Source organism: Schistocerca nitens, chromosome 9 (genome assembly GCF_023898315.1).
Source record: "Schistocerca nitens isolate TAMUIC-IGC-003100 chromosome 9, iqSchNite1.1, whole genome shotgun sequence".
NCBI lineage: Eukaryota > Metazoa > Arthropoda > Insecta > Orthoptera > Acrididae > Schistocerca > Schistocerca nitens.
In genome coordinates, this window is record NC_064622.1 from 81,401,874 (window position 1) to 81,690,231 (window position 288,358).

Genomic DNA, 288,358 nt, shown 5'->3' on the forward strand with positions numbered 1-288,358 from the left:
TTAGGTGAGATTAAAAACTTAAGAGTGCTGGTGAAATTCCGCAATTTCGGCTTTTGTGGCATTTACAACCATAAAGTATTAAGTTATAGCATTATGCTGTAGAAATAAAGTGAAAGTAACGTCCTTGTAGGGCTGTGTCTATGTTGATGATTATAGAGCCAATGATTGTTATCAGTGACACAAGTAAATGTTAATAACACAACTATACTCGTTTATCAAAACTAGACATGATTATCTTATTGGGATTGCCGCGATCGTTCTTTAAATAAAAATATGGCATTTCAGTCTTTGATCGCTATTTTTTATTTTCAATGACCGGTTTCAGGCTAGCTGCCCATCTTCATATCATGTATTGCAGTTACAGAGTAACCTTGCAGTACAGAACTATTGGTTCGCTGTCATGACAGCGAACCATAGTTCTGTACTGACAGCGAACCAATAGTTCTGTCCTGACAGGTTACTCTGTAACTGCAATACATGATTTGAAGACGGGCAGCTAGCCTGAAACCGGTCATTGAAAATAAAAAGAAAAATAGCGATCAAAGACTGAAATGCCATATATTTGTTTTTATTTAACTATACTCGTGTCACTGATAACAACAATGGGCTATAATACCACCAAAAGTGACACAGCCCCACAAATACGTTATTTTTCACTTTATTTCCATGCGACAGTCTGACAGCAAATCTTATACTTGAAAACTGCATTAAAGCTGATATTGCAGTTGCGAAATAAAACACAGCTGCATGCGAATGCGACGTGATTTAAAAAATGTGTAGTGACTGTGGATCCGTGTTACAAAAAGTTAATCCATCCTTGAGGTATGTGGGACCCGTACAAAATAGGACCAATAGGAGATATTGAATGTACACAGGTATAGACAGTGTATGAGAATAAGTACACCCACAGCTGTATCTTGAGAATCCCTTCATTCCACAACACCACTAGTTGCGACGACACGTTACCACCATCCTTAGGTCCCACCACTGCTAAAAGAGTACTTGACTTCCTTGGCGCATTTATTGTGAAAGCCTTGTTACTAACAGACGTGGGCTTTCTTCAGGAGTCTATACTCGACACCGTGTAGTCTCCAAGAGCACTTTTGGCACTGGTGGTACCTGACGATGGCGGTAATGTGCCCCCGAAATTAGTCGTATGATGGAGTAAAGACTTCTCAAAATACGGCTGTGGTGGTACTTGTTGTCATCATCATCAACAGCTGAAGTTGCTCGTCCATGCAAAACACCGGGCATCCATAAACAGACATGGACAGCATGTATATGGTCACAGCATTTTTTATTTTATTTTATTTTATTTTTTAGCCGCAGGACAGTAGAAATGTTTGAAAGAACTGAAATGGCAGCTCTTGAAGATAGACGTAAACTATCCTAAGAAAGTCTACTTGTAAGCTTTAAGAAACAGCTTTGAATGAGGGATCTACGAATATACCGCAGCCGGCCGGTGTGGCGAGCAGTTCTAGGCGCTACAGTCTGGAACCGCGCGACCGCTACGGTCGCAGGTTCGAATCCTGCCTCGGGCATGGATGTGTGTGATGTGCTTAGGTTAGTTAGGTTTAAGTAGTTCTAAGTTCTAGGGGACTGATGACCTCACATGTTAAGTCCCATAGTGCTCAGAGCCATTTGAACCAATATACCGCAACCACCTGCGCATCGCTCTTGTTGTGATCGCAAAGACAGACTAATTACAGCATGCGTAGAGGCGTGAAAGCAATCATTTCTCCCACGCTCCATACGTGGACGGAATGGGAAGAAGTCCCGATTACTGGTGCAATGGGACGTACTCTTTGCCATGCACTTCACTGTGGTTTCCAGAGTATAGATGTACACTACCGGCCATTAAAATTGCTACACCACGAAGATGACGTGCTACAGACGAGAATTTAACCGACAGGAAGAATATGCTGTGATATGCAAATGATTAGCTTTTCAGAGTATTCACACAAGGTTGGCGCCGGTGGCGATACCTACAACATGCTGACATGAGGAAAGTTTCCAGCAGATTTCTCATACACAAACAGCAACTGACCGGCGTTGCCTGGTGAAACGTTGTTGTGATGCCTCGTGTAAGGAGGAAAAATTCGTACCATCACGTTTCCGACTTTGATAAAGGTCGGATTGTAGGCTGTCGCGATTGCGGTTTATCGTATCGCGACATTGCTGCTCGCGTTGGTCGAGATCCAATGACTGTTAGCAGAATATGGAATCGGTGGGTTCAGGTGGGTAATACGGAAAGCCATACTGGATCCCAGCGGCCACGTATCACTAGCAGTCGAGATGACAGGCATCTTATCCGCATGGCTATAACGGATCGTGTAGCCACGTCTCGATACCTGGGTCAACAAATGGGTACGTTTGCAAGACAACAACCATCTGCACGAACAGTTCTACGACGTTTGCAGCAGCATGGACTATCAGCTCGGAGACAATGGCTGCGGTCACCCTTGACGCTGCATCACAGACAGGAGCTTCTGCGATGGTGTACTCAACGACGAACCTGGGTGCACGAATGGCAAGACGTCATTTTTTCGGATGAACCCAGGTTCTGTTTACAGCATCTTGACGGTCGCATCCGTTTTAGGCGACATCGCGGTGAACGCACGTTGGGTATTCGTCATCGCCATACTGGCGTATCATCCGGCGTGATGGTATGAGATGCCATTGGTTACACGTCTCGGTCACCTCCTGTTCGCATTGACGGCACTTTGAACAGTGGACGTTACATTTCAGATGTGTTACGACACGTGGCTCTACCCTTCATTCGATCCCTGCGAAACCCTACATTTCAGCAGGATAATGCACGACCGCATGTCGCAGGTCCTGTACGGACCTTTCTGGATACAGAAAATGTTCGACTGCTGCCCTGCCCAGCACATTCTCCAGATCTCTCACCAATGAAAAACGTCTGGTCAAAGGTGGCCGAGCAACTGGCTCGTCACAATATGCCAGTACAATGAACTGTGGTATCGTGTTGAAGCTGCATGGGCAGCTGTGCCTGTACATGCCATCCAAGCTCTGTTTGACTCAATGCCCAGGCGTATCAAGGCCGTTATTAAGGCCAGAGGTGGTTTGTCTGGGTACTGATTTCTCAGGATCTATGCACACAAATTGCGTGAAAATGTAATCACATGTCAGTTCTAGTATAATATATTTGTCCAATCAATACCCGTTTATCATCTGCATTTCTTCTTGATGTAGCAATTTGGCCAGTAGTGTAGATGCAGATACAAAACTTGTATTCTGTTATTAGCCTGGAAGAAGACTTTTCCCAATGAAAAGCTGTTGAGTAAATTCAGAGAACCAGCATTTAGGGTCGACTACAACAGCTCGTAATGACAGAGTAAATCGTAGACGACAATAAACATTTAAAATACTTACACATTCCCTACAGTAATTTTTCTCACTTTAATTTACGATATTTAAAATACGTTAGCTGAAGTAATTCATTATATACACCCGTGTATTGTAAATCTAACAAACAGTGCCACCTTATAGTGGCGTAGGGAACTGTTGATGGAAATGTTTTCATTTTTTCTGGTAAGTTGTAACTCCAAATTTTATTAATTTTGTGGTACATTTTATACACAACAATAGAGAAACAGTAGAATATGTAGCGAGAAAAATAAATGTTTGTAAATATTTTTATTGAAATTCATTTTAATATGTTTATTGTTTCTATAAGACAACTGCACTGGTTAGGCAAAAACTTTACTTATTATAATAGCCTTGAGTAGACTGTCTGTGGCTGGCTGGAATGTGTCGGTGTGTGCTTGGAATGCATTGGTACTGAAATCTACTATCTGGAAGAACAGCGAAGCTAGTCACAATTGCGATAGCGATATATAAGCAGGCAAAAAGAAATGTATTGGGCTCTATCACGTGGAGTAAAATGCCACATAGATGACACAAAATTCGCAACGTCTATGTCAATAATGCACTGACGCTGCGAAGTTTATCAACAAATTCGTTGCAAAGTGCAGTTCCTCCATGACTTTTTGATAACATAATTAAAAATAATTTCAATGAAACTGGTTTTTTTCTTCGAACATTTTGTTTCAGAACCTGTCGTGAGGAAATGTAAACACTATTTTGAAATTCTATTTAACATGGACGCTGTGTACGTCTTACTGTAGGTAATATTTCAGGCAAATTCACTAAAAGTTTCATCAGTGATGTAAAAATCCTTTCGGACACTGCACGTATCTCTGACTACTGTAGCGGTGTTGCATTATGCATGATCAATAATATAAACTGAATGCACGTCATGTGATTATATTTTGCCATGTTACTCCGACCTGTGGTGGAAAAATGTATCAGGGAATTTCTTTCGTCAACGTTCCAGTAATCATGTTAGTACGAATCAATTTTTCTCTTTTTTTTTACCCAGATTTCAAAATTATACAGACGCGCAAAAGAAAGATTCTACAGCCGTGTGTGTGCTTGTAGCATTTTCGTTGCAACACGAGTTTCGCTAGTCCGGTACACTCACGTTCACATCACTTAATTATGTAGGATAATTAAAATGAAAAACCCCGACGGCCGCGTTTGAAGCTGTGTGGCATCCATAGTATCGCGCTTAGGGACCATGAGGATATTTTCGAGGACATTAGCACGAGAAACAAGGAACGTAGAGTTATTTTGCTAGGCCCATTCGCGAATGGAATACGAAAGAGAGAATGTCTGTCACGTACTGTACTACAGCTTCCAGTGCAGAGGGAGATTATTTCATTCAATTGATGTATACTGTGAAAGACGACATTGTGCACAAACGTATTCTGAATGCATACTAGAGTGCTGTAACACTTCAGATACCTCAGTCAGGTACCGCTGCTGCTGCTGCCGCTGCTGCTCCCGTCGTCTCCTAGTCGCCGCATTGTCTCAGGGTGCAGAACACCGGTTCGCCAAACAATCCACATAGGCACTTGTTACAGCCGTCTCCGGCATCCACCCAATGGAATTTCACGCACGGGACGTTGTCTGCAGAACAACAGCATAATTTAGAAGAAATGTGCTGCACTTGGTTCAAATGGCTCTGAGCACTATGGGACTTAACATCTGAGGTCACCAGTCACCTAGAACTTAGAACTAGTTAAACCTAACTAACCTAAGGACACCACACACATCCATGTGCTGCACTCAGTACAGTCATTATCACGGATAGTGTTCCATTTATTGACTACACTTAGGAGGGGCTTTCAATAAATAATGCAACACTTTTTTTATCGCCCAATTTCGGTTGAAATGCGGAATTTGCTGTGGGACATGGTGAAATATTCCAGCTTCAGCCCTATAGTTTCATGAAGTTTCGACATGTGACGCCATATCTAGCTCTCAACATGGCGTCTGTAGCGGAAGTGCGTTCCGAGCAGAGAGATTCCTTTGCCAGAAACTCAGAACACCGCAGATGTTCATAGGCGCTTGCAGAATGTCTACGGAGACCTGGCAGTGGACGTAAGCACGATCAATCGTCGAATGAGGCGTCTCTCATGACCGCAACAAGGTCGCACAAATCTGTCCAATCTCCCGCGTGCTGGTTGGACTCTTGTAGTGTTGTAACGTGTGGACACTCTCATTCTAGGTATTCGACGGATCACAATCAAACATCTCGCTGCCAACTGGACGTCTCTGTTGGTAGTGCTAACACACTCGTCCATCAGTCGGGACAGTCAAAGTTGTGTGCCCACTGGCTTCTTCGCTGCCTAACAGAAGACTACAAGAAGCAACGAAGGACCATCCGTGCTGAAATGTTTATGCATTACGAAGCTGATCGTGATAATTTTTTGTACAACATCGTCACAGGCGATGAAACAGGGATCAACAGTTCGAACCGGAAACAGAACAGCAACCCATGGAGTGACACTAAACCACCTCTCCTCTGAAGACAAAGTTCAGAGAAGCGCCGTCAGCCGGTAAGATCATGGCTACGGTCCTTCGGGACTGTAATGGGTTTTTCTCTGTTTGGTGTCCTCTGTCATGGTACAAAGATCGACTCTGGAGTACACTACTGGCCATTAAAATTGCTACACCAAGAAGAAATGCAGATGTTAAACAGATATTCATTGGAAAAATATATTATACTAGAACTGACATGTGATTTCATTTTCACGCAGTTTGGATGCATAGATCCTGAGAAATCAGTACCTAGAACAACCACTTCTGCCGTAATAACGGCCTTGATACGCCTGGGCATTCAGTCAAACAGAGCTTGGATGGCGTGTACAGGTACAGCTGCCCATGCAGCTTCAACACGATACCACAGTTCATCAAGAGTAGTGACTAGCGTATTGTGACGAGCCAGTTGCTCGGCCACCACTGACCAGACGTTTTCAATAGATGAAAGATCTGGCGAATGTGCTGGTCAGGGCAGCAGTCGAACATTTTCTGTATCCAGAAAGACCCGTACACAGGACCTGCGACATGCGGCCGTGCATTATCCTGCTGAAATGTAGGGTTTCGCAGGGATCGAATGAAGGGTAGAGCCACGGGTCGTAACACATCTGAAATGTAACGTCCACTGTTCAAAGTGCCGTCAATGGGAACAAGAGGTGACCGAGACGTGTAACCAATGGCACCCCATACCATCACGCCGGGTGATACGCCAGTATGGCGATGACGAATGCACGCTTCCTAAGTGCGTTCACCGCGATGTCACCAAACACGGATGCGACCATCATGATGCTGTAAACCGAACCTGGATTTATCCGAAACAATGACGTTTTGCCATTTGTGCACCCAGGTTCGTCGTTGAGTACACCATCGTAGTCTCTCCTGTATGTGATGCAACGTCATCTTCGTGGTGTAGCAATTTTAATGGCGAGTAGTTTATATTGTGCTACCCTCAGGAAACTGAAAAAACGACTTCAGCGTGTTCGTCACCACAAAAATGCGAACGAACTTCTCCTTCTCCATGACAGTGCAATGCCTCACACGAGATGGACACCTGAGAGGAGCTCACAAACCTTCATTGCACTGTTCTTGCTCATTCGCCCTATCGCCTGCATCTTTCATTTCCGGCTCTCAACTGGTTGATGCAATGAAGGATGCATTCTGCGGGAAGCAGTACGTGGATGTGGGGAGGTTATTGATGCAGCGAGACGTTGTCTGCGACGTCGACCAGTAGGGTTGTACCATGCGGGTGTTCAGACCCTCCCAGTAAGGTGGCGTAAGGCCGTGGTATTGAATGGAAATTATGATGAAAAATAGGATTCCTTAGCAAAAAGAGTGGGGAATAATATGGTGTGTTGGAATCCCGAATGAAACCAATCTGCTTTCAGCAAAAAAATGTGTTGCGGTACTTAATGAAAGCCTCTCGCACTTTCGCCTGCTGTGTAACTGAAAGTAGGCACATTTATTTAAACCTTTTCCATTTTGGTTAATTCCCAAACGTGTCATTACAGGTGGAAAAGCTCTCTCTAGTTTACTTGTGGTAGCTGTTCTCGATTTTTAATTCATGTAGACGCTATAGCTAGTATTTACTGATTGTGGAAAAAATTATCTTCTCTTTACTGCCAAATTTTGTTCTCTTCTGTCAAATAAATTGGCAGTTACACTCTCGAACAACATAGCAATGGGACGTTCCCAGACACATGCAGTTTACCTCGCTTTAATAGTGTGTTTTGACTGACTGTCAGAGAGGTTACATTCCTACATTCTCTGCTTCTACCGATTTTGACGGATCTGCACTTTGGTCCCTTGGCTTTCCTACGGACGTTGTGGTACTACGTATTCCGTGTATCGGACGTAAGCTTCTGTTGTGATTGTTTCTTAAGAATATTTTAATGTCGTTTTATATGCCTGTAGAAAGTGCTATATTTAAGTGTGCATCAAACTTGGAGGGACTTGTATTGGTACACCTTCTCACCTGGTTGGTTTTAGAATTACTCCAAGACTATATCTACTATCAAGTCTATAGAGGGTTATTATAAATGACTGAAGCGATTTCATAGATTTGTTGTAGCTATATTATTTGACATATTGTCACATGCCTTTGCACACACACTGAAAAACACAGAAAGGTTTTCTGACATATTATAGGTGTATTATAGGTGTACCACTCCCTCACCCTCCTACTGATTCTGCAGGTACTAAGTCGATGACCAAGTTCTTCCACGCTGGGCGCAATATGTTCCTGTCAACCTGTTCAAAACCGCTGTAGATGTGTAATCGCAGTTCTGCTAGGATTGATGGTACAGCCGGAGGTAAACACTAAATCTTTCACATGACACCAAACAAAACAAGTGCATGGGTTAAGCCGGGGAAGCGTGGATGCCATGACATGAATTCCTGATCATCAATCTCACCACAACTGATGCATCGTTTCCTCAACTTTTTGTTTAGGAAACACATACATCATGATGGAAGAGGGGTGGAGCACCATCTTGTTGGTGGAGGAAGCCCACAATGTCGGTCTCCAGTTGCGGCAATGTGCCAGTTTTCCAGGATGCCCCAATACACATGTTGCGTAACCATCTTTCCCGGAAGAAAAGGGACTGACCCGTCGATCTCCCCTTGCAGAGAAGAAAACTGGCTCATGCTACAACTGGAGACCGACAGTATGAACTTTATGTATCAACACGATTGTGCTTCACTCCACTTCCATCATGATGTATGTGAATTCTAAAACAGAAAATTGAGAAATCGATGAACCAGTCACGGTGCGTTTGATGATCAGCAATTCATGTCATGGCCTCCACGCTCTCCCGACTTAACCCACTCCGATTCTTTTTGTTTGGGGTTATGTGAAAGATTCAATATTTACCCACTCCTCTACCAACAATCCTACCAGAATTGCGATCTTTAAACTGTGCTTACTATCGCCGAATGGAGTTGGCAGTTGGAAGATCTTTGCTGAACTTCGTTCTGAAGTGTCATTGCACTATTATAGCCGACTGATGTGAATTCTTCACAAGCACAACATACGCTTTGTCGGCGCCTGTCGCCATCTTGCTCAGCTGCGTAGTGCTGCGCTCTCGTGGCAGCAATTTAAAGTGCGTCAGCAACAACACAAAACTTTTTGAGTTTTTCTATGAGTGTTGAGTTTTGTGACAATGTATCAACTAATTTAGCTACAGCTAATTTTTTTATACCCTGTTCTTCGTAAGCTGCTTTATAGTGCAGAACGGAGGATAGTTCGTACATTATAAGCGATTTTCTGGCCTTTCACAATCGCGTACTTATTGTGAAGGAAATATGCATATCTATATGCTTCAGCACACCAGAACCAGTTCTACAATGTTCTGTTAGCTACGTCGGTTATACGATAGATACATTATCTCACAGTCTCCCTCAAATGCCAGTCTCCAAACGATCGACCCACGGATGAATTCTTCAGCTATATCTGCACTAAATTGATATTTGGAGGTCACACTGAAGTGCGTGGCTGAGTCATCATCAAACCACCTACACAATAGTTCTTTATTATTCCATTCTCGAACAGCGCGCGGAAAAAGCGAACACTTATATCTTTCCGTGCGAGCTCTGATTCCCCTTATTTTATTACGGTATGAATATTTTTTCTCCCTACGTAGGTCGTCGTCAACAAGATATTTTCACATTCGGAGGAGAAAGTTGGTGATAGAAATTTCGTGAGAAGACCATGCTGCAACGACAAACGCCTTTGTTTTATTGATGTCCACCCCAAATCCTGTATCATGTCCGTGATACTCTCTCCCGTGTTTCTAAATAATACAAAACGTGCTGCACTTCTTTGAACTTTCTCGATGGACTCCGTTAATCCTATCTGGTAAGGATCTCACACTGCGCAGCAGTACCCCAAAAGAGGACGGACAAGCGTAGTGTAGGTATTCTCTTTAGTAAATCTGTTGTATCTTCTAAGTGTTCTGCCAACAAATCGCGGTATTCGGTTCGCCTACCCCACAATGTTTTCTACGGGTTCTTTCTAACTGAAGTTCTTCGTAATTGTAACTCCTAGTATTTAGTTGAATTTACGGCTTTTAGATTTGATTGATTTACCATGTAATCGCAGTTAACAGATCCCTTTTAGCAGTCATGTAGATGACCTCACGCTCTTCATTGTTTAGGACCGATTGCCAATTTGGCACCATGCAGATAACTTTTTGCACTTTGTTTTGATTTTATAATTACTTTACTAGACGATGAACGACGGCGTTATCTGCATACAACCTAGGACAATATGAGCATGTTCATATTATCTCCTAAATCTTTTATACAGATAATGAACAGCAGAGAGTCTAGAACACTATCTTGGAGAACTCGAGAAATCATTTCTGTTTTACTCATCAGTTACTACGAACTCTGACCTCTCTGACAAGAAATCACGAATCCAGTTGAAGTTAATGATATGTTCATGATATGTAGATTACTCCTGCCGCCTTTCTTGAACATTGGTGTGACCTGTGCAACCTTCCAGTCTTTGGGTAAAGACCTTTCGTTGAGCAAGCGATTGTACGATTGTTCGGTATGGAGCTATTGCATCAGCATACTCTCAAAGGAACCTAATTAGTATACGGTCCGGACTGGAAGACTTGCTTTCATTAAGTGATTTAAGTTGCTTCACTATTCCTGAGGATATCTGCTTCTAAGTTACTCATGTTGGCAGCTGTTCCTGATTCGCATTCTGGAATATTTACTTCGCCTTCTTTGTTGAAGGAACTTCGGAAGGCTGTCTTAAGTAACTCTGCTTTAGCACCACTGTCATCAGTAGTACTTCCCAGATAAGGCATTGATTGTGTCTTGCCGCAAGAAGATCTGAATCTCTTTGCATTTCCTGCCAGGTTTCGAGACAAAGTTTAGTTGTGGAAACTGTTACTGCAACAATGTTCCGACCTGTTCTGTTTACCGATAGATAGCTCCGTCGTTTGTTAATTTATTTGGTATATATCCCTCCAATTGCTGCCGATATTATTTCTTTGAAATCAGGCCATGTCTGGTCTACACTTATTTGTTCGTTTGTAAGGATTACAGATTGCCTCCCAGGAAGGCCTCAAGGGAATTTTTATCTGCTTTTTCGTACACATATATTTTTCGTTTATTTCTGGTGGATTTGTGAGTTATGATATTCACTCCCGCTACGATAACCTTGTGTTCGCTACTCCCTGTATCCATTTTGACGCTCGTTATTAGCTCAGGATCATTTGTTGCTTATATGTCAAGTGTGTTTTTGCAACCGTTAGCTATTCGGATGGACTCACGAACTAACTGCTGGAAATAATTTTAAGAGAATGCGTTTAGCACAATCTCGGATGACGTTTTATGCGTACCTCTGGATTGAAATGTATTTTCGCCAACATATCGTGGGTAAATTGAAGTCACCACTAACTAGCTTCTGAAATTAGACTCAAAAAATGGTTCAAATGGGTCTGAGCACTATGGGACTTAACTGCTGTGGTCATCAGTCCCCTAAAACTTAGAACTACTTAAACCTAACTAACCTAAGGACATCACACACATCCATGCCTGAGGCAGGATTCGAACCTGCGACCGTAGCGGTCGTGCGGTTCCAGACTGTAGCGCCTTTAACCGCTCGGCCACTTCGGCTGGCAATTAGACTCAAGTCTTCATTGAACCTTTCCGAATTGTACCAGCATAGTTGGGAGATCGGTAAAAGGAATCAATTATTATTTTATTCTGGCTGCCAAGAATGACCTCTATCCGTACTAACTCACAGGAACTATCTACTTCAATTTCGCTACAAGATAAACTATTTCGAACAGTAACAAACACGCCACCCCCAAATGTATTTAGCCTGTCCTTGCTGAACTCCTTCTCCAACAGAGCTTCGACATACAACTGTTATACCGATGATTCCTAGATCTATGTTCTTCACTGAAAGTAGTAACATCTCTACGTTTAAATATAAGGTGAAAATTATACTTACAAGTCCTCTCTTCGAGGCACGAGTCGCCCACGCATACCCAGATACCAGATCGCATACAGAAGCAGGTGCACGGATCCGTCTTCCTCATTCCGGGTTCACACTCTTAAACAGGAAAGAATAGTAATTTCACTTATTCAGACGACTAAAGACGGGAAAGAAACTAAATTACATTCAGTCTTCAACGGGATGATAAATGAGAACAGAATGTAATACCATAGCGCTGGTACAGAGGTTGAAATGTCCGAATGGCAACTAGATACAGGCTCTAATATTTTTTTTCTTTTTTTTTTTTAGGATTTAGCAAAGTGCAAAGAAAATTTCCGTTCAGGTCCAAGCAATCACTATTTGTAATCTCATTAGCATCATTTACGAACTTTAGATTTTAACTGCATAGATAAAATAGTTGTTACAAGTTACTGTTAATAACATCCAGTAAACTGAGCTTCATTTCTTTGTCCTTCGCCAGATATTTTTTTGCCCTTTCCTGCAATTTATTTGTTAGTAGAAGGGACAAGGGAGGAGGAAGAGAGGATTTAGTAGAAATAAAGAACTAAAACAAGTAAGACATTTGGAAAGATCTTTGATTTCCATGTCAACATGTGTCCAAGAATCCTTTGCTCTCAGTGTTGAAAGAACTTTTCCAAAGGTCTCACGTCAGTTGCTGATGTAATCCTCAGTCCTGAGACTGGTTTGATGCAGCTCTCCATGCTACTCTACCCTGTGCAAGCACCTTCATCTCCGAATAACTACTGCAACTTACATCTTCTAAAATTGCCTACGTGTTCATCTGTTGGCCTCCCTCTAAACTTTTTACCCCCAATACTTCCCTCCAGTACTAAATTGGTGATCCCTTGAAGTCTCAGAATGCGAGCCACCAATCAATCCCTTCTTTTCGTCAAGTTGAGCAGTAAATTCGTTTTCTCACCAAAACTATTCAGTACGTCCCAGTGCCTCCTCGTTAGTTACGTGATCTACCGACCCAGTCTTCAGCATTCTTGTGTAGCATCACATTTCAAAAGCTTTTTGCTGTTCTTGTCTAAACTGTTAATCATCCATGTTTCTCGTCCACACAAGGCTACACTCCATTCAAACACTCTCAGAAAAGATTTCCTAACGCTTAAATAAATATTCGATGTTAATAAACTTCTTTTCTTCATTAGTTATTCTCCTGCCGAAATAACAAAACGTATCTACTGCTTTAACTGTCTCTTTTTCCTAATATAATTCCCTTAGCATCTCCTGATTTAATTCGACAACATTCCATTATCTTTGTTTTGCTTTTCTTTTATGTTCATCTTATATCCTCCTTTCAAGGGACTGTCTATTCTGTTCATCTGCTACTCCAAGTCCCTTGCTGTCTCTGACAGAATTACGTCATCGGCTAACCTCTAAATTTTTATTTCTTCTCCCTGATCTCTACAATTTTTTCTCTTCTTTTCTTTACTGCTTGCTCAATGTACAGATTGAATAACATTGGCGATAGGCTGCAACATTGTCTTTCTCTTTTCTCAACCACTGCTTCCCTTTCATGCCCGTCGACTCTTATAACTGCCGTCTGGCTCTACATCTACAAAGTACATTGATACTGCGCAAGCCACCGCGCGGTGTGTGGCGGAGGGTACTCTGTACCACCACTAGCCATCTCTTTTTTCCACTCGCAAATAGAACGAGGAAAGAATGGCTGTATATATGCCCTTGCATCAGTCCTAACTTCTCGTTATCTGGTCTTTGTAATCCTTATGCGCAATGTTTGTTGAAGACAAAAGAATCGTGTGGCAGTCACCTTCAGATGTCGGTTCTCTAAATATTCTCAGTAGTGTTTCTCGAAGAGAGGGTCACATTCCTTCCAGGGATTCCCATTTGAGTTCCCGAAGCATGTTCGAAACACTTACGTGTTGTTCGAACCTAACGGTATCAAATCTAGCAGAACGCCTCTGAATTGCTTCCATGTTTTCCTTCAGTCCGATCTGGTACGGACCCCAAACACTCGAGTAGTACTCAAGAACAGGTCGCACCAACGTCCTATATGCGGTCTCCTCTATGGATGAACCACTCTTTCCTAAAATTCTCCCAATAAACCGAAGTTGACCATTCGTCGTCCCTATTACAGTTCTCACGTGTCTGTTCAATTTCATTTCGCTTTACAACGTTACGCCCAGATATTTAAACGACTTGTCTGTGTCAAGCTGGGTACTAGTAATACTGTATGCGAACATTACAGGTTTGTTCTTCCTCCTCATCCGCATTAACATACATTTTTTTACATTTAGAGCCAGCTGACATACATCACACCAATTAGAAATTTTGTCTAAGTAGTCTTGTATCTTCCTACAGTCAGTCAAGTTCGGCACCTTGCCGTGCACCACAGCAGTATCAGCAAACAACCGCAGATTGCTTTCCACCCTGTCCGCCAAATCATTTATGTGTACAGAGAACAACAACGGTCCTGTCACACTTCCCTGGGGTACTCCTGGCGATACACTTGTCTCTGATGAACACTTACCGTCAGGGACAACGTGCTGGGTTCTATTACTTAAGAAGTCTTCGAGTCATCCATATATCTGTAAACTTATTGCATATGCTCGTACCTTGATTAACAGTCTGCAATGGGGCATCGTGTCAACTGTTTTCCGGAAATTTAGAAATGTGGAATAGTTGCCCTACATTCATAGTTCGCAGTACCCACTATGTGATCAAAAGTATCCGGACACCCCCAAAAACATACGTTCTTCATATTAGGTGCATTTTGCTGCCACCTACTGCCAGGAACTCCATATCAGCGACCTCAGTAATCATTAGACATCGTGAGAGAGCAGAATGGGGCACTCCGCGGAACTCACGGACATCGAACATAGTCAGGTACTTGGGTGTCACTTTAGTCATATATCTGTACGCGAGATTTCCACACTCTTAAACATCGCTATGTCCACTGTTTGCGATGCGACAGTGAAGTGGAAACGTGAAGGGACACGTACAGCTCAAATGTGTACAAGCCGACCACATCTGTAGACTGACAGAGGCTGCCTACGCTTGAAGAGGGTCGTAATGTGTAATAGGCAGACATCTGTCCAGACCACCACACAGGACTTCCAAACTGTGTACTATGACATTTAGGCGGGACATAAGAAAACTTGGATTTCATGGTCGAGTGGCTGCTCATAAGCCGCACATCACGCCGGTAAATGCCAAACGACACCTCGCTTGATGTAAGGAGCTTAAACATTGGACGATTGAACAGTGGAAAAACGTTGTGTCGGGTGACGAATCACGGTACACAATGTGGCGATCGGATGCAAGGTGTGGGTATGGCGAATGCCCGGTGAACGCCATCTGCCAGGGTGTGTAGTGCCAACAGTAAAATTTGGAGGCGGTGGTGTTATGGTGTATTCGTGTTTTTCATGGAGGGGGCTTTCGCCCCTTGTTGTTTTGCGTGGCACTATCACAGCACAGGCCTACATTGATGTTTTAAGCACCTTCTTGCTTCCCACTGTTGAAGAGCAATTCGGGGATGGCGATTGCATCTTTCAATACCATCGAGCACTTACTCATAATGCACGGTCTGTGGCTGAGTGGTTACTGATGTGTCGACAGAAGTGCCGACACAGTGTGATTTGAGGGGACCGCTATGCACGCTATAAACACACGAAGGATGGCGTGAGGTCTGAAACAGGATACGTAATGAATGCTATAAAGAAAAGTACGTAGCTTTTGGAATACTTAACTTTAATCCATCCTTGTTGTATACATCGTTCTTGATGAGACATGCTTTATACGATAAGTATCAATTGCTATGTAAGGCTAATGGCGCCTTGCTAGGTCGTAGCCATGGACTTAGCTGAAGGCTATTCTAACTATCTGCTCGGCAAAGGAGCGCGGCTTCGTCAGTGTAGTCGCTAGCAAAGTCGTCCGTACAACTGGGGCGAGTGCTCGTAAGTCTCTCGAGACCTGCCGTGTGGTGGCGCTCGGTCTGCGATCACTGACAGTGGCGACACGCGGGTCCGACATGTACTAATGGACCGCGGCCGATTTAAAGCTACCACCTAGCAAGTGTGGTGTCTGGCGGTGACACCACAGTTACACGACAATAACATCACTCTAATGGACTGCCCTGCACAGTGTCCAGACCTGAACGCTATAGAACACCTTTGGGATGTTTTGGAACGCCGACTTCGTGCCAGGCCTTACCGACTGACATTGATGCCTCTCCTCAGTGCAGCACTCCGTTAAGAATGAGCTGCCATTCCGCAAGAAACCTTCCAGCACCTGACTGAACATATGCCTGCGAGAGTGGAAGCTGTCATCAAGGCTAAGGACGGGTCAACACCGTATTGAATTCCAGCATTACCGATGGAGGGCGCCACGAACTTGTAAGTTTTCAGCCAGGTGACCGGATAATTTTGATCACATAGTGTATCATAGGAGGAAAGGGCAAGCTGAGTTTCGCAGGAGCGATGCTTTCTAAAACCATACTGATTCGTGGATATAAGTTTCTGAGTCTAAAGAAAGTTAAATATATTCGAACTGAGAATATCTTCAATGATTTTGCAACAAACCGAAGTTAGGGATATTGGTCTGTATTTTACACCTGATACCTCCAATAACCTATAAAAAAGGTTCAAACTGTTCGCTTACGTATACGCACACATACATTAACTGGATAATGGACCATGATGTCGCAGGCTTCCACGACACGTTGATATAGCCTCCCCACAGAGGAATGTCTGTTGTATAGATCAATAACTTCAGGTGAACCCAGAGATAATAATCCGTGCTGTCCATGGAACAGGACCTCACCTAGCTGTCCTTCCTCATCTCTCATGAAACTTGACTGGAATATTCCAGCGCCTCATCATTCTTAAAACGTCATACCTCCTCTTATCTGCTGGATTATATCCTGTCGCAAATCTGTGTTGTGTCCCCGTTGGCTGGCAGCAAGTGACGAGCGTTTGAACTCATCGGCCATCATAGATTCAAACTTACACGACTGCGGTTAACTCTCGGACACCAAGCCTGTTTAAGCTGGATATTGGTCAGGACCACTCTGGCCGCTGTAAAATAAGCACTCCGGGGAAATAAAAATAGCCACCTCCCAGAGATACCACTCTAATATTGTAAAACATTGCCTGTCGCCTTGATGATGGCTTCGAATCAAGAGAGGGAAAGGTACCACGAGTTTCTTAGGTATTCAAATCATGCTAAAACCATACCAGCTACAACCAGCTTTATTCCTCGGTGACCTCAATAGCCATCATAATCATCTCTGGGGCTACAACAACACTGACCTTAATGGTGCAGTACTTGATGGAATTTGAAAACTCTGAAATTAATTTATGATGGAGGGTACACCACAGATCTGTGTTTTACAACTCAGTCTCAGGATTCACTCAGTCAGGTACGGCGTACAGCCCCGAATGACTTCCCCCCGAGCCAACGCAGAGCTACTTTCACAGCGGTGGGGATGATGTCTCTATCTGTTTGTACGATCACACCCTAAACTGTGATACTTGTAGAACGCACGTGTATAGCACGTCGAGAGAAAAAATGGTTTACCAGAAAATCGTCCATAATAATAACTAACACATTGATCTGAAACTGATTCGGATGTCTATCCTCACTTGTACCTGGGGATTTTTATCATATGCGCATTTAAAATAACGGATTTTTGGACGTACTATGCCACTCAGCAATGCAATAATTAGGAATTGCAGGCAAGCCAAGGCTAAGAGGCTGCAGCAAACATGTGAAGAAATCGAAAAAGAAATTATCGTCGAAAGGACTGGCTCAGTATATAGATAGATCAAACCATCACGGTGATATTAACACCAAGGAAGGTAACAGTAACAGTGCAACGGGAATTCCGGTGTTAAACAGAAAGGAGAGAGCGGATCGGAGGACAGGGTACACTGAAGGCCTCTGTGAGGGGGGAGGAGATATCTGTCGACGTGACAGAAGAAGAAACGGAATCGATAGAGAAGACATAGTGGATCCAGTATTAGAGTCAAAAGTCAATGAGGCAGATGACTCTCTATTGCCGGCCGTTGTGGCCGAGCGGTTCTAGGGGATACATCTGGAACCGCGAGACCGCTACGGTCGCAGGTTCCCGAATCCTGCCTCGAGCATGGATGTGTGTGATGTCCTTAGGTTAGTTATGTTCAAGTAGTTATAAGTTCTAGGGGACTGATGACCTCTGAAGTTAAGTCCCATAGTGCTCAGAACCATTTGAACTCTCCATCTAAATTCCTAAAATTATTGGGGGAAATGGCAACTAAACTATTCAAGTTGGTGAGAGGAACATATGAGACTGGTGACTTACCCTCAGATTTTTGGGAAAATATCATCCACACAATTCCAAAGATAACAAGGACAGATGGCTGCGAGAACTATCGCACAATCAGCTTAACAACTCATGCGTCCAAGATGCTGACAAGAAGAGGACATTGAAGAATTTAAAAGAAAACTGAGGATATGTTAGACGACGATTTGTTTGGCTTTAGGAAACGTAAAGGCGCGAGAGTTCTGTATTGCGTTTGATAATGGAAACAACACTGAATAAACATCAAGACACGTTCAGAGGATTCGTCGTCCTAGAATAAGTGATCGACGGTGTAAAATAGTGCAAGATTTTTGAAATTCTGAGAAAAGTGGGAGTAGCTTATAGGGAATCGCGAGTTATATGCAGTATGTACAATAAAAAAGAAGGAAACATAACAAAGAATGACCAAGAATGAAGTGCTCGGGTTGAAAAGGGTGAAGGATAGGGATGTATGTTCAATCTATACCTCGAAGCAGCAATTACGGAAATGTTCAAGAGTGGGAATAAAATTCAGGGCAAAGGGACATCAGTGGTAAGATTCGCTGATGACATTGCTACCCTCAGTGAAACTGGAAAAAGAAATTACAGAATCTGCTGAATAGTCTAATGAGTACAGAATATGGGTTTAGTATCAACGGAAACAGGCCATAGTGATAAGAAGTATCAGAATTGACAGCAGTGAGAAAATTAACATCAAATCTGTTATCACGTAGTAGATGACGGCACGAAATTCTGGTACCTTGAAAGCAAATGAACACATGACAGACGGAGAAAGGAGGATACAAAAAGCAGACTACAAACAAACTCCTTCCGAACAGGCTTCGAAGGTCCAACGGTACCGAACAGCTGCTGTGTCATAGCCTGCTCTTAAGTGCCACCGGATGCGAATACGGAGTTGTCAGACATGTAGCTTCTCAGGTGGCCTCACAAGGGTTGAATGCACCCCGCTTAACAACAGCACTCCGCAAACCCCGACGGTGACCCATCCAAGTGCTAGCCAAGTCTGACAGCGCTTAAATTCGGCGATCTGACGGGAACCAGTGTTACTACTTACACAAGCTAAAAAGCAGACTAGCACTGGCAAAAAGGGCATTCCTGCCCAAGAGAAATCTACTAGTTGCCTCTAAACCTATCAGAATGTTGTTGTTGTTGTTGTTGTTGTGGTGGTGGTCTTTAGTCATGAGACTGGTTTGATCCAGCTCTCCATGCTACTCTATTCTGTGCAAGCTTCTTGAACTCCCAGTATCTACTGCAACCTACATCCTTCTGAATCTGCTTAGTGTACTCATCTCTTGGTCTCCCATTACGATTTTTACCCTCCACGCTGCCCTCCAATGCTAAATTTGTGATCCCCTGATGCCTCAACACATTTCCTACCAACCGATCCCTTCTTCTTGTCAAGTTGTGCTACATACTTCTCTTCTCCCCAATTCTATTCAATACCTCCTCATTAGTTATGTGATCTACCCATCTAATCTTCAGCACTTTCAGAAACGACTTCCTGACACTTAAATCAATACTCGATGTTAACAAATATCTCTTCTTCAGAAACGCTTTCCTAGCCATTGCCAGTCTACATTTTATATCCTCTCTACTTCGACCACCATCAGTTATTTTGCTCCCCAAATAGCAAAACTCATTTACTACTTTATGTGCCTCATTTCCTAATCTAATTCCATCAGCATCACCCGACTTAATTCGACTACATTCCATTATCCTCGTTTTGCTTTTGTTGATGTTCATCTTACATCCTCCTTTCAAGACACAATTCATTCCGTTCAACTGCTCTTCCAAGTCCTCTGCCATCTCTGACAGAATTACAATGTCATCGGCGAACCTCAAAGTTTTCATTTCTTCTCCATGGATTTTAATACCTATTCCGAATTACTCATTTGTTTCCTTTACTGCTTGCACAATTTACAGATTGAATAACATCGGGGAGAGGCTACAACCCTGTCTCACTCCCTTCCCAACCACTGCTTCCCTTTCATGTCCCTCGACTCTTATAACTGCCATCTGGTTTCTGTACAAATTGGAAATAGCCTTTCGCTCCCTGTATTTTACCCTGTCACCTTTAGAATTTGAAAGAGAGTATTCCAGTCAACATTGTCAAAAGCTTTCTCTAAGTTTACAAACGCTAGAAACGTAGGTTTGCTTTTTTTCTTGATCCTGCTTCCAAGATAAGTCGTAGGGTCAGTATTGCCTCACGTGTTCCAATATTTCTACGGAATTCAAACTGATCTTCCCCGAGGTCGGTTTCTACCAGTTTTTCCATTCGTCAGTAAAAAATTCGCATTACTATTTTGCAGCTGTGACTCATTAAACTGATAGTTCGGTAATTTTTACATCTGTCAACACCTGCTTTCTTTGCGATTGGAATTATTATATTCTTCTTGAAGTCTGAGGGTATTTCACCTGACTCATACATCTTGCCTTTCCCAAGGCCGTCAGTAGTTCCAATGGAATGTTGTCTACTCCCGGGGCCTTGTTTCGACTAAGGTCTTTCAGTGCTCTGTCAAACACTTCACGCAGTATCGTATTTCCCACATCATATTCATCTACATCCTTTTCCATTTCCATAATATAGGCCTCAAATAAATCGCCCTTGTATAGACCCTCTATATACTCCTTCCACTTTTCTGCTTTCCCTTCTTTGCTTAGAACTGGTTTTCCATCTGAGCTATTGATATTCATACAAGTGGCTCTCTTTTTTCCAAAGGTCTCTTTAATTTTCCTGTAGGCAGTATCTATCTTACCCCTAGTGAGATAAGCCTCTGCATCCTTACGTTTGTCCTCTGGCCATCCCTGCTTAGCCGTTTTGCACTTCCTGTCGATCTCATTTTTGAGACGTTTGTATTCCTTTTTTCCTGCTTCATTTACTGCGTTTTTATATTTTCTCCTTTCATCAATTAAATTCAATATTTCTTCTGTTACCCAAGGATTTCTACTAGCCCTCGTCTTTTTACCTAGTTGATCCTCTGCTGCCTTCACTACTTCATCCCTCAGAGCTACCCATTCTTCTTCTACTGTACTTCTTTCCCCCATTCCTGTCAATTGTTCCCTTACGTTCTCCCTGAAACTCTGTACAACCGCTAGTTTAGTCATTTTATCCAGGTCCCATCTCCTTAAATTCCCAGCTTTTCGCAGTTTCTTCAGTTTTAATCTACAGTTCATAAACAATAGATTGTTGTCAGAGTCCACATCTACCCCTGGAAATGTCTTACAATTTAAAACCTGGTTCGTAAATCTCTGTCTTACCATTATATAATCTATCTGATACCTTCTAGTATCTCCAGGATTCTTCCTTGTATACAACCTTCTTTTATCATTCTTGAACCAAGTGTTAGCTATGATTAAGTTATGCTCTGTGCAAAATTCTACCAGGCGGCTTCCTCTTTCTTTTCTTACCCCCATTCCATATTCACCTAATACGTTCCCTTCTCTTCCTTTTCCTACTCTCGAATTCCAGTCACACATGACTTATATTTTCGTCTCCCTTCACTACCTGAATAATTTCTCTTATCTCGTCATACATTTCATCAATTCCTTCATCATCTGCGGAGCTTGTTGGCATATAAACTTGTACTACTGTAGTAGGAATGGGCTTCGTGTCTATCTTGGTCACAATAATGCGTTCACTATGCTATTTGTAGTAGCTTACCCGCACTCCTATTTTTTTATTCATCATTAAACCTACTCCTGCATTACCCCTATTTGATTTTGTATTTATAACCCTGTATTCACCTGATCAAAAGTCTTGTTCCTCCTGCCACCGAACTTCACTAATTCCCACTATATCTAACTTCAACCTATCAATTTCCCTTTTTAAATTTTCTAACCTTCCTGCCCGATTAAGGGATCTGACATTCCAAGCTCCGATCCGTAGAATGCCAGTTTTCTTTCTCCTGATAACGACGTCCTCTTGAGTAGTCCCCGCCCGGAGATCCGAATGGGGGACTATTTTACCTCCGTACCCAAGTGGACGCCATCATCATTTAACCATGCAGTAAAGCTGCATGCCCTCGGGAAAAATTACGGCTGTAGTTTCCCCTTGCTTTCGGCCGTTCGCAGTACCAGCTCAGCAAGGCCGTTTAGGTGTGAATGTAGTGGGTGACAACTATTGAACTATGTGGAAAAAACCTTAACTGGTTACAAAATACGGCGTTCACGTACTTTATTCAACATATAAACGTCACAACAGATATTCGGATTTAACTGGTGACATGTTCGATATGCCTGTCATCCTTGGCGATGATGTGGCGCAGACGAGTGGCGAAATTCTGCATGACACCTTGAAGTGTCGGAATAGCGACAGTCGATGACCCCCTGAATCGCCGTTTATTGCTGTATACCTTGTCTTTAACATAGCCCCACAAAAAGGAGTCACATGTGTTCACATCCGGAGAATATAGCGGCCAATCGACGTCGACGGCAGTGTCTCTGCGGTCCCCAGACTGCTCCTCCGGCACATCAAACACCCTCCTACTTCAATGGGGTCGAGCTCTGTCTTGCATGAACCACATCTTGTCGAAATCAGGGTCGCTTTGGATAATGGGGATGAAATCATCTTCCAAAACCTTCATGTACTGATCGGTAGTCAGCTTGCCATCAAGGAATATCGCACCGATTATTCCGTGACTGGATATTGCACGCCACACTGTCACCCGTCGAGGGTGAAGGGACTTCTCGATCACGAAATGTGGATTCTCAGTCTCCTAAATACGGCAATTTCGCTTATTGACGAACCCATCCAAATGAAAGCGGGCTTCGTCGTGAAACCAAACCATACCATACCTACCAATTCCTATAATACCCCTTGCCAATGGTGCAGTTTGAACATCCTAACGCAAACCGTTCAGACATTATGACGATTTTATTTCATATACTTCAATAATTGTCACCCAGTAAGGTAATGCATATGAGTGGGAAAAACAAATCCGTAATGTTCGAACACAATTGCTTGACACAGTCACCCCAATTAAATACCTAGGCCAACGTTGTAGAGCGATATGAAATGGAACGAGCACGTAAGGACTGTAGAAGGAAAGCCGAATAGTCGAAAGGTTTACTGGGAGAATTTTAGGAAACTGTGGTTCACCTGTAAAAGAGACCGCATATAGCACACTAGTGCGACCCATTCTTGAGTGCTGCTCGAAGTTTGGGATCCGCACCAGATTAGGTCAAAGGAAGATATCGAATCAGTTAAGGGGCGGGCTGCTAGATTTGCTACCGGTAGCTTCGGATAACACGAGGTAGACCGTTGAGAAAATTTAGAGAAACATCATTTGAAGCTGACTGCAGAACGAGTCTGCTGCCGCCAACGTACATTTCGCGTAACGACCACGAAGGTAAGAGAAATCAGGGACCGTATGGATCATCCACAGTCGTTTTTCCCCTCTGTCTATTTGCGAGTGGAACGGATAGGAAGTGGCATTGTAGTGGAAGGTACCCTCCGTCAAGCACCGTAGAGTGACTTGTGATGTGTGTATTTAGACGTATGGTTTCAAAAAATGTCAGGCACAGGCATCAATGTGACTCAGTCTTCTACTTCAGTCTCGTTACTAGGCTCGCTGTTGTTGTTGCTGTTGTTGCTGATGTGATCTTCGTCTGAAGACTGTTATGGTGCATTTATCCAGGTCAGCATATCATGTGCAAGCCTCTTCATAACTACTGCATCCTGCACACATTTGAACCTGTCTGCTGTAGTCAAACCTTTTTATCACCGGCCCCCTCCCCCAGGCCTGTCATACACACACACACACACACACACAAAACACACACACACTTTCCCCCATTATAAATTTGAAGACAGTGATGCGTCACCATCTGATCCAAAAATCGACCCCTTTTTGTCGCCTCGTTGTGCCGTAATTTTTTTTCTCCAATTCGATTCAGTACCTCCTCAGTAGTCATTCGACCGACCCAATTTTCAACATTCCTCTGTAACATCATCATATTCCGGAAGTTTTTCATAATGAATAAATCCGCTTCAGTTATACTTGGCAAATCACTTATTTGGATAAAATCATACATAAGACCCGGGTTTCATGATGTTAACCCTTTAGTGAGCCGTGGGAAACATGCTTCCCACTACAATGAACTCGCTCCTAGTCCCGTAGGATTCACAGTTCCCACCTCTGTACGGTGCTACCACCTAGCGAACAATCTAGGGTACTACTTCCAATGGGAAGTTCCCGCCGTTTTTGCGGTACCTTCGCGCAGAGGCATTGTATAGCTGAGTGTTGCTCTGTAGAGGAGCCTTTCAGTGCTGTTTGCGTGACATTTTGTGATTTTTTCCTCAAAGCTATAGTATAAGGTAAATACTTTTGATTTACCGAAATTTATAAAGGAAAACTAACAATTGGAACGAGGAGAATTCCAGGTTGAAACAAAAGGAGCCATTTCTGCAGTAAAATGGATGAATAACCGTCCAGTCACTTTCCTGTCCTCAATTCATGACCCATGAGAAACAGCCACAGTGAAAAGGAAAAACAAGGATGGTACTAGTACAGAGATTTCTTGTCCTGAAATTGTGGCAGAATACAACAAAATAATGGGTGGTGTCGATAAGTTTGATCAATTACGAGAAGGGTATGCTATTGGCAGACGTTCTGTAAAATGGTGTCACAGAATATTTTATTTCCTCGTGGACGTTGCTGCAGTGAACAGTTTTATCCTGTGGAAAATAAGTAAAAGAGAAAGTGGACAGCATGATCAGCTCACATACAGGATCCATCTAGCCAGACAACTGATCGCTGGCTTCTCATCCCAAAAAAGGCGTGGTCAAAAACCTGTCTTTCTGGCAAAAAGGGTAAAGTACCTGAAGATTTTCGTCATGTGGCTGTAGGGAAGCATCTACCCATTTTAGGAGAAACCTACTGGACTTGCCGTCATTGTAGTACCAAAGCTGCGGAAAAGAGCACTCGCTGTGTTTGTACATATTGTCAAATACCACTTTGCATAGACCCATGTTTCAGAAAATTTCATGGCAAGTAATTGTGAACAATCATTGTAAGAAGAGAAGTAAATTTATCAAATAAATATAATATATATTGAAAAAGTTGTTTTTGTCATTTAACTCCAAGGAAGGACAGTGGGAAGAATACTTCCCACCTTGTTGTGTGACCTCACTTTCACAGTCGGAGCAAATTTGATATTCTGTATGATAAATATACCTATCTGTTAACTACTATCTGCTCTCCATTCATTAAAAAAAAACTGCTCAATAATTTTGCCCACGAAAGGATTAAACCTATCGTCAGGTGCTACAAAAAATAAGGAAAATTAAGGGGCATTCTTCATAAAATTAAGTAACATTAAAAGCGCTCAAACAAATCTGAACATCACGTCATACCTTGATTCCGTAGGAGAAAGTCGTACACTTATGTACGAAGTTTAGCACATTTATTAAGTGCCGCGGGGATGAGGTACTGAAAGGTTCTCTGGGTCAACCAGTACCACAACGCGTAAACGGGGCCTACCTGAGAAACCCAGGAATGTGACAGTAAACAAACACACATTGCCAGCGTGGTGTAACCTATGAACCAACTGTGAACGACTAATCATGTGGCATGGGCTTAAGAAATTAAAATGAAGACATAAAAGCGGTAAAATACCAGTTTGTGAGTCTGAAAAGTGGCTTACCATGCAAGGGCCACATGTCGTGGACAGCCAGCAAGACTGGTCAACAGACGCCACCGTGAACTGCCGGGGAGATGCCTGAGGATACATACACTTCTAAGGGTGGGCGCCATCGGAACTAATACAAAGGGCGGGAAGGGCAATCGAAGAAATCATACGTAGCTAACAGCACAGCCATACCCCCACATTTCCTCCCATATGCCACTCACTACTACTATCGCTAAAAGCACCTTACTTATGCATGGCGTTAGCTAAGATAGGCCTGGTACAGAGCAAACAATGAAAACGTATAATGCAATTAAAAAAAAATTAATAAACCATATGTATTATCTCCGAATCTAAAGTAATTATACTCAAGGATAATCATTAACAGTTTCATAATTTCGCTAACATAATAACCCACCAGATTACTTAAAGCACCTAAGATGTCAGGTAATGGTATGTTAGAGTACATGCTTTTTACATCGAAGAATACTGTATTAGCATCCGCAGATATCTTCACCGCTTGCAGGCATTTAATAACCCCCCCCTCGATTTTTAACCATGCGTGGTTCCAAGAAAATATAACACTGATTAAGTACCTAATTGAGAAACCAGGCGAATGGAAGTCCTGGAGTATCAATGGCATTAATAATAGACCTAAGTGGGGGAATCTGCTTATGATGCTTGATGGTGCCACATAAGGTAGGTGTACTAGGATTCACAGGAAGAATTTGCTTCTTTTGAGACTCTGTGTGAACCTTATTGATGCCGCCCAAAAGTGGTTTTATGTTCTGTTACACATTTATTAACCAAGTTGAATTTTGCCTACTCTCCATTATTGTTAACTATAAATTTCCCCACTTTCTCTTTGTATTCTACCTGTGATAAAATAACTGCTGTCTTATCTTTCTTCATGTTAATAATCAAGGCATTAGTATCAACTAATTTCTCGCTAACACTCTTAGTTGCCGTAAACTCATCATCAAACGGGAAGACGAATGGAATATTCCAGACTTTGAAACACGAACAGCTGCTAGCATGAATTTCTTAGAAGTAGATACCTTATTGGTTGCGAAGCAACTCAAATCGCTTGATACGGGCAAGTCTTCAGGTCCAGATTGTATACCGATTAGGTTCCTTTCAGATTACGTTGATACAATAGCTCCCTACTTAGCAATCATATACAACCGCTCGCTCACCAGTAGATCTGTACTTGCAGATTGGAAAATTGCGCAGGTCGCACCAGTGTTTAAGAAGGGTAGTAGGAGTAATCCATCGAACTACAGACCTATACCACTGACGTCGGTTTGCAGTAGGGTTTTGGAGCATAAACTGTATTCAAACATTATGAATCACCTCGAAGGGAACGATCTATTGATACGTAATCAGCATGGTCTCAGAAAACATCGTTCTTGTGCAACGCACTTAGCTCTTTATTCGCAGGAAGTAATGACCGCTATCGACAGGGGATCTCAAGTTGACTCCGTATTTCTAGATTTCCGGAAAGCATTTGAGACCGTTCCTCACAAGCGACTTCTAATCAAGCTGCGGGCCTATGGAGTATCGTCTCAGTTGTGCGACGGGATTCGTGATTTCCGGTCAGGAAGGTCGCAGTTCGTAGTAATAGACGGCAAATCATCGAGTAAAACTGAAGTGATATCAGGTGTTCCCCAGGGAAGCGTCCTGGGACCTCTACTGTTCCTGATCTATATAAATGACCTGGGTGACAATCTGAGCTGTTCTCTTAGGTTTTTCGCAGATGATGCTGTAATTTACCGTCTAGTAAGGTCATCCGAAGACCAGTACCAGTTGCAAAGCGATTTAGAAAAGATTGCTGTATGGTGTGGCAGGTGGCAGTTGACGTTAAATAACGAAAAGTGTGAGGTGATCCACATGAGTTCCAAAATAAATCCGTTGTAATTCGATTACTCGATAAATAGTACAATTCTCAAGGCTGTCAATTCAACTAAGTACCTGGGTGTAAAAATTACGAACAACTTCAGTTGTTAAGACCACATAGATAATATTGTGGGAAGGCGAGCCAAAGGTTGCTTTTCATTGGCAGGACACTTAGAAGATGCAACAAGTCCACTAAAGAGACAGCTTACACTACACTCGTTCGTCCTCTGTTAGAATGAATATTGCTGCGCGGTGTGGGATCCTTACCAGGTGGGTCCGCATCTCGTGGTCGTGCGGTAGCGTTCTCGCTTCCCACGCCCGGGTTCCCGGGTTCGATTCCCGGCGGGGTCAGGGATTTTCTCTGCCTCGTGATGACTGGGTGTTGTGTGATGTCCTTAGGTTAGTTAGGTTTAAGTAGTTCTAAGTTCTAGGGGACTGATGACCATAGCTGTTAAGTCCCATAGTGCTCAGAGCCATTTGAACCATTTGAACGTTACCAGGTGGGATTGACGGAGGACATCGAAAGGGTGCAAAAAAGGGCAGCTCGTTTTGTATTATCACGTAATAGGGGAGAGAGTGTGGCAGATATGATACGCGAGTTGGGATGGAAGTCATTAAAGCAAAGACGTTTTTCGTCGCGGCGAGATCTATTTACGAAATTTCAGTCACCAACTTTCTCTTCCGAATGCGAAAATATTTTGTTGAGCCCAACCTACATAGAAAGGAATGATCATCAAAATAATATAAGAGAAATCAGAGCTCGAAGAGAAAGGTTTAGGTGTTCGTTTTTCCCGCGCGCTGTTCGGGAGTGGAATGGTAGGGAAATAGTATGATTGTGGTTCGATGAACCCTCTGCCAGGCACTTAAATGTGAATTGCAGAGTAATCATGTAGATGTAGATGTAGAAACCACCTACCCTCTTCGTTAGGCCTCTCTATCTGTCTGGCGATAATGCTTTCGCCTGGTCTGATGCAACTATGGTGTGGATAAACCGCTGCTTGTTTTTATGCACGACACCCTTGGTTAAATGTTTCAACACAGGCTCAAAGACTTAAATACTGTTACGGTTTTGCACATTATGAAAAAATTGAAAAGCAGATTTCAGTTCTATTTCCTCCCTTGCGAGTGGTTTCTGCCTCGTCACGAGATTTTGCGGTTTCCATACTTGTCTAGTCTCAGTTTCCTGTAGAAATATTTCTATGCAATTAATGAAATGCTTAAACACTATGTCAAACGACTCTGCATCCATGTCAGCCTTTAACTCAAGACTTGGCAAATATAATTTTATGTTAATATGGTTTTACGTTCGTACAGATCACGGTTTTCCTTTTGAAAACACTATTTTTAATATTGTCCATGTAACTACAATATTCTTCACTAACGTCTCTGATGACATAGGATGCCTAAACAGGCGACTGGGGCATTAATATTGGTAGAGCAATAAAGTTCAACAAAAATGTGTAGAGATGAGATAAGTTTCTAAGTTGACCAATGTTTTATTCAGGAAGACTAGTGAAAAATATCGCAATTACATGAACAATATTAAAAAAAAAAGTTTTGTCAAAAGGAAGTCCATCACTAGTACAAACGCAAATAACCGATTGACATGAAGTTGCATTTGTCACATCTTAAGTTAGTGGCTAACATGGATGCAAAGTCATCTGACACGGTGTTTAAGCATATCATTGATGACGTGGAAATATTTCAACAGAAAATTGAGACTACATATGTGCATAACTTCAGAAATCTGGTGACGAGGCAGAAACTACTGCGAGACAGGAAATGGAACTTAAATCTCCTTTTCAATTTTTCCGTAGGGTACAAAATCGTACCAGTATTCAATGCTTTGAGCCTGAGTTAAAACAGTTAAACAAGGAGCCCACGTATAATAGCAAGCGGCGGTTTCTGCAAAAACAGGACAAATACCTAATCGCCCATGTCACAGTTGCATTAGACAAGTTGAAAGCATTAACAGTGGAGAAGAATAAGACTGTAATTAAATTAAACTAAGCTATCGGCCTAGCAAAGAGGGACGGTGGGTTCATGATGAATTTATGGTAACTGAGAGTATTAACAAGAAATTAGTTGATAATTCTACCTTGATTATTAGCATGGACATAGGTAGGACAGCAGTCATTTAACGACAGACTGAACACAAAGAGAAAGCGGAGAACTTTATAGTTAACAATAATGGAGAGCAGGCAAAATTCATCCTGACTATTAAGTTTGTGGAAGAACTTAAAACCACTTTCAAGGGCAGCAATAACGTTGACATAGAGCCTCAAAAGAGGGGTATTCTTCCTGTGGATCCTAGAACACTTACACTCCGTGGCACTATCAAACTTCATAAACATGATGCCCTAGTTAGGTCTATTATTAATGCCATTGATACGCCACGACATCCACTGGCAATATTTCTCAATAAGATATTTAATAAACATTAATTTTCTCAGAATCACACATGGTTGAAAATGAAGGGGAGATTATTAAATACCTACAAGCAGTGAAGACACCTGTCGATGCTAATATTAGATCCTTTGATGTAAAAAACATGTACTATAACATCCAAATACCTGATGTGCTGTTATTATGGGAGGCAAGCTACACACCTTCAGCAATCTGGAGGATGATTATGTCAGCGAATTTATGAACTTGTTAGTATAATTATTTTAGATTTGGAGATTATATATATATATATATATATATATATATATATATATATATATATATATATATATATATATCAGCAACATACAGTGTTAGCAATGGATTCTTCGGTAGATACCACAACTGCAGACAGTTATATTTCCCACCTGGAAAGCAAATTTTTCAGTAATCACCCTCAGTTTAAAGACAAAGTACTGCTGTACAAACGGTACATGGATTATGTCATTGTAGTTTTTGATGGCAGTGTTGATCAGATTAACCTTGCGGGCTTTCAAATAACTACGCACCCTCCGACTCGGAGTTGCAATATTAAAAGTTTTGGCTGGTTTCGTTGTCTAGGGGCTGGGATACGTAGTTGCCGCATTACAGGCCAAATACTACTGAGTCTACAGTATACAATATGAATATATACATGAATCGAATGGTCGAAGTTCCTATCACTCGGCAATTGCGAATTTTGAACGTAACATAGACGTTTACGAATGAAAGATTGCAACTGAATAAAATCTGCAGGTACTGTCTTAACGACTTTAAATGATGAGTACGATAGTAGAAGTACTTCTGAGAATGCGGTATATTTCTTCAAAACACTTATTGGTGTCGATGGTCCAGCAATTAAATAAAAGCTGAATAACAGGGAAACAACAGATTCCGACTGCACATAATTAGTTATGAACAACAACATAGCTCGCGAAATATACACTTCTAAACGCACACTACGTCTGCACTGTAGAAACGTCGGAAATCTCACAAGTTCACAAGTCCGCACTCAGAAGTATTTCTATCTCTCGCGACCACGCGCAAACCGCTCCACACTCCAAGTCCTTCTCGAGACCGTGCTTCGCGCCTTCATATCCAGCAACCTCTCCGTGTCACGTACCGTCCTGTCCAGAACTGCCGTCTGTTCCGAACTTATAATATTTCCAGGGCGCCACAACTCGCCCGTTACCTCACAACCTAATGCATACAGCTCTTAATATAAGGCTCCAAATATTGAAATTCACAGTGGAGCCAGCAATTCATGTCACATTATCGATCCTCAATCTCTGTATTACTCTGAAGGACAGTAAACTGGTATTTGATGTATACCATAAACCTTCAACAACTGATATACTAATTATAACTCGTCCGAGGACCCGAAGTTTCATAAAACTTACGGAGTTGTGAAAAGTCTCTGGTGATCGGTGCGCTTGCTTACTTTGAGGCCGAAAAAGAACAGGGCGCGAACGATTCCGTGTCACAGCCAGTGAAGAGAACTTCTGAATGTCTCGGTATTAGTGAAAGTACGGTGAAACGAATTTAGAGAGGATACAGAAAAATTTCATTTCTTATATCATCAAAAAAGAGTTCTGACAGGCGACAGAACTTTGTATTGGACGACTTCACACAGGGAGTCACAAGAAGAAAAATCCACGACTTCTATGTGGAGCAGCAGTTTCCATCAGTGGCAGCCACGTTGGAAAAGCTGAAGACTCAAGATTTTCCTGATATCAGTGGCGTCCTCTTCGGAAATTGGCCTTCACAACGAAAAATTTAACAGAAAACCTGTGCGGTTGGAAAATAGCCAACCAAGTAGCAGGGAAAGGAGACGAGTTCTTGCCGGGAATAAGACACCTGTGCAACACTGGATGGACTGTTTATTAATACTGATGAGAGTGGATGTGATGCAAATCATTCCACAAAGTTAGTTTGGCAAGAACAAAAAATGCCTTATACATCAGAAAATGTATACGATTATCACAGAGAAAGTGTTCAAGACTGAAATTGCTCGAAAGGAGGAATCAAACACTGTCTGGTTCTGGAAAAAGGACTATAATGTACCACATTAAGAACGAACATGGGTTCGTGCAAGATGGAGACTTATGTTTTACGGGGAAAAAACGAGGTGCAGATTATCATTCTGAAATGAATACCAGACACTGCGAAGATTGGTTTGGGAGCGCTCTCGAAAAATCACGAAACAGATCTGAAATTGTTTTAGATCGGGCTCCATATCACAAAATGATAAATCCAGTATCACGAAATCCATTTGCGAAATGGAGAAAGGATTCTGTTACTGAGTGGATGGAAAGCAATAATGTAGAGCTTCCATCTAATGCCAGATAATATGAGGAATGTTCTGAAGCTGGCCTACCGGATCACGCCCTACTGCGCTTCAGGACGCAGGAATACCTTTTAGAAAGTACAGTAAATTGCGGTCAGTGGACAAAGAAATTAAACTTCTGGGACTGCCTGTAGCTCACTGCGAATTGAGCACCATTGAATTTATCTAGGTATCTGTCAAAAATAAGGTAGCGAAGGAGAACAACAATTTTAAAATAAATGATACTTTAAAGTTGTGTCGCTCTGCTCTGGAAAGTGTTCCCAAAAGTTCTTAGAGGAATTCAGTGAGTTATGTATACAAATTTTAAAACAGTTATGCACAAAGAGCCCACCATCTTGACATGGGAGTAGAACTGTTGTTGGTTCAAGTAGACGACTGCAATGGCAGTAATGAGACTACAGCCAGCAGCGAAAGCGATTCAGGCAGTTTTTATTTCAGTCATCATTCTTTACTGCAAAATTTATTCGAGTTATTCGACTACTCCATCTACTGTTGAATTATCAAACAATGGAAAGTCCAGGATGGAATGTAACAATATTATGAGAAGGAAAGTTGCTATTCACCATATAGAGGACTCAGTATCTCCGCTATATGGTGAGTAGCAACTTTCCTTCTCATAATATTGTTGTGTTGAAATATGCTATGCAAATGTTCATTTACTGTAAGCTGCTTGCATATCGAGCATTTATTTGCAATTTAGTTTATTATTTCCCTATGCTTGCAACAAAAACTGAACGCGGCAGTGCTGTGCTGGAGTGCGACTACGATGTTGCCTTTATTCGTTGATGAACAGACGCTAATGGCACTTCACAACAGTGGCGGCTCGCTGGTGTGACAACTACGCTCCACCACAGCCTCGCATGTGTTGTAGCAACTAACACTGTTGCTTTAAAAATCATACGTAACAAACACGAGGAGAATTCATTAGTAAATACATATTATATAACCAACAAAAGTTCGAGCTGAACGCCAATGCTTTCTCAGTCACAATAGCTACAAAAGTAAGCTCGATAGCAGTCTCTTGCGTTTGACATTATAGCGATGAAACGAGTAATCAGAAAATAACGAAAATCATCCGGAAAATTGTATAAAGTTCTATCTTTAAACTGTGAAAAGGAATTTTTTCTCCAAATTACGATCTGATTCTCATGCTCATTAAAGTTGACACTCGCCTACAAGAAGCTAGAAAAAGCACTGTTTCTCTTAAATATCACCTTTTATGTCGCCTCCATTTCAACTAAGATGGACTATTGATGTTGTTGTTGTTGTTGTGGTCTTCAGTCCAGAGACTGGTTTGATGCAGCTCTCCATGCTACTCTATCCTGTGCTAGCTTCTTCATCTCCCAGTACCTACTGTAACGTACATCCTTCTGAATCTCTTCATTGTATTCATCTCTTGGTCTCCCTCTACCATTTTTACCATCCACACTGCCCTCCAATACTAAATTGGTGATCCCTTAATGCCTCAACACATGTCCTACCAACCGGTCCCCTCTTCTTGTCATGTTGTGCCACAAATTTCTCTTCTCCCCAATTCTATTCAGTACCTCCTCATTAGTTACGTGATCTACCCATCTAATCTTCAGCATTCTTCTGTAGCACCACATTTCGAAAGCTTCTATTCTCTTCACTTCCATACGTGGCTATACTCCATACAAATACTTGCAGAAACGACTCCTGACACTTAAATCAGTACTCGACGTTAACAAATTTCTCTTCTTCAGAAACGCTTTCCTTGCCATTGCCAGTCTACATTTTATATCCTCCATCATCAGTTATTTTGCTCCACAAATAGCAAAACTCCTTTACTACTTTAAGTGTCTCATTTCCTAATCTAATTCCCTCAGCATCACCTGATTTAATTCGACTACATTTTATTATCTTCGTTTTGCTTTTGCTGATGTTCATCTTATACCCTCCTTTCAAGACACTGTCCATTCCGTTCAACCGCTCTTCCAAGTCCTTTGCTGTCTCTGACAGAATTACAATGTCATCGGCGAACCTCACAGTTTTTATTTCTTCTCCATGGATTTTAATACCTACTACGAATTTTTCTTTTCTTTCCTTTACTGCTTGCTCAATATACACTCCTGGAAATTGAAATAAGAACACCGTGAATTCATTGTCCCAGGAAGGGGAAACTTTATTGACACATTCCTGGGGTCAGATACATCACATGATCACACTGACAGAACCACAGGCACATAGACACAGGCAACAGAGCATGCACAATGTCGGCACTAGTACAGTGTATATCCACCTTTCGCAGCAATGCAGGCTGCTATTCTCCCATGGAGACGATCGTAGAGATGCTGGATGTAGTCCTGTGGAACGGCTTGCCATGCCATTTCCACCTGGCGCCTCAGTTGGACCAGCGTTCGTGCTGGACGTGCAGACCGCGTGAGACGACGCTTCATCCAGTCCCAAACATGCTCAATGGGGGACAGATCCGGAGATCTTGCTGGCCAGGGTAGTTGACTTACACCTTCTAGAGCACGTTGGGTGGCACGGGATACATGCGGACGTGCATTGTCCTGTTGGAACAGCAAGTTCCCTTGCCGGTCTAGGAATGGTGGCGCTCACCTGCACGGCGCCAAACACGCATACGACCATCATTGGCACCAAGGCAGAAGCGACTCTCATCGCTGAAGACGACACGTCTCCATTGGTCCCTCCATTCACGCCTGTCGCGACACCACTGGAGGCGGGCTGCACGATGTTGGGGCGTGAGCGGAAGACGGCCTAACGGTGTGCGGGACCGTAGCCCAGCTTCATGGAGACGGTTGCGAATGGTCCTCGCCGATACCCCAGGAGCAACAGTGTCCCTAATTTGCTGGGAAGTGGCGGTGCGGTCCCCTACGGCACTGCGTAGGATCCTACGGTCTTGGCGTGCATCCGTGCGTCGCTGCGGTCCGGTCCCAGGTCGACGGGCACGTGCACCTTCCGCCGACCACTGGTGACAACATCGATGTACTGTGGAGACCTCACGCCCCACGTGTTGAGCAATTCGGCGGTACGTCCACCCGGCCTCCCGCATGCCCACTATACGCCCTCGCTCAAAGTCCGTCAACTGCACATACGGTTCACGTCCACGTTGTCGCGGCATGCTCCCAGTGTTAAAGACTGCGATGGAGCTCCGTATGCCACGGCAAACTGGCTGACACTGACGGCGGCGGTGCACAAATGCTGCGCAGCTAGCGCCATTCGACGTCCAACACCGCGGTTCCTGGTGTGTCCGCTGTGCCGTGCGTGTGATCATTGCTTGTACAGCCCTCTCGCAGTGTCCGGAGCAAGTATGGTGGGTCTGACACACCGGTGTCAATGTGTTCCTTTTTCCATTTCCAGGAGTGTACATATTGAATAGCATCGGGGAGAGGCTAAAACCCTGCCTCACTCCCTTCCCAACCACTGCTTCCCTTTCATGCCCCTCGACTCTTTTAACTGCCATCTGGTTTCCGTACAAATTTTAAACAGCCTTTCGCTCCCTGTATTCTACCCCTGCCACCTTCAGAATTCGAAAGAGAGCATTCCACCCAACATTGTCAAAAGCTTTCTCTAAGTCTACAAATGCTAGGTTTTCCTTTCCTTAATCTATCTTCTAAGACAAGTCGTAGAGTCAGTATTGCCTCAGGTGTTCCAGTATTTCTACGGAATCCAAACTAATCTTACCCGAGATCGGCTTCTACCAGTTATTCCATTCGTCTGCAAAGAATTCGAGTTAGTATTTTGCAGCCGTGACTTATTAAACTAATAGTTCGGTAATTTTCGCATCTGTCAACACCTGCTTTCTTTGGGATTGGAAATATTATATTCTTCTTGAAGTCTGAGGGTATTTCGCCTGTCTCATACAACTTGCTCACCAGATGGTAGAGTTTTGTCAGGGCTGGCTCTCCCAAGGCTATCAGTAGTTCTAGTGGAATGTTGTCTACTCCCGGGGCCTTGTTCCGAACTAGGTCTTTCAGTGCTCTGCCAAAGTCTTCACGCAGTATCATATCTCCCATTTCATCTTCATCTAAATCCTCTTCCATTTCCATAACACTGTCCTCAAGTACAACGTCCTTGTATAGACCCTCTATACACTCCTTCCACATTTCTGTTTTCCCTTCTTTGCTTAGAACTGGTTTTCCATCTGAGCTCTTGACATTCATACAAGTAGTTCTCTTTTCTCCAAAGGTCTCTTTAATTTTCCTGGTTGCCGGCCGGAGTGGCCGAGCGGTTCTAGGCGCTACAGTCTGGCACCGCGCGACCGCTATGGTCGCAGGTTCGAATCCTGCCTTGGGCATGGATATGTGTGATGTCCTTAGGTTAGTTAGGTTTAAGTAGTTCTAAGTTCTACGGGACTGATGACCTCAGAAAATTCCCATAGTGCTCAGAGCCATTTGAACCAACTAATTTTCCTGTAAGCAGTATCTATCTTGCCCCTACTGAGATATACCTCTACATCCTTACATTTGTCCTCTAGCCATCCCTGCTTAGCCATTTTGCACTTCCTGTCGATCTCATTTCTGAGGCATTTGGATTCCTTTTTGCCTGTTTCATTTACTGCATTCTTGTATTTCTCCTTTCATCAATTAAGTTCAATATATCTTCTGTTACCCTAGGATTTCCACTAGCCCTCGTCTTTTTACCTACTTGATCCTCTGCTGCCTTGACTATTTCATCCCTCAAAGCTACCCATTCTTCTTCTACTGTATTTCTTTCCCCCATTCCTGTCAGTCGTTCCTTTATGCTCTCCCTGAAACTCTCTACAACCTCTGGTTCTGTCAGTTTATCCAGATACCATCTCCTTAAATTCCCACCTTTTTGCAGTTTCTTCAGTTTTAATCTACAGTTCATAACCAATAGATTGTGGTCAGAGTCCACATCTGCCCCTGGAAATGTCTTACAATTTAAAACCTGGTTCGTAAATCTCTGTCTTACCATTGTATAATCTATCTGATACCTACTAGTATCTCCAGGATTATTCCTATCACGTGTGTCGTTTATTTTGTAGGGTAGAGTTTAACTTCTGCTATGTAATTCTAAGATAAACAGCTTTTTCTTTCATGAAAGTTTTAACGCAGGTGGCTACAGTGAGTCACCAGTGTTTTGAGTTGGGTTTCTCCAGACGTTTTGTCTGGGATCTCCCACCGGGTTCCTGTAGAAAGGCTTTCAGAATAGTTGTTTAAAACAGGGACAAGGGCTGCTGTAGCCAGCGGCCTACTCAATGGCTGCGGCGTCTTTCAAATGGTTCAAATGGCTCTGAGCGCTATGGGACTTAACATCTGAGGTCATCAGTCCCCTAGAACTTAGAAATACTTAAACCTAACTAACCTAAGGACATCACACACGTCCATGTGCGAGGCAGGATTCGAACCTGCGACCGTAGCAGTCGCGCGGTTCCGGACTCAAGCGCGTAGAACCGCTCGCGGCGTCTTTATTGTGTCCACTAGGTATCCCATGGCGCGAGTTTTTTATTCGCATGCCTCGGCGTGCCGTTGTAAAATTCTCCTTTCCTTCAGAACTGCATCGCGTAGCTCGAATCGGAGAAACTACTTGCGTGCAATTACTAGTGTAAGTGTTAGTGGTTTATATTCACGAAATGCTGGCTTATTTATTGCATCTGAATATTAATAAAATTCTTTCAGTTCAACGTAACTATGTAGTGTGACATATTGTGTTAACCGGAATTGTTTCAGGAATGTAAGGTATGTTATTTGTTTGACAGCTTACAAACTGTGCCTCTGTTCACCACATCGTCAATCGCCTAACAGAAGAGAGGCTATGGACCTTGTAGAAGACCAACAGGATTCTACACACAATATGCGGAAGAATGTGCTACTTTTCTAGCAGCAGTGTAGACGTAGCTTGTTAGAGGAGTGAAACATTCTTAGTGATTGGACAAAGGAGCAGGTCCTTCTCATTTTCAAAGAGATTCGTTGAACAGACGCACAAAGCTAAAGGCTTATGTCGCTGAAATCGATCTGTTGCAGAATTTAGGAACATGTTTTATGCTCGCTTGGAAATGGAAGAGGAGGTAGATGAAGTTGAAATGGGAGATATGATACTGCGTGAAGAGTTTGACACAGCACTGAAAGACCTAAGTCGAAACAAGGCCCCGGGAGTAGACAACATTCCATTAGAACAACTGATAGCCTTGGGAGAGCCAGTCCTGGCAAAACTCTACCATCTGATGAGCAAGATATATGAGACAGGCGAAATACCCTCAGACTTCAAGAAGAATATAATAATTCCAATCCCAAAGAAAGCAGGTGTTGACAGATGTGAAAATTACCGAACTATTAGTTTAATAAGCCACAGCTGCAAAATACTAACACGAATTCTTTACAGACGAATGGAAAAACTGGTAGAAGCCGACCTCGGGGAAGATCTTTGGGATTGGAATTATTATATTCTTCTTGAAGTCTGAGGGTATTTCGCCTGTTTCATACATCTTGCTCACCAGATGGTAGAGTTTTGTCAGGACTGGCTCTCCCAAGGCCGTCAGTAGTTCCAATGGAATGTTGTCTACTCCGAGGGCCTTGTTTCGACTAAGGTCTTTCAGTGCTCTGTCAAACTCTTGACGCAGTATCATATCTCCCATTTCATCTTCATCTACATCCTCTTCCATTTCCATAATATTGGCCTCAAGTACATCGCCCTTGTATAGACCCTCTATATACTCCTTCCACCTTTCTGCTTTCCCTTCTTTGCTTAGAACTGGGTTTCCATCTAAGCTCTTGATGTTCATACAAGTGGTTCTCTTATTTCCAAAGGTCTCTTTAATTTTCCTGTAGGCAGTATCTATCTTACCCCTAGTGAGATAAGCCTCTACATCCTTACATTTGTCCTCTAGCCATCCCTGCTTAGCCATTTTGCACTTCCTGTCGATCTCATTTTTGAGACGTTTGTATTCCTTTTTGCCTGCTTCATTTACTGCATTTTTATATTTTCTCCTTTCATTAATTAAATTCAATATTTCTTCTGTTACCCAAGGATTTCTACTAGCCCTCGTCTTTTTACCTACTTGATCCTCTGCTGCCTTCACTACTTCATCCCTCAAAGCTACCCATTCTTCTTCTACTGTATTTCTTTCCCCCATTCCTGTCAATTGTTCCCTTATGCTCTCCCTGAAACTCTGTACAACCTCTGGTTCTTTCAGTTTATCCAGGTCCCATCTCCTTAAATGCCCACTTTTTTGCAGTTTCTTCAGTTTTAATCTACAGGTCATAACCAATAGATTGTGGTCAGAGTCCACATCTGCCCCTGGAAATGTCTTACAATTTAAAACCTGGTTCCTAAATCTCTGTCTTACCATTATATAATCTATCTGATACCTTTTAGTATCTCCAGGGTTCTTCCATGTATACAACCTTCTATCATGATTCTTAAACCAAGTGTGAGCTATGATTAAGTTGTGCTCTGTGCAAAATTCTACCAGGCGGCTTCCTCTTTCATTTCTTAGCCCCAATCCATATTCACCTACTACGTTTCCTTCTCTCCCTTTTCCTACCGACGAATTCCAGTCACCCCTGACTATTAAATTTTCGTCTCCCTTCACTATCTGAATAATTTCTTTTATTTCATCATACATTTATTCAATTTCTTCGTCATCTGCAGCGCTAGTTGGCATATAAACTTGTACTACTGTAGTAGGTGTGGGCTTCGTATCTATCTTGGCCACAATAATGCGTTCGCTATGCTGTTTGAAGTAGCTTACCCGCGTTCCTATTTTCCTATTCATTATTAAACCTACTCCTGCATTACCCCTATTTGACTTTGTGTTTATAACCCTGTAGGCACCTGACCAGAAATCTTGTTCCTCCTGCCACCGAACTTCACTAATTCCCACTATATCTAACTTTAACCTATCCATTTCCCTTTTCAAATTTTCTAACCTACCTGCCCGATTAAGGGACCTGACATTCCACGCTCCGATCCGTAGAACGCCAGTTTTCTTGCTCCTGATAACGACATCCTCTTGAGTAGTCCGCGCCCGGAGATCCGAATGGGGGACTATTTTACCTCCGGAATATTTTACACAAGAGGACGCCATCATCATTTAATCATACAGTAAAGCTGCATGCCCTCGGGAAAAATTACGGCCGTAGTTTCCCCTTGCTTTCAGCCGTTCGCAGTACCAGCACAGCAAGGCCGTTTTGGTTATTGTTACAAGGCCAGATCAGTCAATCATCCAGACTGTTGCCCTTGCAACTACTGAAAAGGCTGATGCCCCTCTTCAGGAACCACATGTTTGTCTGGCCTCTCAACAGATACCCCTCCGTTGTGGTTGTACCTACGGTACGGCTATCTGTATCGCTGAGGCACACAAGCCTCCCCACCAACGGCAAGGTCCATGGTTCATGGGGGGGGGGGGGGGGGTAGACTTCGAGAAAGCTTTTGACAATGTTGGGTGGAATACTCTCTGCGAAATTCTAAAGGTGGCAGGGTAAAATACAGGGAGCGAAAGGCTATTTACAATTTGTACAGAAACCAGATGGCAGTTATAAGAGTCGAGGGGCACGAAAGGGAAGCAGTGGTTGGGAAGGGAGTGAGACAGGGTTGTAGCCTCTCCCCAATGTTATTCAATCTGCATATTGAGCAAGCAGTAAAGGAAACAAAAGAAAAATTCGTAGTAGGTATTAAAATCCAGGGAAAAGAAATAAAAACTTTGAGGTTTGCCGATGACATTGGAATTCTGTCAGAGACAGCAAAGGACTTGGAAGAGCAGCTGAACGGAATGGACCGTGTCTTGAAAGAAAGATATAAGATTAACATCAACAAAAGCAAAACGTGGATAATGGAATGTAGTCGAAATAAGTCTGGTGATGCTGAGGGAATTAGATTACGAAATAAGATCTTTAAAGTAGTAAAGGAGTTTTGCTATTTGAGGAGCAACATAACTGATGATGGTCGAAGTAGAGAGGATATAAAATGTAGACTGACAATGACAAGGAAAGCGTTTCTGAAGAAGAGAAATTTGTTAACATCGAGTATAGATTTATGTGTCAGGGAGTCGTTTCTGAAAGTATTTGTATGGAGTGTAGCCATGTATGGAAGTGAAACATGGACGATAAATAGTTTCGACAAGAAGAGAATAGAAGCTTTCGAAATGTGGTGCTACAGAAGAATGCTGAAGATTAGATGGGTAGATCACATAGCTAATGAGAAGGTATTGAATAGAATTGGGGGGAAGAGGAGTTTGTGGCACAACTTGACAAGAAGAAGGGATCGGTTGGTAGGAAATGTGTTGAGGCATCAGGGGATCACAAATTTAGCATTTGAGGGCAGTGTGGAGAGTAAAAATCGTAGAGGGAGACCAAGAGATGAATACACTAAGCAGATTCAGAAGGATGTAGTTTGCAGTAAGTACTGGGAGATGAAGAAGCTTGCGCAGGATAGAGTAACATGGAGAGCTGCATCAAACCAGTCTCAGGACTGAAGACCACAACAACAACAACATGTGATAGACTACAAAACGCTAGTGGGTGTAGTTATAAGAAGTACAAATGCCCTGACTGCCTAGAAAGAAAACTCGTGGCCACCAGCTTCGATATAGGCAAAAATGCAGATAGAGAAATTGGCTTCCTCTCTTGCAGACAATCGTCGAGTGTTTGAGAAAGGCAACTTTCGCTGCACTGAGATGATAGCGAGAGTCATTAGCCTTAACTCTTAAGGAGGTAAACTGCTCAGTCTCCTAGTACGGAGAATCGCACCGAGTACTGACACTGCACACTTGCGAGCGATCTGAGGGCAGTGACATACATGCTATTCCAGCCAAATAGAGTGTACCATGCCAATTAACTTACCTAGGGAATAACTATGAGTCTCCGCTTCACTGAAGATGTAGGAAATGTATCTGACTGGTGTTTAACAGTCAAAATTTAGAATAGATTCTCAGGTTCCCAGGTCGCGCCGACGGCTTCCACTGCCGCCGCAACGCAAGGTAAACACACTCACGCTTGTGTCATCCCAGCAAGTGACATTCAGTCGACTCTCAGAACAGCGGTCGTCTCCGTTTCTTTTTTGTGCATTCAACCATGACCTGTAGTTAAACATATCAGGATTTTCAATCCTAATTGAAGCAGAAACGCGAGATGTCCGATCTAACAAAAAGGACTGATCAGCCACTGTAGAGTTACAAATTGTTTTAATTCCATGCTTTCTTGATTCCTCTTTACCAACCCCTGTTTAATTTTGGGCATTTTCATTGTGCATTTCAGCGTAATTGATATCTCTGGCCCCAAGTGTATTTAATTTGTTTGTATTTTTATCGACCCCAGACATGGTCATCAACCATCCTACCATTAAAGCACCTTATAATAGTTAGGAACTGCCGTTCATAGTTGTGAAAATCCAGTATCAATATTTTACCATCCTCTATGTAAATTTGCTAAGAGTGCTATGTCATGAAGTCATACTTACATTAAAAATAAACCTTAATAACGAAAATTTAAGATTTTCATTTTTTGCCAACATATAGTTACGCTTGAACCTGTACCCTCATTTCTGTTAGCAATAACGTTCCCCTTACAGGGAATGTAGTGGATCCAGTATTGAGATCATTGTCTGGTTACATCACTGTCCATACTGCTGCACTCTTCTGATCTCTGCATGTGTGAGATGGTATCATACTATCTTACACGCCGTAGGTTCAACACCAAATTCCTAGAACACTCACAAAGCGTCCTTGCACAACTGTGATAGGAAGACAGATCAGAACCAGTCTCACGTGTGTTTGTTCAGAAGGAGAAGTCATAGGAAAGTCCTCGAAAAAATGTGAGGAAGTCATGTGGACAGTGTGCATATTGTGCAGGATGGGAGCAAAGGCTGACAGTAGAAGGATCTCACTCTCCCCAAACCAGTAACTGCTCACCTGACCGTGGGCCAGTTCCACCGTATTGATGAAATAAGGTTAAAAATCTTCAAATTCTGTTCTTTGCTCATTTACGATGATATTTATCCTACCTTTTGATCAATTGGATATAAAAGCTATACTCATGAATCTATACAAAAAGGATGCTCAGATCAAGCATTAAAGGGCAACAGTAGAAGAGATGCAGGTTGGAAACAAATGGGAAAGCTGGGTTATGTTGAAGAGTAGGATTTCGCAGAAACATCCTTATAGATGTACTGCAGGGAGCAAAACCGGATATGTGGAAATCGTACACTGTGCTTTCGACTTCGAACATAATTACTGATCGCTGATATTTACCTTTCTTTATTGGTGCCTGTGTAGACTGCGTGGTTGATGATTCTGTTGTTGATGATTTTGTCGTTTCCGTCGTCGACGTTCCCGTCGTCGATGTTGCCGTCGTCGATGTTCCCGTCGTCGACGTTCCCGTCGTCGATGTTGCCGTCGTCGATGTTCCCGTCGTTGACGTTCCCGTCGTCGATGTTGCCGTCGTCGATGTTCCCGTCGTCGACGTTCCCGTCGTCGATGCTGCCGTCGTCGATGTTCCCGTCGTCGATGTTCCTGTGGTCGACGTTACCGTCGTCGACGTTCCCGTCGTCGACGTTCCCGTCGTCGACGTTCCCGTTGTCGATGTTGCCGTCGTCGATGTTCCCGTCGTCGATGTTCCTGTGGTCGACGTTCCCGTCGTAGACGTTTCCGTCGTCGATGTTCCCGTCGTCGATGTTCCCGTCGTCGACGTTTCCGTCGTCGACGTTACCGTCGTCGATGTTCCCGTCGTCGATGTTCCCGTCGTCGATGTTCCCGTCGTCGATGTTGCCGTCGTCGATGTTGCCGTCGTCGATGTTCCCGTCGTCGATGTTCCTGTGGTCGACGTTCCCGTCGTAGACGTTTCCGTCGTCGATGTTCCCGTCGTCGATGTTCCCGTCGTCGACGTTTCCGTCGTCGACGTTCCCGTTGTCGATGTTCCCGTCGTCGATGTTCCCGTCGTCGACGCTCCTGTTGTCGATGTTCCCGTCGTCGATGTTCCCGTCGTCGATGTACCCGTCGTCGACGTTCCCGTCGTCGATGTCACCGTCGTCGATGTTCCCGTCGTCGATGTTCCCGTGGTAGACGTTTCCGTCGTTGATGTTCCTGTAGTCGATGTTTCCGTCGTCGATTTTTCATCTCTCCCCTTCCTCTGGACTTCCGTCGTCGATGTTCTTTTCGTCGATGTTCCCGTCGTCGATGTCCCTGTCGTCGACGTTCCCATCGTAGATGATTCTGTAGCTGCTGAGCGAACGTCTAGTTGATCCATCATGTTTTCATCTGTTACTAGGGCTTCCGTTGTCATTAGATCACCTTGAAGAGATACATGTTTGTTTCGTGAATTATTTTCATGGACTTTGTCTACTTGAACATCATATTTTACTTTATGATTAAAAGAGACTTGCATACTGTGTAAGCTTAAAATATTAAAAACTCTGGAAATATGTTAGGCAAACATTTTTTCTTTTGTCTTACTACCATCTCTTGTCAAGTCGTTCCCCTCCTAGTCTCTGTCTATACAGACGCATGTAAATATATATGATGACTTCATAATAATAATTACCATCAAACAGCTATTATGCTTTGCACCTTTTCATAGGTATTTTTAACAGCCTATCCTTTGGATGTGTTGCTGAGTTTTATTAGAATCAGCTGACTTGATGAGATCTGCTTAGCTGCCTTTGCGGATATCTCACTATTGCCCTCATGGCGGAGGAAGTCTCCTGGAAGAAAGCTGCAACTGCCGTACAAGGTGACTAAGAATCAGTTCGACTTGGTTTCAATGTAGAACAGTATGCAAAGATTTGTGGAGAATTTGCCCATATGGCTGTCTTGCGTTTGCGTTATTAGCAACTCATATCTGTATTCAATGGAGTGTTAACACACTTTGTGGAACTTAAAACATCTACACCATACCCCCTGCCCTCTCTTTCCCCAAGGAAGTGTGGGCACAGCCAGAGATTCATAAGGTGAGCTGCAGAATCATCGGTATAACTTTCTGAAACACCCTATAGTTGCTTTTTGTTACCAAGTGCGACAGAGAGACTGGGGAACTGACTGCTCATTCTTAATTTCGTAGACCTATGAAGGAGGGAAGGAAATGATTATAATCCCGTGACCTTGCTTCCCTCACACTTCTAACTTCCTACCACACATTTCCACCCTGTTACATACCCTAGAACAGAACTTATCCCTTAATATGGTTCTACTGCACTCAGATGTGGTACACACATTTAATATTTTTTCTTAATCCACTTCATTTAGCAATAAATTTCAATTTTATAAGATTTAAAACAATATTTTCAGTAAACTGCGATTTTTCCATCCCCTGCAACGTGGAAAATATTAGTCCTAGAGAAAAAATAAATAAGACCTTTTTTGAAGGAAACATAATTAAGTTTAATTGCATACGGAGAAAGAGTTTCTCTAGAAGCCACGGTTTACGAGATGCTCAAGTGAGATAACAATCCGACGTAAAGATACAGTGCCTAAAGAATTATCTATACGTGACAGATGTTCCCATCGCACTGCTACTAGTAACAGTCGCAAATGTCACCGGTTATGAAACAATTAATAATATCTGGACTGAGAGCGGCGCAGTAGTGTCATATAAAGAGGCCGGCCGTTGTGGCCATGCGGTTCTAGGCGCTTCAGTCTCGAACCGCGTGACCGCTATGGTCGCAAGTTCGAATCCTGCCTCGGGTATGGATGTGTGTGATGATCTTAAGTTAGTAAGGTTCAAGTAGTTATAAGTTCTAGGGGACTCATCAGTCCCCTAGAACTTAGAACTACTTGAACCTTACTCAGAAGTTAACTCCCATATTGCTCAGAGCCATTTCAACCATTTTTAAAATAAGAGCCATTTTTCATATAAAGAGGCCATCCCCAGCAAAGGTATCACTCGTTTGGAAACGAGCAGAGGTATTTCAGTCCAAATACATGTTTCAAATCTACTGAATATACACTCCTGGAAATGGAAAAAGGAACACATTGACACCGGTGTGTCAGACCCACCATACTTGCTCCGGACACTGCGAGAGGGCTGTACAAGCAATGATCACACGCACGGCACAGCGGACACACCAGGAACCGCGGTGTTGGCCGTCGAATGGCGCTAGCTGCGCAGCATTTGTGCACCGCCGCCGTCAGTGTCAGCCAGTTTGCCGTGGCATACGGAGCTCCATCGCAGTCTTTAACACTGGTAGCATGCCGCAACAGCGTGGACGTGAACCGTATGTGCAGTTGACGGACTTTGAGCGAGGGCGTATAGTGGGCATGCGGGAGGCCGGGTGGACGTACCGCCGAATTGCTCAACACGTGGGGCGTGAGGTCTCCACAGTACATCGATGTTGTCGCCAGTGGTCGGCGGAAGGTGCACGTGCCCGTCGACCTGGGACCGGACCGCAGCGACGCACAGATGCACGCCAAGACCGTAGGATCCTACGCAGTGCCGTAGGGGACCGCACCGCCACTTCCCAGCAAATTAGGGACACTGTTGCTCCTGGGGTATCGGCGAGGACCATTCGCAACCGTCTCCATGAAGCTGGGCTACGGTCCCGCACACCGTTATGCCGTCTTCCGCTCACGCCCCAACATCGTGCAGCCCGCCTCCAGTGGTGTCGCGACAGGCGTGAACGGAGGGACGAATGGAGACGTGTCGTCTTCAGCGATGAGAGTCGCTTCTGCCTTGGTGCCAATGATGGTCGTATGCGTGTTTGGCGCCGTGCAGGTGAGCGCCACAATCAGGACTGCATACGACCGAGGCACACAGGGCCAACACCCGGCATCATGGTGTGGGGAGCGATCTCCTACACTGGCCGTACACCACTGGTGACCGTCGAGGGGACACTGAATAGTGCACGGTACATCCAAACCGTCATCAAACCCATCGTTCTACCATTCCTAGGCCGGCAAGGGAACTTTCTGTTCCAAAAGGACAACGCACGTCCGCATGTATCCCGTGCCACCCAACGTGCTCTAGAAGGTGTAAGTCAACTACCCTGGCCAGCAAGATCTCCGGATCTGTCCCCCATTGAGCATGTTTGGGACTGGATGAAGCGTCGTCTCACGCGGTCTGCACGTCCGGCACGAACGCTGGTCCAACTGAGGCGCCAGGTGGAAATGGCATGGCAAGCCATTCCACAGGACTACATCCAGCATCTCTACGATCGTCTCCATGGGAGAATAGCAGCCTGCATTGCTGCGAAAGGTGGATATACACTGTACTAGTGCCGACATTGTGCATGCTCTGTTGCCTGTGTCTATGTGCCTGTGGTTCTGTCAGTGTGATCATGTGATGTATCTGACCCCAGGAATGTGTCAATAAAGTTTCCCCTTCCTGGGACAATGAATTCACGGTGTTCTTATTTCAATTTCCAGGAGTGTATATGCTCCAAGGGGCTCAACCGGGATACGGAGAAGAAGTGACTTTTTAAAAGACGCAGTGTTAGACGTTTTACCAAATTTACCAATTAACATAATAATGGGACGGGATTCTAATTGTACGCTGCGGAAAAATGATCAGACAGCAAATTTTAAAACTTGTCGCGAGATAGCTGGAAGTGGTAATCAAAGAACTCAGTTTTTAGACACTTCGGCTTCCTTCCTCTCGCAAATCAGAGCAGATCGAACCTACGTCAATACAGGGTTTATGCCTAACGTAATAGATTGTGAGTACTGGCCAGTGAACATTTCGCATCATATCGCCTACCATATAACCTTCAGACATATGTCGAAAGCAACTTGTCTTCCTACATTAGTTATTTCTATTTTATGCTGAGCCATTGCATTAACAGGTGTTTCTTTTTTATATAAGTCACGGCTCATATTTTATTTCATTACATTACACTAATAGTCACAAATAAATAAAATGTTTATTTTATTAAATTACACTTGGCGCCGGTAGTAAGTGTTCTGCAGCATCTATGATTGAATATCTACAGAATTCTTATCAGTATATTTTTTGTGTTTAAATAGCTCGGTGCATATTCACCAATAACTGAATTCACTGAACACTTACTAGTGGGGCCGAAATCGAAACTGGAATCGTCCGACCTATCTCCATTGTTGTAATTTATTACCTGTATGTATATCAGATATAGTGAATTGTAATTAATGCATGTACCATACGCACGGGAATTACAGCAAGCTGATAGAAAACTGAATGAGTGATCGCAGACCGACGCTGTTTCTTACATATGACATAGACCGTAAGGTAAGGAACCGAATGCACGCGGCCAGGTTTCTAATTAAAACTAGTCAGCAGCACCTGGGCACCTGCAATTAAAACAATCTGTACACATAGCTTTCTTCTAGTTTTTCATTTGTGACTATTAGTGTGGGGAGTGTTAAGAAGTTATAGTCTGAATTTATTTGTGTGAAGTGATTAGTATCAGCTAGCAACATGGTTAGGCCAAATACTAGATGCAACCGTGTGGAAGTTGAGAATTATGAAAGTGATGACCAATTAGAGAATATTCCTGGATCATTGGCAGGAGGGTCGGGAGCTAATGAAAATGAACAAGCTACGATCCCACATCAAAATATAGTATCGCAGACTGATATTTCTCAACCGACTATACAATCGCTGGGCGGACAAGAGAATGTCGAGACTGCGAGAGAAATCAACTGCGAGAAAGCAGACGAAAGTATTCGCGCGCAGGTCGACTTCGCAAATCCAAGCGATATGCTTGCACAGCTATTCTGGAAATTAGAATTAATGGAACAGCAGAGGAAAAGAGTGCGAGGAGGATCTCCAACGCCAGCATGAGTTTTTCGAAAAAGTTGAGACTAGCCTAATCGCCACAGTGGACGAGCGGTTAGTCATACGCGAACAAACGTTGATAACAAACACTGAATCGTGCTCTTGACGATACGGATCAACGCATATTAGAACATGTTAACAGCGAGATAGAAAAGGTTAAATCTGAGGTATCGGAAGTGAAGAAAAATTTATAGGAATTACCCGATAAAGTAAATACTTTGGCCGGAGAGGTATCAGAGGTCAAAGAGGTGCAGGAATCCCTCGATGCCAAAGTTAAGCAATTAACCAAAGGCATCGAGGAAATCTCTTTAACTATTGAGCGCAAGGTAGAAGCTGAAGTGAAGCTTATAATGCTTGACCATGTTGAACACAAGAGACAGCAAGGTACTTCCATGCACCACGAACCCGTAAGACCCGAGATTACAGAAAAGCCAGTGAATGACTATGATAATAGAATCATGAACTGTGCCGCACCTAGTCCCTGTTCCAGTCGTTCATGTAATGCACAGCAGGCCGAAAATTATGCTTCAAATCGAGGCGCGTGTGGAAACCCACTAGCAAACAGTGTAACTGTCAGTCCATATGCAGCAAATACAGGTAAAAATAACCCGATAATTGTTCGCAATGAAGCACACACTCTGACCACACTGAAACAGGAAGAGATTACTGAAACATAGACAATTTCAGGTATTTTCGGAAGAGAAAAAATCCTGTCATCCAGGAGTTTTAAGAATGTGTTACCTTCATCGTGGCCGGAAAGGCAAAAGATACAGTTTGTTATCTCATATATTACCGGAGATGCCGCATTATGGGCATCTGAAGTTGCAGAGAACTGTCATTCTTTTTGTGAGTTCGAGCAACAATTTTTGGCCAAATTTTGGTCGGCTAGTATACAAGAGGGATTGCGGAAACAGGTATACAATTCGGAGATGTACAATTTCCAGCAAGGGACACTTAGAAAATATTTTGAAAAGTATATTAACAAAACAAGGTACTGGTCCGAGCCGATCGCTTAGGATATTGAAATCTAAATTGCCGATCTCAATAAGGAGAGAATTGGTACACGTACCTGATAACGACTTAGAGACATTCATGTCGGTTGTGGATTCTCTAGATTTGATACAAGAGGATGCACGACCACAAAGCAATAACGGTGAGGTGATAAATAATAACCATAAACCTAGAAATAACGGTTATGGAAGTCAAAACCGAAATAATAATTGGGAACATGGATGTGGCGGCAATAGCTATGAGAGAGCGAATGGACAAAAAGGAGGTAATGGGAATAGAGGAAGTGGTATGTCGAGCGGTAACTGCTCGCCCAGTAAGGATAGAAATGACACGATGAATCGAAAAAGGAGAAACTATGAGAATTACGGAAGTAATTTTCAACCTAAAAATATGAAACAAGGTGGCCAGTGGTGTCAGAATGTTACTGCTAACTGGTCACCGCAGTCAAATAGACGTGAGCAGGGAGTCCCGATTAATGTGTCGAGGCTATTCTCATGCCGCGGAATACTGCGACTCCAACATGGGTTACTACACCAAGTACCTCACAAAATAGTGCGAATAGACAGCACAATGTGCAAATAGTACAAGTTACCGAGGAGAACCAGTCAAACTGCAGGGGGTCGATGTATGCCTTCAGCACTCGACCACCAGGAATAATCGCACTGCTATGCTGCGCTATAATGGCGGCCAGGATTTTCGGGAGGAATTACTTACCGAACCGCGTAAATGTTCTGACCAGCAAACAGAGATTGTGCAGACTGTAGTACTCGTGAAAGTAAACGGTGTACATGCTAAAGTTTTGATTGACACAGGAGCGGCTCTGTCAGTCATGTCTGAAGATTTCTTTAACGTTATTAACGACAATAAGAGACTGCCTAGGTTGCCGGTTCAAAATTGTAAAATTACGGGGGCGCTAAAGGGAGAGGCACAAAATGTCAAGGCCCAGGTGCAGGCAGGAATAGAAATAGGAAATGATGCGGTATTATGCACGCTCCTCATCGTTAAAAATTTAACTGCATCCTGGGATGGGACATCCTCAGGGAAAGGAGTGCTATAATCGACATCCCTCAGGGCTTGTGTTTCCTGCGAACGCCTACCAAGGATTTGCAGTTTGATTAAAACAATGGCAAGGTACAATAGGTATTGTCGGTGGTTCGAAAAGAAAGAAGTAGAATATTCAGGATAATGTACCACTAAAGGCGTATCCTGAAACAAATGAGCAATATGACGAAGAAGTCGTTCAGATACGACAGGAGATTCAATCCAAGGTTAAGGAGTCAGGATATTTAACCGATGAGCAGCAGCATGAGCTCTCTAAATTATTGAGTGATTACGCTGGCACATTTTCGGAAAAACCCGGAATAATTCAAGGCTACATATATGATATGCAGGCATACCCGCATCAGACGTTTTGTCATGCTTCTTATTCCGTGCTGTGAAGTAAACGTGAAGCTGTGTGGAAGGAAATAAAGAAAATGTTGGATTGGGGAATCATTGAACCGTCCCTTTCTCCCTATAGTAGTGCCTTACTAGCTGTGGGAAAAGCGGATGGGAGTATCAGATTGGTACTTGATGCTAGAGACATGAACAAAATCATAATACCAGTAAGGACAAGGCCAGAACACCTGGATGAGCAAATACAGAAGTTTCAGGGAGTAAAGTTTCTATCAAGTATCGATTTGAAAAGGTCATATTGGCAGGTCACGTTAACAGAACAACGTAGGAAATATACTGCCTTTATTTTTGGTGGGAGGACGTACCAATTTCGCGTGCTTCCATGCGGTTTGAATGTCAGTGCGGGTGTATTTATCTCTGCATGAGACACTGTGCTAGGACCAGAATTTACTTTAATAAGCAAGAAATTTTATGTTCATGTGTCAATATCATTGATATTTTTGTAGTTTTAAGATAAGATACGGTGGTAATAAGACCTTCAGTCTGAAGGATGAACTTGATTTCGAAACAAAAAGAAGTAACAACGAATAACTTGAATTGAAGGTAGAATTAAAAGACAGTTGTCAGTTTTGTGTGTATATGCTAATTTCTTGTGCATTTTTTTGCAAATACCCAATTTTTTGGTAAATAAAATTTGATTTAATATTATGTGATGAAGAACTTTCCAGAGTACATGAGAAATAATAACGTGAAATAGTGACTAATAATTGACTTCTCGGTGAGTGAATATAAACAAGCATATCATGAATACTTAAGAACACTATTGAGACCACATGATAGTTTGTTTCGTCCAGTAGTGGTCTTCAGCTATGTAAATGCATGCGTCCGAGGGGCACTATTGAGAACTAAAGAGAGCATCCCAGCTAGAGAAAGTAACTTCATGACACCAAGTTTAAGGTTGAGGTCTATCAGGAAATGAAGTGTGCGAAAAGATGGATTGTATCCATGAAGTTGAGACCTGGTCTTAGGGCAAACGGTTCCTCACTTAAAATTTAGAATAGTTAAGGGTGTGGATCTGTGATTCATGGCTCATAACACACATGTAACTGCCTGAGGATCGGTAGTCCAGATGGCCCAAGGTCTACTTTCGGCACGAAAGGATGAGGGCAGTTGATGACAAAATCTTATAAATAGCATAAAATCCTAATGTGGACAAACTGTTAATGTCACGAGTTGTCAAACTGAAAATGTGATGTCAATCTTATCAGGATAAATAATGTTTCAATAGACAGTATATGTGAAACAATGTCAGTTGTAGAATCATCAGCGTGTGCTGTGTAAGAAAAGAAAAACATACTAGCAAACGCATCAAGACTGTGTCAATGTAGGGGAGAGTGGGGGAAATACACGCACCTAAGGAAAAATCGATGTGAACCATTCGTTACGTCATTAAAACCTACGAAAATAAGTACATACCATACAATGGACATTTCTCCACATATTCCAATCGTCTGTAAATAGTTATAAAGAGTACCTTAATTTTGAACATTAAAATAAAAACAAGTGCAAATGCGTGGTATTCCCCACCCATGAGGGTAATGACACGCAAAGCACTGGGTAATAACACGTAAAACAAGCAAACCATAAAAATGTACAATAATTGCTATTTTTATTTGCTTATTAGTTACTACAAATAGTAAACAGCATATTTAAGAACGAAATAATGTAATTCTACAAACATCTCTTATAATTTTTGTTTTTTACGTTTTTATTGATGTGAAAAGAGTTCATTTTCTCATACAGCAAAGATCGCACTTGTAACCTTTTGGAGTGTTCCAGCCACTACATTCTTCATGACTGCATCTGCTACAAGAAATACATCGGTACCATACTTCTCCATCTTTCCCAAACTCTCCACAAACTAAACAGACATCTGAAATCGCCAATGGACCAATATCATCCATTTCATCGTCATCACAAATGTTCTGCAAGTCCAGATTTAGGTCATCCTCGCTGCTACTTTCATTTTCTTGGTGGTGTTTCTTCTTATATAATGTCTGTTTCTTCTTTGGGACTTTTTTTAAGTTGCAGATTTCTCCACTTATCTGCTTTATCCTTAAGATTTCTTTTCTTGTTTCCTTCAGCTATCTTTTTGTTTTTTTATTGATAACTCCGTTAGCAGTTTATTTTTCTCTGGAGTTGCTGTAAGGATCACTGACTTTCCCTTAGGTTTTCCCTTGGCTTGTTTCGTCTTAGGAAGAACTTGATTTTGTTTTGGAACTAACGTGCTTGACACATGCACTTTCAGTTGATGTTGTTGTGACCTCTTCTAGGCCTACTAGAAGTGGAACATCTTCTGCTGAAGATCGAGGAATCTGTTCTTGACTCCTTTTGGAGATATGTAGCTCGTTTGTAGATGCAACCACTTCATTTCCATTTGTTGCATTCGGAACCTCTTCATCTTCAAGGACAACACTCTGAAGATCTCACATTGTTGTAAATTGTCACGCTGAAATTTGTTTGGATTGAAAGGGCAAATCCCACATGCCTTAAACCCTGACTGCCCTTTGTCCATGGTAGCGACCTTAATATATGAATTATGAAAAAGTTCTGCTAACTCATATGGTGTAATTTTTTGATACACCTGTGACTTCATATACATGTCACATTCACGATTGAAGACTAATTTTAAGGAGGGAAAGAATGTAACATCTAGTGGTTGAAGCTTGTGAGAAGTGTGTGGAGGTATGATTACCATGACAATAGAATGTTTTTTACAAAATTCAAAAATGTCAAGTGAAATGTGGCTGCTGTGATTATCTAAAATCAGCAGCACAGGATCATCAATAGTTGATTTTACATTGTTCTGAAAATGTTAGATCCATTCGAAAAATAATGACTCATTGGACCAGCTATTGACGGAACAACCATATACTGCTCCAAATGGTCCATCATTACTTAAGAGATTTGAGCTCCTCTTCCTGGGGAAGATAAACATAGGAGGGATGTTGGTAGCAGCAGCACTGAGACAACATATCACAGTCATGTTTTTCCCCCAAGACGTGGCCCCACCTATTTGTTTAACACCTTTAGGAGCCAAAATTCTGTCGGGCTTTTGTACAGTATTTATGCCCGTTTCATCGACGTTGAACACTCGCCCCTCTTTAAATTTATATTTTTCAAAGACACGTTCTAAATTTTTAAAATATGCATTAACCTCTTCTTCATTAAATGCCTGTATTCTGTTAATGCTAGTTGCTTCAGGTTTTCTCATGCTAATACTTGAGTTTCTTTTTAAAAATAAAGCTAGCCAATCCTTTCCAGCTAACCTAGATAACTTATCAAAATTGTTTGCAATGTTGTTAGCCTGTGCATACTCAAATGCAATCTTTTGCAGCTGGATGCATGTAAGGCCATAGAATAGCTTGGCCATTGTAATAACATGATCCATAATCTCAATTTACTGTTCTGTCGAAAATGTTGGGTTTCTTCCAAGTTTTGGACCCTCGGTATTTTTAACCTTCATTCTCGTTCGCAGGTAGCTTCATGAATCCCGAAAGCTCTTGATACTTCCCTTATTTTTCTTCCAGATTTGATGGCATCAAGAGCCTTACAAAGTTCCTCTTGCATCCGTTTTGGTTTCTGGGTTTTTCTTTTATAATATCTACCCATCTGAAATTTAAAAAAAAAACCTCGTTAGTATAGAAAATATAACCTGCAAGGGGGAATACCACGCACCTCAACAGCTGCGTGGCATTACCCCACTGTAAGTTCGATGACTAACCTAGGCATAACTCGGCACCTAATTCAAATAGCGGGACAAATCTACGATTAAATTAAAGGTTTAATCTAGGGTTAGTAGTTGATATGCAAGAATTACATTAAAGCAACTTATAGTAGCACTTACCTTGCAAAATATAGCTGACCAAAATTACATGAGACACGCCGAAAATAAACAATACTTCACTGCTCCAACAAGGCCACTGGAAAATGGCTGGCGTAAGCTGCATAGTAGTTGTCACTCCTGCCGGCAGGGTGTAGCACCAACTAGGAACAGCTTGCGCCATTCAAACTGCATAAATCAGCCTGCATGGGATTACCCACTTGCGTGTAATTCCCCCACCTTCCTACATTTTGTTTATCAGTTAACAATTTAAGGAGAAAAAGACTCTGCAATTGAAGGATGACGAATGACATAGTAATTTATTTTGTTCTGATATAAAAAAGTAGTTTTAAATAGTTAATATGTGAAGACTATAGCTGGGCAGCAAAGATGACTTCACGAAATAATATGAATGGTAATATCGTGTGAAGCTAAATGTTTTACACGGGGATCTCGGTAGTAAGTGTGAACCAAAGTGAATCTACCTTTGGACACCAGCTATAGTGACAAGGTAGAAAACTTAGTGTTATACAACTGTGTACGTGCGTGTTGCAGACTACGGTAAAGAATTGGAGTTTATGTAAAGTGACTACAAAAGTTCACAGGACATTCTAAGAGTGCCAAACCTAGCTAGTCACGAAGTAATAAACTGTATAATTTTATAAGAAATTTGACAGAAAACATATCGTGTCCCAAAAACTGGACTGAAGGTTACTCGGAAACTTGAATACGTTACGGAACATTGAAACAAACACTCGTGAATGAATACTGAATGAATGAACTTCTAATAACTCTCTTTTTCCCTCTAGCCAGTAACATCTGTTACGGAATTACTTAACACTAATGCTAGTATCGGTTATTTCATGTTCTGCTGAGACGGCTAGCAAGCAGAGGCTAAACAGCCGACCAGGGGGCCAACGGCCGCCGCTCAACAATCGCCAGTCCGCGCGCTGGGGGGCGCCTGGCAGCTTCGACACGTGCAGCATCGCCGCGCCACCATCTTCGTTACACCGGCGCCGCAACTGCGGAGAATCACTATCGACAACGTGTGTTGTGGTACCAAGCTCCAATTATAGGAGTCAAAGTGTGTCTGCCACGAGAAAGTAAAAAGTGTGCTCCGATTATCACATATGAGAAATTTATGTAATATACAGGGCGTTACAAAAAGGTACGGCCGAAATTTCAGGAAACATTCCTCACACACAAATAAAGAAAAGATGTTATGTGGACATGTGTCCGGAAACGTTTAATTTCCATGTTAGAGCTCATTTTAGTTTCGTCAGTATGTACTGTACTTCTTCGATTCACCGTCAGTTGGCCCAATTGAAGGAAGGTAATGTTGACTTCGGTGCTTGTGTTGACATGCGACACATTACTCTACAGTACTAGTATCAAACACATCAGTATGTAGCACCAACAGGTTAGTGTTTTGCAGTCGGTGCAATGTTTACAAATGCGGAGTTGGCAGATGCCCATTTGATGTATGGATTAGCACGGGGCAATAGCCGTGGCACGGTACGTTTGTATCGAGACAGATTTCCAGAACGAAGGTGTCCCGACAGGAAGACGTTCGAAGCAATTAATCGGCGTCTTAGGGAGCACGGAACATTCCAGCCTATGACTCGCGACTGGGGAAGACCTAGAACGACGAGGACACCTGCAATGGACGAGGCAATTCTTCGTGCAGTTGACAATAACTCTAATGTCAGCGTCAGAGAAGTTGCTGCTGTACAAGGTAACGTTGACCACGTCACTGTATGGAGAGTGCTACGGGAGAACCAGTTGTTTCCGTACCATGTACAGCGTGTGCAGGCACTATCAGCAGCTGATTGGCCTCCACGGGTACACTTCTGCGAATGGTTCGTCCAACAATGTGTCAATCCTCATTTCAGTGCAAATGTTCTCTTTACGGATGAGGCTTCATTCCAACGTGATCAAATTGTAAATTTTCACAATCAACATGTGTGGGCTGACGAGAATCCGCACGCAATTGTGCAATCACGTCATCAACACAGATTTTCTGTGAACGTTTGGGCAGGCATTGTTGGTGATGTCTTGATTGGGCCCCATGTTCTTCCACCTACGCTCAATGGAGCACCTTATCATGATTTCATACGGGATACTCTACCTGTGCTGCTAGAACATGTGCCTTTACAAGTACGACACAACATGTGGTTCATGCACGATGGAGCTCCTGCACATTTCAGTCGAAGTGTTCGTACGCTTCTCAACAACAGATTCGGTGACCGATGGATTGGTAGAGGCGCACCAATTCCATGGCCTCCACGCTCTCCTGACCTCAACCCTCTTGACTTTCATTTATGGGGGCATTTGAAAGCTCTTGTCTACGCAAGCCCGGTACCAAATGTAGAGACCCTTCGTGCTCGTATTGTGGACGGCTGTGATACAATACGCCATTCTCCAGGGCTGCATCAGCGCATCAGGGATTCCATGCGACGGAGGATGGATGCATGTATCCTCGCTAACGGAGGACATTTTGAACATTTCCTGTAACAAAGTGTTTGAAGTCACGCTGGTACATTCTGTTGTTGTGTGTTTCCATTCCATGATTAATGTGATTTAAAGAGAAGTAATAAAATGAGCTCTAACATGGAAAGTAAGCGTTTCCGGACACATGTCCACATAACATATTTTCTTTCTTTGTGTGTGCGGAATGTTTCCTGAAAGTTTGGCCGTACCTTTTTGTAACACCCTGTATATCAATACGTAACTATTGTCACTGTATTTGTTTAGTATACCTTTTCTCTGACCTAATTCACTTGCGGAATAGTCAATTAATATGTCCTTAAGCAATAACAATATTCACATTGTCTTTTTTTGAGACACTGGATAAATGTTCTAATAGTCCGAAGACCCTGGGCTGCTTTTTGACTCCCGGTTTTCCCATGACCGTGAACCCAATTGGGGGGGGGGGGAGAGGGGGGGTTAACATAAGTCGTATTCCGGTGAGTTTAATCAACATTTTTCAGGACTGAAACTTCTGTCACACAAATATGGAGATTATACTTGCTGTACCTTACCATTTGAGAAAACACGCATTTTAAATGATAATATGCGCAAACTAATTTTAGAAAATAACTCCATAAACATGCAGGTACAGTCGTGTGGAAGAACTGAACAGTACTGTGGTATGTCTGGTTGAAATACAACCTTTTGTCCCAGCCATACCAGGGGGCGATTGTACTGTTTCTCCTGGGTGGACTTGGGTTTTAAAAAATGTAGACTAAATATTACGATAAATTTTATAAATAATCGACAAGTACGCCAAAGAAGAAGAGATAGAACTACAATGGACATGTTATTCCCTGGGCTCTTGCGCTTCTATGCATTAACTATCTTTCCTTTGTCTTTCACTTATCTTATCTGCTTGGATTCGGACCTAAGAGGACGTTCTGGTGGAAAGCTCATCTTGCTGTACTAGCTTATAATGTAAGTTGTACTTAAAACCAGAAAAATATAATGGTTATTTTGTCAAAGGAATTTGTGTATGTAGTCAATCTGTTGTGAGTCTTATACCTAGACTGCCGTAAGTAGATATGGGCCTTAACGAAGAATTTTCATTGTTAGGCGCCATCTTAGAAAAATCTTTAACATTTTTCTTTTAGCTCATCTACGAGACGTGCCCTCGGTTAGGACAATTAACTTTATTTCAGATCCCACGAGACCGGAGGCAGCTACTAATATTTTAACAATTTTATTTACAAATTTTCTTTATATAACGAGATAACATCGCAGGCAGAAAAGTTCTGGTCACAGAATTCCAGTTCCATTATAGGATTTCATTTGTAGATGCTACTCTTGTTACCTTATATTGGGGAATCGAGACGAAACCACGATAAGTTACGTATTATAGTAATGTTCATCGAACAGACTTGGAAAATATTCCCTGGTGCAATAAGCACACGACTTCTCACGAACCTGGAATAATATCCATAGTGTTGGGAAATAGGAAAAGGACAATTAATTATCGATGATTACGTAACTACCCTGAGAACTGAGCTAGTTACTGAGTGCTTATACACGTCGGGCTAAATTAAAGAACATATTACACTGTTAATAATATTCCTACATCAGTTATTTCTCTTTTATGCTGAGCCATTGCATTAATGAGTGTTTCTTTTTTATATAAGGCACGGCTCATATTTTATTTCATTACATTACACTAATAGTCACGAATAAATAAAATTTTTATTTTATTACATTACACGCGATACCTGCCAATTTAAGCACCTCACTACTGCGCAACGAAGACTAAAACAGCAGATCAAAGAAACTTCTATCAAATGTCTCCGATTTCAACCAAGATACATGTAACGGATTAGTTGGTGGGTTGAGTACGTTAAAGCACTATTTAGGAAACGCGTCATTCAGTATTCCAGAAACACAGCATAGTGACAGTCGACCGAATACTACTTCTGCTGCTTGTCTGACCAGTATGGCAACCTTTCCGACTTGAATGATAATACGTATATTAGATATAAAACGAATAAACTCGGAAATAACTGCTTCGGCTCGGAGATTCTTGGACACAAAGCGAACAATGTCACGAAATATGGATGACAAGGCGTAGGAACGTACTTTCCTACTCCACGTCTTAAGGGAAACCAAACGATGTAAACAGAAAGTGAATAACCATCTGAAAGAACTTGGTAGCATTAATGTCAAGCACATGGGGAAGAAAATAATGCATAATCAATTCAATTGAGACCCATTTAATGTGCCGCTACGGTACATGGTTCAAATGGCTCTGAGCACTATAGGACTTAACTTCTGTGGTCCCCTAGAACTTAGAACTACTTAAACCTAAGTAACCTAAGGACATCACACACATCCATGCCCGAGGCAGGATTCGAACCTGCGACCGTAGCGGTCGCGCGGTTCCAGACTGTAGCGCCTAGAACCGCTCGGCCACAACGGCCGGCTACGGTACATCATACCATTAGATACCGACACCGCTGCTGCTACAAAAGGGGCTCAATATGGCGCCCATCAGTCCCCAGAAGAGTCTGAAAGCGGAGGATTGCTATCTGCACAGCAGAACGAAGCGTGTCTGTAGGTATGCTGGCTACCTCTCTTGGTCCGCTGTACTTCAGATCTACATCTACATCTAAAGTGCCTGGCACAGGGTTCAGTGGACCACCTTCAAGTTGTCTCTCTTCCGTTCCACTCTCGAACAACGCGCGGGAAAAACGAGCACTTAAATTTTTCTGTGCGAGCACTGATTTCTCTTATTTTATCGTGATGATCATTTCTCCCTATGTAGGTGGGTGTCAACAGAATGTTTTCGCAATCGGAGGAGAAAACTGGTGACTGAAATTTCATGAGAAGACCCCGTCGCAACGAAAAACACCTTTGTTTTAATGATTGCCCCTCCAATTCACGTACCATGTCTGAGGCACTATCTCCCCTACTTCGCGATAATACAGAAAGAGCTGCCCTTCTTTGTACTTTTTCGATGTCATCCGTCAGTCCCACCTGATGCAGATCCCACACCGCACAGCAATACTCCAGAATAGGTGGTGGCAAGCAGTCTCGTTAGTAGACCTGTAGCACCCAAGAGTTCTGCCAGTGAATCACAATCTTTGGTTGGCTCTACCCACAACATTAACAATGTGATTGTTCCAATTTAGGGTATTTGTAATTGTAATCCCTAAGTATTTAGTTGAATTTACAGCCTTCAGATTTGTGTGACTTCTCGCCTAATTGAAGTTTAGCGGATTTCTTTTAGTACTCATGTGAATAACTTCACACTTTTCTTTATTCAGGGGCAATTGCCACTTTTCGCACCATACAGATAGCTTATCTAAACCATTTTGCAATTCGTTTTGGTCATCTGATGACTTTGCAAGACGGTAAATGACAGCATCATCTGCAAACAATCTAAGACGGCTACTGGGATTGTTTCCTACGTCGTTAATATAGATCACGAACAATGGAGGACCTATAACACTTCCTTGGGGAACGCCGGATATTATTTCTGTTTTACTCGATGTCTTTCCGTCTATTACTACGAACTATGACCTTTCTGATAGGAAATCACTAATCCAAATAAGACAATATTCCATAGGCACGCAGTTTGGTTAGAAGACGCTTGTGAGGAACGGTGTCGAAAGCCTTCTGGAAATCTAAAAATATGGAATCAGCACATGTATGAATGTTCCTCTGGAAAACCCTGTCCTTCAGGTAGCCGCACAACCAGAAATCACAGGGAGTGAGATCAGGAGATTGAGCCGGCGAAGCATTTGGCTGATAATTCGATAGATCCAAATGTCTCCAGAATGAGGGGGTCACTCTTCAACGGAGTGTGCGCTGATATTAAACTTCCTGGCAGATTAAAACTGTGTGCCAGACCGAGACTCGAACTCGAGAACTTTGCCTTTAGCGGGCAAGTGCTCTACCATCTGAGCTACCCAAGCACGACTCACGCCCCGTCCTCACAGCTTTACTTCTGCCAATACCTCGTCTCCTACCTTCCAAACTGTACAGAAGCTCTCCTGCCAACCTTGCAGAAGTAGCACTCCTGAAACAAAGGAATTGCGGAGACTTGGCTTAGGCACAGTCGTTTGACTATTGAAAATGGTTCCAACAAGCCACCACTAGAAAAAAACTGCTCTGTTTCGCAATAACTCAAGATGTAAAGTAATACCACGATACTACAAATATCAGGGAACACCTTATCACAGATAAGACTGTCCGTAAGGCTAGTAAGCTCACATTTATTACAATAAATGACATACCTGAAATGTTACCACTCTCATTATTACGTCAGATAGGTAATGCACGTAGTAAGTTCTTCGTATTCATGATTTCCTCTTGAAAGTAACATACCGTACTTATTATTTAACATAAAATGACATTAAAAATTTAAGTTATTCACGAGCAGCTAGTTGAGAATATGTATGAACTTCAAATGACACGACGAAGCTTCTCGTTCTGCATATGGATTGAAACCCAGGTCATGCAAACTAAGCAAAGATTTCGTTACTGACGGAAACTAACAGTCATTCCTGATTAGGCATACAGAGAGTGATATACCTCGATTTTAGACAGTATCAATTAACAAATATCAACTTTAAATTACATAACGCAGACATTTTTAACGGACGCGAATTCCTACAAAGCATCTACTGTCCCTGTTAACGAACTACGAGAGATGTTAAATATTGCTTCTTCACAAGTAACTTACTTGAAATGCCGTAAAGCTTTGTTTTGGACAGGGATTCGAACCCAGAACCTAATCGGATTGATATCGAAGCACAATCAACTGTGACATACCGGATTTTCTCGGTAGTAGTCCTTCCCAGGACTCCAACCCGGCACCTATCGCTGTTATATTCCAGAGAAAACGAACGTTAAATATGGGTTTGTTGCATATATATATATATATTACGAGTGGAATATGAACGTGTGGAAAATTACGTAACTCTACATCTACATCTATACTCCGCGAGCCACCTTACGGTGTGTGGCGGAGGGTACTTATTGTACCACTATCTGATCCCCCCTTCCCTGTTCCATTCACGAATTGTGCGTGGGAAGAACGACTGCTTGTAAGTCTCCGTATTTGCTCTGATTTCTCGGATCTTTTCGTTGTGATCATTACGCGAGATATATGTGGGCGGTAGTAATATGTTGCTCATCTCTTCCCGGAATGTGCTCTCTCGTAATTTCGATAATAAACCTCTCCGTATTGCGTAACGCCTTTCTTGAAGTGTCCGCCACTGGAGCTTGTTCAGCATCTCCGTAACGCTCTCGCGCTGACTAAATGTCCCCATGACGAATCGCGCTGCTTTTCGCTGGATCATGTCTATCTCTTCTATTAATCCAACCTGGTAAGGGTCCCATACTGATGAGCAATACTCAAGAATCGGACGAACAAGCGTTTTGTAAGCTACTTCTTTCGTCGATGAGTCACATTTTCTTAGTATTCTTCCTATGAATCTCAACCTGGCGCCTGCTTTTCCCACTATTTGTTTTATGTGATCATTCCACTTCAGATCGCTCCGGATAGTAACTCCTAAGTATTTTACGGTCGTTACCGCTTCCAATGATTTACCACCTATGGCATAATCGTACTGGAATGGATTTCTGCCTCTATGTATGCGCATTATATTACATTTATCTACGTTTAGGGAAAGCTGCCAGCTGTCGCACCATTCATTAATCCTCTGCAGGTCTTCCTGGAGTACGTACGAGTCTTCTGATGTTGCTACTTTCTTGTAGACAACCGTGTCATCTGCAAATAGCCTCACGGAGCTACCGATGTTGTCAACTAAGTCATTTATGTATATTGTAAACAATAAAGGTCCTATCACGCTTCCTTGCGGTACTCCCGAAATTACCTCTACATCTGCAGATTTTGAACCGTTATGAATCACATGTTGTGTTCTTTCTTCTAGGAAATCCTGAATCCAATCACAAACCTGGTCCGATATTCCGTAAGCTCGTATTTTTTTCACTAAACGTAAGTGCGGAACCGTATCAAATGCCTTCCTGAAGTCCAGGAATACGGCATCAATCTGCTCGCCAGTGTCTACGGCACTGTGAATTTCTTGGACAAATAGGGCGAGCTGAGTTTCACATGATCTCTGTTTGCGGAATCCATGTTGGTTATGATGAAGGAGATTTGTATTATCTAAGAACGTCATAATACGAGAACATAAAACATGTTCCATTATTCTACAACAGATTGACGTAAGCGAAATAGGCCTATAATTATTCGCATCTGATTTATGACCCTTCTTGAAAATGGGAACGACCTGCGCTTTCTTCCAGTCCATTCAATTATGTAATTATTTCTTAAAAAGATGATAATTATGTAAAACAGAGACAATATTTGTTTCACATCCTTTGTTAATCTATGTCATTCTTTTCTTTTGTTTTGTACCCTTTTGTCGTCTTCTTCTGATGTACGTCGCCGACGCAAGACGCGAATCGATTTGAGGTCTGTTGAATGAAAAACATTTAATGTGAAATTATTGTACTTTTATGTTCATTTGCTGGTAAAAACAAATAGAGCCAAATGCGTTAACACTATTTATGATTAATTACTGAAAATTCCCCCATGAACCATGGACCTTGCCGTTGGTGGGGAGGCTTGCGTGCCTCAGCGATACAGATGGCCGTACCGTAGGGTGCAACCACAACGGAGGGGTATCTGTTGAGAGGCCAGACAAACATGTGGTTCCTGAAGAGGGGCAGCAGCCTTTTCAGTAGTTGCAGGGGCAACAGTCTGGATGATTGACTGATCTGGCCTTGTAACATTAACCAAAACGGCCTTGCTGTGCTGGTACTGCGAACGGCTGAAAGCAAGGGGAAACTACAGCCGTAATTTTTCCCGAGGACATGCAGCTTTACTGTATGATTAAATGATGATAGCGTCCTCTTGGGTAAAATATTCCGGAGGTAAAATAGTCCCCCATTCGGATCTCCGGGCGGGGACTACTCAAGAGGACGTCGTTATCAGGAGAAAGAAAACTGGCATTCTACGGATCGGAGCGTGGAATGTCAGATCTCTTAATCGGGCAGGTAGGTTAGAAAATTTGAAAAGGGAAATGGATAGGTTAAAGTTAGATATAGTGGGAATTAGTGAAGTTCGGTGGCAGGAGGAACAAGACTTCTGGTCAGGTGATTACAGGGTTATAAATACAAAATCAAATAGGGGTAATGCAGGAGTAGGTTTAATAATGAATAAAAAAATAGGAGTGCGGGTTAGCTACTACAAACAGCATAGTGAACGCATTATTGTGGCCAAGATAGACACAAAGCCCATGCCTACTACAGTAGTACAAGTTTATATGCCAACTACCTCTGCAGATGATGAAGAAATTGATGAAATGTATGACGAGATAAAAGAAATCATTCAGGTAGTGAAGGGAGACTAAAATTTAATAGTCATGGGTGACTGGAATTCGTCAGTAGGAAAAGGGAGAGAAGGAAACGTAGTAGGTGAATATGGATTGGGGCTAAGAAATGAAAGAGGAAGCCGCCTGGTAGAATTTTGCACAGAGCACAACTTATCATAGCTAACACTTGGTTTAAGAATTATGATAGAAGGTTGTATACATGGAAGAACCCCGGAGATACTAAAAGGTATCAGATAGATTATATAATGGTAAGACAGAGATTTAGGAACCAGGTTTTAAATTGTAAGACATTTCCAGGGGCAGATGTGGATTCTGACCACAATCTATTGGTTATGAACTGCAGATTGAAACTGAAGAAACTGCAAAAAGGTGGGAATTTAAGGAGATGGGACCTGGATAAACTGAAAGAACCAGAGGTTGTAGAGAGTTTCAGGGAGAGCATAAGGACACAATTGACAGGAATGGGGGAAAGAAATACAGTAGAAGAAGAATGGGTAGCTCTGAGGGATGAAGTAGTGAAGGCAGCAGAGGATCAAGTAGGTAAAAAGACGAGGGCTAATAGAAATCCTTGGGTAACAGAAGAAATATTGAATTTAATGGATGAAAGGAGAAAATATAAAAATGCAGTAAATGAAGCAGGCAAAAGGGAATACAAACGTCTCAAAAATGAGATCGACAGAAAGTGCAAAATGGCTAAGCAGGGATGGCTAGAGGACAAATGTAAGGATTTAGAGGCTTGTCTCACTAGGGGTAAGATAGATACCGCCTACAGGAAAATTAAAGAGACCTTTGGAGAGAAGAGAACCACTTGTATGAATATCAAGAGCTCAGATGGCAACCCAGTTCTAAGCAAAGAAGGGAAGGCAGAAAGGTGGAAGGAGTATATAGAGGGTTTATACAAGGGCGATGTACTTGAGGACAATATTATGGAAATGGAAGAGGATGTAGATGAAGATGAAATGGGAGATACTGCGTGAAGAGTTTGACAGAGCACTGAAAGACCTGCGTCGAAACAAGGCCCCGGGAGTAGACAACTTTCCATTAGAACTACTGATGGCCTTGGGAGAGCCAGTCATGACAAAACTCTACCATCTGGTGAGCAAGATGTATGAGACAGGCGAAATACCCACAGACTTCAAGAAGAATATAATAATTCCAATCCCAAAGAAAGCAGGTGTTGACAGATGTGAAAATTACCGAACTATCAGTTTAATAAGTCACAGCTGCAAAATACTAACGCGAATTCTTTACAGACTAATGGAAAAACTGGTAGAATCCCACCTCGGGGAAGATCAGTTTGGATTCCGTAGAAATGTTGGAACACGTCAGGCAATACTAACCTTACGACTTATCTTAGAAGAAAGATTAAGAAAAGGCAAACCTACGTTTCTAGCATTTGTAGACTTAGAGAAAGCTTTTGACAATGTTAACTGTAATACTCTCTTTCAAATTCTGAAGGTGGCAGGGGTAAAATACAGTGAGCGAAAGGCTATTTACAATTTGTACAGAAACCAGATGGCAGTTATAAGAGTCGAGGGGCATGAAAGGGAAGCAGTGGTTGGGAAAGGAGTGAGACAGGGTTGTAGCCTCTCCCCGATGTTATTCAATCTGTATATTGAGCAAGCAGTAAAGGAAACAAAAGAAAAATTCGGAGTAGGTATTAAAATTCATGGAGAAGAAGTAAAAACTTTGAGGTTCGCCGATGACATTGTAATTCTGTCAGAGACAGCAAAGGACTTGGAAGAGCAGTTGAACGGAATGGACAGTGTCTTGAAAGGAGGATATAAGATGAACATCAACAAAAGCAAAACGAGGATAATGGAATGTAGTCAAATTAAATCGGGTGATGCTGAGGGGATTAGATTAGGGAATGAGACACTTAAAGTAGTAAAGGAGTTTTGCTATTTAGGGAGTAAAATAACTGATGATAGTCGAAGTAGAGAGGATATAAAATGTAGACTGGCAATGGCAAGGAAATCGTTTCTGAAGAAGAGAGTATAGATTTAAGTGTCAGAAAGTCGTTTCTGAAAGTATTTGTATGGAGTGTAGCCATGTATGGAAGTGAAACATGGACGATAACCAGTTTGGACAAGAAGAGAATAGAAGCTTTCGAAATGTGGTGCTACAGAAGAATGCTGAAGATAAGGTGGGTAGATCACGTAACTAATGAGGAGGTATTGAATAGGATTGGGGAGAAGAGAAGTTTGTGGCACAACTTGACTAGAAGAAGGGATCGGTTGGTAGGACATGTTTTGAGGCATCAAGGGATCACAAATTTAGCATTGGAGGGCAGCGTGGAGGGTAAAAATCGTAGAGGGAGACCAAGAGATCAATACACTAAGCAGATTCAGAAGGATGTGGGTTGCAGTAGGTACTGGGAGATGAAGAAGCTTGCACAGGATAGAGTAGCATGGAGAGCTGCATCAAACCAGTCTCAGGACTGAAGACCACAACAACAACACTGAAAATTCACTTCCTCTTTTAATTATAATTTTGTATTAATTGTTTTATCATAGCTGCAAGAAGCGCAGCCATTGTTAGTTGCGATTATATAGCAACTTCGTCTGTACTTCTAGTAAAAAAAGCATGGGTTTGTCTTAAACTAATTTGCAAAACAATTTAATAATTATTTAAATGATTAATTATTTATTGAGCAAAGGATAATCTCACTTAAAAAAGAAATCCTCTATCTTTTTTTGGCTGGCATCTTAACTTTTATCACAGCGGCAAATTTAAATTGCTTGAAACTGCAAACAATATTCCGATGTGTAAGAAATAAATGTGCACTGGTGGTACTGAACTCTATTTATAAAAGAAAAAATTAATCGAATCAGACTGCATTTTCTAAGAACAGTGCTGATGGTATTTATTGTTGAACAAGATTTCATTGCTGATGTATGAGGCCAAAATTAAACTACGCACGAATCACGGAGAAAAATATTTCTGGTAGCATACGTCAGTGTTGTGCGCGGGTGGTATTCTGTGGTTCCTTTTCATGATCAATTTGCTAAGAATAATTAAATCCATCGAAGACAAAAAAATAGAAAAGCTCTGATGTACGATCTGTAATTTTAGTGATATGAACACAGCTTACATTCAACATTATTACACTACGTCAGGTGGAATTCTTGTGCAATTTGAACAAAATAATTATCCGGGAGGAGTCGTAGCATGACTAACGCATTATACATCTGTATAATATTGTCAGTATCATTTACAAAATCAAATCAATGTAACTGCTAAAAAAACAGAGTGAATTCAAACCGCAGAATACCATAGAGTATCGTATCATCCATATTCATTGCACTTGTCGATGTTGATGATACACAAAAACCGCCACACTGGGACCACCAATGCACATTTGTTCATTTAAATGAAATAATAACACAAAAAATTTGTAATTTATTACAGGTATAAATTGCCACAACAACTTATTAATTATTTGTATGTATAGTTTTTCACGAACACTGACATCCGTCCACCGATATGCTGTACTACTAATACTGGAACTGGTGCGACAGACGAATCACATACAGCACTGCTGACCACTTCAGAAGAGTACAAGGGTAGGAACAGGGATCCACGTTTTGCTAGAGCTGATGCTACAGACGAATCACATAGAGCGCTGCTGACCACTTCCGAAGAGTAGGAACAGGGATCCACGATTGCTTCAGAAGAGTACATGGGTAGGAACACGGATCCATGTTTTGCTAGAGCTGGTGCTTACATTTAACACCAGCAGCCATAAGTAGTTGTTGTTGTTGTTGTGGTCTTCAGTCTTGAGACTGGTTTGATGCAGCTCTCCATGCTACTCTATCCTGTGCAAGCTTCTTCATCTCCCAGTACCTACTGCAACCTACATCTTTCTGAATCTGCTTAGTGTATTCATCTCTTGGTCTCCCTCTACGATTTTTACCCTCCACGCTGCCCTCCAATGCTAAATTTGTGATCCCTTGATGCCTCAAAACATGTCCTACCAACCGATCCCTTCTTCTAGTCAAGTTGTGCCACAAACTTCTCTTCTCCCCAATCCTATTCAATACCTCCTCATTAGTTACGTGATCTACCCACCTTATCTTCAGCATTCTTCTGTAGCACCACATTTCGAAAGCCTCTATTCTCTTCTTGTCCAAACTGGTTATCGTCCATGTTTCACTTCCATACATGGCTACACTCCATACAAATACTTTCAGAAACGACTTCCTGACACTTAAATCTATACTCGATGTTAACAAATTTCTCTTCTTCAGAAACGATTTCCTTGCCATTGCCAGTCTACATTTTATATCCTCTCTACTTCGACCATCATCAGTTATTTTACTCCCTAAATAGCAAAACTCCTTTACTACTTTAAGTGTCTCATTTCCTAATCTAATCCCCTCAGCATCACCCGATTTAATTTGACTACATTCCATTATCCTCGTTTTGCTTTTGTTGATGTTCATATTATATCCTCCTTTCAAGACACTGTCCTTTCCGTTCAACTGCTCTTCCAAGTCCTTTGCTGTCTCTGACAGAATCACAATGTCATCGGCGAACCTCAAAGTTTTTACTTCTTCTCCATGAATTTTAATACCTACTCCGAATTTTTCTTTTGTTTCCGTTACTGCTTGCTCAATATACAGATTGAATAACATCGGGGAGAGGCTACAACCCTGTCTCACTCCTTTCCCAACCACTGCTTCCCTTTCATGCCCCTCGACTCTTATAACTGCCATCTGGTTTCTGTACAAATTGTAAATAGCCTTTCGCTCCCTGTATTTTACCCCGGCCACCTTCAGAATTTGAAAGAGAGTATTCCAGTTAACGTTGTCAAAAGCTTTCTCTAAGTCTACAAATACTAGAAACGTAGGTTTGCCTTTTCTTAATCTTTCTTCTAAGATAAGTCGTAAGGTTAGTATTGCCTGACGTGTTCCAACATTTCTACGGAATCCAAACTGATCTTCCCCGAGGTGGGATTCTACCAGTTTTTCGATTCGTCTGTAAAGAATTCGCGTTAGTATTTTGCAGCTGTGACTTATTAAACTGATAGTTCGGTAATTTTCACATCTGTCAACACCTGCTTTCTTTGGGATTGGAATTGTTATATTCTTCTTGAAGTCTGAGGGTATTTCGCCTGTCTCATACATCTTGTTCACCAGATGGTAGAGTTTTGTCAGGGCTGGCTCTCCCAAGGCCGTCAGTAGTTCCAATGGAATGTTGTCTACTCCCGGGGCCTTGTTTCGACTCAGGTCTTTCAGTGCTCTGTCAAACTCTTCACGCAGTATCTTATCTCCCATTTCATCTTCATCTACATCCTCTTCCATTTCCATAATATTGTCCTCAAGTACATCGTCCTTGTATAAACCCTCTATATACTCCTTCCACCTTTCTGCCAGGTCTTTCAGTTCTCTGTCAAACTCTTCACGCAGTATCTTATCTCCCATTTCATCTTCATCTACATCCTCTTCCATTTCCATAATATTGTCCTCAAGTACATCGTCCTTGTATAAACCCTCTATATACTCTTACCACCTTTCTGCCTTCCCATTTTTACTTAGAACTGGGTTGCCATAGTAGAGATTCAATAAACCGGCTGCGAGAATGTTACTGCTAAATGTAATAAATTTGCAAAAGATTCTCGAAGATTACATTTAAACTAAAGTAATTCATGAAGACGTTACTTTATAACAAAAACGCGCTGCCTTTCTTCATTTACTTGCGCCTAGAAATGGCTATCGAGTACTGCCAAACCAAAAGGCAAGAGATCTTACTGCCTTCCGATATACGGAATAATAAGGACACAAATTTTTGTGCCTGAGCGACAATGGAACTGCACACCTACTGTGCATCCACGAATATAGCTTAAGTATCAGTTGCTTACTCACCAACAGTAAGATACGTAACATTTGATTTTACTTAGTTAACAATCCGATTATGTGTTGGGTTCGTATCTCCGTCACAGAACTCCACATCATGTACTTCAACTTTAAATGCATGCTCACTTTATTACTTCAGAATGGAGGTATATCAGACATCTTTCGTGGTTAGTTAACAGGGACGAAAGGGTCTTGATAGGAGTCCCGGTTTATTACAAAAATTGTCGTCTTTTATTGTCAAGTTTAGATTTGGTTGCTGGAATTGGCAAAAGTTTCGGTAATTCATGACTCTTCATTGCTAGTCATCAATATGATTTAATTAGATTAGATTACATTAGATTAATTCTTGTTCCATAGATCACGAATACGACATTTCCTAATGATGTGGAACGTGTTATTTTAATGAAAGATTTCTTTACATACCATGATTCAATTTATTTACAACAATTGTTTACTCTCTCTCTCATTCTTTTTGGTTTTTATCTCTCTCTCTCTCTCTCTCCCTCTCTGTCTGTCACACACACACACACACACACATTCTTTTTTTTTTAATTTTATTTGTTTGTTGTGCTCGACTATCGGCGAGGCACGAAAATTTCTGTGAATGTGATTCTTAGTTTTGAGTACACTTACGAAAGACATATAAAAACAACTATGAGAGTTACTGATTTATGATGCTTAGTTCGCAGTCAGTTCTAAGTATTATTAGTAACTACGCTCCAGTCCCTAAACCTAATTATAGAAATGCGAATCAGACGCATTACGTATTCCAGCCCGTAGCAGCCGCGACTTGGAGACACCAGCTATGGTCACTTCCCAGCCCGCTGTAGGATCACATCGGTTCGTCTTCTTCCTGCTGGTACTGTAACTGAGATTAGGCAACAAGGCAGGGTATGTTTGGCAACTCTGTGATCAACGAGTTACTTCCTGGTGTGCATGGAAATAAGCCTCAAAGTTCACTTGATTTTACCTGTCATTTCCATTGAATAATCTGAGTTATTATCGCTTGAGGTGTAACAAAAGATTTCAAATTTACGGTTTTCAGCCGGAAAGTCGTTGCACGTGGAAATCACAACTAATCTCGTCCTTTAAATAGTGGTTTACGAGTTCTAGCCACCATTGGCCTCGTAAGACGAAGCTAAGACACATACCTCTTCTCCAGCTCTTTGGCGCTAACCCCGGACGTTGATTTGCTCTCCAGCCCTCAGACGTTGGTTATCGGGCTCCGTTTCCATCTGCTGGAGTTTGAGTCTTACCGGTAATCTTTCTAGTGAGAATCATTCCAAAGACAACTGTGGTTACCGCAAAAATTAAAGAATTACGCAGGCTCGTTCGTCGTATAAAATCTTTCTCAGTTCAGATTCAGATTATGATACTGGTGCTGCTCATTACTTTTCGTTAATTAATATTCGACTAAGCCGGGACATGTTAATTGGTTGCGAAAGAGGCATTTTGGTTTTCGTATGTGTATATCAGTGAATGTTCTTTTCATTAGTTAAAGAGAGATGTGTAATTGTTAAGGGTTTTTACTCGTAATTAAGTTGCGGGGTTGTTTTCTTAATTGTATCGCCACTATTTTATTGTGTTTTATTTGCATGTTAAAGACTTCAATGTATGTATAAGGCCGTGGGTAGAAATGTTTCTAATAGCAGATTTCTGTGTGTTCTAGAAGGCTTTCTTGTTCTGGTTTCAATGATTATGTGCCTTGGCCCGGAGAAGTACGCGGGTCGTGTGGGTCTGTTCGGAGAGAAAGAAGGGCATGTGTCCAGAGCAGGACTGTCAAATTCTAAATTGTATTTTCTACCTGTAATTTATCACTTTTATTGAGCTATAATTGTCTGAGTAGCTTATGCTTAAATGTGTGGTAATTAAGCTTGCAGAAATTTTGCTTTGTTCAAGATTTGCTAAGATAATGTTGAACGTTCAATAATTTTATTAATTGGGTGAATATTTTTTTAAAATGCAATTATGCTTGTGTCTTTTTAACGTTGAGTTTTTTAGTATATTTATTTAAGGGAAAGGTAAACTTTAGCCTGGTTGTGAGGCTAGTTTCTTTCTGAGTTAACTTCGAAAGCCTTTGCTTAAATTTTTAGTGTTACTGAAACGGTTTAAAGATAATTTGATAGTAATCGTATTTATTTCAAAATTTGTTTGCTAAAGGATAAAGAGTGTAATGAATGTAAATTGTACAGTATACTTTTTTTTTTGAGTACCAGTGAATGTGAACATGTGCTGACGAACTAATCTATAATAAAATTTATTATATGTGCAAACTTGGGCCTAGTCCTTCCTTAATCAAAAGTGAGAGCCTGTTCTAAAGATTTTAAAGTCATCGCTGCAACTATGTTGATTGGCACCACGGTACAATATGTGCAAATTGAGGGATTGCAGTGTTAGTGGTTCATTTTTCATGGTCATCAGCGATCACATGGCGCTCTGGAGGCCTGAATGTGGGCCCTCTGTTTTGACTCAGCAGGCAGTAGCTGGGCTGGGTTTAGAAGTGAACAGTGTGTACAACATTCTTTCTAGCGTAAAACCATGCCCCACCGACGAATGCATAATCTGAATGAACAACATCAGCCACTTGAGAACAGTCGCACTGGTGGCCTACACGAAGCTAGATGGATGAATCGACGGATTGCTGCAGATGTTGGGCAAAATTTATCAGTGGTGTCTCGCTGCTTTCAGCAGTGATCTAGGGAACATTCCAACACCTGTAGACCAGGTTCTGGACCTCTGTCTATTGCAGACGCACGTCATGATCTGACGCATTGTGAGAACAGCAGTGGCAGACCAATATCATCCAGAGAACAAATATAGGCAAGTGTTGCACCTTCTGTGCCACCAAGAACCAGTGGGACCATCTGCCAGCACCAAGACTAGGATCAAGTGTACCTCTGGCCACGTTACCGCTGACACCACGGCACTACCAAGCACGGCTACTCTGGTGTTGTGAGAAGAACGGAATGGCGCTCTGTTGCCTTCAGCGATGAGAGTAGGTTCTGACTGTGAGCGAGTGCTGGCCATACACGTGTACAGTGTAGACCTAGTGAGGTGCCTATTCCCGAGTGCATCCACCCACGACTCACAGGTCCCATCCCAGGATTTATAGTGTGCGGTGGTGGGGGGGGGGGGGGGGGGGGGAGCCCTAAGTTACAACTCGAGGTCACATTTGGTGTCTCTACAGGGAGCAGTAACTAGTCCCCCCTACATTGCACAGCCTTTATCCCCACTGCCATTTCTCCCGCAGGAAGGTGACGTGCATTGCCAGTAGTACAATGCGCGTCCACACACGGCAGCTACGACGCAATAACATCTGCCGTGGCCAGCAATGTCACCAGAACTTTCGCCAACTGAATGCATGTGGGACCTGGTGAGGTGGGAACTTATTCGTTCTCCAGAGCCTGCAAGAACCATTGCCAAATAACAACAAAAGGTGCACGATGCATGGGCCAATTCATCATAGGACACCATTCGGCACCTTCAAGATCGTTAGAATGCGAGACTACACACCTGTGTTGTCGTCAGTGGTGGTGGGGGGGGGGGGGTACACTGTGTACTGATGCGACTGTTTGGCGACCCTTTAGTGCGTCATAAACTGTAATTTGCCATGAGACAAGGCAGCCATTTGGATACACTTTTAATAATTTTTCTTATGTCTTGACTACACTTTTATTTTCCAACAATCTTACACGTTTCGACTTTCCATCATTTTCAAACGATAAAAAAAATACAAGGCGAAACTGCTATGATAAGATATGAAAATTATACACATCAGCATTGATAAGAGACATATTACGACGACAAATTTTGGACTAACAATCTCATCTTATCCTGAAATTCCTACATGAAATCAGTTAAAAAACATCGAGAGGACATTAAAATAACAAAGGATGTCAACTGTCCAGAATTATCTAAAGGAATTAATAACTCTGAATAGAAAACAGTTGGGTCACTCAAAACTAAAAACAAAACATGGTGGAATGAAGTACGTGAAGAAGCTTTAACTGAGAGGACCGAAAATGGAAAAGTGGAAATGCTCAAGAGAAATTCAACACTATGATCAAATTAAACACCAAAGAAAGAAAACAACAACGATAATTATAATTAAAAGAGATTTTGGAAAGATGAAATTTGCAGAAATTGAGTAAAACTTTTCAAAAAACAGTACCCACGGTTTCTCTCACACATTTAATGACAAACTGACGAGATACCAAACCCCAATTGCATGTCTCATAAATGAAAATGGCAAACTTGGCTTAAGCAACACTGAAAACTGAAAAACACCTGCAGAATATTTTTATCAGCTTCTTAGCTGTCCAGAAGCAATCCATAAGCTGGAATTCTTAAACACTTGTGGAAATCGATAAGAAGATTTACAACCAACTATTAATGAAAACCTTAAAAAGAAAAACAGTAAACCTAATGGAGAACACTTTGTTACGGAGGAACTTTTGAAAGAGTTTCTACACAAAAATAAAAAGTGAGCTAAAATTAATATTTGGAGAAAACTGGAGAACAGACAAAATCCGAAGAGTGTGGGAGATAGCCTTGATACATCCACTGCATCAGAAAAAGCAATAAACAATACGTTAACAACTACAGAGCAATTTCTTTGGTAACAGTTGCACATAAAAGAAGTCCACAACAAGTTGGATCTGTGAAATTGAAAAGAATTTTAAAAAATAATGTAAAAGTTGAAGCAACAACTGACAGAGAAGTGTTTAGGGGGAAAGTATTGAAAGTGGAAGGCTTGCAAGATAGAAGAGTGAATAAGCTGATGTGAAGTGATCAGAAGACAGAAGAAAAAACATAGTGAACAGATGGAAGAGTACCGGAAGAAAAGAAGAGAACAACGAATAAGGAATTGAAATTGGACCTTGTCTTTACTTGGATCATCCAAGGAAAAAAAACAAAAAACAAAGAAAGAGAGGGAAGTGGTAAGAACGTGCCTGATAACTGAAACGTTGGTTTGGACCCTGGTCGGCTTACGGAATATGCGTCCAATTGAAAAATTTGTACCAAGAAGTTGAGCCACAGCGATTTATTAATATTACTCGCATGTTGATCACATGATTTAACTTTGCCAGCTTGACAGGAAACATCGTTAGATGTGCTCCGCTGATGTTTTGATCGACCAGTTTATGATTTCAGGTGAACTTGTATACAGGAAACTGTGAGATCAGAAAAAGAGCTCTAGACGAGCTTTTTGAGAAACCACGAATGAAAACATATGTCTCTTAATGTAATAAGATTTACTCTCTCATGGGAGTTATTCTAATCCACGTGTGTCTGACAAATCACTGCTACAACCGGAGGGTTGTGCTGAAGTAAGCGTGTGTGCTTGTGTAGAGAAAGTAAACTTATTTATCGAAAATCACTAGTATCTGAGACGTTGAGGGCTCAGTGCTAATCTCACTTTACTATTGTATTAGCGATTGTTTCTGGAAGTTTTATAGTCTTTCTGGAATATTGTGGCTCCAACATTACGTGCACGAATTTATGGCAATAACAACGTAGTCACACTAACCTCCAACCAAAGCGTTCCAGTGCATGCCTCAAGCAATAATGGGAAGCTTTCCCTCACTAAGGACCACCAGGCACTCGACACTCCATGGACTGCTATGCCAACACGTCGTAAGACCACAAGTTTCGAAATGTTTTCTTGTCGCAGCCAGAAAAGTTATATAACTCTGAGGGCGCTATGGTACATCGAGCTAGGGGCTTTCACAGCATCAGCTAGACCAAAATATACCCATTTGTATCCATTTATACATGATGAATCCGAACTCAACCGACGGAATTCCTGGGGTAGTTCGGTATTTTCGTATAAAGGACCTTTAGTCGTCAGTAGTACGTTACAGACCAATACTTTTATTATGATTTAGCTTTTCAGCTCAGTTACCTTTCTTTCTGCGAACATACCTTAACAATAGTGGTAAAGTTCTAATATCCAATCTAATATCCAAATAAACTAGACTCTTCACATGCTTCAGAAGACATCGATTGATGTAGCTTCAGGTGACTGAGCTGTAGTGTGTGTACATTCTACATGCAGGCAAACAAATGATTACAATTTCAGGAAGACTGGACGATTTATTAAAGAGAAAGAGCTTCACTAGTTGAGCAAGTCACTTACACAATGGTGCACCTGTGGCACCTAAGCAAGAATTTATTCGGCTTGTCATTCATTGAGAGAGTTGTTCGCAGTCCTCCCGAGGGAGATCGTACAAAATTCTGTCTAAATGGCATGTAGGATTGCAAAATCCCAGCTGGTTGGAGGGCCCTACCCACAATGCTCTGACCCCCTCAGTTGGGGAGACATCCGGCGACCTTGCTGGCCAAGGTAAGGTTTGGCAAGAACAGAGACAAGCAGTAGAAACTCTCACCATTTGTGGGCCATGATTTGCTGAAATATAAACCCACAACAATATTGAGGCAACCTTCATCTGAGCCACTCTGCATTGTTGCCAGTCTTATCCAAGATGGTGGCGATAACGTCATCCAAGATGGTGTGGATGTGGCAACAGCGCATAAACGTCAACCTAGATGGCGGCCGTGACGTCATCCAAGATGGCGGCTTTCGATGGGAAGTTTGAATTTTGGTGGCATGTTTAATTTTGGTGGGGAAATAGATCTTTTGGGCTACCTCCACTAACCTAACCCCCCTACCCTCCCCCGCCCCAGAAAAGTGGCAGGAAGTTCATATTCCAACACGATAATGCATCACAATACGGTTATCTCTACTAACCTAAGAAAATCGGGGAAGATAGGTCCTTTGGGCTACTTCCACTAATCTAAATCATTTGACCGCCACCTCCACCTAGGAAGTGGCGCCAATTTGAATTTTGGCAGTGAAGAAAGATCACTTGGGCTATGTCTACTAACCTAAGAAAATCACAAGAAGATAGGTCACCTGGGCTACCCGTACTAACCTAAGTCACCCGACTGCCACCTCTTCCTAGGGATTGGTGGGAAAAGGACTCAGCCTGCACTGAGCTTCTGGAAAGAGGAAGGAGTCTACTTTATTTATTTTGGAACAATTTATTTATGGGTGGATTTTTAAAGATAGTATATTTATCAAAGTGATACAGAACACACACTCTGACATGCCACACAGCATACAGACCTGCAAACTACTCCTAAATAGCTCATGAATAATGATCTACACACGTGCATGCTAATTGTAAACTGTCTAAATAACGCATTGCACAGCCTAGACAAATGCAAACCAGTCATAAATAATGCAATACATTTATGTCCAGAGAGCCAAAAACTCGTAAATTGTCAAAATAATAATCCATCTAAAAGACTCTGCAAACATGCTTGCTAATCGTCATCTGCCGAAATCATGCACCAGTCTTTATTTAAACAATTAGAGGCAGCACCACCATCCAAGATGGCAGCCATGATGTAAGCTGTAGACATAAATACCATTATCCAAGATGGGGGAAAACAGTGTGTTCACCACGAGGTCTAGGCCTAGTACACAGTACCACCACCAGAGAGCCCTGTCGTCCATTTTGTGATGTAATCCAAGATGGTGGGCGGAAATGGCTGGAAAACGAAGCTGCCTGTGCTTGACATAAGTTTTATTTTTCAAGCAGTGTCTCCACCATGAGATCTAGACTCCAACTAACCTACTACACAATACCGCCACCAGAGGGTGCTGCCATCCCTCCTGTGACTGTCGTCCATTTTGTGATGTAATCCAAGATGGTGGGCGGAAATGGCTGGAAAACGAAGCTGCCTGTGCTTGACATAAGTTTTATTTTTCAAGCAGTGTCTCCACCATGAGATCTAGACTCCAACTGACCTACTACACAATACCGCCACCAGAGGGTGCTGCCATCCCTCCTGTGACATAATCCAAGATGGTGGTCTGGAGGGGAAAATGGAGCGAAAATGACTCAGCCTGTGATGGGTTACTGGACAGAGTAAGGAAGGAGTGTACTGCATGTATTTTGGAACAATTTATTTAGGGATGGAGTATATTTAGCACACTAACACAAAACACATGCTTGGGGTCACGCCACACAGCCCACAGACCTGTAAATAACGCTCTGCAGACATGCAAACAACTCCCAATTTACCGAAACAATTTCAGTACAGACATGCAGACTTCTCCTAAATAATGCAGTACACTGATTTGTAGACACGCTCAGTACTTGTAAACTGTCCAAATAACACATAGTACTGCCAACAGAACTGCTCACAAAATGATGCAACAGACATGCAAACAACGTACGCAGACACCGTTCGCCACCCCCTGTCCAGTAGACCACACAGGAAGCCACCTGCAGCCCCACTAAGTGTTTCGGCCATCAGCTGTTAAACCACACACAAATGCACTCAAGCATGAGTTGGCGACATCCCTTTCATATCCTTCCGATATGTGTGTTCACCTAGGCATCATTGCTGATGCGACCGGATGGGAGCACAAATGCTCCCAGGGTATGCGCGCCAACAAGACCATGGGCCATCGCTGGATGCAGGTAAGTACAATCCATCACTCTCACCATGCTGTAGGTGAAAGTTGTTTCTATTTTCGAGTATACAGTCACCGTTATACTGATATCACAGAACTCCAAGGTACACTCACACCAGACTCATATCCTAAATGCATCTGATGACAGAGAAGCACAGGGCGCGTTGGTCCTAGATCGACAGGAGAGATGTGTGTAACCACTGTTAACCACCCAGTATGACTGACGCAACGGCGCGAAATGTGCACATAGCTACAAACCATCACAAGTGCATCTAAAAAGGTTGTCAATCTTATACTGATGTCACATGACTATGTAATAAACAAGAGCAGAGTCAACCTTGTGGAAATTATATAGTGTCCCAGAAATAGTTATTGCTCGGTTCCTTGATGTCTCAGTTTGTATGCATGGAAATGCTTGCCCTAACAGAACCTGTTTGGAAAATAGTGCAGAATAACATCGAATGCAGTCATCCTCGATGACCTGATGGGGTACTCTGACCATCCTGTGTTACCCTTCCTGCTTTCAACACACACAAACCTTCCCTACACTATGTACAGGCTCCTATATCCCAGCACAAAGGATATGAATGAATTGAGCATTATGATTGGCTCTTAACGAATTTACCCGCCGAATAACCGATGCTGCTGGTATCAAAACACAGTCCGCTTTTCCTCCTTCTGCAGACGAGACTTTCAGTAGTTAATTTATGCAGATTGCCATATTGCATTGGCAATTAAATCTCTTAAACTGCCATACATATTGTCAAAGACACAAAGATCTTACTCATTTACACTGCTCTCCCAATGAGGACAGGAGCTAGAATATTAGAATGTGAAACCGACCTGCGAACCATCAATATATCACCGCGTGCCCTACATAACATCAAAGACAGATAGACTCCTACTCAATTACACTGCTCCCCCACCCAGGACAGGAGCTTGAATATTAGTGCATGAAACCAATCTCCATCGTATCACCATGTATCATGTCAAAGTAGTAAACATACAATTCGTATCCTGCACCAAACAAAATCATCCCCTTTACATCATTCGTACATATACCGTGAAGATGGACAGAACCGTTCATACCCCTCACAGCATTAGATATTTTCCCACAGCCGATGATCACAAGTCATCCACCCTCAACGTGTGACCAGAGCAACCTTAGTGGATCGAAGTCACTCTCAGAACTGTTCTACAAATTCGGGCTCATTTCCCCTTGGCACATACACATTACTGTTTCTGGTCAGAATGTGCTTCCTTGCTTGCTCGCTTTTCTACAGACATCTCCAGACTTGGGGATTACAAGATCACATGGATTTTCGCATGGTTCGTCATAGTATTATACCATTTTCGCAGTAATTGTCGATATCAAGCACTACGCAGCACCCTACCGATCACTAGCGCAACATAATACACATGAAATATGCTGGAAATTATTTCTCTACAAACCCAAAACTTTAGCTAGGTGGGGCATGCTGTATACCACTAACTAGACACTTGTCATGTCTGTGAAGACATTTTCGCGAGAACTCGAAACAAATATAGGAAACTGATATTACCACTCTCGAATACCGATGTCAGTGACTTAGTAGATTCCAAATCATCCCCATAATTTACAAGGTCAACTAAAGTGTTTCTCATGTCTAGAGAACCGGCAAACATGTCTTCCAAATACTAGATGCACACACCACAATAGATATTCTCTCAAGTAAATTAAGGTGCAAAATGTGCAGAAGCAGTCTACCGAACAATTTACATGGGAGGGGATAATGATGCAGCTCAAACACACCTCCATATTCAATCTTCTCAAATTCCCACCCAATGACAGAAGTTGTCCAACACATGCTAAGTATTAGTTCACTATTCGGTTGTCTAGAGGACAACATGGTTAATTCATTTACATTCCTACACTCCAATAGGCATCTCCAGTCTGACACCTCCTACCATTAATTGGAAACGTGATCACCCCCGCACAGGTCACCAGCGCCGCAGACCAATCACACACAGGTAGAATGTTTATCCTAAGGAATCGTTCACATATATATTTGATCCCTGTACTTACAACTAAATGTTACGATCGTGGTCTCAGTTGAACAACATTCGACAATGAGCGAAATATCGAAAATACACTCTGTTGACGGCTGTGTCTCTGGAAATAGAAATATCAGTACCATTTTTATAACTTGACATACTCTTCCCATGCTATCACAGTACTCCACGTCAAATCCATACCTTCCTTACAACTGGACATAGTCATTTCCTTTGCACATGTCAGAACACAAACACACACTTTATAAGTCTGATGTTGAAATGCGAACATGTCACGCACCCCCTACTACTAAGTATAATAATTCGTCAATAACTCATAGCTGGCAATATGAAATAATACTGAAAGAAAATCAACCATGGGTGGACATGTCTCATAAGTTTTTCTTGTGAGTGCTACCACTGTGTCCTAGAAAGAGGGATGTAATCGGCCAGATGTTAAAAAAAAATCGATCCCAACAACTACTATATGTTACTGTCACAAGCGGTCATGGTTCTGTGGGTGTTGTTGTTGTTGTCTTCAGTCCTGAGATTGATTTGATGCAGTTCTCCATGCTACTCTATCCTGTGCGAGCTTTTTCATCTCCCAGTACTTACTGCAACCTACATCCTTCTGCATCTGCTTAGTGTATTCATCTCTTGGTCTCCCTCTACGATTTTTACCCTCCACGCTGCCCTCCAATGCTAAATTTGTGTTCCCTTGATGCCTCAGAACATGTCCTACCAACCGATCCCTTCTTCTTGTCAAGTTGTGCCACAAACTCCTCTTCTCCCCAATTCTATTCAATACCCCCTCATTAGTTATGTGATCTATCCATCTAATCTTCAGTATTCTTCTGTAGAACAACATTTCGAAAGCTTCTATTCTCTTCTTGTCCAAACTATTTATCGTCCATGTTTCACTTCCATACATGGCTACACTCCATACAAATACTTTCAGAAACGACTTCCTGACACTTAAATCTATACTCCATGTTAACAAATTTCTCTTCTTCAGAAACGCTTTCCTTGCCAATGCCAGTCTACATGTTATATCCTCTCTACTTCGACCATCATCAGTTATTTTGCTTCCCAAATAGCAAAACTCCCTTACTACTTTAAGTGTCTCATTTCCTAATCTAATTCCCTCAGCATCACCCGACTTAATTCGACTACATTCCATTATCCTCGTTTTGCTTTTGTTGATGATCATCTTATATCCTTCTTTCAAGACACTGTCCAATCCGTTCAACTGCTCTTCCAAGTCCTTTGCTGTCTCTGACAGAATTACAATGTCATCGGCGAAGTTCAACGTTTTTATTCTTCTCAATGGACTTTAATACCTACTCCGAATTTTTCTTGTGTTTCCTTTACTGCTTGCTCAATATACAGATTGAATAACATCGGGGACAGGCTACAACCCTGTCTCACTCCGTTCCCAACCGCTGCTTCCCTTTCATGACCCTCGACTCTTATAACTGCCATCTGGTTTCTGTACAAATTGAAAATTGCCTTTCGCTCCCTGTATTTTACCCCTGCCACCTTTAGAATTTGAAAGAGAGTATTCCAGTCAACATTGTCAAAAGCTTTCTCTAGGTCTACAAATGCTAGAAATGTAGGTTTGCCTTTCCTTACTCCATTTTCTAAGATACGTCGTAGGGTCAGTATTGCCTCACGTGTTCCAACATTTCTACGGAATCCAAACTGATCTTCCCCGAGGTCCGCTTCTACCAGTTTTTCGATTCGTCTGTAAAGAATTCGCGTTAGTATTTTGCAGCAGTGACATATTAAACTGATAGTTCGGTAATTTTCACATCTGTCAACACCTGCTTTCTTTGGGATTGGAATTATTATATTCTTCTTGAAGTCTGGGGGTATTTCGCCTGTCTCATACATCTTGCTCACCAGATGGTAGAGTTTTGTCAGGGCTGGCTCTCCCAAGGCCGTCAGTAGTTCCAATGGAATGTTGTCTACTCCCGGGGGCTTGTTTCGACTCAGGTCTTTCAGTGCTCTGTCAAACTCTTCACGCAGTATCGTATCTCGCATTTCATCTTCATCTACATCCTCTTCCATTTCCATAATATTGTCCTCAAGTACATCGCCCTTGTATAGACCCTCTATATACTCCTTCCACCTTTCTGCTTTCCCTTCTTTGCTTACCACCTTCTGCAGCCCGTGTAGAAACAGAATAATCTGAGTCAGTGCAACAGGACCATGTTTTGACCATTTGGTGGAAATTCGCGCAGTGAGTTATGTCTCCAAACTAGATACAGATACTACAGTCTGAAGCAGATCTGCGTTCATTCAAATCTATCAGCCCAAAATGCTATCATAGTTATTCTCTAACCCCCAACAGAGAAAAATTAAGAACCATAGAAGCTCCACTAACTTCATCTGATATAGAACTCACCTAGGCACCGTTGCTCACGCGATGGTGCATAGCTGTGGAGCGGTCCAGTGCAGAGAGATTTCACGATGCTCCCCAGAATAGCATTCTTAATGGGACACCCCATTCGTCATCGAATTTACCTGTCAAACTGCTGCTACTGCCTATGCGGGACGATCCTATTAAATACATTGCTTTTGATCCATTGCAGAGGGCACTTTAAGGTTTCATCACTCGTACTGTAGGATGATGACCGTATCCCACAGACTATACTGTAAATCACAAGAGATGCTCCCTATGACCCTGTCATTATTTGAAACATTGTTTTCCAACACGCTTTGTACACTGCCATACATTTTGTTTTTCTGCCACGACTTCAAGGTCTGTCTCAGGTGCTAAACTGACATTAAGATGATCTGATCCACGGCCTCTCGCAGAAAACTAGACAGCGCATGGTGTAAATCATTTTGTTACTGCGGCTACCATAACACGCGACACACAGTGGATGATTTTAAATAAAAGACAGTTACAACATAAGGAAACTAGAAGCGTTTGGCTGCGTTGTGGAGAGTTTCCAAACTGATGACTGAAAGTGATTGACGACCTCTACATTTAAACTCATCTGTCACAGTGACGGAACTGATGATGGCTCTGCGTTCTCTTTCGACTGATTCCTCAAATTGCACTCATCTACACGATCACTGTTCCGCTGCTAGCAACCTCCAGAAGGTGTCACCCATCCCCACACTCATTTCCCAACTAAAACAAGCGCTGTCAGTCAATCATTATGTGGTAACCAACAGCGTACCAATGCACAGATGGGATCGAAAAGACATCGCTGATGTACTGTAATAATAAGCACGACAGTTGATAGCATGAACAATTTTAGCAATTTTAAAGCAACTTCAACACCGGCCAATGATGTGACAGCATGTTTCTCCAATTTCAGTATCATAGCTAAACCACCCCTTCTCTACTTTGCGAGTATCATTGTGAATGTAGATATATGACTGCTCAGTACATCCATTCTGTGTTAATTCTCGAACACATAAATCATCAAAGTATACCAGCAGCATACTAAATGTTTCTACACCTCGAGCACAGTGCTTAATTTACGATCTATCTTTCTGTGTGTTTGAGTTACAGAGCATTCTCGCTGTCTTAGGGTAAAATTAGAAAATAAAAAGACCCTCATCACATTGTCATTGACCAACCCGCTGTGCAGCATCGTTACCGAATTAATCTGCAACCGATCAGAAGAAGACCGTCACTCTTCATGTCTAGTGAATGAATGGAGCTTTCCGTGTCCTCGCCCTTCCAAGTGCACGAGATTTCTCGAGATGCGCTCATGTCGAGGAGCTTAGCACACCTTATCGATGTATAGTAACAGACTTCAAAGTGTCGTAATGTATTAGCAGACGGTTAAAAAGAACAAGAAACGAATGATTTTTATGCAAGATGGAGCTAAAGACGGATGGAGTTCGATGCATTTTTATACAAATGAACCAAGCTATCAACTCTAAAGTATTGCTCTATCGTCTAGGATCGGTACCTGGTGGGTTTTGGTAAGAGGAAACATAAACACACGCACTCCTAAGGCTACAACGTTCTGCACTTAAAACGTGCTATAATGTTAGATCGCTTGCGTTTCCAACCTATCAGTCGTATGGAATGTATCGCTGTTAATAGTCCAGTGTAAGAAAACATTTCAAGCACAGGACATACATCCTTCTTCCCGGTTTCTCTACGATAAACTATGTTATCGAACTCTAAAACGAAAAAAACTGCTTCCTTAAGGCACTGGCTCTGTGTTATACGAGTATGATATCGGTTTCCGGAGATATATAGAGCCCACTGTTCACATCCGATCACGGTTCGGAAATTATACTATGCCTTCATCAACCATAAATAAAATGATCGTTAGTAACGGGGAATACTTCTTACAAGGAAACAGATAAACACATAGCAGTAGTGTGTGACATGTGAAAATTACAAGTCATTCTGTCACTAACTCTCTAAACAGTACACCTGCCAGGCAAATGTGTACACGGGGATTGCAGTGCCCTACAAGCACCTATCGCTAACTTAGTTATGACGCTGAAATCTCGTTTTTACACCCAAGATGCGACAGCTGGGATGGGGTACATCTTGTAAATCAAAGTTCGTCTACAGTGCATCATCGGTCAACCATTAAATCGTACCTCGTTACAGCTCCATCTCTATCGATCACCCTATCAACTCTCTGTTATCCTTTAACCCAGATGCACGTAAGTTTAGAGGCAGATGGTTCTCTGTCTTCCTGAAAAGCATCAAATTCTAATTATTTGGATGTCGACATTTTCTCGGATTCTTCTTGTTGCCGCATACTTGTTCCCATGTACAAATTGTTCGGCGCGAACCAGAAGATATGCAAGTACTTCCTCAATTTCCTCGCATTTCGATATATATTCGGTCAGTTTATACCTATTCCCTCGTCATTTTTCGCAATTCTATCGATTTTATGTCAGATCTATCCATGCGATTGAGAATGCGCTAGGTGACGATCAGTTTGGCTTTAGGAAAAGTAAAGGGACGAGAGAGGCAATTCTGACGTTACGGCTAATAATGGAAGCAAGGCTATACAAAAATCAAGACACTTTCATAGGATTTGTCGACCTGGAAAAAGCGTTCGACAATATAAAATGGTGCAAGCTGTTCGAGATTCTGAAAAAAGTAGTGGTAAGCTATAGGGAGAGACGGGTCATATACAATATGTACAGCAACCAAGAGGGAATAATAAGAGTGGACGATCAAGAACGAAGTGCTCGTATTAAGAAGGGTGTAAGACAAGGTTGTAGCCTTTCGCCCCTACTCTTCAATCTGTACATCGAGGAAGCAATGACGGAAATAAAAGAAAGGTTCAGGAGTGGAATTAAAATACAAGGTGAAAGGATATCAATGATACGATTCGCTGATGACATTGCTATCCTGAGTGAAAGTGAAGAAGAATTAAATGATCTGCTGAACGGAATGGACAGTCTAATGAGTACACAGTATGGTTTGAGAGTAAATCGGAGAAAGACGAAGGTAATGAGAAGTAGTAGAAATGAGAACAGCGAGAAACTTAACATCAGGATGATGGTCACGAAGTAAATGAAGTTAAGGAATTCTGCTACCTAGGCAGTAAAATAACCAATGACGGACGGAGCAAGGAGGACATCAAAAGCAGACTCGCTATGGCAAAAAAGGCATTTCTGGCCAAGAGAAGTCTACTAATATCAAATACCGGCCTTAATTTGAGGAAGAAATTTCTGAGGATGTACGTCTGGAGTACAGCATTGTATGGTAGTGAAACACGGACTGTGGGAAAACCGGGACAGAAGAGAATCGAAGCATTTGAGATGTGGTGCTATAGACGAATGTTGAAAATTAGGTGGACTGATAAGGTAAGGAATGAGGAGGTTCTATGCAGAATCGGAGAGGAAAGGAACATGTGGAAAACACTGATAAGGAGAAGGGACAGGATGATAGGACATCTGCTAAGACATGAGGGAATGACTTCCATGGTACTAGAGGGAGCTGTAGAGGGCAAAAACTGTAGAGGAAGACAGAGATTGGAATACGTCAAGCAAATAATTGAGGACGTAGGTTGCAAGTGCTACTCTGAGATGAAGAGGTTAGCACAGGAAAGGAATTCGTGGCGGGCCGCATCAAACCAGTCAGTAGACTGATGACCAAAAAAAAAAAAAATCCATGCGATCATGACATAACCTCTTGTTCTGTGTTCTAAAATTGCTTGTAAATGTAGCACAGCTGCCAACACCTAGCCCAAATGCACTGGTCTAAACGCTGCGAAGAACATATCAGATGTGTGCGACTAGGTCACACAGAAAAATCAGCCATAGCAGAACACAGCATAAATGAAGAACATACCTTCAACTTCGACAACACGAAGGTACTGTGCCGAGCATCTGGCTTCTGGGAAAGTGTTATCAAAGAATCCATAGAAATAAGGATTCACGACAATCTGGTAAACAGAGATGAGGGATACCAACTCAGCGCAGCATGGCACCCAGCGATAGCGGAAATCCGTAGGGAGCGCGCCCGTGAAGGTCCTCGGCCGCGGACGCAGACAGAATGCTTACACCGAGAATCGATCGCGGCCGCTGAGGGCGACAGCCATCCCCACCACCGCGCGCACGCCACTGGTCAACTGCAGCCACCCGAGGTCTAGTGGAGGGGGGTGACCGCTCATACAAATAGCCCGCTCTCCGCGAATCTCGACACTTCGCCAGAAGATGGGTAGTATGACACTTCCCTAAACGTCGCGAGATATCAACGCTACCACCCGTTTGGAGACACGAGAAATCTTCAACAGTTTACGCCACGAAAGCCTACAGTCACATACATTAAATGACTTGTCAATATGATTCAACACAGGGGTCAAATCAAGGTCCTGTTGCTACTGTTTCTACTTGGGTTGCAGGAGGTCATGGATACGTATTTCTCCGACTTCTGCTCAGTTCTGACTTCAATTAGAAAATGGTTCAAATGGCTCTGAGCACTATGGGACTCAACATCTTAGGTCATAAGTCCCCTAGAACTTAGAACTACTTAAACGTAACTAACCTAAGGACATCACACACACCCATGCCCGAGGCAGGATTCGAACCTGCGACCGTAGCAGTCCCGCGGTTCCGGACTGCAGCGCCAGAACCGCTAGACCACCGCGGCCGGCCTTCAATTAGAATGGTCTCATGCGCTAAGCTGTAGAAATGGGATCAATTGCAGGATGCATAGGGAATGACTAAAAGCACGTTGGAATTTTAGTGTAGCAGACATGTCGAGAAAGGTCTCTCATTTCAAGATATGAGAGTGCCAGAAATATGATTCACTTCTGGGTGTGATCCAACGCAGGTATGTGGTTGAATGGAAAGACTTGATTCCAACTAATGGACATCATTTCTAGCAGATACTGTAACGCTAGGGATCTGAAAAGCTAGTGTACATTTTCTTATGACCTCAATCAGCACATCATCTACTACTACTGTTTGTGTTCCTTCTCAGTCAGTCATCGCCTATAACTCAGTGGATATATCGCAGAACCTCCGATATGGTATCGAGTCAGAATATGTTACAAGTACTACAGAAATATCTAGCTGGGGCAGTGTGAGGGGTCGCAAATACCGCTTACATAGCACATCCCTCAGCCGAATCACTTTAAAAATTCAGCGATTTTACAACGAGGTTGCATCGTGGGCTACCTGTAACTGGAATGCTCGTCTAATAATATACTCTCCAGCGATCACCAACGCGGTGTTTATCCAGACAGAAAAACTAACTCATTCAGAGATAATATCGTACATCTATTTAAAAAGCCAGTATAGCTTTTAACATGGATACTTCTGTGCACCTGTAGAACCATGTTCGCCTGTGACAGTAACATACAGTAGTAGTTGAGATTGAGTTTTTTTTTAACATCTAGCCGATTACGTCTCTCTTTCTAGGACACAGTGGTAGCACTCACAAGAAAAACTTATGAGACATGTCCACCCACGCTTGATTTTCTCTCAGTATTATTTCATATTGCCAGCTATGAGTTATTGACGAATTATTATACTTAGTAATAGGGGGTGCATGACATGTTCGCATTTCAGCATCAGACTTATAAAGTTGTGTGTTTGTGTTCTGATATGTGCAAAGGAAATGACTATGTCCAGTTGTAAGGAAGGTATGGATTTGACGTGATAGCATGGGAAGAGTATGTCAAGTCGTAAGAATGGTACTGATATTTCTATTTCCAGAGACACAGCCGTCAACAGAGTGTATTTCCGATACTTCGCTCATTGTTGAATGTTGTTCAACTGACAGCATGATCGTAACATTTAGTTGTAAGTACAGGGATAAAATATATATGTGAACGATTCCTTAGGATAAACATTCTACCTGTGTGTGTGCTTGGTCTGCAGCGCTGGTGACCTGCGCGGGAGTGATTCACGTTTCCAATTAATGGTAGGAGGTGTCAGACTGGAGATGCCTATTGGAGTGTAGGAATGTAAATGAATTAACCATGTTGTCCTCTAGACAACCGAATAGTGAACTAATACTTAGCATGTGTTGGACAACTTCCGTCATTGGGTGGGAATTTGAGAAGATTGAATACGGGGGTGTGTTTGAGCTGCATCATTATCCCCTCCCATGTAAATTGTTCGGTAGACTGCTCCTGCACATTATGCACCTTTATTTAGTTGAGAGAATATCGATTGTGGTGTGTGCATCTAGCATTTGGAAGACACGTTTGCCGGTTCTCTAGACATGAGAAACACTTTAGTTGACCTTGTAAATTATGGGGATGATTTGGAATCTACTAAGTCACTGACATCGGTATTCGAGAGTGGTAATATCAGTTTCCTCTATTTGTTTCGAGTTCTCGAGTAAATGTCTTCACAGACATGACAAGTGTCTAGTTAGTCAATGGTATACAGCATGCCCCTCCTAGCTAAAGTTTTGGGTTTGCACAGAAATAATTTCCAGTATATATCATGTGTATTATCTTGCGCTAGTGATCGGTAGGATGCTGCCTAATGCTTGATATCGAGAATTACTGCGAAAATGGTATAATACTATGGCGAACCATGCGAAAATCCATGTGATCTTGTAATCCCCGAGTCTGGAGATGTGTGTATAAAAGCGAGCAAGCAAGGAAGCACATTCTGACCAGAAACAGTAATGTGTATGTGCTGAGGGGAAACAAGCCCGAATTTGTAGAACAGTTCTGAGAGTGACTTCGATCCACTAAGGTTGCTCTGGTCACGCGTTGAGGGTGGATGACTTGTGATCATCAGCTGTGGGAAAATATCTAGTGCTGTGAGGAGTATAAACGGTTCTGTCCATCTTCACGGTATATGTACGAATGATGTAAAAGGGGTCATTTCGTTTGCTGCAGGATACGAATTGTATGTTTACTACTTTGACATGATACATGCTGATATGATGGAGATTGGTTTCACGCACTAATATTCAAGCTCCTGTCCTAGGTGGGGGAGCAGTGTAATTGAGTAGGAGTCTATCTGTATTTGACGTTATGTAGGGCACGCTGTGATATATTGATGGTTCGCAGGTCGGTTTCACATTCTAATATTCTAGCTCTTGTCCTCATTGGGATAGCAGTGTAAATGAGTAAGATCTTTGTGTATTTGACAATATGTACGACAGTCTGTAAGATTTAACTGCCAGTGCAATATGGCGATCTGCATAAATCAACCGCTGAAAGTCTTGTCTGCAGAAGGTAAAAAGGTGGACGGTGCTTCGATACCAGCAGCATCAGTTCAAATGGCTCTGAGCACTATGGGACTCAACTGCTGAGGTCATTAGTCCCCTAGAAGTTAGAACTAGTTAAACCTAACTAACCTAAGGACATCACAAACATCCATGCCCGAGGCAGGATTCGAGCCTGCAACCGTAGCGGTCTTGCGGTTCCAGACTGCAGCACCTTTAACCGCACGGCCACTTCGGCCGGCTCAGCATCAGTAATTTGGCGGGTAAATTTGTTAAGAGCCAATCATAATGCACAATTCATTCACATCCTTTGTGTTGGGATATAGGAGCCTATACATAGTGTAAGGAAGATTTGTGTGTGTTGAAAGGATGAAGGGTAACACATGATGGTCAGAGTACCACGTTAGGTCCTTGAGGAAGACTTCATTCGATGTTATTCTACTCTATTTTCGTAAACAGGTTCTGTTAGTGCAAGCGTTTACGTGCATATAAAGTGAGACATCAAGGAGGCGAGTGTGAACTATTTCTGGGACACTATACAAGTCTCGCATTGTCGACTCAGTTCTTATTTTTTACATAGTCATGTGATATCAGTATAAGATTTAGAACCTTTTTAGATGCGCTTGCCATTGTTTGTAGCTACGTGTGTGCATTTCATGGTGTTGCATCAGTCACACAGGGTGGTTAAGCACAGTTAGACGTGTTTCTCATATCGCACTAGGAACAATGCGCCCTGTGCTACTCTGTCATCAATGGTAAAGACACGTGCTGTCCAGAGGCGTCTTGCATATGAGATGCATAAATATGCCTTGGAGTTCTGTGACGTCAGTATAACACTGACTGTATATTCGAAAATAGATACAACTTTCACCTACTGCGGCATGAGAATGAAGGGGCGCACTTGCTTGTGTTTGGTGGTGGCTCACGGCAGTGTTGAAGCGAGTGCCCCTAGAGTATCTAGCTCCTGTCTGGTCGCGTCAGCAACAGTGCCTAGGTGAACACATATTTCGAGATGAATTTTTCAGGTACCAAGTATGAAAGGGATGTCGCCGCCTCATGCTTGAGAGCATCTGTGTGAGGTGTGACAGCTGACAGCTGCGTCACTTCGAGGGGCTGCAGGTAGCCCCCTTTGCAGTCTACTGGACAGGTGGTGGGAAACAGTGTCTGCATATGTTGTTTTCGTATCTGCTGCCTTATTTTGTGAGCAGGTCTGTAGGCTGCACTGTGCATTATTTGGACGTGTTGCGAGTACTGAGCATGTCTACGCATCATTGTACTCAATTATTTAGAAGGAGTCTGCATCTCTGTACTGAAATTATTTCGGTAAATTAGGAGTCGTTTGCATGTCTGCAGAGCGTTATTTACGAGTATTTTACAGGTCTGTGGGCTGTGTGGCGTGACCCCAAGCATATGTTTTGTGTCACTGTGATAAATATAATCCATCCCTAAATAAATTGTTCCAAAATAAACAAAGAACACTCCTTCCTTACTCTCTCCAGCAGCCCAGCACAGGCTGAATCATTTTTGCACCATTTTCCCCCTCCAGACCACCAGCTTGGATTACATCACAGAAGGGATGACAGCACCCTCTGGTGGCAGTATTGTGTAGTAGGTCAGTTGGAGTCTAGATCTCATGGTGGAGACACTGCTTGAAAAATAAAACTTATGTCAAGCACAGGCAGCTTCGTTTTCCAGCCATTTCCGCCCACCATCTTGGATTACATCACAAAATGGACGACAGTCACAGGAGGGATGGCAGCACCCTCTGGTGGCGGTATTGTGTAGTAGGTTAGTTGGAGTCTAGATCTCATGGTGGAGACACTGCTTGAAAAATAAAACTTATGTCAAACACAGGCAGCTTCGTTTTCCAGCCATTTCCGCCCACCATCTTGGATTACATCACAAAATGGACGACAGGGCTCTCTGGTGGTGGTACTGTGTACTAGGCCTAGACCTCGTGGTGAACACACTGTTTTCCCCCATCTTGGATAATGGTATTTATGTCTACAGCTTACATCATGGCTGCCATCTTGGATGGTGGTGCTGCCTCTAATTGTTTAAATAAAGACTGGTGCATGATTTCGGCAGATGACGATTAGCAAGCATGTTTGCAGAGTCTTTTAGATGGATTATTATTTTGACAATTTACGAGTTTTTGGCTCTCTGGACATAAATGTATTGCATTATTTATGACTGGTTTGCATTTGTCTAGGCTGTGCAATGCGTTATTTAGACAGTTTACAATTAGCATGCACGTGTGTAGATCATTATTCATGAGCTATTTAGGAGTAGTTTGCAGGTCTGTATGCTGTGTGGCATGTCAGAGTGTGTGTTCTGTATCACTTTGATAAATATACTATCTTTAAAAATCCACCCATAAATAAATTGTTCCAAAATAAATAAAGTAGACTCCTTCCTTTCTCCAGCAGCCCAGTGCAGGCTGAGTCCTTTTCCCACCAATCCCTAGGAAGAGGTGGCAGTCGGGTGACTTAGGTTAGTACAGGTAGCCCAAGTGACCTATCTTCCTGCGATTTTCTTAGGTTAGTGGATATAGCTCAAGTGATTTTTCTTCACTGCCAAAATTCAAACTGGCGCCACTTCCTAGATGGAGGTGGCGGTCAAATGATTTAGGTTAGTGGAAGTAGCCCAAAGGACCTATCTTCCCCGATTTTCTTAGGTTAGTAGAGATAACCATACTGTGATCCATTATCTCGTTGGAATTTGAACTATCCCCCATTTTTCTGGGGGAGGGGAGGGTAGGGGGGTTAGTTAGTGGAGGTAGCACAATTCACCTATCTCCCCACCAAAAATTGAAACTTCCCACAAAAATTCAAACTTCCCACCAAAATCCGCCATCTTGGATGTCGTTACGGCCGCCATCTTAATTGAACTTAATGCGCCGTTGTCAAGACCACACGCCGCCATCTTAGATTACGTCATCGCCGCCATCTTTGTTAAAACTGGCAACAGTGCAGAGTGACTCAGAACGTAGGTGGCCCCAATACTACTGTGGGCTTATATTTCAGCAAATCATGGCCCACAAATGGTGAGAGTTTCAGCTACTTGTCTCTGTCCTTGTCAAATCCTACCTTAGCCAGCAAGGTCACTGGATGTCCTCCCAATTGAGAAAGTCAGAGCATTGTGGGAAAGGCCATCCAACCGGCTGGGGTTTTGCAATCCTACATGCCATTTAGACAGAATTTTGCACGATCTCCCTCGGGAGGACTGCGAACAACTCTCTCAATCAGTGCCAAGCCGAATAAATGCTTGCTTAGGTGCCACAGATGCACCATTGCGTAAGTGACTTGCTCAATTAGTGAAGCTCTTTCTCTTGAATAAATCGTCCAGTCTTCCTGAAATTGTAATCATTTGTTTGCCTGTATGTAGAATGCACACACACTACAGCTCAGTCACCTGAAGCTACATCAATTGATGTCTTCTGAAGCAAGTGAAGAGTCTAGTTTATTTGGATATTAGATTGGATATTAGAACTTTACCACTATTGTTAAGGTATGTTCGCAGAAAGAAAGGTAACTGAGCTAAAAAGCTAAATCATAATAAAAGTATTGGTCTGTAACGTGCCACTGACGACTAAAAGTCCTTTATACGAAAATACCGAACTACCCCAGGAATTCCGTCGGTTGAGTTCGGATTCATCATGTATAAATGGATACAAATGGGTATATTTTGGTCTAGCTGATGCTGTGAAAGCCCCTAGCTCGATGTATCATAGCGCCCTCAGAGTTATATAACTTTTCCAGCTGCGACAAGAAAACATTTCGAAACTTGTGGCCTTACGACGTGTTGGCATAGCAGTCCATGGAGTGTCGAGTGCCTGGTGGTCCTTAGTGAGGGAAAGCTTCCCATTATTGCTTGAGGCATGCACTGGAACGCTTTGGTTGGAGGTTAGTGTGACTACGTTGTTATTGCCATAAATTCGTGCACGTAATGTTGGAGCCACAATATTCCAGAAAGACTATAAAACATCCAGAAACAATTGCTAATACAACAGTAAAGTGAGATTAACACTGAGCCCTCAACGTTTCAGATACTAGTGATTTTCGATAAATAAGTTTACTTTCTCTACACAAGCACACATACTTACTTCAACACAACCCTCCCGTTGTAGCAGTGATTTGTCAGACACACGTGGCGTAGAATACCTCCCATGAAAAAGTAACTCTTACAACTGTAAGAGACATATGTTTTCATTCGTGGTTTCTCAAAAAGGTCGTTTTCTCAAAAAGTCCTTTTCCCACCAGTCCCTAGGAAGAGTTGGCAGTGGGTTGACTTAGGTTAGTGGAGGTAGCCTAACTGACCTATCTTCCCGCCAGAATTCAAACTTCCCGCTATAAGCAGCTATCTTGTATGATGTCACAATCCCCATCTTGGATGATGTCTTGTGCTGTTGCCAAGTCTACATGCCGCCATCTTGGGTGACGTCATCGTCGCCATCTTGGATAAATCTGGGAACAATGCAGAGTGGCTGAGAATGCAGGTTGCCTCAATACTTATGACGGCTTGCCATGTAGACACTATCACCAAATGTGTGCAAGCATTATCTTGCTGTAATGTAAGCCTGCATTGGCTTGCCATGAAGGGCAACAAAACGGGGTGTAGATTATCGCTGCTGTAGCACTGTGTTGTAAATGCAGTGCAGATGACAACCAAAGGGGTTCCGCTATGAAAAGAAATGGCACTCCGTACCATCACTCCTGGTAGTCGAGACATGTGGTGGGCGACAGTCAGGTAAGTAATTACCATCCAGGGCGTCTCCAGACCCGTCTTCACTGGTCATCGGTGCTCAATTCGAAGCGAAATTCATCACTGATGGCATTTCTGCCTCACGAAATGAAATTCGGGAGCGAAGACGCATCTCCAGACGTCCCGGAAAGAGGAGGGATTCCCACCTGACTGTCGCCCGCCATATTAACCGATAATCAGAGGTGAAGATCTGAGATTCCATTTTTTTTTTTTCCATAGCCGGACCCGTTCGTTGTCATAAGCGACAACCTTACAGCATAGCGGTACATCGACGATATTCTACGTACCCTTCTGTTGCCCCTCATGGCATGGCATTCAGAGTTTACGTTTCAAGCAAGATAATACTCAACTGCATACGGCGAGAGTTTCTTGCTCGTCTTTATGCTTTCCAAAGACTACCTGGCCAGAAACGTCGTCAAATCTCTCCCAAAATGAGGACATTTGGAGCATTATGGACAGGGCTCTTCAACCAGCTTGCGATTTTGATGATACAATGTGCCAATTTGGCACGACCAACCCGTTACTTTCTCAATTTGTGAAGCTCTTTCTCTTGAATAAATCATCTAATTTTTCGGAAAATTTAATCACTTGTTTGTCTGTATACGTACATCACATCTGACCGATTTCCGGCCCATCCAGTTAATTCCTTCGTGGTGTGTAGTGTCTCTTTTTTTTTTAGTGTATTTTAGTGCAATAGAGGTATAAAATGAGGGCGAGAAATCAAACGAATTGGAATTACTCTGTAAAGCGTCATTGGAGTGTGGACCGACAACAAAGAAGAGCAAAATATAGATATATAGAAATTGCTGGCTATTAAAATTACACCATGAAGGTGACATGCAAACAACGTCAACTTGGCATGGAGTACTGTACATCCTTGGATATGCAAGTGATAAACATTTCAGCACCATCACACAAAATAGGTAGGAGTAACGCCATCGAAATTTTGAATAATCAGAATGTTTCCCATTCAGAAATCGCATTTCAATGTTTGTTGTTTGCGAGACTATAGTTCTGCACAGTATAAGTAGGGAAACGTCTTCCAGTAGTTGTCTGAAGACTGAACACCTTGCAGGATCTCAACGTCCCGCGTGAATAGCGCCTGAGGGGACAAAAATATTGTTCACTTGGACCAAAGGAAGTGGGCACGTTTGCAGCAAGACGAGTATCCACACGAACAGTGCGACACGTCTGAACATCAAGGAATGCCAGTACCGCAGCCATTGTTCTGGTTTGCCTTGACATGGCTGCAAGAAGGTGCATTCAACAACAACACTGCATGCAGGAGTGGTACCACGTCATCTTTCAAGGCGAATCCTGGTTCTACATACGGCACCATGATCTACCATCCACGTGTCGTGGCTCTGTGAAGAGCGAATGTTGTGTGGTCCAGCACCTAGCTTGGGTACATTGCACTGACTCTTTTGTTTCGCATAACTAGCAGTTTGGGCTGCAGCCACTGCATTTCTGACATATTAAGGCTAGTCAGTGTCACCTGTCTTTGAGGTCTTCGTATCGTTATCTTTCAGCAAGGTAATGCAAGTCGGCATGTTGCCTGTGCCGTCCTGACTTATCTCAGTACAAAAGGTGTTCGACTGCTGGCTGGGCCAGCGTGTTCCCCAGATCTCTCACCCATTAAAAACATCTTTTCATGCGTCATGTGTCACTGAGGCTGGCACACAACTACTCATCAGCCACTACGCTGTCTGGCAAAGAGTTAAAGCAACATGGAATAGCGTACACGGCAAGCTCATTTGGATTCTATGCCCAACCATAGTTGCTACCATGGGTGGCAACCCTGTGTGCTACATTTCGACTCCTGTATGACCCCTAGCAAATTAAAGTAAGTAGTTTTCCTAGATTAATCTTGTTGTTGTTGTTGTTGTAGTCTTCATTCCAAAGACTATTTTGACGCAGCTCTCCATACAACTCGACCCAGTGGAAGCCTCTTCATCTCTAAATAACTACTTCAGCTTACATCAATATGAATCTGCTTTCTGTATTCATTTCTTGATCTCCCTCAAACTTCATTCCAGTACTAAATTAGTGATCCCTTGATGTCTCAGAATGTGTCCTATCAACCGATCCCTTCTTCTAGCCAGGTTGTGCCACAGATTTATTTTCTCTCCAATTCTATTCAACACCTCCTTATTAGTTACATTTCTACCCATCTAGTCTTCAGCATTTTTCTGTAGCACCACATTTCAACAGCTTTTATTCTACTTAACAGTACGCATGACGCCAAGTTGGGTTGGCTACACTGCAATAGCCTCTATATACATAGCAGACGATACAGTTATTTGTTCCTTCTCGTAAATATAGGCTATTGAGCAGTAACAGTACATATAAGAATTCATTTTCGATTCGCTACGACAATGACAGCAAATAAATAACCGCATAATAAAAGTTTTACCATCTATATAATCATAATGAAGTACACTCTTCCTATAGTATAATGGAGCAAAAAAATATGAAAAGTAATCATTTGATGATGACCGGTACCTTGAAAACAATATGGCACATACAAAGTAAGTAATAATCGAGACTGTAACTTCTCGCTCTACGTCTTATAATGACAATGGTGCAATAAATAACCGATATTCATTGCTCATCACTCACCGTTTTATGGCAACAATGGCGCCATTCCGCCATGCTCCACCTCGTCACTGTAATCGGAATCAGCGCCAATGCCGTCTTCATGGTCGTCACCACAAACGCAAATCGAATGAATGTCCTTGCCCACAATTTTGTGCAAGAATATGCTTCGACCCGTAACAAATTGCACCTTTTCTAACAGGACTTTGCGTACGTCTAGCGCTTTGTAAAGGAAATCCGCGCTTTTCAGCACACTTTTTTTGTGACGTTTTCGCACCCCTGAAAATTTCACTTTCTTTTAATAGCACTGGTAACTTTGATATCGTAGGAAGCACTTCCGTGCTGCAATAAGCATAACTATACCTGCGAGTAGCACCAGAATTGAAAGGATCTAAGTCTGTTACAGGGTGAGGCTGCTTTCTCTTCTTTCCAGGAGCCGCTAAAATCACATTATCTGATCCAGACGGCTCAGAATCATTACGGCTGGCGTCTACACCTCTCAACTTTTGCAATAACACTTCCTTGCTTACTACTGTTCTTCCAAGAGTTTTTGATGTGTGTTACACCACTTCATCGGCAGGAACTGACAGCTGTCCATGGATACTTTCATATTCCTTCTTTCTCCTCACGAGTTCTCTTGCAGTAACTTCAGTGCCTCGCGCCAAGCGGCACATCTTGACACAAAGGTTTGTCACTAGGCGAACGTAGTATTTTCCAGTATCAGAATTTTCTAAGCCACAACAAAGCAAAGCACAGTCCAACGCAAGCACACCGCAGAAAAGATACACAATGCAGATTACTTACGTTCACACCAAACAAAGCCGGCAACGTGGGAGCTTTGACGTCACGACCGGCAGCGATTGCCACGCTGGGATTGGTTCACGCTCCACGCCTAGCGCCTCTCGCTTCTCGTTCTTCACTTCGTAACCTGTTACGCTGCCAACTTGAAACGCATACGTCAAGTGCCAAGTTTCAGCGCCCTGGGTAAACATTCCACTATCCTCGTTCATCTTATATCCTCCTTTCAAGACACTGCCTATTCCGTTCAACTGCTCTTAAGAGCCTTTCGGTGTCTCTTACAGAACTGCAATGTCATCGGCAAACTTGAAAGTTCTTTTTTATTCTCCCTGGACTTTAATTCCTGTTCAATTGTTTCTTTGGTACCCTTTATTGCTTACTCAATGTACCTATTGAATAACATCGGGGCTAGGCTATAACCCTGTCTCACTTCTCATGCATCTCGACTCTTTATAACTGCCATCTGGTTTCTGTACAAGTTGTAAATAGCCTTTCGTTCCCTGTATCTTACCCCTATTACCTTCAGAATTTTGAAGTGCATTCCGATCAACGTTGTCAAAACCTTTTTCTAAGTCTGCAAATGCTATAAACATCTAGAATGAGATTTTCACTCTGCAGCGGAGTGTGCGCTGATATAAAACTTCCTGGCAGATTAAAACTGTGTGCCCGACCGAGACTCGAACTCTGGACCTTTGCCTTTCGGGGGCAAGTGCTCTACCATCTGAGCTACCGAAGCACGACTCACGCCCGGTACTCACAGCTTTACTTCTGCCAGTATCTCGTCTCCTACCTTCCAAACTTAACAGAAGCTCTCCTGCGAACCTTGCAGAACTAGCACTCCTGAAAGAAAGGATACTGCGGAGACATGGCTTAGCCACAGCCTGGGGGATGTTTCCAGAATGAGATTTTCACTCTGTAGCGGAGTGTGCACTGATATGGAACTTCCTGGCAGATTAAAACTGTGTGCCCGACCGAGACTCGAACTCGGGACCTTTGCCTTTCGCGGGCAAGTGCTCTACCATCTGAGCTACCGAAGCACGACGCACGAAGCACGACGAGTTCGAGTCTCGGTCGGGCACACAGTTTTAATCTGCCAGGAAGTTTCGCTATAAACATCTGTTTGCCTTCCCATAGCCTATCTTCTAAGAGAAATCGTACGGTCGGTATTGGCTTGCGTGTTTGAGCATTTTTCCGGAATCCAAATAGATCTTCGCCGAGGTCGGCTTTTACCAGTTTTTCCATTCATCTGTAAAGAAATCGTATTAGTATTTTCCAATCAGTTGCAAAGTGTACTGTATACACACAGTAAGTAAAACATTGTCATTTCTTGTATTACCTGGTGGTGTAATTTTACTAGCTAATAGCGTTTATTTTCTGTTGGTAACTTGTTCTGACAGAGCAGTATCATTTATTTTAATTCTAAAGATATTAAAGCGAATAACAAAGAATTATTTCTTGGACGATATCTCTATATAATTGACGATCACTTCTGTGGAGAATTAATGATGCATAAAGTCGTCTGACACGGATTACACTGATGTGTACGTTCGACTCCTTAATGGGTACATCTGTTTTACGCAAAGCTTTGAATGGTTTGATAAGAATGATCATTCCGTTTTTATAGTATTATATCTGCCGACCTTAACGGAATGCATAAAATCCGTAGATAAATTACGACTGTCATTACAGAAAGATGTGTCCCCTAAGCATGAGGGAGAATAGACACTGATAGTATTCTAGTTGGTGTCCAAGCCCCAACGTCTCGGCCTGACTACGTCGTTATTCCGTTAAAACTGTGCTACAGGAATAGTGGACAGATCCACTACGAAACAACGCTTGGAGTCGAGTTTCAGTCCTATACGGATGTTACAGATCTGACTGATTTCTTATCAAAAGAAAGTATGCGATCACAAGAAAACAACGGAAGTTTCCCAAGGGAAAGCTATGTGACCAAATATCTCGAAAGTGTGATTCAGTTTTTACTAAACACGTAGTGCTAAACAGGTCTTCTCCCATTCAAATTGTATTCCAGAGGATCTGTACATCCCTGCTTGACCTCAGGAACCTACGATGCTGACTTGGAATGTGGAAGACGAACGAACTACGTTTCACTCGACGGGAAAAATAACAGTGATCACGAAGAATACTTGTATCAAACCGCGCGTCCGCTTCGGTCGCAGGTTCGAATCCTGCCTCGGGCATGGATGTGTGTGATGTCCTTTGGTTAGTTAGGTTTAAGTTCAAATGGTTCAAATGGCTCTGAGCACTATGGGACTCAACTGCTGAGGTCATTAGTCCCCTAGAACTTAGAACTAGTTAAACCTAACTAACCTAAGGACATCACACACATCCATGCCCGAGGCAGGATTCGAACCTGCGACCGTAGCGGTCTCGCGGCTCCAGACTGCAGCGCCAGAACCGCGCGGCCACTTCGGCCGGCTAGGTTTAAGTAGTTCTAAGTTCTAGGGGACTGATGACCTCAGAAGTTAAGTCCCATAGTGCTCAGAGCCATTTTTGAACTTGTACCAAATATTAGTATATTATAGCAATGATTACATTTTGGTTCTGAGACAACGGAAGTTGGTATTAATATCTTCCAGTTAATGGGCGAAACAGTGAGAAGGGCAAAACATTGAGTTGTTTCGATATTGCTGCCTATCTCTGCTCTCTTCTTTTTCGCGAGTCAATGTGTAATACAATAACTATAGTCGACATTATCGTCTTGAGAGATTCAGCAACTGTATTGATATTTAAGATAAATCTCATTTATTGTTCCATCTTAGTTACACATCTTTAATTAGATTACATGTTCCGGTAACTCAGGTGTGGTGCACATGCCCATGAGTTATAAAGAGTGGGCTTAAGAAATTATTTTTAGACGATTTCGCAATGACAGTTTGGAATAGGGTTTGAGACTATTGACATTATTCGCTTCACACTGAGGCACCGTGTGAATAGAAAACCCTCGAAAGTCATGGCGGCAAGTGCATAAAAACTACAGTGTGGAAAATGTACAAAAATTTTGCTTCAAAGAGCATGCTTCAATTCATAGTAACAAAACAGCCTTTGATGAGAATCTTCTAGTATCGAAGCATGGTGTTGCAACTATTGATACGCATTTGGAAGTGCTACACTATAAACCTAAGGGACACCTCCTGACGTTGTTGGAAGAAATCGATGTTTTCACACACAGTCTGCAAGAGCCTGGGAACACATTAAATCAGCAGAAAGATTTTATTAACAGTGCATTTTTTTAGAAACTTTGAAAACCTGTTACAATCGTCCACCTGACCGCATCGCGCGTATGATCAACAGCCCCACTCACTCACCCAGAAGAGGCAGCGGCTACGCACCCGCTCACACACCGTCCTAGCAGCAGGGTGGCAGAACTGCGCACCGTACAACACCACTCAGCAGAAGCAAACGCAGTTAACCATAACTGCCACATCCTTCTCCGCAGCTTTAGTTTCTGCGTATAGTTTCACGTTTATAATTTAGTGTTTTATATTTTTTACCGTTTTATACTTTCAATTTTTATTTAATGCTCATAACATTTAATGACACTTCATGCAGTTCTAGGTCCCCTACATAATTCCACTTCCGTAATTTTACAATCCTTATGTCTTTCTATACAATTTTTACACTTTCACGGTAAGACCTTATGGCTTTATACTTTCAAAGTTTAAGACTCTGAATATCTTAAGATACTAATTCATGTTTCGTTGCCTTATTTAAACGTTTATAATCTACCATTCTATCCCCCTTTTACAGGTTTACGCATCCATTCTAGCATCTTAACCGAACATTTTTATTTAATTGATTTTTTGCAATTTTAGTATAAGACGCTCTCTCGTAAACCTGTAGCATCCCTGCCGCTATCCCTCCCTCTCCACCCTCCCTTGTCTTCCTTGCTTGCTCTCAATGGTCCCTCACTCCATTTTATGATTTCATTAATTTAAAAATTTGTGGTAAGGTCTTATGGAACCAAACTGCTGAGGTCATCGGTCCCTAAGCCTACACACTACTTAATCTAACTTATGCTATGGACAACACACCAACCCATGCCCGAGGGAGGACTCGGACCTCCGACAGGGGGAGCCACTATTTTATGCCGTTTACATTTTACATACCCATTTTGTACACTGTTAGTGTTTCAATGAGAATTTTTACATAATTTTGCGTTCTGTAATTTTAGCACGACTTCTGTTGTCAAACTCACGTCATCCCATCACTTTTCCCTGCTTCCTTTCATCTCCCTCAATCAGGCTCATTCTATTTCCCCTTCCTCCCTCCCCCCTGCCTACAACATATACCTATTTAACCATTCACTGATAGTGCCCTGCCGGCCGAAGTGGCCGTGCGGTTAAAGGCGCTGCAGTCTGGAACCGCAAGATCGCTACGGTCGCAGGTTCGAATCCTGCCTCGGGCATGGATGTTTGTGATGTCCTTAGGTTAGTTAGGTTTAACTAGTTCTAAGTTCTAGGGGACTAATGACCTCAGCAGTTGAGTCCCATAGTGCTCAGAGCCATTTGAACCATTTTTTTGATAGTGCCCTGAGATGTGGTTCTCAGTAGACAAGACGGGTTGCTTATGCAACGACCTAGGTAAATTGTACATTTATGTACAGTTCTTTTCTTTCCCACTGATTGCAAAATATTAGATTGTACATATTTAGTTTTACTTTGCTTTAGATAAGAAGACGATCTGGAGTGATCGAAACATGTTATCTAATTAAAAATGCGCAACTGAGACGGAACAATAACACAATCCTTTGTGTGAACCAGTGTCCATTACCACACACTCTTAATCATTTACAGAATCAGTTATCCGATACATGCTGTTACCTATAAGGAAAACTGTAAAATGTTTCTATTTCTACGTAACTTTCTTTTAATGAATGGACCTATCACCCTAGTAAGGGACTGTATCCTGTTTGGGAAATTCCTGACAGGTTAATACCTTTTCGTAGGCTGTGCCGTCCTGTAAGAATTTCACAGAAATTCTTCTACTTGACGAACTTCACATAAACTCTACTACTTCACGAACACAGCAGAAGCTCTGCTGCTTAGCGAACATCACAGAAGCTTTGTGACATATCCTGTTGGTTCGGCACACAGCTTTATTCATTCAGGCGGTCTCACGTTGGTGCAGACTCTGCCGCGGTGTGAACGCCTCGTTCTGGAAACAACCACCACTCTCTGGCACCAGCCAGCCATCCCATATAAAGGAGAAATGCACTACACTGACGGAAAAAATTGCAACACCAAGTAGTTGTGCGACATAAGCGAAAGTTGGTAGGCTTGTTTGTACATTTAAAAAAAAGAAATGTTGTCTGTTCCGATTTCGAGCCAGTTGCAGAAGAGTGGCGTTAGTATCCCCACTAGAGAATGCAAATCAGGTTTGCCTTGAATATAATTTGCAACGGTCGTGAACGTTACTTACCTTTGAGATTTCTAAGGGGTCAACCACCCCTTACGTATTGAGAACAATATATCTTTGCCTCTCGCAGGTCACAGTAGGTACTATCGATAGTCGAGCGCTCAGTGCGCCAGAGGTCGTCAATGTTGAGACTCAGAGCAAGGAAGTTGTTGGCTGCTAAGCGAGCAGGGCGGATTTCGGCAGGACGGCCGACCGCGTTCACAACTGTTTAATGGGTGTGTGTGGCCCAAAGCCGTGGGCCTGACCCCCAGAAAATACGTAATTGGCGTTAACGGAGTGAATTTGTTTGATGTGTTTAAGTGTCCATTTGTGCACCGCGATTGCGCGACAACCGCGCCAGACACCCACGATTTGGATCATTAATAGGCGACCTGTAGAGTTAACCATTATTATTTTGTCAGATGAAGGGACTACCTGCCTCATTCGTGCTGTTTACACAAAAGAAATACACTACTGGCCATTAAAATTGCTACACCACGAAGATGACGTGCTTCAGACGCGAAATTTAACCGACAGGAAGAAGATGCTGTGATATGCAAATGATTAGCTTTTCAGAGCATTCACACAAGCTTGGCGCCGGTGCCGACACCTACAACGTGCTAACATGAGGAAAGTTTCCAACCGATTTCTCATACACAAATAGCAGTCGACCGGCGTTGCCTGCTGAAACGTTGAAGTGATGCTTCGTGTAAGGAGGAGAAATGTGTACCATCACGTTTCCGACTTTGATAAAGGTCGGATTGTAGCCTATCGCGATTGAGGTTTATCGTATCGCGACATTGCTGCTCGCGTTGGTCGAGATCCCACTACTGTTAGCAGAATATGGAATCGGTGGCTTCAGGAGGGTAATACGGAACGCCGTGCTGGATCCAACGGCCTTGTATCACTGGCAGCCGATATGACAGGCATCTTATCTGCATGGTTGTAACGGATCGTGCAGCCACGTCTCGATCCCTGAGTCAACGGATGGGGACGTTTGCAAGACAACAACTATCTGCACGAACAGTTCGATGACGTTTGCAGCAACATGGACTACCAGCTCGGAGACCATGGCTGTGGTTTCCCTTGTCGCTGCATCACAGACAGGGCCGCCTGCGATGATGTACTCAACGACGAACCTGGGTGCACGAATGCCAAAACGTCATTTCTTCGGATGAATCCAGGTTCTGTTTACAGCATCATGATGGTCACATCCGTATTTGGCGACATCGCGGTGAACGCACATTGCAAGCGTGTATTCGTCATCGCCATACTGGCGTATCACCCGGCGTGATGGTACGGGGTGCCATTGGTTACACGTCTCGGCAGCCTCTTATTCGCATTGACGGCACTTGGAACAGTGGACGTCACATTTCAGATGTGTTACGACCCGTGGTTCTACCCTTCATTCGATCCCTGCGAAACCCTACATTTTAGCAGGATAAGGCACGACAGCATGTTGCAGGTCCTGTACGATCCTTTCTGGATACAGAAAATGTTCGACTGCTGCCCTGGCCAACACATTCTCCAGATCTCTCATCAATTGAAAACGTCTGGTCAATGGTGACCGAGCAACTGGCTCGTCACAATACGCCAGTCACTACTCTTGATGAAGTGTGGTATCGTGTTGAAGCTGCATTGGCAGCTGTACCTGTACACGCCATCCAAGCTCTGTTTGACTCAATACCCAGGCGTATCAAGGCCGTTATTACGGCCGGAGGTGATTGTTCTGGTTACTGATTTCTCAGGATCTATGCACCCAAATTGCGTGAAAATGTAATCACATTTCAGTTGTAGTATAATATATTTGTCCAATGAATACCCGTTTATCATCTGCATTTCTTCTTGGTGTAGCAATTTTAATGGCCAGTAGGGTAGAACATTAACAACAGAGTATGTCATGATTATTGCTACCTGACACCCTAATTAGATTTGTTGGATTTGATACGAAACAACTCCTATGCAAATATTGACCGATCACTCTTTATCAGTTACACACGGTCAAACTATTATAAACTGTTAAACTATAATCCACTAGTCAATAACGGTGTGTTTAAAATGGAGTGTTTTAGATTGGATGTTGTAAGTTCATGCCAGTCAGGAATGCCTTTAAGCCGTCAAATACGCCATTATCGGCACCTCCCTGAGTTTGAACGAGGTCGTGTTATGGGGCTACGAGAAGCTCGATGTTCCTTCCACGATATTCCAGAAACACTTGGCAGAAATGTAGCCACGTACATGATTGCTGGCACTGGTGATCACGAGAATGTACTGTCGGTAAAGGACCTGTTTCTGGCCGGTCATGTGGCGCTATCGAGAAGCAAGGCCGCCGTATTCAGTGTGTGGCTCTGGCGCATCGTACTGCATCTGCAGGAGCAATCCGAACAGCAGTTGGCACCACAGTGACACAACGATCTGTTACATATCTGTCACTACAAGGACAGCTCCGAGCCAGACGCCCTATAGCATACCTTCCACTGACCCCAAACCATCCTCATCTGCGGTTTCAGTGGTGTCAACCAAGAGCTCATTGGGGGGTGGGGGGGTGGGGGGGGGGCTGGCAAGGTGGAGCTCTGTTGTGCCGCCGCAGTGCCAGTGATGGCTGTCTGTTGATCAGAAGCAGGACAGCTGAGAATTTACAACCAACCTGTCTGCATGCTAGACACACTGGACCTACGCCTGGAGTTATGGTCTGGAGTGCAATTTGGTATGAAAGCAGGAACGCTGTCGTAGTTACCCCATGAACCCTGACTGCAAATTTGCATGTCAGTCTGCTGAATCGACACGTTCTACTGCCATTCATGTACAACATTTCAGGGGGTGTTTTCCAACTGGATAACTCTCGCCCTCGTAACGCTCTTGTAATCCAACATGCTCCGCAGACTGTCGACATGATCCCTTTGCGCGCTCCGTCACCAGATAATCTCCAATTGAACACATGTGGGGCATCAGCGGACAACAACTCCAGTGTAATCCACAAACTGCATTAACCATCCCTGTACTGACTGAACAGGTGCAAAGAAATGGGCGTCCTTTCCACAAACTGACATCCAGCGTCTGGACAACATAGTGCTTGCCCGTTTGCATGCTTGCATTCAACATTCAGGTGGTTTCATTTAATGTACCAGAATTTCACATTTGCAACAGCTTGTCTCGCACTTGCATTAGCCCATGATCCTGCAATATTAATCCCTCAAATACGTTACCTACACAAATGTATCCTCAAAATTTAATTTGCCTGCGTTAATTATTTTTTGGTGATGCAAATTTTTCCTTCAGTGTCAGCCCTCCGACCTTCCTGCCGTTGTCAGCTTTCCAGACCTTGGAGCTGTTACTACTCAGTTGACCTCTTGAAGGTAGGTGTACCCCATTCCAGTCTTCCTGCAACATGTATAGTTAATGTCAGTAAGGTTGTAATAATAGCACTTTTGTGCCACATAATTAAATATTCGTGTATTACTATTATTGTCCGCTATCAGTTGTATGGATTCCTTTCTCCATTCGAACAGGCCTTCAGGTCCACTGTGTTGTCCTCAGAACAATGGTGTCACTGGATGCAGTGATGGGAGCGCATGGTCAGCACATCGCTCTCCCTGCCGTTGTCAGTTGTTGTGACCAGAGACGCTACTTCTCAGTCAAGTAGCTCTGCAATTGGCCTCACAAGCGCTGAATGGAACCCGCGTAGCAAACAGCACTTGGCAGACCCGGACGGTGACCCATACAAGCGCTAGCCGAACGCGGCAGCGCTCAGCTTCGGTTACCTGACGGGAACCGGTCTCACTGCCGTGGAAAGGCTGTTGGCTCCAATTCCTTTCACTGAATGTAAGTAAGAGTTATATTTCTTTTAAAATAAAGATGTAAATAACATACGTTCATTTCGCTGACCCTGCATGGGAAATCGATAGTTAGAATTGTAATGGTTAGAAAAGAAAAGATGGAGAGAAGTCCCTTTTGTATATGAGCGTGTTAACCCAACAACAAAATGCATAAGGGCACGAAGTTAGCATGCCAATAGAATTTCAAGGATTTAGTAGCTAGCTGACGAAGTGTGAACATCGTGGAATGGAAACTGAGGCAAAATTAGATGAAAGTGCTGTCAGTACATTGCAGCGTAGCATAACCTGAAATGCTGTAAGTTGTCCGACATGGGAAAGAAGAAATTTAATGTAGTAATTTGTAGGAAGAGCACAGTTGCGTAATATTTACAGCGCCATCACAGCAGCAGATCATCACTTCGACACATCGAGGCAATGTATACATTAAGACTTGTATAAAGACATTAAATAGCAGTTAATTATTTGAATTTCTCTCAACATTGATAATCAAAGTGTTCAAAGATAAGCCTCAGATTATTAAACCAGTTTAAAAGGTACTGTAGTTCATAAATTGCTCAACGTGGTATATAAAACCAAAAATATTTAGTTTAAATTTTCATACTGCACTGAAAATACTTTAGCTTAAATGTAACATGTGTGTTGAGCAATGCTGGGTGTGAGGAATGCTACTAAAAGTGTTGTTAAATGATGCCACAGTCCTAGTGTCCCCATATTCTAGAAATTATTTTGATCAGTTATTGATTAATTTTCATTAAAGAGGTATTTTGTTTAACTGGTTGCTCTGCTAACTTCATAGGGTAGAAAGTTTTATTAATTACTTAATGCTTAACTGTAGGTAACTTTATTGATGTTGTGGGTGATTCATGTTTTTCACATGCTCTCGCCTAATTCCAGTGCAAAATGTTAATAATTTATTTCCAAATTTTGCACGTAATGAAAGGAAAGCTATTGACAACTGCTCTGAAATTATTTGTCCAGTTCAGGCTGCTGGTCGTTTCTGTCTATCTGGTTACATCCTACTACCACTTCTTAGTGAACCTAGGCCCTAATCCCGTTATCGCTTTTGTCCCTCTTTCCAATAGAATGGTGTGTTTGGAAACGAAGTTATTAATCCGATTGCTTTAATCCTTTAGACACTATCACGTACACTTAATCGTGGAAAAAGGGGTAGCACTTATTAATTTGCATTTATTGAAAGGAATGTTATACACCTACCGAAAAAATTTCTTTGCTGTGCCGAGAACTGGACCCAGTTCCCCTGTTTCTCTCTCTCTACCTCTCTCTTTCTCTCTCTCTCTCTCTCTCCCCTCTGCAATAACTCTTGTGCAAAAATGACAGCACCAAATTCACAGCGTTTTGTAGTTTTTCTAGAGAGACATATTCCTAACAAGATCGGTAAACATTACTTAATAGTAACCTTACAACACAGCAGAATGTTATGTAAGAGAGCCCCAGAAGTTATTAGCTATTAATACTCATGCTTAGCTGCATTGTTTTAAAATATACTCAAGTAGCCATTCAATTGCACCATTAAGGCGACGTACAACAAAAGTAAAACTGGCATGAAGTGGATTACATTCTTGGATAAACAAATGATAAGCATTTTAGCAAGACCACACAAAGTAGATAGGGGTATAATCGTCCACATTCTGTGTACAGGGTGCCCCAGGAGGGGTAGTCAAGATCTAGGGAAATGGCAAGAACGATGATTCGATACAAAAGAGTCTAGCAAATAAGGGCTATAAAATGCATACCTTAAGATACATGTGCACTTCATCTTCGCTGCTGTGAAACATGTTACTTCTACTGAACAAGTGCTCATAGCTCTTCAGGAGTTATGTTTATGAAACTGTCCGAAAATGTCACTTTTCAATTGATTTTTTATTTATTAGTCAATCTCATGGACAAGAAGGTCCCAAAGTTTCAGTGATTTAACCGCATTCGAAGTGCCTGAAAAATACAGATGAACATCCTATTCCTCATCTGGTGTAAAAATCTACGGGCAGTGAGAGATAACAATGCCTACACTCACGAGGAGAGGCTTCCAAATTGTATCCTGGTGTTGTCAAGTCCAGTTACGTGTTTCTGACCGATCTTCAACTTCTAAAAACATGTGTTCATGCAGAACCGAGAATCCAAATGAGTCTCTAAATTCACCCACTATGGAAACGACGCCCTAAAACCAAATTTTCATCTGCTACAGTTGTCAGCACTGCAACGTATAATGCAATTCCACTCAAGACATCTTGAGAAACATACACTACTGGCCATTAAAATTGATACACCAATAAGAAATGCAGATGACAAACGGGTATTCATTGGACAAATATATTAGACTACAACTGAAATGCGATTACATTTTCACGCAATTTGTGTGCATAGATCCTGAGAAATCAGTACCCAGAACAATCACCTCTGGCCGTAATAACGGCCTTGATACGCCTGGGTATTGAGTCAAACATAGCGTGGATGGCGTGTACAGGTACAGCTGCCCATGCAGCTTCAACACCATACCACAGTTCATCAAGAGTAGTGACTGGCGTATTGTGACGAGCCAATTGCTCGGCCACCACTGACCAGACGTTTTCAGTTGGTGAGAGATCTGGAGAATGTGCTGGCCAGGGCAGCAGCCGAACATTTTCTGTATCTAGAAAGGATCGTACAGGACCTGCAACATGCTGTCGTGCCTTATCCTGCTAAAATGTAGGGTTTCGCAGGGATCGAATGAATGGTAGAGCCACGGGTCGTAACACATCTGAAATGTGACGTCCACTGTTCAAAGTGCCGTCAATGCGAACAAGAGGTGACTGAGACGTGTAACCAATGGCACCCCGCACCATCACGCCGGTTGATACGCCAGTATGGCAATGATAATTACACGCTTCCAATGTGAGTTCACCGCGATGTCGCCAAACACGGATGTGGCCATCATGATGCTGTAAACAGAACCTGGATTCATCCGAAAAAATGACGTTTTGGCATTCGTGCACCCAGGTTCGTCGTTGAGTACACCATCGCAGGCGCTCCTGTCTGTGATGCACCTTCAAGGGTAACCACAGCCATAGTCTCCGAGCTGATAGTCCATGTTGCTGCAAATGTCGTCGAACTGTTCGTGCAGATAGTTGTTGTCTTTCAAAGGTCCCCATCTGTTGACTCAGGGATCGAGACGTGGCTGCACCATCCGTTACAGCCATGCGGATAAGATGCCTGTCATCTCGACTGCTAGTGATACGAGGCCATTGGGACCCAGCACGGCGTTCCGTATTACCCACCTGAACCCACCGATACCATATTCTGCTAACAGTAGTGGGATCTCGACCAACGCGAGCAGCAATGTCTCGATACGATAAACCGCAATCACCATAGGCTACAATCCGACCTTTATCAAAGTCGGAAACGTGATGGTACGCATTTCTCCTCCTTACAAGAGGCATCACAACAACGTTTCACCAGGCAACGCCGGTCAACTGCTGTTGGTGTGTGAGAAATCGGTTGGAAACTTTCCTCATGTCAGCACGTTGTAGATGTCGCCATCGTCGCCAACCTAGTGTGAATGCTCTGAAAAGTTTATCACTTGCATATGACAGCATCTTCTTACTGTCGGTTAAATTTCGTGTCTGTAGTACGTCGTCTTCGTGGTGTAGCAATTTTGATGGCCAGTAGTGTTGATTTACAGCGCCTCTCTCCAGCTGAAAAGCCAGCTGAAGGAGGCAGAAAACAAGAAACCACAAGAAAAGCCTCGAAGGAAAAGAGGACCCTGATTACAAAAGTGGGGCCTTCGAAAGAGGAGACATAAGAAAAAACGTTAGGCTCAACTTTGAATAGCATTTCCTGAAAATTATGTTTTTTTTTTTTTTTTAAGTTTATGTATCTTCTTCTCAAAATGTATGAAGGCTGGAATTATGAAATTTTGTGGTGCACTTATTTCTATTATCCCAATAAATGCTGTATCAAGAGTAAATTTTGAAATTATGAGTGTAAGTTGAGATTTGGGGCAAAAGTGCTTGGAATTTTGCATAAATTTTATATTATGTTTACGACATTGTAATTAAAAAATTATTTAAAATCTCCTATTAGATATACTGAAAAAATCTCATGAGAGAAGCTTAGTATATGCAAAAAAGATTAAACAGATAACATTTTGTAGGACTCTCTTGAACAGTTTCTGAGAAAAAAGTTCATACATCATTCTTTGAGAATATTTTTTTTAATTCCACAAAAATGTTAAATATGTTTAATCAAAGGAACGTGAGAGTAAATGTGTTAGTTACATGTGAGGCATATTCAAAATTGTGGATTTGGTGCGTGTGTTGTTCATGAACGCCCGGCCGCTTCAGTCTGGAACCGCGTGACCGCTACGGTCGCAGGTTCGAATCCTGCCTCGGGCATGGATGTGTGTGATGTCCTTAGGTTAGTTAGGTTTAATTAGTTCTAAGCTCTAGGCGACTAATGACCTCAGAAGTTAAGTCGCATAGTGCTCAGAGCCATTTGAACCATGAACGCCCGGCCTTAAAGCAAGTATTTTAAAACCCATGTTTATTGGAGTTTTTTGTTTAAAGTGATCGTTCCTCTCATATCCCTCAGGATCAGCCATTCATCCTGGGACACTCTATATAAGGAAGTATTAAGCAGCGTGTTCCTCTTCCAGAAATCGCATTTGGAAGTGGGTTCCACTTGAGAACATTGTGCTATGCCTCGTGTCAGAAACCAAACGAGGTCGCGCTGTGGTTAGCATACTGGGATCGCATTCTGGAGGACGGCGGTTCGAATCCCCGCCCGGACATCCAGATGTATGCTTTCCGTGATTTCCCTACATCTCTCCGATCAAAGGGCGTGATGGTTCATTTAAAAAGTCTACAGCCGATTTACTCCCCATCATTCGGTAAGTCGAGCTTGTGCTCCGTCTGCAATGATCCTGTTTTCGACGGGACGTTAAACTCTAATCTAATTTCCCTTCTTCCTTTCGTGTAAGAAGGAGAAAAGATATCCAACATTTGTCAGAATTCGAGGACGGCAATATCGTGGCCTGCAGGGAGTACAGATTATCGTTCATCTGCATCTATATTCTGCAAACTACTTTGAGGTGCATGGCAGAAGTTGCGATCCTTTATACTGGTTACAACGTATTTTTCCCATTCCATTTTACTAATGGAGCGCGGGGAGAACGAATGCTTAAATGCCTCTGTGCGTGCTGTAATCAGTCAAATCTTGTCCTCATAATCACTATGGGAGCGATATGTAGAGCGCTGTGTTATATTCCTAGAGTCCTCATTTAAAGTCGGTTCTCGAAACTTAGTAAGTAGATTTTCTCGGGACAGTTTACGTCTTCAAATGTCTGCCACTTTAGTTCTTTCAACATCTCTGTGACACACTCCCGCGGGTCGAACAAACCTCTGACCATTCGTGCTGCGCTTCTCTACATACGTTCAGCACCCTCAGTTGGTCCTTCTCGGTAGGGGTGCCACACACTTGGGAAAAATTCTAGGATGGGTCGCACGAGTGATTTAGACTGACTGCATTTCCCTAGTAATACCAGCAATAAACCGAAGTCTGTTACTTGTTTTACCTACGACTGACAAGGGGTGGCCACAACGTTGCGATCGCGAATTTACTTCAAACTTTGTACACCTTCAGCAGGCCATTAAAACAACATAACGTCCAGATAGTAAGGTGCACTACCCTCACAGTTCCGAGGAAATCGCAAGAGAAATTTTACGCGTCTATTATGTGACTGACGTACGTGTGCCATAAGAAGTCAGTCTGGTCAAGTGTGCCGGCACGATATCTCAGCGTGATTGGTCAGAGAGTTAGATGAACACCGTAAAAAAAAAAAAAAAAAAAAAAAAAAAAAAAGTGTTTGCAAGAGGGTCGTGGACGAGGCCAACGGTTTGAGTCGTGTTGACATTCATTACCTGCAGGAGTCGAAGAACAGGCAGTCACCTTCATTTTTACAGTACAATTGTAAATTCTGCTATGTTCAAAAAATTTGTGCCTTCACTATTTGTTCTTGCTACATTAGCAACGTCTCACAGCTACGCAGGATTGCTGCCAAATGGGGCCTGTCTGTGTGTCTGCTGCTCGAAGCGTCGAGGTGCAAAGTACTTCAGGGTGCAAGTATAATTGATTTCGCAAATCACGATAGGCATTCGTTTTCAAGAAAACTCTATGCGCTTCTTCGTTTACTTGTCAGTAGTTATAAATATATTTGTTCTAATAATCAAATTTAATTGAAAATAGTAAGTAGTCAAATAACATGAAATTCACTAAAACTGTACGCAAATACATCTGTTTTTTTTATTATGTTACCTCTCAAAGGTCATATAAATTAAACAATATGACCAATGATGAAAAAATAGATAAAAAATTAGGTTTGAGGCGGAGTCGAACAATCACCCCATATACCTTTGCCTGATGTTGCTGAACGCTAACCACTTTTACTTTTTTTTTTGTTCGTTGTCTTTGGTCGTAGCGGACGTTACGTGACAGTCACTGAAGTTCGTTGCTGGTCCCTTCACTCGTCTTCTCTCTCTCTCTCTCTCTCTCTCTCTCTCTCTTTCTCTCTCATTCTGACCGGCCGCGGTGGTCTCGCGGTTCTAGGCGCGCAGTCCGGAACCGTGCGACTGCTACGGTCGCAGGTTCGAATCCTGCCTCGGGCATGGATGTGTGTGATGTCCTTAGGTTAGTTAGGTTTAAGTAGTTCTAAGTTCTAGGGGACTGATGACCACAGCAGTTGAGTCCCATAGTGCTCAGAGCCATTTGAACCATCTCTCATTCTTTCCGTTCCTTGCATTTGTTCGGGACGGACGTCCACCATGACATCCGTTTAAGTTCTCTGTTGATCCATTATCCACTCAGTCAGTTCTCTGACCGAACAAGCTGAGCTACCGTGCCGGCCTCCACTTGGGATCACCATGAACCCTAACGTGTAGCACCTCCGCACAGATACATCAGTTACATAACAGACCCGTAAAAACGTCTCTTGCGATTTTCATGGAATTGCCAGACATCATTTACTCCTTGATACTGTAGAAATAGGATACTATGTAATTTCGTTTTGTAAAGCGCAGGATTTTACATTTTGGCATTTAATGCAAGCGCCCATCTTTGCACCACTTTCAAATATTATCAAGGTCTGATCGAATAATTTGTGCGGCTTCTTCCAGGCTGTATTTCGTTGTAGATAATTCATCATCTGCGGAAACTCTGAGGCTACTATTAACATTGTCTGCAAGGTCATTAATATACGATATGATCAGCAAGGGACCCATCATACTTCCCTGGCGTACACCCGAGCTTGCGTCTACGTCTGACCATGACTGTCCATCCAAGATAACTTCCTGGGTCGTCCCTACCAAAAAATTCTCAATTCAGTCACAGATATTTTTGTTCTTGTTGTTGATATCCCATAAAGGCGTACTTTTCATCATAGAGTGGGAGTAGTATTGAGTCAAATGCTTTACGGCAATAGAGAAATATTACAGCCACCTGACTACCTTGATCCATGAGAAAAGTGCGAGATGGGTTTCACACGATCGATGTTTTCGAAATCCATATTGGTTGGCGTGGAGGAGGTCATTTGAGTCCGTGGTGTCGCTGCTCGCGTTCGTTGGGATCTTGGGACAGTCATGCAGATTAGATTCCATGGGTTCATCAAGGCTATACATACTAAACGCTGTGCGGTATATCAAGACCGCCTCTCGAAGCATCCGAGATGAAAGGCGCGCACGGTAGTACAGTCACGTCACGTTCCTTGCATCAGTAAGGTAGCTTATCTCCAGCAAGACAAGTATGCACATGAAGAGAGCGAAGACGAGTTCTGCAGTGGCCCAGCAACTTGTGTGATGGTACAGGGTGCCACTGAATTCACAACACTGTCACCTCGGGTATACACTGCCGGTAATCTTGACATCATTCGTTACATTTGTGACATGTTGAGGCCGGCTACAGTGCTCTACCTTCGAGGTTTCCCGGACATTATCTTTCAACAAGATAGCACGAGCCCACAAGCTGCCCGTGTTGTCCCAGCCATTAAAACTGCAACACCGGGAACAATGGCAAACACCAAAGGTTTCCTTGTTGTGAGTATACAGTACACTAGGAGCCTACATGACTAAAGTTGTAGATGATTTGATGGCTTACAGGGTCAGAAATTTACACAGAGCTTTCATCTCTAGCCACACTGTGAACTGATTTCTTTTACTGAACAAGGGTTACACATTTACGGAAATCAAGAGGAATGGCATTTTAGTTTAAGCAGGATATATCTTTAGTTCGTCGTCAAACATCAACAGTTAACTATACATGACAGTGAGCAACTTAATGTATTTCAAACACGAGAGACATACTTATATACTGGCACTATCAAATCCTGTGTAAACGTTAGTAAAAAGTAATTATATGTTATGAAATTTCAACCACCAACTTTCTCCTCAGAGCGTGAAAATACTTTACTGACTCCCATTTACATAGGTAGAAATGATCGTCATGTCTTTCATGAAACAAGCATTAGATTTCGAGAAGGCTTTTGACACTGCTACTCACAAGAGACTTCTAATCAAATTGCAGGCCTATGAGTACTGCCTAAGTTGCACAACTGGATTCGTAATTTCCTGTCAGAAACATCACTGTTCGTAACAACTGACGGAAAGTCATCGAGTGAAACAGAAGTAATGTCTGGCCTTATCCTGGGAAGTGTTATACACCGTCTGCTGTTCCTGACCTACATAAACGATTTGTGAGACAATCTCAGCAGCCCCCTTAGACTGTTTGCAGATTATATTGTCATTTACCGTCTTGTAAAGCCTTAAGGTGGTCAAAACCAATCGCAAAATGGTTTAGACAAGATATCTGGGTGATGGAAAAAAATGCAATTGACTATAAATAACAAAAACTGGGAAGTTATCCATGTCAGTAATAAAAGGAATCCACTAAATTGCTGTTACATGATAGTTCACATAAATCTAAAGGGTGTAAATTCAACTAAATACTTGATTATTGCAGTTACGAATAACTTAAATTGGAACTCTCACATCGATGTTGTTGTGGGGAAAGCAAACCACAGACCGCGATTTATTGGCAGAACACTGAGAAAATGCCGCAAATCTACTAAAGTAAATGCTTACACTACACTTGTCCGTGCTCTTCTCGAGAACTGGTGTGCTGTGTGGCTCGGCGTCAGGTAGGATTAACGGATGACAACGAAGAAGGTCGAAGAAGGGCAGCTCGTTTCGTATTGCCGGGAGATACGGGATATCATACGCGCACTGGGATGGCAGTCACTGAAAAAAAATGCGTTTTTCGCCGCGGCAGGATTTTCTCATGAAATTTCAACTACCAACTTTCACCTCAGAGTGTGAAAATAGTTTACTCGCGCCCACGTTCATAGGGAGAAATGATCGTCATAATAAAGTAAGAGAAATCAGAGCTCGCACGGGAAGATTCAAGTTTTCATTATTCCAGCGTGCTGTTAGTGTGTGGAGCAGAAGATAAAAAGCTTGAATGTATCCCGATGAACCCTCTGCCAGGCACTTAATTTTCAACTGCAGGGTAGTCAAGTAAATGTAGTTGTAGGTGGAACATATTGTTATGGAGTACTACCTTGTAAAAAAAAATTCAAACAAGAAAGGTAAATGTATTTGTACGGTAACAGTGGCGTTTATAACTCAGAATATTGATCTCTGCAGAATTTAGTTGTAATTGTTTCGTCGTGTAATTGTTGTTATTATTTCAAGCAGACCAAATCCTATAACTCATACTGACGTAACTTTTTTCATCTCTTTAGTGAAGTATATGCTGCTACGAACATTTCTGAAAAGCAAAAATTGTGTACTGGGTCTGGCAGTTTGGTAAGTATGCTAGAAACGCGGAACAATCTGAAACTACAGGTCAGCTACACAAACGTGTATAGAAAATACTACCCGTGAAACACAACAATCTGTGTACGAGACGCGACCTAGAAAACGGTTTTAACTGGCCGCAACTGTTCACGTAAGGGCAAACTGCTAATTGTGAAAAATATAACGAAATTTTTCACATTCTGATTTGCATTCATCGTTGATTTGGGGAAATACCCACCATAAAATAGATCCTCTGCAGCATCATCTGAATCGCAAACGGCGCACAGTACTTCAAGCAGAATCAACAGAAAGGCGTAGGCGTAGGCGCCGTCCATGTTCGAAGCGAAGCGCGAACTGGCCATTCGTATCACCGCATTGTCCTATAAACCAGCAGTTACTCGGATGCAGTCCCACCGAATGGGTAGTGAAAGCACGAAACATATGATCGGCTTAATTTACGAGTTGTGTGTGCTAGCAAGTACTGAATTTATCCTGGGTATCCTTCATATGGTTAGTTTCCGGATACTTTTCAGTGTGCTATGACTCACGTAACCTTATATTTCGTCACCAGTTCAGTCCCTGGACAAATGATTATATGCACAGACGCGAGTGATCCTGCGCCCCTACAGTATTTATCATACCGTATAAAAATATGGGGTAGGGCAGCAAATGTGCACATGAACAGACTGCAATAAAAAAATTGGAATCATATATACTGGAAGGCTATCACCAAGAGAATATTGTGAAACTAAAATCAAAGAATATAATATTATGATTGTACCCTCCATGTACATATTTCAAACTATCATGTATCTCAAATTAAATTGCACACTAATTCTAAACAGAGTAGCTGACTACTGCAGGCCAATAAACACCCTACTAAAGCAGGGTGCTTATTATACAACAGATTACCAACCTGTTGAAAGGAAATAAAGCGCTACCACTTTTCGAAACAAAACTAAGAGTGTACGTAAAACCAGCATGTCTGTACAGTGTTTAAAAATATTTTCAGGCCAGTTCAAAAGAATCAAAGATATTTTCCAGTATTAAAGTAATAACTTGAGAACTGTGCTACATGCACAGTCTAAATTAAAAATAAACATGATAATTTTTCTTATGTCTCATCCATTGCAGCAGAAACTAAAACTGGTTACTTATATGTAGCAACACATATGTCTGTAAGTCTATTTTAAATTACGTACATATGTGCTCAAATTGAAATTTGCACTGTAGGTGGAATTGCAGATGTATATTGACATAATATATGCTCAAATTGTAATTTGCACTGTAGTTGAAATTGTAAATGTATACTAATATATCCAATATCACTCTACAGAATGATCCAAGAATGAAATTAGAAAAAAAAACTTGTTACGTTGAAAGTTGCCTATCTAACAGCTCCCTCAGGCAACAAATATTTGATTTTCTGCATTTCATGTAATTATTGACCAAACTTAATAATCTAAAGTGCTGTCATAACATATTAATTAAGAGAGATCATCTTATGTTCAAAGTTTAACACAGTTATACAATTATTAGGGTTAGAAACAGCATCTCTGTTTTGAGCAGCATAACCGATGGTGTGTGAAAGCCCAGACTTCATTCACCAAATATTTGAGCATGAGAGCACCTAGCGATTTCCAACAAAGTTTCTGCTTAATTCCAAACCTTTATGAAACTTTTTCTCACTAACAACATCCGCCGAATGATGAAAGATAAAAATTTTATCATTTACTACTTTTTTGTTGTACATGCAGTAAAACTACTGCATCAGACATGACTTTTTAATTTATTACTTCTTTACTACTGACTCTATTTGCAACACAGTTTTGCAGACAGTATCCACATATACTACTGCAGGTACCTGCAAAATTATTGTATGACACATAGTTTTGGAGATGTGTCACAGACATTAAGATGTATAAAAACTTGCTTTTGTTTGAAATCGAGAGCAGATTATCGATACTATATTCATCCAGTGTTTCATAATGTGCCCTTAGCGACTTCCAACGAACTTTAGGCCTAAACACATTTTCAAAAGTTTACTAAACTTTTTGTTGTTCACAAACATAACATAAAATATTTAACGTATTACCTCATTTCGCAAGTATCCTAAGCAGACGTTTGAAAGAAGGACATCTATACCTGGGAGTAATGGATGGCTGCAAACCCCTGTTAGCTATCAGAGGAAGGAAAAAAATATGATGCCGTCATGTCTACCTTTTTTGAAGAAAATCATTTAAAAGTCAGTACTATACCGGTTTTTAACTGGGTTGAAACTGGAACTTTTTTGTAGTTACTTAAAGTCACCATTCCCCTTCCAAAATATTAAATATAATTTTATGCACAGTATGTTATATTTCGAGATTAAATTTATGAAAAGGAATTACTTTATAAAATATTTTAGTTTCGATGTTATAATCGATAAGTACTGAATGTACAATTAAAATTATTTTTTTAGAAACATTTGAAATTACGAAATACTTGCACACTTAAAACTCCTATTATTAATTACACAATCCTGTACTGTTTACTATGTTTATTTCTGGATTCATTTATGAAATAATAACCGAAATTAACAATGTAACGAAAGCTACTAGGAATTCATTTGTTAAGAAAAATTGTAAACCCTTTGGAATATTGTTCTTTCCGTGGAGTGTGTGAGTTGTAAGCTTGCTTCTGGTATGATTGGACGTGTATTTGTATATTAGGTGCGAACACTGTAATTTCGGCTTCGTTAATGTGCAAAATTAAAAGACAAGGCATTGTTTAATGCAGACAATTGCTGGAAGAAGGATGGAGGGGGGAGATTACAAGTGGGGGCTCAGCTTGGATTAAGTGACTAATGGTGAAGTTTTGTCTGTTGCAGAAATTGTTTTATTTTATAGCTTTTTGAAATTTATGTATGAAGGAATTTTCAATCACATGAAGCAAAACTGAAGGCTGCCCAACAAAGGATCCTTACACCAACAGTGACGACACACAAACAAAAATGATGGACCGGATCTAATGAATGTGAGGAGGACTTTACAACTACCACCGGGGACATCAAAAAGGAAAGATTACAAAGTATTTGTGAAGTTAATTTGTTCATGGATTGGTGTGCTTGTTAACAAAATGAATAGGAACAAAAGCAAAAGTGAAGCAGAAATGGAAGCTGCAGTATCCAGTCAGGACATATTTGAGCCGAGTGAAATCGTAAACAGTAGAGAAACAATGAAGACTGATGTTTTGCATTTAATTTTGGCAAAACTAAAGGAAATGAAGACAGATGACAATAACAAATTTAGTGCAGTTAATGAAAGTTAACTGAAATAAGAGCAGATATCAGTAGTAAAATGAACATGGTAAAAGATCAGATATGTCAACTTAGTAATAAAGTTTCAGAGTTACAAGTGGGTTGTCAGAATGATTAAAAAGTGTGAATCAAAAAGTTGATGTTTTTAGAAAACAAATTTATTGTTTTAGGAAACGAGTTTGCAGCTGAGTCAGCGAAACAATTAAAAAATGTTGATGACATCAGAGTTTAACAGAAGGCCTAGCGGAAAAACTGTGTGAGCTGGTAGCTACCAACCAACAAAATGTCGCTGATTTAAACCAAAAAAATTTTAAATGTAGAAAACAATGTTTTGGTTTTATACCAAAAAATTTCAGGAACGTTGTATTAACAAAAACTGTGTACAAACAATGGCATTGCGTGGTCCAACACTCCTATCCAAAGTTTTTTTATCAGATAATTTACATCCTGTGGATTTTCTGCACCAGTGCAGAGATAGCTTTGTGTTAGGCATGAATGAGAATCAAAAAATTTAAATTTGGTAAAAGATTTCTTGAAGGCGAAGCTCTATCACAGGTAAATTTAAATTTAAGTCAGTAGGAAACAAACCAGAGTTTCCAGAAAAGTTTTTAAAATAAATTTTGGCCAGAAGCAGAACAGCGGAGAACCAAAAGTGAATTTTTGTTTGGTCCTAATTATAGGAATAGGGACAGAACTTTGAAACAGTTTTGTAAGAACCAACTTAAAAAAAAAAATTACATGTCTTGACAAACCATTGGACAAAATGACCTTGACTGATACACTTAAAAGATTACCAGATAGATTGCAGTTGTATTTAGTACATGGACCTGACAACTGTCTTGAACAGTTTTTATGATATGTTGAAATGCTGGATAAGGCAGTAGAAAGAAGTATGTACCATAATAATAGGAATGATGGAAACCACATTGGGAGTGATTGCAGAAACAGCAATAATGGTAACTTCTACTGAGATCAAAGTGACAATAGGGAGGGAAACTTTGAACAGCAACAAGATAGGAACAATGGGAATAATCAAGGGCATATTGATAGAAGAAACAATCACAAAGCACGTAACTACTCAGGAAATGGCAGTTTGCCTCAATGGAGGTCCACTGTTTTGGAGTGAGGGAACATAACAAGGGCAGGACCCACAAATTACACTTGCAATTAGACAGTAATAACAGTGTTAATGATATGGCACATGTATCTGAAACTGGACAGAAGGAATATCTGATTTATCATTTATGTTTTGATCAAAAGTTTTGGGATAGTATATTTAATTATGGTGATGTGAGTGCTAGTCACAAACCGGAAAGTGAGAGTAGTGAGAATTTTGGTGTAGTATGTACTAATCATTTCTTCTCTTGGGTACAAAAAGTGTTGTTGATGTATGTAAATGAGATGATGACGGTATTGGATCTGAACTAGGTGGTATTTTTTATGTAGATATGAATGAGAGCTGTGAAGTAACTGAGGTTGGTAAGTCTCACACTGGCGGCTTATTGCAAATGAATGTAGCTGAGATAAGTGACTTTGTGGGGATGAGACTTGTATTCTCAGTGATGTTGTTGCAGTGATTTTGGAGGAATATAATGATGATGAGTGTAAGGTATTTGTGGAGTTTGAGAATAATGAAGTTTCAGAGTTATTTGTAAATGATATTGACAACACAGGTAAGGTAAGTGATGTATGTGATATTGCAAGTGAGGGACATGGAATACCAGTCCAGTCAAAACAGTTTTTCGTTAATCTCATGCAGAGTAATGATGCAAACAGTGAAGTTGAGGTATCAATGAGCCTGGAGAATAAATATGGAGACTTTTTGAAGCTTTTTCTTTCTTTTTTGGATCTGATAATTTAGATAAAGGTGTATTCCGGAATAAGTTTGCTGTGGTTAGTCAGAATTTGTATCCCAATGATGGAATGAAGTGAAAGAGGATCTAAGCAGGATGTGTAATATTGACAGTAAAGTGTTTAGTGTTCCTTCTGTAACAAGTGATGTTAGTTGTGCAATGGAATCTGTTCAATGTGTTCAATCTTTACTTGACAACATGAGTAATCAAAGTAATGTTATTATACCTGTAAATTTGATAAAACCTTGTGAAGACAGTGTGGAAGGAGCATTTCATGAAACTGAAAGTGATCTTTTGCTAGAAGTATTTGACAACATATAAATTAGAATTCTATGGTGTTATGGGCAGTGCTGCAAAATGGTTCAAGTCCTACCTAGCTAACAGGAAACAAAGGATGTCAGTGCAAGGGACTAATGAATTAAGTCATCAGTTGTCATCAGAATGGGAAGAAATTACGTGTGGTGTCCCACAAGGATCCACCTTAGGGCCATTGCTTTTTCTTGTGTACATTAATGATCTCTCATCAGTTACACTGCCAGAAGCAGGGTTCGTTTTGTTTGCAGATGACACAAGTATTGCAATAAATAGTATGTCGAGTGTAGTTCTAGAAAGATCTGCTAATGATATTTTCAAGGATATTAATAAATGGTTTAAAGCCAACTCACTGACATTAAACTTCGAAAAGACTCACTATATGCAATTCAGAACCTGTAAAAGAGGTTGACAGTCTTAAATTCCTGGGATTACAACTTGATAATAAATTCAGTTGGGAGGAGCACACCACAGAACTGCAGAAACGCCGTAATGAACCATTATTTGCAATTCGAGTGTTAGCTGACGTAGGCGACATAAAAATGAAAAAGCTTGCATACTTTGCCTACTTTCATTCCATAATGTCATATGGTATAATATTTGGGGGTAACTCTTCAAGTCAAACAAAAGTTTTCAATAGTCCAAAAGTTTGTAATACATATTATTTGTGGCGTAAATTCATGGACATCTTGTAGAAACCTCTTCAAAGAACTGGGTATACTAACTACTGCCTCTCAGTATATTTACTCCTTAATGAAATTTGTCGAAAATAATATATCTCTTTTTCCAACAAACAGCTCAGTTCACACATAGAATACCACGTACAAAAATGATCTGCACAGGGAAAGCACTTACTTTAGTTCAAAAAGGGGTCCAGTACTCAGGAACACTCATCTTCAATAATTTGCCAGCAAACATAAAAAATTTAGTTACAAATAAAGATCAGTTTAAAAGGACCCTGAAAGACTTACTAGTGGCCAACTCCTACTCCAGTGACGAATTTTTTAATAGAAACAAATGATGTATTGTATATATTCATACTATTAGTATTGTTATTTCAGCCTAAAAAAAATGACATGTTCCACGGCCACGAGGATCTCCTGAGCATAGATCTATGGAAAGAAAAACTAATATAATCTAATCTAATCTAGGATTATTCAGATTTTGGGTGTCCTTACATTAAAATTAAGATTTATCAGTGGGAAGGCAACTGTTTGCTTGATACAGATTACCCAATATCTGAACATTTTAGACACAAGATCAAGTATAGTAGGAATTTTGTAAGAATACCCATCATAAACGTAAATATAAGCTGGCCAGAGTGGCCCAGCAGTTCTAGGCGCTACAGTCTGGAACCATGCAACTGCTACGGTCCCAGGTTTGAATCCTGCCTTGGGCATGGATGTGTGTGCTGTCCTTAGGTTACTTAGGTTTAAATAGTTCTAAGTTCTAGGGGACTGATGACCACAGACCACAGCAGTTAAATCCCATAGTGCTCAGAGCCATTTGAACAATTTTTTTATATATAGATAAGAGGAGCTAGAGGTAATCAAAGCAGATTGGTAAAATCCCTTGTACTTTTAACTTTTACTATAGAAGACAAGACCTCTGAACATGGATGCTTAGTGATCCCTAGTCTGGAAGAAAATATAATTCTCAGTATGGACTGGATAGTGAAAGTTGAGGTTTGTTTTGGATAGAGTCTAAAGAAATGTTCATTTTGACACCTAAAAGTAATACTTATGTGGAAACTAATTCCTGTATTTTAGACTGTGGGAAAAGTTGTAACTATTTGCAAAATATTGTGAACCAAGGCGAGTACCACATGTTTTATGATGAAATACATTTTGATGAGACTGAGAATCAGGATTATGAAAGTGTAGTAGGTTCTAAAGTGAGGGAAGCTAAAACTGTTAATGACCAACAAAGGAACAACTTAGGAATTTGCTATTGGAATCTATAAATGTGTTCAGTGAAAGTCCAGGGAAAGCGATAGACTATCAGAGCATACTTTGCCTTAGGGATCATCAACCTTTCTTCCTCAAGCCATATAGTATACCATTTTCAAAAGGAAAGATGTAGGAAAAGAAATTCAGAAAATGGAAATGTGGGGGTAATTGAATGAAGCCAGAGTGCTTACAATAATCCTCTGGTTATGGTAAGAAAGAGAAATGGTGGAGTGTGATTTGTTTTGGATTCTAGACATCTTAATAAGTTTCTTATCAGAGAGAATGACCATACCGAGAACATGGACAAATTTGAGTACTTAAAATTCATGCATAGTTTGGGCTTGACCTCAGGGTTTCACCAGATTCCACTTGAAATTAATTCTAAAAAGTATACTGCATTTTTGTGTGGGGGTAATTGTTTTCAATACTATGTGGTGCCATCTTGGCTAAATGTATCTGTAGCTGAGTTCATAAGAGCTCTGGATCCTGTATTGGGCAGTGGAGTGAGTTCAAAATTAATTGTGTATGTTGATGGCATTTTGGTCACTGAAAAGACTTGAGAAAAACATTTGAATCTGTTAAGAGATGTGTTTTCAAAATTGGAATCAGGAGGTATGACTTTAAAAGTAGTTAAATGTAAATTTGGTGTGGAAGAAGTAAAATTTTTAGGACATGTTATACCTGAGAATGGAATTGCATCCGATAAAGAGAAACTTGATGCTATTCCAAATTTTCCTGCTCCTCACAACATAAAACAGCATAAATCATTTTTTGGGTTAACTGTATACTATAGAAAATTTTGTAGCATCTAAGCTTGAATCCTTGAAGCCTGTGTGAACTTTCGAATAAGAATACTGTTTGGTTTTGGAATCAGGAATTTCAGGATGCCTTCAATGAGAACAAAGGACAGATATGTCAAAGTCAGATATTGTTCAGACGAGATTTGTCTTTTCCTTTTTGTATTATGACAGACAGTAGTGATGTTGGTTTGGGTGCTCATTTCTTTCAGGAGGTAGAAGTTGATAGTGGTATTGAACATAGATCTCTTCTATTTGCTAGTAGACTATTTCAGAAGCATGAAAAGACATACACTGTAACTGAGAAAGAACTTTTGGCTGTACATTGGGCATTCAAAAAGTTTAAAAATTATTTACTTGGTCACAAAGTCATCATCTATACTGACCACAGAGCATTATGTTATCTCCAGGAGTGTAAGCTGTACCTTAACAGAATTACCTATTGCGTCTTATTTTTACAGTAGTTCAATTTTGAAATCATATACATTAAGGGCAAAGACAACGTAGTTGCTGATGCTTTGTCTAGCCTACCTTTAGGGACTCATCTAACAACTTTGGAGAAGGAGAGAAAGAGTTTAAAATTATGTACTAGAGAGGTGTAAAAAAGGAAAAAGAGGTCTTGAAGATTTTCAAAAGACATCCGTAGGTATCAAAATCATGATCAAAATTGGTAACTGGTTAAGAGCATGTCCGTAAGAAAGGAGAAAAGATGGAACAATATTACAAGGTACACAAGGGTATTTTATTCAGGAGAACAATGTATTGATATACACTCCTGGAAATGGAAAAAAGAACACATTGACACCGGTGTGTCAGACCCACCATACTTGCTCCGGACACTGCGAGAGGGCTGTACAAGCAATGATCACACGCACGGCACAGCGGACACACCAGGAACCGCGGTGTTGGCCGTCGAATGGCGCTAGCTGCGCAGCATTTGTGCACCGCCACCGTCAGTGTCAGCCAGTTTGGCGTGGCATACGGAGCTCCATCGCAGTCTTTAACACTGGTAGCATGCCGCGACAGCGTGGACGTGAACCGTATGTGCAGTTGACGGACTTTGAGCGAGGGCGTATAGTGGGCATGCGGGAGGCCGGGTGGACGTACCGCCGAATTGCTCAACACGTGGGGCGTGAGGTCTCCACAGTACATCGATGTTGTCGCCAGTGGTCGGCGGAAGGTGCACGTGCCCGTTGACCTGGGACCGGACAGCAGCGACGCACGGATGCACGCCAAGACCATAGGATCCTACGCAGTGCCGTAGGGGACCGCACCGCCACTTCCCAGCAAATTAGGGACACTGTTGCTCCTGGGGTATCGGCGAGGACCATTCGCAACCGTCTCCATGAAGCTGGGCTACGGTCCCGCACACCGTTAGGCCGTCTTCCGCTCACGCCCCAACATCCTGCAGCCCGCCTCCAGTGGTGTCGCGACAGGCGTGAATGGAGGGACGAATGGAGACGTGTTGTCTTCAGCGATGAGAGTCGCTTCTGCCTTGGTGCCAATGATGGTCGTATGCGTGTTTGGCGTCGTGCAGGTGAGCGCCACAATCAGGACTGCATACGACCGAGGCACACAGGGCCAACACCCGGCATCATGGTGTGGGGAGCGATCTCCTACACTGGCCGTACACCACTGGTGATCGTCGAGGGGACACTGAATAGTGCACGGTACATCCAAACCGTCATCAAACCCATCGTTCTACCATTCCTAGACCGGCAAGGGAACTTGCTGTTCCAACAGGACAATGCACGTCCGCATGTATCCCGTGCCACCCAACGTGCTCTAGAAGGTGTAAGTCAACTACCCTGGCCAGCAAGATCTCCGGCGGATCCCCATTGAGCATGTTTGGGACTGGATGAAGCGTCGTCTCACGCGGTCTGCACGTCCAGCACAAACGCTGGTCCAACTGAGGCGCCAGGTGGAAATGGCATGGCAAGCCGTTCCACAGGACTACATCCAGCATCTCTACGATCGTCTCCATGGGAGAATAGCAGCCTGCATTGCTGCGAAAGGTGGATATACACTGTACTAGTGCCGACATTGTGCATGCTCTGTTGCCTGTGTCTATGTGCCTGTGGTTCTGTCAGTGTGATCATGTGATGTATCTGACCCCAGGAATGTGTCAATAAAGTTTCCCCTTCCTGGGACAATGAATTCACGGTGTTCTTACTTCAATTTCCAGGAGTGTATTAATTACTTATACACATACGAGTTTTGGTCATTGTGGATCAACTAAATTTACACAAAAGATTCAGGAAAACATAGCAAGGAGAGTCAAGAAAAAGAATGCCAGCTGTGACACATCCCAAAGAGTGAACATACATAGTAAAAGAAGTAGAGGTCAAATGCAAAACATGTTGCCTCGTACTAACCTAGACCTCATGTCTGTGGACATCTATAGACCTTTGCCAAAGTATAGGAATGAATTTTGCTATCTTTTTGAGTTGTCTGATATATTTTCAAAGTTCATAGGAATGTTTCCTCTTAAGAAAGCTACCAGTTAAGAAACCATTTCTAAGTTTGAAAACAAATATTTTCATCAGGTTGGTATCCCTAAAACAATTTTATCTGACAATCATTCTCATTTAGCTTCTTAAGCTTGAGAATACTTTGTTGATCATGCTAAAATAAGACTTATTCTAACCTCAGTGTACCATCTGTCGAGTAATCCTGCAGGAAGTTATATGAGAGAAATTGAAAGACTGTTTAGAACATATTGTAGTAAGAATTATACCAGCTGGATAGATTATGTCAATGATTTCGAGGATATTATGAACAGCTTACAATATTCTTCAACAGGTTTTCCACCATTTGAAACCATGTTTAATCTCAGACCAACTAACTTCACTTCTGCAAATGTTGAGTTTCCACCACATAAAATTCTGTCACTGCAAGAGAGAGAAGAGTGTGTCAGGGAGATTATAAAAAATCAGGGGAATAGGAGAAAGCAGAAACATGATGGTCAAGGCAGATTTTCCAATTTTGAGGTAGGAGATCTTGTGTTGGTGAAATCCAAAGAGAAATCTAAAGTGTTAACATCTGAGATAGATAAATTACTTGATACTTATCTTGGATCATTTGAAATTCTTGAAGAAAATCTGCTTTCTAATGCATACAGACTCATGTGTCCTAAATTTAAGAAGTTGTCTGGATTAGGCAATATCACTGAACTGAAAGCTTATAGACATGATCCACAGGTATCTAGTTTTGTTTTCCTTTCTCCTTTGTCAGGAATGTAGTAGTATGTAAGATGATGTGATTTCTAAAGTTCTGTTTGTCTACTGACTGAGTTTAAGTCTATGCCACACTATATTTGCATGTTCATGCAACTATATAATTCTGTTATGTAATAGATTAGTGCTTTAGATTTTGATACATATAAGCCATGTGATTAAATGGGTAGATCCTTTTATAATTTTGAAGTGTGACAATGCCATGAAATATCTAGTGATAAACTTCTTATTTTAGAATTATGCTAGTGTTAAATATTATGATTATTATTGTGTACTCTGCAGAAAGTGATTTAATTTAATTGTCATGAAATATTTTGGGTAAAGTCATGGAATTTGTGGTAAACTGAGTGAAGACTCATTTTAATCATGTGTACTGTAAATATTAGGAATAGTATCTTGAAATTTCATATGTGCAAACCAAATACATGTATATGTTAAACACAGAATTCTTATGTAAGTACATTGTGGGCTATGTGTCAGTGCAGTCCAAATTGTCTTGCTTGTGTACATAATTTCTTTCAATCTGATAATTGCTAAGTGAATATTACTTTGAGATATCTTTAGTTTACTGGTGCTGATATGAAATATTACACACAAAAAATGAAATGTATCATTGTAGTAACTGAATTACAAGTTATATAAATTTTCTAAAAAAAATTATGTTAAAACAAAATCTATATTTTATTGTTTGTGTCAGTTACTGGTACAGTACATTACTTGTAGAATGATGTATAATAAGCAACCGAATTTATTTTTTCCTCAGAGTTATTAACAGTGCATACATTATTAATTAAAAATAAAAGAAACAGGTCTATAATTAATATCTAAGCAAATTTCCCTTTCCAGGAACTGTGTTATTATTATAATTTTACTTTACATTTCCTTGCTTTGAGCGATGCAAACTGAATGATTATGGCACAGAAGTCAGTTATAACAGCTGTATTGCTTTCTATTGGTAAGACAGCTGAATCTGACTGTCTGTTTACATCCATACTTTGTCCTGAGTAGTTGTTTATAATTTTTAATTTGCTGGAACTGCTTTCACACATTGCTGTAGTCACAGGCTTTGTCACAACTATCCTCACAGCTATTTCAAAGAAGAGATAAGCATCTCTTAACCCAATACGGGGCTACAGCTAGGTCTTTGACTTACCCCTGTGGATATCAGAATGATCCGCATAGGTTGAACTCACTGACAGCCGAATCACTCAACATGGACTCATACACATTTACTGAAAAATGTGTCACACAACACAGAATTAATGAGACTGGAATTGCCCTAGCAAACATGAGACCTGGGTGCTGTAACTCACACAAGATAACTAACAGGGTGTTCATCTAACTAAGAACTTAAAAACAAAATGGTCTATATGTTATTACAACATTATCTATTGCCATACATGACTAACAAATTATCATTGGATGAGTTTGATCAGAAGCAATACAGAAAATGAGAAAAATTTTAATTGTTAAAATGGATCACTATAAATCCAACACATGAGTACCTCATGAAAGATTGGGCACGTCAGATGGATGGAACAAAGCTGGAATATATACATGATTTATCAATAGACAAATCTGCAGTGATTATGCAGCTACTGCTTGTGTCCACCAAAAGAAAGAAAGAATTACACATGCAACTGACATTTAGCATTGATTCATGGTGAGCCTGCAGGTACTCAAGAAATTATTGTGTTCTGAAAAGTGCCCAGCTCTAACAGCATACTGCTAAATGCTCATCTATTCTCACACCATACACTGAGGTGTATGGGATACCCCATAATATCACGTCAAACCTGGTGTAGTGCAGCAACTTGACATGTCATGAAGACCACAAGTTGTTGAAGTCCCTTCAGAAATACTGAACCATGCCACATAGTCATCCATAATTGCAAAAGTGTCACCAGTGCAGGATTCTATGCATGAATTGATCTCTCTATTATGTCCCACGTTGGGCAATCTCGGTGGCCAATCATTTGCACAAATTGTCCAGAATCTTCAAACCAATTGCAGAGAATTTTGGCCCGGTGACATAACTGCACTGTCATCCATAAAAATTTCATTATATTTTTGGGAACATGAAGTCCATTAATGGCTGCAAATTGTCTCCAAGTAGCTGAACATTACCATTTCCAGTCAATTAATGGTTGAGTCAGACCAAAGGAACCATTCCATTCCATGTAAGGTAGATAGAGCCAAACCATTATGGATCCACCACTAGCTCGCACAGTGCCTTGTTGACAACTTGGCTCCACGGCTTCGTAGGATCTGGACCACACTTGAATCCTACCATCAGCTCTTACCAACTCAAACTGGAACTAATCTGACGAGGCCAAGGTTCTCCTGTCATCAAGGTTCCAACTGATGTGGAGCACAGGAGAACAACTGCAGGTGATGTCATAGTGTTAGCAAAGGCCCTCATGTTGGTCAGTTGCTGTCACAGCCCATTAACGCCACATTTCGCCACAACTGTCCTAACGGGTACACTCATTGTATATCCCACATTGATTTCTGCAGTTATTTCATAAGGTTTTGCTTGTCTGTTAACTTGACAGCTATACATAAACACCCCTACTCTCTGTTGTTAAGAGAAGGCCATTGGTCACTGTGTTATCCATGGTGAGAGGCGACACCTGAAATCTGGTGTTCTCAGCAAACTCTTGACACAGTGAATCTTGGAGTATTGAATTCCCTAATGATTTCCAAAATGGAATGTCCCATGCATCTGGTTCCAACTACAATTCCACATTCAAAGTTTATTAATTCCCACTGTAAGCCCATAATCACACTGGACACTTTCTTATATGAATCACCTGAGTACAAAGGATAGCTCTGCCAAAGCACTGCTCTTTGATACATTGTGTACGTGACACTACCATCATCTGTATATGTGCACGTTGCTATCCCACAACTTTTGTCACCTCAATGTACTATCCGATACTGTGATTTCTCACCATATTCAACTTTCTGATGTGTGACATAAAGTGATTGCCATTATCAGCCTCAGACTGTGACATATCAGCTGAAGTCTCTAAGCCAAGTGTTCTCCTTCAAGAACCAAACTGAAGTCTTATATATATATATATATATATATATATATATATATATATATATATATATATATATATAGTTATAATAGAGGGAAACATTCCACGTAGGAAAAATTCCACGTAGGATATATATATATATTCCACGTAGGATATATATATATATATATATATATATATATATATATATATATATATATATATATATATATATATCCTACGTGGAATTTTTCCTACGTGGAATGTTTCCCTCTATTATAACTATATATATATATATATATATATATATATATATATATATATATATATATAAGACTTCAGTTTGGTTCTTGAAGGAGAACACTTGGCTTAGAGACTTCAGCTGATATGTCACAGTCTGCCAAAGCACTGTGATATATATATATATATATATATATATATATATATATATATATATATATATATATATATATATATATCTAAAAAGAAAGATGATGAGACTTACCAAACAAAAGCGCTGGCAGGTCGATAGACACACAAACAAACACAAATATACACACAAAATTCAAGCTTTCGCAACAAACTGTTGCCTCATCAGGAAAGAGGGAAGGAGAGGGAAAGACGAAAGGATGTGGGTTTTAAGGGAGAGGGTAAGGAGTCATTCCAATCCCGGGAGCGGAAAGACTTACATTAGGGGGGAAAAAGGATGGGTATACACTCGCACACACACACATATCCATCCACATATGTTTATGACAGCTACCAACCTCAGTGCTGCACTATAGCAGGGCGGAAAACTCATGTTGTGGGTGTCAAATGAAAAATAAATTGCATAATGAGTGTGTCTGTACATAAACAATTGTACAATATGCTGTCACATAACCTTGTTATTTCCATGTGAAATTTATACCACATTTGCTGATTATCTACAGGCACACATGCCTAAAGTGGCATCACTTTATTGCAAATAGACAACATTCCCCCTCTTACATCACTCATCAATGTGGTAACAAAGCTGTACTTCCAGCCCTCTCTGCACATCATGCTCCACTGATGGCAAAACCTAACACTGATAGCTTATATCGATTTCTATTGCATCTACAGAGTGGAACTATCACATCTGAAATCATGAAAACTTGAAATAAATGCAACATGGCTTAAACAGCATAGTAATTAGGAAAAACTAGAAGACTTGTAATTCTTTAGACATTAGAGTGCCTCAGAGTATCATTTGTAGTGATTAGGTATACCTAATACTTAAACTGGAACAATATCCACTGGTATTGCAACACCTGGTGCCTGCCCCTTCCGGTCACTGACCAATCATGAAAGGTATGTTTGTTCAAATAAGGGTTAAACAACAAATAGACTGTGTGTGGAAGTTTTAACGCCAATAGCAAGAAGGGAGCTGTTGTACTAGCATGACTAAGACTGTCTTGTTTGTCCAGTTTCAGTGATATTTCATGGTGAGGTTTTATATATATTGTCCATTCAAGCTGAAATACCTGTTATGCCATTTGAGGTCAAAGACAACGACACCAAGAGAAAGAAGAAATTGGATATGATATTATGGGGAGGATGCTTACCATTTCCTGTTACCTTGTTTCACTTTTAATTATTTTAAGCCATAATTTATTTATATGTTCATCTGTAGAAAAATATACTTGGTATGGCAGTTGTTAAAACTTTGTACACTGCTTCTTGTTCCTGATTTCTACCAGTGACATCCTTTTAAACAGTGGAAGATGGGGAAAATATAGTTGAGGATGTTGTTGCTGAATTACACTTATGGAGAAGGGACTCTGAAAGAAGACCTCCATCTGCCATGGAAATACTGCAATTATACAACAAAGTTTTCAAGAAGTTGGTCATATCTCAATAGATTAAATAAGGTTGTGTGGGCGATATATCATAGTATTTCATGGTCTAGAAATTTTGTTAATTTCTTGGAAAACTTCCTACACATTTTTAGTGAAACTTTCCCCCCTATTGTACATCAAAAAAAGTAGGAAATAAAGTAAAGTGAATTACTGAAGGAACAAAAGTCTAGTGCAAGAAAAAGATGACTACATAGGAAACTAAAACATAATAAAATTCCTGATTTTGTTACTTATGTAAAAAAACTACCAAAATATTTTTAAAAAAGTTATAAAGGCAGCCAAAGAAATGGCAAATAATAGATTTATATCGGAGAATGAAAACAAATCAAAGGTATTATGGTTAGTGATCAAAACTGAAACAGGTGCCACAGGTAAAGTCTGTGATATTTCTGAAATCAAGGTAGAGGATAAAAGTATTGTAAATCCTGCTCATATTTCTGAATTATTGAATGAATTCTTTATAAATGTAAACAAATCTAGCATAAATGTAGAAGATCACCCAGACAAGGTAAATTTCTTCAACACTGATCAATTTGAAGGTGAATTTTTCAGTACATGTACCGGCACTACAAAAAAAAAAATTTAGAAAATGAGATACAATCACTAAAAAGTAAAACATCAACAGGATGGGATGGAATAGCAACAAAATTATTAAAAACAGTCTCTAAAATAACTGAGGAGCCACTAACTACAATAGTTAATCAGTCTCATCAAGAAGTTTATTTTCCAGGCACACTGAAGTACACAGTGGTTAAGCCACTACTCAAAAAAGGCACAAAGAACATATGGGAAACCATCACCCAGTCTCTCTTCTTCCATCACTATAAAAAATATCTGAAAAGGTAGTCACCATACAAATTCAAATTTTCATAGAAAAATTTCAAATAATCTCAAAAAATATGTGTGGCTTTCAAAAAGGCAAAACCACAGTATCTGCTATAAATAATTTTGTTGATAAAATTAGCACATCTCTAGACAACTCATTGCATGCCACAGGAATTTTTTGTGACCTATCCAAAGCCTTTGATAGTGTAAATCACTCCTTGGTACTCTGATAACTGGAAAAGTATGGAATTAAGGGCACAGTATTATAATGGTTTAGAGTCCTATGTAACCAACCAAGCACAAATAGTGGTTATATCATGAGGGAGAGGAACTTATACTTCAAAATGGAAAACTATTTCATGTGGAGTACCCCAAGGTTCTGTCTTAGGTCCCATTCTGTTTCTGTTTTACATAAATGATCTGCCACTTAATATTAAGTGTCACTCAGTTTTATTTGCAGATGACATATTTTTAACCAATGAAAGTAACAGTACTGATCAAATTCCACAAACTATGTTAAATACTTTACAAAAATTACATAAATGGTTTGATTTAAACACGTTAAAATTATACATGGAAAAGCCTTAGTTAACGCAGTTTAAAACAAAATAAGCAAAATTGAATGAGATTCAGGTCTGTCACAGAAACCAGGATTTGCAGGAAGCTAGCTGCGTGAAATTCCTAGGAATGCAACTAGATAAAAATCTGTCACGGGGCTCATATATATGGTACCTTCCAAATAAATTAAATAGCCTAGCATTTATAATGATGATATTGTACAATGCGACCAATATGGGCATAAGAAAAGTTGTATATCACAGCTACTTTGAGTCAGTAATAAGGTACAAAATTGTCTCTTGGGGTAACTCAAACCATATCTGTCGAATACTAAAACATCAGAAAACCATCAATAGAAATATGCACAATATAGGGTAAAGAAAATCATGTTGCCCACTCCTAAAAAAACCTAAGTTCATTAAGTGTTCCCTCACTATACATATATGAGCTGATTATCTGTGTACACAGGAACCCTGATTTATTTGTAGCAAATCTTTTTCAACATGATTACAACACCAGAAATCAAAATCATTTTATGCTACCCACCCACCATTTAAAACTTTATGCTCAAACTCCACATTATATGGGTATGAAAATTTGTAACACAGAGAAAGGAAGAGAATTGCTCACATCAATTTAGAAACACTGAAAAAAATCCTTATATGAGAAAGTAGTGCAGAAATGTTACCATTCTGTAGAAGAGTTCATAAATGACAACACGAAAATTTGAGCCAGAGAGAGCAAATACTTAGAACAGTTAATTTTTAAAAGTTTGTTAATTCTGAAGAAAAATTATTAACTGATTAATTAAGTAATTATTCAGTACCATACATTATATTACTGGTATTATAAGGAAAATTGTAAACCAATTTTTGTCTTTTGACGAGTCTCCTGGACATTAAGTCAATGGCTTGAAATTGTATGTCATGAGACAATAAACTTCTAGTCTATTCTATTCTACTTTCTAACTACTGACACAACAGAAAGATCATTGTCAACTTTACAGAGAATCAAGACACACTTGCAAAATTCAGCAGGACAAGAAAGTTTTGAAGTTCATTGTCTCGCAATAAGTCATATAACAATTATTAGATTGTCATTTATTACTACACTGTAAAACAAAAAAGAAAAAAATGATGCACCACAAAGGAATTATCTGAACTGGACTGAAATCAGTAGATGTGATTTACATGAGAATTAAGTTTGACAGATCTTTGTTTAATTCATTCTCAACTATATTTTCTTTTAATGGCTGTGTCTAAGGTCACTAATAGCTGTGTGTTGTTTTGTATCGGTAACTATGGCTGTAAATTGGTAGGGGGGGGGGGGATGAAGGGGTAGGAGGGAGAATGGCACTGGTGCCTGTATATTTTTATTTGTCTGTTAAGTTTTTATGTGATTAATAAACATGTTTCCTGCATGTTGTTGTACACTTCTCAGTCTGGTACCACCACACCTAACTACCACAATAGTATCACATTTTTGAGAAGATGCAACCTGTGTTCCAATTACAAACACTGAAACACTGAATGAGTTTGACAGTTAAGCTTCTGATATTTGATGTTACTGATCTGAATGAACTTCTTGTACTTGAACAGAACTGAACCCCCCACTCCTCCCCGAAGAAAAAATTGTGTATGTCCCTGTCTTCCCTGTATCAAGAACCATCATGAAGTGTCATGTGCTCTATCCCAAGGACTGCATAGAAGTCAGTCATCTACCAAGAGATGGTATTAAGTGTCCTCTCCACTCTCTATCAGTATTTGAGTTCATTTCCTATTCTGCAAGTCTGCATAATTCTAGAGCACTATCGGCAATCGCTCAGCAAAGTACTGGCCATTTGTATATTTATTAGCATGTCAACAAGCTCCCATCCATCCTAAAGCTCTATAACATCATCCAATCAAAACACACACTTGGGCTTGGAGCTCTCATGCAATTCTGAGTTTCTGTCTCACTTTCTACCCTATTCAGTGTTATAGCTAATGTAGTTTCCTCCTTGTATGTAATTCTCAAAAACTGTCATCATGGATTGCCCCCATTCTACAATTTGTATAGGTTAGCCAACAAGAAGGCCTTTTACAGCTGTTTAGGCCACAGGTAAGGTGCTGACACAGGCATCCAAAGAAGACTCATGCAATGGCAAAATGTTTACTTATCTCTGACTGCCTCCTAGCATAGTGTTTCTGGAAAGTGGGTCCTTGGCTCAAAATAAAGTTTCTTTGAAGTTTATATGGCCCAGGTGCCCTTGCTCATAAACATCATGCCTTTCTACTGAGCACAAATGTTCTTCATGCCATGGATTTGTATGACTGCAGGCTTGGATCCACATCACACAAAGCAGGAAGGCTGCTGGTCATATCCAGCCCCTGACCACAGAGAGGCCTGGTGCTCAGCACCTGCTTCCTCATGATCACTGTGGCTCACATAATACTGTGAAAAAGCAGCCCTCAGCCCCTATGGGGTCATTCTAGCACTGAGTCACTGGCCTCACCTGTCTGGCTTGGCTTTTCGTGCACTCAACTGAACTGCAGAAAAATTCATGGAAGACCTCCACCAAGAAAAAGGAATTAATATAAAGTTAGATGGTTTTGTCTGGAAGTCACTGACATTAATCAGTGACACATCAGTCCACTAATGGACTCACATATCACTGTACTTTGAAAATTACAAAATATCTAAATTGAAAGCTGTGTCAATACTCTTCATCAGCTCGTTCACCAGGAACTTGAAAGCAGCTATTCCATCACCTAGCTCTGCTGTGTCAGTATCTCTTCTACATTTGGCATCAAAATTAGCTGCATATTTTTCAACAGAAGATACAGTGCTCTCATTTAAAGCATTTCAAATTAATCTCATGACACCAGTTTTCAATTTCACCTATTATTCTATCAAATGCTTTGAAGCACTCAAGCTCGAACAGTCTCACTCCAGTTGTCAGTTAGCAGAAACCAGCAAAAATCTGAAGCCTTCAGCCAAATAGTGTACTTCCTTCAGCACCAACCTTTGAGATCCTACAATACCATTTTGATGCAGCAGCAATTACCTCACTGTTGAACATGAGCAAGTTGCTTTGGCAGTAGTTATGCCACATAAACAATGTTGGTGATAAAAGTCTTTCTGGTGGTACTCGTTTCTTTATAATGCTCCTTGGACAAAACAACACTGTAGAAATAACACTGTGACAACAGTAAACATTAACAGTTGCAAACCAATGGAAAGGCTTCTTCATACAAGCAGTACAGTCTGTGTCCACTCTGCTTATCTCACCATGATATTATTAATTGTTCTTATTATGTTAAGTCACATAGTTTGTTAGTTTGTTAACTAATTAGAGATAAAAGCAATTACAGTTTACTTTTTCTGTGTAATTATAATTAAAACAGTTTCTATGAAGAGCATTTCAGTGATATATACTATGTCTGAACAATCAAGGCTGTAGATGCAATTATCCCTTACAGACACAAGACGTCAACAATGCCTTCAGCACATTCTCTGATTACCGGTACAGTGTTTCTTTATTTTTAAGAAAAGATTTTGTACATAGATTGACATGTGATAATCACTGTGTATCTCATTTCAAGAGATACTGAATATCATTAAAAAATTACATTGTTCCACTTAAAAGAGATATTTTGATCTGTATACAGACAGAGCAAAAAGTTATGAATCTTAATCACACAGCAAAATTCTAATCACTTGGTACACTTACCATTTGTCATAAACCTCATTTAGTTCTCCTCAGCCAGTTGTGAAATACTGTAAATGTTATGACAGCAGAATAATGCAAAAAGTGTTTTTTTCTGTAACTTATAAAATAGTAAGTGAAAGGAACATTTATTTAAACACTGGAAACTCCAGGTAGGAATGTTTACATTGTAGGAAAAGAGAGACTGCTACTGCAATTGGGAGGTGGGGTTGCACTAGTCATGGCCTGCACCTAAATAGGAGGGACATGAAAGATTAGTTGATCTTCTTGCAGAAAATGTAAGGGGGGGGGGGGGGGGGGTCACATGCACAAAAGACAAAATACCTGTGGTTATTGGAATCAGAGGGACACATTTTTAGGTTAGAGTCAGGTTACAGACAGAGAGTATTGAAAGAGATTAAAACAGAAAAGTGCCATATTGTCTGTAGCAGTATCCAAAGAAATAAAATTTGTGTGTTTCATCAGAACATTAGAGGATTGAAAACTAAAGTAGATAAGCTTCTTGTATGCCTAGAAAATGAGGTAAATTCTGAAGGTATAGATGTTTTGTGTCTCTCTGAAACCATGTAACTGCAGGGATGGAGAATTTAAAGTTAAGGGATTACAGATTAGGAGTTGCTACTTGTATAGAAACTGGATACAAAGTAAAATATATTGAAACAAATAGTCTTTGTGTAGATCAGATCCTTGAAGCATGTGCTTGTGAGTTGCTACTGCAGTATACTTCTGTAGTAACTGTAACAATCTACAGATCCCCTCAAGGTAAATTTCAGCTATTCATGAAAAATCTAGAGGCATTATAGAGCTACCTGTCAGACAAAAGGAAGCAGTTAGTGGTTTGTGGTGATTTTAATGTAGGATTCTTAAATGATATGGATAGGAAAAATAAACTAGAATCTTTGTTTGGTTGTTTCAATCTAGTATCTGTTGTAAATTTTCCAACTCGTATGCAGCAGGATAGTAGGTCACTTATCAATAACATTTTCATAGACAGTGCTCAGGCAGAAACAATTAATGTGTACCCAGTTGTTAATGGGCTATCTGATCATGACACACAGTTAATGGAAATAACACATATAGTACCGTGCAGGTTTCAGGCAGGTTCATACAAGGCAGGGAGGCTTATTGATGTGAACAGGGTACAGAGTTTTAAGAGCAGCCTAGAAAAGGTAGAATGGGATGAAGTACACACAGAAAATGATGCTGATGCCAAATTCAATTTATTCTACCATAAATTTGTCTCAATATTTGAGAGTTGCGTTCCTGAAATGTTATCCAAAAAAGCCATTAAAAAGTCAAGTAAGCCATGGATTACTAAGGGAATTAAGATATCATGTCTTAAATAAGAAGGTGTGTGAATTTGAACAACAGCACCTGATGAATGACTGTAGGCCTAAACTGAAAACCAAGGAAAGCTTTCCTGCCGTCTTTACTCAAAACAGGTTTCAAATTCTCGACAAAATAGTGGAACAAGAACAAGTTCAGTCTGTGCAAACTATAAGTAATCCTTCAAGCAGCAAACAAACTGTCAGTGATAAGTTCAGAAAACACCAAGTGTCAAACTCGTGTGCAAAACGTGAAATTGAACATAAGCAAACCGTCCAAGCAAATGGAATCTGTGAAAGTACATGCAAGGAATCGTCCCTAGAGAAAAACAGAAGAAACAACGACAATCGGAAACACAAGCAGGGCCGGATTCTATTATATGGAGTCAGCCATGGACATGAAATAGCGCAAAACATCGCAAATATGCAAGACAACTTTGCAGCGGTAGGCCACATCGAGCCTGGAGCCCCTCTTTCTGCTCTGGTGAAGCTGTGCATGCAGGATTGTGACTCCTTCTCAACCAATGACTGTGTCATTATTATGGGAGGTTCATATGATGTAGCAAGAAATCAAGCAAATGATGCAATTAGACATACGAAAATGGTACTGGGTAAGTTAAATGACACCAAAACAATTGTTGTCAGCATTCCACAGAGGCATGATCTTATGAAACAGTCTATTGTGAACTGGGAAGTTCATAAAACAAATGATAGGATTAAAACTCTATGTAGTAAATTCCAGAATGTGTCTATAGTAGATGTCCGATATCTAGAAAGGGAGCTGCACACATCTCATGGTCTGCACATAAACAAAAGAGGCAAAAAGATTGTTAGTAGCAAAATTATTGAGGAAGTTAGGCTACATTGTTCACAAAGTGATGAAAAGAAGTCTATAGTCATGGGGTGGTACAACCCACCTCAACAAAATCTGCCACATCACCAGCCACCACTGGCAAGCCAGGGAAACTTGTAAAGCCTGCTGGTCTCATTGCTGGTCCAAAATTATTCTCTAAGGTCCAGCAGGTAAAACTCAGCCTTAAAATCGTACACCAGAATCTTGGTAGTCTTAAAAATAAGCATAATGATCTAGATGTAATTTCATGGATTGACAAACCCTATATATTAGTTGTAAGGGAACCTCGGTACAATGAAGTTCTGATTAGCGTTAGTCAACCACTGTGTATGAAATTCTGCACAGCCTTCAGTAGAAAAGACAAGACTGGGAGGTGTATCAACTTTCACTGTAAATGAAAGTAATTTTAATGTTATTGATGTGAGTGGCTTCTGCTAGGAAGGAGTCTCAGAATTTCCTGCAATAAACCTAAAATGGGGTAGAGATAACATAACAATTATCGGTGTCTACAGACCACCTGCAGCAAATACAGATACCTTTTTTGTAAATCTTTATGACTTGCTTGTATATATAGACAACATTTTCTGGGCCAAATGGTCATGTAAGTATTGTAGTTACAGGGGATATAAATATAGATTTATTAACAAATGATGTCAGCACCAAAAAGTTACATCGCCTGTGTGATGAATTTAACCTGACCCCACTCATTCGGGAACCCACCAGAGAAACTGGCAATAGTAAAACATGTCTTGACAACATAATAACAAACATGACCCACCTATCCCACAGTGCATCAGTTTTAAAACTAGCCATCTCAGATTACCATGCAGTACAGCTTAAATTGGAGCTCCATGAGGCCCCCACTGTTACCACAAAGCAACAGTTTGTAACTAAAAGAATAATGTATAATGACAACATAAATAGACTAAACTGCATGCTAGCACAAATAAAATGGTTTGAAAATAATAGCTTTTCATATGATAGCTTTGCTGCTGACTTCTATTACTGCTTTGATACCACATGCCCAGTTGTAATCACAAAAAAGAAACAAACAAAAAATATAAACAAAATATCTGGGTAAATAGAAATGTCACTGAAGCGAGGGAAAAATTAAAACTGCTCCACAGTGCAATGCTGAATAATAGAGAGATTCCTGAGCTAAAGGAAGCCTGCAAAATATATCAAGTACACTATAAGGATTTACTCACACAGACCAGGAGCAACTATGTTGCAAATAAGCTTCAAAACTCACACAACGTAACTGCTGGCATCTGGGCTGTTTAACAGTTTTAGAACCTGCAATGACAAATCCTGTATGGACTTTACTATTAACCACAATGGCATGCTCATAAAAGACCAACTGGAAATTGTAAATATTTTTAATGAATATTTTTCTTCCGTAGGGGAAGCCATAAATGACAAACATAAAAACATGCACTACAGTTTTAAAGGTAATACATGTGACCATAGTATATATCTAGCCCCCACAAACTGTGCAGAAATAATGGGAATCATTAGCTCTCTAAAACCCTTTAATTAAGCTGGGCATGGTGGCCTAAATATTAATGTTTTAAAAGCCTGTAGCCAAAATGTCTCTGTACCTCTGTCTGTAGCAGTCAACAATATAATAGAATCAGGTACCTTTCCAGACAGACTAAAAATAGCACCGGTAACACCCATTTTCAAGAAAGGTCACAACAACAAAATACAAAACTACAGACCAGTCTCAATCCTTCCTGTCTTTTCCCAAATAGCTGAGAAAATTATATACAACAGGATTATAAACTTTCTTAACAAACGCAACCTGATGTTTGAAAATCAAAATGGATTACTAAAAGGTAAATCAACTAGCACTGCAGCTGCTTAACTAATTGAAGAGGTGTTAGGGGGTATCGAAAGCAAGGAACATGTGGCAGGTGTATACCTAGACCTGGAAAAAGCCTTTGATTGTGTGTATGTTGACATCATATTAGACAAGCTATGGAACATGGGCATTAGAGGCGCTGCTTAAGACCTAATAAATTGTTATATGAGCAATAGAAAACAGAAAGGGGTGTCTACAAATCAGAGATCACATGCATAAAATACGGCATGCCCCAGGGCTCGGTGTTGTGCCCCCTTCTGTTCTTATCTAAATATAAAATATTGTACTATAAATTCCAAAATTGTTCTGTATGCCAATGACACGTCCATTGTGTGTAAAAAGGAATCATGTAATGAACTAGAGGCTGAGTGTAATAATGTGACAAAAGAAATTGTTCAGTTTTTTAATGAAAGCCACTTAAATGTAAGCACCAGTAAAACATGTTTGATGGAGTTTAACAAAAGTAGTTTGAATAACGAAATTAAATTATACATTGGAAACGAATTGGTAAAGAAAGAGTCTAGTGTAAAATTCCTTGGCGTAACAATCCAAAGCAACCTGAAATGGGACACACATATTGACTCCCTAGCAACTAAGTTGTCAAAAAATATATTTGAAATCAGTACTATTAGCAAGTTCTGTAGAGACACTGTAGTCCTAAAGACTGCATACCACGCTCTTTTCTCCTCTCAGTTGAACTACGATATTGAAATTTGGGGGGCAACAACCAAAGCTAATCTAGATAAGCTACTCATTCTTCAAAAACGGGGTGTGAGAATAATCTGTGGAGAAAAATATAGGGAATCTTGTCGCAACTTGTTTCCAAAAACAGAGGTGTTAACTGTTATAAAGACATACATTCTAAAAGCCATATTGCTTGTGAAAAGACTGCACCCAAACACTTATTCAGATTTCCACCAGTACAATACTAGAAATAAAGAAAGATTTTACATTGGCAGCCACAGAACAGCACTTTACGAAAAGGGGCCTCAGTATGCAGGTATAAAATTAGCTAATGCACTGCATAGTGCACTCATGGCTCTTCCTACAATCAAACTGAAACATCAGCTTAAGAAATTTTTGGTAAAACACCCTTTCTACACATTAGAAGAGTACCATACTTATATGAAGAACAACAAATGCTTTGTGAAATTACGTGAATAGAAATCAGTAAACATCTTATTGAAATTTGGTTGTAAATTAATGATGTATTCAGAAGAATGTGTCTTGTGTATTGTACAAATAACTTTAATCATTACGTTTTCTTTGTACATGTGCAGTGTACCATTCGATGTTGAATAAAGCTATTATTATTATTATTATTATTATTATTATTATTAAATATATGGACAGGTCAGGATCCAACGTTACTTGCTTACTACAAAAGATACTGTAATATTTTAATGAAAGTCAGTAAGAAGTTGAGAAGCTTATGTGTTCTGACAGAAATTAATAATTTGGATAGTACGATTAAAACTATATGGAATATTTTCAAATGGGAAACAGGGCAACCTGGCAGTGCACAGCATACCATAGGAATAAAGCTAAATGATGATGTTGTGAGTGGTAATTCACAACAATCACTTTCTGAATGTAGCAGCAAAAATAGGGTTAAAGGCTTCACCTGAAGAAGCAAACAATATGTTAAAAATGTCATTCCCCAGGACTTTAGGCCTTTAGAAATAGCACCGACATCCCCCACTGACATTAAGGGAATTATAAATATACTGAAAAACAAGAGCTCATGTGGTGTTGATGGAGCTGTAACAGACTTTTAAATTGTTGTTCTAACTTAATAAGTGGAGTCCTTAGTGATATATGTAATGCTTTGCTGGCACAGGGAATTTTTCCAGACAGCTTGAAAAATGCAACTGTCAAACCTCTTCATAAGAAAGGGGACAAGAGTGACTTAAATAATTATAGACCAATCTCACTGCTGACTTCATTTTCTACAACATTCAAAAAAAGTTATGTATTCAAGAGTAGTCTCACATTTAAGTGAAAATAATTTACTCAGCATGTCACAGTTCGGATTCTGGAAGGGTTACTCGACTGAGAATGCTATCTACACATTTACCCGTCAAATAGTAAAAGCCCTAAATAACAACTTATCGCCAGTTGGTATTTTTTGTGATATTCCCATGCATTTGACTGTGTGGATCACGTCACACTCACAGAAAAACTCAGGTTTTGTGGAATTGAAGGCTATACACACAGTTGGTTTGAATCATACTCAATGAACAGAAAGCAAAAAATTGTGCCGAATAGCACAAATAATGTTGGGAGGGTGGTAAATCCTAGTTAGTGTGGAGTTATTACAAAGGGAGTTCCACATGGTTCAATTTTGGGTCCTCTGCTGTTCCTTATTCATGTGAATGACCTCTCACTTAACATTCAGCAAGCAGAACTAGTACTTTTTGCAGATGACACAAGTGTTATAATAAATCCCATTCCAGAAAAAGCAGCTGAAGATATTGTTAATGAGTGGTTCTCAGAAAATGGACTTTCCCTCCATTTTGAAAAAACTCTCTATATCTAGTTCTATACACCAAATAGAGTCATACTGACAATTGATGTAGCATATGAACAGGGCTATGTTAACAGGGTAGATTTCTCCAAATTTTTGGCTGTTCACATTGATGACAGCTTGAACTGGAAGAAGCATATTACTGAGCTTCTCAAACAATTAAGTTCAGCTTCTTTCACTCTTCGTATACTCGCTAGTCTTAGTAATAATCCATCGCAATTCATGAACAACAGTGATCTTCATACGTACAACAATAGAGGGAAAAATGACCTTTCCTATCTGTTACTGAAGCTGCCAGTTGCTCAAAAAGGAGTACATTATTCAGCAAGAAAACTCTTTGATAATTTTCCCAACAACATAAAGTGTCTGGCAGGTAGCAGATCAAGTTTTAAATATAGCTTAAAATCATTTCTTTTGGACAGCTCCTTCTATTCCACAGACGAGTTTGTTTCAGAACTGGTAAAAAAAAAAAAAATTGTACCTCAAAATGTAGTTGCATGTGTAGAACTAAAAATTCCAGTAATATTAATATTAGCACTATTCGTGTGTGTACATATATCTTGTAATCTGACTTGTTCCACATCATATCAATAAAATAAACATGAAAATGATCTATGGAACATGACATAACTAAACTAAACTAAACTAAACTAAAGTGACCATAAAGTAGACACATTAAACTGCAGACAGGCACAGTGAAAAAGACACTTACACGTAGCCTTCATCAGCAAAAGAGAGGCAAACACCATTCATACACACAAGAAAGCACATCTCGTGCACACATTACCTCCAAACACTGGTTTTAGTGATCACAATGCCCAAATACTAACAATCGCTATTCCAGAAAACCCGAAAGCCCAGAAAACTAGAGCTATTGTGAGGAAGTTTCATAATGAAAACACAGATTACTTTTGTTCTCTCTTGAGAAGAGAAATCTGGACTGATGTTTACAGTTGAAATGGATGACAAGTTTGATATATTGATGGCCACATACAAACATTTTTTTGAAATAGCCTTTCCTAAACAAATGTCACTTATAAATTCTGTGCACAAACCAAATAAATGGATCACAATAGGAATAAAAATATCATGCCAGAATAAAAGGAACTTATATGAACACTCAAAGCAAACCACAAATCCTGTATTTATCAACTACTTTAAACAATATAAACAAATACTTAGAAAAGTTATAACAAAAGCAAAGAAAATGGAAAATGACAAACAAATAAGAAAATCCAGGAACAAGACTAAAGCAACCTGGAGTATCATAAAAAGAGAAACAGGTACTACATCACTAGCCCACAAAAATATAGAACTTCATGAAAACAACAATAAAATAATCAACCCCACAGTACTGGCTAATAAATTTAACAACTACTTTTCTAATGTAGCACACCACCTGATTACCAAACATTACAACTCACAACCAGACAGCAGAATGCTCCAGTCACATACAAAAATTCTTACAAGAACCCTCTTCATGTTTTATGGAATATGAGGCCTGCCAAACAAGTGGCTACATTCCTACCTTCATGGCCATCAACAGATGACTCAGATAAAATACAAAGACCTAAAAACAAAACAAAAATTTTAATTTTTACAGTAATGCACAAAACATTACATATGGAGTTCCTCAAGGGTCAGTACTTGGGCCAATTCTTTTCATTCTTTATGTTAATGATTTGTCAGAAAAAATAACTAAAGGGACAACAGCACTTTTTGCAGATGACACAAATATCCTGATCAAATCACGTGATGAGGAAAGCCTACAAAAAACAGCTACAGATATAATACAAAATTTGACACAATGGTTCAGAACAAACAAGCTAATATTAAATAATGAAAAAACAGTGACAATCAATTTCCACAATTCACAAAAACTACATCCTGCAAGGCCAATTTTTCAAATTGATGGAAAAACTGTCTCATCTGTGAGTGACACAAAATTTTTAGGTGTACATATTCAGCAAAACCTAAAATGGGAGACACACCTTTACCATGTAAATAAAAAGCTAAACACACTTATGTACAAAATACAAGCCATGCATCTGTGATCACAATGTACCATGGCAGTATTCAGTCACTGCTGATGCACGGCATTATCTTTTGGGGGAGCTCCATAGGTACAAACAAAACATTTAGGCTACAGAAAAAGATTGTTAGAATAATAAACCATGCTACGTGCAGTGTCTCCTGTAGACCAGTATTTAAAAATCTCAGTATACTGCCACTTCTTTTCTTATATATGTATGAAATATTAAATTTCACAAAAGGAAGTATTTTAAAAGATGGAGATATCTTCAAGTATAACTGTGATTACCACCCTCATGATACTAGGCATTAAGGATCCTTAATAAAAGTCCTCAGTCTTTCCTCTCCCACATCCACACCGGTTGTTCAGAGCATCCTCCTACAGGCCAACCACATATTAGAACAGCATGCCACCCTCCACCTCAAAAAACTATCCAATCTCCTGGTTTCCCACCTCCGGAAAGGCAACTCACTCACCCTTCACAACCTTTCCAACAAACCTCAACCTCCTCTCATTGCACACAAACCCAGTCTCTCCCATCTACTCAATCTCCCACTTCCAGCTCCACTCCCTCCAGAACCTCAAAATTCCAATCAACACAATCTGGAACCACAACACCCTTATTCAGTAGTTAACCTTTCCTCCAAACCTCTCTCCCAATCCGAAACCTCTGTCCTACCCAAAGGCCTCACCTTCAGCCCCACTCCCAGATTCATCCAAACAGCCCTTGTCAAAGATTTACTGTCCTACACTCGTACTCTCTGCTGGAAATATCACTTTGCCACGAAGAAAAATGATCCTAATCCTACTCCTAATGATCCAAATCCCCAAGACACTATCCAAATTGAACCCTGCCTGGAACAGTTCCGTCCCCCGTCACAGCGGGACACACCTCCACTTCCTCAAAATCACCCTCTCCAAACCTTCCAGGAATTTCTGACTTCCAGCCTTGCCTCTCAATCCTTCTTAAAAAACCTTAATCCTACTCCCAACATCACCACTGCTGAAGCCCAGGCTATCCGTGATCTGAAGGGTGACTGATCCATCGTCATTCTTCTGGCGGACAAGGATTCCACGACCATGGTACTTGATCGTCAGGAGTATGTGGCTGAGGGACTGCGTCAGCTTTCAGACAACATCACATACAAAGTTTGCCAAGGTAACCCCATTCCTGATGTCCAGGCGGAGCTTCAAGGAATCCTCAGAACCTTAGGCCCCCTACAAAACCTTTCACCTGACTCCATCAACCTCCTAACCCCACCGACACCTCGCACTTCCACCTTCTATCTTCTTCCTAAAATTCACAAACCCAATCATCCCGGCCGCCTCATTGTAGCTGGTTACCAAGCCCCCACAGAATGTGTCTCTGCCTACGTAGACCAACACCTTCAACCCATTACGTGCAGTCTCCCATCCTTCATCAAAGACACCAACCACTTTCTCGAATGCCTGGAATCCTTACCCAGTCTGTTACCCCCGGAAACCATCCTTGTAACCATTGATGCCACTTCCTTATACACAAATATTCTGCACGTCCAGGGCCTCGCTGCAATGGAGCATTTCCTTTCACGCCGATCACCTGCCACCCTACCTAAAACCTCTTTCCTCATTACCTTAGCCAGCTGCATCCTGGCCCACAACTTCTTCACTTTTGAAGGCCAGACATACCAACAATTAAAGGGAACAGCCATGGGTGCCAGGATGGCCCCTTCGTACGCCAACCTATTTATGGGTCGCTTAGAGGAAGCCCGCCAACCCAAAGTTTGGTACAGATTTATTGATGACATCTTCATAATCTGGACTCACAGTGAAGAAGAACTCCAGAATTTCCTCTCCAACCTCAACTCCTTTGGTTCCATCAGATTCACCTGGTCCTACTCCAAATCCCATACCACTTTCCTTGACGTTGATCTCCATCTGTCCAATGGCCAGCTTCACATGCCCGTCCACATCAAACCCACCAACAAGCAACAGTACCTCCATTAAGACAGCTGCCACCTATTCCACATCAAACGGTCCCTTCCCTACAGCCTAGGTCTTCATGGCAAACGTATCTGCTCCAGTCTGGAATCCCTGAACCATTCCACCAACAATCTGAAAACAGCTTTCGCATTCCGCAACTACCCTCCGGACCTGGTACAGAAGCAAATAACCAGAGCCACTTCCTCATCCCCTCAAACCCAGAACCTCCCACATAAGAACCACAAAAGTGCCCCACTGTCATAAGAATTTCCTACCCCATCAGAGGATTACCTGTAAAATCAGTCATGTGTTCTATCAACTCAACTGCAACTACTGTTCGGCATCCTATGTGGACATGATCACTAACAAGCTGTCTGTCTACACTAATGGCAACCACTCTGGCCAGCTGTGGTGAAGATGCAACTGGACCACCCAGTTGCCATGTGTCACATGGTACTTTTTGACTTGAATGACTGCTTCACAACTGGAGCCATCTGGATCCTTCCAACCACTACCACCTTTCTGAATTGTGTAGGTAGGAACTCTCCCTGCTCATATCCTTCATTCTCATAACTCCCTTGAACTCAGCCTTTACTATACCATGTTCATCATAAGAATAAACCTGATGTAAACAAGCACAAACATGATGACTGGTCAGAAGTCATATCACACAACACTAGTGTTGTTACATTCTAGGAAGTAGGTCCTACTGATGTATTAGATATTTTGTTACTAAGTTACATTAAATGAAACTTTAAGATATGCTAATGTATTAAAGGTGATCAACATCTTTCTTAATCATGCTTTAGTTATGTAGTTTTTATTTCAAAAATCATCTACAGTCACAGTTTCTGTACTATCGAGTTCATCCTGTTAATACGCAGTATGAAAATGGCTGACACTGCTTCATGCTTTGTAGTGAAACATGCATGCGGAACACAGTTAAAAAGTGCTGAGAAAATGGCTGTCCTTAATGTTCTCCATAAATTTACAGAAAAAAATCGTCTTTGAAATTTTCCAAGGGACTGTATTTAATACCGTCAAGACAAAATTTCATATGGGATGTAGAGCAGAATTGGTAGCATAGCAGATTGATAATGTGGTTGCAATTCATGGATTACTGGCACAAGTCTCGCCTTGGTCATTTTATTTTTTCTTTTTCTTTCGTCCGATTTTAAATATCTGCATCTCATAATCATAAAATTCATCATCACTTTTCATGAACAATGCATGCCTTCTTGTTTCTAACTACATATTGCATGCGAAATCCCTGTTTTCAGTTCAAATAGAAATTCTTAATTATTGATATTGTATGAGAGGTTGTTAATAGAGGTTGCTTAAATTAAGAAAACATAACAATTTAATTTTTAGGACAAAAATGGAAAACCAAATACTCTTTATTTGGACTACATGCATTGTTTTATACCACAGATGTAGTCTCACATGAACCAGGATGGTAAGTGTTGAAGAAACATGAAAAACAATCATTTCCACAGCATTTTCACACCAAACAAATGCTGTATTTTTTTTTTACATTTGCCACTGTGCCAATACAATATGAGCCCAACAGAACTGATCTGGAGCCAAGTTAAAGCAAACTATTAAGCTGCAATAAGAACTGCCACAAGCTGGTGGGATACAGAACAGTATGTCATAAAAGAAGAGGAGAAAATGCAGCATCTGAGTGGCTTTGTGGATTCTGTTGTTGATCAATTCATTATCAACATAGCAGATGACAATTCCAGAACTGAAATTCATTTCTCGGATTCAGATAAGGAGGGAGCTAATAGATTACCAGAAGACTGGCTATAATTAATACCATCGGTTGCTTCAGTATTCAATAACACAGTGAAATTCCTGCAGTATGCTTTTGCATCACATATAGCTCATTCAGAAAAATTACCCTGTGTGTTTCTTCAACACTCTTGTTTGTAATTAGAATACTGTGCTAGGTGGGAATGAGAGCATTTTATGCTTTCCGCCTCATCGTCTAAGAAGTGTGCAGCAGTGCTGGAGGTTTGCTGAATGTTAGTTCATTCTCTTTAAAAATTAAATGACATTTAAAGCTATATTATTTCTCTGCTCATCTCTTATTAAGTGTGAAGTGCAACTGCTCACATCATTGCAGGTTAGTTGGACCAGCTGGCTGGCAGTGCTGTCCAAATTAATGCACTGGTAAAGCTGTTGATGCACATTCTTGTTCAGTCTACGTGCAAGTAACACTGCATAAAACATGTGCTTATGATTGTACTGGACACAGCTTGGCTTCCACTCCATATGAAATGAAATCCAATGATATTCAAGCAAATGTGGAAGAGTACATGGGTAATGTTTACATCAGGTTCATTCTTATGATGTACACAGTATAGTCCCCATCCCCCAACTGCCGCTACACCCTCCATCCTCCAGTTCCAGCCCGACACACACCTTTTGTTGCCCCAGCTCATCTTCACAGTCCTTTCCCTCTTCCTGTTCCTCTTCCCAACCCCCCTCTCACCGCATCCCCATCCCCTCCAAATACTGCACCTACTAGCCCACTATCCTTCCCTGCCACCTCTCTACACAGGTAGCACTATTGCATCTTCACCCACCCCCACCTTGCCATCCTTCTCCCTTCCCACCAGATGCCTCATCTGTATGCCCAGCACCTGCCCTAGCCAAGATCACCATTCACTGCAGTAAGGGCCACAGAGATGGACACGACAGTGGCCATGTGGGTATGAGTTGTGTATGTATGAATGTTTATGTGCGTGTCTTTTCATGTGATGGCTAACTTTAGCTGAGACCTGAATAATACCCAAGAGTCTATTTTTAAATATCCCTTGCCACTTCTCAACACCTTCTCTTTGTGGTGAGTAGCAATTTATCCAATTCATATTGGTACTGTAATTCCATTCTAGATTTTACATTTTCCGAATGAAGTACATATAAGCTAAGAACAATTGAGAAATCTTAGAAGTATATCAACACCTATTCAGATCTAAAAATTGCTGTCTAAATTCTATGAACATATGAAAACAAGAAAACCAGCTGGTACAAGATTTCATATTCTTAATATTAAAAATACACCACCTACCATTAAGAACATGGTAGGGTAATCACTTCAAGAGATACTGGGATTGCAAGACATCTTAATTTCATTACCCTCCAAAAATATGTGTCCAAATTCAAATCCAAGAACCAACAACCTAGTTACCTTTGTAGACCAATTGTGCATTATGCTGTAAAAGTGATTTGTTCAGTTTAAATTTACTTAATTCAAAAATTAGCAATTCAATAAGATACAATTTCAAGACTCCACTTTTTTTTATATCTTGCAATATTTCAAAATTCTGTTCTGAGAATATTAAGTCTGATATTTTCCAAACATAGTAATGTTCTTTACCCACATTTTTATTTTTAAATGTAACATTCAAAGTTTAACCTTTTGTTAAATAAATGATAAATGGCAGCTCTCTTAGAAGCTGGTGAGTTTTTGTTGAATATGAAGTTAAAGTATCATTAATATATCAAAAAATAGTCCCTTGTGATTCTCTAAAACACAAGGATACAAAACATTGGGTACATGAAGTAAATGGTCCTAGAAATCCAGACTGATTACTTGCATAATTTCTGTCTTTTATATCATTAATTAATGTAACATTCTTTTTGTAAATGATTAAAACCAATGAAGTGATCCATTACCAACAAAGCGAAAGATTATAAATACCTGGATGTGGGCTCCAAACTGGGAATCAGGCTGTCTATTTATGAGAGCTTGGACCATGTTAGTAATAATGGTGAAAGCCTATGAAGTGTAACATGCAGGGATATGATCAGAACTGTCACAATCTATGTTAATGTAATGGCAATGGTGGGCAAGTAAAATTAAGTACTGAATCTTTAAGTGTGTATGTGTATGTAACTGAACAGAGAACAATCATCATGAGACACGTATTTCAACATCTTGTCAGTGCATGACATCTGGAATCTTTAATATTATACAGTATATTTTGTGGGAATTAACTGTCAATAAATAATAATGTCAGGTGTCACAGTGCATAATTAGTACACAGACCTTGTCATATTCCTATGCATTTCTACTTTTGAGATTTTAGATTCACCATTCACAGAGAAGTGAACTGAGAAGCTTGCCATGTTTAGAAATGCACACAATAAAAATGTTTCAACCATACAAGTTATGAACTTCTATGAAACTTGTAGTGTAGTTATAATTATGCTACCAAAATGGATCATGGTGATAAAAAAGAGCTGAAAGAAAGAGTTATAAAAAACAGAAAATACAAAATAGAAACAAATTTAAACAGAAAATTCAATTAATGACTGGGCACTTACCCATGCACACAAACCCACAAAGACCAAAACCATTTGGTCTGAACCCATTCTGAGATAATTATGTTAATATGGACTCAAAGAACGTCTGGAAAAACTGTAAAATACTCACTAGAAATTCATGGATGGAATAATATCTGAAATAAAAGAAAGACAACCACTCTCCTATAGCTGACTGACATGTGGCACATCAAAACACACAACAGAATACAGTATTTACACTAGCTTTCAAGCTCTTGCTCTTTCTCTAGCAAAAGTACACATATTCACGTTTACACACACAACCACACAGATGCTCAAATGCCCACACCAGTGGCCAGATCTCACTGCAGGTGACAGTGTATGTTTTGAGTGTCTGTGCAGTTGTGTATGTGTGTGTGAATGTGTATACTTTTGGTACAGAAAGAGCAAGAACTCAAAAGCTAATGTAAATACTGTGTGATGACCATCAACCACAGGAACACTGTCATTCATCTTTGATGTTATGATCATTGACTCTGCTGTCTTGGTATAAATGATTGTTAACTAATGAAAGAATCACATAGACTTTATTTGTGATCCACCTTCATTGAATAAGCTGTACAGTTTATAATTACCAGTTTCAGCCATTGTTGCCTTCAGATCAGTAAGTGTAAGGTAAATTACAAGACAATGACTATTAAATAAAATCTCAATAGTCAATGACACATTCAGAGTGGAATCTAAGTGTTTCCAGACAAGGAGACCCGGTCTTCTTGCACAAGCTCTGCCACAGGAAAACAAAAGCTTCTTACTGACAAGTCATGAGGTGGTGCCACTTGGATTTCACTCAGAATCTGTCATTAACCATCAAGATTTTAATTATTAGTCATTGTCTTCTTAATTACATTTCAATTACTTATATGAAGATGGCAATGGGGGAAACCAGTATTTATGAATTGTACAACATATGTGATCTAGATGGACCTTTACAAATGAAGAGCCATAATGTGGTTGTGGACTCATTTACAGACTTCATGGCTTCAATTGATAAGTCACATAGAATGTTTTAGCAGATTATATTTATTTGGCTTGACATCCTGTGTGAGTGTCTGTGCACATTTCAAACACTGACTGTAACATTATGCGTACAGAAACATAAAGTTTTGATAGTTACAGTAAATTCAAACATTCTCTCGGATCTGCCACTGACTTGTAACTGAAATAACTCAGTATAAATCTACACACCTAGCACTGTTCATTGCATTACACATTACTAAGCTCAAACTGATGCATACATATTCACAAGATCATGTCTGAGCAATGACTGCCTTAGCTTTTCTTAGCCCAGTGAATATGCCAAACTTTTAATAACAGTTCATACACTTTCATTTACATTAATAAGCAGTCATTTCACAGTATGGTCATGTACATCTGTTGTTGTTGTGGTCTTCATCCAGAGACTGGTTTGATGCAGCTCTCCATACTACTCCATCCCGTGAAAGCCTCTTCATACCCAAGTAACTACTGCAACCTACATCCTTTTGAATCTGCTTAGTGTATTCATCTTACATTGTCTTCTGCATGGTAACACCCAATGTCTGTCGTGGCATTCAGGAAGGTGGGACAACGTGATTGTCACCACTGAACATGTTGCTGCCTCAACTTAATCTGCATTTAGTCTCTCATAGTGTGATTGAAGTGGTTTGATAACAGAGTCATTGTGCAAATATAAGTGGGTGCAGCTGTCTGAGTCTGTGAAAATGAGCGGAAGTCATCTGGTTTGCTCTCTGGGGATGACAGGTTGAGGCTGGGATACATACTGCCAGCAGTTGTAATGTTTGACTGCAGACAAGTTCAGCTGCTGTGGTCAAGACATCACTTGAAAGAAGTTCACACAGCCACAGGAGCAAAATAGGCAGTGTCTCAGTCAAATTCTGGGTGGCATGACACCATACAGCCGACTTGAGATGCTGATGTAGGCACTTGACCATACTGCTTGCAGCCGTCTGATAGGTCATCTGATAACTTGTAATGTTGCCAGTATCTTGAAAAGACATGCTTCAAATTGATATCCTCGGTCAGTAGTGATGCATAAAGGCACACCAAATCAAGCAATCCAACTATGAAAGAATGTCTACACTACTGTCTCCACGGTGATACCTGTCATTGGCAATGCTCCAAGATATCTGTCATTGGGAACACTTCTGGCCACCTGGTGGATTGGTCCCCCATTGTGAGGCAGTATGTAACTGACTGACATTCATACAGTATAACAGGAGTTTAAATACAGGTGTTAAAACTACTAAAATACAAAACTGATTGAAAAGTCCAGCAGTCAGCTGCAACTGTATTTATTTAAGTTGATTGGAGGTTTCTAATTGACTTGAATAAAAATAGCTATGGTGGACTAGTGAACTTTTCATTTAGTATTATATATGAGTAGTTTTAACACCTGCATTTAAGCACGTTTTACTCTATGAGCTGTAAATCAATTATGTACAACTGTTTCAGCTGTAGCTGCCCCAATTTTAAAATTGTCTGTGAGGTAGTACTGTGGCTTTCAGAAATGGCGAGCAGTCCTAGAATGTCAACATGGACATGTTCAAATCATTGGTAAGAGAATACAAATGCACTCAATGGTGCCTTGGCATGTCATGAGATTTTATTCCTTTGACATGTGATGCAGCTCTTGGCAAATGCTTTGCAATCCATACACAGTCCAGGCCAAACAAAACTTTGGCTTGGCTAACTTAATGCTGCTTTGAACTCCAGGAACTGCTAGAGTGTCAGCAACTGCAATCATCTGAGTACAAAACTGTTGTGGTACAAATGGTCATGATCTTGTTCTGACAATCCAGTCTGGCATTTGTTTCAGGCAATAGCGGCTGTAATGTATGTGGACTACTTTTGGAATGAATAAAAACTTTATTACCTTTACAAATGTATTTTGTGGTTTGACAGAAAACATCTATATGAAACTTAACTAAACTCACTTTACCTCATATAAAAGATTGCAAACATTTATCAAATATTTACAAATATTCTGGAAATTATTATGTTTCATATTTTTATCAATTGTCCACATGGTTAGTATATATTTACTTTTATGCATGAAAAATACAAGTTGAATACATATGTGATTACAAAACTCAAAAGAAGTTTCCTCCCTTCCACATTTTTTCTTTCATTGTCCATCTACATGCAGGCAAGTTCAGATTTTGAATAACTGACAAACATTTTAAAAAATTTTTAAGTTTCTTTTCTTAAACAATGGAGACTCCAGGTAAGAACATCAACAGTTTAGGAAAAGACAGATTGCTACTTGCAGTAAAGAAGACACTTCAGGCTGCAGACAGGCACAAGACACTCACATGTAGCTTTCGTCCACAGCATTTGTCAGTAAAAAGAGACACACACACAACATCATTCACACACACACACACACGCACAAAGTGGTATGTGGATGGGAAGAGAGATGCACGCTGTCTGGTGGAGTGTGCAGTGACTAGGCTCCAACAGGCATTGTGTCAGGAGATTGTGAAGCAGGGGGGCATTGTGTCAGGAGATTGTGAAGCAGGGAGTTGGGGAAAAAAGGAACAAAAAATGAGAGGAGTGGGGAACGATGGGTGGGTACATTGGCAGAGGGCTGCAAATAAACAGGGTGGAAGATCAGAATGGGAAGGAGATGATAAGACATAAGGAGTGGAAACTGTTGGGTAGAGGGTGAGGGGACAGTATGTTACCATAGGATGAGGCCAGGATAATTACAGGAGAGAGAATGTGTTGTAAGGATAACTCCCACGTTCACAGTTCAGAAGAGCTGGTGGTGGAAGGAAGGACCCAGATGGCTCAGGTAGTGAAGCAGCCATTGAAATCAAGTGTGTTATGTTCAGCTACATGTTGTGCCAAAGGATGGTCTACTTTGCTCTTGGCTGCAGTTTGGCAGTGGTCATTCATCATGGTGGACAGCTCATTGGTAGTCATACCAATATAAAAAGCTGTGCAGTGATTGTGGCAGGGCTGGTATGACATGGTTGCTTTCACAGGTGGCCTTGCCCCTGATGGGATAGGATAAACCTGTGACAGGACTGGAATAGGAAGTGCTAGGTGGGTGGATTGGGCAGTTTTTGCACTTGGGCCTTCCACAGGGATATGGCCATTTTGGCAAGGGGTTGGGATTGGGAGTGGCATAGTTTTGGACTATGGTGCTGTGGAGGTTCTAGGAGGGATGGGAAGTATCTCGGGTATGATGTCCCTCATTTCAGGGCACAATGATTTGATTACCTATCCTTACAACACATTCTCCACTCCCGCAATTATCCTTGCCTCAACATATGGTAACATACTGTCCCCAAACCCTCCTCCCAACAGTTTCCACCCCCTATGTCCTATCATCTCCTCCCCATTCTCATCTCCCACCCTGTTTATTTGAAGCCCTCTGCCAATGTATCCACACATCTTTCCTTGTTCCTCTCATTTTTTGTTCCTTTTGTTCCTTTTTCCCCACCTCCCTGCCCCACAACCTCCTGACACTATGCCTGTTGGAGTCTAGGCCCTTAACACTCTACCAGATAGGATTCATCTCTCTCCCCATCCATACACTACTATCCCTTTCCCATCCCCTTCTCCTTCCCCACCCCTCCAGATTGCTGCTTGCATTCCACATGATGTTGCATTTCAGCTCAAGATGTTGAAGTTGGCAGCTGTGTGTGCATGAGACGGCTTTGTGTGTGTGTGTGTTTGTGTGTGTGTGTGTGTGTCTCTTTACTGATGACTGATGTGGCAAAAGCTACATGTGAGTCTCATTTGACTGTGCCTGTCTGCAACTTGACGTATCTTCTTTATGGGAAGTAGTGATCTATCTTTTCCTAAGTTTCTTTTCTGCTCACCCATGTTGGCCCATATCCATTACCTGTAGTCACTTGTGTTTCCCTGTCCTCTGGTCTTTCGTATGAGGATGAATTAAATATAAACTGGAATTTTTGTTTTACACACCTTTGCATAGACAGAGAGTGGTGCAATCTCTGCTCATTGTTGCTTTCATTTACAGTGATTGCTCTCCACAGCTAGAACACTGTCATAATGTTTCTTTAGTCAGAATCACAATGTTAGGGCAAGGGGTACCATTTCTGTAATGCAACATATTAGAATTAAGTTTCTCACAACAAAAGGCATAAAACCATGTGACATTTTGGAAAGACTTGCTGCAGAGTTCAGGAACAACACACTGACAAATAATCAGTCGAGAATGGAGCTCACGCATTGCCCAAGAACCACCACAAATCAGGTACTCTCATTGTTAGCCAGCTTATTGAAGATGATTGCTCAATAGCTGTTGCTAAAATTGCTACTGAGGTTGTTGTAAGTTATGGTAGTATGGCAGTACTCAGGTGATCATAACTGATAACCTTCCAGTTTGGAAAGTGTGTGCAAGGTGGGTGCCTTGTCTTCTCAGTGCAGAGCATAAATCTCATAATTTCTGTGGTGTGCAAACAGCTGCTGACATGATACCAAACTGCATTCATTGAACTGGATTGTACCCTGTGATGAAATATGGGTGCAGCATTACACCCTGGAATCAAACAAGAGCAGCACTGGGGTGGAATGGCTCAAAAAGGGCAAATCTGTATCTGTCAAAGCCAAAAACGTTCTCTCTGTTGGAGACATTCTTGCAACAGTGCTTTTTGGTTTTAAAAGAGTTTTTCTTATTGATTTCCTCCATGATCATCATATTGCAAATGCTGCATACTATTGTGAACTCTTGCACCAAATAAAATGACCACATCATCAGAAAAGCTGTGAATTTCCTGTCAGGAATGTGATCATACTGCATGACAATCCTTGACCCTACACAGCTGCCCCAATACAACAAAAAATTCTAGAACTGTTCTAGACCACACTAGAACATCTTCCCTACAGTCCATACTTATTTCCCTGGGATTTTCATTTGTTTGGATCACTGAAGGAAGCAGTCAGAGGACACAGGTTTGACAGCGGAGGTACTAAGTGTTCATACACAACTGGCTGCTATCACAGCCATGTTAATTTTACAAAAACAGCATCAAGAAGCTACCTATGGACTACGAAAAATTTGTTTGCCTTTCAAGAGACTATATGGAAAACAAGTTAATGTGTATGAATTGAATTGAACTGAATTGAATTTTATTTTATCCTGTAAGATTACATTGTGTACAGTAACTGTACGTGTAATATAGAACATGTCAAAGTATTAAAATTCTTTATCACTTATTTTTCTACACCTTTAGCTTACATTTTTACATCACTGATAATGAGTAACAATATATACAAATTTAATGGCATAAGTATTCTGCTACACTGTAAAACTCTTTTTCAATGAGATAGTCTTTAAGTTTCTTTGCAAAGTCATTGCGAAGTACACTATCTGGCAGGGTTTTGGGCAGACTTCTTAGTAGTCTGATACCAGAGTACTGGGGTCCTTTTTCTAGCATTGCCAGCCGGTGGGGTATGCTCCGTACTTCATTCTTCTTTCTTGTATTGTGGGTGTGTACACTAGCATTTGTAATCCAGTCCTCACTACCTTTTGTGATGTACATTATTGTTTTGTATATACACAACGATGAAAAAGTTAAGATACCTAAATTCTTGAAACAGTTTCTGCATGTTTTAGAGGTCTTTCTTCTTAAAATGGTCCTAATTGCTTTTTTTTGTAATGTGAACACTCGTTTTGTCTCTTGTTTGTTTGAGTTTCCCCACACAGTCACTCCATACTGTAAGTATGGTTCGAAAAGTTCATGATACACTGTACACAGAAGGTTCTTGTCTGAATACTGTGATATCTGCATCATTAAGAATATGACAGAGCTCAGTTTCTTACAGACATTATTAATATGTTTTTTCCATTTCAGTTCATTATCCACAAGAATACCTAAGAATCTAGCAGATTCTACTTCTTCCAGCCTTGTTCCATCAACCTCTAAATCCATGTCTACAGCCTTTTCCTTGTTTTTAAACACTGCATACATAGTCTTTTTTAGATTTATAACCAGTTCATTTTCCAACAGCCATTGAGCTGTGACATTTGCAGATATGTATGCTCTTTTCTCAAGCTGTTCCATATTTTGGTCACTATTTAGTATTGTCATGTCATCAGCATACAATATTTTCTTTTCTTCCTCCTCAACACCTATACCACAAACAAATTCATTAAATAACAATGGCCCCATTACCGAACCCTGCGGCACTCCATATTTGATGGATTTGGTTTCTGATTGGTACGAGTTTCCTAATGATACATACTGCTTGCGGTTGCACAAGTATGATTTTATCCATTCACCTGGTTGCCCCCGAATGCCATAGTCGCTTAATTTTTGTATCAGCATTTCATGGTCAATGGTGTCAGATGCCTTTGAAAGATCCAGAAACATTGCAGAGACAGCCTTTTTCTCATCTAAGGACTGTAAAATATATTCTGTTAGACTGACAATTGCTGATTCTGTAGATTTACCCTTTCTGAAACCATGTTGTGAGGTCATGAGAATGTTATGTTTGTCCAAATAGTTAACTAATCTGGTATACATAAGCATTTCTAGGATTTTTGAGAAACCTGATATCAGTGAAACTGGTCTGTAGTTGTTGGGATCATCCTTACACCCTTTCTTGTACACTGGCACTACCTTCGTTATCTTCAGTTTTTCTGGAAAAATTGCATCTCTGAAAGAGCAGTTTGCTATGTTCAGCAGTGGTGTTATTATCTCCTCACATACCAGCTTTATTACATGATTTGATATTTCATCATCACCAGCTGATTTCTTGGACTTCAGTTTCTGTATAGTTTTCCGCAATTCATCTTCCGTGACTGGTCTTAAGAACATAGTACTGCATGATCTTTTTGGTACCTTAATACCCTTCTGTTTTTGACTATTTCTTTCCAATTTTAGGTTTTCTACTACACTGATATAGTTGTTATTCAGTATGTTTGCTATTTCCATACCATCTGTGACCACTGTGTTGTCTACTTTAATTGACCTAATACCTTCTTCCTATGTTTGACCCATCTTTTTCCTTTCTTTCAGCATTGATTGCATTCCAAGCTGCCTTTGCCTTGTTTTTTGAGTTCGCTATAGTGGTGTCAATTGCTGTTGCTTTCGCTTCTCTTATTGTTTTTCTATACTTCTTTTTTAACATTTTATAGTTTTCAGCTTCGCCCATCCGTCTCACGTCCTGAAGCTTCCTTCGCTGTTCTAGTATTTCACTTGTAATCCACTGTGCTTGATCTTGATGCCTTTCCTGTCTCTTTACTTTGGGAAATGCTACATTAAAATGGTACTTAATTGTCGAAATAAATGCATCATATTTTTCATTTACACTCTGGGCCTGTAGTGTTTCATTCCAGGTTTCCTTACTTAACATTGTTCTAAAGATGTTGATATTTTGTTCACTGATGATCCTAATTTCTTTGGTTGTTTGGTTTGGTTCTGATACTGTGTCATTACTTCTGCAAAAGCTGATTAGTTGTCCATGATGATCAGATATTTCTGTCTGAACTACATGTGACTCATAGTTACACATATTAGTAATTATGTTGTCAATAATTGTCTCACTTTGTGAAGTCACTCTTGTTGGTGCAGTTATTGTCACTTTCATGTTATGCTGTATTAACAATTCTTCAAAATCCTGTCTTATTTTTGTGTCTTTTCCCATGTCAATGTTGAAGTCTCCACATATGATAAGATTTCTCTTCATATTCATTCTCAATAAGCTAGCAAATTTTTTTCTGAAGATTAAATAAACTTATAAGAAAGATTGCAGATTTGTATTTGATTCATTCTTGTATTTTTGATACACATACAATGGTTCAAATTGTCTTCATCAGCTCCTTTTCCACTAGTTTCATTCTTCTAGTAATCTGAGATACAAATTCGCAAAATATTTTATCACTACATTAAACTGGAAGACTGATATATTTTTGGGGAAAAGATAAGTTTTCACGTGTGCAAAAAAGTGTGAAAATGGGTGTGGAGTCCAGAAATATGTCTACATTAAATCAAATAGCAAAAATATAAACTTTTTACATAGGACAAACATAATTTTTACACATAGCCTGGAAACAAATTTAATTTTCAGATTGATACAACAGTGTAGGGAACTTGTTAAAATTAATATTTGATATTTGACAGGAGGAGGAGGAGATTTGTATTTAATGTCCTGTCAACAACAAGGTCATTAGAGACGGATTATTTTATATTCATGGCATGTTATTTGAGCAAATTGCAAAGTTCAATATTTATACTCACCTTCCCCTCCCCCCCTCCTTCCCACTGACCTTGACCAATGCATTCCAGCAATATAGTTTTACATGATCTGCATATGCGTTTGCTTGTAGTTTAAAATGTTCATTGTTTTACAAGAGATCAAGTAATACTAAAAGGCAAGCACTACATGAAAACTAATTTCTAAACATAGTTTCCACTAACCTGCTTTGGGGCTGCAAGATCATTATTTCCTTCACTTCTTGAGCACTAACAACTGACTTAAGGAGTACTTATAAAAGACATAAGAAAAAATGCTGCCATAAACACATCCCTTTCCTTTTTCTATGAGAAGCTATATGAACACCTTCACCAACGTTCAGCTTCCAGATTGCTGACAAATGAATCAGAAAGTTTTTATAAAAAACAGTAAAAATTATGAGATGGCAAATCCTAATCAATAGTAGTTTATTTTTCAAATATTGTGAAAAGGTTTCCTCAGTCTCTTGAAAGTTATACCTTGAAACAACATTTTCAGATCACTCATATTTTTCCTTAACTGAAAGTTCTTTATTCTTTCTCAAATTTTTAGTTCCTGCACATCTATCACGTTCCCACATTTTATTTTCTGTGAGTTTCTTTCCACTATTTCCTTCTTAAAAATAGGAACATTCATTTTCGTACATCAATTACATTTTTGTTCTTACTATATGAATTTTAACTTTAATGTATGGACAACCTATTTCGTAGGCAACTTCCTTTCCCTCAGGAACTTCATATAATAAATCAGTTTCAATATCTTTCAAATTCTCCACTGATTTCTTCCCTTTCACTTTCCACTAAATTGACAGCGGCATCAGACTCTTATTTACGTGAACTAGTTTTAACACATACGGAACACAAAACAGTTTGTTTTGTGTAGAGTAGAGTAGAGTAGAGTTTTATTGGTCCTGGTAATCATATAGTACACAAATAGTAAATTCTGATGTAGGACAAGTCAATTTATAACAAAATATAATATTAAATTTGCATTAATTTCATTATTTCTACATTAAATGATCACTGAGCTACAATATACAGAGAAAATATTGTACAAAAATAAAGAGTAGATATTTTAAAGCAAAAAGAGCATGTACTGTACTGGCAGATTAATATTTGTATTACAGTAACATTTACATGGTAAATCATTAAATTTCTAGTAACATTTATATAATATATCATTAAGGCAAAGGCACAAATCATAGTGAACTTTCTGAAGGAACTCATGGATACTATTGAAGCAGTCATGAGTCAAATATGCCTTAGCAGTTGCCTTGAAATTTGCCAGGTCATTTATTGATTTAATTTATGGGGGAAGTTTATTATATATAACTTTCCCATATTACAGGGTTCCTTTTTTATTCATGGTGGTGCTGGTGGGCTCTAGATGAAAGTCTCCTTTTTGCCTGGTGTTATAGGAGTGAATATTTTCATTTTTCTGGAAGAGAGTGGGATTTTCCATTGAATATTTTTTTCACAAACACGGTTATCTCATACACATATATACATGGAAGTGGGAGGATTTCTAGCTTTTTGAAGAGTGTTCTACAGGTTTTGTTCCATTTTACACCTTCCATTATTCTTATAATTCCTTTTTGTAGTCTAAAGAGCTTTTCGCTAAGAGAAGAGCTACCCCAGAAAATAATTCGATATTTCAGTTGTGAGTATATATAGGCATAATACAGTTTTCAGAGAATCTTTGTTGCAGCAACCCTCTAATATTCTCATTAAGTAGCACATAGTGCTTAATTTCTTACAGACTTTTTCAGTATTCATCCCCCATTTAAGATTATCTTGGAGCCATACTCCTAGAACTTTATGTTGTCTACATTCTGAAGGTCTTTGTCACATATCTGAATCTGAACAGTTTACTCACCTGTTGCATTTATAACCAATTTGTTGTGACTAAACGAGTTTTCAATATTGTTCAGTGTCTCTGTTGTAGACTTCTGAAGCATTTTCATTTCTTTCCTCCTTTCTAGCACACTTGTATCATCAGCAAACTGGATGACGTTCCCGCAGCTTTTGTTTAGGTTATACACATATAACAGAAATAGAAGAGGTTCCAGAACTGAACCTTGTGGCACTCCATATTTAATGGTTTCATAGTGTTGAGTGAGTTTGATGAAATTTTGATGTTGCCCTTCAACCACTTGTTTTCGACCACTTACATATGACTTTATCCAGTTGCTAGGTGTTCCTCTAATCCCCATGTTGTCAAGCTTAGGCAATAGTTTTGTGTGATCTACGATATCAAAAGCATTAGAGAGATCTAGACATATTCCAATGACATTTTTGCAATTATCTAGTTTCTGAAGTACTTCACTTAATAGTTCAAAAATTGTTGTATCAGTTGATCAGCTTTTCCTGTGCTGTGGATAGTATTTTGTGCTCTTCCAGAAAATCTACTACTCTTCTTTGAAAATTTTTTTTATGATTTTTGAGAATACATATAGTACAGCAATGGGCCTGTAGTTAGCCACTTCATCCTCTTTACCTTTTTTGAATAGTGGTCTGAGCTTAGCTGTTTTTAGGCACGATGGGAAAATTCTGGCTTGAAAGAAACTATTACAAAGGTGAGCTAATGGTTCACTAATGAGATCTCCACATTTTTAAATAAGACTGTCTGGGATGCCATCTATTCCAGTGGAATGATTCACTTTTAAAGTTCTGATAACTGACTGGACTTCTTTCTGGGTTGTTGGAAAGAGAAACAGTGAAGTAGGATTTATGTTGGTATTTACATCTCATACTGGGCAATTTGTACTCCAAGATTTGATTTCAGTGATTAACTGCTCACTTATATTGCTAAAATAAGTATTGAACATATTTACTACTTCTTTAGGATCATTAATTTCTTTACCATTACATTTCTATTTAATACTGAAGTTTTCAGGAGAAACATTGTCAGTTTGCTGTTTCACTATATTCCACACGGCTTTCATTTTGTTACTGGCGTTATTTATATAACAGTCATTTGCCATTAATTTAGCTTCTTTGATCACCTTTTTAAGAATCTTTTTATAATTCTTGAAATATGCAAGGAATTCATTGGATACTATGGAAGACTTGGAGATCTCATATAATTTTCATTTTTCAGCATTTTTTTTCTGTTAAGCCTACTAAACTTGAGTCTGATTTATAGCTGGAAATGACACGTTAAAATAATATGTAGATATAGTCATAATATGTTGAACTTCTCATCTGTGTTTTTAGTACCAGTACATTTCAGTCCATGTTTCCTTCTTTAGTAAATTCCTAAAGTATTCAATATTTTGATGGATGAAGGTTCTTCCTATGTATGGCATTGAAGATATTTCAAGAAGCTGTGCATAGTGGTCACTGAAACCTGTGTTGAAATTTCTAGCTGCATATTCATGGCTTTCCTGGTTTATCAGTACCATATCAATAGTGGTGCTGGATACACTTTTTAGTGCCTCCAGAATTTCGGTGTAAATTCTAGACACACTTGGATTTCCACTGTCTTGAACACCTGATATTTTAAGTATGAGAGTGAGAGAGTGGAGATGTGTCTACCTCACCACCGGTTTTTGTGTGTGCAAGATGGATGTGTATCTGGAGAATACAGCAATAGTGATAGTCAATCGGCATGGACAAGGGTCTGCAGCATGCGCCTAACAAGCTGTATGTCCAGTACAAAAAGCAAGCATGCTCTATTCCTTGATGGTGTAATGACTGTATTGTTGTGAACAAATGAATTATGTATTGAACTAAAGACACTTACATTTGACTTTCAGGTGTTGGACTTGCGAGAAGCAAGAACTGGTTTTATAATGGTTATTAAACCAAACACATTATTATTGTATCTGTTAGTTTCTAAAGGCCCAAGATGAGGTTGACTCACGAGAGTTGAATGCTTGTGTAAATCTTGTGAAGTTTTTTTTATTGTGGAGATGAAACTATAACAGAGTTGAACAAAAGTATGCTGGGAGTACAGAATCATTTCAAGAGTAGTAAAGAAGTCTATTTTGAAATTGCGTTAACCAACTAGAGTCTTCGGAGAAGAAGAATTTGTGAAGATTGACACAGCCATCTGACCTAAGATGAAGATCGGCTGCACACAGTACATGAGTCAACTGTGAGAGATGTTCGAGTCTTGCACTGTCTCTCCTGTCATCCAAAGACCGTTACAAGATGGTGACCTACATGACAGGACCCAAAGAAAACGGGAATTTAAAGACAGGAACGGAAAGAAGATATTAGGCATTGCCGTAGCAACCAAGCCTAACAACATACGAGAACTGTTTCCAGTAATTGTGTTGAGTCCAATGAACAAATGGAAGAAAGTTGCGAGTGCAACGCTGTAAAAGATGTGGGAAAGCAATAGCTGAGAGAACTGGAGAGAAGACCTCAACTTTTTATCTAAGAAGGTCGGGTGTGGATAGTAAGCAGTAGTCACACACGTACAGCACGCTGACGCTGTAACCAGCCACCAACATCGACTGCAACAGCTGCTGCTCACTGGTGCTGACTCTTCGTCCACTCACTGATGACAACACTGAAACCAACGTCTGACACTGCCGGTGATGAACTGTTACTATAGTTATTGTATTCAGTGGTGAATTTTCTTTAGATGATCACTAGGTCTAAGATCAATAAAACTATGGATCAGGAAGAGCAACGTGGAACAATTTCAGAGCCAGCCATGGTTGGGAAAGATGAGAGGGGAGTGCCAGACTGGATGGAGTTAGTAAAGTTACTAAGTGCCAATTAAATGCTCAAAATGCTTCGTTGAGGGATGAACTGAGTACAAATTTAAGCCCCTAAGTTAGTTTCAGTGAATACCCAATTAAACAGTAAATTAGATGCTCATAGTGAAATTTTAAGTAATCAAAATGAAACCTAGAGCAGTCAAGCAACAAATATAGCTTTATTAAAGACGGAATTTGACACTCTTAATAATAAGGTAGAAAATCTGAAGTTAGATTTGAAGAGTGAACTCACTAGTTCTTTGAATACTCATATTAATCAACTATTTACTGAATTTAACCAGAGGCAGGTTGAGCAACTTTAAGATTTAACTAAAAAATTAGCATTTGACAATGAAGATAAATAAATAATGTAGAAAAAGAACTTGTTGAAAAATTAGGATCATTTCAAAGTATGTGCAATGTTCCCTTCAATGTTGTAAATCAGAGGTTGCACACCCTGAAGGATAGTATTGAGAAACATGATAAGCTAATTCCTTTCGTCCATTCGCAAATTGCGGGTGTCAACACTTGAGTTGATACCGTGGAAAGGGATTTTAAAGAAAAACTATCAGATACCTTAAATATAAGCAATCTGGAGGAATAAGTAGACGAGTTAATACACAGATAAGTGGCCGAGAGGGTAACGCCTAACGTTTCTTCAGATTTGGCTTTCGAACTTAATGATATGAAAAAAGGCATTCATAGTTTACGAAAAGAATTCAAACTTGTGCAGGGCAGATCAGAACATAGAATAACTTTACTTAATGTTATGCTTCCTAGTGAAAAGGTAATTGTTTTGCTGTGGGGAGACAGTCACATAAAATTTAACAAGAAGTATTGGTCCGTAAGCAATCGAGTGAGGTTAATGTTATAGCCATTGGGTCTGGGAGGAGTCACAACTGTCCCCCAGGGACATTAACATTCTGTGTTAACTGGCGGAGTGATGACTGCCAGCTCCCGAGTTGTTTTTGGTATTCCTTCCGATATTACTTTTTCTGTATTGAATTCCCTTCAAATTTAGCTGTAGTAGTAGTATCTTTATTCATCCGTAGATCTTGTAGATCTCTTTTTGCAAGGATATAGGACATGTCAAAGTATATACAAGTTTAGACCAATTTAAAATAAGCTAATTCATATACACATATATTTACAGAATTCTAGTTAGAGACAATTATTAGATTTACTTCTGGTATACAATACTTTTCTTACTAATAACTTATTAAATAATGTAATGTCACACTGTTCACTCATATCTCAATACCAGTCACTGCACACACTATACACACATTGTTTCCTACACTTTACTCACTACACACATACACACACACACACACACACACAATGGTGATCTCTGGGCCATTTTCTGTACCGCAACATCCCATTTGCTATCCTGAAAAACTGAGTCAGCATCCCTCCATAATGAGTGAGATGTTGAGCTCAGAAAGAGGAAGAGGTGTTAGGGGTAAGTATTTCTAGAAAGGAAAGAAGAAGGGAAAAAAACATAAAGTGCAGGTGATATGTGGAATGTTGGATGTTTTATAATCATTATTATTATTATTATTATTATTATTATTATTATTATTATTATTTATTTGTATAGCATTTATTTATCAAACCCCTACTCTGTTTTATCTGAGTAGTCCTTCAGTGTATAAAATGTATTGCATAACTGGTACTTTTCAGCTGCCTTTTTAAATAAGTGTATTTTTGCAATTTCTTTAATCTCTTATGGTAATTTATTGCACAGTTTTATTCCTTGGTAGAAAATGCTTTTTTTTTTTTTTTTTTTTTTTTAATATATGTTGCATGGTCATGGACAGAACTGTTTGTGCAGTAATTACCAATGCTATTTTTGATGTGTACAACGGACTGGTAAATGCATTCACATGGAGCAGTTAAAATCCCTGGTGTTTTGAATAGATCGTTACAATGAGCTCGACTAGTATTTTTGGTTGTTATTCTTATGGCTCTTTTCTGGAGTTTGAAAAATGCGTTCATATTTTGTGCGTTTGTTCCCCAAAAATGAATGCCATAGCTAAGAATTAAGTGTACATATTAATAATATGTAACTAAAAGACACTGCATGTTACTCACTGATGATAGGATTCTAAGAGCATAACATGCTGATGACATTCTGTTTGCAAGTACCTTAGTGTATTCACACCACTTCCACTGACAATCAGTATTCATTCCTAGAAATTTTGCATTTGTTACACACTCTATAGAGGTGCCATCTACATTTAATTTAACATGACCATTTTTCCTCTTCAAACTGAAATTCATGGCATTAGTTTTCTTTATGTTCAATGTCACTTTATTGCTTATTGACCAATCATAAACCTACTTGAGAGTTTTATTTGCTTTCTCGGCAAGGAGTTCTCTTGTTTTCTCAGTGACTATAATATTGCTGTCATCAGTGAAGAGAATTTTTTCACCATGAGTAACACTACTGGGAAAGTCATTGATGTATATCAGGAACAGTATTGGTCCTACTATGCTACCTTGCAGAATCCTTATATTAATGTATTTTGATTCTGATAAGTGTTTTACTACATGTTTAGATCTATTTGAAGTATGTGTTACCTCTACTCTTTGTACCCTATCTGTTAGGTGTGATCGAAACCAGTCATTAGATAACCCTCTTATTCCTAATGCTTCTAATTCATTTAATAGAATCTTGTGGTTGACTGTATAAAACCCCTTAGAAAGATCCAAAAATATGCCTGTGAGACACTCATCTTTATCAAGAGCATGAAGTACAACTTTTGTGAATTCTACTATAGCTGACTCCATTTTCTTGCCACTTCAGAAACCAAACTGTAATTCGCTTAAAAGATTATATTTATTCAGGTAATTCATTAATCTGTCTTTCATAATTGCTTCTATTATTTTTGAAAATGCTGACAGTAGGGAAATGGGTTGGTAGTTTTCTACGTCTTCTGCATTTTTTTTTTTTTTTTTTTAATGCTAGTTCCATGGATCATGAATACGATATTTCGTAATGATGTGGAACGAGTCAAATTTTCCAGTACATGACATAATTAAGTTAATTTAACCACATAATTAAGTTAATATAACAGTTTTTTATTTTCTGTTTTTTTTTAATTTTTTTTCTAATTTTTTTGTTTTTTTTTTTTTCTTTTTTTCTTAATTTATCTCTTAAAATTCCTCTATGGAGTAGGAGTTGTCATTCAGAAATTCTTTTAATTTCTTCTTAAACACTTGTTGGTTATCTGTCAGACTTTTGATACTATTTGGTAAGTGACCAAAGACTTTAGTGCCAGTGTAATTCACCCCTTTCTGTGCCTAAGTTAGATTTAATCTTGAATAGTGAAGATCATCCTTTCTCCTAGTATTGTAGTTATGCACACTGCTATTACTTTTGAATTGGGTTTGGTTGTTAATAACAAATTTCATAAGAGAATATATATACTGAGTAGCTACTGTGAATATCCCTAGATCCTTAAATAAATGTCTGCAGGATCATCTTGGGTGGACTCGTGCTATTATTCTGATTACATGCTTTTGTGCAATAAATACTTTATTCCTCAGTGATGAATTACCCCAAAATATGATGCCATATGCAAGCAATGAGCGAAAATAGGCGTAGTAAGCTAATTTACTAAGATGCTCATCACCAAAATTTGCAATGACCCCTATTGCATAAGTAGATGAACTCAAACTTTTCAGCAGATCATCAATGTGTTTCTTCCAATTTAATCTCTCATCAATGGACACACCTAAAAATTTTGAATATTCTACCTTAGCTATATGCTTCTGATTAAGGTCTATATTTATTAATGGCGTCATACCATTTACTGTATGGAACTGTATGTACTGTGTCTTATCAAAATTCAGTGAGAGTCCATTTACAGGGAACCACTTAGTAATTTTCTGAAAGACATTATTGACAATTTCATCAGTTAATTCTTGTTTGTCAGGTGTGATTACTATACTTGTATCATCAGCAAAGAGAAGTAACTTTGCTTCTTCATGAATATAGAATGGCAAGTCATTAATATATATTAAGAACAACAAAGGACCCAAGACCGACCCTTGTGGAACCCCATTCTTGATAGTTCCCCAGTTTGAGGAATGTGCTGATCTTTGCATATTATGAAAACTGCTTATTTCAACTTTCTGCACTCTTCCAGTTAGGTACGAATTAAACCATTTGTGCACTGTCCCACTCATGCCACAATACTTGAGCTTGTCTAGCAGAATTTCATGATTTACACAATCAAAAGCTTTTGAGAGATCACAAAAAAATTCCAATGGGTGGTGTTCGGTTATTCAGATCATTCAAAATTTGATTGGTGAAAGCATATATGGCATTTTCTGTTGAAAAACCTTTCTGGAAACCAAACTGACATTTTGTTAGTACTTCATTTTTACAGATATGTGACGCTACTCTTGAATACATTACTTTCTCAAAAATTTTGGATAAAGCTGTTAGAAGGGAGATTGGACGGTAATTGTTGACATCAGATCTATCCCCTTTCTTAAGCAGAGGTACAACTCTTGCCTGTTTTAACTGATCTGGAAACGTCCCTGATGTGAAGGATTCACTTATTATATTTGTTAAGGGGCATTGTATAATCCCTATGCATTGTTTCAGTACACACATTAGTACTTCATCTAAGCCTACTGACTTTTTATTTTTTAGTTTTTGAACAGTTTTATTGACTTCATTCTCTGTGGTTGGAAGTAACATCATAGTATTTAGTGCAACATTATTTACAGGTGCTATATTTGTTTTGGGGAATTTTTTCTGTAACTTCACTGCAATACTTGAAAAATGCTCATTTACATAGTTTGCTAAGTGTGTGTATCATTTATTACCTTATCCCCCTCCCTTAGTAGAACGTTATTCTGTGTTTGTTTGCCTCTCCTTGTTTCTTTTTTTATAACATCCTAGACTGCTTTGCTTTTATTCTCTTAATTATATATTATTTTGTCATTAAATGACTTTTTTTGCAGCAATCAGCACCTTCCTATATATCTTTTTGTATCTATGATAGAAATTTAAGAATTCTGGATCATTATGAATCTTTTTAACGGAACTGAGGTGTTTAAGTGTTTGGTAGGACTTCTTAATACCTGCTGTTATCCATCTGTTTTTGTGAGATGTTCATACAGACATACATACTTCTGGAAATGAATTTTCAAAGTTCAATTTGAACAATGTGGAGAATTTAGAGAACTTCGTATTAACATTGGTTTCCTTATACACTTCATCCCAGCTTTGTTTTTCTAGCTCTTTTGAAAAATCTTTTATTTTGATTTCTGATAGATGTCATTTGTAGGCTTGTAGTTTAGGGAATGATTTGATACCTGATTTTACTGTTGTTATTTGACAGAGATGGTCTGATAGTCCAAGATCTTTTATGGCTACATCACATTTTTCCTTGTGCATATTTGTGGCCACATGGTCAATTACTCATGCAGTCATTGTAGTAACCCTTGTTGCACTATTGACCAATAGGGATATGCCAAAACTTTGAAGGATGTTTATGAAGGTGGTGTTGGATTCATTTATGATATTAGTGTTGATGTTAATGGCCCTACACAGAATTATGTTGACCTTTTATACTTGAGACTTTATCTATAACTTCTGTTAATTTATTGAAAAAAGTGTCCACACTACCACTGGGAGATCTATACACACACAAAATGATTAATTTCTTGGTGATATCAAGCCCTGTTAATTCAATAGCTGATGTTTCGAAGTGTTTGTCATCACTTACTGTACTGAGGTCATGTCTTGATTTGAAATGTGTTCCTTTTCTGATATAAATGCATGATCCTCCACCCCTTGAAGTAGTTCTACAGTAAGCTTTTGCCTTTTCATATAATGATAATACTACATGTTGGATTTCTGTGTCTCTACACTAGTGCTCAGTAACACAAACTACTGTGCAGTTCAAAGATTGGAGCTCAACTTCTAATAGTTGTATTTTATTTTTTATTGATTGCATGTTTTGATGGAGGATTGTTAAGTCTGTGAAATGCCCCATGTTACTCTAACCCCACGTTGATTTGCCTCACAGTTCCATCAAGGTGTGGTCAATCATGATGCTGGAACAGTTCAACAAAGTGTACGTTGGTGCTATGAGTCAGAGAAGCTACCTTGTCCAGGTCACCACCTATGTCATATGCCCCATCCGTGTCCAAACTGTTTCCCTCCCCAACCACTATCACAACATGGTCCTCTATTGTAAAGTCCTTACATAAAGACCCTTGGTCCTCTATCACATGACTTAGCCCTGCTTTTGTCTTCAAGATATTGGTGGCCTGGTGTGCTGCCCCTAAACTTTCCTGTAACTGAGGGCCTACACCTCGTCCATGGCAACTACCTAGCAGCAGCACTTTCTTCTTCCTAAGACTTTGTACATTCCTAGGCTTCTTGGCCTCGGTTGAAGTGTGCTGCACATTTCCTACTCCTCGTTCTACCTGAGGCTCTTCTCCACTTAACTCTGGCAGTGGCAGATACAGGTTTTTGGTGTTGATGATAAAACTGTCAGATCACATTCTCTTTCTTCCTATCCTCCTACCAGCTGCCAGTTCCCAACCACCCTCCTCCCCCCTATTTCCTTTGATCCTTATGAGTTCCTTCCTTGCTTCCTCCCACTGTGCCTGAAGGGCACAGATTTTCCTTTCAAAATGTTCCTACTGCATACTCTGCAGTTCCAGGAGAGAGCCTCTTCTGTTCTCCTAACATTCTCTCCACTGCATCCCACCCCAGTGAAAATATTTCCTACAAGATTGGCAACAAATCCCTCTACTCACTACACTATAACACCTCCCACATGTCTCACTCAAGGTCAGTTTTGAAAGACTAATTAAGTTTAAAGAATGTTTTAAATTTGTCAAGGACGCAAGAATTGGCAGTGTGTAAACAAATAACGACACAAAGTTCTTATGTGCGGTGGTTGTTGTTTTTGTACTGCATTAGAGATACAATGACAGAAGAATGAATTTGTAATTACTTTGCTTTTAAAGAATTTACGTTATCAGGCGTGTTTGGTCAGGTTTTTAAACATTACATTATAACTCGGAAAATTTAGTCCTAGATCGCGTCTATTAACTAGTAAACAATTCAATTCAATTCAATTCAATTTATTAGCGTCCTTGTAGTACATCATCGAAATGATATAGGACTTGTCAATAAACATTACAATTTAAAATACATATACATGAAAATTTTTAATTGAATTTACTTGTCACTTGTCACTTAGACGAAATATGTTAGTTAAACACGATTTAGAAACGTTTAATTACACTTTTATTGCGACAATAGACACTGAAGAAACTAATAACGGTCTTTTTTAAACGAATTTTGCACTACCAAGAAAACCTGAGTAGAATTTTTTGTGTTTATGTTACCCAAAATTTCGGGTTATGTCGCGATTATCGGGGCTTCAGCTAAAGAACAAGTTTTTTCAAGAAAAAGTTCTACTGGGACGCTAATATTCAGTTGTGTGACAAGAACGGACACTACAGCAAGTATAAAAAAACAAAGAAAATTTAAATTTGACGCTATTTCTACTTAAATAAGTTATTTAAGCGGACGAAGGAAATACCTGTGATCTCACTCGGCGGCCATCTTCCTCAATCTCTTTATCTATCTTTCCCTCTTTCCATATGCATATACTTCTATCGCTCAAGTCCTTCTCAATTTCCGTGGTTCATTATAACCTTCAACTTATTTCACGTAAGTCGGTCGAAGAATCAGGATACAGAAACACACTTAAGCATACACACAACATAACACAAAGATGCAAACAGGAGAAGTAGGACAAAGGTCCCGAGTTCGAGTCTCGGTCTGGCACACAGTCTTAATCTGACAGGAAGTTTCATATCAGCGCACACTCCACTGCAGAGTTAAAATATCATTCTGGAGGGGAAGTACAGATTGAAATGTTGTGAGAAACGTCAAGTGTTGTAGGGGGAAAATACGTGCATGTAGAAAAATATGCACACATTGTTGTTTGCGGTGATGGTTCCACATCACATATATGTAAGTACTGATGTGTAAGAGCTATTATGATTATTGTTCGTTAATTTTGTCGATCTCAAATATATATTTACATGGGCCGTGCTAGTCCTTTGAAAAATGGCAGAGTATCTCCTCGGAGTAGACATGGCATCTACTATGTGCAGTCATGATATCTGTTTATATAGTAGGTGAGGAGTGAAAGAGGACTCTAGGGTGTAAGATGAAGTATTTGAAAGTGGAATATGAGTGTAAAGTAGATTTGCAATTTTACCAGAGAATATTTAAGTATAGTATACATAAAGATGTAAGCTAGGGCAATGAACCAGGAGGCCTACTCGAGATGGATATAGAGGGCACACTCAACATTTAGTGGGTGCGAAAAAGAGCAGATAGGCAGACCTATGAAAGGTTGACATTTCAACAAAAGTATCCTGAGAGTACAGAATCATTTCAAGAGTAGAAAAGAAGTTATTTTGAAATTCCGTTAACCAGCTAGAGTCTTCGGAGAAGAAGAGTTTGTGAAGATCAACGCAGCCTTCTGACCCGACAAGATCAGCTGCACACAATGCGTGAATCAACAGTGAGAGATGGGTGATTCTTGCATCCCAGTACCACATTGTCTCTCGTGTTAGAACTTGTAACTCTGGTACGGGAATTGATAATTGGGAGCAGCTTGTATGTTGCACAAATAGCCATAAGATCATCTCTATCTTTTGTGACTTTCTTAAAGTCAATTTAAAGTCTCCATGTGTTATAACTGTTTTGTTTAGGTCCCTTATACTGTCAAGACTACCTTCAAGTTGGTTATAGAATATTTTTATGTTTGTATTTGGACTACTGTACAGGCAAATGGTGATTGTTTTTATTGAGGTTAGTTCTACAGCAGAGATTTCAAAATCGCCTTCTTTTTCTAAATTTTCAAAAGATTTTAGGCAGCTATAGCTGATACTGTCTTTCACAAATATACATGTTCCTCCGTGTGTAGATATTTTTCTACAGAAACGAGATGTCGTAACATAGCCTTGTATACTTGTGATTGCTACCATCTCATCAGTTAAACAATGTTCACTAATACACATTACATATATTTCTTTTAACTGATCTGACAGTAATACTTCTAGCTCATTAATTTTGTTTCACAGTGAGTGCACATTTTGATGGGCAGTTATAAACTTGGGGTTTCTGCTTGGCATGTCTGGTTCATCAATTACTGTTATTTGTCTCTGCCTTCCTTTCGTTTTAATCTGAAGAACACTTCTGGGATGAACTATGGAGGTACTGTCTTCATCTGTGGCCAGTAAAAATCCACACTTCTTGATGGTGGCTGCCCTGCTCTAGCAGGTTGTGGCCCCCTCGCTATTGTTGGAAGGAAGTACAGGAAGCTGATAGATTGTTCTGTTCCTTAGAAGCCTTTTTTATAATTGTTTCACTAACATGATCACAAACAAACCTTTTCCATCCATAGTTCAAATGCATTCCATGCTTTGTGTGCAGATTTCGATGCAGCATGCTTATATCCAGCACATCGCACTTAGTGTATTGAGAACACAGTTGCTTTATTTTAATTTTCTTCTTTTCCTAAACTTTCGAGAGATTTTAGGCAGCAATAGCTGATAATGTCTTTCTTAAATACACATGTTCCTCCATGTGTAAATATTTTTCTACAGAATCGAAATGTTGTAACATAACCTTGTATACTTGTGATATCTAACATCTCATCAGTTAGACAATGTGTTTCTGCAATTTTTAGCTTGTAGAAAATTCTGCAGCATTTTCATGCAAACCTCTGCTTCATTTTCTGCCACATCATTTGAACCCATTATGCAGACAATAAAGTCACTTTCCTGCATTAATTTTGTCTGAAAGTTAGTGTCTGTCCGCAGCTCGTGGTCGTGTGGTAGCGTTCTTGCTTCCCACGCCCGGGTTCCCGGGTTCGATTCCCGGTGGGGTCAGGGATTTTCTCTGCCCCATGATGACTGGGTGTTGTGTGATGTCCTTAGGTTAGTTAGGTTTAAGTAGTTCTAAGTTCTAGGGGACTGATGACCATAGATGTTGAGTCCCATAGTGCTCAGAGCCAAAGTTAGTGTCTACAACATTTTTACATCCTGCTCCTAGTTTCACTACACTAGTCACTGCACCCCCCATGAACCATGGACCTTGCCGTTGGTGGGGAGGCTTGCGTGCCTCAGCGATACAGATGGCCATACCGTAGGTGCAACCACAACGGAGGGGCATCTGTTGAGAGGCCAGACAAACATGTGGTTCCTGAAGAGGGGCAGCAGCCTTTTCAGTAGTTGCAGGGGCAACAGTCTGGATGATTGACTGATCTGGCCTTGTAACATTAACCAAAACGGCCTTGCTGTGCTGGTACTGCGAACGGCTGAAAGCAAGGGGAAACTACAGCCGTAATTTTTCCCGAGGACATGCAGCTCTACTGTATGATTAAATGATGATGGCGTCCTCTTGGGTAAAATATTCCGGAGGTAAAATAGTCCCCCATTCGGATCTCCGGGCGGGGACTACTCAAGAGGACGTCGTTATCAGGAGAAAGAAAACTGGCGTTCTACGGATCGGAGCGTGGAATGTCAGATCACTTAATCGGGCAGGTAGATTAGAAAATTTAAAAAGGGAAATGGATAGGTTAAAGTTAGATATAGTGGGAATTAGTGAAGTTCGGTGGCAGGAGGAACAAGACTTTTGGGCAGGTGATTACAGGGTTATAAATACAAAATCAAATAGGGGTAATGCAGGAGTAGGTTTAATAATGAATAAAAGAATAGGAGTGCGGGTTAGCTACTACAAACAGCATAGTGAACGCATTATTGTGGCCAAGATAGACACAAAGCCCATGCCTACTACAGTAGTACAAGTTTATATGCCAACTAGCTCTGCAGATGATGAAGAAATAGATGAAATGTATAACGAGATAAAAGAAATTATTCAGGTAGTGAAGGGAGACGAAAATTTAATAGTCATGGGTGACTGGAATTCGTCAGTAGGAAAAGGGAGAGAAGGAAACATAGTAGGTGAATATGGATTGGGGGGAAGGAATGAAAGAGGAAGCCGCCTTGTAGAATTTTGCACAGAGCATAACTTAATCATAGCTAACACTTGGTTCAAGAATCATGAAAGGAGGCTGTATACATGGAAGAAGCCTGGAGATACTGACAGGTTTCAGATAGATTATATAATGGTAAGACAGAGATTTAGGAACCAGGTTTTAAATTGTAAGACATTTCCAGGGGCAGATGTGGATTCTGACCACAATCTATTGGTTATGAACTGCAGATTGAAACTGAAGAAACTGCAAAAAGGTGGGAATTTAAGGAGATGGGATCTGGATAAACTGAAAGAACCAGAGGTTGTAGAGAGTTTCAGGGAGAGCATAAGGGAACAATTGACAGGAATGGGGGAAAGAAATACAGTAGAAGAAGAATGGGTAGCTCTGAGGGATGAAGTGGTGAAGGCAGCAGACGATCAAGTAGGTAAAAAGACGAGGGCTAATAGAAATCCTTGGGTAACAGAAGAAATATTGAATTTAATTGATGAAAGGAGAAAATATAAAAATGCAGTAAATGAAGCAGGCAAAAAGGAATACAAACGTCTCAAAAATGAAATCGACAGGAAGTGCAAAATGGCTAAGCAGGGATGGCTAGAGGACAAATGTAAGGATGTAGAGGCTTGTCTCACTAGGGGTAAGATAGATACTGCCTACAGGAAAATTAAAGAGACCTTTGGAGAGAAGAGAACCACTTGCATGAATATCAAGAGCTCAGATGGAAACCCAGTTCTAAGCAAAGAAGGGAAGGCAGAAAGGTGGAAGGAGTATATAGAGGGTTTATACAAGGGAGATGTAATTGAGGAAAATATTATGGAAACGGAAGAGGATGTAGATGAAGATGAAATGGGAGATGAGATACTGCGTGAAGAGTTTGACAGAGCACTGAAAGACCTGAGTCGAAACAAGGCCTCGGGAGTAGACAACATTCCATTAGAACTACTGATGGCCTCGGGAGAGCCAGTCCTGACAAAACTCTACCATCTGGTGAGCAAGATGTATGAGACAGGCGAAATACCCTCAGACTTCAAGAAGAATATAATAATTCCAATCCCAAAGAAAGCAGGTGTTGACAGATGTGAAAATTACCGAACTATCAGTTTAATAAGTCACAGCTGCAAAATACTAACGAGAATTCTTTATAGACGAATGGAAAAACTGGTAGAAGCCGACCTCGGGGATGATCAGTTTGGATTCCGTAGAAATGTTGGAACACGCGAGGCAATACTGACCTTACGACTTATCTTGGAAGAAAGATTAAGAAAAGGCAAACCTACGTTTCTAGCATTTGTAGACTTAGAGAAAGCTTTTGACAATGTTGACTGGAATACTCTCTTTCAAATTCTGAAGGTGGCAGGGGTAAAATACAGGGAGCGAAAGGCTATTTACAATTTGTACAGAAACCAGATGGCAGTTATAAGAGTCGAGGGGCATGAAAGGGAAGCAGTGGTTGGGAAGGGAGTGAGACAGGGTTGTAGCCTCTCCCCGATGTTATTCAATCTGTATATTGAGCAAGCAGTAAAGGAAACAAAAGAAAAATTCGGAGTAGGTATTAAAATTCATGGAGAAGAAGTAAAAACTTTGAGGTTCGCCGATGACATTGTAATTCTGTCAGAGACAGCAAAGGACTTGGAAGAGCAGTTGAACGGAATGGACAGTGTCTTGAAAGGAGGATATAAGATGAACATCAACAAAAGCAAAACGAGGATAATGGAATGTAGTCGAAGTAAGTCGGGTGATGCTGAGGGAATCAGATTAGGAAATGAGACACTTAAAGTAGTAAAGGAGTTTTGCTATTTAGGGAGTAAAATAACCGATGATGGTCGAAGTAGAGAGGATATAAAATGTAGACTGGCAATGGCAAGGAAAGCGTTTCTCAAGAAGAGAAATTTGTTAACATCGAGTATAGATTTAAGTGTCAGGAAGTCGTTTCTGAAAGTATTTGTATGGAGTGTAGCCATGTATGGAAGTGAAACATGGACGATAACCAGTTTGGACAAGAATCGAATAGAAGCTTTCGAAATGTGGTGCTACAGAAGAATGCTGAAGATAAGGTGGGTAGATCACGTATCTAATGAGGAGGTATTGAATAGGATTGGGGAGAAGAGAAGTTTGTGGCACAACTTGACTAGAAGAAGGGATCGGTTGGTAGGACATGTTTTGAGGCATCAAGGGATCACAAATTTAGCATTGGAGGGCAGCGTGGAGGGTAAAAATCGTAGAGGGAGACCAAGAGATCAATACACTAAGCAGATTCAGAAGGATGTAGGTTGCAGTAGGTACTGGGAGATGAAGAAGCTTGCACAGGATAGAGTAGCGTGGAGAGCTGCATCAAACCAGTCTCAGGACTGAAGACCACAACAACAACAACAGTCACTGCTATGTTGCAATTTTTCTCATGGAGCATGCTGGATAGATTTTTACCATGACTGTCTGTTAGTAATAGTACATTACACTTCTTCCATGATGATATGTGTTTATTGTTTACATTTATTGCAAAAAAAATTTCATTTTCAGTTCACTGATTGTTACAAGTTCACGATCATTTGGAGAGTTGTTTTCACAGTCACTTGTTTGCAAAACATGACATTTGTTTTTATCACAAAATGTGACAGTTTTAGTGGAGTTTGTTGTTCTTTTTGCAGTTGGAAAACTATCTTTATATGACACTTTTATCCACTCAGACGATCTATTACTTTTGACTTACATAACTTCACTTGGTGTTGGGTTCAATTGTAGATCCCGATTTTCTTTCTTGAGTGAATCAATATTGCTTCTTAAAGCACTGACTGTGAATCATAAGCTTGCAATTCATTCTTTTAGCATTGTTATTTCAGTGTTACAATTCTTACAAACTCCTTTTTTAACTGCACAACTGTAATTATTTCTCAAGTAAGAGTCACACACTTCTACTCTCGTGGCCATCTTATCTGCCCTCCGAATCAGTCATACATTTCTCATTTAGTCCCTTTTTCATTTCCATGTAGCAGTTTGGATGTAAGACTCTGCTGATCTTTGCAAAATAATTCCAAAATGTTCCTCTGTCACCATTGTTCTCAAAGTGATCCCAAAATAATCTTAAAAATCTTCCCCCTTACCTCCCAAATTTGTACACAAATTTAAATGATGCACATAATTTTCTTTCTCACCTCTGCCTTCTTTGATGACTGTAGATTGACCAGCATGAACAGGCAGCAATTGTTTCTTCAGGTGCAATTTCATCAGCCACCATATTTTCCCTATTTTCACCACCAAAAGTTCATCAACACCTAGCTTCAACATTTCATTTTCATTTACTTCAACATAAACTGCATACTCACCACCAGAAACCTCAGTGTCTCTTTCCTCAACAGTAGTAACCACAAAATCACTGTCTTCACCAATATTACTTTTAGTATCGGTGCCTTAATCTTGTCCCACCACCACTGCATATCCTTACAGCTTCATCAGCCCAGTACTGTCATCACTATCTCAGCTTCCTTTTCTTCAAATACTCCCACAATTAAGAACTAATATATACTTCACTTTCATCATTATTGTCATGAATTTCACTCTAGCCTAATTGTAATAATCAGTTATGATGACCATACCCAAATCTGAGTTCTCAATTCATTTTTGAACGACTTATTCCTTAATGGATTATTGTCCCGCATAGTATCCCAATATTTTTATCAAAATTTAACATTGATCTGATGTTCTGCCTGTGTGCTTTGACTCTGTTTATTATGGTTACTCTTCCTATTTGTATTCTAGCAAAAGTCAGAGGTCCTGTTGTAATTTGATCTATTCATCCAAAACTCCAGATCCTCATTGAAGCAACCTGATGTTTTTGGGCAGGTTCCCCATTTACCTTGCCTCCCATTTGTCTGCATTCTTTTTCTTTCATCCCATCTTCTGTTTTTGTTATCAATATTTCTTCTCCAGTCTCTGTCCCTTCCACTTTCACAGTAATCTCATTCCCAATCACTCTGATGTCCATGTCTAAAATTCCGATGATCCTTCCTTCTATAATTCTCCCCACGGAACCCAGAATTCCAACCCCCATGATGACAATTCTCTCTCCATAGCTCCATCTGACATGTCTACATATTTAAGAAACTGATCCATTTAATCATCTGGCCAGTTAACTAAATCCTTCTGTAATCTTCCAGGAATCCTTCTTTGAAGTGTATCTCTCAGAGACATTTCATAAAATGATTTATCTAAATGTACAAACTTCTTTAATTGATTTCTACAAAAATCCTTCATAGTTTCAATTTCTCCCACTAAAAATAGGCCCGTTCACATATTCACTCTTAATTCTAGCTTTATCTGACTCTGACCAAAATTTGTTCAAAAACATTTTTCTCAAAATCACTATAGGTTATTCACTGATCAAAATTTTTATTGACCCAAGGCAATGCTACATCTTCAAGAAACTTTTTGACAAATTCAGTCTTCACATTATGTGACGTATCAGGCACAAAGTTATCTTTATTGTGTTGCAATAAATCAGTAGAGTGAAAGTTGTCACAAGGAAAGCTTTTCACTGCTAAACTTGGCCACATAATATCACTGTTGATACACATATTTTTAGATACAAAATTTTCCTGAATTTTATTTAATTTTTTTATCTAACATGTTTACATCTAGTTACAGTTTGTTCCATTTCATTTATTTTTGCATTTAATTTAGTTATCTTTCCCTCTGTTTCAGTACATAGATTACTAACTTTATCCTTTATTACTTATTGCACACTCCTTAACCCTTCAGTGTCCTTTCCCTTCTTAGAATTTTCTTTGCCAAATTCATTTTCTAAAAAACTGTGTCTCTACTTTCAGTTACATCTATTCTGGAATTCACATCCTTTAAACCAGCCTCCACCTTATCTTTTAATTCTCAGACTGGATTGTTGATTTGCTTACTATTCTTTTGTATTTCAGAGTTTAAGAGGTTGCCGCTAGATTTCACTGTAGTTTCCGAACCCCTTCCTCACCTCCATCCCCCCACCCCCTCCCACCGCCACCCCCAGTCTGGATTCCAGTTCAGATTTAATTTCCCCCTGTTTAGTTAAAATCACTCTCAACAAGCCAACTTGGTCAGGTTTCTTTTCCTCTTCTGAATGGTATGCATCTCCTCCAACTGCTTGATTATCACAATCCTAATTTTTGCTATCATGTTCACAAACCAATTAAATCCAAAGAACAAAGTTTTAAATTTCTGTTACTCATCTTGTCTTTTGTTGCAACACATAGTTGGGAAGTCATCTGTTGGCCTTTTGAGTTTCATTCACTGTTCCCAGTTGTTCTCATAATGAGCATGCCCCACAAAGTTAAAGTCCATATATCTGCATCAGTTTGCTGAAGATCTCTTTTTCTTTCACATTTCAAATTAAATTTGTTTCCTTTATATGAAAGATAATGTGAAATTAATATCTTCACAATAATAAAAGAAACCTGGCAAAAGCATACAGTAATACTGTTGTTCCTCACATCCAGTTAAAAGTCTTTGTTAGATAAATTGTTACTGACGTATTCGCTTATTTCCATTTCACACATGACAAACAATGAGCTCCATGCCTCGGCGTTATGCATTTTTCTAAAAAAATCTTCCACTTTTATACATACACGGTGTATCTGAAATGGATGTAGAAAATGAGATGGCTGGTAGTGTGGGTCACAACAAGCTTATTTCACATAGCAACCCATGGCCCCATCCATTAGTGTACAGCACTTGGCATCATTGAACAGCATTGCTCATTACCAAGAGTGTAGGTACAGAGCAAGCCAACTGCACCATCATGGTAACAGGTCTGCAGGGCAATAAATTCAATGCATTTTTGGCATCGAGGTAAATTGGCGAGTGGGTCTCTACAAGAGATAGATTCACTTGAAGTGCATTTTCCACTGGTACATTCTTATAATGGCACACATGCATTTAAGGCCTACTTCAAAATCCAGTGTGTTCAATTTGTGTTACAGGTGTGAATGCCTGGTGGATCTCGTCATCAATACACAGGGCTTGAAGAGGAGGTGTTAGCACTGCTGGAAAAGTACCCTCAATGATCTCACTGTGTGTTGCATGGGAAACAGGTGTGAGCTATTCCACAATTTGGCATTTCTGGGATGAAGATGATTTTCACCATTACTGCCTTCATAAGGTTCACCCCCTGAACCGAGATGATTTTCCACATTGAACTGAATTCTGTCAGTGGTTTTTGCAAAGGTGTGCCATTCAAACAGACTTTCCAAACCATACATTTGTTACAGGTGAGGCATCCTTTACAAGAGAGGGTATGTCCAAAGCCACAATCAACATATGTGGGCACGGGAAAATTCACACGCCGCCTTCATTCGTGGTCACCAAGATTGCTTTGCTGTCAACATTTGGGTTGGATTGGTAGTTGATAATCTGGTTGGTCCATAAATGTTCTCCAATGATTGAATGCAAACAAATGATTAAGCTTTTTATGAGAATCTGTGCCAGAGTTCTTGGAACGTGTTCCACTCAATGTGTGACAGCAAATGCAGTACCAACACAATGGTGTACCTGTGCATTTCACACATGCAGTCTGAATGCATTTGAATGAAACCCGAGAACTGGATAGGGCATGGCAGGCCATGGTATCTTTTCTTCTGGGGCCACCTGAAATCTGTTGTCAATGGAGCACCCATTGAGATTGATGAAGAATTGATGGCACTCATTGTGGCAATTTTTTAAATTGTTTTCAAATAAAGGTCAGAAAACTTCACCCCAACTTCTCATTTACCTTGAGGTCACAAACACATGGAAAATGTTGCCCTACAGACCTGCTACCATGATAGCTCGGATGGCATGTAGAGATCAGTTTAGATTAGATTAGATTCAGTCTTCATTTCATAGACCCAGAAATGACATGATTCTCATGGGTGTGGAACATGTCAGAACCTATAACATAAAAGACATTTATTTATTTATTTATTGTTCCGTGGGACCAAATTAAGGAGCAGTCTCCATGGTCATGGAACAAGTCAATACATGAAATTATAACACGATATTAGAAACAGATAAAATGAAATATAAAAAACATATTCAGGTGACAAGTAAGTTTAAATAAATAAAATCAACAATGTAACACTGGAATTTGCTTAATTTTTTATATCTTCCAGGAGCTCCTCGATAGAATAGAGTTTAGACTTAAAAGAGTTTGGGCTACTGCTAAGATTTTTGAGTTCATGTGGTAGCTTATTGAAAATGGATGCAGTAGAATACTGCACTCCTTTCTGCACAAGAGTCAAGGAAGTGCATTCCACATGCAGATTGGATTTCTGCCTAGTATTAACTGAGTGAAAGCTGCTAACTCTTGGGAATAGGCTAATATTGCAAACAACAAACGACATTAAAGAAAATATATACTGTGAGGGCAATGTCAGAGATTACCCAAGATTACTTCTTATGATTACTATTTAAACTTTAGTTATTTAATTTCCCTACCCACCAGTTACCCACTATGTACCCTAATCCTATACCGCATTATTTACATTCATTCCGGAAACATGCATTCACCGTAGCCAAACTGCAATCCCACATACTTTTCCTCCGGTCCTGCTTAACCTTTGGAATTACCCCTAAAGGGCTTACCTTAAAAGTTCCCATCTCCGGGTGCAATTCCTCCATCCACCAGTCTCTCCTGGACTTCCAGAACCTTCAATCCTTAGCCCTTACCCAACTTGTCCTGAATCTCTACACTACTTCATGTAACCACCACTCCCAACAGCTCCTATCTCTCATCAAAGTCCTCCACCTCTCGAACCCTTGCTTGGAGAACACACTCAGGAACATCATCCTAGAAGCCAGCTGCAAACTTGAGCTCCATGCCACACACCACCTGAAAAAACTATCCACAGTGCTAGTGCAACACCTAAGAAGTGGGGTCCCTCTCCCTATCCCTCACAAACGCCAACCACAACAGAACCTTCAACAAACCCCCCTCATAGCCAACAAACCTAGCCTAGCCACCCTACTCAATCTCCCCATCCCAGCACACACCCCACACAGACCAAATCTCAACTATAACCACAGTCAAATGCCACATATCACCAGTCCCAATTCAGTCCTAAACCTCTCATCCAGATCCCTCTCTCCTCCAGAGACATCTGTTTTATCAAAAGGCTTAACCTTTAGCCCCACACCTAAATTCAACCACACTGCCCTGGTTAAAGATCTCCTCTCATTCACCCAGAACCTCAACTGGAAATATCACTTCACTACCCAAACACAGCCCCCAAATACTAGACCCAGTGTTGAACCCTGTCTAGAACAGTTCCGACTGCCTTCTCAAAGGGATCCTCCTCCCCTCCCCCAAAACCATCCCTTGCAGGCATTTCAGGAATTCCTCACATCCAGTGTTGCCTCCCAGTCCTTCTTGAAGAACATCCCGACAACCCCCAACATCACCCCAGCTGAATCCCATGCCATTAAGGAGCTGAAAATAGACCGCTCTATTGTCATCCTCCCGGCAGATAAAGGCTCCACAACTGTCATACTTGACCGTGTGGAGTATGTGGCAGAAGGACTGCGTCAACTCTCCGACACCTCAACCTAAAAAGCTGTTACCCAGGATCCCATTCCCTCCATCCAGACTGAGCTGCAAAAAATCCTAAAAATCCAAGGTCCCTCACAAGGCCTCACAACGGCTTCCATAGACTTACTCACTCCACCTGAGCCACGTACCCCTACCTTCTACCTATTACCTAAAATCCACAAAGAGAACCATCCTGGCCGTCCCATTGTAGCAGGCTTCAAAGCCCCAACCGAACGTATCTCAGCTCTGGTAGACCAGCACCTCCAACCTATCACCCGCAGTCTCCCATCCTACATTAAAGACACAAACCACTTCCTAGAACGCCTCAAATCCATTCCCACTCCTCTCCCACCTGAAACCTTTCTTGTCACCATAGATGCTACATCCCTTTACACAAACATCCCACATACCCATGGTCTCTCTGCCCTTGAGCACTACCTATCCCAATGCCCACCCGAAGATCTTCCAAAAACCTCGTTCCTTATCACACTTACCAACTTCATCCTCACCCATAATTACTTCACTTTTGAAGGCCGGACCTACAAACAAATCAGGGGAACGGCCATGGGAACCAGGATGGCTCCGTCCTATGCCAACCTCTTCATGGGCCGCATGGAGGAGGCTTTCCTGAAGACCCAACAGCTGCTTCCCCTGGCCTGGTATAGGTTTATAGATAACATCTTTGTGGTCTGGACTCATGGTGAAGAAACACTCCTTAATTTCCTCCATAACCTCAACTCCTTTTCGAATCTGAATTTCACCTGGTCCTTCTCCAAAACCCAAGCCACCTTCCTGGATGTTGACCTTCATCTTGTTGAAGCTCACATCCATACCTCTGTCCATATCAAACCCACAAACAAACAACAGTACCTTCACTTTGATAGCTGCCATCCTTTCCACATCAAACGCTCCCTTCCCTACAGCCTAGGTATTCGTGGCAAACGTATCTGCTCCAGTGACGAATCCCTCAACAATTACACCAATAATCTGACCAGTACTTTCCTCTCCCACAACTATCCTGCAGACCTTGTCCACAAACAGATTTCCTGAGCAATACATTCCTCCCCGTCCAGCAACAATGTTCCTACCCCCATACCACACAGAAGCATCCCCCTTGTCACCCAATATTATCCTGGCCTCGAAAACATCAACAAATTACTTCGCCAGGGATATGACTTTCTCAAGTCAACCCCTGAAATGAGATCATCCCTTGACAAAATTCTCCCCACACCACCCAGAGTAGCCTTTCGTCGCCCCCCTAACCTCCGTAACATTCTTGTTAAACCCTACAATATTCCCAGACTACCTCCTCTACCCAGCAGTTCCTACCCCTGTAACCGACCCTGCTGCAAAACCTGCCCCATGCATCCCCCCACAACCACCTGCTCCAACCCCGCTACTGGTAAAACATACACAATTCAAGGCAGGGCCACATGTGAAACTACACATGTCATTTATCAACTGACATGCCTGCACTGCACAGCCTTTTACATCGGCATGACAACAACTAAACTGGCTGAGCGCATGAATGGACACAGACGAACTGTCCGCCTAGGAGATGCCCAATACCCAGTAGCGGAGCATGCCCTCCAGCATAATTCTAGGGACCTAGGAACTGCTACACCGTATGTGCCATTTGGCTTCTCCCACCCAACACCAGTCCCTCTGAACTGCGGAGATGGGAACTTGCACTCCAACACATCCTTTCATCCCGCCATCCCCCTGGACTGAACCTACGTTAAACAACCTCACTCCCATTTACTCTTCAGTCTTCTCCTCTTTCCCTTTCCTCTTTAGCCATTCACGCATCTTTTCATCCTACATAGTTGTGTTTATCTTTATACTATATACCTCTTTACTTCTGTATGCATCCTCTTTGGTCTGAAGCTGGCACAGTACTTACAGTAGAATATCTTTGGCTTCCCTCTGACAACCATGCCTCCATCCTTGCTACCCTCCCTATTTTCCTTTCCCTGTTGCTTCATAACCTGGGTTGTGAGTAACTGAATCTCCTTTCCCATCTTCCCTTTCTTTCCCCTCTCTCCTCCCTGATGAAGGAACATTTGTTCCGAAAGCTAGGAACGTAAATTTTCGGTTCTGTTTTATGTGTATCTATCGGCTGTACTGAATTAAGTACATTCTCACTGTATGTGTAAATAGCTTTCTCTATATCAGAACCCTTAAGAAACCCAAACTATGACTTGGACGTATATTGTTTGCAATCACATGCTTAAGGAGACATTTGAACACAACCTTTTCAAATATTTTTGAAAAAGCTGACAAAAGTGAAATTGGTTGATAGTTTGGCAGAACCTCTTTGTCCCCCTTCTTGTAAAGAGGCTTAACTTTGGCACATTTTAGCCAGTCTGGAAATGTTCCACTGATAAGATACTGATTGCACAAATAACTTAAGATACAACTCAACTTCCATGAACATTCTTTGATTAACTTCATTGATATGTTATCATACCCACTAGAATACTTACATGTTAAGGATTTCACGATGGCTGCTACATCTTTGGGAAATGTGAGTGTCATCCATTTTGCTGAAGTTATTTTTAAAGATTGGTCATAGATGCTTCATTGCACTGTTCACTGAATCTGATAACCCCAAACTGTAAGTAACAGAAACAAAGTACTTGTTTAAGAGATTTGCAACACTACATGCACTTCTTACAAATGTCATTTATCCCTCTTCCTGTTTGGTCCCACCTGTCTCTGTCTTCACTATATCCCTTACAGTTTTATTTTGTTGTGTGATGTAATTATCTTTTGCTCATAATAAAGATGCTTTGATTTCGGGATTACTTGCTTCAATATATTGCAGTATTCTTTGTAATGCATTACAATCCTGACAGCACAGCTGCTCCTAGATAGTAGATACAGTCTCCTTTTTGTCCCACATGATATCTTTATTCCTCGTGTAATCCATGGTTTATTTGTAGACCTGTTTGATTTGGGTTACCTTCAGGGGAAAACAATTTCCAAAAGAGGAAGTCATTTCATTAATGAATACTTTGAATTTTCCATTTGAGTCATAAGTATTGTAAACATCTATCCAGTTCAGGTCTTTGAGTGATCTTCTAAATTCTCAATTTTTGACTGATTTTTTAGCCTCCTGTATTCAGATTTAATAGATTTTTTATCCTGACAAGTTTCAATATTTGTGGGCCTACCCTCGTAGTAGCATATGACACTGTTCAATGACACTTAGTACCAAACACTAAGGGATGTGGACATGGATTGCTATGTGAAATATGCTTGTTATGACACACTCTACCAACCCTCTCATTTTGTACATTCATTTCAGATACAATAAACACTGTCCACTGACAGACAGTATTGTATTAAGTTTCAGGCACATTTCCAATTAAAGGTCACAAGTTTGAATAAATGTGACATACATGATCCACATTTCATTCACAATATGCAACCCAGATCACACATAAAAATATAGCTCTAAAACAAAGACAGCCCTCCCTGAGAGCAATACAAAGACTGTTGTGCACAAAAGCTAAACAGAGACTGACTAAATTTTAATGTGTCGCCCTTTGTTATTTTACAGAAAAATTATTTTGGTATATATTTTTCTGCTTACATGAGTGAACAGTTACCAAGAAAACATGACTACTGAGTTAAGCAAAATTTATAAAACAAAATAATTGTATACTATTACACCTAATTTTAAAATGAAGATTTTGTGAAGTTTATAAAGCACTTCTCATTGCTAAAATAACAAATGTCTTCTTCTTTCTTCCATGTTACTGATTTTTGTGGAAAACTGTCAGTTCTTAATATAATAGAAAATTTTGTAACCAAATTGTTATAACGTCAATTTGAACACATATATTTCAGAACGACACAACACATATAAGTCACTGAGAGTCTAGCGGCCGCTGGCTGGCTGGCCGCTTAGGTGGTGCGGCTGCTGCATAGCTGGCAGACAGCGTCACATGTAGACGACGCGTGTAATTGCGTGGCGGCACTTTGAATGATCGGAGAGTCACAACACTTTTCCCCCCTTTGAAATTTTTGCACTGGTCTTGATGAAGGTGGTCTGTAGATTGCTAATGTCCATAGGTGTTGTTTGACTGGCCGTAAAGTCTCGAGGAGGAGGCTTCCCGTACGGACGTAAGTGTCCCTGATGATACCGGGTTGAGATGACAGGAGACGTAGGGGTCGAATCAGCTGGGGCCCCGCACACCAATCTGCCCATTGCGGCAAGTCCAGTTGATATAACAGGAGACATGAACGATGTGTCAGCATCCGTAGGAGAAGGAGGCCAGTAGAGTTGCTCCGACAGATGATGGTCATCCGGTTCCTGCATGGGCATGTCTCCTGGTGGCGTCCATTCTTGTACTGGCACTGAGATGAAGGTGTGAGGGCTGCGTTGTGAGTAATGAGAGATGCCAAGATCCCGAGCGGCAGGTAGAGCCAAAGGTGGTGTAGCGGCATTCGGAACAGGCTTCGCTGGCACACGAGGCCGAAGCTGGTCCAAATGACACACTGCAACACCTGTGTCTGTCTGGATTTCATACAGGCGTCGGCCACGGTGTCGTAAGATGCGGCCCAGACTCCATTTTGGCTGCCTGCCATATCCCCGTACCCAGACAAAGTTGTCGGCGGTGAACTGCCATGCGAAGGCAACTGCGGCCGTGAGGTGGAAGGCCACAGAAGATGAAGTAGCGTGCGGGGCTGTCGGACATGTAAGAGCTCAGCCGGGCTGTGGTCACCCATGGGGGTGAAATGGTAAGAAGTCAGGAACTGGAGAAGCGAATCATCAGCAGCAGAAGAAGTCAGGAAATTCCGCGTCTGAGCCTTAAATGTGCGGACCAGTCGTTCAGCCACACCGTTTGATTGTGGATGGAACGGAGGGGCCGTGACATGCATAACGCCGTGATGAGCACAAAAATCCACAAAGTCGGAAGAGGCAAATTGTGGACCATTGTCAGTAACAAGAGTAGAGGGAAGGCCTTCCAAAGAAAAAAGCGGGCGGGAGCACTTGTGGTCGCTGCGGTGGTAGGCGACGTGCAACAGAAAATGAAAGGAAAGTTAGAGTAGCTGTCAATTACGAGGAGCCAATAAGTACCTAAAAAAGGCCCCGCGGAGTCAGCATGAATGCGCTCCCAGGGCGTCTCAGGCGAAGGCCACGGTGACAAAGATGACTTTGGGGTGGCGACCTGTGACACACAAGGGCCACAGGCAGAAACCATGTGTGCTATTTCAGAGTCGATGCCAGGCCAGTACACATGACGGCGCGCCAGAGATTTTGTGTGAGAGACACCCCAGTGCCCTTGGTGAAGGAGGCGCAAGACCGAAGCACGCAAAGATGCCTGTACCACAACACGTGCCGAAGCATTGTCGGTGGAAAGGGGGATAACACCATCCCTAGCCGTGAGGCGGTAGCGCAAAGTGTAGTAGTTCCACAACAGATCAGAAGTCTTAGCACACGGACGATCTGGCCAACCCTTCTGAATACAGTGTAAAACCTGGGAGAGGGTAGGATCAGAACCTGTAGCAGCCGCCAGCTGGTCCCCGGTGGTGGGGAATCCGTCCACAACCCACTGCTCGGCAACATCCAGGTGGAAACACAAAAGTTCATCCCTATCGAATGCCAGATCAGGACCCATGGGAAGCCAAGACAGTGCATCAGCATTTACATGTTGAGCCATCAGCCGGAAATGAATCTCATAATTGAAACGAGACAAGTAAAGAGCCCAACGCTGGAGGCGGTGTGCAGCCTTGTCTCGGAAGTGATGATGATGGATGAAACAAGGAAACAAGTGGTTTGTGATCCGTAACAAGATGAAATTTGGATCCATAGAGAAATACACCATACTTATGAAGAGCATAAATAATGGCCAAAGCTTCTTTTTCAATTTGAGAATACTTTTGTTGGGTATCCGTGAGTGTTTTGGCGCCATAAGCAATGGGTTGTTCAGAGCCGTCAGAAAAACGGTGCGCAAGGACTGCACCGATCCCGTATTGAGAGGCGTCTGTGGCAAGAACAAGATGTTAGTCAGGTTGATAAGTAGCCAGGCATGGGGCCTGTTTCAACATAGTCTTCAATTTCTGGAAAGCCGCATCGCACGACGCGGACCAGTGAAAAGGCACATTTCTATGCAACAGGCGATGCAACAGCTGAGCCACTGATGCAGCAGACGGTAAAAACTTGTGATAGTATGCGATTTTCCCCAAGAAGGCCTGCAGTTCCTTAACAGATGTAGGGCAAGGAAGGGCGTCGATCGCAGCGACAGTTTGCTGAAGCGGACGAATACCATCCCGAGAGAGTTGAAACCCCAAGTACGTGATAGATGCCTGAAAAAAGTGAGATTTCTGAAGATTACACTTAAGACTGGCACTCTGTAAGACATGAAAAAGTGTGCGGAGGTTCTGAAGATGTTCTTCAGTGGTGGAGCCAGTGACAACAATGTCGTCCATGTAATTTATACACCCAGGGACAGGGAGCAATAATTGTTCCAAGAATCGCAATGGCAATCGTTGGTATTGATAGAGGCTGAAAGGCGTGTTAAGGAACAGAACCTGCCGGGAAGCGGCGTCGAGAGGAAGTTGATGATAAGCTTCCGACAGGTCAATTTTAGAAAAATAATGGCCACCCGCAAGTTTAGTGAACAATTCTTCACGTCGGGGCATAGGGTAAGTGTCGATGAGGCATTGCGCATTTACAGTGGCTTTAAAATCGCCGCAGAGATGGATATCACCATTTGGCTTAGCAATGACAACAACAGGAGAGGGCCACTCACTGGAAGTGACACGAAGCAAGACTCCTGAAGCAGTGCGACGATCCAGCTCCCAATTTACCTGATCACGAAGGGCCACAGGAATGGGCCGAGCCCGAAAAAACTTAGGCCGAGCAGTGGGTTTGAGCATGATATGAGCTTCAAAGTCGTTTGCACGGCCTAACCCAGGAGAAAAAAGGGACGAAAATGTCGTCGACAAGGAATCCAATTGAGCATAAGGAATAGCATCAGAGACAATATTGACAGAGTCATCTATGGAGAACCCAAAAACGCGAAAGGCATCGAAACCAAAAAGATTTTTTGCGTTGCTCTGGTCGACCACAAATATGGGAACAGTGCAAACGACAGATTTGTAAGATACCACAGCATTAAATTGTCCCAAGAGAGCAATCTTCTGTTTATTGTACATCCGTAATTGCCGAGTGACAGGTGATAGGAGTGGAGAACCCAACTAAAGATACATCTGAGAATTAATTATAGTGGCAGCAGAACCGGTATCCACCTTCATGCGAACATCCCGACCAAGGATTTGGACACTGAGGAATAACTTCCCTGAAAGGGAAGAAGTGCAATTGACAGACAACACAGAAGCAGAATCAGTGTCACAGTCATGAACATCATGCATGCGGTCGGATTTGCAAACGGCAGACACATGACCCTTCTTTTTGCAATTGTGACACACGGCCCGACGTTGGGGACAGTCCTCCCGTGAATGTTTCGTAAAACACTGTGGGCATGAAGGAAGTTGCCATGGGTTTTGCTGCAGTTTCTTAGAGGGTTATTTACAGTTAGGCCGAGGCTGGGCGTTGGAGCGTACAGTGGCCACGTTGGCCGGCGGGGATGCATCGCATGCGTCGTCAACAGCGCACAGTGGTTGTATTTCCCCGACGTCACCCCACGCCTCTATTTGCGCCCCAGCACCGTGAGAAATTTCAAAAGACTGCGCGATGGATAGGACTTCATCTAGAGTCGGATTTGCCAACTGAAGAGCACATTGCCGAACTTCTTTGTCGGGCGCCAACCGGATAATAGCATCCCGTACCATGGAATCGGCATAGGATTCTTTGTGAACGTCAGTAACAAATTGACACTTTCGACTGAGGCCGTGAAGTTCAGCACCCAAGTGCGATAGGATTGATGCAGTTGTTCGTGACAACAATAAAAGGCAACACGAGAGGCTACCACATGTGTTTGTTTTGAAAATAGACAGACAGAAGTGAGTACATTTCAGCAAAGGACAAAGACACAGGATTTTTCAAAGGAGCCGATTGCGACAACAACCGATACATTTTAGGTGAAATCCGTGAAAGGAACAGAGACTTACATGTTTGTTCGTCCACGACATGATATGCCAAGAAGTGCTGTCGAAGACGTTTTTCGTAATCAGACCAGTCTTCCACTGTCTTCTCGTAAGGAGGAAAAGTAGGTATAGACAACAACGAGAAACGCCCCGCATTTGATGCCATGACGAAATCGCAGATGTTAGAAGCATTTGCTGTTCAATGAGACCTTGCAATAGTTGCTCAACAGTAGCCATGGAAACCTGTGGGTCAATGATGAAAAGGAAAAATCCCATCCCTGTCGCCAATTGTTATAACATCAAGTTGAACACATATATTTCAGAACGACACAACACACATAAGTCACTGAGCAAGTTGACAAAGCAAGACATGTGAACAAGGTAACATTTGAATGAACAATGAGTCCAAGTCTAGCGGCCGCTGGCTGGCTGGCCGCTTAGGTGGCGCTGCTGCTGCACGACTGGCAGACAGCGCCGCATGTAGAGGACGCGTGTAATTGCCCAGCGGCACTTTGAATGATCGGCGAGTCACAACACAAATATTGCAGAATGTGAGGAATATGCCAAGTATGTCAAATGAATCAAATGGAATTTATAGGATGATTAACTTCATTAAAATCAAAGATGGATGTGGCATTCCCATAAATATTCCCATAAAATACAGTGATCCCACAGGCTCCCTTTTTAAAGACCAGATTTGCAATTTTAAATAAAACGTAGCTGAAAAACAAATTTTTGCAATCAGGACAGATACGATAACCTGCTGTTGATCAAAGGTCCCTGTAATACAGATTTGTTGTAACCTGACATCTGAAAATCATAGCAGTTCAACCACAGTCTACACTGGGGCACTACAGGAGAGCTGAAATTAAGGTAATTGAGCATTGAAAGTCACACCCCATCCCCACCACAAACAGCGACTGCAGATGTGACATCTGAAAATTGCAGCTGTTCCACAGCAACTCATTGTGAGCAGCAGCAGCAGAGCTGACAGCAGGTGAAAACAGCAAGCAACTGGCGTGCAATGAACCTGCAGGTGTATGTGTTGCCAGACTTGCATAACAAAATTAATAACAGGAGCCCACCCCGTAACAGTGTGGGAATGTTAGCATCACTGGCCAGAGAAAACAACTCAAAGTCTTATCTCCGACAACTGACAGGTGCAGTTCAGTTTGCATTGCGGCTCTACTGTATTATGTTGTGTATCCTTGTATGTTTCGAATTTCTATAAAATAATATGTTGCATGCTCTGTAACACTGTGTTGACTATCATTCACTATCACTATTTACCAGAGTCCTACACTGGTGAACCCCAGCCACTGTGTCACATTGTAATTTCACGCTTTACTACTGAGTCAGTTACCGCAAAGCAACAATTCAACCATTATTGCACTCCACTGCTACGTATTTCATGCAAATTGACAGGAATTTTCCTGCATCCTCATTTTATATGCCATGCTACAACATAGAACATTCATGTACAATGGATTAAATTGTGTTCAAACCTGAAACATCGGACTGGCTGTGTAGTGCACCAACTGCCCAGTGAATCTATGGTATTCTGTCCTCCATCAATGTGCAAGAGATTTAGTGCTCCACAGCTTCACATCCTACAGTGTCCAATGGACTTAAATTCAAATATAAAGTGCCATTACAGGGCCAGATGGAGACACATTATCCAATTTGTTAGACAGTTTCATTTCATTTCATTTTATTATCTTCCTGTAAATCATTTACATGATGAAGGAATTGTCACAACAAAGTTATCATACTAGTACAAGTACTACAGACATAGTAATGGAATATCACTTTCAAGGCATTTTTTAACAGTACAAATTTAGACATATAAATTAAAATTTATGGCAATAAATTTACACACAATCAAAGTACTCATCTACATCATAGAAAGTTTTGCTTAAAAAGTAATTTTTAAGCTCAGTCTTAAATTTTACTTCATCTATTATTTCCTTCATGTACACTGGCAGAGCATTGTAAAGTTTTGTTCCAAAATAACTTACATGCTTTTGGGTTTGTGTTGTCCTTACCCTTTCTACATACAAATTCTTATGAGTTCTAATATTATAATTATGGCAGTCCTCATTTGTACGTAGATTTTTCATATGTGCTCTTGTACACAGAATGCTTTTAAGAATATACAGTGATGGTATTGTGAGTATTTGCAGTTCTTTGAAAAGGGGCCTACAATGAGTTCTTGGAGAGTTATGTGTTATGATTCTTACAGCTCTTTTCTGAAATTTGAAAATATCTGTTAAGCTTGATTTAGTTTTACCCCAGAACACTATACCGTAAGACACGATGGATTGAAAGTAAGCAAAATACACTAGTCTAGTACAGTCTGTGCTGCACACTCTAGATAATATCCTCAATGCAAAACATGCCGAATTGAGCCTGTGGGATAAGTACTTGAGATGGTCTTTCCAGCTTAAGTTTTGATCAATGTGCATGCCCAAAAACTTTGTGGATTGTACACTCTCTATCTTCTTATCCATTAGTTTTAACTGGAGGTCCATATCTTGAGTTGCTTTGCCATACTGTATATAATTTGTTTTACTTAGATTAAGTGTTAACTCATTAACATTAAACCAATGTTGAATATATTTCAGGACTATATCAGTTGTGGTGGTTAATGATTTTTTATCATCACTTATAATTATGCTAGTGTCATCTGCGAACAACATTATTTTGGTAGAAATATTAGGATTTTTTATGTCATTTATATAAAGTAAGAATAATAAGGGACCGAGAACACTGCCCTGTGGGACACCTATTTCCAATTTCTTTGCATCTGAGACCCACTTGGTTTTCTGATTTTTATGTTCTGCATTGATTTCTACCACCTGAGTTCTATCTTGAAGGTAAGATTCAAACCACTGCTTCACAACTCCCCTTACACCTATTGCCTCCATCTTGTTTAATAGAATTTTGTGATTTACTGTATCAAAAGCTTTAGATAAATCTAATTCCCACTACACATATTTTAGTGTCAAGACTCCTGACAATCTCTTTGGTATAGGTATGGATAGCTGATTCTGTGCTGTGGCCCAAGCGAAAGCCATGTTGATTGCAGTTTAGAAGTTTGTGAGCATCTAAGTAATTTATGAGTCTGGTTTTCATTAATTTCTCTAGAATTTTTGAAAATGATTGGAGAAGGGATATTGGTCTATAATTTTCTACCTTGTATGGATCACCTTTTCTAAACAGAGGTCTAACATTAGAGAGTTTCAACCTCTCATGAAATACACTTTCGCTGAAAGACAAATTGGCAATATGTACCAGGGGCTTTATAATTTGTTGGGCAACTTTTTTTATTATTGACACAGGCACTTCATCCACACCTGCAGACATTTTTGATTTTAGACTCTTTATCACCTTTAATATTTCATTATCATTTGTGGGAGTTAACAACATACTACTGTCTACTTTTGGGGCTGTTAATTTCTCATGTTTAGTAAAGTTTTTACTTAATGACACTGGTACACTTAAAAAGTAATTATTAATGTAATTTTCCAGAGTTTCATCTTTTAATTCAATATTTTCACTATTTTTGAGTACTATTTCCTGATCCTTGAGGCCCTTACCTGTTTCCCTTTTCACCTGGCAGTTGCACAATTGTGTTTCACACTTCTTTACTTTCACTGTTCACAACCCTCCAATATTACACAGTTATATGGTCAGCTTACAATGGGTAAATGTTGATAAGCCTCATTAATAGGTTGCAGGCAACATCAGCATACTGCTACAATAGCTTGCTTTTGAACATCTATGAGCAGTAAAAACCTAACCACACAACTCACAGTTCTTGCAGAATAATGCAGTGCGTGTGACACTATTTTTCAAATAAATTAAACAGATATTGTCATTAATTGTTCTAACACATGGCCTGTTTGTGTTAGACTTATTCCACTGTTAAGTTGATGCATTGTTGTTAATGTAACCAATACATGTTTATATCTGAAAATTGTCCATGGACTGACTGAATGTCTTGGGACCAAAAATCGGTCCTTCATATATCCTCACAAAAAGGCACTGAAACTATGCATTGTTTTATGTTTAAGTTACAGAAATTACAATTAAAACATAACTCATTCAATTAACTGAATACATCAAAAAATTCCTTCTGTTTAACTGCTCCTTCTACCACAAAGGTAAGGCCAAATGATTTCTTTAAATAATGAAATTGACAGATATATTTACACAAACAGTAGTTTTTACAAACCTGATAATTATTTTGGAATTAAGAAAGGGCTGGCTTTGCTAATATGTTTTTGAATAAAACCAAGTAAATACTTTAAGAATCCTAGTAGTCCTTTTTCCAGTTGTGTATAATTAGTTCAGAATTTATATTTGTTTATAATTGAACAATGGAATCTAAGTCACATAACAATTATTGAGTTCACCATATAATGATCTGTAGCAGAAGATATCAACTAGGAATGGTCAAAATAAATTAGGAAATTTATTACATACACTCCTGGAAATGGAAAAAAGAACACATTGACACCGGTGTGTCAGACCCACCATACTTGCTCTGGACACTGCGAGAGGGATGTACAAGCAATGATCACACGCACGGCACAGCGGACACACCAGGAACCGCGGTGTTGGCCGTCGAATGGCGCTAGCTGCGCAGCATTTGTGCACCGCCGCCGTCAGTGTCAGCCAGTTTGCCGTGGCATACGGAGCTCCATCGCAGTCTTTAACACTGGTAGCATGCCGCGACAGCGTGGATGTGAACCGTATGTGCAGTTGACGGACTTTGGGCGAGGGCGTATAGTGGGAATGCGGGAGGCCGGGTGGACGTACCGCCGAATTGCTCAACACGTGGGGCGTGAGGTCTCCACAGTACATCGATGTTGTCGCCAGTGGTCGGTGGAAGGTGCACGTGCCCGTCGACCTGGGACCGGACCGCACGGATGCACGCCAAGACCGTAGGATCCTACGCAGTGCCATAGGGGACCGCACCGCCACTTCCCAGCAAATTAGGGACACTGTTGCTCCTGGGGTATCGGCGAGGACCATTCGCAACCGTCTCCATGAAGCTGGGCTACGGTCCCGCACACCGTTAGGCCGTCTTCCGCTCACGCGCCGTGCAGGTGAGCGCCACAATCAGGACTGCATACGACCGAGGCACACAGGGCCAACACCCGGCATCATGGTGTGGGGAGCAATCTCCTACACTGGCCGTACACCACTGGTGATCGTCGAGGGGACACCGAATAGTGCACGGTACATCCAAACCGTCATCGAACCCATCGTTCTACCATTCCTAGACCGGCAAGGGAACTTGCTGTTCCAACAGGACAATGCACGTCCACATGTATCCCGTGCCACCCAACGTGCTCTAGAAGGTGTAAGTCAACTACCCTGGCCAGCAAGATCTCCGGATCTGTCCCCCATTGAGCATGTTTGGGACTGGATGAAGCGTCGTCTCACGCGGTCTGCACGTCCAGCACGAACGCTGGTCCAACTGAGGCGCCAGGTGGAAATGGCATGGCAAGCCGTTCCACAGGACTACATCCAGCATCTCTACGATCGTGTCCATGGGAGAATAGCAGCCTGCATTGCTGCGAAAGGTGGATATACACTGTACTAGTGCCGACATTGTGCATGCTCTGTTGCCTGTGTCTATGTGCCTGTGGTTCTGTCAGTGTGATCATGTGATGTATCTGACCCCAGGAATGTGTCAATAAAGTTTCCCCTTCCTGGGACAATGAATTCACGGTGTTCTTATTTCAATTTCCAGGAGTGTATATAAAGCTAAGCACACAATTAGAGCTGGTGCTACATTCCTTAAGACTGAGGGCCAACCTTTCTCTTTTATGGAAATGCAGATTATACTCATGCATGTTAATAGTAATTAGGCAAAAATGAAAATAAAATGAATTTAAGGAGGCAGATCAAAAACAAGAGAGAAAGTAAAGAGATCCCAGCTTGCTTTGTCACATTACTCCCTCACTGGATCGTCCAGATACATATTGCAAATACCTAACTGGGCAATTCAATGACCACAAGAGACTCCAGAAAGTAGCTTTAACATTCTATGCACAAAAGAATATTACATATGAAATCTAGATTACAAAAACTACTGTACATATGTTTTTAAATTCCTGCATACATGAACTGGTCATATGAAAATCCCCATACAAAATATTTACATATAGTGTATTGTACGATGGACAAAATATCCACAAATTATATTTTTAATAAAAATAGGCATCTGCATCATAACTGATGTCCTTTTTGAATAAACAAAGATTACATTCTAAGATACATATCACTTTATACAAGTCTTGTCTTGCTTCAAAGAATAAATGATCATGGGTTGCAAAATGTTAAACTGCACTGCACCTTGTAATTCACTTCCAGAGAGAAAATTTCACTTTTTCAGTGTTTAGTATTTTGCACAAGCACTTTCACTCTTTTAATGATCTTTAACACATTTTCTCCCCAAGTCATCCATGGCTTCAACAGGTCCAAGTGGCAGTTAGTGAGGAAATGCACTGCTATCAGTTCCCTTGGAGGTGGTTCTCCTCTGCCACAGTACATGAAAAAATTAGACAAAATACCCCACTCTAGTACACTCAGTTTTACTTCTAACTAACTATGAGGAAACAATGTTTCACACTAATGGCAAATAATAGTCATTACTACATAAATAAATTGCACAGTTCTCATAACATCACAATAATCAGCACTAAAACTGACTACAGTATGAAAGTTCGGGACTATTAAACATTTTAAATCAAGTGCACATTACACTAGAAAATGTTACTCTAGGTCATAACTCTGTCTAAAATTGGTTAAACTTGAAAGATTTGGGTTTCCTTTCCATTTGCAAAATCACTGAAATGCCAAGTCCTGGTTTGAAATTCACACCATTTATGGACTCATATCATCTTAATGTTCAAAATATGTGTGTCACCTGTAGCAAAAACTCAAGACATGCAGTAGCATAGATTTACTAATCAATACATTATGAAAGCCCCTCAATATTTGCTCTACCACTATGGTGCCCCCACCAACTGCTCCTAACCCTCCTTCCCTTGCAGCTGCATCCCCTCCTTTCACGAGCATTCCTGAAAAGCAATGAAGCTCGTATAATACTAGGCACAGAAAGGTGGTTGAAACCTGAAATTGATAACATTGAGATTTTTGGGGAAAATGTAAGTGTATATCGAAAAGATAGGCAAATGGGAAATTGAGGTGGTGTAGCTGTATATCTGTTGCAAGAAACTCAAGTCCAATGAGATAGAAATTGAAGCTGCATGTGAGATTGTCTGGACAACACTCTGTATATGGCATGATCATAAAATGATAATTGTATACTTCTTTCAGCCACCAGACTCATCTCCTGATGTAACCAGAAACTTCAGAGAAAAGTTCAGTTTACTTGTAGATAAGTCCCCAGTGATACCATGATCATCAGTGAAGACTTTAATCATCCAACTATCAATTGGGAAAATTACAGTTTTGTTAGTGATGGTCATTATAAAATATCCTGTGAAACATTACTGAATGCCTTCTCTGAAAACTACCTAGAACGGATTGTTCCGAACCCCACTCATAATGGAAATATATTGGATTTAAGGGTAACAAATCGCCCTGACCTCTTTGAGGATGTCCACATCAAAACTAATGGCAACAATGATTACCAAAGTACAAATGACAACTACACTACTGGCCATTAAAATTGCTACACCATGACGATGACATGCTACAGACACGAAATTTATCCGACAGGAAGAAGATACTGTGATATGCAAATGATTAGCTTTTCAGAGCATTCACACAATGTTGGTGTCGGTGGCGACACCTACAGAGTGCTGACATGAGGAAAGTTTCCAACCGATTTATCATACACAAACAGCAGTTGACCAGAGTTGCCTGGTAAAACGTTGTTGTGGTGCCTCGTGTAAGGAGGAGAAATGCGTACCATCACGTTTCCGACATTGATAAAGGTTGGATTGTAGCCTATCGCGATTGCGGTTTATCGTATCGCACCATTGTTGCTCACGTTGGTCGAGATCCAATGACTGTTAGCAGAATATGGAATTGGTAGGTGCAGGAGGGTAATACGGAATGCAGTGCTGGATCCCAACGGCCTCGTATAACTAACAGTCGAGATGACAGGCATCTTATCCGCATGGCTGTAATGGATCATGCAGCCACGTCTCGATCCCTGAGTCAACGGATGGGGACGTTTGCAAGACAACAACCATCTGCACGAACAGTTCGACGATATTTGCAGCAGAGTGGACTATCAGCTCGGAGACCATGGCTGCGGTTACCCTTGACGCTGCATCACAGACAGGAGCACCTGCGATGGTGTACTCAATGACGAACCTGGGTGCACAAATGGCAAAACGTAATTTTTTGGATGAATCCAGGTTCTGTTTACAGCATCATGATGGTCACATCCATGTTTGTTGACATCACGGTGAACACACATTGGAAGAATGTATTTGTCATTACCATACTGGTGTATCACCCGTTGTGATGGTATGTGGTGCCATTGGTTACATGTCTCTGTCACCTCTTGTTCACATTAACGGCTCTTTGAACAGAGGACGTTCCATTTCAGATGTTTTATGACCCATGGCTCTCCCCTTCATTCGATACCTGCGAAACCCTACACTTTAGCAGGATAATGCTCGAACGCATGTTGCAGGTCCTGTACTGGCCTTTCTGGATACAGAAAATGTTCGACTGCTGCCATGGCCAACACATTCTCCTGCTCTCTCACCAATTGAAAACGTCTGATCAGTGGTGGCCGAGCAACTGGCTCATCACAATACGCCAGTCACTACTCTTGATGAACCGTGGTACCGTGTTGAAGCTGCATGGGCAGCTGTACCTGTACACGCCATCCAAGCTCTGTTTGACTCAATCCCCAGGCATATCAAGGCCGTTATTATGGCCAGAGGTGGTTGTTCTGGGTACTGATTTCTCAGAATCTGTGCACCCAAATTGCATAAAATGTAATCACATGTCAGTTCTAGTATAACAAATACCCATTTATCATCTACGTTTATTCTTGGTGTAGCAATTTTAATGGCCAGTAGTGTAAAACAAGCAGAAAGATACACATGTTCAGTAAACTAGATAAAAAGTCAGTAGTGTCATATCTCAATGAGGACCTTGATACTTTCAGCACAGGATAGGAGCATGTAGAGGAAGTATGGTTCAAGTTTAAAATAATAATTGACCATACATTAGACAGATATGTACCCAGTGGAACAGATCATAATGGCAGAGACACCTCATTGTATGTAGTCACTGCAAAGAAACTTCTAAAGAAACAGAGATTACTGCATTGTTGTTGTTGTCTTCAGTCCTGAGACTGGTTTGATGCAGCTCTCCATGCTATTCTATCCCGTGCAAGCTTCTTCATCTCCCAGTACCTACTGCAGCCTACATCCCTCTGAATCTGCTTAGTGTATTCATTTCTTGGTCTCCCTCTATGATTTTTACCATCCACACTGCCCTCCAATACTAAATTGGTGATCCCTTGATGACTCAAAACATGTCCTACCAACCAATCCCTTCTTCTTGTCAAGTTGTGCCACAAACTCCTCTTCTCCCCAATTCTATTCAATACCTCCTCATTAGCTATGTGATCTACCCACCTAATCTTCAGCATCATTCTGTAGCACCACATTTTGAAAGCTTCTATTTTCTTTTTGTCTAAACTATTTATTGTCCATGTTTCACTGCCATACATGGCTACACTCCATACAAATACTTTCAGAAACGACTTCCTGACACTTAAATCTATACTCGATGTTAACAAATTTCTCTTCTTGAGAAACGCTTTCCTTGCCATTGCCAGTCTACATTTTATATCCTCTCTATTTCGACCATCATCAGTTATTTTGCTCCCCAAATAGCAAAACTCATTTACTACTTTAAGTGTCTCATTTCCTGATCTAATTCCCTCAGCATCACCCGACTTAATTCGACTACATTCCATTATCCTCGTTTTGCTTTTGTTGATGTTCATCTTATATCCTCCTTTCAAGACACTGTCCATTCCGTTCAACTGCTCTTCCAAGTCCCTTGCTGTCTCTGACAGAATTACAATGTCATTGGCGGACCTCAAAGTTTTTATTTCTTCTCTTTCCTGATAATGATGTCCTCCTGAGTAGTCCCCGCCCGGAGATCCGAATGGGGGACTATTTTACCTCCGGAATAAATTACCCAAGAGGACGCCATCATCATTTAACCATACAGTAAAGCTGCATGCCCTCAGGAAAAATTATGGCTGTAGTTTCCCCTTGCTTTCAGCTGTTCGCAGTACCAGCACAGAAAGGCCGTTTTGGTTAGTGTTGCAAGGCCAGATCAGTCAATCATCCAGACTGTTGCCCCTGCAACTACTGGAAAGGCTGCTGCCCCTCTTCAGGAACCACGCGTTTGTCTGGCCTCCAACAGATACCCCTCCGTTGTGGTTGCACCTACGGTACGGCCATCTGTATTGCTGAGGCATGCAAGCCTCACCACCAACGGCAAGGTCCATGGTTCACTTCCATACATGGCTACACCCCATACAAATACTTTTAGAAATGACTTCCTGACTCTTAAATCTATACTCGATGTTAACAAATTTCTCTTCTTCAGATACGCTTTCCTTGCCATTGCCAGTCTACATTTTATATCCTCTCTACTTCGACCATCAACAGTTACTTTGCTCCTTTACTACTTTAAGTGTCTCATTTCCTAATTTAATTCCCTGAGCATCACCCGACTTAATTTGACTACATTCTTTTGTTGATGTTCATCTTATATCCTCCTTTCAAGACACTGTCCATTCCGTTCAACTGCTCTTCCAAGTCACTTGCTGTCTCTGACAGAATTACAATGTTATTTACTGCATAATAGGTGTAAAACAAAGTGTAGGACTGTAGATAAAGAGATGCTGAATGAAAGATGCTTTGCTGTCAAGACAGCAATGCATGAAGTCTTCAATGATTACTGTAGCAAAATTTCAAATGATCTTTTGCAAAACCCAAAGGAATTCTGGTTGTATGTAAAGGCTGTAAAGGCTGTTTGTTCGTGTGTCTATTGACCTGCCAGCGCTTAAACAAACACAAACATACACACAAAATTCAAGCTTTCGCAACAAACTGTTGCCTCATCAGGAAAGAGGGAAGGAGAGGGAAAGACGAAAGGATGTGGGTTTTAAGGGAGAGGGTAAGGAGTCATTCCAATCCCAGGAGCGGAAAGACTTACCTTAGGGGGAAAAAAGGACGGGTATACACTCGCACACACACACATATCCATCCACACATATACAGACACAAGCAGACATTTAAAGACAAAGAGTTTGGGCAGAGATGTCAGTTGAGGCAGAAGTGCAGAGGCAAAGATGTTGTTGAATGACAGGTGAGGTATGAGTGGCGGCAACTTGAAATTAGCGGAGATTGAGGCCTGGTGGATAACGGGAAGAGAGGATATATTGAAGAGCAAGTTCACATCTCCGGAGTTCGGATAGGTTGGTGTTAGTGGAAAGTATCCAGATAAAACCCGGATGGTGTAACACTGTGCCAAGATGTGCTGGCCGTGCACCAAGGCATGTTTAGCCACAGGGTGATCCTCATTACCAACAAACACTGTCTGCCTGTGTCCATTCATGCGAATGGACAGTTTGTTGCTGGTCATTCCCAAATACTGTAGAAAGCTTCACAGTGTAGGCAGGTCAGTAGGTAAATCACGTGGGTGCTTTCACATGTGGCTCTGCCTTTGATCGTCTACACCTTCCAGGTTACAGGACTGGAGTAGGTGGTGGTGGGAGGGTGCATGGGACAGGTTTTACACCGGGGGCGGTTACAAGGGTAGGAGCCAGAGGGTAGGGAAGGTGGTTTGGAGATTTCATAGGGATGAACTAAGAGGTTACGAAAGTTAGGTGGACGGCGGAAAGACACTCTTGGTGGAGTGGGGAGGATATTTTCAGATATATAGATATATATTATATATATAGATTTTTAGATATATAGATACATAGATAGATATTTTTAGATATATTTTTCCTACGTGGAATGTTTCCCTCTATTATATATATATATATATATATATATATATATGCAAAGATGATGTGACTTACCAAATGAAAGTGCTGGCAGGTCGACAGACACACAAACGAACACAAACATACACACAAAATTCAAGCTTTCGCAACAAACTGTTGCCTCATCAGAAAAGAGGGAAGGAGAGGGAAAGACGAGGGATGTGGGTTTTAAGGGAGAAGGTAAGGAGTCATTCCAATCCCGGGAGCGGAAAGACTTACCTTAGGGGGAAAAAAGGACGGGTATACACTCGCACACACACACATATCCATCCACACATATACAGACACAAGCAGACATTTTGGATGGATATGTGTGTGTGTGTGCGAGTGTATACCCGTCCTTTTTTCCCCCTAAGGTAAGTCTTTTCGCTCCCGGGATTGGAATGACTCTTTACCTTCTCCCTTAAAACCCACATCCCTCGTCTTTCCCTCTCCTTCCCTCTTTCCTGATGAGGCAACAGTTTGTTGCGAAAGCTTGAATTTTGTGTGTATGTTTGTGTTCGTTTGTGTGTCTGTCGACCTGCCAGCACTTTCATTTGGTAAGTCACATCATCTTTGTTTTTAGATATATTTTTCCTACGTGGAATGTTTCCCTCTATTATATATATATATATATATATATATATATATATATATATATATATATATATATATATATATATATATATATATTAAAAAAAAAGATGATGTGACTTACCGAACGAAAGTGCTGGCAGGTCGATAGACACACAAACAAAATTCTAGCTTTTGCAACCAACGGTTGCTTCACCGCGAAGAGGGAAGGAGAGGGAAAGATGAAAGGATGGAGTCATTCCAATCCCGGGAGCGGAAAGACTTACCTTGGGGGAAAAAAGGACAGGTATAGCAGCGGTAGTGTTGAAAGTGGGAAAAAATTTTTTTGGTTATGGTTTGGAAGTGGGTTACACATAATGAAGTATAAATAGGTGGGATAATATTGTATAGTAGATTACGGTAAAAAGGGGAAGGTGAATACAAAGTGAAACTACTGGTAAAAACAGAAAGAGAAAATAAGATGACAGAAAAGATTTCGAAATGCAACAGCGACAATAACAAACGTAATTGTTGGGTTCAAATTAATGATATGAATATAATAGAGGGAAACATTCCACGTGGGAAAAATATATCTAAAAACAAAGATGACGTGACTTACCAAACGAAAGTGCTGGCAGGTCGATAGACCATGGAGGTAATTCTTACCTCCATGCGATAGACACACAATTTTGTGTGTATGTTTGTGTTTGTATGTCTATCGACCTGCCAGCAATTTCGTTTGGGAAGTCACATCATCTTTGCTTTAGATATATATTTCCCAACGTGGAATGTTTCCCTCCGCTGGATATATTTCGTAAACCACATCAAATACTGACAAATCGATTCCACAGACCGAATGTGAGGAGAGGGGCTAGTGTAACTGGTTACTACAAACCATACAAAAATGCGCGGAAGTATGTTTTTTAACACAAACCTACGTTTTTTTAAATGGAACCACGTTAGTTTTGTTAGCACATCTGAACATATAAACAAATACGTAATCAGTGCCGTTTGTTGCATTGTAAAATGTTAATTACATCCGGAGATATTGTAACCTAAATTTGACACTTGAAACATTGTCCTCACTTCATTGCAAGGGCCCAAACAGCTGCAACATACATCAAGTTTCTACAGAATGATCTGCCAATGTTGCTCGAAAATGTCCCACTGGAAACGTGTCGATGTATGTGGTGTTAGCATGATGGTGCACATGCACATTCCGCTATTAACACTAGGCTGACCCTTGACAGGATGTTCGACGGGCGTTTCATAGGGCGTGGAGGACGATTAAATTGGCCAGCCCGCTCTCCTGATCTTAGACCTCTGGACTTCTTTCTGTGGGGTACGTTAAAGGAAAATGTGTACCATGATGTTGCTACCAACCCAGAGGATATGAAACAACGTATTGTGGCAGCCTGCGGTGACATTACACCAGATGTACTGCGGCGTGTACGACATTCATTATGCCAGAGATTGCAATTGTGTGCAGCAAATGATGGCCACCACATTGAACATCTATTGGCCTGACATGTCGGGACACACTCTATTCCACTCCGTAATTGAAAACGGAAACCACGTGTGTACGTGTACCTCACCCCTCATGGTAATGTACATGTGCGTCAGTGAAAAAGACCAATAAAAAAAGGTGTTAGCATGTGGACATAATGTGCTGATCCAGTCTCTTCTGTACCTAAGGTCCACCTTCGTTCCCTTTGGTTCCCTACGTAATTTGGTGCTCTCCGATACACACGATTGAACAGCGGAGGAGTGGTACTCAAGCGTCAACTTTAGGTTACAATATCTCCGGATATAATTAACATTTTACAATGCAACAAACGGCACTGATTACGTATTTGTTTATATGTTCAGATGTGCTAACAAAACTAACGGCGTACCATTTAAAAAAACGTAGGTTTGTGTTAAAACACATACTTTCGTGCATTTTTTTATGGTTTGTAGTAACCAATTACACTAGCCCCTCTCCTCACATTCGGTCTGTGGAATCGATTCGTCAGTATTTGATGTGGTTTACGAAATATTTCCAGCGGCAATGTTAGGTGACTCACCCTGTATATGCATGGACAGCAACTTCTCTGAGTTGCTGTCCAAGCATATACAGTGTGATATATTGTTGTTTGTTGTTGTGGTCTTCAGTCCTGAGACTGGTTTGATGCAGCTCTCCATGCTACTCTATCCTGTGCAAGCTTCTTCATCTCCCAGTACCTACTGCAACCTACATCCTTCTGAATCTGCTTAGTGTATTCATCTCTTGGTCTCCCTCTACGATTTTTACCCTCCACGCTGCCCTCCAATGCTAAGTTTGTGATCCCTTGATGCCTCAAAACATGTCCTACCAACCGATCCCTTCTTCTAGTCAAGTTGTGCCACAAACTTCTCTTCTCCCCAATCCTATTCAATACCTCCTCATTAGTTACGTGATCTACCCATCTTATCTTCAGCATTCGTCTGTAGCACCACATTTCGAAAGCTTCTATTCTCTTCTTGTCCAAACTAGTTATCGTCCATGTCTCACTTCCATACATGGCTACACTCCATACAAATGCTTTCAGAAACGACTTCCTGACACCTAAATCTATACTCGATGTTAACAAATTTCTCTTCTTGAGAAACGCTTTCCTTGCCATTGCCAGTCTACATTTTATATCCTCTCTACTTCGACCATCATCGGTTATTTTACTCCCTAAATAGCAAAACTCCTTTACTACTTTAAGTGTCTCATTTCCTAATCTAATTCCCTCAGCATCACCCGACTTAATTCGACCACATTCCATTATCCTTGTTTTGCTTTTGTTGATGTTCATCTTATATCCTCCTTTCAAGACACTGTCCATTCCGTTCAACTGCTCTTCCAAGTCCTTTGCTGTCTCTGACAGAATTACAATGTCATCGGCGAACCTCAAAGTTTTTACTTCTTCTCCATGAATTTTAATACCTACTCCGAATTTTTCTTTTGTTTCCTTTACTGCTTGCTCAATATACAGATTGAATAACATCGGGGAGAGGCTACAACCCTGTCTCATTCCTTTCCCAACCACTGCTTCCCTTTCATGCCCCTCGACTCTTATAACTGCCATCTGGTTTCTGTACAAATTGTAAATAGCCTTTCGCTCCCTGTATTTTACCCCTGCCACCTTCAGAATTTGAAAGAGAGTATTCCAGTCAACATTGTCAAAAGCTTTCTCTAAGTCTACAAATGCTAGAAACGTAGGTTTGCCTTTTCTTAATCTTTCTTCCAAGATAAGTCGTAAGGTCAGTATTGCCTCACGTGTTCCAACATTTCTACGGAATCCAAACTGAGTGTGATATATATATATATATATATATATATATATATATATATATATATATATATATATATATATATATATAGAGAGAGAGAGAGAGAGAGAGAGAGAGAGAGAGAGAGAAACATTCCACGTGGGAAAAATATATCTAAAAACAAAGATGATGTGACTTACCAAACGAATGTGGTGGCAGGTCTAGACACACAAACAAACACAAACATACACACAAAATTCAAGCTTTCACAACTAATGGTTGCTTCATCAGGAAAGAGGGAAGGAGAGGGAAAGACGAAAGGATGTGGGTTTTGAGGGAGAGGATAAGGAGTCATTCCAATCCCGGGAGCAGAAAGACTTATCTTAGGGGGGGAAAAGGACAGGTATACACTCGCACACACACCCATATCCAACCGCACATACACAGACACAAGCAGACATTTGTAAAGGCAAAGAGTTTGGGCAGAGATGTCAGTCGAGGCAGCAGTACAGAGGCAAAGATGTTGTTGAAAGACAGGTGAGGTGTGAGCGGCGGCAACTTGAAATTAGCGGAGGTTGAGGCCTGGCGGATAACGAGAAGAGAGGATATTCTGAAGGGCAAGTTCCCATCTCCAGAGTTCTGACAGGTTGGTGTTAGTGGGAAGTATCCAGATAACCCGGACAGTGTAACACTGTGCCAAGATGTGCTGGCCGTGCACCAAGGCATGTTTAGCCACAGGGTGATCCTCATTACCAACAAACACTGTCTGCCTGTGTCCATTCATGCGAATGGACAGTTTGTTGCTGGTCATTCCCACATACTGTAGAAAGCTTCACAGTTTAGGCAGGTCAGTAGGTAAATCACGTGGGTGCTTTCACATGTGGCTCTGCCTTTGATCGTCTACACCTTCCAGGTTACAGGACTGGAGTAGGTGGTGGTGGGAGGGTGCATGGGACAGGTTTTACACCGGGGGCAGTTACAAGGGTAGGAGCCAGAGGGTAGGGAAGGTGGTTTGGGGATTTCATAGGGATGAACTAAGAGGTTACAAAGGTTAGGTGGACGGCGGAAAGACACTCTTGGTGGAGTGGGGAGGATTTCATGAAGGATTGACTTTTGGGGTTCTCCTGTGGGGGATTCTGGGTTTGAAGGGATGAGGAAGTGGCTCTGGTTATTTGCTTCTGTACCAGGTCGGGAGGGTAGTTGCGGGATGCGAAAGCTGTTTTCAGGTTGTTGGTGTAATGGTTCAGGGATTCCGGACTGGAGCAGATTCATTTGCCACGAAGACCTAGGCTGTAGGGAAGGGACCGTTTGATGTGGAATGGGTGGCAGCTGTCATAATGGAGGTACTGTTGCTTGTTGGTGGGTATGATGAGGACGGACGTGTGAAGCTGGCCATTGGACAGGTGGAGGTCAACGTCAAGGAAAGTGGCATGGGATTTGGAGTAGGACCATGTGAATCTGATGGAACCAAAGGAGTTGAGGTTGGTGAGGAAATTCTGGAGTTATTCTTCACTGTGAGTCCAGATCATGAAGATGTCATCAATAAATCTGTACCAAACTTTGAGTTGGCAGGACTGGGTAACCAAGAAGGCTTCCTCTAAGCGACCCATGAATAGGTTGGCGTACGAGGGGGCCATCCTGGTACCCATGGCTGTTCCCTTTAATTGTTGGTATGTCTGGCCTTCAAAAGTGAAGAAGTTGTGGGTCAGGATGAAGCTGGCTAAGGTAATGAGGAAAGAGGTTTTAGGTAGGGTGGCAGGTGATTGGCGTGAAAGGAAGTGCTCCATCGCAGTGAGGCCCTGGACGTGCGGAATATTTGTGTATTAGGAAGTGGCATCAATGATTACAAGGACGGTTTCTGGGGGTAACAGATTGGGTAAGGATTCCAGGCGTTCGAGAAAGTGGTTGGTGTGTTTGATGAAGGATGGGAGACTGCATGTAATGGGTTGAAGGTGTTGATCTATGTAGGCAGAGATACGTTCTGTGGGGGCTTGGTAACCAGCTACAATGGGGCGGCCGGGATGATTGGGTTTGTGAATTTTAGGAAGAAGGTAGAAGGTAGGGGTGCGGGGTGTCGGTGGGGTCAGGAGGTTGATGGAATCAGGTGCAAGGTTTTGTAGGGGGCCTAAGGTTCTGAGGATTCCAGAATAATATTTTCACTCTGCAGCGGAGTGTGCGCTGATATGAAACTTCCTGGCAGATTAAAACTGTGTGCCTGACCGAGACTCGAACTCAGGACCTTTGCCTTTCGCGGGCAAGTGCTCTACCATCTGAGCTACCGAAGCACGACTCACGCCCGGTACTCACAGCTTTACTTCTGCCAGTATCTCGTCTCCTACCTTCCAAACTTTACAGAAGCTCTCCTGCGAACCTTGCAGAACTAGCACTCCTGAAAGAAAGGATATAGCGGAGGCATGGCGTAGCCACAGCCTGGAAGTTTCATATCAGTGCACACTCCGCTGCAGAGTGAAAATCTCATTCTGTAAACATCCCCCAGGCCGTGGCTAAGCCATGTCTCCGCTATATCCTTTCTTTCAGGAGTGCTAGTTCTGCAAGGTTCGCAGGAGAGCTTCTGTAAAGTTTGGAAGGTAGGAGACGAGATACTGGCAGAAGTAAAGCTGTGAGTACCGGGCGTGAGTTGTGCTTCGGTAGCTCAAATGGTAGAGCACTTGCCCGCGAAAGGCAAAGGTCCCGAGTTCGAGTCTCGGTCGGGCACACAGTTTTAATCTGCCAGGAAGTTTCGTTCTGAGGATTCCTTGAAGCTCCGCCTGGACATCAGGAATGGGATTACCTTGGCAAACTTTGTATGTGGTGTTGTCTGAAAGCTGACGTAGTCCCTCAGCCACATACTCCCGACGATCAAGTACCACGGTCATGGAACCCTTGTCCGCCAGAAGAATGACGATGGATTGGTCAGCCTTCAGATCACGGATAGCCTGGGCTTCAGCAGTGGTGATGTTGGGAGTAGGATTAAGGTTTTTTTAAGAAGGATTGAGAGGCAAGGCTGGAAGGCAGAAATTCCTGGAAGGTTTGGAGATGGTGATTTTGAGGAAGAGGAGGTGGGTTCCGCTGTGACGGAGGACGGAACTGTTCCAGGCAGGGTTCAATTTGGATAGTGTCTTGGGGAGTTGGATCATTGGTCTGTGTGCAATGAGAGGAGGTTGAGGTTTGCTGGAAAGGTTGTGAAGGGTGAGTGAGTTGCTTTTCCAGAGGTGGGAAACCAGGAGACCTCCGGATATGGAAACTTGCCCTTCAATATATCCTCTCTTCTCGTTATCCGCCAAGCCTCAACTTCCACTAATATCAAATTGCCGCCGCTCATACCTCACCTGTCTTTCAACAACATCTTTGCTTCTGTACTAGCGCCTCGACTGACATCTCTGCCCAAACTCTTTGCCTTTACAAATGTCTGCTTGTGTCTGTGTATGTGTGGATGAATATGAGTGTGTGTGCGAGTGTATACCTGTCCTTTATCCCCCCTAAGGTAAGTCTTTCCGCTCCCGGGATTGGAATGACTCCTTACCCTCTCCCTTAAAACCCACATCCTTTCGTCTTTCCCTCTCCTTCCCTCTTTCCTGATGAAGCAACCGTTGGTTGCGAAAGCGTGAATGTGGTGTGTATGTTTGTGTGTCTGTCAACCTGCCAGTGCTTTCGTTTGGTAAGTCACATCATCCTTGTTTTTATATATATACAGGGTGAGTCACCTAACATTACCGCTGGGTATATTTCGTAAACCACATCAAATACTGACGAATCGATTCCACAGACCGAATGTGAGGAGAGGGGCTAGTGTAATTGGTTACTACAAACCATAAAAAAATGCACGGAAGTGTGTTTTTTAACACAAACCTACGTTTTTTTAAAAGGAACCCCGTTAGTTTTGTTAGCACATCTGAACATATAAACAAATACGTAATCAGTGCCGTTTGTTGCATTGTAAAATGTTAATTACTTCCGGAGATATTGTAACCTAAAGTTGACGCTTGAGTACCACTCCTCCGCTATTCGATCGTGTGTATCGAAAGCACTGAATTACGTAGGGATCCAAAGGGAATGGTGATGGACCTTAGGTACAGAAGAGACTGGAATAACACATTACGTCCACATGCTAACACCTTTTTATTGGTCTTTTTCATTGACGCACATGTACATTACCATGAGGGGTGAGGTACACGTACACACGTGGTTTCCGTTTTCAATTATGGAGTGGAATAGAGTGTGTCCTGACATGTCAGGCCAATAGATGTTCAATGTGGTGGCCATCATTTGCTGCACACAATTGCAATCTCTGGCGTAATGAATGACGTACACGCAGCAGTACATCTGGTGTAATGTCGCCGCAGGCTGCCACAATACGTTGTTTCATATCCTCTGAGGTTGTAGGCACATCACGGTACACATTCTCCTTTAACGTACCCCACACAAAGAAGTCCAGAGGTGTAAGATCAGGAGAACGGGCTGGCCAATTTATGCGTCCTACATGTCCTATGAAACGCCCGTCGATCATCCTGTCTAGGATCAGCCTAGTGTTAATTGCGGAATGTGCAGGTCCACCATCATGCTGATACCACATACGTCGACACGTTTCCAGTGGGACATTTTCGATCAACGTTGGCAGATCATTCTGTAGAAATGCGATGTATGTTGCAGCTGTTTGGGCCCCTGCAACGAAGTGAGGACCAATGAGGTGGTCGCCAATGATTCCGCACCATACATTTACAGTCCACGGTCGCTGTCGCTGTCGCTCTACCTGTCTGAGCCAGCGAGGATTGTCCACAGACCAGTAATGCATGTTCCATAGATTCACTGCCCCGTGGTTTGTGAAACCTGCTTCATCGGTAAACAGGTAGAACTGTAACGCATTCTCTGTTAATGCCCATTGACAGAATTGCACTCGATGATTAAAGTCATCACCATGTAATTGCTGATGTAGCGACACATGAAACGGGTGAAAGCGGTGACGATGCGGTATGCGCATGACACTATTTTGACTCAGTCCACTGGTTCTCGCAATGTCCCGTGTACTCATGTGTGCGTCAACTTTAGGTTACAATATCTCCAGATGTAATTAACATTTTACAATGCAACAAACGGCACTGATACGTATTTGTTTATATGTTCAGATGTGCTAACAAAACTAACGTGGTTCCGTTTAAAAAAAACGTAGGTTTGTGTTAAAAAACATACTTCCGTGCATTTTTGTATGGTTTGTATTAAACAATTACACTAGCCCCTCTCCTCACGTTCGGTCTGTGGAATCGGTTCGTCAGAATTTGATGTGGTTTACGAAATATATCCAGCGGTAATGTTAGGTGACTCACCCTGTATATATATATATATATATATATATATATATATATATATATATATATATATATATATATAAACAAAGATGATGTGACTTACCAAACGAAAGTGCTTGCAGGTATGTTTGTGTTTGTTTGTGTATGTTTGTGTTTGTTTGTGTGTCTATCGACCTGCCAGCGCTTTCCTTTGGTAAGTCACATCATCTTTGTTTTTAGATATATTTTTCCCACGTGGAATGTTTCCCTCTATTATATCCATATCATTAATTTGAACCCAACAATTACGTTTGTTATTGTCACTGTTGCATTTCGAAATCTTTTGTGTCGTCTTATTTTCTCTCTCTGTTTTTGCCACTAGTTTCACTTTGTATTCACCTTCTCTTTTTTACCGTAATCTACTATACAATTTTATCCCGCCTATATATACTCAATAATACGTAACCCACTTCCAAACCATAACCAAAAAAATTTTTTTCCGCTTTCAACACTACCGCTGCTATAAAATCCACCATTCCTAGTTCACAAACAGTTCCTTTCACCTATTAAACAACCATTTCGGCTAGTTCTAATAACTTTCGCTTTATTTCCATTTCCGTCTTTCCCACATCACTGATCATTTTTAGCCGCTTCCCACAGGTTTTAACGTCATTATTTCTTCGTCAGACAATTGTTAGCCTCATTTTCATAATCTGCCACCACAAAACCACTCCTTCTAATACATTTACACGCCGTTTTTTCGAAATTTTCTCGAATTTCTCCACCCTTTAACGTGTTTTGGCGGCAACACAACCACCTAACCTTTGTGCACATCGTTGACTACCAACCCAAGTTCACCACAGGATCAACATAGCCCAGCTTTAACCAACACTTTCTCGCCTTTTTTCACACCAGATCTCCAGTTTCTTTCTAGTTCACCTTTATCTCTCCCCATATATTTTTATTTTCATTTTCATTTCAGCCTCATGTTACACTTTCCACCTTCTAATACCATGTCACCCTCACAACGCCCCCACAACCACCCCATTAAGTTTTATTTACATTCCCTCCACAAACATGCCTTCGCCCTAGCCAGGTTATGCTCCCATATTTTATTTTCTCAGGTTTGTCTGACATTTGTCATTGCCCCCAAAGGCCTCACACTTAAAGTTCCCATCTCTGGCTGCAACCCTTCTTTCCATCAGTCACTATACTAATTCCAAACTGAACAATCCATTGCCCTCACCCACCTAATCCTTCACCTACACATCAACTCAGCCAATGAACACACCCGTCAACTCCTATCCTTATTAAAATTCCTCAGTCTTTCCTCTCCCACATCCACACCGGCTGTTCAGAGCATCCTCCTACAGGCCAACCGCAAATTAGAACAGCATGCCACCCTCCACCTCAAAAACCTATCCAATCTCCTGGTTTCCCACCTCCGGAAAGGCAACTCACTCGCCCTTCACAACCTTTCCAACAAACCTCAACCCCCTCTCATTGCACACAAACCCAGTCTCTCCCATCTACTCAATCTCCCACTTCCAGCTCCACTCCCTCCAAAACCTCAAAATTCCAATCAACAAAATCTGGAACCACAACACCCTAATTCAGTAGTTAACCTTTCCTCCAAACCTCTCTCCCAATCCGAAACCTCTGTCCTATCCAAAGGCCTCACCTTCAGCCCCACTCCCAGATTCAACCAAACAGCGCTCGTCAAAGATTTACTGTCATACACTCGTACTCTCTGCTGGAAATATCACGTTGCCACGAAGAAAAATGATCCTAATCCTACTCCTAACAATCCAACTCCCCAAGACACTATCCAAATTGAACCCTGCCTGGAACAGTTCCGTCCTCCGTCACAGCGGGACCCACCTCCTCTTCCTCAAAATCACCCTCTCCAAACCTTCCAGTAATTTCTGCCTTCCAGCCTTGCCTCTCAATCATTCTTAAAAAACCTTAATCCAACTCCCAACATCACCACTGCTGAAGCCCAGGCTATCCGTGATCTGAAGGCTGACCGATCCATCGTCATTCTTCCTGCAGACAAGGGTTCCACGACCGTGGTGCTTGATCGTCGGGAGTATGTAGCTGAGGGACTGCGTCAGCTTTCAGACAACACCACATACAAAGTTTGCCAAGGTAATCCCATTCCTGATGTCCAGGCGGAGCTTCAAGGAATCCTCAGAACCTTGGGCCCCCTACAAAACCTTTCACCGGACTCCATCAACCTCCTAACCCTACTGACACCCCACACCCCTACCTTCTACCTTCTTCCTAAAATTCACAAACCCAGTCATCCTGACCGCCCCATTGTAGCTGGTTACCAAGCCCCCACAGAACGTATCTCTGCCTACGTAGATCAACACCTTCAACCCATTACATGCAGTCTCCCATCCTTCATCAAACACACCAACCACTTTCTCGAATGCCTGGAATCCTTACCCAATCTGTTACCCCCAGAAACCATCCTTGTAACCATTCATTCCACTTCCTTATACACAAATATTACACATGTTCAGGGCCTCGCTGCGATGGAGCACTTCCTTTCACGCCGATCACCTGCCACCCTACCTAAGCTTTGTCTTTAAATATGTCTGCTTGTGAGATGTCTGCTTGTGTCTGTATATGTGTGGATGGATATGTGTGTGTGTGCGAGTGTATACCCGTCCTTTTTTCCCCCTAAGGTAAGTCTTTCCGCTCCCGGGATTGGAATGACTCCTTACCTTCTCCCTTAAAACCCACATCCTTTCGTCTTTCCCTCTCCTTCCCTCTTTCCTGATGAGGCAACAGTTTGTTGCGAAAGCTTGTATTTTGTGTGTATGTTTGTGTTCGTTTGTGTGTCTGTCGACCTGCCAGCACTTACATTTGGTAAGTCACATCATCTTTGTTTATATATATATATATATATATATATATATATATATATATATATATATATATATATATATATATATATATATATATATATATATATAATGAATTTCCTTGAGACAGAGAAGTTGCTGTCCATGCATCAGCACGGCTTTAGAAAGCATCGCTCCATATGATATCTTGCGAACCATGGATGAAGGGTATCAGACAGATGCCATATTCCTTGACTTCCGGAAAGTGTTTGACTCTGTGCCCCACTGCAGACTCCTAACTAAGGTACGAGCATATGGAATTGGTTCCCAAATACGTGAGTGGGTCGAAGACTTCTAAAGTAATAGGACCCAGTACGTTGTCCTCGATGGTGAGTGTTCATTGGAGGTGAGGGTATCATCTGGAGTGTCCCAGGGAAGTGTGGTAGGTCCACTGTTGTTTTCTATCTACATAAACGTTTTTTTGGATGGGGTGGATAGCAATTTGCAGCTGTTTGCTGATGATGCTGTGGTGTACGGGAAGGTGTTGTTGTTCAGTGACTGTAGGAGGATACAAGACAATTGGACAGGATTTGTGATTGGTGTAAAGAATGGTAGCTAACTCTAAATATATATAAATGTAAATTAATACAGATGAATAGGAAAACGAATCCCGTAATGTTTGAATACTCCATTAGTACTTTAGCGCTTGACACAGTCACGTCGATTAAATATTTGGGTGTAACATTGCAGAGCGATATGAAGTGGGACAAGCATGTAATGGCATTGTGGGGAAGGCGGATAGTCATCTTTGGTTCATTGGTACAATTTTGGGAAGATTTGGTTCATCTGTAAAGGAGACCGCTTATAAAACACTAATACGACCTATTCTTGAGTACTGCTCAAGCGTTTGGGATCCCTATCAGGTCGGATTGAGGGAGGACATAGAAGCAATTCAGAGGTGGGCTGCTAGATTTGTTACTGGTAGGTTTGATAATCATGCGAGTGTTACGGAAATGCTTCAAGAACTCGGGTGGGAGTCTCTGGAGGAAAGGAGGTATTCTCTTCGTGAATTGCTACCGAGGAAATTTAGAGAACCAGCATTTGAGGCTGACTGCAGTACAATTTTACTGCCGCCAACTTATATTTCGCGGAAGGACCACAAAGATAAGATAAGAGAAATTAGGGCTCGTGCAGAGGCATATAGGCAGTCATTTTTCCCTCGTTCTGTTTCGGAGTGGAACAGGGAGAGAAGATGCTAGTTGTGGTATGAGGTACCCTCTGCCACACACTGTATGGTGGATTGCGGAGTATGTATGTAGATGTGGATGTAGATATGCTGTATGTTTTGAGCCACTGTTCATCTTACTGACGGTGTTTGTGGAGAAAACCAGTGTACCAAAAATGTGATTCACCCAAAGAGCCAACACATTTTCATTGATCAACAGTCAATTTCCAATGGCTCCATGTCCACTGCAGTCATAACTGACAATATTATTGGGTCAACATGTGAACACATATGTGTAGTCTACTGCAGAACTCCATGTTCAACAAAGTAAGATGAACAGTTTGCTCCAAAACACTTGTGCACACACCAGCATTGTGCTCTTTCAGCAGCGATGCCACAGATCAAAGTCTCCAAACCCCTGTGAAGAGTTGTGAACTTCTAACCATTTAGTGCCTAGAGGTAGTTACACTGTCCTCCTACCTCTTTCTGTAGATGCTCACAACAGTAGGATGTGAACATCTAACCAGCTCCACCATTTTCAAGATACTCATTCACAGGCTCTGCATAATAAAAATCTGCCTTTTGTCAAAGTCATTTTTGGATCCCGTATCTTTGCTAGGGTGATCCCCTGGCCATGTCCGATCAACTTATATACTTTTGCCCCTGTGTCACATACCTGCAATGCCACCAGGTGCCATCCAGCATCAGGGTGGGCAATAGCCAGAATGTTTTGACTTGTCAGTGTATAATTAAGTACCCTCCGAAAGAAGCTTCATAAATATTCAACAGGTCTTGATAAGATTTCAAAATTGTGCAAAGATTGGAAACTTGCAGTAAAGGTCCGAAAATGTAAAATTGTGCACTTCACGAAATGGAGAAATCCTATGACTGTTATATCAATGAGTCATTGTTGGAATTGGCCAAATCATACAAAAACCTGTGTGCAACTCTTTGTAAGTACATGAAATGGAATGACGCCATAGGATCAGTCAGGGGTAAAGAAGTTGGTAGTCTTTGGTTTATTGGTAGCATACTGGGGAAGTGTAACCAGTCTACAAAGGAGATTGCTTGCAAATCACTTATGCAGCTGGTTCTAGAATATTGCTTAAGTGTTAGGACTAACAGGGGATATTGAACATATGCAGAGAAGGGCAGCATTAATGGTCACATGTTTCTCTGACCCATGGGAGAAATGTCACTGAGATGTTGAAAGAACTGAACTGGCAGATTCTTGAAGGTAGATGTAAACTATCCTGAGAAAGTCTTCTAATAAAGTTTCAAGAAATGGGTTTAAATTACAACTCTAGGAATATACTACAAAGGCTCTATGTATTGTTCACATTGGGATCATGAGGATAAATTTATAATAATTACAGCATGCACAGAGGCATGAAAACAATCATTTTTTCCATGCTCCATACATGAAAGGAAAGGAAAGAAACCCTAATAACTGTCACAATGTAACATACCCTCTGCCAACGCTACATAGTGGTCTGTAAGGTACAGATGTAGATGTAGATGTAACAGGGTGGTGACAGGAAAAGCATCTGACCACCCCTTAAACTGCCCATGGCAAATCAATTCATAACCACGGCAATCCTGCACTGATGCAGGACAAAGGCACAAGAAAATGAAGAAGACTCCTTTACTCATTACAAAGGTAACTCAAGGGAGGTGGTACCAATTCAGCACAACATTTTAGTACTTTGGCTGAGACACCATAACAGCCAGAATGGTTACTAATTTTATTTACCTAATGGTTTTCATCATCTATCTAACAAATGAGTTGTAATGTAATTACACCAAGTGGCGGCAGGAGAAAACACTCACAAAGGTATAGAAATTTGCAAGCTTTCACAGTCAATGACTCCTTCATCCAGCAGAAAGTTTGAGGGGTCAGGAAGAGGGATGAAAAAAAAGTCCTGGGAGGTTCAGAGAATAGGGGGAGTTTGGAAAAATCACTCAGAACTCTGGATTAGGGGAGACTTACTGGACAGGATGAGAGAGAAAGACTGATCATTGAAACTGCAGTGGACTAGATTTGGAAAGCTAAGAGATTTAGGTGGAAGACAGGGTAATATACAAGGCAGAGATTACTGACAAAATATTGTACACAAGTTAATAAGAGTGGAAAGCTAAATGCATTGTATGTTGTAGAGTGGAGGCAGTAAAAAAAAGGCAGGTCAGAAAGTAAAAGCTCTCAGGTTTCATACAAGGTGCAGCCCCCACAACCAGTCTTTGTTGTGGGAAACTTTTCTGAACTCTCCCTATTTCTTATACCTCACCAGTGCTTTTTCTTCACCCCTCTTCTTTCCCCTGCAACCCTTTTGCCAGAAAAAAAAGCCACTGCCTCTGAAAACTTCCAAATTGAAATACCGTATTTATGTATATATGTGTATTCTGCTGCCACTGCTTGGTAAGCATATTTTTTATCTCTCTAATTACATTACATTTTCTCATAATCAGGAGGTTTTTGTGGAACTCTAAGAGGTAATCACTCAAACATGGTAAGATTTCTTGACTTGTGTCTTCCTCTTGAGGGTCTTCATCTACAGTCAAGAAACTGTCATCCTCATCTCTCTCACTATTAATGAGACTGGTCCTCTGTTTGAGATGCAGGATCTTGATGATTAAAAATAATTACAGGAAAAATTGAACTTTCATCATTCTTCAAAGGGTACTCCTCAAAGATAACATCTCATTATCTAATGAGTTTGCACTCTTCTTCACACTAAACTGTGTAACATTCATTGTGATTGTATCCAATAATAATTCCTTTCACTGGTTTCTGATCCATCTTCCTTCCCTGTTGTTCCAGAATATGAACACAGTAGGTGGAGCCCCTCATTGTATATGTTTCAGTCTTGGCTTCCTCCTATACCATAGTTCTTATGGAAATGCTCCTAGAATACGGTAGGCCCTGCTCAGTTCAGGATGTAGGTTGCAGTGTTCACCATCTCTGTTCAAAGCTTTGTGAAATATTTCCATGTGTATGCATTAGGGCTCTGTACGTTTCCATGACTGTAAGGCTCCCTCTTTCACTGCATCCATTCTGTTCTGGAATGTAAGGTATTATGATACAGTGAATTATGCCTTCTTTTCTAAGAATTTCCTTTACTTGTTTGTTGTCAAATTCTTTTCCATTGTTACTCAAAAGTTCCTTGATGGTATATCCAGTAGTTTTTTCTTCAGTCATGAACTGACTTGACTTTTCTGCAACTCCAGATTTTTCATTGATGAAATATGTTGTCCTAACCTTTGTAGAATCATCTTTTAAAAACACAGAATACTGATAGCCTGACAATAAATTGTGAAATGGACCACACAGATTGACATGAATAAGCCTTACCCAGCTCCACTCTCCTCTTCCTGGTGCCAAATGGTATATGATGAGCCTTGCCATAAATACATTCTTCACACATTTCTCTGTCCATTTGGACCTTGACATTCAGTTCACTGCTAACTACAGATTTCACATGTTGCTTGTTCTGGTGTCCAAATCTTTCATGGTAAAGCTGCCAAAGATTGTCTCTGCTAGTGACATTAGCTTCACTGATGGTTTCACACTTTACCACCCAGTTTAACAAGTCTTCAAAGTGATCATGGACACTTAACAATCTAGTGACTTGATCAGGTTCGAGATTACAAATTTCTGCAGTTGATGTGCATTTACTTTCTGGATTTTTAACCTGTTGTGCAAGGACAAAGAATAAATTCTTGTGAATCTGAAGTACATGCCACTCATCTACCAAATAATTCTGTGTTACTTTTCTCCATGTGTTGCTTCAGTGTCTATAGCACCTTTTACATCTATTTCTTCAGTTATGTTACCATTAGCTGTATTTACTGAGAGTTTTGTTGAAAAAAACTGAGAAAGGTTTGGCAATATTTTTTTGTCATTAACAATGCTGCTTGTTGCACAATTGTCTGTGTACCAGTCATCATTTCTGCTTTCAAAGTTTATCACAGAAATTGCAACAGAAGTATCATATTCGAACAATGGAAAATCCCGGATGGAATGTAACAGAATTATGAAAACGATAGTTGCTACTCACCGTATAGTGGAGATACTGAGTCGCAGATAGGCCATGTTTGTGTGAGCTGCATTCGTGTGAATGTTTATGTGTACATTGTCTATTTCTCACAAAGGCCTTGTTGGCCAGAAGCTTGTTTTGTGACAGCTTCCTGTTGTGCCTATCTGCGACTCAGCATCTCCACTATATGGTGAGTAGCAACTATCCTTTTCATAATATTGTTACATTCCATCTTCTATTTTCCATTGTCTGATTTTGCCTGACAGCTTTTCTTCCATTCTAACCCAGTGCTGTTTTCTTTTGTTACTATTTTCTAATGCATTATTATAGTCAATAGCCATCCTTCTTTCTTTTCTTTCCTTTGTTTCTCTTGTATCCTTACAAGCTGCACTGCATGCTCCACTTATGATCCAAACTTAATCAACTGTCTCGGCTGCGCACAACAGACAGCTACAAGGCCATGCTGATTGTTGGTGCAGTATCTTATGTTCCACATTATTCCTGCCATTATCATTAATCCTATACCTTCAAATTGATCACTCTCCCTACGTCACTCTCCTGTATTTTCGCATGTTACATCCCGCACCTTTCCAGTACCACATGATCTTGTATCCCATCCTACCAACCCTTCCCCATCTCCAGTCCTTCTCCATTCTATCCCAATTCACACCTATTAATTTCACCTCATCCAGTCACATCTCCCTGCCCCCCTTCTTCACACTTATCTACCCTCAGACCTGCAACCCATGGTAAAATATATATTTTTATTTATATCTTTTCTTTGATCTCTTTGTGAATTTTAGTGGGTTTTCGTCTTTCACTATTGTTGTACTCCCTCAGATTTCATCTTCTTTCCTTGTTTCTTTTGTTTCATTCTTTTTGTGATTTTTTCCGTGTATTTGGGTGTATTTTTATGATTTGTTTGGATGTAATTTATATTATTTACATGTTTTTTTGAGTTTTTTCCTGTCACCATGGAACCTTGCTCTTTCCATCTCTGTCAATGCAGAAATGCTTTCTTATCCCCAGCAAGAACCCAGTCCCACATACTGTTTCTGCATTGTTGCTTGGCTCATGGAATCCCCCCAAATGTCTTTACCATCAAAGTATCCATTCCACCTACCACCCTTCCTTCCTCAAAGACCTCCATCTGTTCAGATTTTACCAATCCTTAGCCCTCATCTACACAGTCCTGAAAAATGATATCAGTCAAGCCCAAACCTCCTTGCAATACCTTCTCTCCAACCACAAAATTTTCCTTCTATGCAGTCCCAAATGGCTGGAACCCATAACACATATTAAAACTTTTGCCCTCCAGGAACTAGAGCAACATGCACAATGCCACCTCAAAAAAGTCTCCACACTGCTTACTTGCTACTTTCACCTTGGAGCATCACTGTCCACCACCTCTGCAACAACCTCCAAACCTCACCCATGCCCCCTCATTGGTGTCAAACCCTGTCTCACAGGCATACTAAATTTATCCCATCCCAGAATCTCTCCCAGAAGTCCATCTTTCTCCTCACTCCCACCATTCCCTGCACTCCTACATTCAACATGCTTCTTAAAGTCCACCAACCTAACCACCCAGGACACCCCATTGCTACTGGTTACTGTGCCTCTACTGAGAGAATCTCTGCTCTCGTAGACCAATACCTTCAGCCAATTACATGGAACCTACTCTCCTATATAAAAGATACCAACCATTTCCTCCACCAACTCTTCACATTTCCTATTCCTTTACCACAGGGTGCCCTGTTCATCACTACTGATGCCACCTCCCTTTACACTAACATCCCTAATGCCCTAGGACTCACCTCTATTGAACATACCTTTCCCAATGCCTGATGTATTCCAAACCAACACCTCCTTCCTAGTCGCCATGACCAATTATAACCTCACCCACAATTACTTCTCCTTTGAAGGCAACACCTACAAACAAATGTGGGGTACCTCTATGTCAACCTATTCATGGGCCATCTGGAGGAATCCTTCCTAAACACACAGAATACTAAACCACTCACAGATTCATTGATGACATCTTTGCAGTCTGGATTGAGGGTGAGGACACCCTATCCACACTCCTCCAGAACCTCAGCACATTTTCCCCCATTTGCTTCACCTGGTCCTACACAACCCAACAGGCCACCTTCCTAGCTGTTGACCTCCACTTCAAAGATGGCTACATCAGTACCCCTGCCAATCCTGTACAAAAATGAATCTCCCATGCCTTATCTGTCCAGTCAACTACCAACTGTCCAGCCACAGAGGAGCATTCCTCTCATACTCAGTACCATCCAGGACTGGAGTAACTGATTTACATTCTTTGCCAAGATTTTGACTACTTCCTGCTAACTATCCTTCCTACCCCTCCCACAGCCATATTCTGCAGTCCACTGAGCCTAAACAATATATTTGTCTGTCCCTACACAACCCCTGCTCCCAACCCCTTACCTCATGGCTCACACCCCTATAATAGACCTAGATGCAAGACCTGTCCCATACATTCTCCCACCACCACCTACTCCATTCCAGTCACAAACATCACCTATTCTATCAAAAGCAGGGCTATCTGTGAAAACAGTCATGAATCTCCCTGAAGTTCCCTGTTCCCATTCCAGCACAACCCAACCCTCTGTTCCACCAATGCACCCAGTCTTTTTACTTCTCTCCTTTTCCACTACCCCCACATCTCCTGCACCCTCTGTCTAACCTCCTGGCTGCACCAGCTACCCTACCCTCTCTCTATCTTGTCTCTGCATGCTCCCCAGCAGCACTTCACCATCCTCCATTGCTAATCTGCTGCTCCTCCCCCTCCCCGCCCCAGCCTCCTCCTCACCACCACCCAGTTGCCTCTCTATCTTGCACTGCTGCTGCTACTGTTGCTTGTAGCCTGGTTTCAGCTGCCAGAGTTGTGTGAGTTGTGTTTGTGCATGTGTGTGTTTGTGTGTGTGTGTGTGTGTGTGTGTGTGTGTGTGTGTGTCTGATCTAATTTTGAAAAGGCCTTGTTGCCCAAAAGCTTATTTTGAGACAGTCTTTTTGTTGTGCCTGTCTGCAACTCGATTTGTATCTACATCTACATATACATCGGCATGATTACTCTGCAATTCTTAATTAAATGCCTGGTAGAGGGTTAATTGAACTACCTTTAAGCTACTTTTCTGCTGTTCCACTCTCAAACAGTCTGTGGGAAAAACATTTAAATCTTTCTGTTTGTGTTCTGATTTTTCTTATTTTATTATGATGATCATTTCTCCATATGTAGGTTGGCACAAACAAAATATTTTCACACTTTGAGGAGGAAGTTGGTGATATAAATTTCATGAGAAGGTCCTGCTGCAGTAAAAAACACCAATTCGTGTATCAAATCTGTGACAATCTCTCCCCTATTTTGCGATAATGCGAAATGAGCTGCCATCCTTTGAACTTTTATGATGTCTCCTGTCTATCCTATCTGATGTGAATCTCACAGCACACAGCAGTACTCCAGAAGAGGCCAGACAAGCATGTGTAAGCAGTCTCTTCAGTAGACCTGTTACATTTTCTAAGTGTCCTGCTAATAAATCAAAGTCTTTGGTTTGCTTTCCCCACAACATTATCTATGTGATTGTTCCAATTTAAGTTATTCATAATCATAGTCCCAAGTATTTAGTTGAGTTTACAGTCTGTATATTCATGTGATTTATTGAGTAACTGAAATTTACTGGATTCTTTTTAGTGTTCCTGTGGATGATTTCACACTTTTCATTATTTATATTCAATTGCCAGTTTTTCACCATAGATGTCTAAATCATTTTGATCAGCCAATGGCTTTAAATTATGGTAAATGACAGCATCATCTGCAAACAGTCTAAGAGGCTGCTCAGATTGTCTCTTAAATTGTTTATGGAGATCAGGAGAAACAGAGGGCCTATTACAATTCCTTGGAGAACAGCAAATATTACTTTTGTTTCACTTGATGATTTTCTTTTAGTTATTATGAACTGTGAAAATCATGAATCCAGGCACGTAAATAAGATGAAGCCCATATGCATACAATTTAATTACGAGTTGCTGTGTTAATTAGTTTCAGAGGCAGCCCACTTCCTGTACACTTTAATTGTATGATTGAATGACTGGGTTCCTTACAGTAATTATGTGTTAATTTTGCTTTCTTCTTTCTTTCTATTGTATTTACTTGCTGAGATGACTGACTTGATGACTATGTAGTGTTGCTACTTATTTACTAAATTCATCTGCATTTGTTCTCAAAGCTTTCCCATATGAACACAATTGATTTGTCAGATTGTTAGTTATTCTGTCATCTCTAGACATTAGCATTGAACTACATATGAATGAAAAATATTCTTCTGGTATTGTGCCTAATATTTTACAAATCAGAATATAAATCAGGCATTCCTGGATTATTTATAATATCTTTAGTCATATTCTATTTCAGTGCACTCCACAGATTTTTTAAGTTTGAAATATGTGTCACAATTTCATCTTGAAGAGCCTTTTTCTAACTAAAAAACTGCAAACAAAGATTGTAAACATTGCATTCTGAGACACTATCAAATATTTTGTGAAGTTCTGTCCACACGTGGTAAACTGAATTCAGACATTATTTTCTATCAGTTTCTTTCAATGTTAAATTCTAATGCACTTTTATATACTGACTTCTGTTTTGTGGTCACACTTTCTGAAAGTATTTGGTTGTAGTGTTATTCAGTAAGTTTATTAAACACAACAAATACACATAACAGAGACTTTGGTCACCCGTAATATAGTCTTCTTCATTATTTACAACATTCTGCTAACTCTGGGTAACTTTTTGATTCCATAACTTTGAAAATCATACGATTTTGAGGCAAAGAACTTAATGAGCCACGTTTGGAGTGAATCTTATCTGGAAAGAAAGATTCTTGAAGCTTGTTTGACAGAGAGAGAAAAAAGTAAAAATCCAAGTGTGCAAGATCAGGTGAATGTCGTGGGTGCAGAATGACTTCCCAAACCACTCCTGTACAGTTTTTGTCATCTAGCAGAATACAGGTAGGCATTACTGTGGAGTGGCATCGTTTCACAAAGTCTTTCTGGTCATTGTTATTGGATTGCATCTGGAAGACGTCTCAGTTGTTGACAATATATGTCAGTTGCAATGGTTAAACCTTGGAGAAATAATTTATAGTACACCACACTATTGCTGTTCCATCAGATGCGTAACATTATCTTTTGTGAATGTACACATGTCATTGTACAGGGAGTTAGGAATGGTTAGTGCTGTTAATGAGGCAATTGATGACAATCATGCAGAGATATACATATGGGCACCCACTGATTTTTTTGATTTTGGCTTTGAGCATGCAGTACACCTAAACCAAATTTTTGAACATTTCAGTTGCGTGCAAATGTCACATTATGGTGGAATGATTGGAATGATCACAGTTCATCACATTTGCCACCTCTTGAGAACATTGATGTGAATCATTGTGGATTAAAACATTTAAATGATCTTTCACAAATCTTGAAGGTCTTTCTGAACATGGAGAGTCACTAATGTCAAAATGATCTTCCTTAAAATGAGAAAACCATTTCCTTGCCATGCTTTGTCCAATGACAATAGCCCCATAAATGCTGCAAATGTTTCTCGCTGCCTCCACTTCTGTCACCGCTCTATTGAACTCAAACAGAAGAATATGTCAGAAATGTTCAGATTTCTCTACTTGGTACTCCATTTTCTAGCATCCATAGCTCCACTCAGTATCTGCAGATTACAAATTGACAATATAGATACATCAAAAAAAGTTTTCCATCACCTCAGTTCCGAGAGCTCTTGAACCTGTGCAGAAAATTGGAATAGAGATCAGCATAAACATCATTTCTGCCCTTTTTATTGCTCAAGAGAAACAAACAGTGCATGTTGTACCACCATACAGCGAGACCTTCAGAGGTGTTGGTCCAGATTGCTGTACACACCAGTACCTCTAATACCAAGTAGCACGTCATCTTGCATTGATGCATGCCTGTATTCATCATGGCATACTATCCACAAGTTCATCAAGGCACTGTTGGTCCAGATTGTCCCTCTCCCCAATGGCGATTTGCTGTAGATCACTCAGAGTGGTTGGTGGGACACATCATCCATAAACAGCTCTTTTCAATCTATCCGAGGCAAGTTCGATAGGGTTCATGTCTGGAGAACATGCTGGTCACTCCAGTCGAGCAATGTCATTATCCTGAAGGAAGTCATTCACAATATGTGCACCATGGGGGTGTGAACTGTTGTCCATGAAGAAGAATGCCTCGTCAATATGGTTGCACTATCAGTCAGAGGATGGCATTCACATACCGTACAGCTGCTATGGCATCTTCCATGACCACCAGTAGTGTACATCAACCACACATAATGCCAGCCCAAAACAGCAGGGAACCTCCACCTTGTTGCACTCGCTGGACTGTGTGTCTAACGCGTTCAGTCTGACTGGGTTGCCTGCAAATACATCTCCAACAATTGTCTGGTTGAAGGCATATGTGACACTCATTGGTGAAGAGAACATGATGTCAATCTTGAGCAGTCCATTTGGCATGTCATTGGGTCCAACTGTACCACACTGCATGATGTTGTGGTTGCATAGATTGACCTCGCCTTGGACGTCTGAACTGAAGTTGCACAACACGCAGCCTATTGCGCACAATTTGAGTCGTCACATGACATCCTGTGTGTAACAAAACTGTACCTTTTACAGGTGGGGTGAGAGACTGAGATTGTTGCAAAAATTGTGACATTAAAAGAAATTATTTGATTTAGACAAGAAATCTCAAAATTTTATCATTACAATTGTCTTCCATAGACATCAAGAATGCATGATCATGGGAGTATCTTTTGATCACTTTGGCCTCCACTACTCAAAGATAACTTTGAGACAAATGCCAATGTTTACTGCTATAAAAGTTTCCAAACATTATACATTAGTAATTAGTTCTGCAGTGGCACATATATAGTTCTGTTCATTGTTCATACATATCTTAGTTTGGTGTAACCCAGAGTAATGTGCTTCCTGCTGCTGCTGCTGCTGTTGCTGGAGCCGTCATTGTCCAGGTCCATTTCATCTGCTAACTGGATCAAGTTGCGTGAATTCCATGAAATAATCCAGGTACCAAGTTATTTTGTAGTGGTTTATTTATGACAAACTGCACCACTTCATCTTAGTGGGAGCCCACTCCACGTAACAGGCTACATAGTCACAATACTGTATTACAACAATTAGATTATTGCACAGACACAATAACCACAATCCTCAGGGGGTACACACATACTTTTTGTAACATGCGTGTGGCATACGCAAGGTGCCCCAGCTAATGTGACATTTGCTTAACAGAAACACACCAGTGTCACATTCCACATACACAGCTTAATTACACATCTATCAATAATTAAAGATAACTATCATATTTTAACATGAGTATCACATTATGAATTACATTATATGGATTTCCAATCATTACACATTAGCAATTGGTTCTGCAGTGGCACATATATAGTTCAGTTCATTATTCACACATATCTTAGTTCGGTGTAACTCAGAGTAATCTGCTTTCTGCTGCTACTGCTGCTGGAGCCGTCATTGTCCAGGTCCATTTCATCTGCTAATTGGATCAAGTTACGTGAATTCCATGAAATAATCCAGGTACCAAGTCATTGTAAAGTGGTTTATTTATGACAAACTGCACCACTTGTTCTTAGTGGGAGCCCACTCCACATAACAGGCTATGTGGCATCCTCTGTCATTGTCCAGCGCTGTGACATGCACGAGTGTTTGCAAGTACAGAGCCACAAAACTTTCCCACTGGACGCCAGATATGCTATACACAAGCGACATTTGTTCTGTGATTTACTCTTTGATTGTTGATTTCTGTTCCACATACTACTCCTTGATGAAAAGCGTGACTCCAGGTGTTAAACATGGAATAATTTACCATACTGAACTTTTCTCATGCCTTCGCATGAGTTATTGATTGCAGTGTATTATGGTCTGTACTACATGCAGGGCTTTGTTAATAAATTGTTACATCAACCCGAGTCAAGGCTACTTTCCTTATTCAGCCTACAAGCACACGCAGATGTTAAACTGTCGATCACGGTAATTCAAACCAGTACCGACAAGGTGGTGACTCTGATGTGATCTCCTGCATGCACACTGAATTTACAAGAAGTCCTTGCAAGAAATTGAGATGGGGAATCTACCAGAGCCAACAAATACTTCTGTGGCATGTCTAGTGGTGCGACTACCACCCTTCTGGCCACAAAAGCCATCCCTTTGGTTTGCGCAAGTTGAAGCATATTCCTTCTACGGGGGTATCCCGGTCGACACCACGAAATTAGCGCTAATGGTCAGCCACCTAGATCACCAGTACGCCACCAAGGTTCAAGACATCATAATTAGCCCACCGGGAATGAACAGCTATGACCGATTGAAAGCAGAACTAATTTGGCACGTGTCCACTTTGCAAGAAGAACGAATCCAGCAGGCGCTTACCGAAGAGGACATAGGCGACAAAAAACCATCATAGTACCTATGTCATCTGTGGAGTAAAGTAGACACAAGCATAGTCCCTTACAGCTTACTGTGCACAATCTGGAGCAGCCAGTTACCACCACCAGTGAGGCAATCGTGGTGTCACAGACTGACACATCTTTAGATGCAGTGGCCAAATTAGCTGATAAGATCCAAGAGTCAATGACGCCATCAGTAGTTAGCTCTGACTCCGCAGCATGTGCCTGTGCAGCGACAACTGTTTCACACTTGGATTATGATATTCTCACCAACAAAGTGGACTTGTTATCATGGCAAATCAGTGAGCTGTTACACTGCTGTGACACGGACAACAGGAGCCGACATTGATTCCATCGTCACTCATGCAGCCGATTGTCGACAGCCTCATCTATGACAGGGACAAAACAAACAGTCTGTTGGTACCATCGCAAGTTTGGTGAGCAAGAATGTAAGTGTACGATGCCCTGCACCTACCTAAACAGCAGCGGCAATCGGAAGTGAGTGCTTCCTCCAGTTTCTGTCTGACATCCAGGCGCCTGTTTGTGAGTGACCGACGTTGCACCTGGAAGCACTTAGTAGACACTGTTTCCGATTTGTCGATCTTTCCTCAAACCATGCTACATCAGAAGCGACTGTGTATGCCCATTTCCCTCACAGCTGCTAATAACTCTGGATTACAACGTATGGCACAATGTGCTTGGAACTCGACCTTGGGTTGTGGCGCGCTTTCGCATGGGACTTTACCGTCATGGACGTCACCGAACCAATCATCAGAGCCGACTTCCTCACCCACTACAACCTGCTGCCTGACATGAGGAACTCTTGCCTGGTTGACAACACCACCAGCCTAACAACTTCCAAATTCCATTGAGATGTCCATACTGCCAAGGTAATTCAGGTAGTGGATGGCGAGTACGCGGATCTGCTGCTAGGATTTCCAGCGCTAATGTGACTGTCCGGGGCACCTAAGGAGCTAAGACATGATACCATCCATTATACTGAAACTACTGATGCATCCCCTACCTCTTGTAAGCCACAATGTTTAGTCCCAGATTGCCTCAAAATAGCAAAGGCAGAATTTGACTGTATGTTGCACGAAGGTATAACCCGGCCTTCCAGCCCTTGGTCCTCACCATTACATCTAGGGCCAAAGAAGGAAGGTGCACGGAGGCCGTGCGATGATTATAGAGCCCTGAATGCCTGGACAATACCCAATCATTATCCTGTCCTCTTGTTGTGCGATTAGAATTATGCATTGAGTGGTTCAGTTGAGTTCACTGTGTTAGACTGTGCAAAGGCCTACACACAGATACCAGTAGCCGAACGTGACATTCCAAAGACAGCCATCATCACTCCTTTTGGTTTATTCAAGAGCATGTTCATGACTTTTGGACTGAGGAATGCCGCACAGACATGGCAGCGCTTCATAGATTCTGTGCTACAGGGTTTACCTTTTGCGTTTGCATACCTGGACGATATTTTGGTTTTTCCGTCATCACCTGAGGAACATAGGCACCATCTAACTGAAGTATTCAAGTGATTTGAACACTACAGAATCATGCTCAATACCTTAAAATGTGTCTTTGGCCAGCCTGAAGTAGACTTTCTCGGACATAGAATTTCTGCGGCAGGATTGCTACCACTACTTGAGAAGGTGGAAGATATTTTGTGCATTCTGAGGCCTGCTACAGCCAAGGACTTATGGCGTTTCCTCAGGATGTTAAATTTTTTCCATGTCCATTTGCCACACTCTGTTGAGCTACAGGAACCTTTAGTCATAGTGCTAACTGGTCTGAAATCCAAGGGTAACGTGCCCATATCTTGGACTCAAGAAATGACTGTCACATTTGAAGCGACCAAGAAATGCATCGTCAGCGCAGCCCTGCTGGCACATCCAGATCCTACCACCACATCAGCACCAGTAGTCAACACTAGCCAGACTGCAACTGGCGCTGTGTTGCAACAACAATGTTGTGACACATAGTAGTCACTCGCATTTTTTTCATGCAAGTTGACAACCTCGCAAAGATTTTGGAGCGAGTACGGCAGAGAACTTCTGGCCATTTACGAATCTGTCTAGTATTTCTGACCGCAACTAGAAGCACATGACTTTGTTATCTTTACGGATCACGAGCCACTAACATATGCTTTCCGTTAGAATAGCATGAACTGTTCCCCCAGACAACATAACCAGCTCTTGTTTATTTCTCATTTTACCACTGATATACGTCATGTATCTGGGATTGACAAAGTAGTGGCCGATTGTTTGTCCACAGTCAGCAGCATCACCAATACGATCGATTACGCCAACCTCGCTGCAGCACAGTAAGCTGATGCAGAATTACAAGTGATTCTGTCAAATTGTGAATCAGCGCTGGACCTGCAGCTGGTAGACATTCCTGGAAGCAATGTAAAGCTATATTGTGACATGTCCACATCGAAGCTGAGACCCTTCTTACCTCTCGAATTTCCGAAGGACATTTTCCATTCGCTGCACAACTTATGTCACCCAGGCATACGAGCTACAACACGCTTAGTAACAAAGTATTACGTGTGCCCTGGAATGCAAATGGACTGCCATTAATGGGAGAGATGCTGCTTGAAATGCCAGTGTGGCAAGATAAATCACCATGTACACTCACTGGTAGGAAGCTTTCCAATCACGACAGCATGATTCACGCATGTCCACCTTGACATTATTGGCCCACTGTCATCACCCGATGGTCACCGTTACGTACTTACGATGATTGATCAGTACACTCAATGGCCGGAAGCTGCACCAGTGGACAATGTTGCAGCAGACTCTATCACTTTCACCTTCATCACACACAGGGTATCACATTTTGGTTGCCCGCTACACATTACAACAGACAGGGGACATCAATTCAAGTCCAATTTGTTTCGAGAGTTGACAAAATTTTGTGGCACACTTCACAACCGGATGACGAGCTGTCACCCCGCCAGCAATGGTTTAATAGAGCGATGGCACCATACCATAAAAGCTGCCCCAATGTGTCATGACACCGTATGGACCAAAGCACTTCCTGTGGTATTACTTGGACTACGAAGCACATTCAAACCAGACCTGGATGCTTCTTCAGCCAAACTGGTTTATGGTGAAGCATTGCACCTGCTGTGAGAATTCATGGCCACCAATGCTCTGACAAATCCTATGGGTGACCAGCCAGAATTTCTCCATCAACTGCGACAACATGTGGCTTGCCTCCGTCCACAGCAACCTCACCTACACAGATTTCCTGCCACGTTTGTCCATTATGACTTATCCTCCTGCACACACATCATGTTATGAATGGAAGGTATTAAACCCTCACTCCAACCACCATAATCCAGCCCACACAGTGTCATAACCAGAGGAAAAAAGACCGTATACATCTTGATCAATGGGAAACCGACTACAGTCTCCATTGACCGCGCGAAACCAGAGTACGTCTCTCCAGAGGCAACGACACTTGACCTACCATGACTTCTGCCTCACTCAGCAATCACTCCATCAATGTCATTGCTGACACAGACACAGCCAGATACCGCAGTTGACCCACCACCATGCACCTCAAGATACAGGTCACATGTCAATTTTCCAGCACGCTATTTGGAATGATGCTCGGATTCCACCATGGGGGCTGATGTAGCATCTTCTGTCATCGTCCAGCACTGTGACATGCGCAGGTGTTTGCAAGAACAGTGCCATGAAACTTTCCCACTGGACACCAGAGACGCTATATACAAGCGACGTTTCTTCTGTGATTTACACTTTGGTTGTTGATTTCTGTTCCACATCCTACTCCTTGAGGAAAAGCATGAATCCAAGTGTTAGATATGGAATAATTTACAGTACTGAACTATTCTCATGCCTTCGCCCGAGTTATTGATAGCAGTGTATTATGGTCTGTTCTGTCCGCAAGGCTTTGTTAATAAATTGTTACATCAAGCTGAGTCAAGCCTACTTTCCTTATTCAGCCTACAAGCACAAGCAGATGTTAAACCATCACTCGTGCTAATTAAAAACAGTACCGACAGGCTACATAGTCACAATACTGTATTACAACAATTAGATTATTGCACAGATGTGCGATACAGTGGCTGTGTCTCAAAATTGTCTCCAGCTGACCTCTTCTGAGCCTTGTGCTCCTCCTATTTATACATTTTTAACAATGAAGACAACAGAAATACAGTCCAAGTTTATAAAATTAACAATTAAAAGTTTAACATTAATATGAGTAACTATCCAAAAAACCTTGCGTATTTTGTGCTGAAACTGGCATATACAATAAAGAAGATTTTTACATAGGATAGATGTCATATTTTATAAAATACTGAAAAACAACAATGCTAACCTAATTATTATTAATTATGGCTTCATTACTGGAATAAAAATAATGCGAACATATATTTGACAAATATTACACACAAGTAAACAAATGAAATAATAAATTTTATGAGATACAATGTACTATGCAAAATCTCTTATTAGATACAATTGGAATTATGGAACTTTCAATGAATTATCCCTTTGGAGAGTATTTCATTAGGGTACTGAAACATGGGGTTGTCTTATTTCATGTGGCTGCACAAAAAGCATTATTCAACATAGTGGCATTGCCATCAGGGTTCCTCCAAGCCATAATCCATAGGTAGCAGTCATCCAGTGGAGTAGTAGCCCTTGGGCAGCCTGAGCGAGGCATGTCATTGACAGTTCCTGTCTCTCTGTATCTCCTCCATGTTCGAATAATATCGCTTTGGTTCACTCTGAGACACCTGGACATTTCCCTTGTTGAGAGCCCTTCCTGGCACAAAGTAACAATGCAGATGCAATCAAATTGGAGTATTGACCATCTAGGCATGGTTGAACTAGAGACAACATGAGCCATATACCTCCTTCCTGGTGGAATGACTGGAACTGATCAGCTGTTGGACCCTCTCCATTTAATAGGTGCTGCTCATGCATGGTTGTTTACATCTTTGGGTGGGTTTAATGACATCTCTGAACAGTCAAAGGGACTGTGTCTGTGATACAGTATCAACTGTCAACATCTACACTCCTGGAAATTGAAATAAGAACACCGTGAATTCATTGTCCCAGGAAGGGGAAACTTTATTGACACATTCCTGGGGTCAGATGCATCACATGATCACACTGACAGAACCACAGGCACATAGACACAGGCAACAGAGCATGCACAATGTCGGCACTAGTACAGTGTACATCCACCTTTCGCAGCAATGCAGGCTGCTATTCTCCCATGGAGACGATCGTAGAGATGCTGGATGTAGTCCTGTGGAACGGCTTGCCATGCCATTTCCACCTGGCGCCTCAGTTGGACCAGCGTTCGTGCTGGACGTGCAGACCGCGTGAGACGACGCTTCATCCAGTCCCAAACATGCTCAATGGGGGACAGATCCGGAGATCTTGCTGGCCAGGATAGTTGACTTACACCTTCTAGAGCACGTTGGGTGGCACGGGATACATGCGGACGTGCATTGTCCTGTTGGAACAGCAAGTTCCCTTGCCGGTCTAGGAATGGTAGAACGATGGGTTCGATGACGGTTTGGATGTACCGTGCACTATTCGGTGTCCCCTCGACGATCACCAGTGGTGTACGGCCAGTGTAGGAGATCGCTCCCCACACCATGATGCCGGGTGTTGGCCCTGTGTGCCTCGGTCGTATGCAGTCCTGATTGTGGCGCTCACCTGCACGGTGCCAAACACGCATACGACCATCATTGGCACCAAGGCAGAAGCGACTCTCATCGCTGAAGACGACACGTCTCCATTCGTCCCTCCATTCACGCCTGTCGTGACACCACTGGAGGCGGGCTGCATGATGTTGGGGCGTGAGTGGAAGACGGCCTAACGGTGTGCGGGACCGTAGCCCAGCTTCATGGAGACGGTTGCGAATGGTCCTCGCCGATACCCCAGGAGCAACAGTGTCCCTAATTTGCTGGGAAGTGGCGGTGCGGTCCCCTACGGCACTGCGTAGGATCCTACGGTCTTGGCGTGCATCCGTGCGTCGCTGCGGTCCGGTCCCAGGTCGACGGGCACGTGCACCTTCCGCCGACCACTGGCGACAACATCGATGTACTGTGGAGACCTCACGCCCCACGTGTTGAGCAATTCGGCGGTACGTCCACCCGGCCTCCCGCATGTCCACTATACGCCCTCGCTCAAAGTCCGTCAACTGCACATACGGTTCACGTCCACGCTGTTGCGGCATGCTACCAGTGTTAAAGACTGCGATGGAGCTCCGTATGCCACGGCAAACTGGCTGACACTGACGGCGGCGGTGCACAAATGCTGCGCAGCTAGCGCCATTCGACGGCCAACACCGCGGGTCCTGGTGTGTCCGCTGTGCCGTGCGTGTGATCATTGCTTGTACAGCCCTCTCGCAGTGTCCGGAGCAAGTATGGTGGGTCTGACACACCGGTGTCAATGTGTTCTTTTTTCCATTTCCAGGAGTGTATTTTCAGGAGTTCTGGGAACCAGGGTGAAGCAAAACTTTTTTTGATGTGTGCGTAAACGCAGAGAGCAGCAATGACTACAAATAAAAAATGATAATCAATAAATAAATCCATAGCTGCCAGAATACCAAAATGAATAACAAAAATGCCGTGGACTTATGCATTGACCTAATATATTCTGTCTCACTAACCTGCCTTCCACAACATCAAGTGTGCCAGGAATTCCTCACAGACATATACTTATTTTCTATTTCAAAGTATTCCAGTTCATTTTGCCTGACAGAAGTCTGATTTTCATTATTCTCAGTTAATCTGTTGTTGCTTGTATGGAATCAATAATCTCAAAGAAATCAGTTTCTTGGAGATAACTTTAAAAACTCATAGCACAGAGTTGTGCTTTTGTTTTCCTCCAAGTATACAAATATTTGCATACTTGAAGAAAATACATTCTGTTTCAAGCTGCCAGAGATGATGGTTATGTGCGCGTGAAGTGAGCTCATTTGTGTGAATGAATGTGTGTGTGTGTGTATTTCTCTTTCTTTTTCTTTTTCTGATGGATGCTGTGGCTGAAAGCAAATATGTAAGTGTCTTTTAATTGTACCTGTCTGCAACTTGACATGTCATCTTTATGGTAAGAAGCAGTCTTCCTTTCCCTTATACTGTTGAAGAAAATTCATGATTGACTAAATATGGCACAAGGCACATCAATGTTTCACAGAAACCAGAGACATACATACTGCCAACCACTGAATATAAAAATACAAGGATTATTATTAAATAAACCAAAGATATAAATACATCAGCAATATCTCCTTTAATCACTTAATTAAGTTTAAAACATTTCCTTCTGGAGGTCTGTAGACCATCAGAACTCCTGTCTTGTATGTTTCAATTTCTGTTACTGAAGTACAGTACACAAATAGGGGTTCAATGCAGTATTAACTAAGGTACTTCATTCCACTTTTGTGTATACGGGCACTTCCCCTTACTCTGATACTAACATGTATCCAGCCAGGTGCACCCGTTCAATTTCTGTGACTTCCATATGACTGTGTGATGCATAGCACACCTCAAGAAATTCTGTTACCTTTTTGAACGTCTTTTATTGACACCAGACACTAACTTTTTTTATTGACAAAGCTTCAAGTCCAAATGTATTATGATTATTTATCTTTGTACTGTCCAATATGCCATTTTTGTTTCTCCATTTATTATTGCAACAGTGTAAGAAGTTATTCATCAGCTCTATCTTTCAGAAATATTTATCCCAAAACTGTCTCAGAAAAATATTCGTAGTTGCCACAATTGACAGATACCATTCTGGTTACATTGTTTGCATCTAGAAATTAATCATGCAAGTAACCCCTTACTGGAAACATTCAGATGTAGACAACACTGTGTGTGGTGTGACTATGTGAAGGCTGATGCACCAGTCACATTCATGCGTGATTACCCCAATCTACTGAGTGACTGATGAAACTCCACATCTACACATTCAATGGAAAGTTTCATCCAGGCATATGGTATTGGCTAAAGAGTGTCAGTCACAATCTTCATGTTTGTATGAGGAGCATTTCCTGTGATGAACCTGACTGTAATCCTCAGTTGTGCAGTTGAAGATCCTTAATGCTATAGTTGAATTTATTGTCCAAACTGTTGCCAGCACACATTGTCCAAACTGTTGCCAGCACACCTAGTAACCCCAACAAGATCTTCTTTACTAAGATCTTTCCTTGAGATCCCAAATCAGATGACATTGCTGAGGCCTGCACTGAGCTTAAAAATATTAGTTAGCTGGTATTCACTACCCATGGAGTTCTAAGTTCAGACATCCCCCTCTCAATAGGTACAATTATTACAGCACCAAAGACTAATCACATTTCTATCCCAGTTGGTTGCTTCATAGCATCCAACATGAAAAAAAGAGTAGGTAGTCTTCATACTGCCAACCATTTCTCTCTACTCATCAGCGGTTTCCACACTTGCCCATTGTGATGATAATTTTTTTACCTTGGAGAATTACTTAGACTTGCTTTAGTAAACAAAGATGGCAGTAAACAACATGAGGATACTGCACTATTTTTGCACAGCATAAAATGAAAATGTGTTTGTGTCATGATTATAAATGTGAATATCAGAACAAATACACGCAGAGTTGAAAGCCAGCTGCAGCATTCAAATTGCAGTCAGTTGTTTATTTAATTATGAGATAACTGAAGATTGAACTATGCATATTGCCAGTTGAAGATGGCTACAAGCCTGAAATGCATATTGGTCTGAATAAAAATGCATAAAAAAGGAGCTAGTTGCTGCATTTCTTAAACTAATGCAGTCTTCAGCCATGGAGCTCAAGAACAAATAAACTGAATAGATTACAAGTAAACAGAGACACATTTACAGCATTTTACATATGGTGTCTGTTCTTTCAGACAAAAACACTGTGAATAATGATGAAAATTGACATGGGCACTACATCAGAAGTGTGTGAATAAATCAAGAATTTTGGTCAAATGGGAGCCATGCTGTGTCTGGATGTCTTAATGGTAAGAGCGTGTGCCTAATGCATATGAGACCTGTGTTTGAATCCTGGTCTGGCACAAATTTTCGACTTTCCCCATTGATGTAAATCAGTGACCACTAGCAGCTAAATGTCTTTAATTCCTTTATGTCTACGTAGCATCTCTTGAACTAAGTATTTGATGAGGTTGATTGGAAGTTATTATTTAAAGCAGCTAAAAAGTAGGATTTGACCAGAAAACCAGCATAGAAAATCACTAGCTAATCCCTTTGCTATCATTGTTTTCAAATGTTTTTGAGAAATCATTGTACAGGAGAGTAGTGGTACGTCTCAGCATACATAAGTTGCTATCAGGCTCAGCTTGGCTTTAGGAACGGAGTAACAACAGGAAATGCTATTTATTCTTAGGTATTTAAGGCAATGGCAGGACTAAATGACAGATTAAAGACAGTTTCTCTTTTGTTTGATTTAACAAAATCATTTTATTGTGTGGACCATGCAGTATGTTTACATAAGTTAGATCAACATGGAATTAAGAAAAAATTTCAACAATCATTTGCAATTATTTACTTCATATCTCAAGTGCTGGAAGCAGGGAAGAAGTATGAAATTGATGGGGGTTACGTAAAATAGCATAAATCGGGGGGGGGGCTTGGAGTCTGTTATGGTTATGGGTCCATTGATGTATATCAATGATCTGATAATAAATATGACAGAGGGCATAAAAATTGCACTTTTTGCAGACGACGTAAATGTGAAAGGTATGGAATCTATATATGTTTATAAAAATCACATATCTCCTCCTATAGCATTAGATCAGTTTCAACTGAACTTGGAACAAATACCACTTACTATCTGTAAAGAAGCACTATGGGGTTAGGAACCACCTACCTCACATAAGGATGGGAGATGACGGTAGGAAGCTTTGATGTGTACAATAATTCATTAACAACTGATACTGCTATCGAATCCATAGTTTCTGGTGTCACTAGACTCACTGGTGACAGTCCCAATAACGTTTTGCCTCTAGGACTGGAGTGCAAATCCAGTGACACTTCAGCATAGCTCTTTAATACCTGAAGCAAACCCTATCAAACAGCATGCAATTTGCTTGCTATCTTGGGGAAAAAATTACTATGCCATTAAGACACTCATATCACCCCTATGCTTGAGGGTGGGGGTCATATAAACCCGTAACTCTGAAACTCCTAGAGCAATTTCGATCAACTTTGGTATAACATGCATGACTCATTATTTGTATAAAAATACTATAGAGTAAAATATCCCTACTACTGCTAGGGCAGAGGTGAGGGTGGGGATGAAAAGGGGTGACATGTAAAAACTGTCTGTTCCATTTTCACACCGAAAAATCTGAAGCATTGTTCACAAAGTTTTGCATTCTCCTTATCCAGGCAGAATTATCCTCAGGATACAAATGAAACTTAAGGGCTAAATTACCTTCAGATATGCATGAAATACATGTAAAAATGTATGTGAAACGTGTGTGTGTGTGTGTGTGTGTGTGTGTGTGTGTGTGTGTGTGTGTGTGTGTGTGTGTGTGTGTGTGTGTGCATAGAGGTGAAGCCACCGGCAAAAAGCAAATGTAACATCAGCATATGGTTTTCAGAGAAAAGATTAACACTTAACTACACACATCAAAAAAAGTTTGCATCACCTCAGGTCTGAGAGTTCTGGAAGCTGTACAGTAAATTGGAATAGAGATCAACATAAACAGCATTTCCACCCTTTTTATTGCTCATGCAAACCACACATTGCATGTTGTACCACCATACAGTGAGACCTTTAGAGGTGGTGGTCCAGTTTGCTGTACACACTGGTACCCCTAATACCCAGTAGCACATCCTCTTGCATTGATGAATGCCTCTTTTCATTGTGGCATACTATCCATAAGTTCATCAAGGCACTGTTGGCCCAGATTGTCCCACTCGTCAATGACGATTCGGTTTAGATCACTCAGAGTGGTTGGTGGGTCACAGTCATCCCTAAACAGCCCTTTTCAATCTATCCCAGGCATGTTCATTAGGATTCATTTCTGGAGAACATGCTGGCCACTCTAGTTGAACGATGTCATTATCCTGAAGGAAGTCATTCACATGATATGCACAACAGGGGTATCAATTGTCATCCACGAAGATGAATGCCTCGCCAATATGCTGCTGATATGGTTGCTCTGTCGGTTGGATGATGGCATTCATGTATCGTACAACTGTTATGGCGCCTTCCATGACCACCAGCAGTGTATGTATGCCCCACATAATGCCATCCCAAAACAACAGGGAACCTCTATCCTGCTGCACTCGCTGAAGAGTGTGTCTAAGGCATTCAGCATTTGCAACACTCATCGGTGAAGAGAATGTGATGCAAATCCTGAGCGGTCCATTCAGCATGTTGTTGGGCCCATCTGTACCACACTGCATGGTGACATGATTGCAAAGATGGACCTCACCATGGATGTCGGGAGTGGAGTTGTACATCATGCAGCCTATTGCGCACAGTTTGAGTCGTAACATGATGTCCTGTGGCTGCACAAAAAACATTATTCAACATGGTGGCATTGCTGTCAGGGTTCCTCTGAGCCATAATCTGTAGGTAGCGGTAATCCACTGCAGTAGTAGCCCTTGGGTGACCTGAGTGAGACATGTCATCAACAGTTCCTGTCTCTCTGTATCTCCTTCATGTCTGAACAACATCGCTTTGGTTTACACCGAGATGCCTTGACACTTCCTTGTTGAGAGCCCTTCCTGGCACAAATTAACAATATGGATGCAATTGAACCATGGTACTGACCATCTAGGCATGGTTGAACTACAGACAACACAAGCTGTGTACCTCCTTCCTGGTGGAATAACTGGAACTGATCAGTTGTCGGACCTCCTCCGTGTAATAGGTGCTGCTCATACATGATTGTTTACATCTTTTGGTGTGTTTAGTGACATATCTGGTCAAAGGGACTATGTCTGTGATATAATATCCACAGTCAATGTCTATCTTCAGTAGTTCTGGGAACCAGGGTGATGCAAAACCATTTTTTATGTGTGTATAACAAATTTCCATGCATATAGGTCCTGACATGGAAATCTTGTAAAAGTGAAATTTTACTGTCCAGATGTGGTTAAACAGTCAGTGGAGTCAACTATTTTAAATTCTTAGAATTGATGGTAGATGAAATGCTTTCCGGTAAGTATCAGGTTCTAAGATCTTGTGCAGAAACTGAACGCTGCCATCTTCACTTTAACAATAACCTCCTCTGTCCCTGACACCAAAACATGAAGACTTGTTTAGTTTGCTTACTTTTACTCCATCATCTCATATGGTGTTATATTTTGGGGCACTTACCAAGACTATCTGTAGCCCAGAAATGGTTGGTCAGACTGATCTGTGGTATCAATTTGCAGACTTTGTGTAGCCATCATAAAGTGTCAGAATTCTAATGCAGCTGTTCCTATAGATATATTGCATCATAGGATTTGTTGTAGGCAGTACTGACTCATTCAGAAGAAAGTGCAACATTCATTCAGTGAACACTAAATGGAAAAACATTATACATATGACTAACACTTTCTTAAGCATTGCACAGCAGATTTAATTTTCAAGAGGCTTCCAGTAGAGCTCAAAAAACTGGATGACAAATTTCAGCTATTCAAAGCCAAGTTGAAAGCTTTCTTTGTGGCACAGTTCTCCTATTCTGTACAGGAGTTTCTTGTGGTAGTTGAGAACTTTTCTCTTTAATTTGTTATTTACTAACACTTACTGATTTTTCTTGTTTTATTACTTCTTTAATTCTTTGTTTATAAATTTATTGATGCCTAGGCTGTAAACTATATACTGACTTGTTCCATTAGTAGCTTTGGCTTGCATGGTCCTACAGAACTGATAAACGAATTTAAAAAATAAAACAGTCCTGCCAGTAAGAAATATACTAACATACAGATAATTGAGAAGTTGTTATTTTGGTCAACAAACATAATGTTGGTTTTATACAGCTCCTATGGGTGTCACTTACCAGGTATGCCATTTGATGTAGTGTAATTGCTGCAGCTAACATGATCAGCGTTCTGCCTCACATAGGCCAATTCTACCTTTCCTTTCTTTTCACCCACTCCAGTAATGACCCACTTCTGTCTCCTTGATCCATTATGTTCTTTACTAGGCATGTTTTTCTTGTTGACTTATTACAGCATGTTTTCATTCCTTACTTGATCAACCCATCTGATGTCCAACAGTCAAAGCTTTTTAACTGTCTCTCTTTTGACCTGTGCAGGGTTCATGTTTTGCACATGTATAGAGCTATGCACATGTCTGCCTTAGTTAAACTTACAAAGATGTTTCTGTAAATGTACATTTGAAGTTGGGCCGTGGGGCATCAACAGAAGATAGTAATCACAAAATGAAGTAGCACGGGAAACAGTGGAAGAAAAATAAAGTATATGGAAAATACTTACCAGAATTAGGTTCAAATGGCTCTAAGCACTATGGGATTAAACATCTGAGGTCATCAGTCCCCTAGACTTAGAACTACTTAAACCCAACTAACCTAAGGACATCACACACATCCATGCCCGTGGTAGGATTCGAACCTGCAACTGTAGCAGCAGCACGGCTCCAGACTGAAGCACCTAGAATGGCTCAGACACAGTGGTCAGCCCAGAATTAGGAAAAGATTTGTGGGCCAACTGTAAAGGCATTAAGTAATAGATAATTCAGCACTAGAAAGAGTGACAGAGGGGAAACATTTTCAGAAGTTGACAGAGATCAGAAAAAAATTATTCAGAATGTGGTAGACACTAAGTTTATTGACTTACTCATATTCCCTGGGCCAGTAGCACAGCTACATTGCGTGCATGTGGAATAGGTCAGCACAGAAACTACACAGAATATAAATTTTATTTACTTATTCATTCATCTGCAGACAATATTCATTGTACGGACTTCATCTGATTGTGTACATTTATTAGGTATACACCAGTACACACAGTTAAAATATACGTGTAATTTAAATAAACACAAAAGCCTATGAGCTATGATCAAAAAATAATGGGAATTTTTGTCTTTCTTATACAATCTTTATTTATTCATCAACATCAACTTTACCCCCCTCAAAGCAATCCCCATCAGATATAACATGCTTGCAACAGCATTTTTTTCACTCTTAAAAATACTTCTGGAACTCACTTTTTGTTATGGCCTTCAGCGATTCTGTTTTTATCTCATCAATGGCAGCAAAATGATATTCTTTTATGGTGCTCTTCAGCCTTGGGAACAGAAGGAACTTGCAGGTGCCCATGTCCAGAGAATACAATGGCTGAGGCAAACATAACACTTTTGTTTTTTGCCAAAAAACCACAAGCAAGCACTGAAGTGTGAACAAGAGCATTATCATAATACAATTTCCACAAGTGGTTTTGCCACAATTCTGATAAGTGTCTTTGAATTACTTCGTGGAAATGGCCCATAACATCCAAGTAGTATTCATTATTGGCCCTACAATCATAAGGCAGCAACTCACGATGTATTATTCCATTGCAATCAAAGAAAATAGTGAAAAGGACCTTTGCATGTGATCAAACTTGTCAGTTGTTTTTTGTCTTGGTTCTTCAGGCAATTCCAACAGGACAATTGGGCCTTAGTTTTGATGTCAAACCTGTATACCCATATTTTGTCACCTGTTATAACATTTTTTTAGAAGTTCTGGATCATTGTTGACTTCATCCAGCAATTCCTGAGCAATGTATATGTGACATCATTTTCAACTGAAATCCAACAATTTTGAACAAACTTTGCCGCTACTATTTTCATGCCCGAAACACACACACACACACACACACACACACACACACACACAAGTGCTTGGCATGAGCCAAAGGATATAGCAACTTCATCAGAAACCTCTCTGATGGTGATTCAGCAATTTTGCAGAACTATTTTTCTGACTTCTTCCACTTTTCCATCAGTAACTCATGTGCTACAGCATTTTGGGCAGTCATTGTCTTCTTGACCCTCTTTGAAATGTTTATACCACTCAAAAACTCTTGTCTTATTCATAGCAGATTCACCAAAAGTCAGTCAACATTTCAAATGTGGTGCTGCACTTAATATCACTTTTCAAGCAAAATTTATTGCAAATTCTATGAACCATTTTTTCCAAAAGTAAAAATTTGCCAAGCATTCAAGAACACATATGACCTTACAACTGTCAACAATAAACTAAATATTCGAAACAGCTGAAAATGCAAATGTGCATCAGGACCATATATATATATATATATATATATATATATATATATATATATATATATATATATATATATATATATATGAAAATCAGATTAATGAAGCCCACAAAATTAAAAAAAAATCCTATTATTTTTTTGTTCACACCTTGTATACATAGTTTTTCATATCTTACGTCACACGTTCATCATGGGAAACATTCCCTGGTGCAGGGATGTACAGCATACATGAGCCAAGATGTTCATTGTTTTGTTACATCTTGCTTTTGGTAGCTTGATGGAGACATTACCAGTTCCTGTTGAATTTATGGAGTGACAAGTCAGTTAACGTGAACTTTGATACAACTTCTTTCCTTAACACAGCACATTGCTAGTCGATACAAAAGGAGACATACACAGCAAGAACTACAAATAAAATCAGGAAAGCAAATATCAATAAAGTTAAAATACACTCCTGGAAATTGAAATAAGAACACCGTGAATTCATTGTCCCAGGAAGGGGAATTTTTATTGACACATTCCTGGGGTCAGATACATCACATGATCACACTGACAGAACCACAGGCACATAGACACAGGCAACAGAGCATGCACAATGTCGGCACTAGTACAGTGTATATCCACCTTTCGCAGCAATGCAGGCTGCTATTCTCCCATGGACACGATCGTAGAGATGCTGGATGTAGTCCTGTGGAACGGCTTGCCATGCCATTTCCACCTGGCGCCTCAGTTGGACCAGCGTTCGTGCTGGACGTGCAGACCGCGTGAGACCACGCTTCATCCAGTCCCAAACATGCTCAATGGGGGACAGATCCGGAGATCTTGCTGGCCAGGGTAGTTGACTTACACCTTCTAGAGCACGTTGGGTGGCACGGGATACATGCGAACGTGCATTGTCCTGTTGGAACAGCAAGTTCCCTTGCCGGTCTAGGAATGGTAGAACGATGGGTTCGATGACGGTTTGGATGTACCGTGCACTATTCAGTGTCCCCTCGACGATCACCAGTGGTGTACGGCCAGTGTAGGAGATCGCTCCCCACACCATGATGCCGGGTGTTGGCCCTGTGTACCTCGGTCGTATGCAGTCCTGATTGTGGCGCTCACCTGCACGGCGCCAAACACGCATACGACCATCATTGGCACCAAGGCAGAAGCGACTCTCATCGCTGAAGACGACACGTCTCCATTCGTCCCTCCATTCACGCCTGTCGTGACACCACTGGAGGCGGGCTGCACGATGTTGGGGCGTGAGTGGAAGACGGCCTAACGGTGTGCGGGACCGTAGCCCAGCTTCATGGAGACGGTTGCGAATGGTCCTCGCCGATACCCCAGGAGCAACAGTGTCCCTAATTTGCTGGGAAGTGGCGGTGCGGTCCCCTACGGCACTGCGTAGGCTCCTACGGTCTTGGCGTGCATCCGTGCGTCGCTGCGGTCCGGTCCCAGGTCGACGGGCACGTGCACCTTCCGCCGACCACTGGCGACAACATCGATGTACTGTGGAGACCTCACGCCCCACGTGTTGAGCAATTCGGCGGTACGTCCACCCGGCCTCCCGCATGCCCACTATACGCCCTCGCTCAAAGTCCGTCAACTGCACATACGGTTCACGTCCACGCTGTCGCGGCATGCTACCACTGTTAAAGACTGCGATGGAGCTCCGTATGCCACGGCAAACTGGCTGACACTGACGGCGGCGGTGCACAAATGCTGCGCAGCTAGCGCCATTCGACGGCCAACACCGCAGTTCCTGGTGTGTCCGCTGTGCCGTGCGTGTGATCATTGCTTGTACAGCCCTCTCGCAGTGTCCGGAGCAAGTATGGTGGGTCTGACACACCGGTGTCAATGTGTTCTTTTTTCCATTTCCAGGAGTGTATATGACACACATATAAAATACATTTGTCACTATTTCAACATATCTCAGTCTTTTAGGAGAGCTTATACTCAAACCGCCTCATCGCGATAGAAGCCTGGAGCACCCTTGACCTCAGGGAAAATGCACTTGACATATCTGCTGGAATGGGTCTGATGTGCAGAGGGGGTTTGTGGAAATGGCATGGGTGACTGAGGTCGGCTGGCTGAAGATTCCATCAGCTGATGTGGCTGCTGCATCTTAGTAAACACCTTTCAAGTGGGCACCTGAGACTGTGACATTGTTTTTCATTTTTATTAGTGACAAAGGTCTTGTGATTACAGGAAATCACAATGAAAGGTCCAGAATTAAGAGGATCCAACGGACTTCTGACAGTGTCATTGCTGATCCAAACCATACTGCAGGTGAAAAGTTCTTTGGGGGAAAAATGGCTGAGATGCATGCCACAACAGGGGAGGAGGATTGAGCAAGGACGTGGAAGTCTACAATTGTTGCAGAAGTGCCATATTCACCCATTTCGCAATAATGCACAAGGGATGAGGTGAAAAATTCACCTGCACCTTTAAGCCCTCACTGTAGGATGATTGTAACATGGAACACCTGATATCCTTCTTTAACATACTACATCTAAATTAAACTCCCTCCAAACAAGTCTTGGAAGCCCTAACCACTGTGTCATCCTCTGCTGATAGGCATCACTGGATGCAGATGTGGAGAAGCATGTGGTCAGCACACTGCTCTCCCAGCCATTGTCAATTTTCATGACTGGAGTGACTACTTCTCAATCAAGTAGCTCCTCAATTGGCCTCACAAGGACCAAGTGTACCCTACTTGCCAACAGCACTTTCCAGACCTGGACAACCACCCATCCAAGTGCTAGCCAAGCCTGAAAGCACTTAACTTCAGTGACCTGATGGGAACCAGTATCCCTCGGCAAGGCCATTAGCTTAACAAACTATGTACTCCCAGCAAAACCGTCAGTAAGATGGCCATCCATGCTCCACTGTAATAGGTGAGTGAACCCTTAAGGGTGTGATGCATATGGTCTACCATCCCATTCCTACAGGGATTGTGGCTCATACTTTGCAGATGCTTGCAACTTGTCAGAAGTAGTAGTAGTAGTAATAGTAGTAGTACTAATTCATGAAATAACTGAGAATCAAATTGACAGCCTCTGTGTATCAGAAGTAACTCTTGTTGGAATACCAAGCTGCATGAACCATGTGGATGTGACAGCCTTGGCAATGGAGTAAGCAGAAATGTCAAATACTAGGCTAGCCTTAGGCTATCTTGTAAATATGTCAATTATGGTAATGACATGACAGAACCCCACCCCCACCCCCCTCCAAACACTGGAAGGGTCCTATGATTTCTACATGAATGTGAGCAAATTGATCTGTATGTGTAGGGAATGTATCCATGGAAGAAGTCATGTCATACCAGCTTTATTTCTTTGCCATGGAATTCAATTTTATTCCCAGTGGTGATTATCTTTCCATACTCCTGTCCATACCGATTTGGAGACTACTAACTTGGTTGAAGCATTAATGCAAGGATTTGACAAGGCATGTAAAATATCAAAGATGGTCTGATGTCAAAAAAATGAAATAAGAGGTTGCAACATACTGTGAGATATGTTGCACCATGAGCAGTACTGAGAACCCTGTAATTGCAAAAATTCAAGCTTGAAACTAGTAGTTGCAGGATTCAGAAGACACTGTTGCAAAAATGCATCAGATTTTCAGACTGTTGTGATCACAGCCCAGTCAATACACACCAAAGCTACGGAACAGCCTGATAAATAGTCTGAAACAACACTGTTGGCCTCCAAGATGTGGTTGACATCAATAGAATATGCACTAAAAAATTCCATGATGAGGGTTTGTGGTCTGTGTAGATTTTGAACTCCATGCTTTCCAAGTATTGTCAAAAATGTTTGGCAGAGAGATATGCAGCAAACAGCTCTATGTCAAATGAATTCCAATTCTTTTGCTGTGAGAATGGGCCTTTCAAAAAGAAGGCTAGTGACTGCCAAACTCCCAGTACCCATCGCTGAAGCACTGTGCCTACAGCAGACTGGCTAGCATTGACCAGGGATGGGATGAATCAATAACACAGCATTCACTAAGGCCAACCTCAAGGTCTCAAAGACCTCCCTGACTGCACTCATCCACAGAACTTTCCTGGTGCTGAAGGTGTGTGTGCCTTTAATCAGATCATTGATAGCTTCTATAACTCCCACAAGCACTGGCAAGTGTCACTGGTAATAATTACCTATTCTCATATACCTGTGTAAGTCTTTGTATGTGGTGTGAGGGGCATGTGCAAAAAATCTGCAACCTTCTGTGGAGTAGAAGAAATACCAGCTTTGGACACAAAGAAACCCAAAATATGCACCCTGCTCTGAGCAAACACACATTTGTATTTATGATTCTGACACTGTATGCATTCAAATGAAAGAAACCAAACAAAAATGAGACACATTATCAGAAAAAACCAACACATCATCCACATAACAAAAAACCTGATTTAAATATTGCAGAATCTCATCCATTAAATGCTGACACATCTTGACAGCATTTTGAAAGCCAAAAAGGTATGACATTATGTTTAAATAACATAAAAGTTTCCATAATGTCAGTCTTAGCCCGTCTGCTTCTGCTACCATTTTTACACACAAAAGCCTTTGTACAGTCAATGACACTGGATACAGAGGTACCCTCGAAACTGCTTGTGAAATCTAATACGTTTGGTATTGGGTATCTGTCTGGCATGGTGCAAGAGTTCAGTCCTTTTAGTCGATGCAAAAATGCCAAGAGTAGTCTTTCTTATGAACCACCCCTAATAAGCTACCCAAGCGGTGTTGGAGTAAGACACTGTTCTGTCTGCCAGCATTTCTTTCTGATGGCAGTTGCCATGGACAGTACACAGCAGGTTGTCCAGGCATTGTGTCTGTGTAATGGTTGGTAAAATGTTTCAGCTGGCAATGTGCCAATATCAGATCTGTAATGGCAGGGAATTCTCTAAGGAACAGGTGTGTGATGTTGTTGGGCAGGGCATAGGAGTGTACAGCTTGCTGATGATTGGCCTCTGTGCTGTTCTGAGTGGTGTTGGTACCACAGAATGTTAGGCAATCTATACAAGCTTGCAGGTTCCCAGACAACAACAACAGACATGTATAGGTGCGTGAATCCATTCCAAAGTAATTAAGTACCTTGATGAATTACATAATGCCACAGTTTTTGTCAGATGTGAATATTCATGATTATTTGTCTTGGATAAAAGATCTGGAATGGTGTTTCAATCAACACAGGGCAAGAGGTAAGTGTCATGCCATGAGTTGTGAAGGATAAGGCTCAATCGTATGGTATTCCTGTACTAACAGCTGCAAATCTATCTACAATGGATGGAGACATATGACATTGACTCTGCAGGATGCTTCCCCCCACCCGCCTCATTGTGTATCATAGTGGGTGATGTAACTGGCCCCATATGGGGCACCAACTGCCTTAAATTTTTCTTGTAATATACGGACCTCTGTAATCATCTTCTTGTATGGTAGCCTTCTTTAGACACATTCCCTTCTGCACCAGACAACAGATGCTATTCCACCGACACAGAAGACATGAAGATTTCTGTGTCTCTCACATCTTCCATGTCTCAACAACTTCTCTCCATTCCATGCACATGTGTCCATCATACAAGAAGACTGTGTTTTATGATTTTCATGAGCACATGCAGCTGGCTTCACTTCAGCAGCATTGCACTATGTTACAGATAGAGATTGAAAATTTCACTGAGCTTCCCCACAAATAAGAGAAGTCTGTAAGAATCTTGACTGGCAGCAATCATTGTCTAAAGCAGTGGATTGCTGATACAGAGAAGGCTCTTCATGAGGCCCAGGCAGCAGCACAAATTTTAACAACAATGCTTGTCAGCACTCTGGATGATTGTCAGTATGCCATGCACTACTAGCGCAGCCACCTGTCATCTTGAAGTTCAGTCTCACAAGTTCAGTGAGGATCTGCTCCATAAGTGGCTCATCAGATAGCTCAGCTGAAAGCTTGGGATGCAAAATGTAACTTGCTATGCCAGATATGCATGGTTCTTGGCCGGGATCCACATTATCAGCCATTTCTGAGAGAGTTAATGGTATTATCACATGCAAGTGCTACAGCATCTGCCTTCTGAGCCACTTTATCCATAGGCAGATCAGGAAATGTGGATAAATCTCTGCAAACTGCCTATGGGAGCTGCTACAACCAAAATAATTTCATGGACTGCTATGAATGGAGTTCAGACCCACAAAAGCCCGGGAGTGAGTGTAGTAGCTGAGATGGGGGTTCCGTGATACCAAAATCACTGTTCACTCTCTTTGTCAAATGAGTTTCTGGAAGAACAAGAAATTGCTAAAACACAGTCTACCTAAACCTGGCAAAAGAGCAATAATGAATTGGTGCACATTCAAATCAATGTTGTGCAAGTGAAATACATCATCCAGGTGTGCAAACCTTGACTGAGGCCTCAAAGGCCACAGAGGTGGTAGCTTTACATTATCCTGTCTCAATAAGGTGTCTCTGGGAGATGCAGGAGATGACTCAGGCACAGTAGATGACTGTAGAGAAGAACATGTTGCCAGTGGTCCTTGGTGCCCCATATTGGTAGGGGTAATGTTGTCATTATTACGCTGGATCACAGTTAAGGGCTGGTAGGGAAAAAGCTACACATTGATCGCATTTGACTCAACACTGTGGTGTGTCAAGTCACGTAACATGCACTTTGATACACCTTCTGTATTTAATACATCACATTGCTAGTTGATACATGAGGACACACATCCAACAAGTATCACAAAGAAATCAGCAAAGTGAAGATAACAAAGTTTTTATCATGAATGCTATATTGTAATGATGCTGTTGTGATATCTAATCAGGTACACCAAATGTGTATAATAGCTGCAGCCTGAATTTTAGGGTTTATGTTATTGGTAGCCCAAGGTCTTTGTTTCATGTCAGTTGTAACCATACATCCCTTGTTTCTGTAATTGAATATTAGCTCTTTGTATTATATACATAATACACTCCTGGAAATGGAAAAAAGAACACATTGACACTGGTGTGTCAGACCCACCATACTTGCTCCGGACACTGCGAGAGGGCTGTACGAGCAATGATCACACGCACGGCACAGCGGACACACCAGGAACCGCGGTGTTGGCCGTCGAATGGCGCTAGCTGCGCAGCATTTGTGCACCGCCGCCGTCAGTGTCAGCCAGTTTGCCGTGGCATACGGAGTTCCATCGCAGTCTTTAACACTGGTAGCATGCCGCGACAGCGTGGACGTGAACCGTATGTGCAGTTGACGGACTTTGAGCGAGGGCGTATAGTGGGCATGCGGGAGGCCGGGTGGACGTACCGCCGAATTGCTCAACACGTGGGGTGTGAGGTCTCCACAGTACATCGATGTTGTCGCCAGTGGTCGGCGGAAGGTGCACGTGCCCGTCGACCTGGGACCGGACCGCAGCGATGCACGGATGCACGCCAAGACCGTAGGATCCTACGCAGTGCCGTAGGGGACCGCACCGCCACTTCCCAGCAAATTAGGGATACTGTTGCTCCTGGGGTATCGGCGAGTACCATTCGCAACCGTCTCCATGAAGCTGGGCTACGGTCCCGCACACTGTTAGGCCGTCTTCCGCTCACGCCCCAGCATCGTGCAGCCCGCCTCCAGTGGTGTCGCGACAGGCGTGAATGGAGGGACGAATGGAGACGTGTCGTCTTCAGCGAGGAGAGTCGCTTCTGCCTTGGTGCCAATGATGGTCGTATGCGTGTTTGGCGCCGTGCAGGTGAGCGCCACAATCAGGACTGCATACGACCGAGGCACACAGGGCCAACACCCGGCATCATGGTGTGGGGAGCGATCTCCTACACTGGCTGTACACCACTGGTGATCGTCGAGGGGACACTGAATAGTGCACGGTACATCCAAACCGTCATCGAACCCATCGTTCTACCATTCCTAGACCGGCAAGGGAACTTGCTGTTCCAACAGGACAATGCACGTCCGCATGTATCCCGTGCCACCCAACGTGCTCTAGAAGGTGTAAGTCAACTACCCTGGCCAACAAGATCTCCGGATCTGTCCCCCACTGAGCATGTTTGGGACTGGATGAAGCGTCGTCTCACGCAGTCTGCACGTCCAGCACGAACGCTGGTCCAACTGAGGCGCCAGGTGGAAATGGCATGGCAAGCCGTTCCACAGGACTACATCCAGCATCTCTACGATCGTGTCCATGGGAGAATAGCAGCCTGCATTGCTGCGAAAGGTGGATATACACTGTACTAGTGCCGACATTGTGCATGCTCTGTTGCCTGTGTCTATGTGCCTGTGGTTCTGTCAGTGTGATCATGTGATGTATCTGACCCCAGGAATGTGTCAATAAAGTTTCCCCTTCCTGGGACAATGAATTCACGGTGTTCTTATTTCAATTTCCAGGAGTGTATGTGAGTTGGCAAAAAATTCACTGTCATTATCTACTATGGCCATTGACATCTCATCTTATTGGTGATAAAGAACACTTAATATTATATTGAAAATTTGTAGCCTTGACATTTCCTGATTGAATGGTAATCCCAATTATTTTAATTACTATTTACAAGTGTGGTTTATCAATGGCATTGTACCATTATAAGCCCTAAGAAGACATTATTTTCATATGTAATTTTTACTTGATTAACATGTTTTGTAAGTGAGCATCTTTTAGCCTTTGATTTCCTTATGCTTCTCATAGAATGTTGTTTGTTGACAGTACTACATTGTAGACTAATGTTTCCTCTGACTTCACCATTAATTGTGTTTCAGATTTCTTGTTTGTACTCTGGTACATTAGCTCTTTGGTCATTTGAGTGTACATAGGCTTGAGATGACGATATCCTGTTGACTGCAGGAGTGTATGTGCAACTTGCTCAAGCTTCTCTAGTTACTGTCAAAATCTGGTTATGTTGAACTTCACACTTTGTTATTGTTACATCTGGTACGTAAAAGTGTTCATTCCTCCAGTCGATGGATGAACAACATAAACCAGTCAAGAATAAATATAATTTATACAGTTGATGGCAAAAGAAAATGATTTTCAATGTCTTTGAGTTATTAGTCTGTTTACACAGACAAGATTTGAATAAAAGCTTTTGAATTGTGGTGTAATAGAGGAATGCTGAAGATTAAATGAGAAGATTGAGTACAGTAACTGATGGGAAAGTAGTGAATAAAACTAAGGAAAAACAATACCCTAAAAAATGGTTCAGCTTATAGGATACATTCTGATGCATGAAGGAATAGTCAATGTGGTAATGGAGGGAAATGTGGGCGATAAGAATTGTACAGGGAGGGCAAAGCATGACTACAGCAAGCAGGTTCAATTGTATTTAAGTTGCAACAGTTATTCAGAGACAAAAAGGCATGCACAGGATAAACTAATGTGGTGAGCTGTAATAAACCAGTCTTCAAATTGAAGACTACAACAACAAAAATCTAAAAATCTATTTACAGACTTCCATCATGATGGAATAGCTGTGGATCAGCAACATCTGTTACTCACTACAACAAAAAACCAGTCCAAAGTTGCAAATTTCACTTTTCTTACTCACTTGATGACTGGTTTTGGGCCAGGACCCATTTTCAAACCATCATAACATACTCAAAAATGGTATTCCCAAAAATGTAAAAACCACATCAAAAATGTGCAAAGAAACAGTTACAGTGTATACAGATAACTGTATGTGCTGTAACTGTTTATTTGCACATTTTTGATGTGATGGTGTTTTTGACATGTCTTTTACATTTTCAGAAATACCATTTTTGACTTTGTTCAATGATTTTAAAATGGGTTCCAGTCCAAAACTAGTCACTGAGTGAATAAAAAATTGAAATTTGCAGCATTGGACTGGTTTTTCATGTAAAAATTTATTTGCCACAACCAATAGGCTTCGTTTTGATTGTAGGAGCTGTTAATTACAGACACTATGCACAAACTTTTCAGTCTTCTAATTACTGTAGATGGCATTTTAAAATAATGTGCAGTGCTGGTTACCATTATTTTAATTTATTAGTACAATGTATAGCCATAGCTCTCTCTTCCTTGAACACAATGTTTGAAATGCATTATTTGGCCATCATTTTTAATCAATTGCTTGGTTTGATCACTGTATAATGTAAATTGTCTTCAGATGTGTTGTTGTTGTTGTTGTTGTGGCATTCAGTCCAGAGACTGGTTTTACACAGCTACTCTATCCTGTGCAAGCCTCTTCATCTTCAAGTAACAACTGCAACATATATCCTTCTGAATCTGCTTAGTGTATTCATGTCTTGGTCGCCCTCTACAGTTTTTACCCCTCCATGCAATACTCCAATACTAAATTGGTTATCCCTTGCTGCCTGAGAACACATCCGACCAACTGATCCCTTCTTCTAGTCAAGATGTGCCACAAATTCCTCTGCCCCCCAGTTCTGTCCGCCCCCGGTAGCTGAGTGGTCAGCGCGACAGAATGTCAATCCTAAGGGCCCGGGTTCGATTCCCGGCTGGGTCAGAGATTTTCTCCACTCAGGGACTGGGTGTTGTGTTGTCCTAATCATCATCATTTCATCCCCATCGACGCGCAAGTCGCTGAAGTGGCGTCAACTTGAAAGACTTGCACCAGGCAAACGGTCTACCCGACGGGAGGCCCTAGCCACACGACATTTCCATTTCCCCCAGTTCTATTCAGTACTACCTCATAAGTTATGTGATCTGCCCATCTAATCTTCATCATTCTTCTGTAGCAACATATTTGGAAAGCTTACATTCTCTGCATGTCTAAACTAGTTATTGTCCACGTTTCACTTCCATACATGGCTGAACTCCTCACAAATACTTTCAGAAAAGACTTCCTGACACCTAAATATATACAAAGTTTTCTTCAGAAAGAAATGCTTCTCTTGCCATAACCAGTCTGCATTTTATATCCTCCCTATTTTGACAGTCATCAGTTATTTTGCTTCCCAAACAGTAAAACCCATTTACTACTTTATGTGACTCATTTCCTAATCTTATTCCCTCAGTATCACCTGATTTAATTTAACTGCATTCCACTACACTCATTTTGCTTTTGTTGATGTTCATTTCATCTTGTATCCTTCTTTCAAAACACTGTCCATTCCATTCAGCTGATCTTCCAGGTCCTTTGCTGTCTCTGACAAAATTACAATCTCATTGGCAAACCTCAGAGTTTTTATTTCTTCTTCATGGATTTTAATTCCTGGTCCATATTTTTCTTTTGTTTCCTTTACTGTTTGCTCAATATACAAATTAAATAACACCAGTGATAGACTACAAACCTGTCTTACTCCTTTCTCAACCACTGCATACCTTTCATGCCCCTTGACTCTTACAACTGCTATCTGGTTTCTGTAAAAATTGTAAACAGCTATTTATTCCCTGTATTTTACATCTGCCAACTTCAGACTTTGAAAGAGTATTCCAGTCAACATTGTCAAAAGCTTTCTTTAAGTCTACAAATGCTAGAATTGTGCAGTTAAAGCAAACAAAAGACTCTTACTTATTCACTTACTTCCTCTCCAGAATCACTGTTGTTGGACTCGCGAAAGTCAAGAAACATGTTTACGATTTTGTGAGAAGAGGAATGGTTATTAAACCAACTCTCTCATAAATGTTATTGAATGGGGCTCTCGAAGTTATGTATTTATGTGAGCACAAATAAACTTATTGTATTTTGAGTTGACTACATCGCTAATTGATGAGTACATTTACAGTAAAGTTTGTATATATGATCATCAGATTACGGAAAATAAGAAGATATTATTTTTTGCCACACATCTGACAAGAGGGTAAACCCAGACAATGTTCCTTCACGTTTAGCTTCAGAACTTAATGATAATAACAAGGTTATAGATGACTTGGGGCACAATTAAAACTTGTCCATGACAAAGTAGAAAATAGGATAACTTCACCTGCTGTGAGGTTATGTAGTGGGGAGACTTTCACATGAAAATTAATGAGAGGTACTGGTATTCACTTGCTCAAGTGAGGTTAATGTCAGATCCATGGGATCCAGGTGGGATTACATCTGTTCCCCAGGGACGTTAACATTCTGTGTTAACGGGCGGAGTCACGACCGTCGGATCCCGAGTTGGGTTTCAGTGTTACTTCCATATTCGTTTTCGGACACCAAATTCTCTCCAAGTCTTATACTATCCTGTATTCTGTTCTCATCCTCTTATACTGTCATATAGCTTAGTACTTCGTCATGCTCATCTTGATGTGGCGGACAAGCAAGAGTTATAGCAAATCACTGATATCAAGGTCATACTGCTTCTTGTGGAGATAGCAGTAAGTGATCATGTCATTATGTGCAGTCTTACTTGTTTTATGGGTGCTAGGATTCCCAGTTACATAATCACCTTGATGGATTTGTTGTTAAATTGAGTCAAGACTGAAGCATTTGGTAATGCCTCATAATATGTAAGTCAAATGCATGCTCTACTCTAGTCTCGATGTAAAAGTGAATTGACAGCATGCTCCACTCTAGTCCTGATGTAAAGGTGAGTTTACAGTATGCTCTGCTCTAGTCATCAAAGATTTCGAATCCAATCAGAGTTAGGTTTTATTTTTGCCAAAAGTAATCTTTGAACATAATCTCTTCACCAGTTTTCCATATCAACCTGTGTGCAGAGGTATTCATGGACGGCAATGGAAAAAAAGAATTATACTCACTGGAACATTTTATGACATCTTCCTCGGTTATTCCAGGAGCGCCATTGCTGGTCTTCATGACTTGTCCTGGGGTCTCGACTGTAATGTTGACAGCAGCTGATGCAGTCTCCATGGGTTGTTAGGTCATATTTTTGCCTAACCAGCCAGTCTCTCCAGCCATCTGCATATAGTTAGGTCATATTTTTGCCTAGACAACCAACATATAGTTAGGTCTGATTTGGGCCTAAACTATTGGAGGATATGATGTAATATGAATATTTATATATTTGTGATAATATGATACTTACTACTGAATATTTTATACCATTTGTGAGGAATGATGTGAATGATATGATACAATGTAATATGAATAATTATATATTTGTGATGATACGATACATAGTTTTCTACTTACAAATGAATATTTTGTACCTTTTGTGAGATGTGATGTGAATGGGGAGGGTTTATATAAATTTTGAAAGGGGTGGGTGGTGAAGCACAAACATACTAACACTATACACACACACCCCACCTTCCAGACAACCCTCGCAGACAAGTGTGACTGATTCCTCACCATTTGCCGTTCCATAGGAGTTGCTAAGATCTTTCTTCAGGGACTTCAAAGGTGAAGGTTAAAATGTCTGTTCTGCAGGAGATGTTTGACATCATACCTCCTCTGGCTTATTACTAAGTACTGGCGAAGTAGGGATCCTGAGGAGGGGGGGGGGGGGGGCTATCGTCTTTCACTTCTTCAATCTTAACAACCATTTCTATCTTTTCCTTTCTTACTTCTCATCTGAGTACTGGTCCATCTTTCCCTCTTCCCATATGCACACACTTCTATCGCTGAAGTCCTTCTCAATTTCAGTGGTTTTCTGTAACCTTCAACCTATTTTACATAAGCAGGCTGAAGAATCAGGCTACATGACTACCCATACGAATACACACAATGAAACACAAAGACACAAACAGAAAAGACAATTTGAGAACCATCACATGTTGGAGGGGAAAATTGTGCACATAATGATGGGTATGCACACATGGTTAAGTGAGGTGACAGTTCCACATCACATACAGGTACGTACAAGGATATATTTATAAATGTAGGAACTAAGAGTGTTCATGGTTGTTATGACGGTACACATTGTGGTTCACTATGCTACATTGTATACCTCAGTGTACAGAAATATATTCAGATTTGATGTCAGTCTAACAGCTATTCTGACAAATTGTATGATAGTGGCACAAGTAGAGTATAAGTAAGAATATATATATATATATATATATATATATATATATATATATATATATATTCCCAAGTGTGGTGTCTATTGGAAACTCAGGACTGATAGAAAAAGGGAAGGCTCTAAGGGGTTAAAGAAAGTATTGAGATGCAAGTGGGAGGGCTAAAATAGAGTTTTAGTTTTTCTAGAAGGTAGTTTTGAAGTACAGTGTACATTAATATGTATAATAGGGCAATGGACTATGAAGCCTAATCAGGAAGGAGAATAAGGGTGCACCCAGCATTGATTGGATGGAAAAGGGCAGGTAGGCAGACCAAGAAGGGCTGACCTATACTGTGTGGGCAGGGGCACCAAGAAGGGGACTGACTTGTACCATAGTATATTAGGAATTTGTTTAAAGGGGTGTACCTACCAAAACGGAAGGAGGGAGTGCATTCATAGTATCAACCCATATGTAATGTATAGGTACTTTGCCTAAAAGGAAAAGGACAGTATCAAGACAAAAGGCACACATTTTGGAGAGATTAATCTGGTAAGTTTGAATTCTCATTTCCACTCGCATTGTTGTGTGTTTTGTGAAGTTACAATGTTTGAAAAGAGCACCTTTATTTACCCAGATTTCCTCCAGATTGTAATAAGGAAGGAATAAATACACTCCTGGAAATTGAAATAAGAACACCGTGAATTCATTGTCCCAGGAAGGGGAAACTTTATTGACACATTCCTGGGGTCAGATACATCACATGATCACACTGACAGAACCACAGGCACATAGACACAGGCAACAGAGCATGCACAATGTCGGCACTAGTACAGTGTATATCCACCTTTCGCAGCAATGCAGGCTGCTATTCTCCCATGGACACGATCGTAGAGATGCTGGATGTAGTCCTGTGGAATGGCTTGCCATGCCATTTCCACCTGGCGCCTCAGTTGGACCAGCGTTCGTGCTGGATGTGCAGACCGCGTGAGACGACGCTTCATCCAGTCCCAAACATGCTCAATGGGGGACAGATCCGGAGATCTTGCTGGCCAGGGTAGTTGACTTACACCTTCTAGAGCACGTTGGGTGGCACGGGATACATGCGGACGTGCATTGTCCTGTTGGAACAGCAAGTTCCCTTGCCGGTCTAGGAATGGTAGAACGATGGGTTCGATGACAGTTTGGATGTACTGTGCACTATTCAGTGTCCCCTCGACGATCACCAGTGGTGTACGGCCAGTGTAGGAGATCACTCCCCACACCATGATGCCGGGTGTTGGCCCTGTGTGCCTCGGTCGTATGCAGTCCTGATTGTGGCGCTCACCTGCACGGCGCCAAACACGCATACGACCATCATTGGCACCAAGGCAGAAGCGACTCTCATCGCTGAAGACGACACGTCTCCATTCGTCCCTCCATTCACGCCTGTCGCAACACCACTGGAGGCGGGCTGCACAATGTTGGGGCGTGAGCGGAAGACGGCCTAACGGTGTGCGGGACCGTAGCCCAGCTTCATGGAGACGGTTGCGAATGGTCCTCGCCGATACCCCAGGAGCAACAGTGTCCCTAATTTGCTGGGAAGTGGCGGTGCGGTCCCCTACGGCACTGCGTAGGATCCTACGGTCTTGGCGTGCATCCGTGCGTCGCTGCGGTCCGGTCCCAGGTCGACGGGCACGTGCACCTTCCGCCGACCACTGGCGACAACATCGATGTACTGTGGAGACCTCACGCCCCACGTGTTGAGCAATTCGGCGGTACGTCCACCCGGCCTCCCGCATGCCCACTATACGCCCTCGCTCAAAGTCCGTCAACTGCACATACGGTTCACGTCCACGCTGTCGCGGCATGCTACCAGTGTTAAAGACTGCGATGGAGCTCCGTATGCCACGGCAAACTGGCTGACACTGACGGCGGCGGTGCACAAATGCTGCGCAGCTAGCGCCATTCGACGGCCAACACAGCGGTTCCTGGTGTGTCCGCTGTGCCGTGCGTGTGATCATTGCTTGTACAGCCCTCTCGCAGTGTCCGGAGCAAGTATGGTGGGTCTGACACACCGGTGTCAATGTGTTCTTTTTTCCATTTCCAGGAGTGTACATACTTAGAAAAAGTAGTAAGCAAAGTAAGAGCAAACAACAGAATACACATGTGTCATGCACACTTGGAATTTACGATTGAAAAAGGGAACAGAAAAATTCTTGTCCTCACGAATTTTAGATTTTGAAAGAGCTGACTCCAACATTGATCAAAAGGCTCAAGTTTAATAGTGGTAGTAAAACAGAACAAAAGGAGAGCTATAGATTAAGTACACAATTGTTAAAAGGAATGTCAAGCAAGCTGATCAAACTATAAATTAATGTTATATGAATATGATATTAATGTACATATTAAACATGTATAAAATATTGCATGTTCAAGCTAAGGGGAGGGATATGTAGTGCCTCGAGAATTTCGGGGAAAATTCTAGAGAGTCACATTTCCACCATCTCAAACATGCATTATTTTAAAGATGAGTATGTGAAAGTGGAACTGTGCCTACTGTGCCATGAGTATGTGAGTGCAGGACTGGTGTGTGTTGGATGATTAATCAGCATGGGCAGGTAGTTGCAGCACTCGCCTCAGAAGTTACATGCCCAGCACAAGCAGCAAACATACCATACTCTGTGACAGTGTTATGTCAGTCATTATTGAGAACAGCTGAATGTTGACAAAGAAAAGTATAGACACTAACTTATTCACCTACTTCTGTGAGTTCCGGATGGTGGACTTGCTAGAGATTTCTACACTGTATTTCTTATAAAGTATGTAAGAGTATCTGTTGGAACGGTAATTGTTGGGCTTACAAAAAAATGAATCATTTATATGGTGTCTTGTTTGTGAAAGTGAAAATATAGTGAAATTGGTTTAAAAGTATCCTGAGTGTACGGAATTATTTTAAGAGTATAAAAAATTCCTCCAAAACAGCATCTTATCTTCGGAGAAGAAGTTGGGCAGAAAAGAAGATAGGCAAAACAACTCCACGTAACCTCAATAATAAAGTGAGAGTGGGAGTCTGGCACACCAGCACCACACTGCTCCCTCTAGTCAACAGAAACCGCCAGAACCCTCTATATACTCCTTCCACATTTCTGCTTCCCTTCTTTGCTTAGGACTGGTTTCCCATTTGAGCCCTTGATATTCATACAGATGGTCCTCTTTCCTCCTAGTGATACACCCTGCTACATCCTTACATTTTTCCTCTAGCCATCCCTGCTTAGCCATTTTGCACTTCCTGTCCTCTTATTTTTGAGACATTTGTATTCCTTTTCGCCTGCTTCTTTTACTGCTTTTTGTATTTTCTCCTTTCACCAATTTCATTCAACGCCTCTTTTGTTACCCATGATTTCATCTAGTCCTTGTCTTTTTACCTACTTGATCCTCTGCTGCCTTCACTATTTCATCTCACAAAGCTACCAATTCTTCTTCTACTGTATCTCTTTTCCTTGTTCTTGTCAATAGTTCCCTAATGCTCTCTCTGAAACTCTCTGTAGCCTCTGGTTCTTTCAGTTTATCCAGTTCCCATCTCCTTCAATTACTACCTTTTCTAGTTTCTTCAGTTTTAGTCTACAGTTCATAACGAATAAATTGTGGTCATAGTCCACATCACCTCTGGAAAATGTCTTACAATTTAAAACCTGGTTCTTAAATCTCTGTCTTACCATTATATAATCTATCTGAAACCTTCCAATGTCTCCAGGCCTCTTCCGTGTGTACAACCTTCTTTCATGATTCTTAAACCAAGTGTCAACTACGATTACGTTACACTCTGCACATAATTCTACCAGGTAGCTTACTCTTTCATTCCCTTCCCACAGTCAATATTCACGTACTACTTTTCCTTCTTTTCCTTTTCCTACAATCAAATTCCAGTCCCCCATAACTATTAAATTTTCATTTCCCTTAACTGTCTGAATAATTTCTTTTATCGAATCATATATTTCTTCAATCTCTTCATCATATCCAGAGCGAGTTAGCATATAAACCTGTACTACTGTGGTAGGCATGGACTTTGCATCTATGTTGGTTACAATAATGAATTAATTATGCTGTTTGTAGCAGCTTATCCATGTTCCTACTTTTTTATTCATTATTAAACCTAATCCTGCATTACCTTATTTGATCTTGTATTTGTAAGCCTGTATTCACCTGAACAGAAGTCTTTCTCCTCCTGCCATCAAACTTCACCAATTCTCACTATATCTAACTTTAACTAAACATTTCCCTTTTTAAATTTTCTTGCCTATCTGCCAGATTAAGAGATCTGGCATTCAATGCTCCAGTCTGTAGGATGCGCTTTGTTTCTCCTGATAATGACATACTCCTGCCTTGTCCCCACCTGGAGATCCAAATGGCGGACTATTTTACCTCCAGAATGCTTTACCCAAGAGTATGCCATCATTTAACCATACAGTAAAGCTTAGTGTCCTCGGGAAAAATTACAGCTCTAGTTTCCCCTTGCTTTCAGCCGTTTAGAATACCAGCACAGCAAGGCCATTTTTGTTGATGTTAAAAGGCCAGATCAGTCAATTATTCAGACTGTTGCCCTTGAAACTATTGAAAAAGTTGCTGCCCCTCTTCAGGAACCACACATTTGTCTGGCTTCTCAACAGATACCCCTCCATTGTGGTTGCACCTATGGTACGGCTATCTGTATTGCTGAGGCACGCAAGCCTCCCCACCAATGGCAAGGTCCGAGATCAATGGGGGAGGGGGGGGGATGTGTATAAACTACTCTTACTACTGCTACTACTATTTTTGAAAATATTTTCACAAAAAAGACATTCAGATTAATAATATATACAATGTGTGTGTCTAAATAATAATTTGGATCACAGCAAACATTTGACTGAAAATACTATTGACACTGACTATGGCATATAGTACATGAATATAATTATTTGCTACTATGCTACTGAAGGTATTCGTTTACACTGTAATATCAGATGGTCATTAAACATTTGAATCTTGTGTCCTTAAATGTAAACAATTTTTTTTTTATTTCTTTTATATGTGCTTGAAGTTTGTTATACAATTTAGTACCTTGAACATTTGTTTGTTTCCATGCAGCAGCCTTGTTTATTATTTTTACATGGATATCAATGCACATTCTTGTATTATATGAATGCAGATGGTTTTGAAATTATCAGTGAACTTTTTTATATTAATTACACTTTTGTTTAAGTAGAGGTGTGGTAAAGGTGGAATATTTAGCTGTTGAAATAAGTGGTTGAAGCTGTTGGTAATTATTCTAACAGCTCATTTTTGAAGTGTGAAGATGGTTTTTAGATTTGTTGTATTATGACCCCAGAAAGTGAGGCCATAGGTAATAACAGTGTGAATTTAAGCAAAGTAGACAGTTCTGCTATACTGTTTACTAGATAAATTACTAATTATATGTACTGAAAAGCAAGCAGAACTCAACTTGTTAGTGAGATACTGAATGTGAGGTTTCAAATCTAAATTTTCATCTATATGGACTCCTTAAAATTTTGTTACAGTGACTCAAATTATGTACTTTCTATTCTAAGGTCCAGATCATCTTGTGTCTTTGTTTTTCTGTAATGGACATAATTAATTTTTGAAATATTTAAGGTTAACTTGCTAGTTTATAACCAATTTTGCAAATATTCCAAAATTCTAGCTGCAGATTTTGGCAATACTTGGTGTATATCACTTAAAACAACATTTGTATCATCAGCAAACAGGGTTATATGATTGGAATTTTAATTTCATTTACATAAGTTAGACATAAGGGAGGTACTAGAACACTTTACTGAGATACCCCAATTGGTACAGTCTGAAAATCAGACCTGTAAGCAAAGTTGACTGAGGTAATTTCCATTACCTTTCTTCTATTATGGAGAAAAGACTGAAACCATTTTTTTGCACCTCCTCATGTACCAATAGCTCCTAATTTTTCTAGCAAGATATCATGCTGAACAGCATCAGTCCAAATTTATTAATATTGTATTGTTGTTTCTGTTTAGTCCCATTATGATATTTTATATGAAATGGATAATGGTGGATTCTGTACTCAGTTGTGCTATTTCATTGGTGAATAAATTATACTTTAAATTAGTATCATCTGTATGACAGCCAATGCCTCCAGAAGTTTCCTGTATGCATGTTTCAAAAGCCTTAGTAATACCCTCTTTATTATTTATTTAGGTTGCTTCAAAACCTTAGTTCTTCATTCTTTATTATTTATTTAGGTTTCCCTCACAGTTGCATATAATTTTTAATTGGGACTAATTTCAAATGCTTGTGTTCATTTTCACTCCATAGCCTACATCAGAAGGTAAAATATTAGTAAAAACATAAAACACAAAATATTAAAATGCATAAATCATTATCCAACATTCTTTATGCACAGATTACACAGTGCATTAAGATGATTATGCATCTCTAATGTCTGATTGAAGAGTAATTACAATGGGATGCTCTCAAGACATGTCCATACACCAAGTCACATAAGCAACATTGTTAGCACATCTCGAGAGGCACCCTTAGTTATTCACTATGTGTTCATGTGTGTTGTCTCTGTTTACAGCCAATAGTACCTCACAATTTCATATAGACATAGGTCATGTGTAACCCAACTTGCCCTTTGCACACAAGACATACTGAAACATTGGATCAAGACCGTCATTTAGATGCTATACTTCTCGACTTTGAAGAAGTATTTGTTTCAGTACCACAGCCACACTTATTATCAAAGTATGATCATGTGGGGGTATCAAGTGAAATTTGTGATTGGATTGAGGATTTCTTGGTAGGGAGGACTCAGCAAGTTGTCTTGGAGGTAAAGTTATCAACAAATGTGGAAATAACTGTGGATGTGTCCTAGGGAAGTGTGTTGAGGACCTTGCTGTTCATGTTGCATATTAATAGCCTTGCTGTCAGTATTAACAGTAACTACAGAATTTTTTCAGATGCTGCAGTTATCTATAATGAAATATCATCTGAAAAAAGCAGCATTAATATTGCTTGATTTCAAAATGCTGAAAAAGTTGGCAAATTGCTTTAAATGTTCTGAAATGTAAAATTGTCCGCTTTATAAACAAAACAAAACAAAAAAAACATAACCTGTAGCATCCTATGACTACAGTATCAGTGAGTTGTGGTTGAAGTCTGTCAACTCAGACAAATACTTGGGTGTAATACCTCATAGGGATATGAAATGGAATGATCATATAGGCTCAGTAGTGACAAAAGCAGGTGGTAGGATTTGCTTCATTAGTGGAATATGGGAGAAATGGAATCATCCTACAAAGCAGATTGCTTACAAAAAAAATGGTTCAAATGGCTCTAAGCACTAAGGGACTTAACATCTGAGGTCATCAGTCCCCTAGAGTTAAAACTACTTAAACCTAACTAACCTAAGTACATGACACATATCCATGCCCGAGGCAGCATTCAAACCTGTGACTGTAGCAACAGCGTGGTTCCAGGCTGAAGCACCTAGAACCGCTCGGCCACAGCGGGCAGCGATTGCTTACACATCAATCATGCAACCCATCCTAAGATATTGCTCAAGTGTGTGGGACCTGCACCAAATAGAACTATCAGGGGATATTGAACTTACACAGAGCAGGGCAGCATGAATGGTCACTGGGTTCTTTGATCTGTGGGAGAGTGTTACAGAGATGCTGCAAAAACTGAACTGACAGACTCTTGAATACAGACAGAAACAGTCCCAAAAAAGTCTAGTTATACCATGTCAAGAACTGGCTTTAAATGATGACTCTAGGAATGCACTACAATCTCCTGTGTATTGCTTTCACAGGGATCATGAAGACAAGATTATAGCAAACATGGAGGCATTTAAACACTCTTTCTTCCGATGTTCCCAACCACAGTGGAATAGGAAAAAACCCTAATACGTGGTACAGTGTGATGTATCCTCTACTATTCACTTCATAGTCATTTGCAGAGTGTAGATGTAGAAATAAATGTAGATAAGCATGGCCATCAGCTGACTGCTGTGCTCAATCAAATCTCATTTTTAAGATGAGCAAATGAAGTATTGTACTTAAATTTGGACTGTCCATTCAACCATTTGCCTGGCTCCTTTATGTTCCATTTATATATCTCCTATTCCTCAAATATATCCAGTTTCATTCCCTTAGGTAATATATGTAAAATTTTCATAGTATTTTCAATACCACGCACTACATGTTTTGTATTTCATAACTGTTGGCCAAAAGCAGTCTTGTTGTTTGGCCCGATATGTTGGGACAGCACCTGCAACTGTTAAGATATTCTATTATTTTAACAATCTCAGACTTTTTTCAATGCAATATAAATTCATTTTACTTTAACTTTATAACTATTAGAGTGTTTTAAAAGCACAAAGGTTAGCTGATGGCCACAGAGCAATGACACTGCAATCATCAGGCATCTAGTAGTAGTAACAATGCCTGCTACTGTTACCAAGATATTCTGAAGTTATGACTACAGTTTTATTATTTTAATCAAATATACATTACATCACTGTTCACAAAATTTAGAATGAGTATAGAATTGTCAATATAAGAATTGTAAAACACAAATGTGGTAGTGCCTGTGGGTAGTGGTAATGTAACATTGTGGATACAATAATTATTTATAATTTTTCACTAAATATGTGATGTCACAACCATGTTTGATGAAAATTTGTTTAAATTGAAATGTATATATGTTAAAAAAGAAATTTATAAAGTTTATTCTGGAATGTAAATATGAAACAGTGAATAACTATTTGCTGTAAATGGAGGTGGCATGCATTAATACATAGCAAAAGTGAAAGTTGTGTAGTACTGTTGGCTGTAAATGGAGACAATGCATATGAATACTGGTACATAGCAAACAACTAAGGGCACCTGTCAAGGTCTCCTAATCAGATTTGTTATGATGACCTGGTGTATGAATAAATCTGTTATGTTGAGCTGGTGTATGAACAAGTCTTTTGAATGTTTCATTGGAATTAAATTATTGTCATACATTAGAGATACAGGTATGTCATAACCGATGTGCTACACTATGTAATACATGCAAACAGAATGTTAGATAACTATTCATGTATTTTAATATTTTGTATTTGTGTGTTTATTAATACTCCACCTTCTGATCTAGGCAATGGTTTGAAAATCAGTGCAATCATTTGAAACTAATCACCATTAAAAATTATAAACAACTTAGCTGGAAACCTAAATAAATTGAGTTGCTGGACCATTATGCCAGTGAAATATTGGAATTTGACTTTCCTCTGTTATTATTCTCACTGTTTCCCACCTTGTATCAGTTTTGCTCTTTGGGATACAGAAGTTATTAAAACTGATTCATTATCCACCAATGTCAGAAAGACCATTCACTACAATTTCAACAGTTATAAATTTGAATTTACTTTGGTCTACAAAAATATATTCTTTTAAACCTCTGACACACAGGAAGTATTTGTCACAAAATCTACATTAAAATCTCCAAGTGTTAAAAAGTCTTTACTTCTCCTTGGTAGTTGTGGCAGGAGAGATTTGCAATGATTTCACAAATAAATTAAAACTAATAGATGGTACCCTCCATACAGCTACAGCTGTCAGTATAGACTCAATTTCTTATATTTTGTCAACATCTACCTCTTCATATACCTCCAAACAGAATTTTTAAATATCTGTTTCACTAAATAAGACATTGTGTTTTACATAGATTAAGACTCCTTCTCTTTTCCATACATTTCCTACAACAACCGGCAGCTAAGATGTAATCAGAATTAGTGATGAAATCAGTAATATTTGTATCACAGAAATTGGTTCAGCACACACAGTTGCATAATTTACACTTTCTGATCCACATATATTTGTTGTAAATTCTTCTGGCTTGCAGACCAGAAGTCTAATGTTATGTGAAAAATTATTAACTTCTGAGGATTTTAATTCTTTGGAGGTACTCAATCAGTTGATTGGTGAGTTTTATTTCTGCAGTCAGTTAACTTCCTTCCAACTTGGTGAGATTTCACATTACAAAAGGCTGCTTCAAACATAGGCCTACTGGTTTATAAGATGTTTGGCTTGATGTTAGGCCAGTATATAATACTCTGAAAAGAAAACTCCTACATTATAACCTAAAACCATTTTCATTAATTAGCCTCAACTCACCTTTTTGTTCATATGAAAGCACTGTATATAGTCTGTCATCACAATTCATTTTAATTACATCTTCAGTTATATGCACAAGTGAAATTTTTACAAAGTTTATGTGGTTTTGTTTGATAGTGATCGGTCTTTATTTACATATAATCACAATGTAAGATCATGAAGCACTGAAACATATGTCATAATTACAGTCATGTAATACAACTCTGGTATTGATTTTTTGAAGAATAGAAATGCACCCTTTCCCTGATTCTTTGTAAATGTCATTTGCACAGACTACAATGACTACATGGTTATCCATTTTCAACTGGCTAGTTTCTTATGTTAAGTAATGGACAAAAACACACAGTTACCATTTTTTTTAGTCTGCAATCAAGCAGTGGTCGTGTGTGTGTGTGTGTGTGTGTGTGTGTGTGTGTGTGTGTGTGTATTTTATTCGTCTTGTGTGAATGTTATGTGCTTTCTATTTCCAAAGAAGGCGTTTTGGCAGAAAGCTTAAATATTTAGCAGTTTTTTTGTTGGACCTGTCTGCAACTTAGTACCTCCACTGAGTGGTGAGTAGCAATCTATCTCTTTCATAATATTGTTGTTACTCTATCTAGAATTCCTGGTGTTTTAAAAACTGAGTACACTTTGAAGTAAATTATTTTAATGAATATTTGTTCTTGTTTCTCAGGCATTGCTGTATTTATTCTGTTCTAGACATATTGATCTGTGATGTGACAGTGGTAAGCATGCTACTAGGCCACTTTTCTACATCCATAGCGCTCTGTAGTGGGGGTTCACTGCCTACTACTTCACTTCCTGCTCTCTCTAAGTTGGGCACCAAAGCTTTTGAAGAATACAACAGATATTTCTGCAGTTTGTGGCATCTCTGACACAGTGCGACAGTTCTTTGATAATGCTCTTTGGTTTTGTAGTCTTGTATTTGTGTCCTACTGCTATGTTTGACAGCCATCTTTCTGTATTTGCTCTATTAAGTGATGAAATAAATGTCATTTCGATCCTAAAAGTGTGTTATTACAGTTCAGTGCCACGTAAAACCCTCAGTGGTGATCCAGACTTCAATGTTGTGCAATTGGAAATTATTCTGTGCTTATTTTCACCAGTAACAGACTGTGTACTGGCCCACATTGTCTTGACAACAATGGATCTACCAGTGTCATTTTGTACAAGTGCATCACACCCTAGCAGTTATGCTTACATTTTTAATAGTGTTCCTAATGTACAGTTGGTTAAAAGTGAGCAGTTCACTGGTCCCTTCCATGCCAGCAGCCACTTAACTGCTGCCAGCCCAACATGGTCACCATCAATTGCTACTAAGCAGCAAGGCCTGCCACCCGGAGAGTGCACACCACTCACTGACAATGTGAACAATAATCATGTTAAGGACGTTTTGTTTCACCCTCCAGTTAAACAGTCGCCTTCTGGTGGGTTTGGTGTGCATACACAGTTCAAGAACTGTACTGTGAATGCTCATACATGTAGGGTAGCACATTGTTACTTGCCTGACGTCATTGCACCCTCCCCCCTCCCCCCTCTCCCCCTGCCCCGCACACCGTCTATGTAACACCAGTCGCCTCAGCTGCACTGGTTACTGTGACCATTGCGCCTTGGTCACATCAAGATGACTTTCTGCCCACTCTCGCAATGGCACCAGCCATTTCTTCCACACCGGTTTCGGGATCAGCCCCCCCTTGGCTCTATCGTGACCACCTTCTGCCCGCTGTTGTAATGTCACCAGCTGTTACACATGCGCTGCGTCTTCCTCCAGGCCTACAGTTGGGACACATTGTGCCATGGGTTGCACTGGCCCACTCCTCTTCATGTGCTGCTTGGGGCCCGTCCCCCCACGCAGACCTTGGGTGATGTGTCTCTCACCACTACTGCACTCCCAGCATCAGGGACTCCCTCGACCGCTGACACGCGCCTTCACCTACCTGTGCTACATCAACATGTGTTACCCGGCAGATTTCCTAAGCTGTCTGCATTGAAAAAGGACAACCCTAAGACTTGGTTCACCCTGGTGGACTATCTACTGGATATCCACGGGATCTTGAACAACAATGCACTTTACGTCTGCCTGGTGAGCCACCTCCACGACCATCCTGACATAATCAGTGATCTGCTACTCTCACCACCCGCATCGCCCAAGTATGTGGAGGCAGAAACTTTGATTATCGAATTCCTTTCTCACCCTCCAGCCGAGGACATCCACCACATCATCCATGACAAGCACCTCGACTTCCACACACCTTCGCAGCCCTGGCAGTGACTTAGGACATTGATTGACGACCGAGCACTACCCGATGCCATGCTGTGGACTCTGTGGGTTGTCCAACTTCCGTCAGAACTACAGCCTCACCTGCTGTTATACGTGCCAACCCTCTCGATGTCCACCTATGCATGGTCGATCGGGCCTATGCAATCATTTGTCACTGACATCGCCTGTCCATGGACAATATTGCCTTTGCCTTCAGTTGGCACCCCTACTTTGCCGGTTCAAGGTGCCACTGGTAGAGACCAGTGCGCATGCCTCAGCAGCTCAGCGACCTGCCAGGAGCTGCCCCCTGGTGGCCTACAAGGTGTACTACCTATGCCCTCCCAACAGCAGCCTACCTTGACTGAGCAGCAGCTCGAGCATTCTCGAGCTACGACACAGCCAGCTGCATCCCCTACCCGCCCCACAATGCCTCGCCTCTAAGCTTACCCACTTTGCTGGTACCATGCAACCTATGGGGACACCACTCGCAACTGCTGTGAGCTGTACCCAAACGACTTCGGTGGGCACGTTTAGGCGCCACATCCCTCCATGATCATCAACAGCGCCTACCTTCCAATGTCGCACCACTTGCACCAATCGTGCGACTCCTCTACATCGTGGACTTGTCATGAGGCACGCACTTTCTCATCGACAGCAGCGCCGATGTCACTGTTATCCCGGCCAAGCATGTGGGCAACACACTTTCTCCTGCTAACCTTGCAACGATCGCCACGAATCACTCTCATATCGCAGTCCTGCGCTCCATCAAGATGTCGCTTCATCTGTCCCTGGGCGTGACATTTCCTTGGACCTTCCGTGTCACCGACGTGGGCGAACCTGTGATCAGGTTGGACTTTCTACACCATTAAGAGCTTTTGCCAGACTTACAGGTGCTAAGCTCTGACACGCATCTGGTTCTACCGTTCTGTGCTCAAACGAGTGCAGCACGTCTCCACTCTCCACGTCCTTGGCCACACTTTCCACATGTGCTTCTCTGCTCGAAGATATTATGGCTCGCCTCTCTGATTTATTGGACGTCTGCAAGCAGATCAAAGGACTACACACTAATAACGTGGAGTTATGCTCCTGCATTGCTACCACCTCCACTAAATTGGCTCATACATGGATTACCTTACACTGCCAATGCAGCCTCCCTCTCCTGCTGTGCCTTCGCTCCTGTGTTGAGCTGCAACTTTCCTGCTGCCAGTTCCGTGCGGATGCAGTTGGACCTGCAGGACACTCCTGCCACCGGTCTTCCACATTGTGTGGCCATCGCGCCACGTGCACCACCACCGTCTCACACCCAGGACCCGCCATGATCGTCAACAGTGCCTACCTTCCAATGTCACACCACTTGCACCAATGGCGCGACGCCTCTACATCATGGACTTGTCGTGAGGCACACACTTTCTCGTCGACACCAGCGCCCAGCTCGGACACTCATGTTCCCGCTTTGTGGGATCACTCACTTTCTGTGACTACCGCACCATGTGCTCATCCGTCACCTACTGCAGGCGCTTCGTACGTACACGCCATCCTGGCTCACCGAGGTCAGTCAACCTCCGCCACATGTAGCCCCCTCTCGCCCCACAATGTGTGCCTCTCTTCGCGAGTCTCGGCAATCAGCAACGGCACCTGCCAACGAATCCGCACCACGGACGGCTTGCCTGTATCTCACAAAGCTCGAAGTCTTAATGCTTCGAAACTGTTGCAATCGAAAGAGATAGTTCAGAATTTACTGGCTTTGGGTGTACTCGACCATCAGACAGCAACTGGTCCCTCTCAGAGCCACTTCTCGCTGCTCCCTGCCGACCTGCCTCCACCGATGCCTCGCCCCGACGCGCGGGACCCCGATGACGACGCGCCCGAGCCGCACATTCCGCGCGCCGCCGGACGCCGCATCCGCCCGCCGCGCTGGCACGAAGATTTTTTTGTGGACGTGTGCCAGCTCCTCCCCACCATGATCCGCACTGCCGAGGGGGGGGGGAGGCGGGGGGAGCTCTGTCTCTGACGCGAAGCGACAGTTCATTGAATATGCTCTTTGGTTTTGTCTTCTTGTCTTTGTGTTCTAGCGCTGTTTGACAGCCGTCTTTCTGTATTCGCTCTATTAAGTGACGAAATAAATGTCGTTTCGATCCTAAAAGTGTGTGACACACACAGTGGTTACAGTTACTACAAGCCACACCACAAGTTGGGAAAAGGGGCCAAATTTCTAGTAGTTTTCTGTCGAGTTGAGATTTTCTCACAAATGTTTTATTCGTATCTTACAGAAACTAGCAGTATGGCAATAAACAGCCTTTTAAACACGCCGCTAACGGAAATCAAGTAATTTATAGCAATACAACAGTTCAAATTAAAAAAAAAAACACAGAAGCTAGCAGAACGTCAATAAACTACCTTTTAAAACACGCCGCTAACGGAAATCAAGGTAATTTATAGCAATACAACAATTTAAAAAATTTAAAGAACATTAGTAAACAGGCTACTAAAGTAAATACAGAACTTTGTTAATAAGGTACGGTGAAGCAGTGAAGCTACCAACTCCGCCATTTAAAGAATTAAGCTGGTCTCAGCAAACACACGATTAATGGCAATAAAAGGAATTTACAAACTTGGAAGAATTTTAAAAAATTTTAAACAAAAGTGTCCTGGAATATTATTAGAACATAACAGATATGACGGACCCGTGTAAGGCGGCCACAAATCACCCACTCAGGGATGCTCAGGCTAGACAGAACACTGACCAATTTAAATACGCCCGTAAACACAATTGCCACTCTCAGGCTGGTCGCTGCACCGGCTTTTAGCCAGCGAAAACTTGTTATAAGATGGCTTAACTTGCTGACAGAATTAGAGCTAACCTCGTGCAAGGAAACATTACACCAAACAGTCCTGAAAGAGCGACCACATGATCAACCAACCAAGAAGCATGAATTTACTCATAACCCACGACAGAATAGCGAAACAATTAAACTGCGAAAACTACACCTCCCATCGGACAGTAACGACAGGACGAGGAAAGATCACTGTCTGCAATTACACCGGTGCCAGGGACAGGGAACCCGGTCGCCGGAGGCCACAAGGCAGAAGAGACGCTGATTACACAAAATTATTACTTAATGATTAAACCTTCCACGAACTTAACTTATTCTCGAACAGGCGGTACACGACCTCCGATGGCATGCCGGCGCGGTAGCTCAGCGTGTTCGGTCAGAGACCCGGTTAGCCTCTGTAATAAAAAACTGAGTGGAAGGATCAACCACCGAACTTGAACAGGACGTCTTGCGACGTCCGCAACGACCAAACAACGATCAATAACGAAAAAAAATGCAAAAAAAAAAAAAAAAAGATGGCAAGGATCCACACATCCGACCGCGCACGCGTCACCGGGGTACCCAACACGCCACGGTGTCGCGACAACACGCTCTGTCACCGGAGTTCACGTCTTATCTGCAACGTTGACGGGTAGTGACCGCTCCTTCATGATAGGTGTCTCCTTTTAAACTCCAGTGTTGAAACGGAGGATTTAAAGAAGCTAGTTAACGTCCCACCAAGGCGAAATGAACAACAACTACTCGTGGGGCGATTCTGTATACAACCAACACGCGGCGAGCTCTTCCGTCAACTCGACCCGCTCGTTACACACAACCGACATACATCACGTGGCGACTCGGTACAACCGACCACCTGCTTCGCGCTGGAGAGCCGCACTGGCCTCCTGTGTCCACCACACTCTCTGCGCGCACCCCCTACTTCCGCGCCACACAAGGGTACAACCGGTCAAAGATCTCATGAATATGAAGGAGTGGGTTGTTGTGTCTCTACTCTCATTGTTGATCTGAAGCAAGTTTTAAATCATCACAAGGCACTGAATTTTCTCTCAGAGCATGCTTATGATACTGGAACTGTCAAATCAGAATGATTAGGCCAATACATTCCTGAAACAAATCTTTAGTTCAACAATAAGCTATCTTCCAAAGAGGGTGCATTTCATGGTTATATGTCTGAAATAATGGTTTGCAGCATTTTGAGCTGTGCAATGAAACCTGCCCAGGTTAAAATCTGCTAAGTGTACTCGAGGTTAGTCCTCACAACGTCCTTTTTTTCCATGTATCTTGCATCACGTGTTAAAAATGCGTGTGGCTTCAATATCAATCAGTGCTTATTGTACTTATTGTGGCTCAAGAGTTCCCATAAGTGATGGCCCCACAGAGAGACATGGATAAAGAGAAAAACATTGACTGTGATGATACTATGCCAATTACAACAGACACTGTCTGATCAGAGCAGTTATTGTGCAATTCAGGGGAAGTGGCTGCAACTCCTGTTCCTTCAATGCGCCCAACGGGAATAATTCATGTCATATGCAGCCATTGCACAATTTACTGATCTTCTGCACTGTGAAGTAAGAAGCCCACAGCACAACAGCCAGTGCAGCTATCACTGTGAGGTCAACAAACTATTAAGTAACTGCTGATGATACCATTTCTGATTCGACAGTGGGCAAGAAAATGCACAGCTCCTTGCAGCTGCCCAAACAACAACAGCAGCTGGGAATGGGCGTGTCTGATTTGAAGAGTCTAACCACCAAAGTCTGGGTACACAAAAGATCTGGTGCTTCATATTATCTGGAGTCAACGTCAACCAATTCAACTCAAGAAGATGGATTTATTTCCAACATCAGCAGTGTGAATTTCTCACAAACACCAAATTCTTTCTCTGTTACTACACTCTTGCTGGACCACAGTTTCCTGTATGCCCAGGACACTCGTGTTTTGCGAACATATTTAATTGATTATGGATCAGGTGTCAGTGTTCTACCAGCACGACAAGAAAAGTAATCTTCGTCCACTTCCTGGTTCACCACCAGCTAATAACTTGATAACTCCACTTTTTGCATACTCATCGAAATGGCGAACTTGGGCTTAAAGAAACAATTGTAATGGGTCTCTGTGTTTAGTGATATCATCGAGACCATTCTCAGTGCTTATTTCCTGCAACATCTTAACCCTGACGTTTCCTTCTAGAAGGCTCAAATCTGTATGAATGGCATGACTGTTTATGAACTGCATCTCTGCTTCACATGCACCGACACCTGGCTTGGATTCTATGGGCTTGGCTGTCAACACCAAATAGTCGCTGAGAGAGTACTTACAGAAAATTACTTGACTAGTTATGAACCCTCAGAAAGGTGAAACCAGACATTGATAAAGAAAATACAGAGTTAAGTTCTTGTATCTGTGAAAGAATCAAAGACTTGGAGGAGGCTCATGCTGAAATTTGCAGTTTAAGTGAAACATTTTCCTCCCAATATATCTCTTCAGCTACCTTCGCAGATATTGAACAGCAGCCTGTATTCCTCTGTACTGTCACACACAGTTCTAGTGAATACGTTTAACTATTTTGGCGCTGCAGTCATGGACTATGCGGCTGGTCCCGACGGAGGTTCGAGTCCTCCCTCGGGAATTGGTGTGTGTGTTTGTCCTTAGGATCATTTAGGTTAAGTAGTGTGTAAGCTTAGGGACTGATGACCTTAGCAGTTCAGTCCCATAAGATTTCACACACATTAGAACATTTTTCGATTTTGAGACCACTGGTTGACTTCAAAGCTCGCAGGCCAGTACCAGAAAATTGTGCTGCAGCAAAGACAAAATTCGATGAATTATTAACTGCAATGGTTATTCACCATTCTGACAGCCCATGGAGTCACCCTCAGACTTGGTAAAGAAGAAGGATGGAACCCAGTAACTTTGTGGCGACTATCGTGCTTTGAATGGACATGCAACTCTAGATTGTTACCCTGTACCCCACATACACGACTTTACAGGAGCATTAATAGATGTGCAGATATTCAGTGTGATCATTTTCAAGAAGGCCTATCGCTAGATTTCCGAGGCGCCTGCAGAGATACTGAAAAAGTCAGTGACCACACCATTCGGAAGATTCAAATATGTGAGGATGCCATTTGGTGTCAAGAATGCTGCCCAGTCATGGAAACATTTTGTTAGTGAAGTGCTCCACAGTCTGCCCTGCTGTTTTGCATATTTGGATAACGTGTTAGTTTCCTCGAAAGCTCCATCAGAACTTGACAGACATATACAAAGAACTTTTGATGGACTTCCGAAGAACAGGTTGCAGATCAATAGGCACAATTGTGTTCTCGGGCAGAGAGAAGTGGAATTTTTAGGCCATTTGGTTACAATTTCTGGCATCGCACCTTTAGACCATGAAGTTGACAAGGTTTAGTATGCATCTATTCCAGATCCTTTGAAAAAGCTACGCAGTTTTCTGGGTATGGAAAACTTCTATAGACACCATTTTCCTCACACAGTTGCCTCACATGCACCTCTCACTGCTGCGATGTCAGGACCAAATTCAAGAGTACAACGCCCCATCACTAGGACTCCAGAAATGTCAGGCGTTTGACAAGGTCAAATGAGTTTAAAGGACGCCGTCCTTCTAGCGTGCCCTATCCATTACGCACTTCTCACCATTGTCATAGATGCTTACCAGGCAGCAGGAGTGGTACTTCACCAGCAAATGGGAGGTTCATGGCAGCCACTTGGCTTCTTATCATGCAAACTGAGTTGGAAACTAAATGAAGTGCCTACAGCAGAGAACTGCTAGCTGCGTATGTATCCATTTAGCATTTCAGGACGCTTGTGGAATCACACACCTTCACAGTTTTCACCAATCGTAAACCTATTTCTTTTTCTTTCAAGACACCATCTGAATTCTTCTAAACACGACTACATACATTGTCCATGTAAAGGGTTGCGGGAGCAGGGGATGACATTGTCGCTGACTATTTTTCCAGAACAAAGAGGTTTCCATGAACATTGACTACAGGTAGCTGATAGTGGTGCACGTTGCTGATGTGGAATTACAGGAGCTAATCAAGGACCAGATAACTGGGCTGCAGCTAAAGAAATTACCAGAGGACAATTTTGTAGTGTGATGTGATGATTTCCAAAACTGAACTCGTCCTTTTCTTTCGCCGCTTTTTTGGAGACAAGTTTGTAATTCTTTCCATGGACTCGCACATTGTGAAGTCAATTACAGAATGTGGATAGTTAGTGATCGATATCTATGGCCAGGTGTCAAACATGATCATAGATAAAGATTTGGTTGGCTTGCCATATGGCTAACTTGGGGCACTATGTCCAAAAACCTACTGGTCTTATCAGTGTTCCTACACAGTGTTTTGCACAGATCAATATCGACTTGGTGGAGCCTCTCTAACTGTACAAAGTTTTTTTTTTTTTTTCGGCTACGGACGGATAAATCATTGCTGTCAGAAGTAGTTTACCTTGTGTTATGGGGTCGGGAGGTTGAACCCAGGGCTCTAGATGGCAGAGCTGAAACCGGGTGCCACCGCGCCGACCAAGTTCAAGAGCATCAAGAGGCAGTGCAGAGTGATACAGTGGTATTCAGTAACATTTGTTATTCAGGTAATTTACAGTACTCAGTGGGTGAAGCGTAGTGTCGGCATGCCGGCCGCCGATGTCCTGTGAGTTCAGCTAGCTCAGCAAACTCCTGGTATGCCGACGCCGCTGCTGTCGTCATCAAGGTCGCCCGCCGACGGAAGTCGGCCGCGCTCTACCAGTCACCTCCCACCGGGGCGTTGCGACTGGCGCCGCTCCACTGCCCGCAATTCCGGAGACTGTTACAGTCCCTGGTCCTCACTGCCCTCGACCCCGTTTGGCCTGCTCTGTCCGACCATGGGATGAAGGTGGGTGTACTGGTCACCCATGGCCCTTGGGCCGCCGCTGCTCACAGGACAGGACCGGACTCGAACCCGCGCCCTCCTGGATGCTGTGCCGCAACTTACAGCTATGGGTGCTTGCCGGATGGCAACACCCACTGCCGTCTCTGGCGCTGTTGCAGCACTGCTGCACCTCCCGCAGCATACGCCTCGCCCGGACCCTGGTACGTCAGGTGGGAAGCGAACGTGGCCCATAGACTCGAGTGGAACCAAGGCTCTCCTGGATCTACTGCAGACTGCTGTCACTGCCCTCTTTCAGGCAGACCGTGCGATCTCCAAGTTCCAGGCTGCCGTTCCGTGCCACCCCGGTGTTGTGTCCCCGGAGGCGGAATATAGCCCAGTCAAGTACGTAGAAAACAGAATACAAGTTGATGCAGAATACTTATAACATTGCTGTCAGACTGGCCCCTATAAGCGAAGACCAGCACAGCTCCGACCCGATGTTCGACTAACCCGGCACACTCTGTCCCAAGCTAAAATTGCCCATCTATTTACACTGGTTTCTCCCTCGCTTCTGTTGTAATGTCAGAGAGAGACAGAAACTATGGCAGGGGTAAATTCCCCCACGTCAGCCAATTACAAATCGCCAAGCTTGGCTCTGGCCTACTGACCCGCCTCATACATAGCAATAACTTAAAGCAACGCTGCTGTTTCGTGCCTCATTGTTGCTCCACTCAAAACAAATCGTGTGTGCAATACCGCGGTCGCAGCTCCACGCCTGCGAATGCCATGTTTACTTTGTCTAGCCCACTGGCTGTCGACTGTTACCACACTCTACCAGCGGCCCCAATTTCATCGCCCAAACGCGCCTTCGTTGAATTTTGATAAAATTTCCCTTTCCCTCGACTAGGACTGACACTAGCGCAGCACTTGTATTGAAATTGAAGTAGGTAGTTCCTGCAGAATAGTATGGGTAGAGGTTATACTTGACAATCGGACTAAACTATTAATTGGATAGTTTTACCGACACCCCCGACTCAGAAGATACAGTTGCTGAACAGTTCAAAGAAAACTTGAGTCTCATTTCAAATAGGTACCCCACTCATACAGTTATAGTCGGTGGTAACTTCAATCTACCCTCGATATGCTGGAAAAATTATATGTTTAAAGCCGGCGGCAGGCATAAAACGTCTCCCCCCCCCCATCTGCCTTTGGCTCGGGAGTGTCATCTTTGTGCCGCCACTTTCGTGCAGTGTTCTACATTGAGTGTTCTACATTGAGTGTTCTACAGTGGGTATTCCGTGTTGTGTTTTTTGGGACGTGCTGCGAACGGCCATCATACTGTCGCTGAGTGTGCCTTTTATCTCTTGCGAACAGAAACCAGACTGTCGCCGTGTTTTTTTTTTTAATTGTGTGTGTGCTATGTTACTTGTCTGATTCCCGTGTCTTTTATTAACTTTGCCAACCCCTTTTGCTTTCTGTTTTAACTTTCCGCATTTTTCCGCCATTTTACACTTGACGTCACCGTTTTATCGCCTGTTTTTCTTGTTTCTTTTCTTCTTCCTTTTTTTTTCAAACAAAAGTCTGTAGGCTGTAGAGCAGCGTGCTAAGCTGCTGCCAGCCCGCCCCCTTCGGGGGGAATTGAAAATCAATAAAATAAAATAAAATAAAACGTCATCCGAAATTGTACTGAATGCTTTCTCAGAAAATTATTTTGAACAATTAGTTCATGAGCCCACTCGAAGCATAAATGATTGCGAAAGCATACTTGACCTCTTAGCAACAAATAATTCTGGACAAATAGCGAGTATTATGAAGAACACAGGGATTGGCGACTACAAGGCAGTTGCTGCTAGACTGAATTCCGCAAGATGCAATCAATACCTTCACAGCGCGATGACAACGGTGAAGTCACTGATGACAGTGCGACTAAGGCAGGGTTTTTAAACACGGTTTTCCGAAACTCCTACACCAAAGAGGCGAAGTAAATATTCCTGAATTCCAATCAAGAACAACTGCCACGCTGAGAAACATAGAAGTATGTAAAAATGGTTCAAATGGCTATGAGCACTAAGGGACTTAACATCTGTGGTCATCAGTCCCCTAGACTTAGAACTGCTTAAACCTAACTAACCTAAGGACATCACAAACATCCATGTCCGAGGCAGGATTCGAACCTGCGACCGCAGCGGTCGCGCGGTTCCAGACTGAAGCGCCTAGAACCGCTCGGCACATCGGCCGGCTAGAAGTATGTATCCTCGGTGTACCAAAGCAGCTTAAATCACTTAACAAAGGCAAGGCCTCCGGTCCAGATTGTATACCACTCAGGCTCCTTTCAGAGTATGCTGACACAATAGCTCCATATTTAGCAATTATATACAAACGCTCGCTCACAGAAATATCGTTACCTAAAGACTGGACAATTGCTCAAGTCACACAAAAACTCAAAAAGGGAAATAGGAGCAATCCGCTGAATTACAGGCCCATACGAACGTCGATTTGCAGCAGGGTTTTGTAACTAGGGTTGCCATACGCCACGGATTTCACGGACAGTCCGCGATTTTAGGGTAAATGAAAACGTCCGGGCCGAAAAGGCAAATGTCCGCGATATTTGCTGGATTTGAAGTCAACTTCCGGTAATTTCAAAAATTGCTGTCAAAGAAGCATCAATATGTTATCTCTTTGCCTTCACATTATATAAAATCCAAACAGAACAGGCTTTCGAGATATGGAAACAATGGGCAGTGAGGCTCAGGCGTACGGTACATCCTCTTCGATTTGCGAGATTGCGAGTTGTCGATACAGTGGGCGGTCAGTCGTCTCTGGCAATGAAGAGTATTATCCTCTTTGATTAGCTTCTTGAATGTTCGCATGGTTTGTTGTGCTTGCGATTTCGTTGTGTTATATTGTATTAAATAGTTGTTATTATTTGTGTGGTGGTTTAATAATGTCGGCTAGACGAAAGGTTAAGTACAGGGAGGAATATACTGAACAGTTTCCAAGTATAAAGCGAGGAAGAACTGAATACGAAGCTCCAATGATGACAATAGAACTTCGTGTACTGAATAATGTAATGCATATTCTTATTTTTTGTAATAAATGGTTTCTTAATGAAGCAGTCCTTCCTAAACTCTGGATCATTAATTAAATGCACATTTCCGTTGGCTTATGGGCATGAGGACTCCTTATTCCTCTTATTTCCTTCGATCGGCTACGGTGACCGTAAGTTTCGTCCTGGTTTTGGATTCCGAGATTATGGCAACCCTATTTGTAACACATACCATGTTCAAACATTATGAGTTACCTCGAAGAAAACGATTTATTAACACATAGTCAGCACGGATTCAGAAAATGTTGTTCTTGTGAAACACAACAAGCTCTTTATACTCATGAAGTAATGAGTGCTATCGACAGGGGTGTACGGTGCGAAAAGTGGCAACTGGCGCTGAATAAAGAAAAATGTGGAGTTATTCGCATGAGTACTAAAAGAAATCCGCTAAATTTCGATTACGCGATAAGTCACACAAATATGAAGGCTGTAAATTCAACTAAAGACTTAAGATTACAATTACAAAAAACCTAAATTGGAACGATCACATAGATAATGTTGTGGGTAGAGCAAACCAAAGACTGCGATTCATTGGCAGAACACTTAGAAAGTGCAACAGGTCTACTAAAGAGACTGCTTACGCAACGCTTGTCCGCCCTATTCTCCGAATCAGCTGGGACTGACGGATGACATCGAAAAATTTCAAAGAAGGGCAGCTCGTTTTGTATCATCGCGAAATAGGGGAGATAGTGCCACAAAAATAATACGTGAATTGAAGTGGCAATAATTTAAACAAAGGCGTTTTTCACTGCGATGGGATCTTCTCATGAAATTTGAATCACGAATTTTCTCCTCCGATTGCGAAAACATTCTGGTGGCACCCATCTACATAGGGAGAAATGATCATCACGATAAAGTAAGAGAAATCAGGGTTCGCAGCGAAAAATTTAAGTGCTAGTTTTTCCCGCCCGCTGTTCGAGAGTGGAACGATAGACAGCTTGAAGGTGGTCCACTGAACCCTGTGCTAGGCACTTTATTGTGAATAGCAGAGTAATCACGCAGATCTAGATGTAGATATCTGCTTGGTGGGAGCGGCGCCTGTTAAGAAGATTTTTTATGAACACTTGGATCTCTCAATTTGGATGTCACACCAAAGTCACTACCGATCAAGAAGGTCAATTTGAGTACAGATTGTTCCACAAGCTGGCAAACCTACGTGGCTTTAAACACCACTACATCACCAGCTATCATTCAGCAAGTATCGGAATGGTGGAAAAAGGCAGCACAATTTAAAATCTTCCCGAATGTACCCCGGCTCTTTGTGGTTATCTGCCATCCTGCTAGTGTTCCTGGGACTATGTGCTGCAGTTAGACACCATATTGGAGCAACTGAATAGAACACAATTTTAGTGCCATACGCGTTTCGCCTTTCTTTTCTGCAAGGCATCATCAGTGACAGGTTGCGTGGACAGTTTCTTACATATTACGCCCATGTTGCATTTTTGGTGTTCTTCTTTTTATGAATGCCAATTTGCGGTTTTTTTCCACATTCCACAGCACTATGAACTGAACGCTTGTTTCAATGCAATGTTTTGGTTTCTGTTGCCGACGGTCCATAAATAAAAATTATCAATATACCGTAATATTACACGCAACTGAGGAAGACAGGACTACAAAAGTTGAAGCTGACCATATTGGAGCG

The 288,358-nt window shown here is 41.3% G+C and overlaps 1 protein-coding gene across 1 annotated transcript; it reads right to left on the bottom strand.

Moving 5' to 3' along the window:
* Positions 1-43,671: 43,671 nt before the first annotated feature.
* On the bottom strand, positions 43,672-232,933 carry LOC126204022 (uncharacterized PPE family protein PPE62-like). Its single transcript, XM_049938449.1, has 4 exons — positions 232,850-232,933; positions 225,165-225,330; positions 224,827-225,085; positions 43,672-44,506 (listed from the first exon to the last, which is right to left on the bottom strand). Exons 1-4 carry the CDS (start codon positions 232,931-232,933, stop codon positions 43,672-43,674), a joined length of 1,344 nt encoding a protein of 447 aa, XP_049794406.1.
* Between the last annotated feature and the right edge of the window lie 55,425 nt (positions 232,934-288,358).

Excerpts from the sequence above, each read along its gene's own strand:
- LOC126204022 (XM_049938449.1), bottom strand. The coding sequence starts at position 232,933 with ATGGACCTGGACAATGACGGCTCCAGCAACAGCAGCAGCAGCAGCAGG. Across the intron at positions 225,331-232,849 it reads GTTACACCAAACTAAGATAT|CTTTACCATGAAAGATTTGG; the intron begins GTATGAACAATG and ends AATCTTTGGCAG. Across the intron at positions 225,086-225,164 it reads GAAGAGGAGAGTGGAGCTGG|ATGATTCTACAAAGGTTAGG; the intron begins GTAAGGCTTATT and ends TGTTTTTAAAAG.